The sequence below is a fragment of the Callithrix jacchus genome, chromosome 1 (assembly GCF_049354715.1).
Source record: "Callithrix jacchus isolate 240 chromosome 1, calJac240_pri, whole genome shotgun sequence".
Taxonomy (NCBI): domain Eukaryota; kingdom Metazoa; phylum Chordata; class Mammalia; order Primates; family Cebidae; genus Callithrix; species Callithrix jacchus.
This window is the reverse complement of record NC_133502.1, coordinates 83,746,909-84,033,819: the sequence shown is the minus strand read 5'-3', so window position 1 is coordinate 84,033,819 and position 286,911 is coordinate 83,746,909. Positions and strand designations below refer to the sequence as shown.

General features: G+C 46.7%; 2 protein-coding genes and 1 pseudogene across 40 annotated transcripts; 2 read left to right on the top strand and 1 right to left on the bottom strand.

The window, feature by feature from the left end:
* The first annotated feature begins 10,572 nt into the window (after positions 1 to 10,572).
* Positions 10,573 to 12,695, top strand: LOC128928393 (caprin-1 pseudogene; annotated as a pseudogene).
* Positions 12,696 to 51,158: 38,463 nt separating this feature from the next.
* On the bottom strand, positions 51,159 to 231,807 carry LOC144579193 (serine/threonine-protein kinase PAK 4-like). 31 transcript variants are annotated; one of them, XM_078348541.1, is made up of 17 exons: positions 192,952 to 202,135; positions 192,356 to 192,428; positions 190,870 to 190,987; positions 189,508 to 189,601; positions 186,530 to 186,601; positions 182,389 to 182,584; positions 176,946 to 177,289; positions 170,217 to 170,336; positions 154,815 to 154,889; positions 144,170 to 153,818; positions 142,969 to 143,099; positions 142,596 to 142,722; positions 140,470 to 140,502; positions 140,255 to 140,383; positions 138,171 to 138,325; positions 136,114 to 136,257; positions 51,159 to 130,588 (listed from the first exon to the last, which is right to left on the bottom strand). In XM_078348541.1, the coding sequence occupies exons 11-14, from the start codon at positions 143,058 to 143,060 to the stop codon at positions 140,330 to 140,332; spliced, it is 306 nt and encodes a 101-aa protein (XP_078204667.1). In that variant the 5' UTR covers positions 143,061 to 143,099; positions 144,170 to 153,818; positions 154,815 to 154,889; positions 170,217 to 170,336; positions 176,946 to 177,289; positions 182,389 to 182,584; positions 186,530 to 186,601; positions 189,508 to 189,601; positions 190,870 to 190,987; positions 192,356 to 192,428; positions 192,952 to 202,135; the 3' UTR covers positions 51,159 to 130,588; positions 136,114 to 136,257; positions 138,171 to 138,325; positions 140,255 to 140,329. The 31 variants fall into 31 exon arrangements, 10 of the variants coding, with proteins under 10 accessions (XP_078204667.1, XP_078204648.1, XP_078204661.1 ...); XM_078348522.1 differs by having other exon boundaries at positions 138,171 to 140,502; positions 149,315 to 150,468; positions 153,594 to 153,818; XM_078348535.1 differs by lacking the exons at positions 170,217 to 170,336; positions 176,946 to 177,289 and having other exon boundaries at positions 143,550 to 150,756; positions 153,594 to 153,818; positions 182,389 to 182,493; positions 186,533 to 186,601.
* LOC108587756 (CAP-Gly domain-containing linker protein 2) lies at positions 197,275 to 278,797 on the top strand. 9 transcript variants are annotated; one of them, XR_013526299.1, is made up of 6 exons: positions 197,275 to 197,772; positions 205,193 to 205,344; positions 234,050 to 234,192; positions 255,755 to 256,302; positions 263,807 to 263,935; positions 274,546 to 278,797. XR_013526299.1 is itself a non-coding variant. In XM_078348603.1 (4 exons), the coding sequence occupies exons 3-4, from the start codon at positions 234,129 to 234,131 to the stop codon at positions 256,243 to 256,245; spliced, it is 555 nt and encodes a 184-aa protein (XP_078204729.1). In that variant the 5' UTR covers positions 197,275 to 197,772; positions 205,193 to 205,344; positions 234,050 to 234,128; the 3' UTR covers positions 256,246 to 264,448. The 9 variants fall into 9 exon arrangements, 1 of the variants encoding a protein (XP_078204729.1); XR_013526291.1 differs by having other exon boundaries at positions 272,460 to 278,797; XR_013526302.1 differs by lacking the exons at positions 197,275 to 197,772; positions 205,193 to 205,344 and adding exons at positions 232,127 to 232,171; positions 238,222 to 238,452.
* The last annotated feature ends 8,114 nt before the right edge of the window (positions 278,798 to 286,911 follow it).

Here is a 286,911-nt window from a genome sequence, read left to right as displayed (position 1 = left end):
AAGACAGTATGGTGCCAGCCAGGAAAATACCCCATTTGCATAAGATTAGGATGGGGTGAAAAGACTCCCCCATGCACTATGTAAATGTCAAACCTGGTGGAACAAATCTGTGCGTCTTATGAAAATCAGACACTGTCTTTTCTTTTTTTTTCTTTTCCCTGTTTTATTTTATTTTATTTTTTTATTTCATTTTAGGTTTAGGGGTACATGTGCAGAACATGCAAGATAGCTACATAGGTACACACATGGCAGTGTGTTTGGCTACCTTCCTCTCCTTCACCCACATTTGGCATTTCTCCCCAGGCTATCCCTCCCAAGCTCCCCCCCACCATCCCTCCCCTATTCCCCCCAATAGACCCCAGTGTGTAGTACTCCCTTCCCTGTGTCCATGTGTTCTCATTTTTCATCACCCACCTATGAGTGAGAATATGCGATATTTCATTTTCTGTTCTTGTGTCAGTTTGCTGAGAATGATGTTTTCCAGATTCATCCATGTTCCTACAAAAGGACACGAACTCATCATGTTTTATTTCTGCATAATATTCCATGGTGTATGTGCCACATTTTCCCAATCCAGTCTATCATTGATGGGCATTTAGGGTGGATCCAGGTTTTTGCTATTGTAAAAAGTGCTGCAATGACCATTCGTGTGCATGTGTCCTTAGAGTAGAATGATTTATAGTCCTTTGGATATATACCCAGTAATGGGATTGCTGGATCAAATGGAATTTCTATTTCTAAGGCCTTGAGGAATCGCCACACTGTCTTCCACAATGGTTGAACTAATTTACACTCCCACCAACAGTGTAAAAGTGTTTCTATTTCTCCACATCTGCTCCAGCATCTGTTGTCTCCAGAGTTTTTAATGATCACCATTCTAACTGGCATGAGATAGTATCTCAATGTGGTTTTGATTTGCATCTCTCTAATGACCAGTGATGATGAGCATTTTTTCATATGTTTCTTGGCCTCGTGTGTCTTCTTTTGTAAAGTGTCTGTTCATATTCTTTGCCCAATTTTGAATGGGCTTGTTTGTTTTTTTCCTGTAAATCTGTTTGAGTTCTTTGTAAATTCTGGATATCAGCCCTTTGTCAGATGGATAAACTGCAAAAATTTTTTCCCATTCTGTTGGTTGCCAATTCACTCTAGTGACTGTTTCTTTTGCCGTGCAGAAGCTGTGGAGTTTGATTAGGTCCAATTTGTCTATTTTGGCTTTTGTTGCTAATGCTTTTTGTGTTTTGGTCATGAAGTCCTTGCCTACTCCTAAATGGTTTTGCCTAGATTTTCTTCTAGGGTTTTTTTGGTGCCAGGTCTCATCCTGATACCAAAACCCGGTAGAGACTCAACAAGAAAAGAAAACTTCAGGCCAATATCCATGATGAACATAGATGCAAAAATCTTCAATAAAATTCTGGCAAGCCGATTGCAACAGCACATCAAAAAACTTATCCATCATGATCAAGTAGGATTCATCCCAGGGATGCAAGGCTGGTTCAACATACGCAAGTCTATAAACGTAATTCACCACATAAACAGAACCAAAAACAAAGACCACATGATTATCTCAATTGACACAGAGAAGGCATTTGACAAAATTCAGCAGCTCTTTATGCTAAAAATCCTCAATAAACTCTGTATTGATGGAACGTACCTCAAAGTAATAAAAGTTATTTACGACAAACCAACAGCCAATATCATACTGAATGGGCAAACCTGGAAGAAATCTGGCACTAGACAAGGATGCCCTCTTTCACCACTCCTATTCAATATAGTACTGGAAGTTCTAGCCAGAGCAATTAGGCAAGAAAAAGAAATAAAGGGTATTCAAAGAGGAAAGGTGGAAGCCAAATTGTCTCTATTTGCAGACGACATGATAGTATACCTAGAAGACCCCGTCACCTCAGCCCAAAATCTCCTGAAACTGATAAGCAACTCCAGCAAAGTCTCAGGATATAAAATCAATGTGCAAAAATCACAAGCATTCCTATACACCAACAACAGACTTAAAGAGAGCCAAATCAAGAACGAACCGCCATTCGCAATTGCTACAAAAAGAATAAAATACCTAGGAATACAACTTACAAGGAATGTAAGGGACCTCTTCAAGGAAAACTACAAACCACTGCTCAACGAAATAAGAGAGGACACAAACAGACGGAGAAACAGTCTATGCTCATGGTTAGAAAGAATCAATATCGTGAAAATGGCTCTACTGCCCAAAGTAATTTACAGAATCAATGCTATCCCCATCAAGGTACCATTGACTTTCTTCACAGAACTGGAAAAATAACACCATGAACTTCATATGGAACCAAAAGAGAGCTCACATAGCCAAGTCAATTCTAAGCAAAAAGAACACAGCGGGAGGCATCACACTACCAGACTTCAAACTATACTACAAGGCTACAGTAATCAAAACAGCATAGTACTGGTACCAAAACAGAGATATAGACCAATGGAACAGAATAGAAGCATTGGAGGCAACACAACATATCTACAACCATACAATCTTTGATAAACCTGACAAAAACAAGCCATGGGGAAAGGATTCCCTGTTTAATAAATGGTGTTGGGAAAACTGGCTAGCCATGTGCAGAAAGCAGAAACTGGACCCCTTCCTGATACTTTACACTAAAATTAACTCCAGTTGGATTAAAGACTTAAAGATATTGTCTTTTCAAGTCTACCTTTAAAATCTGATAGAGTCTCAGGGCTGTATTTTCTTTTTCAGATACCCCTCTCTCTCACAATGGAGAAAGACCTGTTTGCCTTTCTCTTTCCTTTTTTTGAGGCAAAGCCTTTTCTGTCACCCAGGCTGGAGTGCAGTGGAGCGGTCTCTGCTCACTACATCCTCTACCTCTCAGGTTCAAGCAGTTCTCCTATCTCAGCCTCCTTAGTAGCTAGGATTATAGGCGCCCACCACCACACCTGGCTAATTTTTTTGCATTTTTAGTAGAGACGAGGTTTCACCATGTTGATCAGCCTGGTCTCAAACTCCTGACCTCGTGATCCACCCACCTTGGTCTTTCAAAGTGCTGGTATTACAGGTGTGAGCCACCACACCCAATCTCCTTTCTCTTTTTTTCTGCTTATTAACCCTCCACTCCTAAACTCAATCCTCATGTGTATCAGCATCCTTAATCTTCTTGGTGTGAGACAATGAACCCTGGGTATTTACCCCAGACAATGACCCCACTGCAGTACCACTATGCCCAGCTAATTTTTTTTTCCTTTGTAGAGATGAGATCTTACTATATCACCCAGGCTGGTAGTATTTCTTAAGTAGAGTAATAGGTGGCATCCTTCTAAAGGAAAAAAAATAAAAAGTCTCACGGACCCTCAGGGCTGACCTAATTTATTTTTTGCTATCATGTTTCTCAAATACATGTCCACATAAAATGACTTCTACTCTATTGCTACTATAAAATAAGAATAAATTGATTGGTCGATATGAACAAATCTACATAGCAGATAAAATTTCATTCAACAGCATTCATTTAACCTGGTGGCACTGTTGCTCACTGAAATGGAATCCTTGCTACTTCAGATGTGAACGTGACACCAATTGAGCCAGCAGAGGTTCTTCTGTGCTTCATGATCACCTGATTCTCCCTCTAGTTTCCTGTACTTCTATGAAGTATTTCTGAATCATTTACTCACCATTCATCCATTCACCCCATATTTATTCAGCATTTACTTTCTCTCAAGGGAGTGACTAAGGGTAAATTGGTAAGCAGAGAGGATAAAAATCCTGCTCTCTGGGAATTCATATTCTAGTAGCTTTCCTGCGTGAAAAATACATTTATATTAAAATCTCCACCCTTGGCTGGATGCAGTGGCTCATGCCTCTAATCCCAGCATTTTCAGAGGTCATGGCAAGTGGATCACCTGAGGTCAAGAGTTCAAGACCAGCCTGTCCAACACGGTGAAATCCTGTTTCTCCTAAAAATACAAAAGTTAGCTGGGTGTGGGGGCATGTCCCTATAATCCCACCTACTCAGGAGGCTGAGGCAGAGGTTACAGTGAGCTGAGATTGCCCCACCACTGCACTCCAATCTGGGCGACAAGAGTGAAACTCTGCTTCAAAAAAAAAAAAAGTCACTACTCTCTTCTTCTCTTTACTATAGTTCCCATAGAACAACTTAGCCCCAGGGATGTTGGCACCCAAATGTCCTAAAGCCATGTTCAGTACCCACCTGGGCCATCCAGGCAATGTAGATGTTTATATTAACTTCTTTTTTTGATACGGGGTCTTACTCTGTCACCCAGGCAGAGTACAATGGCATGTTCTTGGCTCACTGCAACCTCTGCCTCCTGGAGTCAAGCAATTCTCCTGCCTCAGCCTCCTGAGTAGCTGGGGCTACAGGCGTGCACCACCATGCCAGGCTAATTTTTATATTTTTAGTAGAGATGGGGTTTCACCACCATGTTGGCCAGGCTGGTCTTGAAATCCCGACCTAAAGTGAACAGCCTGCCTCGATCTCCCAATGTGCTGGGATTACAGGGGTGAGTCACTGTACCTGACCTAATTTCTGATAGTCACCCAAATAAAGACAAAAACACTTTGAAAATCTTACAGACATCATGTACATGCAGAAGTCAGAGCCTTCACCATGCACACTGGCTCACGCCTGTAATTCCAGCACTTTGGGAGGATGAGGTGTGTGGATCATGAGGTCAAGAGATCAAGACCATCCTGGTCAACATGGTGAAACCACATCTCTACTAAAAATACAAAAAATTAGCTGGGCATGGTGGTGCATGCCTGTAATCCCAGCTACTCATGAGGCTGAGGCAGAAGAATTGCCTGAACCCAGGAGGCGGAGGTTTTGGTGAGCCAAGATCATTCCATTGCACTCCAGCCTGGGTAACAAAAGCGAAACTCCGTCTCAAAAAAAAAAACCATAACCACAAGTTAATCACAAGAGAAACATCAGACAAATTCCAGTACAGGGGCATCCTGCAAAATATCAGTACTCCTCAGAACATCAGATCATTAAAAACAAGAAAAGCTTGAGAAAATGTTACCTCTTAACCAAGAGGCACCTACAGAGACATGCCAGATAAATGTAGTACAGTATCCTGAATGGGATTTGGAAGAAAAAAAATATATTAGAATTAAAGTCAAGAAAATCTGAATAAATGACAGGCTTCAGTTAATAATGATGTATCATTCAGCCCAGTCAACATGGTGAAACCCCATCTCTACTGAAAATACAGAAATTAGCCAGGCATGTGGATTCACACTTGCAATCCCAGCTACTCAAGAGACTGAAGCAGGAAAATCACTTGAACCTGGGAGGTGGAAATTGCAGTGAGCCGAGATTGTGCCATTGCACTTGAGTCTGGGTGACACAGTGAGACTCTGTTAAAAAAAAGTATCAACATTGGTTTATTGATTCTAACAAATACATCTAACTCATGTAAGATTTTTATGACAGAGAAAGTTTGCATGTGTTGTGGTGGGGGTAAATTATGAGAACTCTTTGTACAGTCTCATTCAATTTTTCTGTAAATCTAAAACTGTTCTAAAACAAAGTCTAATACTAATTTTGAAAAGCTTTCCATAGGCATTGTGTCACGCAATCATCTCAGGCAGCCCCAACCAATTCTGGACACAAGGGTCTCAGAAGTGGTTATCCATTTGCCCAAGAGATATTACTGCCACTTCTAACACTCTGCCATTATTAGCTATCACAAAGGAACTGGTAGCCTTGGGGTGTTCTCAGCAGAGCCATAAAGGTGGAGAGATACAGACAGTTTAGCCAATACCATTAATAGCTATTGCAGAAAAGGCAGCTGGGACTTGGATTTGTGGGAATCCATCTTTCTGCTCCCTTAGAGAATAAGACGATGTGTAAGAGACTGCTGGCTGTCTACTCAAGTTCCCCTACTTCTTGGGTTAGACAACCCATATTGCTGAGTTCAGCAATGCATGCAGCTGGAAAACCACACTTGCTGGCCTCCCTTGCAGACAGAGGTGGCCAATGATGTCACTGGGCTGGTAAGTAGATGTCAATGGGTTTAATTATGAGAATGGTCTTTAAAGGAGATAATTCAGCTGGCTGATACACCCTTTGGCCCTTGCCCTTTTTTTTTACTGCTACCTGGAATACAGACGTAATGGCTGGAGCTACAGCAGCCAACTTTCAAACCATTTTGGAAAGAAAAATGTGACTTTGAAGTGGTGAAGCAGAAATTGCAAGGATCCTGATGAAGCTACCATACTAACTCAGTCTTGCTTACTCAAGAATTTCTTTACATGAGAGAAAACTAAAGTGAAAAAATAAACCTTTGGTTTATGCCACAGTCATTTGGGTTTCTTCATATATACCATTGAATGTCACCTTTACTGAACCAGGAGCAAGATTTCTGCTGATTCAGAAATAGTGTGATCTAAAATTTGAGTGCAATGGTTTGACTTGAAGATGAAGATGTAGTGTTGTGTGAGAACATTGTGGAGCTCATAATTTTGTAGGCAAGTTAGGAATAAATCAGCCACTGCAATGCACAAAAGCCACTTACTGAAGCAGAACAAACACTCTGTTGAATCCACAGCCTGAGTAGAGGCAGGCCAGAGGAGAGAAGATTCTTCCATGCTGTAGTTAGGCAGCATGAGGACACATGGACCAGACCAGGTACAAGACGAAACAAGAAAAGAACTTCTCAGTAGACAAGTTCCCAACAATTTCAGTGTCAGGAGAGTTAACATGGAGGAGAGCCCAGGCGGGGCCAGACTCCCTTGGGCCAATGTACATTGAATAGTTTGAGGCTAGGTCTATGCTATGCATTCTAAGACTGGAGCCACCATGAATAGACATGGCTCAATTTACTTTCAAAGTAAGTGGAAACATGTGATATCATTTTCCCCAACAGAGGCCAGGCACAGTGGCTCACACCTGTAATCCCATCACATTGGGAGGCCTAGGTGGATGGACCACTTGCGGTCGGATGTTTGAGTCCAGCCTGGTCAACATAGTGAAACCAAAAATACAAATATTAGCCAGGCGTGGTGGTGCATGTCTGTAGTTTCAGCTACTCTAGAGGCTGAGGCAGAAGAATTGCTTGAACCCAGAAGGTAGAGGTTGCAGTGAGTAGAGCTCACGCCACTGCACTCCAGCCAGAGCAATACACTCTCTCTCTCTCTCTCTCTCTCTCTCTCTCTCTCTATATATATATATATATATATATATATATATATATATATATACATATAATTTTCCCCAAGAGAATATGAGTATATATCATAGGCAGCTCTTTGGGGCTGTGCTTTTGTGGGAGTGAGTTTGCCTAGACCACACTCCCTTTCTCCTTCTGGGCTGGATGCAGACAACAGACAACAACAGGGCCTTAGGGGATAGTAGAGCCATAAGGGGGAAGGAATCTAAGTCCCTAAATATCCACATGAAAGATACCCTCCTCATTGACCTGAATATCACACCAGGATTGTTTTGTTGAGCCATTTCATCATTAAGGTTATTTGTCACTGCACTTCAGCCTGCTCTAGCTAACACATCTTTTACATATTATCAGTTATCTATATCTGCATAATAAATTCTCCCACAATCCAATGACTTAAAGCCACAATGTTGATCATCTCACAGTCTCAGGGGGTTACTTCCTGAAGGCAGCTTTGGGGAGTCCTTTCCTTCAGGGCTCTCCCCAGGTGCTATTGATATGTTGGCTATAGCTGGAGACATTTCAAAGCTTAAATGAGGGAAGATTCCTTTCCAAGACCCACATTGTTGGGATAATTCCATTGGCCTGAGAGTCTCTGTTCTTTGCTGGCCATTGGTCAGAAGCCAAAGGCCTGAGTTCTTCACCATGTGGGCCTATTTGTAAGGCAGCTCATGACGTGATGGTTCATCAAAGCAAGTGAACAAGAAGCACCCATGAGAACAGTTGGCCCGATGGAAATCAGTCTTGTGTAGCCAAATCTCAGAAGTGAAATCCCATACTTTTGCCATGATCTTTTTGCTAGAAGCAAGTCTCCTGCTTTGGCCCATCTCAGAGGGAGGTGTTAGAGAGGGGTGTGAATAACCAGAGGCAGCAATCACTGGGAGCCATTTCAAAAGCTGTGTCTACCACAGGGCAGGGTGGCTCATGCCTGTAACCCCAGCACTTTGGGAGGTCAAGATGGATAGACTCAGAAGTTCAAGACCAACCTGGGCAACATAGTAAGACCTTGTCTCCACAACAAATACAAAAATGAGCCAAGTGTGGTGGCGTATGCCTGTGGTCCCAGCTACTCCGGAGGCTGAGTTGAGAGGATCTCTGGAGCTTAGGAAGTCCAAGCTGCAGTGAGCTGTGATAGCACTACTGCAGTGCAGCCTGGGTGACGGAGCAGAGCCATCTCAAAAAACAAATGAAAGCAAACAAACAAAACCCCACCCTGTCTTCCACACATCATAGTATCACAAGAAACCTGTTTACATACAAGATTTAATCTAATGTGTAGAGGCCCATTTAAACAAGAAAACAGATTCGGAGAGCTTCCGTGCCTTACCCCAGGTGGCTCGAGTCACCAGTGATAGAGGGAGAATGTTGTGTAAGATGCTGGCACCTGTAATTTCTACACCACCACCCATGGTGCAAGCTGCATTGTGCCCTGTGGGGAGGCTGCCTGGAGGAGGAGTCACAAAAGGGCCTTCAGTATTTGAGTATGGAAGCTATGAAGAAAGAGGCTGCCACTCTCTGCAATCCCTGTGGGTTCCTGGGTTTCATGAGCTGCAGAGAAGACCTCAGCCTCAAAGAGCTGCAGGCTTAGGAGGAAGTCGTGTGTGTGTGTGTGTGTGTGTGTGTGTGTGTGTGTGTAAAACAGATTGGGGAGAGGAAAAAGAAGTGAGAGAGGCAAATAAGGGAAGGAGGAGAAAAGAGATAAAGAGATACAGATAAAAAGTAAAGAGTGACAGGGAGAGACAAATGAAATTACACATAAAAATAGAGACAAGAGAGAAATATTTAGAGAGAAAGCCAAAAAGAGAGAAGGAAGGCAGGAAGGGAGGAAGGAAGGAAGGAAAGAAAGAGAGAAGGAAGGGAGGAAGGAAGGAAAGATGAAAAATGAGAGGAAAAGGATATAAAGGAAAGGAAGAAGGAAGGAAGTAAAAAGAAGGGAGGTAGGTAAGCAAAAAGCGAGGCAGGAAGAAAGTAAAGGAGAAGAAAATTGAAGAAAGGAAGGAGGGAGGAAAGGAAGCAATAAAGGAATAAAAGAAGGAAGGAAAAAAGTGAAGCAGGGAAGGAAGAAAGGAAGGTGGGAAGAAAAGGAGGAATAAGAGAGAAGAAAGGAAGGAAGAAGGAGCAGGAGGTAAGGAAGGAAGGAAGAATGGAGGCAGAATAAGGAGGAGGAGGGAAGGAAGGAAGGAAAGGGGAGGAAGGGAGAAGGAGGAGGAGGTAGGGAGAAGGAGGAGGAGGGAAGGAAGGAAGAAAGGAAAGAAGGAAGGAAGGAGGGAGGGAGGAGAAGGAGGAGGAGGAGGGAAGGAAGGAAGGAAGGGGGAGGGAGGGAGAAGGAGGAGGAGGGAGAAGAAGGAGGAGGGAGGGAGAAGAAGGAGGAAGAGGGAGGGAGAAGGAGGAGGAGGGAGGGAGAAGAAGGAGGAGGAGGGAGGGAGAAGAAGGAGGAGGAGGGAGGGAGAAGAAGGAGGAGGAGGGAGGGAAGGAGGGAGAAGGAGGAGGAGGAGGGAGGGAGAAGAAGGAGGAGGGAAGGAAGGAAAGGGAGAAGGGAGCAAGGGAGGAATTCTGGGAGTGCCAGGGCTACACAGACAGCAGGCTGTGGGTCTGTCCGGGTGGGCCACGCGTTGGCAGTACCCAGACCCAGGTGGAGGCACTACATCTTCCATGGGCAGGAACGGCCAGGGACTCCCATGAGGTCCAGCACGCATGCTAAGCGAGCGACAGGCGCCTCTGAAGCATGATGCTCTGAAGCCCCCTGCTGGCACCCGGCCCTGAGGCCGCCCTCCAACCCCTGAAAGGAGGGCCTGCAAGAGGGTATGGAGGCTGCAGGGGTGTCTCCCGTGGCCCAGTGGCCATGAGGGTGTGGATGAGGGGTCAGAGGAGACCAGAGCTGGCCACACACTCCCTTCTGTGCCCTGGTCTGTGCTGCGACGAGTGGCACGAGCCCTGGGTTGGTCTTGTATCTCCAGGCATTTGGGGGCCTTCCAGAGTCAGGAGGAGGGCTTCAAACTAGAATTATCTGGGTGCGTTGGCCCACCTGTAGTCCTAGCTACCTAGGAGGCTAAAGTGAAAAATGCATCATTATAAAAAAAATCTGTGATTTCACACTGTGAAATTGTATTAGTCCATTCTCACACTACTATAAAGATATCACCCAAGAGACTGGAGGATCGTTTGAGCCCAGGAGTTCGAGGCTGCTGTGGGCTATGATGGCACCGCTGCACTCCAGCCTGTGAGACAACATGCGGGCTTGTATTAAAAAAAAAAAAAAAAAAAAAGGCCAGACTTGGAGTGGCTCTCCATGCAGCAGGGACTGGGCAAAGTGGCCTGCGCCCACGAAGGCACCGCCACACTTGCCCCTACAGCTGCCCACTCGGGATCGCCGACGGCTTCCGCCGGCGCACAATGCCCTCAGCCACCAGCCACAGCGGGAGCGGCAGCAAGTCGTCGGGACTACCACCGGGTTGGGTTTCTCTGGGAGAGGGGTGGCTGCGGGAGCCGGGGCCTCCGGGCCAGCTTCTCAGCACCCTGCAACCGGTACTGGCACTGTGCAGACAGAGGCCATGAAGCAGATCCTAGGGGTGATTGACAAGAAACTTTGGAACCTGGAGAAGAAAAGAGGTAAGCTTGATGATTGCCAGGAACAAATGAACAAAGGGGAAAGCCTTAATCAAGATCAGCTGGATGCTGTTTCTAATTACCAGGAAGTCACCAATAATTTGGAGTTTTCTAAAGAATTACAAAGGAGTTTCATGAGACTAAGTCAAGATATTCAGAAAACAATAAAGAAGACAGCACGTTGGGAGCAGCTTATGAGAGAAGCTGAACAGAAACGTTTAAAAAGTGTACATGAGCTACAGTATGTTTTGGACAAACTGGGAGATGATGAAGTTAGAACTGACCTGAAACAAGGTTTGAATGGAGTGCCTATATTGTGAGAAGAGGAATTGTCATTGTTGGATGAATTCTATAAGTTAGTAGACCTTGAACGGGACATGAGCTTAAGGCTGAATGAACAGTATGAACATGCCTCCATTAACCTGTGGGACCTGCTGGAAGGCAAGGAAAAATCTGTATGTGGAACCACATAAAGTTCTAAAGGAAATTGTCAAATGTGTTTTTCAGTCAAACTACTTTGACAGCACCCACAACCACCAGAATGGGTTGTGTGAGGAAGAAGAGGCAACTTCAGCACCTACAGTTGAAGACCAGGTAGCTGAAGCTGAACCTGAGCCAGCAGAAGAGTACACTGAGCAAAATGAAGTTGAATCAACAGAGTATGTAAATAAACAGTTCATGGCAGAAACACAGTTCACCAGTGGTGAAAAGGAGCAGGTAGATGACTGGACAGTTGAAACAGTTGAGGTGGTAAATTCACTCCAGCAGCAACCTCAGGCTGCATCCCCTTCAGTACCACAGCCCAACTCTTTGACTAGAGTGGCTCAAGCAGATCCTCTTGTGAGAAGACAGTGAGTGCAAGACCTTATTGCACAGATGCAGGGACCCTATAATTTCATACAGGATTCAATGCTGGATTTTGAAAACAAGACACTTGATCCTGCCATTATATCTGCATAGCCTATGAATCCAGCACAAAACATAGGCATGCCCCAGCTGGTTTGCCCTCCAGATCATTCTGAATCTAGACTTGCTCAGCCTAATCAAGTTCCTGTACAACCAGAAGCTACACAGTTTCCTTTGGTTTCATCCACAAGTGAGGGGTATACAGCATCTCAACCCTTGTACCAGCCTTCTCATGCTACAGAGCAATGACCACAGAAGGAACAAATTGATCAGGTTTAGGCAACAATCTCTTTAAATACAGACCAGACTACAGCATCATCATCTCTTTCTGCTGCTTCTCAGCCTCAAGTATTTTTAGCTGGGACAAGCAAACCTTTACATAGTGGTGGAATCAATGCAAATGCAGCTCCATTCCAATCCATGCAAATGGTGTTCAATAGGAATACCCGAGTTCCCCCTGTTAATGAACCAGCAACTTTAAAACAGCAAAATTAGTACCAGGTGAGTTATAACCAGAGCTTTTCTAGTCAGCCTCACCAAGTAGAACAAACAGAGCTTCAGCAAGAACAGCTTCAAACAGTGGTGGGCACTTACCATTCTTGAACTGGTGGTTCACCGGACCAGTTCCATCAAGTGACTGGTAACCACCAGCAGCCTCCTCAGCAGAACACTGAATTTCCACGTAGCAGTCAGCCCTATTACAATAGCCGTGGTGTTTCTCATGGAGGTTCCTGTGGTGCTAGAGGCTTGATGAATGGATACCGGGGCCTTGCCAAAGGATTCAGAGGAAGATATGATGGTTGCCACCCTTCATTTTCTAACACTCCAAACAGTGGTTATACACAGTCTCAGTTCAATGGTCCCCAGGATTACTCTGGCTATCAACGGGTTGGATATCAGCAGGATTTAAAGCAAGGCTCTGGGCAGAGTGGACAACGGGGAGCCCCACAAGGTCAAGAGGGCCCCCAAGACTCAACAAAGAAATGCTGCAAATGAACACTTAGCAAGCAAATTAATCTGATTCACAGGATTATGTTTAATAGCCAAAAACACACTGGCCAGTGTACCATAATATGTTACCAGAAGAGTTATTATCTATTTGTTCTCCCTTTCAAGAAACCTATTGTAAAGGGACTGTTTTCATCCCATAAAGACAGGACTACAAGTGTTAACTTTATATTACCTGGATATGGAAGGAAATTATTTTTACTCTGCATGTCCTAAGTGTCATCTTGAGCCTTGTACATAATACTCAGATTCCTCACCCTTGCTAGGAGTAAAACAATATACTTTACATGGTGATAATTATCTCTACAGTTATTTGAAGTGGCTTGAAAAAGTCAAGATTGACTCTTTTGACATTGGATAAAACCTACATATCAGCCCTCGAGTTATTCAGTGGTAACTAACAAACTAAAATATTTCCCTAGAAAGGAAGATGAAAGGAGTGGAGTGTGGTTTGGCAGAACAACTGCATTTTACAGCTTTTCCAGTAAAATTGGAGCACTGAATGTTTAGATGCACATCAGATTATGCATGGGTCCTAATCACACATATAAGGGTGGCTATCAGCTTTGACACAGTACTGTTCATCTGGCCAAGCAACTGTGGTTTAAAAACACATGTAATGCACCCGAATGTTCATTGTAGCACAGTTTACAATAGCAAAGACCTGGAACCAACCCAAATGCCCATCAATGATAGACTGGACACGGAAAATATGTCACATATACACCATGGAATACTATGCAGCCATCAAAAACGATGAGTTCGTGTCCTTTGTAGGGTCATGAATGAACCTGGAAACCATCATTCTCAGAAAACTGACACAAGAACACAAAATCAAACACCGCATGTTCTCACTCATAGGTGGGTGTTGAACAATGAGAACACATTGACACAGGGAGGGGAGCATCACACACTGGGGTCTGCAGGGGGGAAATAGGGGAGGAACAGTGGGGGGTGGGGAGTTGGGGAGAGATAGCATGGGGAGAAATCTCAGATATAGGTGATGGGGAGAAATCTCAGATATAGGTGATGGGGAGGAAGGCAGCAAATCACACTGCCATGTGTATACCTATTGCATGTTCTTCACATGTACCCCAAAGCCTAAAATGCAATAAATAAATAAATACACATGTAAAATACTTTTTAACAGCTGATATTGTATAAGACAAAGCCAAGATGCAAAATTAGGCTTTGATTGTCACTTTTTGAAAAATATTCAGCAAATATGCGATGTAATCTGGATGACTGTTTCTGCACTTAATGTAAAATATTTAGATACACTTTTGAATACTTAACAGTTTATTTCAGACAATGAATTTTGTAAGGATTGGTACTATCTAGCACTCCTTATGACATGTACATTGTCTGTCACTAATTCTTGGATTTTGTTGTATTGTCATCTAAATTAGTACAGCTACTGACAAAAATCCCCAGTGAATAATCATAACACTCTTGGACACATGTTTTTCCTTCAGCTTGAAAGCTTTTTTTTTTAAAAAGAAAAGATATCAAATACCTGCTGCTACCACCCTTTTAAATGGCTATCTTTTGAAAGTCACCAGTGTGTGTTTAAGATTGATTTCCCTGTTTCAGGGAAATGACAGACAGTAGATTCAGTTCTGATGGTATAAGCAAAAGAAATAAAACATGTTTATAAAAGTTGTATCTTAAAACACTGGTGTTCAACAGCTAGCAGCTTATGTGAGTCACCCCATGCCATGTTAGTGTTACAAATTTTATGGGTACCTTCAGCAACATTTCTCTAGTACTTGCACTTAACCTTTTGTCTAATTTAATCTTAACTGAATTTTCCTTGTCTCCTGGAGGCATTTATATTCAAAGTGATGATTCCTTCCTTTAGATGCCTAGAGAGAGTCTCTAAATTTGATAAAAATGGATGCTTGAGTAGTAACTTAGCTTTATGTACTCTGTTGGAATTTGTGCTAGCAGTTTGAGTACTAGTTCTGCATGCCTATGAACTTAATGCTGCTTACTGTCTCATTCTGACTTCATGAAGAATTAATCCAACCTTTAAGCAAAGACTACGAAGTTAATATTTTTTGTGCAAAAATTAAATTTATTTTCAGCTGTTAGCAAAGGAATTTTTCCAGTACATGTGTGGGGGTCCGGTACATCTGCCAGGGGGCTTCCGACCAGCGGAGAGCCTCAGCCCCACTCAAGTGTTCTTAACCTGGAAGAGGGAGTGCACGGAAGAAAAGATAGATAGAGAGCGGGGTCTGGAGGACTGCCAGGCAATGCCGGAGCAAGAAGTGCCAAGACAGCAAGTTTATTTGTGCAAACTACAGGTTATATACCTTTCAGTGTTTGAGGAGTGACGTACATTCCATTGTATCTTGAAATAAAGTCAAGAATATAAATCACAAGAAAAGGGGTACAGAAAGTATGACTCTTAATCAAAGGGTGTACAGCAAAGGGACAATAAAGTTTACAAAAAGCGGGTCATAAATATAAACATGTGTTTTTCTAAAATCAGTTAAGCAAGCAAGTAAGATTGTTAACAAGGTACAGCTGGACCTTTCCAAATGTCATTCTAACCTTGCCTATTCATATAGGATCATATGCAAACAATATGATTGAGTTAGCAGAGGTAAATGAAGTCATACAGTTATTGTGCAGAGAAGGAACTAGGAGGCACACAATGTCTAACCACACAATGTCTCATTAGACCACAAGGCCTGAGCTCAGCCATTCTGTTGCTAATGTCAGAGGCAAAGATTGATGTTTATAAAATCAGTGCAACTAGACTTCCTCCTTTCCCTTAGCTCAACAGCCTCCAGGAGAGGAGAAATGTGTATGGGCTCAAGCTCAAGATGGCGAGGGTCCTGTCAAGGGCCCTTCGCAGGAGCGATCCCCACATACATGCTCAGCTATTTAAAAACAAAATTATTCTCAAATATTCATCATTGAATAGCTGGAGTTTTTGCTGGTTTTGTAAACTACCAAAATGGATAGGCGTTGAACATTCCATATTCAAAAGTTTTGTAGGGTGGTGGGAAATGGGGTATCTTCAATATTTATTTTTAAATAAAATAAAATAAGTTCTTGACTTTTCTAAAAAAAAAATGCCTAGGCAGGCAGATCACGACGTCAAGAGATCAAGACCAGCCTGGCTAACATGGCAAAATCCCATCTTTACTCAAATTATAATAATTAGTTGGGTGTGGTGGTTGACACCTGTAGTCCCAGCTACCCGGGAGGCTGAGGCAAAAGAACTGCTTGAACCTGGGAGGCGGAGGTTGCAGTGAGGAGGTCTTCAGCACCTATAATTTGACAGAAAATCTGTGACTTTTGTTGGTGACAAAAGTGTGGGCTCTTTTTATCTACCGTGGTTTGTTGTCCACATTCATCATTAAAGGAAGTGTTATCTTTCATTTAGAAATAAAGAAAACAAAGGGAATAATTTTCCCATCCAAGTTCAAAGATCCCCTGAATCTTACCCATGGAGCTCTGAGGAATTCCTGCACTTGTTTAGAAGCTGCAGAAGGCTGGGCACCATGGCTCACACCTATAATCCCAGAGCTTTGGGAGACCAAGGTGAGAGGATCATATGAGGCCAGGAGTTCAACACCAGCCTGGGCAACATAGTGAGAGCTTAACTCTATTTTTATTTTTATTTTCTTGGGATGGAGTCTTGCTCTGCTGCCCAGGTCAGAGTGCAGTAGTGCAATCTTTGCTCATTGCAGCCTCTGCCTCCCAGTTCAAGTGATTCTCCTGCCTCAGCCTCCTGAGTAGCTGGGATTACAGATGCCCACCACCTCTCCCAACCAGTCATGAGTTCGAGACCCAGCTGGGCATGGTGGTGGCCACCTGTAATTCCAGCTACTCTGGAGGCTGGCAGGATTTCACCATGTTTGTCAGGCTGGTCTCAAACTCCGCACCTTGTGATCCACCCACCTCGGCCTCCCAAAGTGCTGGGATTACAGATGTGAACCACCGTGCCCAGTCTTTACTTTTAAAAAATAAATAAAATTTTAAAAATAGAAAAAGAACCTGCCAAGAGCACAATGTCATGTCAGACACCATCCTTTGAGGTGAAAACCCCAAAAGTATTAAAGGCAGGCAGCAATTCAAGATATGGATCCCCCAGTCACTGTGAATAGTAACAGTAATGGATTTTCAAAGAATAGCAACCAAATTGTCTTATGTGCTGGATACCATGCAAAAGACTCTATCTCATTCCATCTGTCCACCTCATGCCTCTTAACCAGCCCAGATAACCTGACAATATTTCAGGTGAATTTTCTGGGTCATCACAGCCAGCTTTCATACCTGGGTCCCTGGAGGGGCTCAGGTCAAAAGAGGGTATGGGGGGCTGCTTGTCATCTCAGATGTGCCCCAGAATGGCTCATCCAGGCCCTGGGGTACCTCTGCAGGGCACTTCCTAGAATCTAACCTGACAACAGAACCCTCCCGTTTTGTCTTTGCATTCAGCTTTCATAATTCTAAGCTTCAAATTTTGCCATATGCTGGGTCAAATATACCTGCCTGGGCCAGGCACAGGGCCTCATGCCTGTAATCCCAACACATTGGGAGGCTGAGGTGGGAGGATCTCTTGAGGCCAGGAGTTCAAGACCAGCTTGGGCAACATAGCAAGATTTCATCTCAGCTGGACATGATGGCTCACACCTGTAATCCCAGGATTTTGGGAGGCCAAGGCAGGCGGATCGCCTGAGGTCAGGAGTTTGAGACCAGCCTGACCAACATGGTGAAACCTCATCTCTACTAAAAATATGAACAGTTAGCTGGGCATCGTGGCACATGCCTGTAATCCAAACTACTCAGGAGGCTGAGGCAGAGAATCACTTGTACCTGGGAGGCAGAATTTGTGGTGAGCCGAGATAGGGCCACTGCACTCCAGCCTAGGCAACAAGAATGAAAATCTGTCTCAACAAAAAAGAAAAAGATTCCATCTCTGCAAAAATCAAAAAATTAGCTGGGTATAATGGCATACACCTGTTGTCCCAGGTACTCGGGAGGCTGGGGCAGGAGGATCGCTGGAGTCCAGAAGTTTGAGGCTGCAGTGAGCTAGGGTTGCACCACCGCACTGTAGCCTGGGCAACAGAGTGAGACTCTGTCTCAAAAAATAAATGAATGAGATAAAATAAATGCCCACTTCTGTGGTCATATCCTTCAGATACAACAGATCAAGTCTTCGGGCTGCAGAGTAAGGATCAACTCTTGCTGCTATAACAAGAGTTTCAGGTCATGAGGCATCCAGGAACTGTTTAACTCTGCCCATCAGAACACCCTGGCAAAGGCCAATCCAGGTGCTCCATCTCCTAAAGACAGGCATGAGCAGGGACACCCAGACCTGCACACAGTGGATTCTACAACAGGGCTATGTGCTTCAACAAAGCTCTAAGTTTAAATATGGCCTTCAAGACCCCATGGACACCATGGAGAGAACCCCAGAGACAAGCCACTGAGTAGAGATTTGTGCATTAAAATCTTCTTGCCTCAGTTTGCTGCGAATGATGGTTTCCAGCAACGTAAAACCAAACACCACATGTTCTCACTCATAAGTGGGTGTTGAACAATGAGAACACATGGACACAGGGAAGGGAACATCACGCATCGGGCCTGTTGGGAGGTGGCTAGGGGAGGGATAGCAGGAGGTGTGGGAATTGAGGAGGGATAGCATTAAGAGAAATACCTAATGTAGATGATGGGTTGATGGGCACAGCGAACCACCATGGCATGTGTATACCTATGTAACAAACCTGCATGTTCTGCACATGTACCCCAGAACTTAAAGTATAATAATAAAAAAGAAAAAGAAAAAAATCTCTTCACCAAAGTGCCGCCTGGGTCTGTGACAGTTTTCCGGCTCATAGGTGTCCCGAGCAAACACTGCAGCAATGCCATCTAGTGGGCAAAAGGCCAAGTGTCACAACGCAGAGGATCCTCCAAGAGGAAAGCAAAGTCGTGGAATTCAGGGGCCAGAAAATTGTTGACCCAGACTCAGCTGGATTGGAATTTAGACTCTCACCCCAACCTCCCTTCTCTTCTACCACTAACTGTAAAAAATACTGCCAGGCATGGTGGTGCGTGCCTGTAATCCCAGCTATGCAGGAGGCTGAGGCGGGAGGATGGCTTGAACCCAGGAGTTCGAGGCTGCAGTTAGCTATGACCTCAACACTGCACTCCAGCCTGTGTGACAGAGCGAGACCCTGTTTCTGGAAAAATTTAAAAAGCAAAACGAAACAAACAACAACAAAAACTTAACACTGCAAATTCTTTCTGCCTTTTTTGGAATGTATATAAACCTTCCTCCAGCCTCTTTACCAGTTTTACAGAACAAAGATGCTTTTCCCAAGGACCTGGGAGCCATCTCTTTGAAATGTAATCATCAAGAAAGGTAGTACCCATATCTCCTAGTTTCAGTGGAAATGTGGCAGCCTAGCTTAGATGGATAGCAACCAGCAACCACAGATGACCCAATTACAGAGAAAACATTGGCAAACTCAGGAAAAATTCAATGTACTGGACACATCCCACCCCACACCCTTCCCCCCAACATTCTCTGGGACTCTCACACTACCGCACCCCAATGCTGATGCTTACAAACCCTCCAGGCCCGGCGGGGCAGCTGACACCTGTAATCCCAGAACTTTGAGAGGCCGAGGCAGGTGGATCATGAGGTCAGGTGTTCGAGGTCAGCCTGGCCAATAAGGTGAAACCCCGTCTCAACTAAAAATACACACACACAAAAATTAGACGGGCATGGTTGCGCATGCCTTAATCACAGCTACTTAGGAGGTTGAGGCAGAAGAATTGCTTGAATCTGGGAGGGACAGGAGGGAGTGAACCAAGATCACGCCATTACATGCCAGTAGAAAAGAAACTCTCCAGCTCATGGTGTCAGCAAAGTCAAAGTTAACCTTTTCTATCATCTTGAATAACGTCTTCCTTACCTGCTTAACTCTATCTGATGCAAATTTTCTTTGACATAGCTTTTCTGAGGATCCACCCTAGAGCTTGAAGTCCACTCCCACACCCCTAGTTTTTTTCCTGGTCTCTTTCAAACTTCCATTTTTCCTTCATTACTTCTTCAACATTCTCTCTTGTTACAACTGGCAATCCCTCTGCCTTCTCTTCACTCAATGCCTTTAGTAGATGCCGTATGTGCCAAATCTGTTCCTCTTTTAAGTGATTATTTCTTTCATGATATTTTTAATTGTTTTCCATAAGCATCTCTATTTGAGACATGAATCGCTCTACTGCACTTTCCTTTATTTGACATTGATAGTCTAGAAGTGCTTCACTGGTGAGCAATGTAACTTCTTTTGGTGGCCCATTATATGTATCCTATTTATTTGCTTTCCCTGAGTTTTCCATTGTGCTGGTTAGCTATTAAGAAATATACCTGAATTAAATTTAGAGCCTGCCTTCTGAGAGGAAAAGTAATGTATCCAGGGCTTCTATCCATGGTGGTGAGCGATGAGTTAACACTCTAATCAGATTAAGAAGGCCTGCCCTCTGTCTCATCTCCTGTAATTCTAGCACTTTAGGAGACCAAGGTAGGTGGATCACCTGAGGTCAGGAGTTTGAGACAAGCCAGACCAACATAGTGAAATCCCATCTTTACTAAAAATACAAAAATTAGCCAGGTATAATGGTGGGTGCCTGTAATCCCAGCTACTCAGGAGGCTGAAGCAGCAGAATCACTTGAACCCAGGAGGCAGAATTTCCAGTGAACCTAGGTCACGCCATTGCACTCCAGCCTGGATGATAAGAGCGAAACTCCATCTAAAAAACAAAACAAAACAAAACAAACAGAAAAAAAACTATCTTCTATGTTCTCCATGGGATTCCCAGTAGAAGAAGAGTAGTCAAGTGTTCAGGCCACCTGCCTTGATGGCATTCTGCATCAGTGACTGTAAGTGTTTCTCAATACATACACACACACACAGGTTGCTATTCAGAAATGCAGGCAGTAGGGCTAAAGACGTTCTCTTCCCTGGGACATCACCCACCAGCTAACTTAAAAAACATCTAAGCAACATCATGTTTTATGGTCTCTAGTCTCACGTTGTCAATACTAAAATTTCCAAACTTTAGGTAGTTGGAAATTGTATTAAGAATGATCTTTAGAGGCCAATTGTAAGGGCAGCTGAGAGAAAGGAGACTATACCCAAAGTCAGGCAAGAACTTTTTATTAACCTGCCAGGCTGCTCCCTAACAGTCCGAGGAAGCAGCCCTGAGCTTAAAATATGAGGGGTTTATGTGGGGTGGGGGGGACGCAAAAAAGGGTTTTAGGACTGAAGTAATCTGTCTGCTGGTAACAGTCACAGAGATAGTTTGTTAATTTGTAACAGACCTACAATGCATCATCCTGTGAGTTTTGTGGTGGCAGTTTTTTTTTTAAACACAGAAACCAGGATTTTTTTTACAGATATGTGTCAAACAGAAATTCACAATTATGGATAACCAACATGTTTTCTCTGTCCTTCCTCCAGCTGCCTGGATAGTTATAATCAGTCTTTGCTTAATTGTCACATGTCTGGCAGCCTTGGTGTGGCTCCTAGGTAGGGGGTTCAGGAATGCACCTGCAGAGCAATTGGAGGGGGGGAAGGTGTCAGCCTACACGGCTTGTCCCTAACACCAAGTACAGTGGCTCATGCCTGTAATCCCAATGCTTTGGGAGGCCAAGGCAGGAGGATTGCTTGAATCCAGGAGTTTGAGGCTGCAGTGAGCTATGATTGCACCACTTCCCTCCAGTCTTGTCAACATAGGGCACCCTGTCTGTAAAAGAAAAAAGAATTTAAATTATTAAACATAAAACAAATTTTCTAAAAAGCAAATTTTGTCAGTTAATTCAAAGTTCAAACTTCTCTCTCAACTTTACAAACATAACCATATATAGCCTCCTGAAAGCAGGAGGCAGTGTCTCTGGCATGCATGCTGTCCTGGGGGTCGCAACTGGCCTCTATTAAGATGTCCATTATCCTGTGCCCAGTGGATGGTCTCAGAGCAATGTAAGCCTGCTGGCATCAAACTCTCTTAACCAGGAGCATCCATAGAGAATGGCCACTTGTTCTGTCCCCAAGCCTTTCCAGGTCCTTTCAGTGGTAGCTTTAGAAATTTTCAGGCTTCTATAGACCCTGCACAGGATGCAAAACTAAAAACCTCACTCAAGCCTATAATCCCAGCAGTTTGGGAGGCAGAGATGGGTGGATCACAAGGTCAGGAGTTCAAGACCAGCCTGGCCAACATGGTGAAACACTGCCTCTACTAAAAACACACAAAAAAAATCAAGGCATGGTGGTGCTTGCCTGTAATCCCAGCTACTTGGGAGGTTGAGGTAAAATAATCACTTGAACCAGGGAGACGGAGGTTGCAGTGAGCCAAGATCATGCCATTGCACCCCAGCCTGAGCAACAAGAGTAAGACTCTGTCTCAAAGAAAGAAAAAGAAATAAAGAAAACTTCACCTGACTCCAAGGGCTGAGCACCTGTTTCCACATTCCTCTGGCCACCACATATTGGCACAGGACACTCTGCAAGAAACCTATTTTCCCATGAAATGCCAAAGCACTCTCTGTTTCAGCTTCTATGTCTATCTTTCCTCCTTTCTTCTTTCCTGTCTTCTCCAAATCTCTCCTGCACAATTCTCTAGTTGAAAGGTGAAAGGGAGTGGTCCTCCCTCTGGAGGGAATGGGATGCCCCTGATATCGAAGCCCCACACAGCAGCAGCCACAGTGAAAGTCTATATGCAGACCACCCAGCATTGCTCTCACTGCTGTGAAGAGAGGCAACTGGAATAGAGAAACACTTTGCTTTGCCAACAAAAGCCTACAGCAGTGAGTTCCCTATTGGCTCAGAAGAATATTGTTTGAAACACAGATCTAAATGAGAACACTTTGTCCTGGGCTACATCCACTCACTCTTGGAAGCTTGGAAGCCATGAGTCCTTCTTGTTAAATAGGTGAGAGAGAGAGAGAGACCTGGCCAACCTGAGAATTAGGGATAACTGATGGTAAAGTGAATTAAATATTGCCTGAGGAGAACTCTGTGCTTCTATATTTGTGTCCCTGTGAATGAACCATAACCTAACATAATAGGTAGACAAGACTGAAAACAGAAATATGCATCTGTAACAATAGCTGAGTCTTGGTCAACTCCAGTGGCCATACTTCAACCAGTCACACACTGCTGAGTGTCCAAATAAGGCAAATGCTGGGCTGTATAAAACCAGTGCAGCTGTTTCTGAACCTCACTTCTGATTTCTATAAGTCACTTTTCTTTTTCAGTCTGTAAATTTATTCTGACAATGAGGCACTCTTGAAGCCTCTCTGACTCTGCTGTGATGCTGGGGCCTGCCTGATTCACAAATCATTTTTTTTTCTTTCTTTGTTCCTTGCTCAATTAAACTTTGTTAAATTTAATTTGTCTGGAGTTTTCTTTAAAACTGAGAATGAAAACATATTGGTTTACTATCTAAGAACATGTGATCCTTTGTTAAAATTTTGCATGTATGTCCATTTTGGGGAAAGAGAAAGTTCATAGCTTTCATCAAACTGGTAGAATGTCATGTTATCGAAATGTTGAGACCTGCTCTTTTAAGGACTCTATCTGTCTAGTTTTGGATGGTATAATTTGCCTATGCTTTTGGGAATCACATTATTGCTTCAATACATAAAAATTAATTGTGATTACTTTGTTGTATATTGGAGTCTCCCAGCATCTTTCTGTGGTAGACAGGACTGTGTTTGTGCCTGGCTCTTACAGACAAGAAAGCCAAAACATGAGTTTTCTCATTTGGATCAGCAGCTACTGCTGTTGGCCAACTTTAAAAAAGCCTTCACCATCTAGACTGTCAGACAGCAAAGGGCCTGGGGGAATATCTTGGCCAAGCCTGTTGGTTTTCAGGGGAGGAAACTTGAGCTAAAAGTCTACACACACACACACACACACACACACAGACACACACACACACACACAACCTGAGAAGGGTCTTGTCTCCTCCATACCCCCTCAGTATTGGCAGAGAAACAAAACCAAATGGGTGGGTAGTCTAGGAAATGGAACAGCATCAATTCTGAAGGTGGGGACAGAGAAATAGAAGATATCCCATCTTAGAAACGGAAAAGCCTTGGCCAGGTGCAGTGGCTCATGCCTGCAATCCTGCCATTTTGAAAGGCTGAGGCAAGCGGTTCATGAGGACAAGAGATAGAGACCATCCTGGCCAACATGGTGAAACCCTGTCTCTGTGAAAAATGAAAAAAGAAAAATTAGCTGGGTGTGGTGGTGTGCACCTGTAGTCCCAGCTATTCGGGAGGCTGAGGCAGGAGAATCACTTGAACCCAGGACACTGAGGTTGTGGTGAGCTCAGATCGCCCACTGCACTCCAGCCTGGAGACAGGGAGAGACAGCAAAACCATAGCTGTCAACATTGGGGCTTGATGGGAACAATCAGATTCGGGGGTAGAGGTGATGAAAAGTAACATTAAATGTATTTTTTAAACACAGCTAATAAAAATTGTATAAGGCAAGTCTTCTCAAAACAAATCAAATTTCTTGGCATTAAAAACTTCCCCTTGTAGATAATGCTTTTCCTGAATCACCATCTTAAGTTGTTCAGAAAATGCCAGCATGATTCTCCATGTTTGGGTAAGGCAGAGTAAAACATGATGTTTTCTTGTTATTTCTTTGTCTTTAAATATTTGTAGCAGCCCCTGACAGCTTGAAAGTTAATATCTTTTCGGTTACATTCTCCTTTTACTCACTCTCTTCTTCCCCCTCCTGTCCCCTCCCATCCCCTCCCTTGCCTTCCCCTCCCTTTCCTTCCCATCCGCTTCCCTTCCCTCCCCTCCCCTCTCTTCTTTCCCCTTCCATCTCTTTTCCTCCTCTTCCCACCCTTTTCCTTCCCTTTCCCTCCCCTCCCTTCTCCTTCCTTCCCTTCCTTTCCCTTCCCTTTTCTCAACTCCCCTCCCTCCCCTCTGATCCCCTCCCTTTTCCTCCTCTTCCCTCTCTTTCCTTCCCCTTCCCCTCCCCTCCTTCCTCTTTCCTTCCCTTCCCTTCCCTCCCCTCCTCTCCCTTTCCCTTCTCCTCCCTTCCCCTTCCCTTCCATTGCCTTCTCCTCCCTTCCCTTTCCTTCCTTTCCCTCCCCTCCCCTCCTCTCCCCTCCACTCCCCTCTCCTACCTTTCCTTCCCTTTTGATTTTCTTCCCCCTTGCCTGCCTGTCTTCCTTCTCATTTTTCCCATGAATCTCTGCTAAGAGCTGTGAATGAAAATATGGCACCAGGTGCAGTGGCTCACGCCTGAAATACCAGCACTTAGGGAGGTGGAGGTGGTAAGATAATGAAGTCAGGAGTTTGAGACTAGCCTGACCAACATGATGAAACCCCATCTCTACTAAAAATACAAAAATTAGCTGGGCGTGGTGGCGTGCACCTGAAATCCCAGCTACTCAGGAGGCTGAGGTAGGAGAATTGCTTGAATCCGGGAGGCAGAGGTTACAGTGAGCCAAGATTGCCCACTGCATTCCAGCCCGGGTAACAGAGTGAGACTCTGTCTCAAAAAGAAAATATGGCCTATTTATCATTCCCTGCAGTACATAAATTGATATCACTGGGTTTGGTCTTGTAACCACAGATTCAAAGATTGTCCTAGAGTAAAGCTCTCTTGGTGCCAATTTCTAGTCTTTCCAAAAAGCTCTTTTCTTGAATGTTTTTATTTATGGGCACTTGACTGAACTGTAGACAGGTTTTTTTTTTAATCAAAATTAAAAAATTAATTTCCAGCTTTTATTTTAGATTTGGGGGTACATGTGGAAGTTTGTTACTAAGGGATATTACAAGATGCTGAGGTTTGGGATATGAATGATCCCATCACCTAGATACTGAGCATAGTACCCAATAGTTGGTTTTTCAACTTTTGTTTCCTCCCACCCTCCCCTCTAGTAACCACCAGTGTCTATTGTGACCATTGCTATGTTCATGAGTACCAAATGTTTAACTCCCACTTAGAAGAGAACATAAAGTTTAGCTCCCACTTATAAGAGAACTTATAAGAGTAGCTCCCAATTCTAAGGGAAGAGGCAGTATTTGTTTCCTGTTCCTGTATTATTAATTCACTTAGGATAATGGCCTCTACCTGCTTCCATGGGACTGCAAAGGCATTAATTTATTCTTTTTTATGGCTGTGCAGCATTCCATTATGGCGAATATGTACCACATTTTCTTTATCCAGTCAATCACTAATGAGCACCTAGGTAGATTCTGTGTCTTAGATATTGTGAATGGTGCTGTGATAAACATACTGGTGCAGATGTATTTTTGGTAGAATGATTTATTTTCTTTCAACTATATACATGGTAATGGGATTGCTGAGGCAAATGGTAGTTCTGTTTTAAGGTCTTTAAGAAATGCCCAAACTGCTTTCCACAGTGGCTGAACTAATTTACATTCCCACCAGCAGTGTAGAAGCATGTGTTCTTCTTTGAAGCCTCGCCAGCATCTGTGATTTGTTGACTTTTTGATAATGGCCGTTTTGACTGGTGTGAGGTGGCATTTCATGGTAGTTTTGATTTGCATTTCTCTGATGATTCCTGATGTTGAGCATCTTTTCATGTGTCTTTTGGCCACTTGTGTGTCTTCTTTTGGAAATTATCTGTTCACATATTTTGTCAGTTTTTAATGGGCTATTTGTTTTTTGCTTCTTCAATCTTTTAAGTTCTTTATACATTCAGAATATTAGACCTTGGTTGGATGCATAGTTGTGAATATTTTCTCCCATTCTGTAGGTTCTGTGTTTATGCTGTTGGTAGTTTCTTTTGCTGTACAGGGAACATGCTGTACAGATGCTCTTCAATTAGGTCACACCTGTCAACTTTTTTGTTTCTGTTGCCATTGCTTGTGAGGACTTAGTCATAAATTCTTTACCAAGGTTGATGTGAAATGGCGCATTCTAGGTTTTCTTCTAGGATTCTTATAGTTTTAGGTCTTACATTTACACCTTTGATCCATCTTGAGTTAATTTTTGTATATGGTAAAAGATAGGGGTCCAATTTTATTCTTCTGTATATGGCTAGCCAGCTAGCCACCACAATTTATTGAATAGAGAGTCCTTTTCTTATTGCTTATTTCTGTTGACTTTGTGGAAAATCAGATGGCTGTAGGTATGTGGATTTATTTCTGAGTTCTCTATTCTGTTCCATTGATTTATGTGTGTGTTTCTGTATTAGTATCATACTGTTTGGGTTACTGTAATCTCATGGTAAAGTTTGAAATCAGGTAATGTGATACCTCTGGCTTTTTTCTCTTTGCTTAGGATTCCTTTGGCTATTAGGGGTCTTTTTTGTTCCGTGTTATTATTTGAGAATTGTCTTTTGTAGTTATGTAAGAAATGCTATTGATACTTTGATAGTAATAGTGTTGAACCAATAACTTGCTTCGAACAGTATGACTATTATAATAATTTTGATTCTTCCAATCCATGAGTATGAAATGTTTTTCTTTGTCTGTGTCATCTATGATTTATTTCAGCAGTGTTTGTAGTTCTCCTTGTAGATACCTTTCAACTCCTTCGTTAGATGTACTCCTAGGTATTTGTGTGAGTGCACATGGCTGTTGTAAATGAGATTCTGTTTTTCATTTGGCTCTCAGCCAGAATGCTATTGGTATGTAAGAATACTACTGATTTTTATACATTGATTTTATATCCTGAAATTTTACTGAAGTCATTTATTAGTTATAAGAGCCTTTGGGCTTTCAAAGAGTGTTTAGAGTTTTCTAGGCATTGAATTATAATATTATCAAAGAGAGATAACTTGACTTCTTCTTTGCCTATGTGAATGACTTTTATTTTTTTCTCTTGCCTGATCACTCTGGCTAGGATTTGCAATTTTTTTAATTAATAAAATTAATATAAGCATAAAACCATAAAAACAAGTTTTTTCAAACTCCAGGTGGGAGTTTATACACATACTATGTACCCACAAAAATTAAGAATTAAAAACAGAAGAAAAAGAAGAAAATTTAATAATGGTGTGGTGTGAGGGCTTGTGGGAAGTCCAGGTGGGGAAGGCTTGCCAGTGCCTTTTACTTGGCTTGTAACCCAGGCAGTTACTCTCGTGTTAGAAGTAAGTACTCATTCTTTTGTTTATAATGTAATATGGTTTGGCTGTGTCCCCACCAAAATCTCATCTTGAATTGTAGCTCCCGTAATTCCCACTTGTCATGGGAGGCAGCTGGTGGGAGATAATTGAATCACAGGGGCAGTTTCACCCATACTATTCTCCTGGTAGTGAATAAGTCTTGTGAGATATGATGGTTTTATAAAGGGTTTCCCCTTTTTCTTGGCTCTTATTCTCTCTCTTGCCTGCTGCCATGAAAGACACACTTTTTGCCTTCTGCCACAATTGTGAGTTCTCCCCAGCCACATGGAACTGTGAGTCCATTCGATCTCTTTCTCTTTATAAATTACCCAGTCTCGGATGTGTCTTTATCAGCCTCGTGAAAACAGACTAATACATAACACCTAACTGTGTGCTTGCTTAGGATTTTAAAAACTCCAAGAACTAGCCTTGAAATAAAACCATGGCTGTGAAAGGTCCATCCCTGGAAAAACGCAGAGCAGTTAATCTTCAGTCTTGCTGCAGTATAGCTGATACCACCTGGGCCGCCAGATGGCTCATTACTCAAGATAACCACTGGAACAAGACATGCTGACTCACATGCAGGCAACTTCTATACAAAGTTTGCTTGGATCCTCCTTTTAATACCTCTTCAGTCAGCCTGAGAAGGGGAGACAGCCTTTACAATGCAAGTCTCCCATATCCTCAGGTTATCAGCTCCTGAATAAACCTGCTTTTCCTCCCACCAACCTTTGCCTCTCAAGTTTTGGTTTTGAAGCAGTTAGCAGCTGAATCTGAGTTCAGTTACAGGCTCAGGGACTCACCAGCAGATTTTCTTGTTGAACCTGGGGAGCTCCTAAAAATTTAGATTCCTGGAGTCTCATTCCAGCCCTATTATTAAACCAGAACCTTCCAAGTCTAAGCACCTTTGCCTTCTTTGAGTTCTGCAGGTAACTCCTATGCAACTAACCTAGCATAAGCTAGTAAGAACCAGGCATGATATGGTGGCTCATGAATTTAATCCCAGCACTTTGGGAGGCTAAGGCAGGTGTACCTGAGATCAGGAGCTTGGGATTAGCCTGATCAACATAAAGAAACCCTGTTCCTACTAAAAATACAAAAATTAGCAAGGCATGGTGACATACATGTGTTATTCCAGTTACTCAGGAGGCTGAGGTGGAAGAATAGCTGGAACCCTGGAGGCAGAGGTTGCAGTAAGCCGAGATGGTGCCACTGCACTCCAGCATAAATGGCAGGAAAATAAAGAGTGAGAGACAGTCCCATTTTTGGGTGGAGGTGGTTCTAGTAGTGTGTGAATTGTGTGATTGCTGTGCAAGGTAGAGGTGGGTCAAGAGGAAGTGCATTTTCCTTTGTCCTCCAACTTTATTACTGATGAAATCTGCCTCCTTACAAGGATTTTGGTGTGGTTTTGTTGGCTTACATAACATGGCATGTCCTTGACTCTACAAGTCTTAATCTCCAGTCATTGTGAAACACAGCATCCTGACAGCAGATGTATTAGTCTAGCTTTTCCAGTGAAACAGAACAAATGAAATGGATGGATGACTGGATGGATGTGTCTGTGAAAAATGAGGCAAAGAGATTCAGTTTGTGGGTATGTGGTGATTTATTAAGTGAGCTTACAAACAGAAGCACGGCTTTGGGTGGCTGAAAGACAGGTAGGAAAAGTGCTTGAGGGAGATTCACCCTCTCAAGGGTCTTCAGAATCCAGCTTTGAGTGGTTTACATAGTTCTCATTTGATTCCCTGTGATACAAGACAATGAAATGTGGCTGGTGCAAGGCTGTTTAGAAGATTCAGGAAAATTGTTTTAATTTTTCTCATCATATAGGTACTGCCGGCACTCAAAGTCCCACAGATAACTTGGAGGTTTTCCAAGTGTGGTCACAGGAGCTGCAACATTAGAACCGCTACAGGACTACAAGGGTGGCAGGCCCACTGTACAGTAACAGACCAGTTACACTGAGACAATAGAGTATGAAGCAGAGAAAGAGTTTAATTTATAGTTCAGGGCAACTGAGTGAAGAGACAGAGAGAACCCTCTAATCCATCTCCCCGAGGAGTTCTGGGTTTAAGATTTTAAGGGAGTCATGGAAGGCAAGGGGTTGTAGAATTGGGGTTGTTGACTGGTTAAGGAAATGGAGAATAACATTATTAGGATGCGGGAAATTCATTCTTTGGTGAGTCAGCTCCTTGTGGAATCCTTCAAACCAACTGATGTCAGTTGTTTCACTGGTATGCAGGACCTGAAAGAGAATCTCAAAGAGAAAACTTAACATTTCACAAAGTTAGGCTGTTATCTATTGAACAGTTAAGGGGAACTATAATCTTATGATAGGAAACAACTATGAAGAAGCAGGTCAGAGAGCAAGCTGCTCTAATGATGCATGCTGAATATGCTGCAAACTTGGTTTATCTTCATTTCTTCTCTGACTATTTTTATAAAGTTTACAGGGAGGGTTTCAGAGTATCCTGGAAACTTGTTAGAAATGCAAGTTCTCAGGCTCCACCTCAGACCCACTGAATCTGAGACTCTGGAGTGGGTTGAGCAATCTGTGTTTTTGCTTGTTTTTGTTTGTTTTTTTAGAGACAGGGTCTCACTCTGTCATCCAGGCTAAAGTGCAATGGTAAAATCACAGTTCACTGCAGCCTCCAAATCCTGGGCTCAAGTGATTCTCCTGCCTCAGCCTCGTGAGTAGCTGGGACTACAGGTACAAGTCACCACACCTGGCTAATTTTTTTATTTTTTTAGAGGTGAGCTCTCAATATGTTGCTAGGCTTGTCTCAAACTCCTGGCCTCGGGCAGTCTTTCTGCCTCAGCCTCCCAAAATGCTGGGATTACAGGTGTTAGCCACCACACTCAGTCTCAACCTGTTTTAACAAGCCCTGCAGGTGATTAGGATGCACACTCAAGGTTGAGAACCACTGAGGTTGCAATTTAGCTTTCTCAAGGAAGCATCATCCTAGGGCTTCCTCTGAGTATCCAAATCCTTAGATAAAGGCAGAGATCAAATCAGTGGGGGAGTGAGGGTTCATTAAGAGAAAGAGTGATACAGGGAGCCCAGAAGCAGGCAACAACCACAGTCCCTTACATACCCTAATATGTAACAAAACAGCAAGCTCACTCACATGCTTTCACTGAGTCTTCATAATGCAGCACTCTAATGATGTCAGCAAGCCAGGAGTTCTGAGCTTCCTGTGCCAGGTAAGGGCACTAATAACAGAGAGAAAGAAGCCAAGGCTGGGGTCTGAGACAGGTGGAACCTGGGTTCACGAAGGTCATGAAGGTTTGCTTGGAGCAGAAATAAGCAGGATTCAGTCAGAATGGTGATTATTAAAAAGTCAAGAAACAATGGATGCTGGCGAGTCTGTGGAGAAATAGAACACTTTTACACTGTTGGTGGGAGTGTAAATTAGTTCTACCATTGTGGAACACAGTGTGGTGATTCTTCAAGGATCTAGAGCCAGAAATACCATTTGACCCAGCAATCCCATTACTGGCTATACACCCAAAGGAATAAAAATAAATCATTCTATTATAAAGATAAATGCACATGTATGTTCATTGGAGCAATATTCACAATAGCAAAGACATGGAACCAACCCAAATACATATCAATGATAGACTAGATAAAGAAACTGTGGTACATATGCACCATGGAATACTATGCAGTCATATAAAAAGGAAAAAGATCATGTCATTTGCAGGGACATGGATGGAGCTGGAAGCCATCATCCTCAGCAAATTAATGCAGAAAACCAAACATCACAGGTTCTTACTCATAAGTGGGAGCTGAACAATATGAACACATGGACACAGAGAGGGGAACAATACACACCAGGGCTTGTTGGTGAGGGAAAGGAGAGCATCAGAAAAAATAGCTAATGTATGTGGGGCTTAATACCCAGATGAGGGGTTGATAGGTGCAGCAAACCACCGTGGCGCACATTTACCTAGGTAACAAACCAGCACATTCTGCACGTGTGTCCTGGAATTTAAAGTAAAAAGAAAACAAATAGGTAGAATGATATTTCTAGGGCAGTTACAGTGGGTAGTGTGAGATGCTGGAGGGCATGGCCCTGTCCTTGATTCCTTGGTACACACAGGTGTGAGGGCACAAAGGCACATTCTGTGATTCTGGCTATGGCAGAGGCTAGCTAAGGTCACCTTTCTCTTTATAAATTTCATTTTATTTTATATTAGTCTCAGAGGCTATATTGCAGGTTCGTTGCGTGGATGTATTGTATTGTGGTGAGGTGCAAAGGTCAGCTTTTTTTGCTTTTGGCTGCAAAGTTATTAAAGCAGTTCCCTGTAGCCATACCTCCTGCCTCAGCTGACCTCGCTCTACCTGAAATTCTGATTTTTTTTTCTAAAATGAAGTGTTAGATATGATTTTATTAAATACAGAAGATAAGGCTTTTCACAGCACAGGGCCCAAGGAACTGCAAGACAACAGCAAAATACAATGACCGCAGCAGCAGAGTGTTGGGCTGAGACTCGTCCCGGGTGGTGAAGAAGCTGCCATCCCCCCGGTGGCTCTAAGCGCTGAGCTTGGCGTCAGGGAACTGTCGGCCCTAGCTCCAAACAGGCAGGTGCGGTAAGCCGGCGAGTCAGAGAGCGTTTTGCCGCTAGAGGGCGCTCGGTGCCCGGCGGGAGAGTGCGCGCCCCTGCACCTGCTCCCAGTTCTGCACCTGCTCCCGGCCTCTGCCTGCTCTCAGCCCTCCGTGGCCTCCTGCCATGCCTGCTCCCCAGCTCTGGCCACTGTGGTCACAGAAATAGGAGCAGCAGTGCCCAGGTCACTCTGAACCTAGGTCACCTGCTGGAGGAGGGAGAGATCGCCTGCTGCTCTGCAGGAGGGCTTCTGTCCGCAGGGTGAGCTGGGCTGGCCCAGTGCCTCCTCTTCCTGGCAGACCTCCCTGCTACATCCTGGACATTTCTTAAAGGCTCTCTGCCAATGCATAAGACAGCTGGGAGGACGGGGAGTTCACCGCCCCCCACCCCGGGGCCTGATATGTCCAGGCTGTTCGTGTGGACAGTAGTCTGTGTCGACAGACACCCATGGTCACTACCAGCCCTGAAGCTGCCCTCACCCTTCCGAGGGCTGGGAAAGCAAGTGTCCAGCGATGGAGAGCCTCTCATTAGCCTGGAGGCCTCCTTAACTGCCAGTCAGGAAGCCCGAGAGCTAGTGCCAGCATAGGAAGCATTCACGGGGTGGGGTGCGTCTCCAGCTGGGCCAGTCCTGAGAAGGGGCAGCTGTGTTAGCCAGGGCAAGTCAGCATTTTCTGCACTTCAGACCTCACCTGTAACGTCTTAATTTTAGGATAGGATTTTCTAGATTGCTAGGGGAAAATATCTGTGAAAACAAACTCGATCTAAGGAGAAAAGAAAAGGAAGAAATGAAAATAAAAGCAAGAGAGGAGTGGGAAGGCAGCAGGAGGAAAAAAATGGAGGACGCCTCTGTCAAAAATCCAGGCTTTATTGATATAATCATCCCGGACCCTTGCACACAATAGTGAATCTGGCGGCTTCTCCTTAGTGCCAACCTCTGGCATTTTAAATGCTATTTATTTGTTTGTTTATGTTAGAAATGGGGTGTTGCAATGTTACCCAGGCTGGACTTGAATTTTTGGACTCAAGCAATCCCTGTGCCTCAGCCTCCCGAGTATCTGGGACCGCAGGCGCACACCACCATGCCCAACTTCTTCTTTTCTCTTTTTTTTATTCTTTCTTCCTTCGTTCGTTCTTTCCTTCCTTCCTGCTTTTCTTTTTTTCTCTTTTCTTTCCTTCTGTTTTTCTTTTCTCTTCTTTTTCTTCTTTTATTTCTCTTTCTTTCCTTTTGCTTTTCTTTCTCTCCCTTTTGCATTCTTCTTCCTTCCTTTCTTTTTATTTTCTTTTATTTTTTTCTCTTTCTTGATGGGGTCTTGCCATGTTGCCCATTGCCCAGACAGAATTCGAACTCCTGGACTCAAGAAATCATCCTTCCTTAACCAGCAGAGTAACCAACATTGAGATGCACATCACTACACCAGGCAACCACTGGCCTTTGAATGCCCGGTATCACCCCCACATGCCTCATGTCTGTCCCCTCCTCCACCTAATTCCTCTCTGCTTCCTTTTCTCCACACTGTTCTTAGAGCTTCCAGAGGCAGCCTTGATGGAAGAAATAGCAGCCTTCCAGCTTGGCCTGGGCCACAGATTTCCCGAGGTGCATCTCCCTCTGGGCCTAAGTTTCTTCATCTGCCAAAAAGCCTTCAGTGACTTCTGAAGTCCTTTTCTGCTCTGATATTTCAAATAGTCAAACCGTCCAGGCTCTCACATTTCCCTGGCTCAAACATTAAAACTGTCTGGGGAGCCTTAAAGTATTATGTCCTGGGCACTTCCCTTACCCTCCTCATTGAGAAGTAATCGCTCTGTGGTGGAGTATTGCAGCAGTATTTTTTTAAAGTTCCCAAGATGGTTCAAATGTGCAGCCAGGGTTAGAAACCTCTGGCATCAAATTCCTGCTCTGAACCATTTGCATGTTCCTAGGAGAGCAGTAGAAACCATGAATTTCCCCACTCAGCTTATCTCTGATGATGGAATAACAGGCAGGGACAAAGGTTTGGGGTGGTATTTGGGGACAGCCACGTCAAAGTCTTATGGGTCCCTTGAAACCCTCTGCAGCCCAAGGTAGAAAATGGGCATTAGAAGGAGAGGAGAGGGGCTTGACTCTCTCTCTCTCCCCCACCCCACCTCTATGCCCCTTACTTTGACCACTTCCTGCCTGCTTCTCACCTACTCTTCTCCCTTTCCTCCCAGTCCAGCAGCTTCTAGCATCTGGAATGGCTTTCCTGCCTAAGCCTTTCTCCCTAGCTTCTGTGTTCTCTTTCATTCTCTTTCTTTGAGACAGGATCTCACTGTCACCCAGGCTGAAGTGCAGTGGTGCAATCTCAGCTCACTGCAATCTCTGCCTCCTGGGCTCAAACAATCTTCCCACCTCAGCCTCCCATGTAGCTGGGACTGCAAACATGCACCACCATGCCCAAATAATTTTTTGTATTTTTAGTAGAAACCGGGTTTCACCATGTTGCCCAGGCTGGTGTTGAACTCCTGAGCTCAAGTGATCTGCCTGCCTCAACCTCCCAAAGTGCTGGGATTACAGGCATGAGCTACCATGCCCCACAACTTCTGTGTTCTCCCGAGACACTTCCTTCTCCAGGATAAGTTTGTTCTTCACTCTCTCTCAGTCAACAGCCTGAAGTGGCAACCAGAACCCCGCAGCTAAGCCCTGTGGGATGATGAGTCCCAGAGAGGGGAGAATACCTCTTGAGGACATTTCAGGGCCCATGCATGGAGCAAACACATCAGTATCTTCATCACCTGGGTTGAAGCTGGACTCAGACTCATTCTGGGAATTGTGAGATGCTGTGACCATCTGGAGGCCAAGAGGGGAAGTTGTATGCCATGGGGGAGAGGCAGGTGCTAAGCCAGGACTTGGAGACCCGGTTCCTGACCCAGTTCTGCCATGAAGTACTTGGTGCATAACCTTGAGCTCAGTACTTCTCCCTGGGTGATATGATTTGGCTGTGTCCCTGCCCAAATCTCATCTTGAACTGTAGCTCCCATAATCCCCACGTAATGTGAGAGAGACCCAGTGGGAGGTAATTACATCGTGCTGTTCTTGGGATAGTCAATAAGTCTCAGGAGCTGATGGCTTTTCCTAAAGGGGACTTCTGCACGTGCTCTTTTTACCTGCCACCATGTAAGATGTGCCTTTGCTCTTCATCTTCCACCATGATTGTGAGGCCTTCCTGGGCACGTGGAACTGTGAGTTCTTTAAGCCCCTTTCCTTTGTAAATTACCCCATCCCAGGTGTTTATTTATTAGCAGCATGAAAACAGACTAATACACTGCACCTTGGTTTTTTTTTTAACCCTGCAAAATGAGGGGCTATCAACTATTCCTTTTAACGCAGACATGGTATGACCTTCTGCCACTTTCTGTGGCTCATCTTGAGGCCAGAAGGGGCAAGATGGCCTTCGGACTCAAAAGACAGGTGCTAAAATGATTAGATTTATTTCATGAATTTTTAGCACCTCCTACATTCAAGGCATGGTTGTGGATGATGGGATTATGGGAGTACACTCAATCAAGTCCTTTGCCTCATGAGTGGACAGTGTGGAGGATGCTCAGGCATTGGGTTTGAGGATCTCCAGTGGCATCCTCTGAGTCTTTGCAGGAGATGTGCCCCAGCAATAGGGCTCTGAGTACCTCACAGAATAGGCACAAGAGGTGCCCAGTCATGAGCTGAAGTCAAGGGAGGCTGAGATGCTGGTGGGTGCTCTGAGCTGCAGAGACAGAATCTGAAAAAGTCACACTGAACCAAAAGTGTGAGAGGGAGCATGGAGTCTGCAGGAGGCATATCTATAGGTCTACATTGGATGCACTGGAGTTGCATCAGGGAAAGGGCAGGAGAGGAGAGGAGAAATCAAATGAGATAAGATGAGGGAAGCAGAGCACAGACATGTGTCATTCAGCCAGCAGAGCTGATGCACAAACTTATTTTTGTTTGTTTCATTAAGAACATGTTTATTTACAAGTAATAAGCTTTTGCTTACTTTTGAGACAAAAGTACTTTTATTTTGAGACAGGGTCTTGTTCTGTTGCCCAGGCTGGTCTTGAGCTCCTGGGCTCCAGTGAGCCTCCTGCCTCAGCCTCCCAAGTAGCTAGGATTAAGTGTTTTTCTAAAAACAGCTCTTTAAATAAGCTGTACATAATTCAAGTGTACAGTTTGAAAAATTTTGATATCCATATGAACCTGTGGAACGATCATCTATCCAAGTCAGTGTACACATCCATTACACTGAAACCTTTCCTCGTGTCCCTTTTTGTCCTTCCTTCCTGCCCATCTCTCACCCATTCCTTCTCCATCTCCAGGCAATCACTGATACACATTCTTTCATGATAGTTTGCATTTCCTAAAAATCTTTACAAATGGAATCATTTTATGTACTCTTATTTGTATTGTTTTATTCTTCATTGTAATTAATATGAGATTTATACAAGTTGCTGCCTGTACCAATACCTCATTCCCTTTTCATTTCTGAGTAGTATTCCCTTCTAGGAAAACACCATAGTTCATGTATCCATTTATCTGTTGATAGACATTTGAGTAGTTCACAGTTTTTGGCTATTACAAATAAAGCTGCTATGAACATTTGTGTACAACTCTTTCTGTGGACATATTCTTTCATTGCTCTTGGAGTGAGATGGCTGGATTATCAGTTGAGTGTATGTTTACTTTTTTATGAAACTGCTAAACTGCTTTCCAAAGTGGTTGTATCATTTTATATTTCCACCCGCTGTATGACAGATCCAATTCTTCTACATCCTCACCTATATATGGGATGATATAACTAATCATTTTATTGTGGTTATTCTGATAGGTAGGTAGAAATATTAACTTAAGGACTAATTTGACATTCAATGTAGTTCAGGTCTCCTGGTGATAAATTCTTTCTGCATTTGCTTGTATGAAAATATTTTTTTTGTACTCTTTTAAAAAAAGAGATTTTTTAACTGGGCAAAAGTCTACTTGATACTTTTTTGTCAGTCTTTTAAGGAAATAGCTCCACTATTTTCTAGATGGTTTCCTGATGTCTTTAGTCATTCTTTTCTTTGTATTGTTGGTTCTTTGTATATATGTCTTTTTTTTTTTGAGACAGAGTCTTGCTCTGTCACCCAGGCAGGAGTGCAGTGGTGTGATCTCAGCGCACTGCAACCTTTGCCCCTAGGTTCAAGCAATTCTCCTGTCTCATCCTCCAGTGTAGCTGGGACTACAGGTGTGCACCAGCACATTTGGCTAATTTTTATATTTTTAGTAAAGATGAAAGTTTGCCACATTGGCTACAGGTGCGCACCAGCACATGTGGCTGATTTTTATATTTTTAGTAAAGATGGGGTTTGCCACATTGGCCAGGCTGGTCTTGAACACTGGACCTCAGGTGATCTGCCCACCTCAGCCTCCCAAAGTACTGGGATTACAGGCGTGAGCCACCATGCCCAGTCTACTGGCCTACCCCTGGATGTTGAAATTTTTTTCTTTTTATTGCTTGATTTAAGCAACTTTTCATGTTCTTGTGCTTGGGATTCACTGAGCTTCTTAGATCTATAGTTTATAGTTTTCATCAAATTTGAAAATATTTTGGCAATAGTTTTTCCCCAAATTTCTTTAGGTATAATTGATGAATACAGATTGTATACATTGAGGTACATATTGTGATGTTTTGATATATGTATATATTGTAAAGTGATCACCACAATCAAGCTAATACACATATTCATCACCTCATATAGGTTTTTTGTGTATGTGAGAACACTTAAGATCTACTCACCCTCTTAGCAAACTTCCAGTGTACAATCCATTATTACTAACTAGGGTCAACATGCTAAACACTAGGTGTCCAGAGCTTGTTCATCCTGCATAGTTGAGGCCGTGTACCCTTTGACCTGTATCTCCCTCTGTCCTCTGGCACCCAGCCCTTGGCAACCACCATTCTACTCTCTGCTTTTATCAGTCTGACTATTTTAGATTCTTCATATAAGTGAAATCATACAATATTTGTCTTTCTGTGTCTGGCTTATTTCACTTAATATAATGTCTTCTGTGTTCATCCATGTTATCACTTATGACAGGTTTTTGTTCTTTTGTAAGGCTGAACAATATTTCATCATGTATGTACACCACATTTTATCTATTCATCCATCAATGGACACTGATGTTGTTTCCATATTTTGAATATCATGAATAAAGCTGCAGCTAGCATAGGAGTGAAGATATCTCTGCAAGACAGATTTCATTTCCTCTGGATATATACCCAGAGTGCTGGATCATATGGTCATTGTATATTTAGTTTTTGAGGAGTCTAGATGCTGTTTTCCATAATGGCTGTACTAATTTACATTCTCACCAACATTGTACAAGGATTCCTTTTTCCTCACATTTTTGCCAACACTTATTTTTTATGCTTTTGAAAATAACCAATCTAAGTATGAGGTCATATCCTGATATGGTTTTGCCATGTCCCAACCCAAATCTCATCTTGAATTGTACCTCCCATAATTCCCACATGTGTGGGAGGGACCCAGTGGGAGGTAATTGAATCATGGTGGTGGCTTTCCCCATACTATTCTTGAGGCAGTGAATAAGTCTCATGAGAGCTGAGACTTTTTATTAATTTCTTTATTTTATTTGTTTTTCCCCAGCACTTTGGGAGAATGGTGCTGGCAGATCACCCGAAGTTGGGAGATTTATTTTTAAAATTTTTTATTGCATTTTAGGTTTTGGGGTACATGAGCAGAGCATGCAAGAGGGTTGCATAGGTACACAAGTGGCAGTGTGTTTTGCTTTCTTTCTCCCCTTCACCCACATTTGGCATTTCTCCCCAGGTTATCCCTCCCCACTTCCCCCTCCCACTGGCCCTCCCCTTTTCCCCCCAATAGACCCCAGTGTTTAGTACTCCCCTCCCTGTGTCCATGTGTTCTCATTTTTCATCACCCGCCTATGAGTGAGAATATGCGGTGTTTCATTTTCTGTTCTTGTGTCAGTTTGCTGAGGATGATGTTCTCCAGATTCATCCATGCCCTTACAACACGAACTCATCATTTCTGATTGCTGCATAATATTCCATGGTGTATCTGTGCCACATTTTTCCAATCCAGTCTATTATCATTGGGCATTTGGGTTGGTTCCAGGTCTTTGCTATTGTAAACACTGCTGCAATGAACGTTCGTGTACATGTGTCCTTATAGTAGAACGATTTATAGTCTTTTGTATATATACCCAGTAATGGGATTGCTGGGTCAAATGGAATTTCTACTTCTAAGGCCTTGAGGAATCGCCACACTGTCTTCCACAATGGTTGAACTAATTTACACTCCCACCAACAGTGTAAAAGTGTTCCTTTTTCTCCACATCCTCTCCAGCATCTGTTGTCTCCAGATTTTTTAATGATCGCCATTCTAACTGGCGTGAGATGGTATCTCAATGTGGTTTTGATTTGCATCTCTCTGATGACCAGTGATGATGAGCATTTTTTCATATGATTGTTGGCTTCATATATGTCTTCTTTCGTAAAGTGTCAGTTCATATCCTTTGCCCACTTCTGAATGGGCTTGTTTGTTTTGTTCCTGTAAAACTGTTTGAGTTCTTTGTAAATTCTGGATATCAGCCCTTTGCCAGATGGGTAAACTGCAAAAATTTTTTCCCATTCTGTTGGTTGCCTATTCACTCTAGTGACTATTTCTTTTGCGGTGCAGAAGCTGTGAATTTGATTAGGTCCCATTTGTCTATTTTGGCTTTTGTTGCCAATGCTTTTGGTGTTTTGTTCATGAAGTCCTTGCCTACTCCTATGTCCCGGATAGTTTTGCCTAGATTTCCTTCTAGGGTTTTTATGGTGCCAGGTCTTATGTTTAAGTCTTTAATCCATCTGGAGTTAATTTTAGTGTAATGTGTCAGGAAGGGGTCCAGTTTCTGCTTTCTGCACATGGCTAGCCAGTTTTACCAACACCATTTGTTAAACAGGGAATCCTTTCCCCATTGCTTGTTTTTGTCAGGTTTATCAAAGATTGTATAGTTGTAGATATGTTGTGTTGCCTCCGGTGCCTCTGTTTTGTTCCATTGGTCTATATCTCTGTTTTGGTACCAGTACCATGCTGTTTTGACTACTGTAGCCTTTTAGTATAGTTTGAAATCCGGTAGTGTGATGCCCCCCGCTGTGTTCTTTTTGCTTAGAATTGACTTGGCTATGCGGGCTCACTTTTGGTTCCATATGAAGTTCATGGTGGTTTTTTCCAGTTCTGTGAAGAAAGTCAATGGTAGCTTGATGGGGATAGCGTTGATTCTGTAAATTACTTTGGGCAGTATAGCCATTTTCACGATATTAATTCTTCCTAACCATGAACGTGGAATGTTTCTCCATCTGTTTGTGTCCTCTCTGATTTCATTGAGCAGTGGTTTGTAGTTCTCCTTGAAGAGGTCCCTTACGTTCCTTGTGAGTTGTATTCCTAGGTATTTTATTCTTTTTGTAGCAATTGCGAATGGCAGTTCGTTCTTGATTTGGCTTTCTTTAAGTCTGTTATTGGTGTAGACGAATGCTGGTGATTCTTGCACATTGATTTTATATCCTGAGACTTTGCTGAAGTTGCTTATCAGTTTCAGGAGTTTTTGGGCTGAGGCAATGGGGTCTTCTAGGTATACTATCATGTCGTCTGCAAATAGAGACAATTTGGCTTCCACCTTTCCTATTTGAATACCCTTTAGTTCTTTTTCTTGCCTGATTGCTCTGGCTAGAACTTCCAGTACTATATTGAATAGGAGTGGTGAAAGAAGGCATCCTTGTCTAGTGCCGGATTTCAAGGGGAATGCTTCCAGTTTTTGCCCATTAAGTATGATATTGGCTGTTGGTTTATCATAAATAGCTTTTATTACTTTGAGATACGTTCCATCGATACCGAGTTTATTGAGGGTTTTTAGCATAAAGGGCTGTTGAATTTTGTCAAATGCCTTCTCAGCATCAATTGAGATAATTATGTGGTTTTTGTTTTTGGCTCTGTTTATGTGGTGAATTACATTGATAGACTTGCATAAGCTGAACCAGCCTTGCATCCCTGGGATGAATCCTACTTGATCATGATGAATAAGTTTTTCGATTTGCTGTTGCAATAGGCTTGCCAATATTTTGTTGAAGATTTTTGCATCTATGTTCATCATGGATATAGGCCTGAAGTTTTCTTTTCTTGTTGGGTCTCTGCCGGGTTTTGGTATCAGGATGATGTTGGTCTCATAAAATGATTTGGGAAGGATTCCCTCTTTTTGGATTACTTGGAATAGTTTTAGAAGGAATGGTACCAGCTCCTCCTTGTGTGTCTGGTAGAATTCGGCTCTGAACCCGTCTGGACCTGGGCTTTTTTGTGTGTGGTAGGCGCTTAATTGCTGCTTCGACTTCTGACCTTGTTATTAGTCTATTCATAGTTTCAGCTTCCTCCTGGTTTAGGCTTGGGAGGACACAGGAGTCCAGGAATTTATCCATTTCTTCCAGGTTTACTAGTTTATGTGCGTAGAGTTGTTTGTAATATTCTCTGATGATGGTTTGAATTTCTGTGGAATCTGTGGTGATTTTCCCTTTATCATTTTTTCTTGCATCTATTTGGTTGTTCTCTCTTTTCTTTTTAATTAATCTGGCTAGTGGTAAGTCTATTTTGTTGATCTTTTCAGAAAACCAGCTCTTGGATTTATTGATTTTTTGAAGGGTTTTTCGTGTCTCAATCTCCTTCAGTTCGGCTCTGATCTTAGTTATTTCTTGTCTTTTGCTGGGTTTTGAGATTTTTGATTTTGCTCCTCTAGCTGTTTCAATTTTGACGATAGGGTGTCAATTTTGGATCTCCCCATTCTCCTCATATGGGCACTTATTGCTATATACTTTCCTCTAGAGACTGCTTTAAATGTGTCCCAGAGATTCTGGCATGTTGTGTCTTTGTTCTCATTGGTTTCAAAGAACTTCTTTATTTCTGTCTTCATTTCATTGTTTACCCAGTCAACATTCAAGAGCCAGTTGTTCAGTTTCCATGAAGCTGTGCGGTTCTGGGTTGGTTTCTGAATTCTGAGTTCTAACTTGATTGCACTACGGTCTGAGAGGCTGTTTGTTATAATTTCAGTTGTTTTGCATTTGCTGAGCAGTGCTTTACTTCCAATTATGTGGTCAATTTTAGAGTAGGTGTGATGTGGTGCTGAGAAGAATGTATATTCTGTGGATTTGGGGTGTAGAGTTCTGTAAATGTTTATCAGGTTTGCTTGTTCCAGGTCTGAGTTCAAGCCCTGGATATCCTTGTTGATTTTCTGTCTGGTTGATCTATCTAGTATTGACAGTGGAGTGTTAAAATCTCCCAATATTATTGTGTGGGAGTCTAAGCCTCTTTGTAAGTCATTAAGAACTTGCCTTATGTATCTGGGTGCTCCTGCATTGGGTCCATATATGTTTAGGATCATTAGCTCTTCTTGTTGTATCGATCCTTTTACCATTAGGTAATGTTCTTTTTTGTCTCTTTTGATCTTTGTTGCTTTAAAATCTATTTTTTCAGAGATGAGAATTGCAACTTCTGCTTTTTTTTTTTGCTCTCCATTTGCTTGGTAAATCTTCCTCCATCCCTGGGTTTCCTGGATACAGCACACTGATGGGTTTTGGATTTTTATCCAATTTGCCAGTCTGTGTCTTTTGATTGGTGCATTTAGTCCATTTACATTTAGGGTTAATATTGTTATGTGTGAATTTGATACTGCCATTTTGATGCTAAGTGGCTGTTTTGCCTGTTAGTTGTTGTAGATTCTTCATTATGTTGATGCTCTTTAGCATTTAGTATGATTTTGGAATGGCTGGTACTGGTTGTTCCTTCCTATGTGTATTGCCTCTTTTAGGAGCTCTTGTAAATCAGGCCTGGTGGTGACAAAATCTCTGAGTACTTGCTTGTTCACAAAGGATTTTATTTTTCCTTCACTTCTGAAGCTCAGTTTGGCTGGATATGAAATTCTGGGTTGAAAGTTCATTTCTTTTAGAATGGTGAATATTGGCCCCCACTCTCTTCTGGCTTGTAGTGTTTCTGCCAAGAGATCTGCTGTGAGTCTGATGGGCTTCCCTTTGTGGGTGACCCGACCTTTCTCTCTGGCTGCCCTTAGTATTTTCTCCTTTATTTCAACCTTGTTGAATCTGACGATTATGTGCCTTGGGGTTGCTCTTCTTGCGGAATATCTTTGTGGTGTTCTCTGTATTTCCTTCAATTGAGTGTTGGCCTGTCTTGCTAGGTGCGGGAAATTTTCCTGGATGATGTCCTGAAGAGTATTTTCCAGCTTGGATTCATTCTCTTCGTCCCCTTCTGGTACACCTATCAAACATAGGTTAGGTCTTTTCACATAGTCCCACATTTCTTGGAGACTTTGTTCATTCCTTTTTGCGCTTTTTTCTCTAGTCTTGGTTTCTCGTTTTATTTCATTGCGTTGATCTTCGACTTCAGATATTCTTTCTTCTGTTTGGTCAATTCAGCTATTGAAACTTGTGCAGGCTTCGCGAAGTTCTCGTATTGTGTTTTTCAGCTCCTTTAATTCATTCATATTCCTCTCTAAGTTATCCATTCTTGTTATCATTTCCTCAAATCTTTTATCATATCTTTTTTCAATTTCCTTAGTTTATTTGCATTGATTTAATACATGTTCTTTTAGCTCACAAAGTTTCTCATTATCCTCCTTCTGAAGTCTAATTTCGTCATTTCATCACAGGCATTCTCCGTCCAGCTTTGTTCCCTTGATGGTGAGGAGTTTTGGACCTTTCTAGGAGGCGAGGTGTTCTGGTTTCGGGTGTTTTCCTCCTTTTTGCGCTGGTTTCTTCCCATCTTTGTGGATTTATCCACTTGTCGTCTGCCTAGTTGCTGACTTTTTGATTGGGTCTCTGAGTGGACACCCAGATTGTTGGTGATGAAGTATTTCTGTTACTTGGTTTTTCTTCTACCAGTCTATCCCCTTTGCTGTATGACTGCTGAGGTCCACTCCAGGCCCTGCTTGTTTGGGGTGCACCTATAGCAGCTGCGGAACAGTGAGGGATGCTACCAGTTTCTTTTTCTGCTATCTTTGTCCCAGGATGATGCTTGCCAAACGTCAGTCTTTTGGATATAGAGGGGTCAGGGAGCTGCTTGAGGAGAGAGTCTGTACTTTATAGGAGCTCAATTGCTGAGCTGTGAGCTCTGTTGTTCTTTCAGGGCTGTTAGGTTGCTATGTTTGGTTCTGCTGCAACAGAGCTCGTTAAAAAAACCCTTTTTTTCTCAAATGCTCTGTCTTGGGTCATTCGAGCTTTAATTTTGGATATCCGTTGAGGTGTCCTGCCCAGCTAGGAGGCAGTCTAGTCAGTATTTTCCTGCCTAGGCCCCACCCTGCTGTTGTGTGGTTCGCCCTGTTGCTGCAGACTCTGCTCTTCTGCTGCGGTGTCCACCACCAGCTACGCCCTACGGTGGAGTCTCTCTGTTGTAGCGGGTTGCCTCGGCATTTGCAGGCTGTGTCAGCAGTGGGCGTGTATCTCAGTAGGGGCGGGTTGCCTCGGTAATGGTGGACGCCCCTCCCCCACAGAGCATCTCAGGGACAGTCTGCACGGGGAGCGTTTGGAATCACGGTTTTGTCTGTCCCACTGGGCTACCCCAAACGCTGTGTTCCTGCAATCCCCTGGGCTGGCCCACTGTCCAAGTCTTGTTCAGTCTCAAGTCCAGCCCTCTGAAGTCTCAGGTTGCCCATTCAACAGTGCACCTGGACAAGCACGCCCTGTGGGGAGCGCTGGGTAGGGCCGGCTGCCACCACCCTGGCTGCTGGCTTCGCTGGGCAGTACCTCTGCCTGGCGTCCCACGTCTCCTTAATACTTGGGAATCTCCCTGTTCTGTGGGCAACAAAGATCAGTCTGGAAATGCAGCTGTGACTCACCTCTCCGTGGATTCACCAAGAGCTTCAATCCTGGGTTGTTCTCACAGTGCCATCTTGAGTCCTCCCCCGAGACTTTTTAAAGAGTTTCCCCTTTCACTTGTCTCATTCTCTCCTGCCTGCTATCATGCAAGACATGGCTTTGACCTTCTGCCATGATTTTGAGGTCTCCCCAAGCCATGTAGAATTGTAAGTCCATTAAACCTCTTCTTCTTTATAAATCACCCAGTCTTGGGTATGTCTTTATCATCAGCTGAAAGTAGAATAATAACCCTCATTTGTATTAGCATATATCTAATGATTAGTGATCTTGAGCACATTTTTATATACGTGTTGGCCATTTGTATGTCTTCTCTGGAGAACTGTTTATTTATGTATTTGCCCACTTAAAAACCAAAGTTATTTTGGATTTTTCTTTTGTTTTGGGAGTTTTTCTTTCTTTAGCTATTAAATTGTTTGAGTTTCTTATATATTTCGGATATGAGCCCGTAATCAGAAGCATGCTTTGCAAACATTTTCTCCCAATTCATAGGTTATCTCTTATCTCTGTTGATTGTTTCCTTTGCTGTGCAGAAGATTTTTAGTTTGATGCAGCCCCATTTGTCTATTTTTGCTTTTGTTGCCTGTGCTTTGAGGGTCACATCCAAAAAAATTATTGCCCAGACCAATGTCATGGAGTTTTTTGTTTATGTTTTTCTTCAAGTAGTTTTAAAGGTTTAGGTCTTATTTTCAAGTCTTTAATTGATTTTGAGTTGATTTTCATATGTATTGTGATATGAGGGTCCATTTTTATCCTGCACGTGGAAATTCCATTTTCTCAACATCAGGTATTGAAAGCTGTCCTTACTCACTGTATGTTTTGGACACTTTTGTTGAAAATTAATTGATTATAAACATGTAGGTCTATTTCTGGGTTATTTGTTTTATTTCATTGGTTATCACATCTATTTTTATGTCAGGGCCATGCTGTCTTGATTACTAAAGGTTTGTCATATATTGTGAAATCAGGTAGTACAATGCCTTCAGCTATCTTTTTTTCTCTCAAGATTGGTTTAGTCTATTTGGGTTTTTGTGGTTCTATACAAATTTTATAATTCATTTTTTATTTCTGAAAAATACGTTATTGGAATTTTGATGGGGATTATGTGGAATACCCATGGGGATCACTTTGGGTAGTATGGACATTTTCACAATATTAATTATCCCACAGTGCATGTACAAGGGAAGGGTTTCCATTTCATACCTCCTATGAGTAAAGTGAAATTGTTCTTACCCTTTTCAGTGCATCTATTTTCAGATTTTTTGCTCTTTGCTGGGCTCCCAGGCTCTCACAAATGTACTCTCATCTGTGGGTGGTTTTGAAAATCAGTGTTTCTGTCGTGGAATGAGCGCTGAATACTCCTAGTCTGCCATCATGCTGGCGTCACTCCCCCTCACCTTTTTAAAAAAGATTTATTACCTTAGAGCAGTTTTAAGTTCACAGAAATATTGAATGAAAGGTACAAAGATTTTCTATTTATCCCCGGCCCTCACACATGCACAGACTTTCCCATTATCAACATCCCCACCAGAGTGACATATTTCTTACACTTACATTGACACATAAGTCCATATATGAGGCTTCATTCTTTGTGTTGTATAATCTATGGTTTTGGAGGTTTTCCCTAAAAATTCTCTAACCCTGGCCTATTTATTTTTATCTTCCCTTTAACTCCTGGCAACTACTGATCTTTTTATTGTTTCCATAGTTTTGCCCCTTTTAAAATGTGATATAATTGAAAAAATACAGTATATAGTCTTTTTAGTTATGCTTCTTCCATTTACTATAGTAATATGCACTTGAGGTTTCTTCATATCTTTTCATGGCTTGCTAACTCATTCTTTTTAATATGGAATAATATTCTATTGCCTGGATATCCCACAGTTTATTTATTCACTCACCTATTGAAAAAGATCTTGGCTGTGTCCATGTCTTTCCAACTATGAAAGAAGCTGCTATAAACCACCATGAGCTGGTTTTTGAGTAGACATAAATTTACACCTCCTTTAGTCAAATTCCAAGGAACAAGATTCCTTAATCATATGACAAGAGTATGTTTGGTTTTCTTAGAAACTCCCTGGCTTCCAAAGTGGTTGTACCATTTTGCATTTCTAGCAGCAATGAATGAGAAGTCCTTTGCTTCACATTCTTGATGTTGTCAATATTCTGGATTTGAGCTATTCTTACAAGTTAGTGGTATGTGATTATTTTAATTTGCATTTCTTTGATAATATATGATGTGAACATCTTTTCATATGCTTATATTCCATCTGTATATTTGATTTTGGGAGGTATCTTTTAAGGTATTTGTCTCTTTTTCAATTGGGTTGTTTGTTTTCTCATTGTTGCATTTAAGAATTCTTTGTACCCTTTGGATAATAACCCTTTATTAAATATGTCTTTTGCAAATATTTTCTTCTAGTCTGTGACTTCTTTCATTCTTTTGACAGTGCCTTTCATAGAGTATAAAATTTTAATTTTAATGAAGTTTAGCTTATCTTTTCTTTCTTTTATGGATTGTGCCTTTGATATTGTATGTAAAAAGTCACTGCAAATCCCAAGGTCATCTAGACTTTCTCATATGTTATCTCCTATAAAGTTTCTAGTTTTGTCTTTTACATTTAGGGTCATGATCCATTTGGAGTTAGTTTTTGTAAATGGTGAAAAGTCTGTGGCTAGACTCTTTTTCATTGTTGTTTTTGCATATAGGTGTCCTATTGCTCATATGCCACTTGCTGAAAAACCATTTTTTCTTCCATGTTATTGTTTTTGCTCCTTTTTTTTAAACACTTGACTATATTTAAGTGGGTTTATTTCTGAGCTCTCTATTCTGTTCCAGTAATCTATTTGTCTATTTTTTATTGATACAATATAATCTTGATTACTGTAGTCAGGTATGGCCAGTTCTCCAGCTTTGTTCTTGTCCCACAACGTGGTGGCCATTCTGAGTCTTTCTTATTCATAATAAAATGTATAACCAGTCTGTCAACATGACAACATAATTTTCTGTAATTTTGATTGGAATTGCATTGATGCTATAGATCGAGTTGGTAAGAACTAATATCTTGACAGTATTTAATTTTTCTATTTATGAACATGAAATGTCTTTCCATTTATGTAGCCATTATTTGATTTCTTTCGTTAGAGTTTTGTAGTTTTTCTTACGTTGATCCTGTACATATTTTGCTCTATGTATTCCTAAATATATTATTTTGGGGGGTAATAACGAAAGTGGCATTGTGCTTTTAACTCCAGTTTCCACTTGTTCATTGTTGGAATATAGGTAACTGATTGATTTTTATGTATTAATTTTGTATTATGATATGTATGTATGATATAATTTTGTATCTTATAACCTTGCTATAATCATTTATTAGTTTCAAGAGTAGTTTTTGTCAGTTATATCAGATTTTCCTCTTAGACAATCATGTCATTTGTGAATAAAGACAGTTTTATTTATTCCTTACCATCCAGTATACCTTTTTATTTCCTTTTTATACTTTATTAAATTAGGTAGAACTTGTAGTGTGATGTTGAAAAGCAGTGATGGGAAGTGATATTCTTGCATTGTTCCTGATCTTAGTGGGAAAGCCTCGTGTGTCTAAACAGTAAGTATGATGTTAGTTGTAGGCGTTTTGTAGGTAGTATTTATCACACTGAGAAAATTTATTTTTATTTCTAGTTTACTGAGAGTTTTTATCATGAATAAGTGTTGGATTTTTGTCAAATGCTTTCTCTACATTTACTGACATAAACTTGTAATTTTTTTTAACATTTAGAAGGTAGTTTATTTAAGCACTATAAATAGTCTATAGAAAATACATTTTATTTAGTAATAATAAACTAATTGTTACCAAATGGATTTTATTGCTAGCTATGAAACTAGAACTAATAGTTATTATGATCCTCCCTCCTCCATCCCAATATCCCACATACTTTTCTTTCAAAAATAAGTGATGTTGTGATGCTGAGGATCTGGTGGATGATGAGAAATTAGAAATTCTTTGACAACACTAGGTATCCTAACAGCTGGCCATGTACAGGAGTACATTTTCATCCATAGGTAAAAATAATTCAGTCTGTTGGTTTGATTTATTTTGGTTTATGTTTATTGTTTTATAATTTAAATTTTATTTTAGGTTCAGGGTGTACATGTGCAGGTTTATTACATGGGTATATTTCATAAAGTTGATGTTTGGGGTATCAACAATTTCATCCCCCAAGTAGTGAGCATAGTACCTGATAGGTAGATTTTCAGTCCTCATCCCCCTCTAGTAGTTCCCAGTACCTATCGTTCCCATATTTATGTCCATGTGTACCCAATGGTTAGTTTCTATTAATAAGTGAGAACATGTGGTATTTGGTTTTCTGATCCTGCATTAATTCATTCAGGATAATGGCCTCCAGCTGCATCCTTGTGGCTACAAAGAATATTACTTCATTCTTTTATGGCAGAATAGTATTCCATGGTTTATGTATACCACATTTTCTTTATCCAATCCACCACTAATGGGCACCGAGGTTGATTCCATGTCTTTGCTATTGTGAATAGTGCTGTGATGAAAATATATGTGCAGATGTCTTTTTCATAGAATGATTTATTTTCCTTTAGGTATACACCCAGTAATGGGACTGCTGGGTTGAATGGTACTTCATTTTAAATTATTTGAGTAATCTCCAAAGTGCTTTTCATACTGGCTCAACTAATTTACATCTCCACCAATAGTGTGTAAGAATTAGCTTTTCTTTGCAACCTTGCCGACATCTGTTATAGTTTAATTTTTTCTTCTTTAGAAAATGATGTGATGGTTACATTAATTGATTTTTCAAGTACTGAGCAAGTGTTGCATAACTTGGATAAATTCCACTTGATTGTATTATATAATTCTTTAGACATGTTGATGGATTACACTCGCTAATTCTTTTGAGAATTTCTGCAACTATCTTCATGAAAGTTATGAGTTGGTCATTTTCTTTTCTTGTAATATCCTTGCTTCGTTTTGATATTAGGGTGATGCTGGCCTCATAGAATGAGTTAAGAACTGTTACCTCTGCTTTTGCCTTCTGAAAGAGATTGCAGTGAATTGTCATAATTTTTGCCTGAAATACTGGTAGAACTAACTAGTAAATGAACCCGTCTCAGCCTTGTCCATTTCCTCTATGCTGTTATTTTCAGAAATTACACCTTTATATTTTATGTGCCCATTTAACATAGATTTATAATTCATGCTTTATGAGTTGTCTTTTTGATCAGGAAAATAAAACCTTAAAAACAAAACATCCATTTATAGTGACTTTAGTTTTGCTAGATATAAAATTATTGGTGGACAGTTTTTCTTTCCTTTCAGCATGTTGGATATGTCATCCTGACAGCTTTTGACCTTCATGGTTCCTGATGAGAAATTAGCTATTAGGCCCCAACATGTGCTCCTCAGATGAGACCAAGGCAAGAGTAGTGGGTATATCTAGGATGGAGGGCTTCTGATTTACCCAAAACCACAGATATGGGGAGTCAATGACAGAAAAGGACACTTATTATGTCAGAAAGGAAAGGTGTAGGCTGCTCTATTTTAAGCTTCCTGTAGACTCCCCATTGCTTGTAGCATGACAGAATTAGTATGGCTCAGAAGGTAGCATGTAAGTTAATTATCCATTGCATTCAGTTTTTCTGGTTCCGTAGTTTTCAGAAATTTTCTTGTAAAGTTTTATCTTTGGTTTCTACTGTTAAATTTTGTCCGTCTATTTGTACCTCTTTATTGTTATTTTAATGGAAACATAGGACAAAAATGTATATAATAATATAATAAAACATTATATTTTAACTTCATTTATTTATTTATAGACAGGGTTTTGTTCTGCACTCAGGCTGGAATGCAGTGGTACAATCACAGCTCATTGCAGCCCCTAACACCTGGGCTCAAGCAGTCCTCCTACCCAGCTTCTCAAATGACTAGAATCATAGACACACCACCACACCCAGCTAATTATAAATAATATTTTTTTTTGCAGAGATGGAGCCTTGCTATGTTGCGCAGGCTGGTCTTGAATCCCTAGCCTCAAACAATTCTCCCATCTTGGCTTTCCATAGCACTGGCATTACAGGCATGAGCCACAATGCTCAACCTGTTTATAGCTTCTTGAATGGCTTCTACATTACAAATAAATGACAAAGTATAAAAAAACCTGAAGAAAATTACGACTGATGGGAAAATAGAAGATAGTTCCTGAGAATAGTTGTCCCTCTCTGCCTTGTGGAGGGGCAGGTAAGAGCAGGCTTGTCAGGAAGAACTGGGTTCTAATCCCTTTGGATATATAAATCTCTGTGGTTCAGCTAAAATATATTTGGAAACTAATCAAGAAGTGTTGTGAGGGTCTCTCCTATTTCACATCAGTTTTTATATTAAAGGTTTCTGTCCTGACAAGTGAGTATAAACTGATTCTCAAATCTTTTAGTATGGTGACAGGTGTTAATATGTAGTTACACTTGGAAAATGGCTCAATGCTAAAACTATTGCATAAAAATTTTGAAGCTTCCAAGCTTGCGGAGAGAAGGCAGGGGAATTGGTTTTGCCAAAGTGATTCAACTGAAAACATTTCCAATATTTTTTAACCCTCCAGTAAAGGAGTTCAAAGCATATTTTATTCTAAAAGCAAAGCAAAAAAAATTCCCTCCAATAACAGGGATATTTGATTTTATACTTCTCAGCCGAGATGAACTGTTGTATTATGGGGACCGATGCTAAAATTCTTGCCAACATTCTATTTAGGTTTAATAGGATAGATTAACTTAAAGATTCCTAGAGTAAAAATAAGCAACCAGCAGAGATTGCTGAAGACAAAGATTATAAGGTCTTCCAGAAATCACAGAAAAAACTCAAGTTAAGGAGCAAAACCACAAGAGTTCAATTCAATTTCAACCCTCACATTTTCTGGAAATTATGCATGAAAACACAGGTTTGGCAATAAATCCATTAAATAATTGAGCTGAGGTCAAGATGAGAAATGTGTGTGGTAGAGCAGAGGGGGTTGTGGCTGTGAGGGCAAGTGACCCGATTGCTTATGTGTGCACATAGTTAAAGGGCCTTACAGGAGTTCAATGCCAGCCTGGAAAACATAGCAAAAACCTATTTCTAAAAAAAAAGTGTTTTTTTTTAATTAGTCAGCATTGATGGCATTTGTCTGTACTCCCAGCACTTTGGGAGGATGAGGCAGAAGGATTTCTTGATGCCAAGGGTTGAAGGTCAGCCTGAGCAACACAGTGATACCTCATCTGTAGAAAAATAAAATAAACACAAATTAGCCAGGCATGCCAGCAGATCTTAAAGTCTCCAGTTTTAGCTACTTGGGAGGCTGATGCAGGAATATCACTTGAGCACAAGTGTTCCAGGCTGCAGTGAGCTATGATTATGCCACTGCACTCCAGCCTGGAGGACCAAGTGAGACCCCAACTCTAAAAATCAAATAAATGCATAGAAAGAAAAACTGACCTTGAAAGAAATCACACTTAACGAGTGGAACAGGGTTCTTGGAATAAAATTTAGATCCAACGCCACTACCACTGTTTATTTGAACCTTGGAAACCACTAGAGAGTTTCTCCTTAAATTATTTGAGAAGTCAGTGAATACAAAGAAAACAGGCAAAATTGGCAGCTGCGTTTCTTTTAATTCAGGCAACTGAGGTGCTTTGCTCTTTCTCTCTTCTCGTCTTTACTTTTCTTTTTTTTTTTGAGATGGAGTCTCGCTCTGTCACCAAAGTGCAGTGACATGATCTCTACTCACTGCAACCTCCACCTCCCAGGCTCAAGCCAGCCTCCCACCTCAGCCTCCCAAGTAGCTCGGATTTCAAGTGTTCACTACCACACGCAGCCATTTTTTGTATTTTTAGTAGAGATGGAATTTCACTGTGTTGCAAAAGCTGGTCTTGAACTCCTGACCTTAACTGATCTGTCCACCTTAGTCTCCGAAAATGCTTGGGATTACAGGCCTAAGCCACTGCATCCAGTCGGCTGTGCTTTTTCTCCATGACATCAGCCGGTTTACCTTCTCAGGGATAGCTTTGATTTTTATTCCAACCTTCCAGCCTGCTATTGGCATGAAACTCGCTCACATGCCCAGTTTCTGTAGAGCCTCCTTGAACACTGGATGAGTCTAAGTTGGGAGAGTGGCAAATACCCAAGACAGGCTACAGTTTCCTCTTTGGTCAGGAGGTAGGAAGGGAAGGAAGATGTGGATAAGAGAGGTTCGAACACAGACTTCTCTGTGTGGGTGCCTTATTCTCTAGTTTGTAGAAGGACAGACAAACTGACTTGGGGCTTGCTTTTCTGCAGAAAATGCCAAGCAGTCCAAATATCTCCAGTTGCCTATCTGATATTACCTGGGTGCCCTAAAGGCATGACTGAAATAAAACTCAGTATCCCCCACCTCTTCTGAAACCAGAAGCCTGGAAGCCTGCCAATACCACCAAGTAACCTGGATGTTACACCTGAATCACTGTCTCCTTCAAGCCAGGAGAGTGACGAGGGCCTACGGAATCTCCTTCCTCAATTTCTCTCGGGTTCACCCTGTTCTCTATAACTCACTCTCACTTTCTGAGTTTAGGCCACCCACATTATTCCCCTGGATCAATGCAAAGTCCTCATATCTCGTCCCAGGCAAGTGTGCCAATACTTTGGGCCTTTGCACATGCTGATCCCTCTGTATGGAACACACTGTCCCCACACTTCCTGGTTAACTTTTGGTGGAGTTTTGCTCTTGTCACCAAGACTGGAGTGCAGTGGTGAAGTCTCGACTCACTGCAACATCTGCCTCCCAGGTTTGAGCAATTCTCCTGCCTCAGCCTTCCCAGTAGCTGGGATTACAGGTACCCACCACAATGCCTGGCTAATTTTTGTATTTTGAGTAGAGGCATGGTTTTAGTAGAGACAGCCATATTGCCCAGGCTGGTTGCAAACTTCTGACCTCAAGTGATCCACCAGCCTCAGCCTCCCTAAGTGCTAAGATTACAGGTGTGAGTCACCGCATCTGGCTCCTGATTAACGTGTTTTCATGGAAGCTTTCCTGCCCCTCCAACAATCCTCATACAAAAAGTATAGATGGGATCCATCAGTGAAGGCGAATTTTATGCATTAACTTGAGCACACCACAGGATGCCCAGATTAAACATGTTTTCTGGATGTAAGAGTACTTCCAGATGGCACCAATATTTCAATTGGTGGACTGAGTAAGGCAGATTACCCTTCCCAGTGTAAGTGGGCATCATCCAATTCATTGAGAGTATGACAGAACCTAAAGGCAGAAGAGGAGGAATTTGCCCTTTTTCTTCCTGCCTGCCTGCTGAGCTGGAATGTCCCATCTCATCTTCCCCTGTCCGTGGACTGAGACTTATACCATCAACTATTGTGGTTCTCAGGCCTTCAGACTCAGAGTAGAATTGATACCATGGGCTTTCCTGGGTCTCTAGATTGCAGGCAGCCGATCATGAAACCTCTCAGCTTCCCAAATTGCATGAGCCAATTTCTCATGATTACTCTCCTTTCTCTGGAGAACCCTGACTACTACAGCATCAATTTGAGGAATGGAGTTACTTTCAGAGAGGGAGGGGAAGTAAGAAAGCTAGAGTAAGCTGGGGCAAGAGCAGCTTTTCTAAAGTTATATTTATTTTTATTTTTAGATGGAGTCTCACTCTGTCACCCAGGCTGGAGTCCAATGGTGTGATCTCAGCTCACTGCAACCTCCACCTCCCAGGTTCAAGCAATTCTCATGCCTCAATCTCTGGAATAGCTGGGATTGTAGGTGTGTGCCACCACTCCTGGATAATTTTTTTGTATTTTTGGTAGACACAGGGTTTCACTATGTTGCCCAAACTAGTCTTGCACTCCTGGCCTCAAGTGATTCACCCACCTCAGCATCCCAAAATGCTGGAATTGCAGATATAGCCACCGTGCCCAGCCTCTAAACTTTAATTTCTTGAAAAGGAAATAGAGCCAGGTGTGGTGGCTCATGCTGGTAATTTGGGAGGCTGAGGCAAGAAGACTGCCCAAGGCCAGGAGTTGAGGACATGCCTGGGCAATATAGCAAGACCCTGTTCCTACAAAAAATAATAAAATAAAATATTACCTGAGTATGGTTAATTAGTCCATTTTCACATGGGATTACTCTATTTTTACACTGCCAATAAAGACATACCTAAGACTGGGTAATTTATGAGGAAAAAGAGATTTAATAGACTCAGTTCCACATGGCTGGGGAGGCCTCACAATCACTGCTGAAGGTGAAAGACACGTCTCATATAGTGGCAGACAAGAGAGAATTAAAATCAAGCAAAAAGGAAAACCCTTTATAAAACCATCAGATTTTCTGAGACTTATTCACTACCAGGAGAACAGTATGGGGGTAACTGCCCCCATGATTCAGTTATCTCCCACCAGGTTCCTTCCACAACCCTTCAGAATTGTGGGAGCTGCAATTCAAGATGAGATTTCAGTGGGGACACAGCCAAACTGTATCACCATCTATCCCAGTCCAGGAGGGTGATGTGTTGAGGCTGTGAAGAGCCTTGACCCAGCCAGTGAGACCAATGCTGTAGTGTGGTTCTCAGGGAAGTTGACTGCCTTGTCTTGGTCAGAGGATAGCCCAGCTCCATGGCACCAGATGCTGGCTGACTAGATGAAGAGGCTGAATATCATCTTCCAACCTGGCTTATCAGAGAGGATAAAAAAATTGCTGGACAGGCCAGAGAAACTAAAGCAAAAACAAACATATAAACACAGAGCATCCCTGATTTTGACAAAGGCATGAGAACCAGTGGAAGAAGGATGGGAGGTAGAGAAAATTTATATTTTAAAAATAAAATATAATTTTATATTTATAAAGCACCTTTCCCAGAGAGAAGAGATGGGAGAGCATGAGAATTCTGTGCCCCCAGAATATTTGTATATCTGTCATGGGAGGTCATTTGGTTTGTTCAGTTATTTCTTTAGCAAATATTTTCTGATCACCTATTATGTGCAGGGCACAGTGTTAGATACTGGGAATGCAGTGATGTGCAAAATAAGCTGTGGTGTAGCTGGGGAAGATTATTTCAATTCTTTAAGCCACACTGCTGAGGCCATTTGTCCATCCAAGGTCACTGATAAGATGGAGTCTGTGCACAGCCCCTCTACACCTCACACAGCGCCACCCCTGTCCTTCCTTATGGGACAGCACTGTAGACACCTCCTGTGCCCCTACTCCCTGTGATCTGTTTGTTTTCTGATGGAGTCTCGCCCTGTCACTTAGGCTGGAGTGCAATAGCTCGATCTCAGCTCACTGTATCCCCTGCCTTCTAGGTTCAAGCAATTCTCCTGCCTCAGCCTCCTGAGTAGCTGGGATTACAGGAACCCACCACACCACCAGCTAATTTTCATTTTTATTTTTTGTATTTTTAGTAGAGATAGATTTCATCATGTTGTTTAAGCTGGTCTGGAGTTCCTTGAGTTCGATCCACCCGCCTCAGCCTCCCAAAGTGCTGCAATTACAAGTTTGAGTCAACACGCCCAGCCCCACGTTCTGCTTGAAATACCCTAGCTTGGCTATAATGAATAAATTTTAAACAATCCTGCTAACTCTATTTTGCTCACCCTGAGCTATGTTGCCCACCCTGAGCAATGCAGGGCATTTTGTTCTGAGAGGTGTGGTCTGAGACACCTGGCATCTTTGCAACCAATTTTCTAAGAAACAGGGCCCACTGGCCCTTTACATCCTGTACATTCTGTTTTGCAACTGCTTACCCCACATCCTGAGTAAAAAAAAACAACATTAGGCCAGGTGTGGTTCCTCACGCCTTTAATCCCAGCACTTTGGGAGGCTGGCATGGGTGGATCACAAGGTCAGAAAATTGAGAACATCCTCGCCAACACAATAAAACCTGTCTCTACTAAAAATACAAAATTTAGCGGGGCATGGTGGTGCATGCCCGTAATCCCAGCTACTCAAGAGGCTGAGGCAGGAGAATTACTTGAACCAGTGAGTCAGAAGTTGTAGTGAGCTGAGAATGTGCCACAGCCCTCAAGCCTGGATGACAGAGCAAGACTCTGTCTCAAAAAAAACCTTTAAGTAGAATTTTTTTGTTAGGTACCCCCCTTCCCCTAACCTACTCCTTCTGCTTCTGTAATAATCTGCTTACCGCCCCCTGATGCTAAACTGGTATAAAAATGTTGACTGCCCTTTGTTCTTAGCTGAGAAGTTTGAGCTCTAGGTAACTCTCAGATGCCAGCCATTAAAGGTGGACTCTCAACAAACTCAGAGCATGGTGCTTCTGTTTTAAACTCACTTGTGTATAATGTATTTTTTAGACTGGACACTTCATCCTTAGAGGAGAAGGCTAGTGGAGAAACCAGAAGCTGGCACTGGAAATTCAGTGTTCTGAGTTTCTGAGTTCTAACTTGATTGCACTGCTCCACTGAGCTCTGATCTCCATCTTACACAGAGGAACAGCAGCTCCAAGCTGCGTCTTGCTTGCAGCTCCTTCTTCTGTGAGCTTAATAGGTTCAGAGCTTAACCTGTTCAGAGCTCCATCTGCTTTGAGCTCTGTCGTGCTCAGAACTCCATCTGATGCATTCTATCTTGCTCAGAGCTCCACCTGCTCTGAGCTCCACATTGCTAAGAGCTCCATCTACTCTGAGCTTCACCTTCCTGAGAGCTCCATCTGCTCTGATCTCCATCATGCTGAAAGCTCAATCTGCTCTGAGCTCCATCTTGCTGAGAGCTCTATCTACTCTGAGCTCCATCTTGCTGAAAGCTTTATCTGCGATGAGCTGCAACTTTCTCAGAGCTCCATCTGCTCCGAGCTCCATCTTGCTCAGTTTTCCAATCACTCAGAGCTCCACCTTGCTCTGAGCACCATCTGCTCTGAGCTCCTTTCATTCCAAGCTCCATCTAGCTCATAGCTTCATCTTACACAGAGAAACATTAGCTCCGAGCTCCATTTTGCTTGGAGCTCCTTGTCTGAACTTAATCTTCTCAGAGCTTAACTTACTCAGAGCTCCATGTGCTCTGAGCTTTATCTTTCTCAAAGCTCCATTTGCTCTGAGTTCAATCTTGCTCAGAGCTCCATCTGCTCAGAGTTCCATCTGCTCTGAGCTCCATCTTGCTCAGAGTTCCTTCTTCTCTGAGCTTAATCTGCTAAAAGATTAAAGTGCTAATAGCTTCATCTGCTCTGAGATTCTTCTTGCTCACAGCTCCATTAGATGGAGTTCAGAGCTTCATCTGCTCAGAGGCGATTGAGTTAAGAGCTCCATCTGCTCGGAAATTTCTCTTGCTCAGAGTTCCATCTGCTCTAAGCTCCATCTGCTCTAAGCTATACCTTAATCAGATCTCAATCTGCTAAGAGGTCCATCTGCTCTGAGCCTTACCTCACTCAGAGCTCCATCTGCTCTGAGATTTATCTTCCTCAGAGCTTAATCTGCTAAGAGTGCAATGTGCTCTAAGCACCATCTGCTCTGAGCTCCTTTCACTTCAGGCTTCATCTAGCTCTTAGCTCCATCTTAACAGAGGCTCAATCTTGCTTTAAGCTTCTTCTTGTATAAGTTTAATCTACACAGAGCTCCATCTGCTCAGAACTCCATCTTTCCTGAGCCCTATCTTGCTCAGAGCTCCATCTGCTCCAAGCTCCATCTTGCTCAGTGCTCCAATCACATTGGTTTCCATCTTGCTCTGAGCACTATCTGCTCTGAGCTCCGTTCACTCCAAACTCAATCTAGCTCGTAGCTCAATGTCACACAGAGGAACATCAGCTCCAAGCTCCATCTTGCTTGGAGTGCCTTCTTGTCTGAGCTTAATCTTCTCAGAGCTTAACGTGATCAGATCTCCATCTGCTCTGAGCTTTACCTTGCTCAGAGCTCCGTCTGCTCAGATCTGCATTGGTTCCGAGCTTTATCTTGCTCATATCTCCATATGCTCTGAGCTCCTTCTTGCTCAGACCTCCTTCTGTCTGAGCTTAATCTGCTCGGAGCTTAACCTGCTCAGAGCTCTATCTGTTCGGAGCTCTATCTTGCTCAGAACTCCATCTGCTCTTATCTCCATCTTGCTCAGAGCTCCATCTCCTCTGAACTTTATCTTCCTCAGAGCTCCATCTACTCTGAGCTCCAATTTGCTCAGAACTCCATCTGCTCTGAGGTTTATCCAACTCAGAGCTTGATCTGCTCTGATCTCCATCATACTCAGAGCTCCATCTGCACTGATCTCCTTCTTGCTCAGACAAGAAACAGCTCCAAGCAAGTTGAAGCCTGGAGCTGATGTTCCTCTGTTAAGATGGAGCTAAGGGTTAGATGGAGCTTGGAGTGAAAGAACCTCAGAGCAGATGGTGCTCAGAGCAAGATGGAGCTCAGAGTGTTTGAGTGTTTACGCCAAGTTTGATCTTGCTCTCAGCACCATCTGCTCTGAGCTCTTTTCACTCCAAGCTCCATCTGCCCTCAGCTCCACTTTGCTCGGAGCTCCATCTGCTCTGAGCTTCATCTCGCTCAGAAGTCCATCTGCTCTAAACTTTTTCTTGCTTGGAGCTCCATCTTGCCAAGAGCTCCATCTGCTGTGAGCTTCACCTTGCTGAGAGCTTCATCTGCTCTGAGCTCCATCTTGCAAAGAGTTCCATCTGCTCTGAGTTCCATCTTGCTGCGAGCTCCCTCTGCTCTGAGCTCCAACTTGCTCAGAGCTCCATCTGCTACGAGTTCCATTTTGCTCAGTGCTACAAACACTCTGAGCTCCATCTTGCTCTGAGCACCCTCTTCTCTGAGGTCCTTTCACTCCAAGCTCCATCTAACCCTTAGCTCCAACTTAACAGAGAAACATCAGCTCCAGGCTCCAACTTGCTTGGAGCTGTTTCTTGTCTGAGCTTTATTTGCTCAGAGATCCATCTGCTGAGAACTCCATCTGCCCTAAGCCCTAGTTGCTCAGAGCGTCATCTGCTCTGAGCTCCAACTTGCTATGTTGTCCAATCATTCCGAGCCCATCTTGCTCTGAACACTACCTGCTCAGAGCTCCTTACACTACAAGCTCCATCTAGCTCATAGCTCCATCTTACACAGCTTCAAGCTCCATCTTGCTTGAAGCTCCCTCTGGTCTGAGCTTAATCTTCTCAGAATTTAACCAGCTCAGAGCTCCATTTTCTCTGAGTTCTACCTTGCTCAGAGCTCCATCTGCTCAGAGCTCTATGCGCTCTGAGCTCCATCTGCTCTAAGCTCCATCTTCCACAGTGCTCCAATCACTCCGAGTTTCATGTTGCACTGAGCACCATCTGCTTTGAGCTCCTTTCACCCCAAGATCCATCTTTTCTGAGCTCTATCTTGCTCAGAACTCCATCCGCTCTCAGCTCCATCTTGCTCAGAGCTCTATCTGCTCTCAGCTTTACCTTGCTCAGAGCTTCATCTGCTCTCACCTTTACCTTGCTCAGAGCTCCATCTGCTCTGTGCTTTACCTTGCTGAGAGCTCGATATGCTAAGAGTTCCATTTGCTCTGAGCTTCACCTTGCTCAGAGTTCCAACTGTTCAGAGCTCCATATGCTCTGAGCTTTATCTTTTGCAGAGCTCAATCTGCTAAGGGTTTCATCTGCTCTGAGCTTTATTTTGTTCAGAGCTCCTTCTCCTCTGAGCTCCATTTGCTCTGAGCTCCATCTCGCTCAGAGCACCATCCTACTCAGAGCTTTATCTGCTCTTAGCTCCATATTCCTGAGAGCTCCAATTTCTCTGAGCTCCATCTTGCTCAGATATCCATCTGCTCTGAACTTTTCTTGCTCACAGCTCCGTCTGCTCTGAGCTCCATCTTGCTCAGAGCTCTACATTCTCTGAGCTGCAACTTGCTCAGACCTCCATCTCCTCTGAGCTCCAACTTGCTCAGTGCTCAAATCACTCCGAGCTCCATCTTGCTGTAAACACTATCTGCACTGAGCTTCTTTCCCTCCAAGTTCCCTCTAGCTCATAGCTCAATGTTACACACAGGAAAATCAGCTCCAAGCAAGATTCCTTCTTGTCTGAGCTTGATCTTTTCAGAGCTCAACCTGCTTAGAACTCCATCTGTTCTGAGCTTCCATTTTTTCAGAGCTCCACCTGCTCAGATCTCCATTGGCTCTGAGCTTTATCTTGCTCAGATCTCCATCTGCTCTTAGCTCTGTCTTGCTCAGAGCTCCTTCTTGTCTGATCTTAATCTGCTCAAAGCTTAACCTGCTCAGAGCTCCATCTGCTCTGAGCTCTATCTACTCAAGACTCCATCTGATCTTACCTCCATCTTGCTCAGAGCTTCAATTTTTCTGAACTTTATCTTGCTCAAAGCTCCACCTTGCTCAGAGTTCCATCTGTTCTGAGCTTAGTCTTGCTCAGATCACCATCTGCTGTGATCTCCATCTTCCTCAGTGCTCCGTTCACTCTGAGTTCCACCTGGCTCTCAGGACAATCTGCTCTGAGCTCCTCTCACTCCAAGTTACAACTGTTTTGAGCTTCCTCTTGCTCATAGCTCCATCTGCTCTGAGCTTTGTCTTGCTCAGAGCTCCAGCTGCTCCGAGCTCCAACATGCTCAGTCTTCCATCTTGCCCTGAGCACTGTCTGCTCTGAGCTCCGTTCACTCCTGGCTCCATCTAGCTCTTTGCTCCATCTTAACAAAGGAACATCTGATCCAGGCTTCATCTTCTTTGGAGCTCCTTCTTGTCTGAGCTTAACCTGCTCAGACCTACATCTTCTCTGAGCTCTATCATGCTCAGAGCTCCACCTGCTCATATCGCCATCGGCTCTGAGCTTTATTTTGCTCAGATTTCCATCTGCTCTTAGCTTTGTCTTGCTCAGAGCTCCTTCTTGTCTGAGCTTAATCTGTTCAGAGCTCAATCTTCTCTGAGCTCTATCTTGCTCAGAACTCCATCTACTCTTACCTTCATCTTGCTCAGAGCTCCATCTGTTCTGAACTTTATCTTGCTCAGCGCTCCACATTGCTAGAGCTCCATCTGCTCTGAGCTTTGTCTTGCTCAGAGCTCCATCTGCACCGATCTTCATCATGCTCAGTGCTCCATTCACTCCAAGTTGTACCTTGCTCTCAGCACCATCTGCTCTCAGCTCTCCTCACTCCAATTTACAACTGTTCTGAGCTTCCTCTTGCTTAGTGCTCCATCTCGCCCTCAGCACCATCTTCTTTGAGCTCCGTTCACTCCAGGCTTTATCTAGCTCTTTGCTCCATCTTAACAAAGAAACATCAGATCCAGGCTCCATCTTCTTTGGAGCTCCTTCTTGTCTGAGCTTAACCTGCTCAGAGCTACATATGCTCTGAGCTCTATCTTGCTCAGAGCTCCATCTGCTCAGATCTGCATCGGCTCTGAGCTTTATTTTGCTCAGATCTCTATCTCCTCTGAGCTCTGTCTTGCTCAGAGCTCTTTCTTGTCTGAGCTTAATCTGCTCAGAGCTAAACCTGCTCAGAGCTCCATCTGTTCTGAGCTCTATCTTTTCCAGAACTCCATCTGCTCTTACCTCCATCTTGCTCAGAGCTCCATCTGCTTCGAACTTTATCTTGCTCAGAACTCCATCTTCTCTGAGCTCCATCTTGCTCAGTGCTTGATCTGCTCTGATCTCCATCTTGCTCAGTGAACCATTCATTCCGAGTTCCATGCTGCTCTCAGCACCATCTGCTCTGAGTTATTTTCACTTCAATCTCCATCGGCCCTGAGCTGCATCTTGCTCAGAGCTCCATCTGCTCTGAGCTTTATTTACTTTGAGCTCTATCATTCTCAAAGCTCCATCCTGCTCAGAGGACCGTCTGCTCTTAGCTTCATCTTGCTTAGAGCTCCATCTCCTCTGAGCTCCAAATTGCTCAGAGCTCCATTTGCTCCCAGCTCCATCTTGCTCAGTGCTCCAATCGCTCTGAGCTCCATCTTGCTCTGAGCACCGTCTGCTCTGAGCTTTTTTCACTCCACCTCCATCTGGCTCTTAGCTCCATCTTAGCAGAGGAATATCAGCTCCAGGCTCCATCTTGCTTGGAGCTCCTTCTTGTCTGAGATTAATTTGCTCAGGGATCCATCTGCTGAGAACCCCATCTGCCCTAAACCCTATTTGCTCAGAGTTTCTTCTTCTCTGAGCTCCATCTTGCTCAGTGATCCAATCACTCTGAGCTCCATCTTGCTCTGAGCACCACCTGCACTGAGCTCCTATCACTCCAACTCCATTTAGCTCTGAGCTTCATTTTACACAGAGGAACATAAGCTCCAAGCTCCGTCTTGCTTGAAGCTCCTTCTTTTCTGAGCTTAATGTGCTCAGAGCTTAACCTGCTCAGAGCTCCACCTGCTCTGAGCTCTATCTTGCTAAGAGCTCCATCTGCTGAGTTCTATCTCACTCCGAGCTTTATCTGCCCTGAGCTCTGTCTTGCTGAGAGCTCCATCTGCTCTGAGCTCCACCTTGCTGAGAGCTCCATGTGCTCTGAGATCCATCTTGTTCAGTTCTCCAATCACTCTGAGCTGTATCTTCCTTTAAGCATCAACTGCACAGAGCTTAATTTTTCTTGGAGTTCTGATCATTCTGAGGTTCATGTTGCTCTGAGCACCATCTACTTGGAGCTTCAGATTGCTTTGGTTACCATCTTCTTGGAAGCAATTTTTGTGAACTCCATCTTTTCTGAGCTCTAATCACTCTAAGCTCCATCTTGCTATGAGTACTATATGCCCAAAACTTTGTTTGGCTCTGAGCACCATCTACTCTGAGCTACATCTTACTTAGAGCTCCAACTATTCTGAATTCTGTCTTGTTCTAAGCACAATTTGCTCAGAGCTCCATCTTGCTCTGAGCAACATCTGCTCTAAACCCCATCTGCTCAGAGTTCCATTTCCTCCACGCTCCATCTTCTTCTGGGCACAATTTGCTCGGAGCTCCATCGTGCACTGGGCACCATCTGCTTGGAGCTCCATCTGACTGTGACCATCTTCTCTGGGCTCAATCTTGCTCTAAGCACCATCTGCTTGGGGCTCCATCCTGCTAAGAACTCCAATCACTTCGGGCTCCATTTTGCTCTGAGCACCATTTACTCAAGAGTTTCATCTAGATAGAAGCACCATCTACTCAGAGCTTCATCTCACTGTGAATATCTTATCCGAGATCCATCTTGCTCTGAGTGCCATTTGCTTGGAACACCTTGTTACACTGAAAAACATCTGCTCCGAGTTCCATGTTGCTGAAATCTCCCTCAGCTCCATGGTCCATCTTGCTTGGAGTTCTAATCACTCTGAGTTCCATCATGCTGTAAGGACCAACTGCTCTGAGCTCCACCAAAAGCAAGCAACACGTGCACCAAGCTTCATCTTGCTTACAGATCCTTATGGCTTAGAGCTCCATCTGCTCTGAGCACCATCTTGTTGAGAACTCGATCTTGCTCTGCACTCAATCTTACACAGAGGAACATCAGTTCCAAGTTCAATCTTGCATGGAGCTGCTCCTTTTCTGAGCTTAATTGGCTCAAAGTTTCATCTGCTGTGAGCTCTATCTTGATAAAAACTCCATCTGCTCCAAGCTTCACCTTGCTCAGTGCAACAATCACTCTGAGCTCCATCTTCCTCTGAGCACCACCTGCTCTGAGCTCCTATCACTAGAAGCTCCATTGAGCTCTCATCTCCATCTTGCACAGAGGAACAGCAGCTCCAAGCTGCGTCTTGCTTGCAGCTCCTTCTTTTCTGAGCTTAATAGGTTCAGAGCTTAACCTGCTCAGAGCTCCATTTGCTTTGAGCTCTGTCGTGCTCAGAACTCCATCTGCTGCGTTCTATCTTGCTCAGAGCTCCAACTGCTCTGAGCTCCACCTTGCTAAGAGCTCCATCTACTCTGAGCTTCACCTTCCTGAGAGCTTCATCTGCTCTGAGCTTTATCATGCTGAAAGCTCCATCTGCTTGAGGTCTATTTTCCTGAGACTTTCATCGGCTCTGAGCTCCATCTTGCTGATAGCTCCATCTGCTATGAGCTGCAACTTTCTCAGAGCTCCATCTACTCCGAGCTCCATCTTTCTCAGTGCTCCAATCACGTTGGTTTCCATCTTGCTCTGAGCATTATCTGCTCTAAGCTCCGTTCACTCCAAGCTCAATCTAGCTCGTAGCTCAATGTCACACAGAGGAACATCAGCTCCAAGCTCCATCTTGCTTGGAGCTCCTTCTTGTCTGAGCTTAATCTTCTCAGAGCTTAACGTGATCAGAGCTCCATCTGCTCTGAACTTTACCTTGATCAGGACTCCATCCACACTGAGCTCCATCTTGCTCAGAGCTCTATCTGCTCTCAGCTTTACCTTGCTCAGAGAATCATCGGCCCTGACCTTTACCTTGCTCAGAGCTCCATCTGCTCTGAACTTTCCCTTGCTGAGAGCTCGATCTGCTAAGAGTTCCATTTGCTCTGAGTTTCACCTTGCTCAGAGCTCCATCTGTTCAGAGCTCCATAAGCTCTGAGCTTTATCTTTCGCAGAGCTCAATCTGTTAAGGGTTCCATCTGCTCTGAGCTTTATTTGGTTCAGAGCTCTTACTCCTCTGAGCTCTATTTGCTCTGAGCTCCAACTTGCTCAGACCTCCATCTTCTCTGAGCTTCAGCTTGCTCAGCGCTCAAATCACTCTGAGCTCCATCTTCCTGTAAACACTATCTGCACTGAGCTTCTTTAACTCCAAGCTCCCTCTAGTGCATAGCTCAATATTACACACAGGAAAATAAGCTCCAAGCAAGATTTCTTCTTGTCTGAGCTTAATCTTTTCAGAGCTTAGCCTGCTCAGAGCTCCATCAGCTCTGAGCTTTATCTTGCTCAGATCTCTATCTGATCTTAGCTCTGTCTTGATCAGAGCTCATTCTTGTCTGAGCTTAATCTGCTGGGAGCTTAACCTGCTCAGGGCTCCATCTGCTCTGAGCTCTATCTTGCTCAGAGCTCTTACCTCCATCTTTCTCAGAGCTCCATCTGTTCTGATGTTTATCTTGCTCAGAGCTCCACCTTTATCAGAGCTCCATCTGCACTTAGCTTTGGATTGCTCAGAGCTCCATCTGCTTTGATCTCCATCTTACTCACTGCTCCACTCACTCCGCAGACCAACTGGCTCTCAGCACTATCTTCTCTGAGATCTTTTTACTCCAATTTCCAACTGTTCTGAGCTTCCTCTTGCTCAGAGCTCCAGCTGTTCCGAGCTCCAACTTGCTCAGTTCTCCATCTCGCCCTGAGCACCGTCTTCTCTGAGCTCCGTTCACTCCAGGCTTCATCTAGCTCTTTGCTCCATCTTAACAAAGGAACATCAGATCCAGGCTCCATCTTCTTTTGAGCTCCTTCTTGTCTGAGCTCAACCTGCTCAGAGCTACATCTGCTCTGAGCTCTTTCTTGCTCAGAACTCCATCTTCTCAGATCTCCATCAGCTCTGAGCTTTATTTTGCTAAGATCTCCATCTGCTCTGAGCTCTGTCTTGCTCAGAACTCCATCTGCTCTTACCTCCATCTTGTTCAGAGCTTCATCTGCTCTGAACTTTATCTTGCTCAGAACTCCATCTTCTCTGAGCTCCATCATTCTCAGTGCTCCAATCATTCTGAGCTCCATCTTGCTCTGAGCACCACCTGCTCTGATCTCTTATCACTACAAGCTCCATCGAGCTCTGATCTCCATCTTACACAGAGAAACAGGAGCTCCAAGCACGTCTTGCTTGCAGCTCCTTCTTCTCTGAGCTTTATAGGTTCAGAGCTTAACCTGCTCAGAGCTCCATCTGCTTTGAGCTCTATCGTGCTCAGAACTCCATCTCCTGCGTTCTATCTTGCTCAGAGCTCCCGCTGCTCTGAGCTCCACAATGCTGAAAGCTCCATCTACTCTCAGCTTTACCTTCCTGAGAGCTCCATCTGCTCTCATCTCCATCATGCTGAAAGCTCCATCTGCTCTGAGCTCTATCTTGCTGAGACCTCCACCTACTCTGAGCTCCATCTTGCTGAGAGTTCCACATGCTATGAGCTCCACATTGCTCAGAGCTCCATCTGCTCGGAGCTCCATTTTGCTCAGTGTTCCAATCACTCAGAGCTTCATCTTTCTCTGAGCACCATCTGCTCTGAGCTTTTGCACTCCAAGCTCCGTCTAGCTCATAGCTCCATTTTACACAAAGGAACATCAGCTCCAAGCTACATTTTGCTTGCAGCTCCTTGTCTGAGCTTAATCTTCTCCAAGCTTAACCTACTCAGAGCTCCATCTGCCATGAGCTTTATCTTGCTCAGAGCTCCATCTGCTCAGATTTTCATCTTACTGTGAGCTCCATCTTACTCAGAGCTCCTTCTTCTCTGAGCTTAATCTGCTAAGAGCTTAACGTGCAAAGAGCTTCATCTGCTTTGAGCACTTTCTTGCTCAGAGCTCCATCAAATGGAGTTCAGAGCTTTATCTGCTCAGAGCTGATAAAGTTCAGAGCTCCATCTGCTCTGAACTTTCTCTTGCTCAGAGCTCTATCTGCTCTGAGCGATACCTTGATCAGAGTTCAATCTGCTAAGAGCGCCATGTGCTCAGATCTCCATCTGCTCTGAGCTCTATCTTGCCCGGAGCTCCATCTTGCTCAGAGCTCCATTTCCTCTGAGCTCCATATTGCTCTGAGCACCGTCTGCTCTGAGCTCCTTTCACTTCAGGCCTCATCTAGCACTTAGCTCCATCTTAACAGAGGAACATCAGCTTCAGGCTCCATCTTGCTTGAAGCTTCTATTTGTTTAAGATTAATCTGCTTAGAGTTCAGTCTGCTCAGAACTCCATCTGCCCTGAGCCCTATCTTGCTCAGAGCTTCATATGCTACGAGCTTCATCTTTCTAAGTGCTCCAATCAAGTTGGTTTTCATCTTGCTCTGAGCACTATCTGCTCTGAGCTCCGTTCACTCCATGCTCAAACTAGCTCGTAGCTCAATGTCAAACCTAAAAACATCAGCTCCAAACTCCACCTTGCTTGGAGCTCCTTCTTGTCAGAGCTTAATCTTCTCAGAGCTTAATGTGATCAAAGTTCCATCTGCTCTGAGCTTTACCTTTCTCAGGACTCCGTCTGCTCAGATCTCCATTGGCTCTGAGTTTCATCTTGCTCATATCTCCATCTGCTCTGAGATCCATCTTGCTCAGAGCTCCATCTGCTCTGATCTCCTTCTTGATCAGTGCTCCATGCACTCTAAGTTCAATCTTGCTCTCAGGACCATCTGCTCTGAGCTCTTTTCACTCCAAGCTTTATCTGCCCTGAGCTCCATTTTGCTTGGAGCTCCATCTGCTCTGAGCTTCATCTCGCTCAGAAGTCCACCTGCTCTGAACTTTATCTTGCTCGGAGCTCCATTTGCTCTGAGCCCCATCTTGCCCAGAGCTCCATCTGCTGTGAGCTTCACCTTACTGAGAGCTCTATCTGCTCTGAGCTACATCTTACTGTAAGCTTTATCTGCTCTGAACTCCATCTTGCTAAGAGAACCCTCTGATCTGAGGTCCAACTTGCTCAGAGCTCCATCTGCTCCGAGTTTCATCTTGCTCAGTGCTCCAAACACTCTGAGCTCCATTTTTCTCTGAACACCATCTGCTCTGAGCTTCTTTCACTCCAAGCTCCATCTAGCTCTTAGCTTCACCTAAACAGAGGAACATCAGCTCCAGCCTGAAACTTCTTTGGAGGTGTTTCTTGTCAGACCTTTATCTGCTCAGAGTTCCATTTGCTGAAAACTCCATCTATGCTAAGCCCTATTTGGTCAGCGGTCCATCTGCTCTAAGCTCCACCTTGCTCAGCGCTCCATCTGTATTTAGCTCCACCTTGCTCAGTGCTCCAATCACTCCGAGCTCCATCTTGCTCTGAGCACTACCTGCTCTGTACCCCTTTCAGTCAAAGCTTCATCTACATCTTGGCTCCATCTTACAAAACTCCAAGCTCCATATTGCTTGGAGCTCCCTCTTGTCTGAGCTTAATATTCTCAAAATATAACGTGCTCAGAGCTCCATTTTCTCTGAGTTCTACCTTGCTCAGAGCTCCAACTGCTCAAAGCTCTCTCTGCTCTGAGCTCCATCTTGCTCAGAACTCCATTGCTCTGAGCTCAAACTTGCTCAGAGCTCCATCTGCTTTGAATTTTATCTGGCTCAAAGCTCCATCTGTTCTGAGCTCCATATAATTCAGAGATCCATCTACTCTGAGCTCCATCTTCCACAGTGCTCCAATCACTTCGAGATTCATCTTGCTCTGAGCACCATCTGCTTTGAGCTTGTTTCAACTCAAGCTCTATCTGCTCTGAGCTCTATCTTCCTCAGAACTCCATCCTCTCTGAGCTCCATCTTGCTCAGAGCTCCAACTGCTGTGAACTTTACCCTGCTGAGAGCTCGATCGGCAAAGAGTTCCATTTGCTCTGACCTTCCCCTTGCTAAGAGCTCCAACTGTTAAGAGTTTCATATGTTCTGAGCTTTATCTTTCGCAGAGCTCAATCTGCTAAGAGTTCCATCTGCTCTGAGCTTTATTTTGTTCAGAGCTCCTTCTCCTCTGAGCTCCATTTCCTCTGAGCTCCATCTTGCTAAGAGCACCATCCTATTCAGAGCTCCACCTGCACTTAGCTGCATCTTCCTGAGCGCTCCAACTGCTCTGAGATTCATCTTGCTCAGAGATCCATCTTCTCTGAGCTTTTCTTGCTCACAGCTCCGTCTGCTCTGAGCTCCATCTTGCTCAGAGCTCTACATTCTCTGAGCTCCCACTTGCTCAGACCTCCATCTCCTCTGAGCTCCAACTTGCTCAGTGCTCAAATCACTCTGAGCTTCATCTTGCTGTAAAAACTATCTGCACTGAACTCCTTTCACTCCAATTTTCCTGTAACTCATAGCTCAATGTGACACATAGAAAAGTAAGCTGCAAGCAAGATTTCTTCTTGTCCGAGCTTAATCTTTTCAGAGCTTCACCTGCTCAGAGCTCCATCTGCTCTGAGCTTCCATTTGCTTAGAGCTCCAACAGCCCAGATCCCCATCGACTCTGAGCTTTATCTTGCTCAGATCTCCATCTGCTCTTAGCTCTGTCTTGCTCAGAGCTCACTCTTGTCTGAGCTTAATCTTCTCGAAGCTTAACCTGCTCAGAGCTCCATCTGCCCTGAGCTCTAGTTTGCTCAGAACTGCATTTGCTCTTACCTCCATCTTGCTCAGAGCTCCATCTGTTCTGAGGTTTATCTTGCTTTGAGCTCCACCTTGCTCAGATCTCCATCTGCTCTGAGCTTTGTCTTGCTCAGAGCTCCATCTGCTTTGACCTCCACCTTTCTCAGTGCTCCACTCACTTCGAGTACAACCTTGCTCTCAGCACCATCTTCTCTGAGCTCTTTTCACTCCAGGTTCCAACTGTTCTGAGCTTCCTCTTGCTCAGAGCTCCATCTGCTCCGAGCTCCAACTTGCTCAGTGCTCCATCTCGCTGTCAGCACCGTCTGCTCTGAGGTCCGTTCACTCCAGGCTCCATCTCGCTCTTTGGCCCATCTTAACAAAGAAACATCAGATCCAGGCTCCGTCTTCTTTGGAGCTTTTCTTGTCTGAGCTTAACCTGCTCAGAGCTTCGTCTGCTCTGAGCTCTATTTTTCTCTGAGCTCCATTTGTTCAGATCTCCATTGGCTCATAGCTTTATTTAGCTCAGATCTTCATCTGCTCTGAGCTCTGTCTTGCTCAGAGCTCCTTCTTGTCTGAGCTTAATCTGCTCGGAGCTAAACCTGCTCAGAGCTCCATCTGCTCTGAGCTCTATCTTGCTCAAAACTCCTTCTGCTCTTACCTTCATCTTGTTCAGAGGTCCATCTGCTCTGAACTCTATCTTGCTCAGAACTCCATCTTCTGTGAGCTCCATCTTGTTCAGTGCTCAACCTGCTCTGATCTCCATCTTGCTCAGTGATCCATTCACTTCGAGTTCCATTCTGCACTTAGTACCATCCGAACTCTTTTCACTCCAAGCTTTATCGTCCCTGAGCTGCATCATGCTCGGTGCTCCATCTGCTCTGAGTTCTATTAACTTTGAACTCTATCATTCTCAAAGCTCCATCCTGCCCAGAGGACCATCTGTTCTTAGCTTCACCTTGCTGAGAACTCCATCTCCTCTGAGCTCCAAATTGCTGAGAGCTCTTTTTGCTCCCATCTCCATCTTGGTCAGTGCTCCAATAACTCTGAGCTCCATCTTGCTGTGAGCACCGTCTCCTCTGAGCTCCTTTCAATCCCCTTTCATCTAGCTCTTAGCTCCATCTTAACAGAGAAACATCAGCTTCAGGCTCCATATTGCTTGAAGCTTCTTCTTGTCGAAGGTTAATCTGTTCAGAGCTCCATCTGCTAAGAACTCCATCTGCCCTGAGCTCAATCATGCTCAGAGCTTCATCTGCTGTGAGCTCCAACTTGCTCAGTTCTCCAATCACGTTGGTTTTCATCTTGCTCTGAGCACTATCTGCTCTGAGCTCCGTTCACTCCAGGCTCAATTTAGCTCGTAACACAATGTCACAGAGAGGAACATCAGCTCTAACTCCATCTTGCTTGGAGCTCCTTCTTGTCGGAGCTTAATCTTCTCAGAGCTTAATGTAATGAGATCTCCATCTGCTGTGAGCTTTACCTTCCTCAGAGCTCCGTCTGCTGAGATCTTCATTGGCTCTTAGCTCTATCTTGCTCATATCTCCATGTGCTCTGAGCTCCAACGTGTTCAGACCTCCATCTGTCTGAGCTTAATCTGCTCAAAGCTTAACCTGCTCAGAGCTCTATCTGCTCTGAACTCTATCTTGCTCAGAACTCCATCTGCTGTTACCTCCATCTTGCTCAGAGCTCCATCTCCTCTGAAATTTATCTTCTGCGGAGCTCCATATACTGTGAGCTTTAATTTGCTCAGAACTCCATCTGCTCTGAGGTTTATCTAGCTCAGAGCTTGATTTGCTCTGATCTCCATCTTACTCAGAGCTCCATCTGCTCTGATCTCCATCTTGCTCGGTGCTCCATTCACTCGAAGTTCCATCTTGCTCTCAGCAACATCTGTTCTGAGCTCTTTTCACTCCAAGCTCCATCTGCCCTCAGCCCCATTTTGCTCGGAGATCCATCTGCTCTGAGCTTCAACTCGCTCAAAAGTCCGTCTGCTCTGAACTTTTTCTTGCTCGGAGCTCCATTTGCTCTGAGCTCCATCTGCTCTGAGCTCCACCTTGCTGAGAGCTTCATCTGCTCTGAGCTCCGTCTTGCTAAGGGCTCCCTCTGCTCTAAGCTCCAACTTGCTCAGACCTCCATCTGCTCCAAGTTCCATCTTGCTCAGTGCTCTTTTTACTCCAAGTCGAATCTAGATTTCAGCTCCATCTTAAGAGAGTAACATCAGCTCCAGGCTCCAAAATGCTTGGAGCTGTTTCTTGTCTGAGATTTAACTGCTCAGAGCTCCATCTGCTGAGAACTCCATCTGCTTTAAGCCCTGTTCTCTCAGAGCTCCATCTGCTCTGAGCTCCATCTTGCTCAGTGCTTCAATCACTCCGAGCTCCATCTTGCTCTGAGTACTACCTGCTCTGAGCTCCTTTCACTCCAAGCTCCATCTAGCTCATGGATCCATCTTACACAGCTCCAAGCTCCATCTTGCTTTGAGCACCCTCTGGTCTGAGCTCAAGCTTCTCAGAATTTAACCTCTTCAGAGCTTTATTTTCTTTGACTTCTACCTCGATCAGAGCTCCATCTGCTCAAAGCTCCCTCCTCTCTGAGCTCCATCTTGCTCAGACCTCCATTAACTCTTAGCTTGATCTTGCTCAGAGCGCCATCTGCTTTGAATTTTATCTGACTCAGAGCTCCATCTGCTCTGAGCTCCATATTGTTTAGAGCTCAATCTTCCACAGTACTCCAATCATTTCGAGTATCATCTTGCTATGAGCACCATATGCTTTGACCTCGTTTCAACTAAAGCTCGATCTGCTCTGAGCTCTATCTTGCTCAGAACTCCATCCTCTCTCAACTCCATCTTGCTCAGAGCTCTATCTGCTCTCGGGTTTACCTTGCTCAGAGCTTCATCTGCTCTGACCTTTACCTTGCTCAGAGCTCCGTCTGCTCTGAACTGTACCATGCTGACAGCTCTATCTCCTAAGAGTTCCATTTGCTCTGAGCTTCCCCTTGCTCAGAGCTCCATCTGTTGAGAGCTTTATATGCTCTGGGCTTTATCGTTCACAGAACTCAATCTGCTAAGAGTTCTATCTGCTCTGAACTTTATTTTGTTCAGAGCTCCTTCTCCTCTGAGCTCCATTTGCTCTGAGCTCTATGTTGCTCAGAGCACCATCCTATTCAGAGCTCCATCTTGCTCAGAGATCCATCTGCTCTGAGCTTTTCTTGCTCACAGCTCCGTATGCTCTGAGCTCCATCTTGCTCAGAGCTCTACATTCTCTGAGCTCCCACTTGCTCAGACCTCCATCTCCTCTGAGCTCCAACTTGCTCAGTGCTAAAATCACTCTGAGCTTCCTCTTGTGGTAAAAACTATCTGCACTGAGCTCATTTCACTCCAAGATCCCTGTAGCTCATAGCTCAATGTGACACACTGGAAAGTCAGCTGCAACAAGATTTCTTCTCATCCGAGCTTAATCTTTTCAGAGCTTCACGAGCTCAGAGCCCCATCTGCTCAGATCCCCATCGACTCTGAGATTTATCTTGCTCAGATCTCCATCTGCTTGTAGCTCTGTCTTGTTCAGAGCTCGTTCTTGTTTGAGCTTAATCTTCTCGAAGCTTAACCTGCTCAGAGCTCCATCTGCTCTGAGCTCTAGTTTGCTCAGAACTGCATTTCCTCTTGCCTCCATCTTGCTCAGAGCTCCATCTGTTCTGAAGTTTATCTTGCTTTGAGCTCCACCTTGCTCAGATCTCCATCTGCTCTGAGCTTTGTCTTGCTCAGAGCTCCATCTGCTTTGACCTCCACCTTTCTCAGTGCTCCACTCACTTCGAGTACAAACTTGCTCTCAGCACCATCTTCTCTGAGCTCTTTTCACTCCAGGTTCCAACTGTTCTGAGCTTCCTCTTGCTCAGAGCTCTATCTGCTCCGAGCTCCAACTTGCTCAGTGCTCCATCTCGCCCTCAGCACCGTCTGCTCTGAGCTCCGTTCACTCCAGGCTTCATCTAGCTCTTTGACCTATCTTAACAAAGGAACATCAGATCCGGGCTCCGTCTTCTTTGGAGCTCCTTCTTGTCTGAGCTTAACCTGCTCAGAGCTTCGTCTGCTCAAAGCTCTATCTTTCTCTGAGCTCCATCTGTTCAGATCTCCATCGGCTCTGAGCTTTATTTAGCTTAGATCTCCATCAGCTCTGAGCTGCATCTTGCTCAGTTCTCCAATCATGTTGGTTTCCATGTTGCTCTGAGCACTACCTGCTCTGAGCTCCGTTCACTCCAAGCTCAATCTAGCTCGTAGCTCCATGTCACACAGAGGAACATCAGCTTCAACTCCTTCTTGCTTGTAGCTCCGTCTTGTCTGAGCTTAATCTGCTCGGAGTTAACCTGCTCAGATCTCCATCTGCTCTGAGCTCTATCTTGCTCAGAACTCCATCTGCTGGGACCTCCATCATGGTCAGAGCTCCATCTCCTCTGAACTTTATCTTCTGCAGAGCTCCATCTACTCTGAGCTCCAATTTGCTCAGAACTCCATCTGCTCTGAATTTATCTAGCTCAGACCATGATCTGCTCTGATCTCAATCTTACTCAGAGCTCCATCTGCTCTGATCTCCATCTTGCTCGGTGCTCCATTCATTCCAAGTTCCATCTTGCTCTCAGCAACATCTGCTCTGAGCTCTTTTCACTCCAAGCTCCATCTGCCCTCAGCTCCATTTTGCTCGGAGCTCCATCTGCTCTGAGCTTCACCTCGCTCAGAAGTCCATCTGCTCTGAACTTTTTCTTGCCCAGAGCTCCATCTTCTGTGAGCTTCACCGTGCTGAGAGAGTTATCTTCTCTGAGCTCCACCTTGCTGAGAGCTTCATCTGCTCTTAGCTCCGTTTTGCTAAGAGCTCCCTTTGCTCTAAGCTCCGACTTGCTCAGACCTCCATCATCTCCGAGTTTCATCTTGCTCAGTGCTCTCTTTACTCCAAGTCCAGTCTTGCTTTTAGCTCCATCTTAAAAGAGTAACATCAGCTCCAGGCTCCACAATGCTTGGAGCTGTTTCTTGTCTGAGCTTTATCTGCCCAGAGCTCCATCTGCTGAGAACTCCATCTTGCTCAGTGCTTCAATCACTCCGAGCTCCATCTTGCTCTGAGCACTACCTGCTCTAAGCTTATTTCACTCCAAGCTCCATCTAGCTCATGGCTCCATCTTACAGAGCTTCAAGCTTCATCTTGCTTGGAGCTCCCTCTTTTCTGAGCTTAAGCTTCTCAGAAGTTAACCTCTTCAGAGCTTTATTTTCTTTGACTTCTACCTTAGGCAGAGTTACATCTGCTCAGAGCTCTCTCCACTCTGAGCTGCATCTTGCGCAGAATTCCATTGGCCCCAAGCTCTGTCTTGCTCAGAGCTCCATCTGCTTTGAATTTTATCTGGCTCAGAGCTCCATCTGCTCTGAGCTCCATATTGTTCAGAGCTCCATCTTCCACAGTGCTCGAATCACTTCGAGTTTCATCTTGCTCTGAGCACCATCTGCTTTGAGCTCGTTTCAACTCAAGCTCCATCTGCTCTGAGCTCTTTCTTGCTCAGAACTCCATCCTCTCTCAGCAACATCGAGCTCAGAGCTCTATCTGCTCTCGGCTTTACCTTGCTCAGAGCTTCATCTGCTCTGACCTTTACCTTGCTTAGAACTCCATCTGCTCTTAACTGTACCATGCTGAGAGCTTGATCTGCTAAGACTTCCATTTGCTCTGAGCTTCCCCTTGCTCAGAGATCCATCTGTTGAGAGCTTTATACGCTCTGAGCTATATCTTTTGCAGAACTCAATCTGCTAAGAGTTCCATCTTCTCTGAGCTTTATTTTGTTCAGAGCTCCTTCTGCTCTGAGCTCCATTTGCTCTGAGCTTCCACTTGCTGAGAGCTCCATCTGTTCAGAGCTTCATATGCTCTGAGCTTTATCTTTCACAGAGCTCAATCTGCTAAGAGTTCCATCTGCTCTGAGCTTTATTTTGTTCAGAGATCCTTCTCCTCTGAGCTCCATTTCCTCTGAGCTCCATCGTGCTCATAGCATCATCCTATTCAGAGCTCTATCTTGCTCAGAGATCCATCTGCTCTGAGCTCTTCTTGCTCACAGCTCCGTCTGCTCTGAGCTTCATCTTGCTCAGAGCTCTACATTCTCTGAGCTCCCACTTGCTCAGACCTCCATCTCCTCTGAGCTCCAACTTGCTCAGTGCTCAAATCACTCTGAGCTTCCTCTTGCGGTAAACACTATCTGCACTGAGCTCCTTTCACTCCAGGCTCCCTGTAGATCATAGCTCAATGTGACACACAGGAAAGTCAGCTGCAAGCAAGATTTCTTCTCGTCCGACCTTAATCTTTTCAGAGCTTCACCTGCTCAGAGCTCCATCTGCTCTGAGCTTCCATTTGCTCAGAGCTCCATCTGCTCAGATCCCCATCGACTCTGAGCTTTATCTTGCTCAGATCTCCATCTGCTCATAGCTCTGTCTTGCCCAGAGCTCGTTCTTGTCTGAGCTTAATCTTCTCGAAGCTTAACCTGCTCAGAGCTCCATCTGCTCTGAGCTCTAGTTTGCTCAGAACTGCATTTTCTCTTACCTCCATCTTGCTCAGAGCTCCATCTGTTCTGAAGTTTATCTTGCATTTAGCTCCAACTTGCTCAGATCATCATCTGCTCTGAGCTTTGTCTTGCTCAGAGCTCCATCTGCTTTGACCTCCACCTTTCTCAGTGCTCCACTCACTTCGAGTACAAACTTGCTCTCAACACCATCTTCTCTGAGCTTTTTCACTCCAGGTTCCAACTGTTCTGAGCTTCGTCTTGCTCAGAGCTTAATCTGCTCCGAGCTCCAACTTGCTCAGTGTTCCATCTCGCCCACAGCACCGTCTGCTCTGAGCTCCGTTCACTCCAGGCTTCATCTAGCTTTTTGCCCCATCTTAACAAAGGAAATTCAGATCCGGGCTCTGTCTTCTTTGCAGCTCCTTCTTGTCTGAGCTTAACCTGCTCAGAGCTTCTTCTGCTCTGAGCTCTATCTTTCTCTGAGCTCCATCTGTTCAGATATCCATCGGCTCTGAGCTTTATTTAGCTCAGATCTCCATCTGCTCTGAGCTCTGTCTTGCTCAGAGCTCCTTCTTGTTTGAGCTTAATCTGCTCGGAGCTTACCCTGCTCAGAGCTGCATCTGCTCTGAGCTCCATCTTGCTCTGTTCTCCAATCACGTTGGTTTCCATGTTGCTCTGAGCACTACCTGCTCTGAGCTTTGTTCACTCCAAGCTCAATCTAGCTCGTAGCTCCATGTCACACAGAGGAACATCAGCTCCAACTCCTTCTTGCTTGGAGCTCCTTCTTGTCTGAGCATAATCTGCTTGGAGCTTAACCTGCTAAGATCTCTATCTGCTCTGAGCTCTATCTAGCTCAGAACTCCATCTGCTGTGACCTCAATCTTGCTCAGAGCTCCATCTCCTCTGAACTTTATCTTTCGAAGATCTCCATCTACTCTGAGCTCCAATTTGCTCAGAACTCCATCTGCACTGAGGTTTATCTAGCTCAGACAGTGATCTGCTCTGATCTCAGCCTTACTCAGAGCTCCGTCTGCTCTGATCTCCATCTTGCTCGGTGCTGCATTCATTCCAAGTTCCATCTTGCTCTCAGAAACATCTGCTCTGAGCTCTTTTCACTCCAAGATCCATCTGCCCTCAGTTCCATTTTGCTCGGAGCTCCATCTGCTCTGAGCTTCACCTCACTCAGAAGTCCATCTGCTCTGAACTTTTTCTTGCCCAGAGCTCCACCTGCTGTGAGCTTCACCGTACTGAGAGAGCTATCTCCTCTGAGCTCCACCTTGCAGAGAGCTTCATCTGCTCTGAGCTCCGTTTTGCTAAGAGCTCCCTTTGCTCTAAGCTCCGACTTGCTCAGACCTCCATCATCTCCGAGTTTCATCTTGCTCAGTGCTCTCTTTACTCCAAGTCCAGTCTTGCTTTTAGCTCCATCTTAAAAGAGTAACATCAGCTCCAGGTTCCAAAATGCTTGGAGCTGTTCCTTGTCTGAGCTTTATCTGCTCAGAGCTCCATCTGCTGAGAACTCCATCCACATTAAGCCCTATTCTCTCAGAGCTCCATCTGCTCTGAGCTCCTTCTTTCTCAGTGCTTCAATCACTCCGAGCTCCATCTTGCTCTGAGAACTACCTGCTCTGAGCTCATTTCACTCCAAGCTTTATCTATCTCATGGCTCCATCTTACAGAGCTTCAAGCTTCATCTTGCTTGGAGCTCCCTCTGGTCTGAGCTTAAGCTTCCCAGAAGTTAACCTCTTCAGAGCTTTATTTTCTTTGACTTCTATCTTGATCAGAGTTCCATCTGTTCAGAGCTCTCTCTGCTCTAAGCTGCATCTTGTGCAGAACTCCATTGTCCCCTAGCTCTGTCTTGCTCAGACCTCCATCTGCTTTGAATTTTATCTGGCTCAGAGCTCCATCTACTCTGAGATCCATATTGTTCAGAACTCCATATTCCACAGTGCTCGAATCACTTTGAGTTTCATCTTGCTCTGAGGAACATCTGCTTTGAGCTCGTTTCAATTCAAGCTCCATCTGCTCTGAGCTCTATCTTGCTCAGAACTCCATCCTCTCTCAGGACCATCTTGCTCAGAGCTCTATCTGCTCTCGGCTTTACCTTGCTCAGAGCTTCGTCTGCTCTGACCTTTACCTTGCTTAGAGCTCCGACTGCTCTGAACTGTACCATGTTGAGAGCTCGATCTACTAAGACTTTCATTTGCTCTGAGCTTCCCCTTGCTCAGAGATCCATCTGTTGAGAACTTTATATGCTCTGAGCTATATCTATTTCAGAGCTCAATCTGCTAAGAGTTCCATCTGCTCTGAGCTTTATTTTGTTCAGAGCTCCTTCTGCTCTGAGCTCCATTTGCTCTGAGCTTCCACTTGCTCAGAGCTCCATCTGTTCAGAGCTTCATATGCTCTGAGCTTTATCTTTCGCAGAGCTAGATCTTCTAAGAGTTCCATCTGCTCTGAGCTTTATTTTGTTCAGAGCTCCTCCTCCTCTGAGCTCCATTTGCTCTGAGCTCCATCTTGCTCAGAGCATCATACTATTCAGAGCTCCATCTTGCTCAGAGATCCACCTGCTCTGAGCTCTTCTTGCTCACAGCTCCGTCTGCTCTGAGCTCCATCTTGCTCAGAGCTCTACATTCTCTGAGCTCCCACTTGCTCAGACCTCCATCTCCTCTGAGCTCCAACTTGCTCAGTGCTCAAATCACTCTGAGCTTCCTCTTTCGGTAAACACTATCTGCACTGAGCTCCTTTCACTCCAAGCTCGCTGTAGCTCATAGCTCAATGTGACACACAGGAAAGTCAGCTGCAAGCAAGATTTCTTCTCGTCCAAGCTTAAACTTTTCAGAGCTTCACCTGCTCAGAGCTCCATCTGCTCTGAGCTTCCATTTGCTCAGAGCTCCATCTGCTCAGATCCCCATCGACTCTGAGCTTTATCTTGCTCAGATCTCCATCTGCTCTTAGCTCTGTCTTGCTCAGAGCTCCATCTTGTCTGAGCTGAATCTTCTCGAAGCTTAACCTGCTCAGAGCTCCATCTGCTCTGTCTTTTATTTCACTCAGAACTGCATTTGCTCTTACCTCCATCTTGCAAAGAGCTCCATCTGTTCTGAAGTTTATCTTTTTTTGAGCCCCATCTTGCTCACGTCTCCACCGCCTCTCAGCTTTGTCTTGCTCAGAGCTCCATCTTCTTTGTCCTCCACCTTTCTCAATGCTCCACTCACGTCGAGTACAAACTTGCTCTCAGCACCATTTTCTCTGACCTCTTTTCACTCCAGATTCCAACTCTTCTGAGTTTCATCTTGCTAGAGCTCCATCTGTTCTGAGCTCGAACTTGCTCAGTGTTCCATTTCGTCCTCAGCACCGTCTGCTCAGAGATCCATTCACTGCAGGCTCCATCTAGCTCTTTGCCGCATCTTAACAAAGGAACATCAGATCCGGGCTCCATCTTTATTGGAGCTCCTACTTGTCTGAGCTTAACCTGCTCAGAGCTTCGTCCGGTCTGAGGTCTTTCTCTGAGCTCCATCTGTTCAGATCTCCATCGGCTCTGAGCTTTATTTAGCTCAGAGCTCCATCTGCTCTGAGCTCTGTCTTGCTCAGACCTCCTTCTTGTCTGAGCTTAATCTGCTCGGAGCTTAACGTGCTCAGAGCTCTATCTGCTCTGAGCTCTATCTTGCTCAGAACTCCATCTGCTTTGACCTCCATATTGCTCAGAGATCCGTCTACTCTGAACTTTATCTTCCACAGAGCTCCATCTACTCTGGGCTCCAATTTGCTCAGAACTCCATCTTCTCTGACTATTATCTACCTCAGAGCTTGATCTGCTCTGATCTCCATCTTGCTCGGTGCTGCAATTATTCCAAGTTCCATCTTGCTCTCAGCAACATCTGCTCTGAGCTCTTTTCACTCCAAGCTCCATCTGCCCTCAGCTCCATTTTGCTCAGAGCTCGATCTGCTCTGATATTCATCTCGGTCAGACGTCCATCTGCTCTGAACTTTTTCTTGCTCGGAGCTCCATTTGCTCTGATATCCATCTTGCCCAGAGATCCAGCTGCTGTGACCTTCACCTTGCTGAGAGCGCTATCTGCTCTGAGCTGCACCTTGCTGACAGCTTCATCTGCTTTCAGCTCCGTCTTGCTAAGGGCTCCCTCTGCTCTAAGCTCCAACTTGCTCAGACCTCCATCTGCTCCGAGTTCCATCTTGCTCAGTGCTCTTTTTACTCCAAGTCGAATGTAGCTTTTAGCTTTATCTTAAGAGAGTAACATCAGCTCCAGGCTCCAAAATGCTTGGAGCTCTTTCTTGTCTGAGATTTATCTGCTCAGAGCTCCATCTGCTGAGAACTCCATCTGCTTTAAGCCCTGTTCTCTCAGAGCTCTATATGCCCTGAGCTCCATTTGCTCTTTGGTTCAATCACTCCGAGCTCCATCTAGCTCATGGCTCCATCTTACACAGCTCAAAGCTCCATATTACTTGGAACTTCCTCTGGTCTGAGCTTAAGCTTCTCAGAATTTAACCTGTTCAGAGCTCCATTTGCTCTGACTTCTACCTTGCTCAGAGCTTCATCTGCTCAGAGCTCTCTCCGCTCTGAGCTGCATCTTGCTCAGAACTCCATTGGCTCTTAGCTTGATCTTGCTCAGAGCTTTATCTGCTTTGAATTTATTTTTTTTAATTGTTTATTGGATTTTAGGTTTTGGGGTACATGAGCAGAGCATGCAAGACAGTTGCGTAGGTACACACATGGCAGTGTGCTTTGCTTTTCTTCTCCCCTTCACCCACCTTTGGCATTTCTCCCCAGGCTATCCCTCCCCACCTCCCCCTCCCACTGGCCCTCCCCTTTTCCCCCCAATAGACCCCAGTGTTTAGTACTCCCCTTTCTGTGTCCATGTGTTCTTATTTTTCATCACCCACCTATGAGTGAGGATATGCGGTGTTTCATTTTCTGTTCTTGTGTCAGTTTGCTGAGGATGATGTTCTCCAGATTCATCCATGTCCCTACAAACGACACAAACTCATCATTTCTGATTGCTGCATAATATTCCATGGTGTATATGTGCCAAATTTTTCCAATCCAGTCTATTATCAATGGGCATTTTGGTTGATTCCAGGTCTTTGCTATTGTAAACAGTGCTGCAATGAACATTCGTGTACATGTGTCCTTATAGTAAAAGGATTTATAGTCTTTTGGATATATACCCAGTAATGGGATTGCTGGGTCAAATGGAATTTCTATTTCTAAGGCCTTGAGGAATCGCCACACTGTCTTCCACAATGGTTGAACTAATTTACACTCCCACCAACAGTGTAAAAGTGTTCCTTTTCCTCCACATCCTCTCCAGCATCTGTTGTCTCCAGATTTTTTAATGATCGCCATTCTAACTGGCGTGAGATGGTATCTCAATGTAATTTTGATTTGCATCTCTCTGATGACCAGTGACGATGAGCATTTTTTCATATGATTGTTGGCCTCATATATGTCTTCTTTCGTAAAGTATCTGTTCATATCCTTTGCCCACTTTTGAATGGGCTTGTTTGTTTTTTTCCTATAAATCTGTTTGAGTTCTTTGTAAATTCTGGATATCAGCCCTTTGTCAGATGGGTAGACTGCGAAAATATTTTCCCATTCTGTTGGTTGCCGCTCCACTCTAGTTATTGTTTGTTTTGCTGTGCAGAAGCTGTGGAGTTTCATTAGGTCCCATTTGTCTATTTTGGCTTTTGTTGCCAATGCTTTTGGTGTTTTGTTCATGAAGTCCTTGCCTACTCCTATGTCCTGGATGGTTTTGCCTAGATTTCCTTCTAGGGTTTCTATGGTGCCAGGTCTTATGTTTAAGTCTTTAATCCATCTGGAGTTAATTTTGGTGTAAGATGTCAGGAAGGGGTCCAGTTTCTGCTTTCTGCACATGGCTAGCCAGTTTTCCCAACACCATTTGTTAAACAGGGAATCCTTTCCCCATTGCTTGTTTTTGTCAGGTTTATCAAAGATTGTATAGTTGTATGTATGTTGTGTTGCCTCCGGTGCCTCTGTTTTGTTCCATTTGTCTATATCTCTGTTTTGGTACCAGTACCATGCTGTTTTGATTACTGTAGCCTTGTAGTATAGTTTGAAATCCGGTAGTGTGATGCCCCCCGCTGTGTTCTTTTTGCTTAGAATTGACTTGGCTATGCGGGCTCTCTTTTGGTTCCATATGAAGTTCATGGTGGTTTTTTCCAGTTCTGTGAAGAAAGTCAGTGGTAGCTTGATGGGGATACCGTTGATTCTGTAAATTACTTTGGCAGTATAGCCATTTTCACGATATTAATTCTTTCTAACCATGAACATGGAATGTTTCTCCATCTGTTTGTGTCCTCTCTGATTTCGTTGAGCAGTGGTTTGTAGTTCTCCTTGAAGAGGTCTCTTACGTTTCTTGTGAGTTGTATTCCTAGGTATTTTATTCTTTTTGTAGCAATTGCGAATAACAGTCCACTCTTGATTTGGCTTTCTTTAAGTCTGTTATTGGTGTAGACGAATGCTTGTGATTTTTGTGCATTGATTTTATATCCTGAGACTTTGCTGAAGTTGCTTATCAGTTTCAGGAGTTTTTGGGCTGAGGCGATGAGGTCTTCTAGGTATACTATCATGTCGTCTGCAAATAGAGACAATTTGGCTTCCACCTTTCCTATTTGAGTACATTTTATTTCTTTTTCTTGCCTGATTGCTCTGGCTAGATCTTCCAGTACTAGATTGAATAGGAGTGGTGAGAGAGGGCATCCTTGTCTAGTGCCGGATTTTAAAGGGAATGCTTCCAGTTTTAGCCCATTCAGTATGATGTTGGCTGTTGGTTTGTAATAAATAGCTTTTATTACTTTGAGATACGTTCCATCGATACCGAGTTTATTGAGGGTTTTTAGCATAAAGGGCTGTTGAATTTTGTCAAATGCCTTCTCTGCGTCAATTGAGATAATCATGTGGTTTTTGTTTTTGGTTCTGTTTATGTGGTGAATTACGTTGATAGACTTGCGTATGTTGAACCAGCCTTGCATCCCTGGGATGAATCCTACTTGATCATGATGAATAAGTTTTTTGATTTGCTGTTGCAATAGGCTTGCCAATATTTTATTGAAGATTTTTGCATCTATGTTCATCATGGATATTGGCCTGAAGTTTTCTTTTCTCGTTGGGTCTCTGCCGGGTTTTGGTATCAGGATGATGTTGGTCTCATAAAATGATTTGGGAAGGATTCCCTCTTTTTGGATTGTTTGAAATAGTTTTAGAAGGAATGGTACCGGCTCCTCCTTGTGTGTCTGGTAGAATTCGGCTGTGAACCCGTCTGGAACTGGGCTTTTTTTGTGTTAGGCTCTTAATTGCTGCCTCAACTTCAGACCTTGTTATTGGTCTATTCATAGTTTCAGCTTCCTCCTGGTTTAGGCTTGGGAGGACACAGGAGTCCAGGAATTAATCCATTTCTTCCAGGTTTACTAGTTTATGCGCATAGAGTTGTTTGTAATATTCTCTGATGATGGTTTGAATTTCTGTGGAATCTGTGGTGATTTCCCCTTTATCATTTTTTATTGCATCTATTTGGTTGTTCTCTCTTTTATTTTTAATCAATCAGGCTAGTGGTCTGTCTATTTTGTTGATCTTTTCAAAAAACCAGCTCTTGTATTTATTGATTTTTTGAAGGGTTTTTTGTGTCTCAATCTCCTTCAGCTCAGCTCTGATCTTAGTTATTTCTTGTCTTCTGCTGGGTTTTGAGTTTTGTTGATCTTGCTCCTCTAGCTCTTTCAATTTTGACGATAGGGTGTCAATTTTGGATCTCTCCATTCTCCTCATATGGGCACTTATTACTATATACTTTCCTCTAGAGACTGCTTTAAATGTGTCCCAGAGGTTCTGGCACGTTGTGTCTTCGTTCTCATTGGTTTCGAAGAACTTCTTTATTTCTGCCTTCATTTCGTTTTTTACCCAGTCAACATTAAAGATCCAGTTGTTCAGTTTCCATGAAGCTCTGTGGTTCTGGGTCGGTTTCTGAATTCTGAGTTCTAACTTGATTGCACTATGGTCTGAGAGGTTGTTTGTTATGATTTCAGTTGTTTTGCATTTGTTGAGCAGTGCTTTACTTCCAATTATGTGGTCAATTTTAGAGTAGGTGTGATGTGGTGCTGAGAAGAATGTGTATTCTGTGGATTTGGGGTGGAGAGTTTTGTAAATGTCTATCAGGTTTGCTTGCTCCAGGTCTGATTTCAAGCCCTGGATATCCTTGTTGATTTTCTGTCTGGTTGATCTGTCTAATATTGACAGTGGAGTGTTAAAGTCTCCACTATTATTGTGTGGGAGTCTAAGTCCTTTTGTAAGTCATTAAGAACTTGCCTTATGTATCTGGGTGCTCCTGCATTGGGTCCATATATGTTTAGGATCGTTAGCTCTTCTTGTTTTATTGATCCTTTTACCATTATGTAATGGCCTTCTTTGTCTCTTTTGATCTTTGTTGCTTTAAAGTCTATTTTATCAGAGATGAGAATTGCAACTCCTGCTTTTTTTTGTTTTCCATTAGCTTCGTAAATCTTTCTCCATCCCTTTACTTTGAGCCTTTGTGTATCCTTGCATGTGAGATGGGTTTCCTAGATACAGCACACTGATGGGTTTTGAATTTTTATTTAATTTGCTAGTCTGTGTCTTTTGATTGGTGCATTCAGTCCATTCACATTTAGGGTTAATATTGTTATGTGTGAATTTGATACTGCCATTTTGATGCTAAGTGGCTGTTTTGCCTGTTAGTTGTTGTAGATTCTTCATTATGTTGAAGCTCTTTAGCATTCAGTGTGATTTTGGAATGGCTGGTACTGGTTGATCCTTTCTATGTGTAGTGCCTCTTTTAGGAGCTCTTGTAAAGCAGGTCTCTTCGTGACAAAATCTCTGATTACTTGCTTGTTCGCAAAGGATTTTATTTTTCCTTCACTTCTGAAGCTCAGTTTGGCTGGATATGAAATTCCTGGTTGAAAGTTCTTTTCTTTAAGAATGTTGAATATTGGCCCCCACTCTCTTCTGGCTTGTAGTGTTTCTGCCGAGGGATCTGCTGTGAGTCTGATGGGCTTCCCTTTGTGGGTGACCCGACCTTTCTCTCTGGCTGCCTTTAGTATTCTCTCCTTTGTTTCAACCCTGTTGAATCTGACGATTATGTGCCTTGGGGTTGCTCTTCTTGCGGAATATCTTTGTGGTGTTCTCTGTATTTCCTTCAATTGAGTGTTGGCCTGTCTTGCTAGGTGGGGGAAATTTTCCTGGATGATGTCCTGAAGAGTATTTTCCAGCTTGGATTCATTCTCTTCATCCCCTTCTGGTACACCTATCAAACGTAGGTTAGGTCTTTTCACATAGTCCCATATTTCTTGGAGACGTTGTTCATTCTTTTTTGCGCTTTTTTCTCTGATCTTGGTTTCTCGTTTTATTTCATTGAGTTGGTCTTCGACTTCAGACATTTTTTCCTCTGCTTGGTCAATTCGGCTATTGAAACTTGTGTTTGCTTCGCGAAGTTCTCGTATTGTGTTTTTCAGCTCCTTTAATTCATTCATATTCCTCTCTAAGTTATCCATTCTTGTTATCATTTCCTCAAATCTTTTTTCAAATCTTTTTTCAAGGTTCTTAGTTTCTTTGCATTGATTTAATACATGATCTTTTAGCTCACAAAAGTTTCTCATTATCCATCTTCTGAAGTCTAATTCCGTCATTTCATCACAGTCATTCTCCGTCCAGCTTTGTTTTCTTGCTGGTGAGGAGTTTTGGTCCTTTCTAGGAGGCGAGGTGTTCTGGTTTCGGGTGTTTTCCTCCTTTTTGCGCTGGTTTATTCCCATCTTTGTGGATTTGTCCGCTGGTCGTCTGCGTAGTTGCTGACTTTTCGATTGGGTCTCTGAGTGGACACCCAGAATGTTGATGATGAAGTATTTCTGTTGCTTGGTTTTCCTTCTACCAGTCTAGCCCCTTCGCTGTATGACTGCTGAGGTCCGCTCCAGACCCTGCTTGTCTGGGGTGCACCTCTGGCAGCTGTGGCTCAGCGAGGGATGCTACCAGTTACTTTTTCTGCTATCTTTGTCCCAGGATGATGCCTGCCTAATGTCAGTCTTTTGGATATAGAGGGGTCAGGGAGCTGCTTGAGGAGACAGTTTGTACTTTATAGGGGTTTAATTGCTGAGCTGTGCGCTCTGTTGTTCCTTCAGGGCTCTTAGGCTGCTATGTTTGATTCTGCTGCAACAGAGCTCATTAAAAAACCCTTTTTTTTCCTCAAATGCTCTGTGTTGAGGGGTTTGGGCTTTATTTTTGGATGTTCGATGAGGTGTCCTGCCCAGCTAGAAGGCAGACTAGCCACTGTTTGGCTGCCGAGGCTCCGCCCTTCTGTTGTGTGATTCGCCCTGTTCCTGCAGGCTCTGCTGTGGTCTCCACCATGCCCTGCGGTGGAGTCTCTTTGTTGTAGCGTGTTGCCTCAGCAACGGCAGGCTGCGTCAGCAGTGGGCGTGTATCTCAGTTGGGGCGGGTTGCCTTGGCAACAGCTGGCTGCGTCAGCAGTGGGCGTGTATCTCAGTCGGGGCGGGTTGCCTCGGTAGTGGTGGATGCCCCTCCCCCACAGAGCGTCTCGGGCCATCTGCTCGGGATAGTTTGAAGTCGCGGTTTTGTTCGTCCCACTGGGTATCCCAAACGATCTGTCCCTACAATTCCCTGGGCTGGGCTTCTGTCCAAGTCTCGTTCAGTCTCAAGTCCAGCCCTCTCAAGTCTCAGGTTGCCGGTTCAACAAGGCACCCGGACAAGCGCGCCCTATGGGGATTGCTGGGTAGGGCCGGCCGCCGCCGTCCCGGCTGCCGGCTTCGCCAGGCAGACCTACTGCCTGGCGTCCCGTGTCTTTTTTATACTTGGGAGTTTCCCCGTTCTGTGGGCAACAAAGATCAGTCTGGTAATGCAGCTCAGACTCACCATTTGCGGATTCAACGTGAGCTCCAATCCTGGGTTTTTCTCACAACGCCATCTTGAGTCCTCCTCCTATCTGCTTTGAATTTTATCTGGCTCAGAGCTCCATCTACTCTGAGATCCATATTGTTCAGAGCTCCATTTTCCACAGTGTTCCAATCACGTCGAGTTTCATCTTGCTCTGAGCACCATCTGCTTTGAACTCGATTCAACTCAAGCTCCATCTGCTCTGAGCTCTATCATGCTCAGAACTGCATCATCTCTGAGCTCCATCTTGCCCAGAGCTCCATCTGCTCTGAATTTTACCTTGCTCAGAGCTCCGTCTGCTCTGAACTGTACCTTGCTGAGAGCTCGGTCTGCTAATATTTCCATTTTCTCTGAGCTTCCACTTGCTCAGAGCTCCATCTGTTCAGAGCTTCATATGCTCTGAGCTTTATCTTTCGCAGAGCTTACTCTGCTAAGAGTTCCATCTGCTCTGAGCTTTATTTAGTTCAGAGCTCTTCCTCCTCTGAGCTCCATTTGCTCTGAGGTCCATTTGCTCAGTGCACCATCCTATTCAGAGATCCATCTTGCTCAGAGATCCATCTGCTCCGAGCTTTTCTTGCTCACAGCTCCGTCTGCTCTGAGCTTCATCTTGCTCAGAGCTCTACATTCTCTGAGCTCCCACTTGCTCAGACCTCCATCTCCTCTGAGCTCCAACTTGCTCAGTGCTCAAATCACTCTGCGCTTCCTCTTGCGGTAAACACTATCTGCACTGAGCTCCTTTCACTCCAAGCATCCTGTAGCTCATAGCTCAATGTGACACACAGGAAAGTCAGCTGCAAGCAAGATTTCTTCTCGTCCGAGCTTAATCTTTTCAGAGCTTCACGTGCTCAGATCTCCATCTGCTCTGAGCTTCCATTTGCTCAGAGCTCCATCTGTTCAGATCCCCATCGACTCTGAGCTTTATCTTGCTCAGATCTTTATCTGCTCTTAGCTCTGCCTTGCTCAGAGCTCGTTCTTGTCTGAGCTTAATCTTCTCGAAGCTTAACCTGCTCAGAGCTTTATCTGCTCTGAGCTCTAGTTTGCTCAGAACTGCATTTGCTCTTACCTCCATCTTGCTCAGAGCTCCATCTGTTCTGAGGTTTATCTTGCTTTGAGCTCCACCTTGCTCAGTTCTCCGTCTGCTCTGAGCTTTGTCTTGCTCAGAGCTTTATCTGCTTTGACCTCCACCTTTCTCAGTTCTCCACTCACTTCGAGTACAAACTTGCTCTCAGCACCATCTTCTCTGAGCTTTTTCACTCCAGATTCCCACTGTTCTGAGCTTCCTCTTGCTCAGAGCTCCATCTGCTCCGAGCTTCAACTTGCTCAGTGTTCCATCTCTCCCTCTGCACCATCTGCTTTGAGCTCCGATTACTCCAGGCTCCATCTAGTTCTTTGCCCCATCTTAACAGAGGAACATCAGATCCAGGCTCCATCTTCTTTGGAGCTCCTTCTTGTCTGAGCTTTACCTGCTCAGAGCTTCGTCTGCTCTGAGCTCTATCTTTCTCTGAGCTCCATCTGTTCAGACCTCCATCAGCTTTGAGCATTATTTAGCTCAGATCTCCATCTGCTCTGAGTCCTGTCTTGCTCAGTGCTCCCTCTTGTCTGAGCTTAATCTGCTCAAAGATTAACCGGCTCAGAGCTGCATCTGCTCTGAGCTCCATCTTGCTCAGTTTTCCAATCACGTTGGTTTCCATCTTGCTCTGAGCACTATCTGCTCTAAGCTCCATTCACTCCAAACTCAATCTAGCTCGTAGCTCAATGTCACACAGAGGAACATCAGCTCCAAGCTCCATCTTGCTTGGAGCTCCTTCTTTTCGGAGCTTAATCTTCTCAGAGCTTAACGTGATCAGATCTCCGTCTGCTGTTAGCTTTACCTTGCTCAGAGCTCCGTCTTCTCAGATCTGCATTGGCTCTGAGCTCCATCTTGCTCATAAATTCATCTGCTTTTAGCTCCATCTTGCTCAGACCTCCTTCTGTCTGCGCTTAATCTGCTCGGATCTTAATCTGCTCAGAGCTCTATCTGCTCTGAGCTCTATCTTGCTCAGAACTCCATCTGCTGTGACCTCCATCTTGCTCAGAACTCCATCTCCTCTGAACTTTATCTTCCGAAGAGCTCCATCTACTCTGGGCTCCAATTTGCTCAGAACTCCATATGCTCTGAAGTTTATCTAGCTCAGAGCTTGATCTGCTCCGATCTCCATCTTACTCAGAGCTCCATCTGCTCTGATCTCCATCTTGCTCGGTGCTGCATTCATTCCAAGTTCCATCTTGCTCTCAGCAACATCTGCTCTGAGCTCTTTTCACTCCAAGCTCCATCTGCCCTCAGCTTCATTTTGCTCGGAGCTCCATCTGCTCTGAGATTCATCTCGCTCAGAAGTCCATCTGCTCTGAACTTTTTCTTGCTCAGAGCTCCATTTGCTCTGAGCTCCATCTTGCCCAGAGCTCCATCTGCTGTGAGTTTCACCTTGCTGAGAGCGCTATCTGCTCTGAGCTCCACCTTGCTGAGAGCTTCATCTGCTCTGCACTCCGTCTTGCTAAGGGCTCCCTCTGCTCTAAGCTCCAACTTGCCCAGACCTCCATCTGCTCCGAGTTCCATCTTGATCTGTGCTATTTTTACTCCAAGTCCAATCTAGCTTTTAGCTCCATCTTAAGAGAGTAACATCAGCTCCAGGCTACAAAATACATGGAGCTCGTTCTTGTCTGAGATTTATCTGCTCAGAGCTCCATCTGCTGAGAACTCCATCTGCTTTAAGCCCTGTTCTCTCAGAGCTCCATATGCCCTGAGCTCCATTTGCTCTTTGGTTCAATCACTCCGAGCCCCATCTTTCTCTGAGCACTATCTGCTCTGAGCTCCACCTGCTCTGAGCTCCTTTCACTCCAAGCTCCATCTAACTCATGGCTCCATCTTACACAGCCCCAAGCTCCATGTTACTTGGAACTTCCTCTGGTCTGAGCTTAAGCTTCTCAGAATTTAACCTGCTCAGAGCTCCATTTGCTCTGACTTCTACCTTGCTCAGAGCTCCATCTGCTCAGAGCTCGCTCCGCTCTTAGCTGTATCTTGCTCAGAACTCCATTGGCTCTTAGCTCGATCTTGCTCAGAGCTTTATCTGCTTTGAATTTTATCTGGCTCAGAGCTCCATCTACTCTGAGATCCATATTGTTCAGAGCTCCATTTTCCTCAGTGTTCCAATCACTTCGAGTTTCATGTTGCTCTGAGCACCATCTGCTTTGAGCTTGATTCATCTCAAGCTCCATCTGCTCTGAGCTCTATGATGCTCAGAACTCCATCATCTCTGAGCTCCATCTGGCTCAGAGCTCCATCTGCTCTGACGTTTACCTTGCTATGAGCTCCGTCTGCTCTGAACTGTACCTTGCTGAGTGCTCGATCTGCTAATATTTCCATTTGCTCTGAGCTTCCACTTGCTCAGAGCTCCATCTGTTCAGAGCTTCATATGCTCTGAGCTTTATCTTTTGCAGAGCTCAATCTGCCAAGAGTTCCATCTGCTCTGAGCTTTACTTAGTTCAGAGCTCCTTCTTCTCTGAGCTCCATTTGCTCTGAGCTCCATGTTGCGCAGTGCTTCAATCACTCCGAGCTCCATCTTGCTCTGAGCACTACCTGCTCGGAGCTCCTTTCACTCCAAGCTCCATCTAGCTCATGGCTTCATCTTACACAGCTCCAAGCTCCATCTGGCTTGGAGCTCCCTATGCTCTGAGCTTAAGCTTCTCAGAATTTAACCTGTTCAGAGCTCCATTTGCTCTGACTTCTACCTTTCTCGGAGATCCATCTGCTCAGAGCTCTCTCCACTCTGAGCTGCATCTTGCTCAGAACTCCATTTGCTCTTAGCTCGATCTTGCTCAGAGCTCCATATGCTTTGAATTTTATCTGGCTCAGAGCTCCAGCTGCTCTGAGTTCCATGTTTTTCAGACCTCCATCTTCCACAGTGCTCCAATCACTTCGAGTTTCTTCTTCCTCTGAGCACCATCTGCTTTGAGCTCGTTTCAACTCAAGCTCCATCTGCTCTGAGCTCTGTCATGCTCAGAACTCCATCCTCTCTGAGCACCATCTTGCTCAGAGCTCCGTCTGCTCTGAACTGTACCTTGCTAAGAGCTCGATCTGCTAAGATTTCCATTTGCTCTGAGCTTCCACTTGCTCAGAGCACCATCTGTTCAGAGCTTCACATGCTCTGAGCTTTATCTTTCACAGAGCTAGATCTGCTAAGAGTTCCATCTGCTCTCAGCTTTATTTAGTTCAGAGCTCTTTCTCCTCTGAGCTCCATTTGCTCTGAGATCCATGTTGCTCAGAGCACCATCCTATTCAGAGCTCCATCTTGCTCAGAGATCCAACTGCTCTGAGCTTTTCTTGCTCACAGCTCCGTCTGCTCTGAGCTCCATCTTGCTCAGAGCTCTACATTCTCTGAGCTCCCACTTGCTCAGACCTCCATCTCCTCTGAGCTCCAACTTGCTCAGTGCTCAAATCACTCTGAGCTTCCTCTTTCAGTGAAAACTATCTGCACTGAGCTCCTTTCACTCCAAGCTCCCCGTAGCTCATAGCTCAATGTGACACACAGGAAAGTCAGCTGCAAGCAAGATTTCTTTTCTCCCGAGCTTAATCTTTTTAGAGCGTCACCTGCTCAGAGCTCCATCTGCTCTGAGCTTCCATTTGCTCAGAGCTCCATCTGCTCAGATCCCCATCGACTCTGAGCTTTATCTTGCTCAGTTCTCCATCTGCTCTTAGCTCTGTCTTGCTCAGAGCTCCTTCTTGTCTGAGCTTAATCTTCTCGAAGCTTAACCTGCTCAGAGCTCCATCTGCTCTGAGCTTTATTTTGCTCAGAACTGCATTTGCTCATACTTCCATCTTGCTCATAGCTCCATCTGTTCTGAAGTTTATCTTGCTTTGATCCCCACCTTTCTCAGATCTCCATCTTCTCTGAGCTTTGTCTTGCTCAGAGTTCCAGCTGCTGAGAACTTCATCTGCTTTAAGCCCTGTTCTCTCAGAGCTCCATCTCCTCTGAGCTCCATCTTGCTCAGTGCTTCAATCACTCCGAGCTGCATCTTGCACTGAGCACTACCTTCTTGGAGTTCCTTTCACTCCAAGCTCCATCTAGCTCATGGCTCCATCTTACACAGCGCCAAGCTCCATCTTGCTTGGAGCTCCCTCTGCTCTGAGCTTAAGCATCACAGAATTTAACCTGTTCAGAGCTCCATTTGCTCTGACTTCTATCTTACTTAAAGCTCCATCTGCTCAGAGCTCTCTCCGCTCTGAGCTGCATCTTGCTCAGAACTCCATTGGATCTTAGCTCGATCATGCTCAGAGCTCCATATGCTTTGAATTTTATCTGGCTCAGAGCTCCACCTGCTCTGAGCTCCATATTGTTCAGATCTCCATCTTCCACAGTGCTCCCAGGACGTCGAGTTTCTCTTGCTCTGACCACCATCTGCTTTTAGCTCGATTCAACTCAAGCTCCATCTGCTCTGAGCTCTGTCATGCTCAGAACTCCATCCTCTCTGAGTTCCATCTTGCTCAGAGCTCCATCTGCTCTGATGTTTACCTTGCTCAGAGCTCCGTCTGCTCTGAACTGTACCTTGCAGAGAGCTCGATCTGCTAAGATTTCCATTTGCTCTGAGCTTCCACTTGCTCAGAGCTCCATCTGTTCAGAGCTTCATATGCCCTGAGCTTTATCTTTCGCAGAGCTCCATCTGCTAAGAGTTCCATCTGCTCTGAGCTTTATTTAGTTCAGAGCTCTGTCTCCTGTGAGCCCATTTGCTCTGAGCTCAATGTTGCTCAGAGCACCATTCTATTCAGAGCTCCATCTTGCTCAGAGATCCATCTGCTCTGAGCTTCACTTGCTCACAGCTCCGTCTGCTCTGAGCTTTACTTGCTCACAGCTCCGTCTGCTCTGAGCTCCATCTTGCTCAGAGCTATACATTCTCTGAGCTCCCACTTGTTCAGACCTCCATCTCCTCTGAGCTCCAACTTGCTCAGCGCTCAAATCACTCTGAGCTTCCTCTTGCGGTAAACACTATCTGCACTGAGCTCCTTTCAATCCAAGCTCCCTGTAGCTCATAGCTCAATGTGACACACAGGAAAGTCAGCTGCAAGCAAGATTTCTTCTTGTCGGAGCTTAATCTTTTCAGAGCTTCACCTGCTCAGAGCTCCATCTGCTCTGAGCTTCCATTTGCTCAGAGCTCCATCTGCTCAGATCCCCATCGACTCTGAGCTTTATCTTGCTCAGATCTCCATCTGCTCTTAGCTCTGTCTTGCTCAGAGCTCCATCTTGTCTGAGCTTAATCTTCTCGAAGCTTAACCTGCTTAGAGCTCCATGTGCTCTGAGCTCTAGTTTGCTCAGAACTGCATTTTCTCTTACCTCCATCTTGCTCAGAGCTCCATCTGTTCTGAGGTTTATCTTGCTTTGAGCTCCACCTTGCTCAGATTTCCATCTGCTCTGAGATTTATCTTGCTCAGAGCTCCATCTGCATTGACCTCCACCTTTCTCAGTGCTCCACTCACTTCAAGTACAAACTTGCTCTCAGCACCATCTTCTCTGAGCTTTTTCACTCCAGGTTTCCACTGTTCTGAGCTTCCTCTGGCTCAGAGCTCCATCTGCTCCGAGCTCCAACTTGCTCTGTGCTCCATCTCACCCTCTGCACCGTCTGCTTTGAGCTCAGATTACTCCAGGCTCCATCTAGCTCTTTGCCCCATCTTAACAAAGGAACATCAGATCAGGGCTTTGTCTTCTTTGGAGCTCCTACTTGTCTGCGCTTTACCTGCTCAGAGCTTCGTCTGCTCTGAGCTCTATCTTTCTCTGAGCTCCATCTGTTCAGACCTCCATCAGCTTTGAGCATTATTTAGCTCAGATCTCCATCTGCTCTGATCCCTGTCTTGCTCAGTGCTCCTTCTTGTCTGAGCTAAATCTGCTCAAACTTAACCAGCTCAGAGCTGCATCTGCTCTGAACTCCATCTTGCTCAGTCTTCCAATCACGTTGGTTTCCATCTTGCTCTGAGAACTATCTGCTCTGAGCTCCATTCACTCCAAACTCAATCTAGCTCATAGCTCAGTGTCACACAGAGGAACATCAGCTCCAAGCTCCATCTTGTTTGGAGCTCCTTCTCCTCGGAGCTTAATCTTCTCAGAGCTTAACGTGATCCGATCTCCATCTGCTCTGAGATTTACCTTGCTCAGAGCTCCGTCTGCTCAGATCTGCATTGTCTCTGAGCTCTATCTTGCTCATATCTCCATCTGCTCTTAGCTCCATCTTGCGCAGACCTCCTTCTGTCTGACTTTAATCTGCTTGGATCTGAACCTGCTCAGAGTTCTATCTGCTCTGAGCTCTATCTTGCTCAGAACTCCATCTGCTGTGACCTCCATCTTGCTCAGAGCTCCATCTCCTCTGAACTTTATCTTCTGCAGAGCTCCATCTACTCTGGGCTCCAATTTGCTCAGAAATCCATCTGCTCTGAAGTTTATCTAGCTCAGAGCTTGATCTGCTCTGATCTCCATCTTACTCAGAGCTCCATCTGCTCTGATCTCCATCTTGCTCGGTGCTCAATTCACTCCAAGTTTCATCTTGCTCTCAGCAACATCTGCTCTGAGCTCTTTTCACTCCAAGCTCCATCTGCCCTCAGCTTCATTTTGCTCGGGGCTCCATCTGCTCTGAGCTTCATCTCGCTCAGTAGTCCATTTGCTCTGAACTTTTTCTTGCTCAGAAGTCCATTTTCTCTGAGCTCCATATTGCCCAGAGCTCCATCTGCTGTGAGCTTCACATTGCTGAGAGTGCTATCTGCTCTGAGCTCCACCTTGCTGAGAGCTTCATCTGCTCTGAGCTCCGTCTTGCTAATGGCTCCCTCTGCTCTAAGCTCCAACTTGCTCAGACCTCCATCTGCTCCGAGTCCCATCTTGATCTGTGCTCTTTTTACTCCAAGTCCAATCTAGCTTTTAGTTCCATCTTAAGAGAGTAACATCAGCTCCAGGCTCCAAATTACTTGGAGCTGTTTCTTGTCTGAGATTTATCTGCACAGAGCTCCATCTGCTGAGAACTCCATCTGCTTTAAGCCCTGTTCTCTCAGAGCTGCATATGCTCGCAGCTCCATTTGCTCTTTGGTTCAATCTCTCCGAGCTCCATCTTGCTCTGAGCAGTATCTGCACTGAGCTCCACCTGCTCTGAGCTCCTCTCACTCCAAGCTCCGTCTAGCTAATGGCTCGATCTTACACAGCTCCAAGCTCCATCTTACTTGGAGCTTCCTCTGGTCTGAGCTTAAGCTTCTCAGAATTTAACCTGTTCAGAGCCCCATTTGTTCTGACTTCTACCTTGCTCAGAGCTCCATATGCTCAGAGCTCCATCTTCTCTGACGTTTACCTTGCTCACAGCTCCATCTGCTCTGAACTGTACCTTGCTAAGAGCTCGATCTGCTAAGATTTCCATTTGCTCTGAGCTTCCACTTGCTCAGAGCTCCATCTGTTCAGAGCTTCATATGCTCTGAGCTTCATCTTTCGCAGATCTCAATCTGCTAAGAGTTCCATCTGCTCTGAGCTTTATTTTGCTCAAAGCTTCTTCTCCTCTGATCTCCATTTGCTCTGAGCTCCATGTTGCTCAGAGCACCGTCCTATCCAGAGCTCCATCTTGCTCAGAGATCCATCTGTTCTGAGCTTTTCTTGCTCACAGCTGCATCTTCTCTGAGCTCCATCTTGCTCAGAGCTTTACATTCTCTGAGCTCCCACTTGCTCAGTGCTCAAATCACTCTGAGCTTCCTCTTGCGGTAAACACTATCTGCACTGAGCTCCTTTCACTCCAAGCTCCCTGTAGCTCATAGCTCAATCTGACACACAGGAAAGTCAGCTGCAAGCAAGATTTCTTCTCGTCCGAGCTCAATCTTTTCAGAGCTTCACCTGTTCAGAGCTCCATCTGCTCTGAGCTTCCATTTGCTCAGAGCTCCATCTGCTCAGATCCCCATCGACCCTGAGCTTTATCTTGCTCAGTTCTCCATCTGCTCTTAGCTCTGTCTTGCTCAGAGCTCCTTCTTGTCTGAGCTTAATCTTCTCAAAGCTTAACCTGCTCAGAGCTCCATCTCCTCTGAGCTCTAGTTTGCTCAGAACTGCATTTGCTCTTACCTCCTTCTTGCTCAGAGCTCCATCTGTTCTGAAGTTTATCTTGCTTTGAGCTCCACCTTGCTCAGATCTCTATCTGCTCTGAGATTTGTCTTGCTGATAGCTCCATCTGCTTTGACATCCACCTTTCTCAGTGCTCCACTCACTTCGAGTACAAACTTGCTCTCAGCATCATCTTCTTTGAGCTTTTTCACTCAAGGTTCCAACAGTTCTCAGCTTCCTCTTGCTCAGAGTTCCATCTGCTCCGAGCTCCAATTGGCTCAGTGCTCCATCTCGCCCTCAGCACCGTCTGCTCTGAACTCCGTTCACTCCAGGCTCCGTCTAGCTCTTTGCCCCTTCTTAACAAAGGAACATCAGGTCCGGTCTCCGTCTTCTGTGCAGCTCCTTCTTGTCTGAGCTTAACCTGCTCAGAGCTTCATCTGGTCTGAGGTCTATCTTTCTCTGAGCTCCATCTGTTCAGATCTCCATCGGCTCTGAGCTTTATTTAGCTCAGATCTCCATCTGCTCTGAGCTCTCTGTTGCCCAGAGCTCCTTCTTGCCTGAGCTTAATTTGCTCGGAGCTTCGGCTGCTCAGAGCTCTATCTTCTCTGAGCTCTATCTTGCTCAGAACTCCATGTGCTGTGACCTCCATCTTGCTCAGGGCTCCATCTCCTCTGAACCTTATCTTCCGCAGACCTCCATCTACTCTGGGCTCCAATTTGCTCAGAACTCTATCTGCTCTGACTTTTATCTAGCTCATAGCTTGATCTGCTCTGATCTCCATCTTATTCAGAGCTCCTTCTGTTCTGATGTCCATGTTGCTCAATGCTCCATTCACTCCAAGTTCCGTCTTGCTCTCAGCAACATCTGCTCTGAGCTCTTTTCACTCCAATCTCCCTCTGCCCTCAGCTTCATTTTGCTCGGAGCTCCATCTGCTGTGAGCTTCATCTCGCTCAGAAATCCATTTTCTCTGGAGTTCTTTTGCTCGGCGCTCCATTTGCACTGAGCTCCATTTGCCCAGAGCTCCATCTGTTGTGAGCTTCACCTTGCTGAGAGTGCTATCTGCTCTGAGCTCCACCTTGCTGAGAGCTTCATCTGCTCTGAGCTCCGTCTTGCTAAGTGCTCCCTCTGCTCTAAGTTCCAACTTGCTCAAACCTCCATCTGCTCCGAGTTCCATCGTGCTCATTGCTCTTTTTACTCCAAGTCCAATCTAGCTTTTAGCTCCATCTTAAGAGAGTAACATCAGCTCCAGGCTCCAAAATACTTGGAGCTCTTTCTTGTCTGAGATTTATCTGCTCAGAGCTCCATCTGCTGAGAACTCCATCTGCTTTAAGCCCTGTTCTCTAAGAGCTCCATATGCTCTCAGCTCCATTTGCTCTTTGGTTCAATCACTCCGAGCTCCATCTTGCTCTGAGCACTATCTGCTCTGAGCTCCACCTGCTCTGAGCTCCTTTCACTCCAAGCTCCATCTAGCTCATGGCTCCATCTTACACAGCGGTAAGCTCCATCTTACTTGGAACTTCCTCTGGTCTGAGCTAAAGCTTCTCAGAATTTAACCTGTTCAGAGCTCCATTTGCTCTGACTTCTACCTTACTCAGAGCTCCATCTGCTCAGAGCTCTCTCCGCTCTTAGCTGCATCTTGCTCAGAACTCCATTGGCTCTTAGCTCGATCTTGCTCAGAGCTCCATATGCTTTGAATTTTATCTGGCTCAGAGCTCCACCTGCTCTGAGCTTCATATTGTTCAGAGCTCTGTCTTCCACAGGGCTCCAGTCACTTCAAGTTTCATCTTGCTCTGAGCACCATCTGCTTTGAGCTCTTTTCAACTCAAGCTCCAACTGCTCTGAGCTCTGTCATGCTCAGAACTCCATCCTCTCTGAGCTCCATCTTGCTCAGAGCTCCATCTGCTATGAATTTTACCTTGCTCAGAGCTCCGTCTGCTCTGAACTGTCCCTTGCTGAGAGCTCGATCTGCTAAGATTTCCATTTGCTCTGAGCTTCCACTTGCTCAAAGCTCCATCCGTTCAGAGCTTCATATGCTCTGAGCTTTATCTTTCGCCGAGATCAATCTGGTAAGAGTTCCATCTGCTCTGAGCTTTATTCAGTTCAGAGCTCTTTCTCCTCTGAGCTCCATTTGCTCTGAGATCCATTTTTCTCAGAGCACCATCCTATTTAGAGCTCCATCTTGCTCAGAGATCCATCTGCTCTGAGCTTTCCTTGCTCACAGCTCCGTCCACTCTGAGCTCCATCTTGCTCAGACCTCTACATTCTCTGAGCTCCCTCTTGCTCAGCCCTCCATCTCCTCTGATCTCCAACTTGCTCAGTGCTCAAATCACTCTGAGCTTCCTCTTGCGGTAAACACTATCTGCACTGAGCTCCTTTCACTCCAAGATCCCTGTAGCTCATAGCTCAATGTGACACACAGGAAAGTCAGCTGCAAGCAAGATTTCTTCTCGTCTGAGCTCAATCTTTTCAGAGCTTCACCTGCTCAGATCTCCATCTGCTCTGAGCTTCCATTTGCTCAGAGCTCCATCTGCTCAGATCCCCATCGACTCTGAGCTTTATCTTGCTCAGATCTCCATTTGCTCTTAGCTGTCTTGCTCAGAGCTCCTTCTTGTCTGAGCTTAATCTTCTTGAAGCTTAACCTGCTTAGAACCCGATCTGGTCTGAGCTCTATTTTGCTCAGAACTGCATTTGCTCTTACCTCCATCTTGCACAGAGCTCCATCTGTTCTGAAGTTTATCTTGCTTTGAGCTCCACCTTGCTCAGATCTCCATCTGCTCTGAGATTTGTCTTGCTCAGAGCTCCATCTGCTTTGACCTCCACATTTCTCAGTGCTCCACTCACTTCGAGTACAAACTTGCTCTCAGCACCATCTTCTCTGAACTTTTTCATTCAAGGTTCCAACAGTTCTCAGCTTTCTCTTTCTCAGAGCTCCATCTGCTCCAAGCTCCAACTTGCTCAGTTCTCCATCTCGCCCTCAGCACCGTCTGCTCTGAGCTCCGTTCACTCCAGGCTCCATCTAGCTCTTTGCCCCATCTTAACAAAGGAACATCAGTTCCGGTCTCCGTCTTCTTTGCAGCTCCTTCTTGTCTGAGCTTTACCTGCTCAGAGCTTCGTCTGCTCTGAGCTCTATCTTTCTCTGAGCTCCATCTGTTCAGATCTCCATCGGCTCTGAGCTTTATTTTGCTCAGATCCCTATCTGCTCTATGCTCTCTGTTGCTCAGAGCTCATTCTTGCCTGAGCTTAATCTGCTTGGAGCTTAGCCTGCTCGGAGCTTAGCCTTCTCAGAGCTCTATCTGCTCTGAGCTCTATCTTGGTCAGAACTCCATGTGCTGTGACCTCAATCTTCCTCAGAGCTCCATCTCCTCTGAACCTTATCTTCCGCAGAGCTCCATCTACTCTGGGCTCCAATTTGCTCAGAGCTCCATCTGCTCTGACTTTTGTCTAGCTCAGAGCTTGACTTGCTCTAATCTGCATCTTAGTCAGAGCTCCATCTGTTCTGATGTCCAGTTTGCTTAATGCTCCATTTATTCCAAGTTCTATCTTGCTCTCGCAACATATGTTCTGAGCTCTTTTCACTCTAAGCTCCATCTGGCCTCAGCTTCAGTTTGCTCAGGGCTCCATCTGCTCTGAGCTTCATCTCGCTCAGAAATCCATCTTCTCTGGAGTTTTTTTTGCTCGGAGCTCCATTTGCTCTGAGCTCCATTTGCCCAGAGCTCCATCTGTTGTGAGCTTCACCTTGCTGAGAGTGCTATCTGCTCTCAGCTCCACCTTGCTGAGATCTTCATCTGCTCTGAGCTTTGTCTTGCTAAGGGCTCCCTCTGCTCTAAGCTCCAACTTGCTCAGACCTCCATCTGCACCGAGTTCCATCTTGCTCATTGCTCTTTTTACTCCAAGTCCAATCTAGCTTTTAGCTCCATCTTAAGAGAGTAACATCAGTTCCAGGTTCCAAAATGCTTGGAGCTGTTTCTTGTCTGAGCTTTATCTACTCAGAGATCCAGCTGCTGAGAACTGCAACTGCTTTAAGCTCTGTTCTCTCAGAGCTTTATCTGCCCTGAGCTTTATCTTGCTCAGTGCTTTAATCACTCCGAGCTCCATCTTTCTCTTAGCACTACCTGCTTGGAGCACCTTTCACTCCAAGCTCCATCTAGCTCATGGCTCCATCTTACACAGCTCCAACCTCCATCTTGCTTGAAGCTCCCTCTGGTCTGAGCTTAAGCTTCTCAGCATTTAACCTGTTCAGAGCTCCATTTGCTCTGACTTCTACCTTACTCAGAGCTCCATCTGCTCAGAGCTCTCTCCGCTCTGAGCTGCATCTTGCTCAGAACTCCATTGGGTCTTAGCTCGATCTTGCTCAGAGCTCAATATGCTTTGAATTTTATCTGGCTCAGAGCTCCACCTGCTCTGAGCTCCATATTATTCAGAGCTCCATCTTCCACAGTGCTTCAATCACTTCGAGTTTCATCTTGCTCTGAGCACCATCTGCTTTAAGCTCTATTCAACTCAAGCTCCATCTGCTCTGAGCTCTGTTTTGCTCAGAACTCCATTCTGTCTGAGCTCCGTCTTGGTCAGAGCTCCATCTGCTCTGACATTTTCCTTGCTCAGAGCTCCGTCTTCTCTGAACTGTACCTTGCTGAGAGCTCGATCTGCTAAGATTTTCATTTGCTCTGAGCTTCCACTTGTTCAGAGCTCCATCTGTTCAGAGCTTCATATGCTCTGAGCTTTATCTTTCGCAGAGCTCAATCTCCTAAGAGTTCCATCTGCTCTGAGCTTTATTTAGTTCAGAGCTCTTTCTCCTCTGAGCTCCATTTGCTCTGAGATCCATGTTGCTCAGAGCACCATCCTATTCAGAGCTCCATCTTGCTCAGAGATCCATCTGCTCTGAGCTTTACTTGCTCACAGCTCCGTCTGCTCTAAGCTCCATCTTGCTCAGACCTCTATATTTTCTGAGATCCCACTAGCTCAGATCTCCATCTCCTCTGAGCTCCAACTTGCTCAGTGCTCAAATCACTCTGAGCTTCCTCTTGCGGTAAACACTATCTGCACTGAGCTCCTTTCACTCCAAGCTCCCTGTAGCTCATAGTTCAATGTGACACACAGGAAAGTCAGCTGCAAGCAAGATTTCTTCTCGTCCGAGCTTAATCTTTTCAGAGCTTCACCTGCTCAGAGCTCCATCTGCTCTGAGCTTCCATTTGCTCAGAGCTCCATCTGCTCAGATCCCCATCGACTCTGAGCTTTATCTTGCTCAGATCTCCATTTGCTCTTAACTGTCTTGCTCAGAGCTGCTTCTTGTCTGAGCTTAATCTTCTCGAAGCTTCACCTGCTCAGAGCTCCATCTGCTCTGTCTTTTATTTCGCTCAGAACTGCATTTTCTCTTACCTCCATCTTGCTCAGAGCTCCATTTGTTCTGAAGTTTATCTTGCTTTGAGCCCCACCTTGCTCAGATCTCCATCTGCTCTGAGCTTTATCTTGCTCAGAGCTCCATCTTCTTTGACCTCCACCTTTCTCAGTGCTCCACTCACTTCGAGTACAAACTTGGTCTCAGCACCATCTTCTCTGAGCTCTTTTCACTCCAGGTTCCAACTGTTCTGAGCTTCCTCTTGCTCAGAGCTCCGTCTGCTCCGAGCTCCAACTTGCTCATTGCTCCATCTCGCCCGGTACCGTCTGCTTTGAGCTCAGATTACTCCAGGCTCCATCTAGCTCTTTGCCCCATCTTAACAAAGGAACATCAGATCAGGGCTCCGTCTTCCTTGGAGCTCCTTCTTTTCTGAGCTTTACCTGCTCAGAGCTTCGTCTGCTCTGAGCTCTATCATTGTCTGAGCTCCATCTGTTCAGACCTCCATCGGTTTTGAGCTTTATTTAACTCAGATCTCCATCTGCTCTGAGCTCTCTCTTGCTCAGTGCTCCTTCTTGTTTGAGCTTAATCTGTTCAAAGCTTAACCTGCTCAGAGCTGCATCTGCTCTGAGCCCCATCTTGCTCAGTTTTCCAATTACGTTGGTTTCCATCTTGCTCTGAGCACTATCTGCTCTTAGCTCCATTCACTCCAAACTCACTCTAGCTCATAGCTCAATGTCACACAGAGGAACATCAGCTCCAAGCCCCATCTTGCTTGGTGCTCTTTCTTGTCGGAGCTTAATCTTCTCAGAGCTTAACATGATCAGATCTCCATCTGCTGTGAGCTTTCCCTTGCTCAGAGCTCCGTCTGCTCAGATCTGCATTGGCTCTGAGCTCTATCTTGCTCATATCTTCATCTGACTGAGCTGCATCTTGCTCAGACGTTTTTCTGTCTAAGCTTACTCTGCTCGGATCTTAACCTGCTCAGAGCTCTATCTGCTCTGAGCTCTATCTTGCTCAGAACTCCATCTGCTGTGACCTCATCTTGCTCAGCGCTCCATCTCCTCTGAACTTTATCTTCTGCAGAGCTCCATCTATCTGGGCTCCAATTTGCTCAGAAATCCATCTGCTCTGAAGTTTATCTAGCTCAGAGCTTGATCTGCTCTGATCTCCATCTTACTCAGAGCTCCATCTGCTCTGATCTCCATCTTGCTCGGTGCTCCATTCATTCCAAGTTCCATCTTGCTCTCAGCAACATCTGCTCTGAGCTCTTTTCACTCCAAGCTCCATCTGCCCTCAGCTTCATTTTGCTCGGAGCTCCATCTGCTCTGAGCTTCATCTCGCTCAGAAGTCCATCTGCTCTGAACTTTTTCTTGCTCAGAACTCCATTTTCTCCGAGCTCCATCTTGCCCAGAGCTCCATATGCTGTGAGCTTCACCTTGCTGAGAGCGCTATCTGCTCTGAGCTCCACCTTGCTGAGAGCTTCATCTGCTCTGAGCTCCGTCTTTCTAAGGGCTCCCTCTGCTCTAAGCTCCAACTTGCTCAGACCTCCATCTGCTCCGAGTTCCATCTTGATCTGTGCTCTTTTTACTCCAAGTCCAATCTAGCTTTTAGCCCCATCTTAAGAGAGTAACATCAGATATAGGCTCCAAAATACTTGGAGCTGTTTCTTGTCTGAGATTCATCTTCTCAGAGCTCCATCTGCTGAGAACTCCATCTGCTTTAAGCCCTGTTCTCTCAGAGCTCCATATGCTCTGAGCTCCATTTGCTCTTTGGTTCAATCACTCCGAGCCCCATCTTGCTCTGAGCACTATCTGCTCTGAGCTCCACCTGCTCTGAGCTCCTTTCACTCCAAGCTCCATCTAGCTCATGGCTCCATCTTACACAGCTCCAAGCTCCATCTTACTTGGAGCTTCCTCTGGTCTGAACTTAAACTTCTCAGAATTTGACCTGTTCAGAGCTCCATTTGCTCTGACTTCTACCTTGCTCAGAGCTCGATCTTCTCAGAGCTCTCTCCGCTCTGAGCTGCATCTTGCTCAGAACTCCATTAACTCTTAGCTCCTTCTTGCTCAGAGCTTTATCTGCTTTGGATTTTATCTGGCTCAGAGCTCCATCTACTCTGAGATTCATATTGTTCAGAGCTTTTTTTTCACAGTGTTCCAATCACTTCTAGTTTCATCTTGCTCTGAGCAACATCTGCTTTGAGCTCGATTCAACTGAAGCTCCATCTGCTCTGAGCTCTATCATGCTCAGAACTCCATCATCTCTGAGCTCCATCTGCCTCCGAGCTCCATATGCTCTGCCATTTACTTTGCTTAGAGCTTCGTTTGCTCTGAACTGTACCTTGCTGAGAGCTTGTTCTGCTAAGATTTCCATTTGCTCTGTGCTTCCACTTGCTCAGAGCTCCATCTGTTCAGAGCTTCATATGCTCTGAGCTTTATCTTTTGCAGAGCTCAATATGCTAAGAATTCCATATGCTCTGAGCTTTATTTAGTTCAGAGCTCCTTCTCCTCTGAGCTCCATTTGCTCTGAGCTCCATGTTGCTCAGAGCACCATCCTATTCAGAGCTCCATCTTGCTCAGAGATCCATCTGCTCTGACCTTCATCTTGCTCAGAGCTCCATCTCCTCTGAACCTTTTCTTCTGCAGAGCTCCATCTACTCTGAGCTCCAATTTGCTCAGAACTCCATCTGCTCTGAAGTTTATCTAGCTCAGAGCTTGATCTGCTCTAATATTTATCTTACTCAGAGCTCCATCTTCTCTGATCTCCATCTTACTCGGTGCTCCATTCACTCCAAGTTCCATCTTGCTCTCAGCCACATCTGCTCTGAGCTCTTTTCACTCCAAGCTCCATCTGCCCTCAGCTTCATTTTGCTCGTTGCTCCACCTGCTCTGAGCTTCATCTCGCTCAGAAGTCCATCTGCTCTGAACTTTTACTTGCTCAGAGCTCCATTTGCTCTGAGCTACATCTTGCCCAGAGCTCCATCAGTTGTGAGCTTCACCCTGATGAGAGTGCTATCTGCTCTGAGCTCCACGTTGCTGAGAGCTTCATCTGCTCTGAGCTCTGTCTTGCTAAGGGCTCTCTCTGTTCTAAGCTCCAACTTGCTCAGACCTCCATCTGCTCCGAGTTCCATCTTGATCTGAGCTCTTATTACTCCAAGTCCAATCTAGCTTTTAGCTCCATCTTAAGAGAGTAACATCAGCTCCAGGCTCCAAAATACTTGGAGCTGTTTCTTGTCTGAGACTTATCTGCTCAGAGCTCCATCTGCTGAGAATTCCATCTGCTTTAAGCCCTCTTCTCTCAGAGCTCCATATGCTCTGAGCTTCATTTGCTCTTTGTTTCAATCACTCTGATCTCCATTTTTTTCTGAGCACTATCAGCTATGAGCTCCACCTGCTCTGAGCTCCTTTTACTCCAAGCTTAATGTAGCTCATGGCTCCATCTTACACAGCTCTAAGCTCCATCTTACTTGGAGCATCCTCTGGTCTGAGCTTAAGCTTCTCAGAATTTAAACTGTTCAGAGCTCCATTTGCTCTGACTTCTACCTTGCTCAGAGCTCTACCCGTTCTGAGCTGCATCTTGCTCAGAACTCCATTGGCTCTTATCTCGATCTTGCTTAGAGCTTTATCTGGTTTGAATTTTATCTGGCTCAGAGCTCCATCTACTCTGAGATCCATGTTGTTCAGAGCTCCATTTTCCACAGTGTTCCAATCACTTCGAGTTTCCTCTTGCTCTGAGCAACATCTGCTTTGAGATCGATTCAACTGAAGCTCCATCTGCTCTGAGCTCTATCATACTCAGAACTCCATCATCTCTGAGCTCCATCTGGCTCAGAGCTCCATCTTCTCTGAACTTTACCTTGCTCAGAGCTCCGTCTGCTCTGAACTGTACCTTGCTGAGAGCTCGATCTGCTAAGATTTCCATTTGCTCTGAGCTTCCACTTGCTTAGAGCTCCATCTGTTAAAAGCTTCATATGCTCTGAGCTTTATCTTTCACAGAGCTTAATCTGCTAAGAGTTCCATCTGCTCTGAGCTTTATTTTGTTCAGAACTTCTCCTGTGAGCTCCATTTTCTCTCAGCTCCATGTTGCTCAGTGCTTCAATCACTCCGAGCTCCATCTTGCTCTGAGCACTACCTGCTCGGAGCTCCTTTCACTCCAAGCTCCATCTAGCTCATGGCTCCATCTTACACAGATCCAAGCTCCATCTTGCTTGGAGCTCCCTCTGGTCTGCGTTAAAGCTTCTCAAAATTTAACCTGTTCAGAGCTCCATTTGCTCTGGCTTCTACCATGCTCAGAGCTCCATCTGCTCAGAGCTCTCAACGCTCTGAGCTGCATCTTACTCAGAACTCCATTGGCTCTTAGCTCGATCTTGCTCAGAGCTTCATATGCTTTGAATTTTATCTGGCTTAGAGGTCCACCTGCTCTGAGCTTCATATTGTTCAGAGCTCCGTCATCCACAGTGCTCCAATCACTTCGAGTTTCGTCTTGCTCTGAGCACCATCTGCTTTGAGCTCGTTTCAACTCAAGCTCCATCTTCTCTGAGCTCTGTCATGCTCAGAACTCCATCCTCTCTGAGCTCCATCTTTCTCAGAGCTCCATCTGCTCTGAGGCTTTCCTTGCTCAGAGCTCCGTCTGCTCTGAAATGTACCTTGCTGAGAGCTCGATCTCCTAAGAGTTCCATTTGCTCTGAGCTTCCACTTGCTCAGAGCTCCATCTGTTCAGAGCTTCATATGCTCTGAGCTTTATTTTTCGCAGAGCTCCATCTGCTAAGAGTTCCATCTGCTCTGTGCTTTATTCAGTTCAGAGCTCCTTCTCTGAGCTCCATTTGCTCTGAGATCCATGTTGCTCAGAGCACCATCCTATTCAGAGCTCCATCTTGCTCAGAGATCCATCTGCTCTGAGCTTTACTTGCTCACAGCTTCGTCTGCTCTAAGCTCCATCTTGCTCAGACCTCTATATTTTCTGAGATCCCACTTGCTCAGATCTCCATCTCCTCTGAGCTCCAACTTGCTCAGTGCTCAAATCACTCTGAGCTTCCTCTTGCGGTAAACACTGTCTGCACTGAGCTCCTTTCATTCCACGCTCCCTGTAGCTCATAGTTCAATGTGACACACAGGAAAGTCAGCTGCAAGCAAGATTTCTTCTCGTCCGAGCTTAATCTTTTCAGAGCTTCACCTGCTCAGAGCTCCATCTGCTCTGAGCTTCCATTTGCTCAGAGCTCCATCTGCTCAGATCCCCATCGACTCTGAGCTTTATCTTCCTCAGATCTCCATCTGCTCTGAGCTTCCATTTGCTCAGAGCTCCATCTGCTCAGATCCCCATCGACTCTGAGCTTTATCTTGCTCAGATCTCCATTTGCTCTTAACTGTCTTGCTCAGAGCTGCTTCTTGTCTGAGCTTAATCTTCTCGAAGCTTCACCTGCTCAGAGCTCCATCTGCTCTGTCTTTTATTTCGCTCAGAACTGCATTTCCTCTTACCTCCATCTTGCTCAGAGCTCCATCTGTTCTGAATTTTATCTTGCCTTGAGCTCCACCTTGCTCAGATCTCCATCTGCTCTGAGCTTTATCTTGCTCAGAGCTCCATCTGCTTTGACCTCCACCTTTCTCAGTGCTCCACTCTCTTCGCGTACAAACTTGCTCTCAGCATCATCTTCTCTGAGCTCTTTTCACTCCAGGTTCCAACTGTTCTCAGCTTCCTCCTGCTCAGAGCTCCATCTGCTCCGAGCTCTAACTTGCTCAGTGCTTCATCTCGCCCTCTGCACCGTCTGCTTTGAGCTCAGATTACTCCAGGCTCCATCTAGCTCTTTGCCCCATCTTAAAGGAACATCAGATCAGGGCTCCGTCTTCTTTGGAGCTCCTTCTTTTCTGAGCTTTACCTGCTCAGAGCTTCGTCTGCTCTGAGCTCTATCTTTCTCTGAGCTCCATCTGTTCAGACCTCCCTCGGCTTTGAGCTATATTTAGCTCAGATGTCCATCTGCTCTGAGCTGTCTTGCTCAGTGCTCCTTCTTCTCTGAGCTTAATCTGCTCAAAGCTTAACCTGCTCAGGGCTGCATCTACTCTGAGCTCCATCTTGCTCAGTTTTCCTCTTTGTTTTCCATCTTTCTCTGAGGACTATCTGCTCGGAGCTCCTTTCAATCAAAAAACAATCTAGCTCGTAGCTCCATGTCTCACAGAGGAACATCAGCTCCAAGCCCCATCTTGCTTGGAGCTCCTTCTTGTCAGAGCTTAATCTTCTCAGAGCTTAATGTGATCAGATCTCCATCTGCTCTGAGCTTTACCTTGCTCAGAGCTCCGTCTGCTCAGATCTGCATTGTCTCTGAGCTCTATCTTGCTCATATCTCCATCTGCTCTTAGCTCCATCTTGCTCAGACCTCCTTCTGTCTGAGCTTAATCTGCTCAGATCTTAAGCAGCTCAGAGTTCTATCTGCTCTGAGCTCTATCTTGCTCAGAACTCCATCTGCTCCGAGTTCCATCTTGATCTGTGCTCTTACTCCACGTCCAATCTAGCTTTTAGTTCCATCTTAAGAGAGTAACATCAGCTCCAGGCTCCAAAATACTTGGAGCTGTTTCTTGTCTGAGATTTATCTGCTCAGAGCTCCATCTGCTGAGAACTCCATCTGCTTTAAGCCCTGTTCTCTCAGAGCTCCATATGCTCTCAGCTCCATTTGCTCTTTGGTTCAATCACTCTGAGCTCCATCTTGCTCTGAGCACTATCTGCTCTGAGCTCCACCTGCTCTGAGCTTTTTTCACTCCAAGCTCCATCTAGCTCATGGCTCCATCTTACACAGCTCCAAGCTCCATCTTACTTGGAGCTTCCTGTGGTCTGGGCTTAATCTTCTCAGAATTTGACCTGTTCAGAGCTCCATTTGCTCTGACTTCTACCTTGCTCAGAGCTCTATCTGTTCAGAGCTCTCTCCGCTCTGAGCTGCATCTTGCTCAGAACTCCATTGGCTCTTAGCTCGATCTTGCTCAGAGCTTTATCTGCTTTGAATTTTATCTGGCTCAGAGCTCCATCTACTCTGAGATCCATATTGTACAGAGCTCCATTTTCCACAGTGTTCCAATCACTTCGAGATTCGTCTTGCTTTGAGCACCATCTGCTTTGAGCTCGATTCAACTGAAGCTCCATCTGCTCTGAGCTCTATCATACTCAGAACTCCATCATCTCTGAGCTCCATCTGGCTCAGAGCTCCATCTGCTCTGAACTTCACCTTGCTCACAGCTCCGTCTGCTCTGAACTGTACCTTGCTAAGAGCTCGATCTGCTAAGATTTCCATTTGCTCTGAGCTTCCACTTACTCAGAGCTCCATCTGTTCAGAGCTTCATATGCTCTGAAGTTTATCTTTCGCAGAGCTCAATCTGCTAAAAGTTTCATCTGCTCTGCGCTTTATTTTGCTCAGAGCTCCTTCTCTGAGCTCCATTTGCTCTGAGCTCCATCTTGCTCAGAGCACCATTCCATTCAGAGCTCCATCTTGCTCAGAGATCCATCTGCTCTGAGCTTTTCTTGCTCACAGCTCCGTCTGCTCTGAGCTCCATCTTGCTCAGAGCTCTACATTCTCTGAGCTCCCACTTGCTCAGACCTTCATCTCCTCAGAGCTCCATCTTTCTCAGTGCTCAAATCACTCTGAGCTTCCTATTGCGGTAAACACTATCTGCATTGACCTCTTCTCACTCCAAGCTTTCTGTAGCTCATAGCTCAATGTGACACACAGGAAAGCCAGCTGCAAGCAAGATTTCTTCTCAACCGAGCTTAATCTTTTCAGAGCTTCACCTGCTCAGAGCTCCATCTGCTCTGAGCTTCCATTTGCTCAGAGCTCCATCTGCTCAGATCCCCATCGACTCTGAGCTTTATCTTGCTCAGATCTCCATCAGCTCTTAGCTGTCTTGCTCAGAGCTCCTTCTTGTCTGAACTTAATCTTCTCGAAGCTTAACCTGCTCAGAGCTCCATCTTCTTTGAGCTCTATTTTGCTCAGAACTGCATTTCCTCTTACCTCCATCTTGCTTAGCCCTCCATCTGTTCTGAAGTTTATCTTGCTTTGAACTGCACCTTGCTCAGATCTCCATCTGCTCTGAGCTTTTTCTTGCTCAGAGGTCCATCTGCTTTGACCTCCACCTTTCTCAGTACTCCTCGCTTCGAGTACAAACAGCTCAAAACACCGTATTCTCTCAGCTTTTTCACTCCAGATTCGAAATGTTCTGAACTTCCTTTTGCTCAGAGCTTCTTCTACTCCGAGCTCCAACTTGCTCATTGCTCCATCTCGCCCTCAGCACCATCTGCTCTGAGCTCCGGTAACTCCAGGCTCGATCTCGCTTTTTGCCCCATCTTACCAAAGGAACATCAGATCCGGGCTCCCTCTCCTTTGAAGATCCTTCTTCTCTGAGCTTAACCTGCTCAGAGCTTCGTCTGCTCTGAGCTCTATCTTTCTCTGAGTTTCATCTGTTCAGGTCTCCTTCGGCTCTGAGCTTTATTAAGCTCAGATTTCAATATGCTCTGAGCTCTGTCTTGCTCAGAGCTTCTTCTTGTCTGAGCTTAATCTGCTTGGAGCTTAGCCTGCTCAAAGCTCTATGTGCTCTGAGCTCTATCTTGCTCAGAACTCCATTTGCTGTGACCTCCATCTTGCTCAGAGCTCCATCTCCTCTGAACTTTATCTTCCTCAGAGCTCCGTTTACTCTGGGCTCCAATTTATTCAGAACTCCCTCTGCTCTGTAGTTTATCTAGCTCAGAGCTTGATTTGCTCTAATATCCATGTTATTCAGAGCTCCATCTGCTCTGATCTCCATCTTGCTCGGTGCTCCATTCACTCCAAGTTCCATCTTGCTCTCAGCAACATCTGCTCTGAGCTTTTTTTCACTCCAAGCTCCATCTGCCCTCAGCTCCATTTTGCTCGGAGCTCCATCTACTCTGAGCTTCATCTCGCTCAGAAGTCCATCTGCTCTGAACTTTTTTTGCTCGGAGCTCCATTTGTTCTGAGCTCCATCTAGCCCAGAGCTCCATCTGCTGTGAGCTTCACCTTGCTGAGAGCGCTATCTGCTCTGAGCTGAACCTTGCTGAGTGCTTCATCTGCTCTGAGCTCCGTCCTGCTAAGGGCTCCATCTGCTCTAAGCTCCAACTTGCTCAGACCACCATCTGCTCTGAGTTCCATCTTGCTCAGTGCTCTTTTTACTCCAAGTCCATTCTAACATTCAGCTCCATCTTAAGAGAGTAACATCAGCGCCAGGCTCCAAACTGCTTGGAGCTGTTTCTTGACTGAGCTTTATCTGCTCAGAGCTCCATCTTCTTAGAACTCCTTCTGCTTTAATCCCTGTTTTCTCAGAGCTCCATATTCTCTGAGCTCCATCTTGCTCAGTGCTTCAATCACTCCGAGCTCCATCTTGCTCTGAGCACTACCTGCTCTGAGCTCCTTTTACTCCAAGCTCCATCATAGCTCATGGCTCCATCTTACAAAGCTCCAAGCTCCATTTTCTTGGAGCTCCCCTTGGTCTGAGCTTAAGCTTCTCAGAATTTAACCTGTTCAGAGCTCCATTTGCTCTGACTTCTACCTTGCTCAGAGCTCCATCTGCTAAGAGCTCTCTCCACTTTGAGCTGCATCTTGCTCAGAATTCCATTGGCTCTTAGCTCGATCTTGCTCAGAGCTCTATCTGTTTTCAATTTTATCTGGCTCAGAGCTCCATCTGCTCTAAGATCCATGTTGTTCAGAGCTCCATCTTCCACAGTGCTCCAATCCCTTCGTATTTCATGTTGCTCTGAGCACCATCCGCTTTGAGCTCGTTACAACTCCAGCTCCAACTGCTCTGAGCTCTATCATGCTCAGAACTCCATCCTCTCTGAGCTCCATGTTACTCAGAGCTCCATCTGCTCTCGGGTTTACCTTGCTCAGAGCTTCATCTGCTCTGACCGTTACCTTGCTCAGAGCTCTGTCTGCTCTGAACTGCACCTTGCTGAGAGCTCGATCTGCTAAGATTTCCATTTGCTCTGAGCTTCCACTTGCTCAGAGCTCCATCTGTTCAGAGCTTCATATGCTCTGAGCTTTATCTTTCGCAGAGCTCAATCTGCTAAGAGTTCCATCTGCTCTGAGCTTTATTTTGTTCAGAGCTCCTTCTCCTCTGAGCTCCATTTGCTCTGAGCTCCATGTTGCTCAGAGCACCATCCTATTCAGAGCTCCATCTTGCTCATAGATCCATCTGCTCTGAGCTATTCTTGCTCACAGCTCCGTCTGCTCTGAGCTCCATCTTGCTCAGAGCTCTACCTTCTCTGAGCTCCCACTTGCTCAGACCTCCATCTCCTCTGAGCTCCAACTTGCTCAGTGCTCAAATCACTCTGAGCTTCCTCTTGCAGTAAACACTATCTGCATTGAGATTTTTTCACTCCAAGCTCCCTGTAGCTCATAGCTCAATGTGACACACAGGAAAGTCAGCTGCAAGATTTCTTCTTGTCCGAGCTTAATCTTTTCAGAGCTTCACCTACTCAGAGCTCCATCTGCTCTGAGTTTCCATTTGCTCAGAGCTCCATCTGCTCAGATCCCCATTGACTCTGAGCTTTATCTTGCTCAGATCTCCATCTGCTCTTAGCTCTGTCTTGCTCAGAGCTCGTTCTTGTCTGAGCTTAATCTTCTCGAAGCTTAACCTGCTCAGATCTCCATCTGCTCTGAGCTCTAGTTTGCTCAGAACTGCATTTGCTTTTACCTCCACCTTGCTCAGATCTCTATCTGCTCTGAGCTTTATCTTGCTCAGAGCTCCATCTGTTTTGACCTCCACCTTTCTCAGTGCTCCACTCACTTCGAGTACAAACTTGTTCTCAGCACCATCCTCTCTGAGCTCTTTTCACGCCAGATTCCAACTGTTCTGAGCTTCCTTTTGCTGAGAGCTCCATCTGCTCCGAGCTCCAACTTGCTCCGTGCTCCATCTCGCCCTCAGCACCGTCTGCCCTGAGCTCCGTTAACTCCAGGCTCCATCTAGCTCTTTGCCCCATCTTAACTAAAGAACATCAAATCCGGGCTCCGTCTTCTTTAGAGCTCCTTCTTGTCTGAGCATAACCTGCTCAGAGCTTCTTCTGCTCTGAGCTCTATCTTTCTCTGAGCTCCATCTTTTCAGACCTCTATCGGCTTTGAGCTTTATTTAGCTCAAACCTCCATCTGCTCTGAGCTCAGTCTTGCTCAGAGGTCCTTCTTTTCTGAGCTTAATCTGCTTGGAGCTTAGCCTCCTCAGATCTCTATCAGCTCTGAACTCTATCTTGCTCAGAACTCCATCTGCTGTGACCTCCATCTTGCTCAGAGCTCCATCTCCTCTGAACTCTATCTTCCGCAGAGCTCCATCTATTCTGGGCTCCAATTTGCTCAGAACTGCATCTGCTCTGAGGTTTATCTGACTCAGAGCTTCATCATCTCTGATCTCCATCTTACTCAGAGCTCCATCTGTTCTGATCTCCATCTTACTTGGTGCTCCCTTCACTCCAAGTTCCATCTTGCTCTCAGCAAAATCTGCACTGAGCTCTTTTCACTCCAATCTCCATCTGCCCTCAGCTCCATTTTGCTCAGAGCTCCATCTGCACTGAGCTTCATCTTGCTCAGAAGTCCATCTGCTTTGAACTTTTTCTTGCTCAGAGCTCCATTTGCTCTGAGCTCCATCTTGCCCAGAGCGCCATATGCTGTGAGCTTCACTTTGCTGAGAACGCTCTCTGCTCTGAGCTCCACCTTGCTGAGAGTTCATCTGCTCTGAGCTCCGTCTTGCTCAAAGCTCCCTCTGCTCTAAGCTCCAACTTTCTCAGACCTCCATCTGCTCCGAGTTACATCTTGTTCAGTGCTCTTTTTACTCAAAGTCCAATCCAACTTTTATCTCCATCTTAAGATAGTAACATCAGCTCCAGGCTCCAAAATGCTTGGAGCTGTTTCCTGTCTGAGCTTGACCTGCTCAGAGCTCCATCTGATGAGAACTCCATCTGCTTTAAGCCCTGTTCTCTCAGAGCTCCATCTGCTCTGAGCTCCATGTTTCTCAGTTCTTCAATCACTCCAAGCTCCATCTTGCTCTGAGCACTACCTGCTCGGAGCTTCTTTCACTCCAAGCTCCATCTAGCTCATGGCTCCATCTTACGCAGCTCCAAGCTCCATCTTGCTTGGAGCTCTTTCTGGTCTGAGCTTAAGCTTCTCAGAATTTAACCTGTTCAGAGCTCCATTTGCTCTAACTTCTACCTTACTCAGAGCTCCATCTGCTCAGAGCTCTCTCCTCTTTGAGCAGCATCTTGCTCAGAACTCCATTGGCTCTTAGCTCGATCTTGCTCAGATCTCAATCTGCTTTGAATTTTATCTGGCTCAGAGCTCCATCTGCTCTGAGATCCATATTGGTCAGTGCTCCGTCTTCCAAAGTGCCTTAATCACTTCGAGTTTCGTCTTGCTCTGAGCCCCATCTGCTTTTAGCTAGTTTCAACTTAAGCTCCAACATCTCTGAGCTCTATTATGCTCAGAACTCCATCCCCTCTGAGCTCCATCTTGCTCAGAGCTGCACTCGTTCTCGGCTTTACCTTGCTCAGAGCTTCATCTGCTCTGTCCTTTAACTTGCTAAGAGCTCCGTCTGATCTGAACTGTACCTTGCTGAGAGCTCGATCTGCTAAGAGTTCCGTTAGCTCTGAGTGTCCACTTGCTCAGAGCTCCATCTGTTCAGAGCTTGATATACTCTGAGCTTTATCTTTTGCAGAGCTCAATCTGCTAAGAATTCCATCTTCTGAGCTTTATTTTGTTCAGAGCTCCTTCTCTGAGCTCCATGTGCTCTGAGCTCTATCTTCCTCAGAGCACCATCCTATTCAGAGCTCCATCTTGCTCAGAGATCCATCTGCTCTGAGCTCTTCTTGCTCACAGCTCCGTCTGCTCTGAGCTTCATCTTGCTCAGAGCTCTACATTCTCTGAGCTCCCACTTGCTCAGACCTCCATCTCCTCTGAGCTCCAACTTGCTCAGTGCTCAAATCACTCTGAGCTTCCTCTTGCGGTAAACACTATCTGCACTGAGCTCCTTTCACTCCAGGCTCCCTGTAGATCATAGCTCAATGTGACACACAGGAAAGTCAGCTGCAAGCAAGATTTCTTCTCATCCGACCTTAATCTTTTCAGAGCTTCACCTGCTCAGAGCTCCATCTGCTCTGAGCTTCCATTTGCTCAGAGCTCCATCTGCTCAGATCCCCATCGACTCTGAGCTTTATCTTGTTCAGATCTCCATCTGCTCTTAGCTCTGTCTTGCTCAGCGCTCCTTCTTGTCTGAGCTTAATCTTCTCGAAGCTTAACCTGCTCAGAGCTCCATCTGCTCTGAGCTCTAGTTTGCTCAGAACTGCATTTTCTCTTACCTCCATCTTGCTCAGCGCTCCATCTGTTCTGCAGTTTATCTTGCTTTGAACTGCACCTTGCTCAGATCTCCATTTGCTCTGCGCTTTTTCTTGCTCAGAGCTCCATCTGCTTTGACCTCCACCTTTCTCAGTACTCCTCTCACTTCGAGTACAAACAGCTCTAAGCACCATATTCTCTGAGCTTTTTCACTCCAGGTTCCAACAGTTCTGAAATTCCTCTTGCTCAGAGTTTCATCTACTCCGAGCTCCAACTTGCTCATTGCTCCATCTCGCCCTCAGCACCGTCTGTTCTGAGCTCCGTTCACTCCAGTCTCAATCTCGCTCTATGTCCCATCTTAACAAACGAACCTCAGATCCGGGCTCTCTCTCCTTTGAAGCTCCTTCTTGTCTGAGCTTAACCTGCTCAGAGCTTCGTCTGCTCTGAGCTCTATCTTTCTCTGAGCTCCATCTGTTCAGATCTCCATCGGCTCTGAGCTTTATTAAGCTCAGATTTCAATCTGCTCTGAGCTCTGTCTTGCTCAGAACTTCTTCTTGTCTGAGCTTAATCTGCTCGGAGCTTAGCCTGCTCAAAGCTCTATGTGCTCTGAGCTCTATCTTGCTCAGAACTCCATCTGCTGTGACCTCCATCTTCCTCAGAGCTCCATCTACTCTGGGCTCCACTTTACTCAGAACTCCATCTGCTCTGTGGTTTATGTAGCTCAGAGCTTGATCTGCTCTGATCTCCATCTTAATCAGAGCTCCATCTGCTCTGATCTCCATATTGCTCGGTGCTCCATTCACTCCAAGTTCCATCTTGCTCTCAGCAACATCTGCTCTGAGCTCTTTTCACTTCAAGTTCCATCTGCCCTCAGCTCCATTTGTCGCGGAGCTCCATCTGCTCTGACCTTCATCTCGCTCAGAAGTCCATCTGCTCTGAACTTTTTTTGCTCGGAGCTCCATTTGCTCTGAGTTCCATCTTGCCCAGAGCTCCGTCTGCTGTGATCTTCACCTTGCTGAGAGCACTATCTGCTCTGAGCTCAACCTTGCTGAGTGCTTCATCTGTTCTGAGCTCCGTCCTGCTAAGAGCTCCATCTGCTCTAAGCTCCAACTTGCTCAGACCTCCATCTTCTCCGAGTTACATCTTGCTCAGTGCTCTTTTTACTCAAAGTCCAATCCAGCTTTTAGCTCCATGTTAAGATAGTAACATCAGCTCCAGGCTCCAAAATGCTTGGAGCTGTTTCCTGTCTGAGCTTGATCTGCTCAGAGCTCCATCTGCTGAGAACGCCATCTGCTTTAAGCCCTGTTCTCTCAGAGCTTCATCTGCTCTCAGCTCCATTTTTCTCAGTTCTTCAATCAGTCGGAGCTCCATCTTGCTCTGAGCACTACCTGCTCTGAGCTCCTTTCACTCCAAGCTTTATCTAGCTCATGGCTCCATCTTACAAAGCTCCAAGCTCCATCTTGCTTGGAGCTCCCTCTGCTCTGAGCTTAAGCTTCTCAGAATTTAACCTGTTCAGAGCTCCATTTGCTCTGACTTCTACCTTGCTCAGAGCTCCATCTGCTCAGAGCTCTCTCCGCTCTGAGCTGCATCTTGCTCACAAGTCCATTGGCTCATAGCTCGATCTTGCTCAGAGCTCCATCTGCTTTGAATTTTATCTGGCTCAAAGCTCCATCTGCTCTGAGCTCCATATTGTTCAGAGCTCCATCTTCCACAGTGCTCCAATCACTTCGAGTTTCGTCTTGCCCTGAGTACCATCTGCTTTGAGATCATTTCAACTCAATCTCCATCTGCTATGAGCTCTATCATGCTCAGAACTCCATCCTCTCTGAGCTCCATCTTGCTCAGAGCTCCATATGTTCTGAAGTTTATCTTGCTTTGAGCTCCACCTTGCTCAGATCTCCATCTGCTCTAAGTTTGTCTTGCCCAGAGCTTCATCTGCTTTGACCTCCACCTTTCTCAGTGCTCCACGCACTTTGAGTACAAACTTGCTCTCAGCACCATCTTGTTTGAGCTCTTTTCACTCCAGGTTCCAACTGTTCTGAGCTTCCTCTTGCTCAGAGCTCCATCTGCTTCCAGCTCCAACTTGCTCAGTGCTCCATCTCGCGCTCAGAACCGTCTGCTCTGAGCTCCGTTCACTCCAGGCTCCATCTAGCTCTTTTCCCCATCTTAACAAAAAAACATCAGATCCGGGCTCCGTCTTTGGAGCTCCTTCTTGTCTTAGCTTAACCTACTCAAAGCATCGTCTGCTCTGAGCTCTATCATCCTCTGAGCTCCATCTGTTCAGATCTCCATCGGCTCTGAGCTTTATTTAACTCAGATCTCCATCTGTTCTGAGCTGTCTTGCTCAGAGCTCCTTCTTGTCTGAGCTTAATATGCTCGGAGCTTAACCTGCTCAGAGCTGCATCTGCTCTGATCTCCACCTTGCTCAGTTCTCCAATCACGTTGGTTTCCATCTTGCTCGGAGCACTATCTGGTCTGAGCTCCGTTCACTCCAAGCTCAATCTAGCTCGTAGCTCCATGTCACACAGAGGAACATCAGCTCCAACTCCGTCTTGCTTGGAGCTCCGTCTTGTCAGAGCTTTATCTTCTCAGAGCTTTATGTGATCAGATCTCCATCTGCTCTGAGCTTTACCTTGCTAAGAGCTCCGTCTGCTCAGATCTGCATTGGCTCTGAACTCTATCTTGCTCATATCTCCATCTGCTCTGAGCTTCATCTTGCTAAGACCTTTTTCTGTCTGAGCTTAATCTGCTCGGAGCTTAACCTGCTCAGAGCTCTATCTTGTTCAGAACTCCATCTGCTCTGAGCTCCATATTGTTCAGAGCTCCATCTTCTACAGTGCTCCAATCACTTCGAGTTTCATCTTGCTCTGGGCACTATCTGCTTTGAGCTCGTTTCAACTCAAGCTCCAACTGCTCTGAGCTCTACCATGCTCAGAACTCCATCCTCTCTGAGCTCCATGTTGCTCAGAGCTCCATCTGCTCGCGGCTTTACCTTGCTCAGAGCTTCGTCTGCTCTGACCTTTACCTTGTTCAATGCTCCGTCTACTCTGAACTGTACCTTGCTGAGAGCTCAATGTGCTAAGTGTTCCATTTGCTCTGAGCTTCCACTTGCTCAGAGCTCCATCTGTTCAGAGCTCCATATGATCTGAGCTTTATCTTTCGCAGAGCTCAATCTGCTAAGAGTTCCATCTGCTCTGAGCTTTTAGTTCAGAGCTCCTTCTCCTCTGAGATCCATTTGCTCTGAGCTCCATGTTGCTCAGAGCACCATCCTATTCAGAGCTCCATCTTGCTCAGAGATCCATCTGCTCTGAGCTCTTCTTGCTCACAGCTCCGTCTGCTCTGAGCTCCATCTTGCTCAGAGCTCTACATTCTCTGAGCTCCCACTTGCTCAGACCTCCATCTCCTCTGAGCTCCAACTTGCTCAGTGCTCAAATCACTCTGAGCTTCCTCTTTCGGTAAACACTATCTGCACTGAGCTCATTTCAATCCAAGATCCCTGTAGCTCATAGCTCAATGTGACACACAGGAATGTCAGCTGCAAGCAAAATTTCTTCTCGTCCGAGCTTAATCTTTTCAGAGCTTCACCTGCTCAGAGCTCCATCTGCTCTGAGCTTCCATGTGCTCAGAGCTCCATCTGCTCAGATCCCCATCGACTCTGAGCTTTATCTTCCTCAGATCTCCATCTGCTCTTAGCTCCGTCTTGCTCAGAGCTCGTTCCAGTCTGAGCTTAATCTTCTCGAAGCGTAACCTGCTCAGAGCTCCATCTGCTCTGAGCTCTAGTTTGCTCAGAACTGCATTTGCTCTTACCTCCATCTTGCTCAGAGCTCCATCTGTTCTGGTTTATCTTGCTTTGAGCTCCACCTTGCTCAGATCTCCATCTGCTCTGAGCTTTGTCTTGCTCAGAGCTCCATCTTCTTTGACCTCCACCTTTCTCAGTGCTCCACTCACTTCGAGTACAACCTTGCTCTCAGCACCATCTTCTCTGAGCTCTTTTCACTCCAGGTTCCAACTGTTCTGAGCTTCCTCTTGCTCAGAGCTCCATCTGCTCCGAGCTCCAACTTGCTCAGTGCTCCATCTCGCCCTCAGCACCGTCTGCTCTGAGCTCCGTTCACTCCAGGCTCCATCTAGCTCTTTGCCCCATTTTACCAAAGGAACATTAGATCCGGGCTCCGTCTTCTTTAGAGCTCCTTCTTGTGTGTGCTTAACCTGCTCAGAGCTTCGTCTGCTCTGAGCTCTATCTTTCTCTGAGTTCCATCTGTTCAGATCTCCATCGGCTCTGAGCTTTATTTAGCTCAGATCTCCACCTGCTCTGAGCTCTGTCTTGGTCAGAGCTCCTTCTTGTCTGAGCTTAATCTGCTCAGAGCTTAACCTGCTCAGAGCTGCATCTGCTCTGAGCTCCATCTTGCTCAGTTCTCCATTCACGTTGGTTTCCATCTTGCTCTGAGCACTACCTGCTCTGAGCTCCGTTCACTCCAAGCTCAATCTAGCTCATAGCTCCATGGCACACAGAGGAACATCAGCTTTAACTCCTTTTTGCTTGGATCTCCGTCTTGTCGGAGCTTTATCTTCTCAGATCTTTACATGATCAGATCTCCATCTGCTCTGAGCTTTATCTTGCTCAGAGCTCCGTTGGCTCAGATCTGCATTGGCTCTGAGCTCTATCTTGCTCATATCTCCATCTGCTCTGCGCTCCAACTTGCTCAGACCTCCTACTGTCTGAGCTTAATCTGCTCGGGGCTTAACTTGCTCAGAACTCTATCTGCTCTGAGCTCTATCTTGCTCAGAACTCCATCTTCTGTGACCTCCATCTTGCTCAGAGCTCTATCTCCTCTGAATTTTATCTTCCGCAGAGCTTCATCTACTCTTGGCTCCAATTTGCTCAGAACTGCATCTGCTCTGAGGTTTATCTGGCTCAGATCTTGACCTGCTCTGATCTCCATCTTACTCAGCGCTCCATCTGCTCTGATCTCCATCTTGCTCGGTGCTCCAATCACTCCAAGTTCCATCTTGCTCTCAGCCACATCTGCTCTGAGCTCTTTTCACTCCATGCTCCATCTGCCCTCAGCTTCATTTTGCTCGGAGCTCCATCTGCTCTGAGCTTCATCTCGCTCAGAAGTCCATCTGCTCTGAACTTTTTCTTGCTCGGAGCTTCCTTTGCTCTGAACTCCATCTTGCCCAGAGCTCCATCTGCTGTGAGCTTCACATTGCTGAGAGCACTATCTGCTCTGAGCTCCACCTTGCTGAGAGCTTCATCTGCTCTGAGCTCCGTCTTGCTAAGAGCTCCCTCTGCTCGAAGTTCCAACTTGCTCAGACCTCCATCTGCTCCGAGTTCCATCTTGATCTGTGCTCTTTTTACTCCAAGTCCAATCTAGCTTTTAGCTCCATCTTAGGATAATAACATCAGCTCCAGGCTCCAAAATGCTTGGAGCTGTTTCTTGTCTGAACTTTATCTGCTCAGAGCTCCATCTGATGAGAACTCCATCTGCTTTAAGCTCTGTTCTCTCAGAGCTCCATCTGCTCTGAGCTCCATGTTGCTCAGTGCTTCAATCACTCTGAGCTCCATCTTGCTCTGAGCACTACCTGCTCGGAGCTCCTTTCACTCCAAGCTCCATCTAGCTCATGGCTCCATCTTACACAGCTCCAAGCTCCAACTTGCTTGGAGCTCCGTCTTGTCTGAGCTTAAGCTTCTCAGAATTTAACCTGTTCAGAGCTCCATTTGCTCTGACTTCTACCTTGCTCAGAGCTCCATCTGCTCAGAGCTCTCTCCGCTCAGAGCTGCATCTTGCTCAGAACTCCGTTGGCTCTTAGCTCGATCTTGCTCAGACCTCCATCTGCTTTGAAATTTATCTGGCTCAGAGCTCCATCTGCTCTGAGCTCCATATTATTCAGAGCTCCATCTTTCACAGTGCTCCAATTCCTTCGAGTTTCATCTTGCTCTGAGCACCATCTGCTTTGAGCTCGATTCAACTCAAGCTCCATCTGCTCTGAGCCCTATCATACTCAGAATTCCATCATCTATGAGCTCCATCTGGCTCAGAGCTCCATCTGCTCTGAACTTTACCTTGCTCAGAGCTCCTTCTCTGAACTGTACCTTGCTGAGAGCTCGATCTGCTAAGATTTCTATTTGCTCTGAGCTTCCACTTGCTCAGAGCTCCATCTGTTCAGAGCTCCATATGCTCTGAGCTTTACCTTGCTCAGAGCTTCATCCGCTCTGACCTTTACCTTGCTCAGAGCTCCGTCTGCTCTGAACTGTACCTTGCTGAGAGCTCGATCTGCTAAGCATTCCATTTGCTCTGAGCTTCCACTTGCTCAGAGCTCCATCTGTTCAGAGCTCCATATGATCTGAGCTTTATCTTTCACAGAGCTCAATCTGCTAAGAGTTCCATCTGCTCTGAGCTTTATTCAGTTCAGAGCTCCTTCTCCTCTGAGCTCCATTTGCTCTGAGCTCCATGTTGCTCAGAGCACCATCCTATTCAGAGCTCCATCTTGCTCAGAGATCCATCTGCTCTGAGCTCTTCTTGCTCACAGCTCCGTCTGCTCTGAGCTCCATCTTGCTCAGAGCTCTACCTTCTCTGAGCTCCCACTTGCTCCGACCTCCATCTCCTCTGAGCTCCAACTTGCTCAGTGCTCAAATCACTCTGAGCTTCCTCTTACGGTAAAGACTATCTGCCCTGAGCTCCGTTCACTCCATTCTCCCTGTAGCTCATAGCTCAATGTGACACACAGGAAATTCAGCTGGAAGCAAGATTTCTTCTCGTCCGAGCTTAATCTTTTCAGAGCTTCACCTGCTCAGAGCTCCATCTGCTCTGAGCTTCCATTTGCTCAGAGCTCCATCTGCTCAGATCCCCATCGACTCTGAGCTTTATCTTGCTCTGATCTCCATCTGCTCTTAACTTGCTCAGAGCTCCTTCTTTTCTGAGCTTAATCTTCTCGAAGCTTAACCTGCTCAGATCTCCATCTGCTCTGAGCTCTATTTTGCTCAGAACTGCATTTGCTCTTACCTCCATCTTGCTCAGAGCTCCATCTGTTCTGGTTTATCTTGCTTTGAGCTCCACCTTGCTCAGATCTCCATCTGCTCTGAGCTTTGTCTTGCTCTGAGCTCCATCTGCTTTGACCTCCACCTTTCTCAGTGCTGCACTCACTTCGAGTACAAACTTGCTCTCAGCACCATCTTCTCTGAGCTCTTTTCACTCCAGGGTCCAACTGTTCTGAGCTTCGTCTTGCCCAGAGCTCCATCTGCTCCGAGCTCCAACTTGCTCAGTGCTCCATCTCGCCCTCAGCACCGTCTGCTCTGAGCTCCGTTCACTCCAGGCTCCATCTAGCTCTTTGCCTCACCTTAACCATGGAACATCAGATCCAGGCTCCGTCTTCTTTGGAGGTCCTTCTTGTGTGTGCTTAACCTGCTCAGAGCTTCGTCTGCTCTGAGCTCTATCTTTCTCCGAGCTCCAACTGTTCAGATCTCCATCAGCTCTGAGCTTTATTTAGCTCAGAACTCCATCTGCTCTGAACTCCGTCTTGCTCAGAGCTCCTTCTTGTCTGAGCTTAATCTGCTCGGAGCTTACCCTGCTCAGATCTGCATCTGCTCTGACCTCCATCTTGCTCAGTTCTCCAATCACGTTGGTTTCCGTCTTGCTCTGAGCACTATCTGGTCTGAGCTCCATTCACTCCAAGGTCAATGTAGCTTCGTAGCTCCATGTCACACAGAGGAACATCAGCTCCAACTCCGTGTTGCTTGGAGCTCCGTCTTGTCGGAGCTTTATCTTCTCAGAGCTTAACGTGATCAGATCTCCATCTGCTCTGAGCTTTAGCTTGCTCAGAGCTCCGTCTGCTCAGATCTGCATTGGCTCTGAGCTTTATCTTGCTCATATCTCCATCTGCTCTGAGATCCATGTTCCTCAGAACTCCATCCTACCTTAGCTCCGTCTTGCTCAGAGCTGTATCTGCTCTTGGCTTTACCTTGTTCAGAGCTTCATCTGCTGTGACCTTTACCTTGCTCAGAGCTCCATCTTGCTGAGAGCTTGATCTGCTAAGAATTCTATTTGCTCTGAACTTCCCCTTGCTCAGAGCTCCTTCTGTTTAGGGCTTCATATGCTCTGAGCTTTAGCTCAGATCTCCATCTGCTCTGAGCTCTGTCTTGCTCATAGCTCCTTGTCTGAGCTTAATCTGCTCGGACCTAAACCTGCTCATGGCTCCATCTGCTCTGAGCTTTTTCTGGCTCAGAACTCCTTCTGCTGTTACCTCCACCTTGTTCAGAGCTCCATCTACTCTGAACTCTATCTTGCTCAGAACTCCATCTTCTGTGAGCTCCATCTTGCTCAGTGGCGGATCTGCTCTGATCTCCATCTTGCTCAGTGATCCACTCACTTCTAGTTCCATCCTGCACTTAGCACCATTCGAGCTCTTTTCACTCCAAGCTCCATCGGCCCTGAGCTGCATCTTACTCGGTGCTCCATCTGCTCTGAGCTCCATTTACTTTGAGCTCTATCATTCTCAAAGCTCCATCCTGCTCAGAGGACCTTCTACCCTAAGCTTCATCTTGCTGAGAGCTCCATCTCCTCTGAGCTCCAAATTGCTCAGAGCTCCATTTTCTCCCACCTTCATCTTGCTCAGTGCTCCAACCACTCTGAGCTCCATCTTGCTCTTAGCACCCTCTGCTGAGTTTTTTTCCTCCTAGCTCCATCTCGCTCTTATCTCCATCTTAAAAGAAAAACATCAGCTAAAGGCTCCATCTTGCTTGGAGCTTCTTCTTGTCTGAGGTTAATCTGCTCAGAGCTCCATCTGCTGAGAACTCCATTTGCCCTAAGCCCTTTTTTGCTTAGTTTCTTCTGCTCTGAGCTCCATCTTGCTCAGTGCTCCGATCACTCTGTGCTCGATCTTGCTCTGAGAAGCACCTGCTCTGAGCTCCTATCACTCCCACTCCATTTAACTCTGAGCTCCATGTTACAGAGGAACATACGCTCCAAGCTCCATCTTGCTTGAAGCTCCTTTTCTGAGCTTAATTTGTTCAGAGCTTAACCTGTTCAGAGCTTCACCTGCTCTGAGCTCTACCTTGTTAAGAGCTTTATCTGCTGAGTTATATTTCGCTCACAGCTCCATCTGCTCTAAACTCTGTCTTGAAGAAGGCTCCATCTGCTCTGAACTCCATGTTGCTGAGAGTTGCATATTCTCCAAGATCCATCTTGCTCAGTGCTCCAGTCACTCTGAGCTGTATCTTCCTTTAATCACCAACTTCACAGAGCTTAATTTTTCTTGGAGTTCTGGTCATTCTGAGGTTCATGTTGCTCTGAGCACCATCTACTTGGAGCTCCAGATTGCTTTGGTTACCATCTGCTTGGAAGCAATTTCTGTGAGTGCCATCTGTTCCAAGCTCTAATCACTCTTAGCTCCATCTTGCTACGAGTACTATATGCTCAAAACTCCATTTTGCTCTGAGCACCATCTACTCTGAACTACATCTTGCTCAGAGCTCCAACTATTCTGAATTCTATCTTGTTCTAAGCACAATTTGCTCAGAGCTCCATCTTGCTTTGAGCAACATCTGATCTAAACCCCATCTGCTCAGAGTTCCATTTCCTCCACGCTCCATCTTGTTCTGGGCAGTTTTTTCGGAGCTCCATTGTACACTGGGCACCATCCGCTTGGAGCTCCATCTCACTGTGCCCATCTTCTTCTCTGAGCTCCATCTTGCTCTGACCACCATCTGCTTGGAGCTCCATCTTGCTAAGAACTCCAATCACTTCGAGCTCCATTTTGCTCTGAGTACCATCTACTCAAGAGTTCCATCTGGATCGAAGCACCATCTACTCAGAGCTCCATCTCATTGTGAACATCTTATCCGAGATCCATCTTGCTCTGTGTGCCATTTGCTTGGAACTCCTTCTTACACTGAACAACATCTGCTCTGAGTTCCACGTTGCTCAAAGCTCCCTCAGCTCCACGGTGCATATTGCTTGGAGTTCTAATCACTCTGAGCTTTATCCTGCTGTAAGGACCAACTGCTCTGAGCTCCACCAAAAACCAAGCAACACCTGCACCAAGCTCCAGCTTGCTTACAGCTCCTTATGGCTCAAAGCTCCATCTGCTCTGAGCACCATCTTGTTGAGAACTCCATCTTCCTCTGCACTCCGTCTTACACAGAGGAACATCAGCTCCAAGTTCAATCTTCCATGGAGCTGCTTCTTTTCTGAGCTTAATTGGCTCAGAGCTTCATCTGCTCTTAGCTCTGTCTTGCTCAAAACTTAATCTGCTTGGAGCTTAACCTCCTCAGAGATCCATTTGCTCTGAGCTCTATCTTGTTCAGAACTCCATCTGCTCTTACCTCCATCTGTTCTGAACTTTATCTTGCTCAGAGCTCCATCTTGCTCATAGCTCCATCTGCTCTGAGCTTTGTCTTGCTCAGAGCTCCAGCTGCTCCGAGCTCCAACATGCTCAGTCTTCCATCTTGCCCTGAGCATCGTCTGCTCTGAGCTCCGTTCACTCCTGGCTCCATCTAGCTCTTTGCTCCATCTTAACAAAGGAACATCTGATCCGGGCTCCATCTTCTTTGGAGCTACTTCTTGTCTAGAGCTTAACCTGCTCAGAGCTACATCTGTTCATATCTCCATTGGCTTTGAGCTTTATTTTTCTCACATCTTCATCTGCTCTGAGCTCTGTCTTGCTCAGAGCTCCTTCTTCTCTGAGCTTAATCTGCTCGGAGCTAAACCTGCTCAGAGCTCCATCTGCTCTGAGCTCTATCTCGCTCAGAACTCTATCTGCTCTTACCTCCATTTTGCTCAGAGCTCCATCTGCTCTGAACTTTATCTTGCTCAGAACTCCATCTTCTCTGAGCTCCATCTTGCTTAGTACTCGATCTGCTCAGATCTCCATCTTGCTCAGTGATCCATTCACTCCGAGTTCCATCCTGTTCCCCGCACCATGTGCTCTGAGCTCTTTTCACTCCGAGTTCCATTGGCCCTGAGCTGCATGTTGCTTGGAGCTCCATCTGCTTTGAGCTCCATTTACTTAAGCTCTATCATTCTCAAAACTCCATCCTGCTCAGAAGACCGTCTGCTCTTAGCTTCATCTTGCTGAGATCTCCATCTCCTCTGAGCTCCAAATTGCTCAGAGCTCCATTTGCTCCCAGCTCCATCTTGCTCAGTGCTCCAATCTCTCTGAGCTCCATTTTGCTCTGAGCACCATGTTCTCTGAGCTCCTTTCAGTCCACCTCCATCTAGCCCTTAGCTCCATCTTAACAGAGAAACATGAGCTGCAGGCTCCATCTTTCTTGGACCTTTTTCTTGTCTGAGCTTAATCTACTCAGAGCTCTATCTGCTGAGAACCCCATCTGCCCTAACCCTTATTGCTCAGCGCTTCGTCTGCTCTGAGCTCCATCTTGCACAGTGCTCCAATCACTTTGAGCTCCATGTTGCTCTGAGCAGTATCTACTATGAGCTTTTTCACTCCAAGCTCCATCTAGCTCATAGCTCCATCTTACACAGAGGAACATCAGCTCTGAGCTCCATTTTGCTTGGAGCTCCTTCTTTTCTGAGCTTAATCTTCTCAGAGCTTATCCTAATCAGAGTTCCATCTTCTTTGAGCTTTATCTTGATCAGAGCTCCATTTGCTCTGAGTTCTATCTTGCTCAGAGCTCCATCTGCTCAGAGTTCCATCTGCTCTGAGCTCCATCTTGCTCAGAGCTCCTTCTTCTCTGAGCTTAATCTAAGAGCTTAACGTGCTCAGAGATTCATCTGCTCTGAGCTCTTTCTTGCTCAGAGCTCCATCAGATGAAGTTCAGAGCTCTATCTGCTCAGAGCCGACGGAGTTCAGAGCTCATTCTGCTCTGAACTTTTTTGCTCAGAGCTCCAGCCTCTCTGAGCTCCATCTCCTCTGAGCTTTACCTTGATCAGAGCTCAATCTGCTAAGAGCACCATTCGCTCTTAGCTTTGCCTTGCTCAGAGCTCCATTGGCTCAGTGTTCCATCTGCTCTGAGCTTTATCTTTCTCTTAGCTCCATCTGCTCAAAGCTCCATCTTGCTCAGAGCTCCATCCTCTGAGTTTTATATTGCTCAGAGCTCCATCTTGCTCAGATCTCCATCTGCTCTGTGCTTTATCTTGTGCAGATGATCACCTGCCCTGATCTGTACCTTACTTAGAGCTCCATCTGCTAAGAGCTCTATCTGCTTTAAGCTTTATCTTGCTGAGAGCCCGATCTGCAAAGTGCTTCATCTGCTCTGAGCTTTAACTTCCTCTGAGCATAATATGCTCAGAGCTTCATGTGCTCAGAACTCCACCCCTGCTCAAAACTCCATCTTCCCTGAGCCCTATCTTGCTTAAAGCTCTATCTGCTTCGAGCTCCATCTTGCTTTGACCACTATTTGATCTGGGTTCCTTTCACTCCAAGCTCCATCTTGCTCGTAGCTCAATGTTACACAGAGAAACATCAGCTCTGAGCTCCTTCTTGCTTGGAGCTCCTTCTTGTCTGAGCTTATCTCAGAGGTTAACCTGCCCAGAGCTCCATCTGCTCTGAGCTCTATCTTTCTCAGAGCTCCTTTTCTGACCCTACTCTGCTCAGAGCCAAACCTGCTCAGAGCTCCGTCTGCTCTGAGCTGTCTTGATCAGAACTCCGTCTGCTCTCAGCTCCATCTTTTCAGCGTTCCATCTGCTCTGAACTTTATCTTGCTCAGAGCTCAATCTGCTTTGAGCTCCATCTGCTCTCATCTCCATCCTGCTTGGAGCTGCATCTGCTCTGAGCTATATCTTGTGCAGAGCTGCATTTGCTCTGAGCTCTGTCATGCTCAGTTCTCCAATAACTCTGAGCTCCGTCTTGCTCTGAGCACCATCTGCTCTGGAATCCTTTCACTCCAAGCTCCATCTAGCTCTTAGCTCCATCATCCACAGATGAACCTCAGTTCCAAGCTGCATCTTGCTTGGAGCTCCTTCGTGTCTGAGCTTAATCTGCTCAGAGCTTAACCTGCTAAGAGCTCCATCTTCTCTGCACTCTACCTTGCTCAGAACTTCATCTGCTCTGAGCTCCATCTTGCTCAGATGTCCACCTGCTCTGATCTTTATTTTGCTCAGATCTCCATCGGCTCTGAGCTCCATCTTGCTCAGAGTTCCATCCGCTCTGATCTCCATCTTTCTCAGTGCTCCAATCACTCCACTTCCTCTGAACACCATTTGCTCTGAGCTCCTTTCACTCCAAGCTCCATATGCTCTGAGCTCCATCTTGTTCAGAGCCCATCTGCTCCGAGCTCCATCTTGCTCAGTGCGCCAATAACTCTGAGCTTCATCTTGCCATGAGCACCATCTGCTCTGAGCTTCTTTCTCTCCAAGCTCCATCTGCTCTGATCTCCATCTTGCTCAGAACTCCAATCACTCCAAGTTCCATCATGCTCTGAGCACCATCTGCTCTGAGCTCCTTTCACTTCCAGCTTCATCTAGCTCTTATCTTCATTTTACACAGAGGAACATCAGCTCCAAGCTTCATTTTGCTTGGAACTCCTTCTCTTAGCTTAAACTGCTCAGAGCTTAACATGCTCTGAGCTTTATCTTGCTCAGAGCTCCATCTGCTCTGAGCTCCATCTACTCAGAGCTATATCTTGCTCATAAGTATCTTCTCTGAGCTCCATGTTACTTAGAGCTCCATCTGCTCTGAGCTCTCTCTTGCTCAAAGATTTATCTGCTCTGAGCTCTAACTTGCTCATAGCTCCATCTTGCTCAGAGCTCCATGTGCTCAGAGCTCCGTCTTCTCCAAGCTTCATCTTGTTCAGAGTTCCATCTGCTCTGAGCTCTATCTCGCTCAGAGTTCCATCTGCTCTGAGCTCTATTTTGCTCTGAGCTCCCCTAACTCCCCAGGCTCCATCTTGCTTGGAACTCCTTCTTGTTTGAGCTTAATCTGCTCAGAGCTCCATCTGCCCTGAGCCCTATCTTGCTCAGATCTCTATGTGCTCTGAGCTGCATCTTGCTCAGTGCATCAATCACTCTGAGCTCCATCTTGCTCTGAGCACTATCTGCTCTGAGCTCCTTTCCCTCCAAGCTCCATCTAGCTCGAAGCTCAGTGTTACACAGAGAAACATCAGCTCCAAGTTCCATCTTGCTTGGAGCTCTTTCTTGTCTTAATCTTCTCAGAGCTTGACCTGCTCAGAGCTCCATCTGCTCTGAGCTCCATCTTGCTCAGAGCTCCATCTGCTCTGAGCTCTATCTTGTTCAGAGCTCCATGTGCTCTGAACTTTATCTTGCTCTGAGCTCCATCTGCTTAGAGCTCCATCTGCTCAGAGTTCCATGTGCTCAGAGCTCCATATGCTCAGAGTTCCATCTCCTCTGAGCTTTATCTTGCTCAGAGCTCTATCTGTTCTAAGCTCCATCTTGTTCATAGGTCCATCTGTTCTGATCTCCATCTTGCTCAGTACTCCAATCACCCCAAGCTTTATCTTGTCTGAACTTAATCTGCTCAGAGCTTAACCTGCTCAGAGCTCCATCTGCTCTGAGTTTTATCTTGCTCAAAGCTCCCTTTGCTCTGAGCTCTGTCTTGCTCAGAGCTCCATCTGCTATGAGCTTCACCTTGCTAAGAGCTCCATTTGCTCTGAGCTCCATCTGCTCAGAGCTCCATCTGCTCAGAGCTCCATCTGCTCTGAACTCTATCTTGCTCAGAGCTCCATCTTGCTCAGTTCTCCATCTGCTCTGAACTTCATGTTGCTCAGAGCTCCATCTGCTCTGACCTCCATCTTGTTCAGAGTTCCATCTGCTCTGAGCTTTATCTTACTCAGTGCTCCAATCAGTCTGAGCTGCATCCTGCTCTGAGCATCATCTGCTCAGAATGAACCTATATGGATGCATTAGAATTTGGTTCAGCTGCATAAGTAAATCAAATTTAATAGTGGCTTTTTTTCTCACATAAAGGATGTCTGAAGGGAGACAGGCCTGGGGTGGGATGGCAGCACCATGGTCATCTTGTCTCAGGCTTTCAGCTTTTTGCTTTGCCATCCTCAATGCTTGATTTCCATGTTATGTTCTAAAGTGGCTTCTGGAACTCCGGCCATTACAACTGCATTCTGGGAAGAAGGGAGGGAGATAGAAGGGAAGGAAAGAGAAATGAAGAGAGGAAGGAAGAAAGGAAAAGAGACTTTCTTAAATGATAGCTTATAGTGATTTATTTCTATCATTGTCCACAGCTTACCTGGCCATACAGGAGACTGAAAAATCTACTATCATTCTGTAGGTAGCAATGTGCCTCAAATTAGGTTTAGTTACTAAGACAGAGGGTTGGGATAGGCAGCTAGCAATTTTTCTTATACTAACATTTCATTATTATTTTTTAAGTGCCAGAGTGTGGCTGGTCCCAAAAGCTTACAAGCAAAATTAATAATTGACATTGGAGCTTTTTTTTCTGAAGCATCACTGCAATCTTGAATTCAGCAGAAAACAAGCAAGTAAATGTGTGAAATAATGAGTCCAGCCCCACAATCTTCCTAGTGTTCCCATGAACACTATTCATTGATTCCAAGCTACACATTTAAAACATACAAAAAACTGTCCTGAGGCCAAAGAATAGCATGTGTAGTTTGGTTTGCTGCCACCAAGTGATGAGAGAGCTTTTGCATGGTCGTGCATGGTGAACGGCAGGCGAACACTCAAGCTGAGCTCCCTGGAGTTGGGTGTATTCGTGTATTTTCCCTTATCCTTCCCAACATCCCCAAAATAAGTTATATAAAGAAAAAAACACTGATTTAAAAATATTTCAATATAAAATATTACAGTGAATCTATGACTTTATACTTTTCAAGCATTGCAATTCTTCAAACAGCCAGTAGAGACAGAAAGGTAAAGCTGGAACAACTTAGAGATTGTCCATGCTAGGTGCCTCCTTTACCAGAGAAAGAAACTGTGATGGGGAGAGGTAAAATAGCCTACTCAAGCTCAAGAGAGATACCATCTCTCGACTCCCAGGCTCACTCCATTTAGCCCCTTTGGGGCAGTGTCTGAGAGACCCTTTGACATTGGAAAACTCCACAGAACAGCCACCTAAGACTTCAGCGATGGCCAGTGAAGTTTAGAACAAAAATGTGGAATAAGCATTTTCCCCATCACCCTTGTGATTAAGGAGAGACAGAGAGGTTCTTCAGAGCTGTAGGGCAGCTTTGATGCCCCAGGGTTCATTCCAAGTGGCCCAGCAAGGATGCTGAACAGAGTCACCAGGGCAGGTGTGGCCTGGGCTCTGGAGCAGCTCATGGGCAGTGGAAGCACTAGCAAGATACTACAGGGAACATCAGAGGGATGTGGGGGAGGTGTTTCCTCTTTCTCCACATCACCAGCCTCTTGGTTCTCCATTAGTTAGTTCTACATTTCTCCAGGGGTGGGGATGTATAAGAATACACCTAGACTTTCCTCCCAGAAATTCTAAACTATACTAAGACCAGGGTGGGGCCCAGAAAATTTTATTTTTATCACGTGTCCCTGGAGATGCTGAGGCAGCCATCTTGCTACTATCTGAGGACAAGTGATCAGGAAGCTCTGCACTGGATGACTCACAGAAAGCCCTACCTCCATCCCAGTGCTGCTCTTGTCTGGGAAGACTACTCCATGAAGTTTGTGATCCACCTTTCCTTGCTATAATTAACAGACAATGTGATTAGAAGTTCTTCCTCAGCCTCAGGCTCCATTACCTCCCACTGTCAGTGTCTTTTCTTCCCTGGTAATGGGAAGCCAGTCTCCCTGTGCTAACTCTCCACAAACTAGAAGACAGGTGACTAGGTCACCTGTCAGCCTCTCTGTCTCAATTAAACGATCCCCATTCCTCTCACCACTTATCTGTGCTATTTTCCAACCCAAGAATCATTTCTGTGCTTTTCTCTAAATGCGCTCCAAGTTCTCTCTAGTTCCCCTGCTTTGTCTTTGTTCCTAATTCTTCCCTTCAACAGTTTGTGTCTTGTAAGATTAAAAAGAAATTCCTGCTCCAAAAGTTTGAAGGCTATTTTGACAAGATTAATTTAAGAAACCTCCCTGCAGCATCACAGCAATCCAGGAAAGAAGGCAGGTTGCATAAGAAAGTCTAAGGAAGGTAGTACAATAAATAACTCCATTGTCTCCATGGCAACACACCCCAAAAGTTTTCTGGATGCCCACAGTGGCAGGAAGGTCTGAAGGTCCACCTGCTGGCTCACTGGAAAGCAAGGAAGAATGGCTTAACTTTCCCTCCATTCATGTGGTAGAGATCAGGGCAGGCCAGGACTACCCGACAGACTGAGGAAGTGGGAGAAAACAGAATCAAATGTGGGATCCAGAGAGCAAAGAGAAGGAGTGTAGGAAAAGTGTGGGTCATCACTGACCCCTGCTGACAATGGCATCCATTTAAACCGTAAGCAGAAATTCATTTTTGAGAACATTTTTAAGGATGTCAAAAAGCCTTCTCAAGGGGATGAGATGAAAAATCAGCCAGGCAAGGTGGAAGGAGAAAGAAAGGAAGTGAGACCAAGAGTAGAACACAAAGTAAGACAAAGTTCAGTGGCTGCTGCAGACCTATTTTCTCCAGAGAATAGAAGGAAAGGAAAAAGATGGCAGAGGGAAGAGAAGTCAGTGGAAAAGGTGGAAATTGAGTGAGAATCTGCCTTCCCAGCCTTTGGGTTCCAGAAAATACAGCACATATACACCATGAAATACTATGTAGCCATAAAAAAGAATGAGTTCATGTCTTTTACCAGGACATGGATGAAGCTGGAAACCATTATTCTCAGCAAACTAACACAGGAACAGAAAACCAAATACTGCATGTTCTCATTTGTAACTGGGAGTTGCACAATGAGAACACATGGCCACAGGGAGTGGAACATCTCACACTGAGGCCTGTCGGGTAGGGGGAAAGGGGAGGGAGAGCATTAGGATAAATACCTAAAGCATGTAGGGCTTAAAACCTAGATGACAGGTTGACACCTGCAGCAAACCACCATGGCACATGTATACCTGTGTAAAAACCTGCATGTTCTGCACATCCATGTACCCCAAAACTTAATGTAAAATTTAAAAAATATTTTTTAAAAAAGAGCCTGGGCAACATGGCAAAACCCTGTCTCTACAATATATACAATATAGTAATAATAATTAACTGGGAGTGGGAGCACACACCTGTACTTCTTCCTACGTGGGAGGCTAAAGTGGGAGGATCACATGAGCCCAGGTTGGTCAAGGCTGCAGTGAGCCATAATCATGCCACTGCACCCCAACCTGGAGAAAAGAGTAAGACCCTGTCTTGAGGAAAAACAAAAGATGGAAGAGGAAGGTAGGAGAGTCAGGAGAGAGATATGAAGATGCTACACTGTTGCCTTTGAAGATGGAAGAGGGACTATGAGCTAAGGAACGCAGGCAGCCTCTACAGAAGTTGGACAAAGCAAGGAACTAGATTCTACCCCAGAATCTCCAAAGAAATGTAGCCCTGATAATATCCTGATTTTATCCCAGTAAGATGTATTTCAAACTCAGACCTCCAGAACTTAAAGATAAACCATATTATATCAAGTGACTAAGTGAGTGATAATCAACTACAGCAACCATAGAAAACTAATATAAAAACTAAGAGGCACAGTCGTTCCCATTACCCACAGTGTAGCTTTCCACAGTTTCAGTTCCCTGTGTACATCCCAAAAATATCAGATGGAAAATTCCAGAAACAAAACATTCAGTTTTCATTTGCATGCCATTCCAAGGAGAGTGATAAAAAACTTACACGATCCAAAGTGCCCCACCTGGGGCCGTGAATCTCCCTTTGTGTAGCCTATCCACACTGGCTACACTACCAATTCTGTCATGCACTCAGTAGCTGGCTCAGCTATTAGACTATTGCTGTACATGCATGGGGCAGCAGCAGTGGCAATCCTGGACACTGGCACCAGTACCATAGAACCTAGGACCAGATACTGCCACAGTCAGCCTGCAGGTACGGGAGGGCAGGAGGTGCTCAGTCACAACTCTGGCTGCACAGTGCCCAGCACCTGCAGACCTGTGCTCTAAGCCAGAGCTAAGGAAAAGTGGACCCTAGGGTGGGATGGTGGTATACTCCATGATCCTCATGCTCTCAGGGAGCAGCCCCACCAGAATCTGCCATGGTCTCAGCGACAGCTGCTACCTGGAAATGGTGCAAGTCAGTATTGGTGGCAACCCCTGCCCCTGTCCTCCCCTACCAGCAGGAGTGAACCCAGGGCCAGATGTCATCATGGCGCCTAATTTATGTGGTCGATGGCACAGCTGCAAGGGGGCGGAAAGTGGTGCTCAGCCTCATCCTGGGGGCTGCAGTGGGCCCAGAGCCTGCAATCCTACACTCTGGGCTTGAACAAAGGAAGCATGGATCTTAGGGTGGGGGGAGGTGCCTTGGGCGACCCCCAGGCTGTCTGAAACCAGCCCTGCAGCCTCCCATGCATTCTGCTGCACCTGCCACTTACAGATGGCATGTGGCAGCAGTAGTGGCAATCCCTGATCCTGCCCACTTCCACTGGCAATGCGGACCCAAGGGCCAGACCCTGCTGTGGTGCCTAAATTGGGCTTCACAGCAGGAGGAGGACTAGAACTGGGCACCCAGACCCATCCCATTGGCTGCAGGGTACCCAGCGCCCACAACTAGCTCCCTGGACCAGGGTCAAAAAGGAACAGAAAGAGGGTGGGAACCAGCACTCAGCCCCACCCTCGAGGCTGCACAGCATCCAGCACCCAGATCCCACACTCTGGGCAGGGGCAAGGAAGATGGACTCTAGGCGGTACACTGGGCAATTCTTGGGCCATCTAGAGCCAGCCTCTGCCTTGGGCTTAGCTGCAGCTGCCACCTGCAAATGGCTATGCAGCAGCCACAGTGATAAACCCCGACACTGCCTGCCGGCTCAACCGCAGTGAGGATCCCAGTGCCAGAAGCCTCTGTGGCTCCTCACATAGTCAGTGAGCCCTGCTGCTGCAGTAAAGCAGAAACCAGCCAGTTGGCCTCAAGGATCCAGCGGCTGCAGAGCACCCAGTGACCCAGTGACCCATCAATCTGTGCATCAGCCAAGAAAGAGGTGCCCTAGGCTGGGAGGGCAGTCTGCTGGACAGCCCTCGGGTGTTCTGGGACTAGCCCTGCCAGCCAACTGCAGCCACCCCTTGCAGATGCACATCAGCAGCAGTGGCAACCCTGGACATGCACATGGCAGCCAGCAGCACAAAACCAGGGACCAGACGCCACTGTGGCCCTAACAGAGGCAGTGAAGCTCCAGCTGCTGGAGTGCGGGAAGTGGCACTCAGCCCCATTTTAGTGCTGGCACAGTGTTGAGACCCGTGGCCCAGCACTCAGGGAGCCACCAAGGAGGAGCAGATCCTAGGGTGGGAGGGGGGTATTCCACAACCCTCAGGCCTCACTCAGGTCTGGGACATGCACTGCCACCCTCTGCTGCAGGCTCAACTGCAGCTGCCACCTGCACATGGCACGGCAGAAGCAGTGGCAACCTCAGCTCTGCCTGCCATAACCAGCAGTGGGGGACCCAGGGCCCAAGGCCACCTCAGAGGCTGCCACCTGGTCACCTCCGCACTCTGTCCCTGCCCTGGTGGCAGCCAGCCATGCTCCTACCTCTCCTGCACTCTGTGGTCTCCATCGCTGCCACCCACTGCAGCGAGGCGAGCTGTGGTGCCATGGGCTTCAGCCTCCAGCATGAAGCAGATGGCTCTTCCTTCTCCTGGCATAGAGCAGCTAGATGGGCAAAGCCAGAAAAGCCTAGAAGAGGACACAGAGAGTGGTAGCTTTAGACCCCCACCTTGCCCTGCTGGCCACTGAGTGGCACAGGCCAATTTCAGTGAAGGCACTCACACCCACCCTCCAAAGTCCACAGCATCTATTTTTGGTTCAAACTGGCTAGGGAGTGGAGACTGGAAACACCATGGTGCCTGGGCTTCCCACTCCACAGGAACCACTGGGACCACCCAGGCTGTGCTCGGGAAGCAGTAGCAGCAGAAACTCAGTCACAGCCAGCCCTCCCCACCAAAGTGCTGGATGCCATTCCTGAGACCTCAACCCACAGGGCCCTGTCACCCCATGGTGTCTGCCACTGCTTCTCTGGGCATTCTTGGCAGTCTCTGCAACACAGAATGTGTGGGCTCAGGTCTAGGAATCATGATGGGTCTGGGTGCCCTGCTGTGATCAGGATTTTCACATAAACGTGTGCCCACCATGCAGGAGGAGATGGTCCTTTAGAATTTAGAGTCTGAGGAGAAGAGGACCACTCCTCGCTGAGAGACCACTGCTGTCACTAAAACCTCCATCACCTAACACCAGCAGTGCAGCTTCCGACAGAGCCCCTAACCTGCTTTCACCGGCAGTGTAGCCCCAGGATAGTGCCAACAACCCATACCCCACCACCAGCAGCATAGCATGTGATGGCAGCCCCTAACCTGCCCCTGCCTTAGATACTGCAGCACTCGATGGCACCTGCAAACCAACCCCCTGCATGGGCAGCACAGCCCAGGATAGCACCCAAACTGACTCCCTGCAGTGGGCAGTGTAGCCACAGTTAGCATCCCCAACCAGACCCCCACTGCAGGCAGTGATGCACCTATATGGCCCCCAAACCACCCCCCACTGCTGGCACTGCAACACTGAACAGTGAGTGCCCTAACCCACTCTCTGTTGGGAACAGTGCAGCACTGGATACTTCCCCCAACCAACTCCCTGCCTTGGGCAGTGCCTCCATGGATAGCACTCCAAACTCCCTCTCCACCTTGTGAAGTACCACCATGGATAGCTTGGGTAGCCTGATAGTGCACCCAACCTGCCCCTGTCATAATCAATGCAGCCCGGAATAGCACACTCACCCACTCTTTGCCAGGCAGCACAGATCCCTGAGAGCACCCAACCCACTCGCCACCTCTCCCCAACTCAGGCTGAGTATCTGGCCCCAAGAGTTCCCCCACCAACCCTCTACCCCGCTCCATGGGCAGTCCAACCCTGTGCAGCTCTCCCAACAAGCTCCCCCACCTCTGTCTCAGTGTAGTCTCCATGGCACCTTTAAACACCCCCACTCCCTGCCACCAGCAGTGTAGCACCCTATAGTAACCCTAACCCATACTCTATCACCAGCACTGCAGTATCAGATAGTGCCCCCAACCCACTCTTCATGTGGGCAATGCAGCCTTGGATAGTGCCCCCAACCCACTCCCAGGCACAGGCAATGATGTCCTGGATATCACACCCCCAAACCACTGGGGGCAATGTAACACCTGATAGAACCCCCAACCCACCCCTCACTGCTGGCAGTGTTGCACCCCATAGTGCCACAAACCCATCCCTGACAAGGGCATTGCAGCACCTGATAGCTCTTCCAACTCACCCCCCACCTAGGACAGTACATCCCCAGATAGTGCCCAGAAAATGCCCCCACTGCTGCTGGCAGTACTGCTTAGGACAGAACCCATCCCAGCCCCAAGCAATGGGCAGCACACCCCAAGAAAGGGCCCCCAACCCTCTCCCATCCATGGGCAGTGGCACCTCAAATAACCCCCCACCAGCCCCTACAACACCCACAGTGACACCCTGGATAGTGCCCACTGCCCATGGCAGGGCACCCCAAAACTGTCCCCTATGCCTCAGGCTGTGCAGGCCAAGATGGAGAACCTATCCCACCATCATTTTACCTTTCCAGTTGTGCTGTAGTCTCAGTCACTGCCACCAACCAAAACAGCGAGGCAAGGCGATACTGCAGGCTCCAACCTCCAGAATGGGTGGTGGGCGACTACTCCTCCTTCTCTAAGCCAGCTCAGAGCATGTGGGCCCACGTACTCAGAAGAATCTGAAATGGCAAGACCAATGGGTACACAAAAAACACTACAAAGTAGCAGAAGAATCCAATCTAGAACCTGACCAGACAATTCTGCAGACATAAAGTCAAACAACAGATAAGAGATTAGGTTCTCAAAATTAACGATTCATTAGGAAACTAACTTGCCAGGCAAGGTGACTCACACCTGTAATCCCAGCACTTTGGGAGGCCTACTTGGGTGGATTACCTGAGGTCAGGAGTTTGAAACCAGCCTGACCAATATGGTGAAACCCTATCTCTACTAAAAATACAAATATTAGCCTGGCATCATTGTGGTGGGTATCTGTAGTCCCAGGTACTCAGGAGGCTGAGACAGAATTGCCTCAAGCCAGGAGGTGAAGGTTGCAGTGAACTGAGACTGGCACTGCACTCCAGCCTGGGTGACACAGCCGGAATCAGTCTGTTAAAAAAAAAGTAGAAATGTACCTGTGGTTTTCGAAAAGGGGGAAACTCAAACACTGTAGGTGGAAATGAAAATTAGGATACCCCAGCTCGGAGGGCTGTGGGGCTTGGAGAGACCCAGGTCCTGGGCTTCACCATGGCTCAGGGTCTGTGCACTCCTAGATGCTGGATGTGGGTCAGACAAGGGCATAGCCTTCCAGGCAAAACGGGTTGTGGATGCTGCCATGGCAAGCACCCCACAACCACCCCCATGCATATGACTGGGGCCCAAATGCCCACAAAGAAGTCAGGGCTGGAAAGCAGGGAGCCATGGAGAAGGAGCAGGGAGGTCTGGAGGGTTCCCAGTGGGGTACAAGTTTTCACCACTTACTGCAAAGACCTGCCTCCTCCTCCTCTTCCATCATCACATGGAAGCCATGGTGGCTTCTCTGAAAAAACTCCCTCTGACTGTGCCACTGCTTCTGCTGACTTCCTCCAGCCATGCTGTGGCCTCTGAGGACTCCTTCCCACCATGGTGCCATGGCCTCTGTGGACTCCCTCCAGCCGAGGCTCGGTTCCTGCAGAATCCTTGCAGGAAGCACGCAGTCTCTGCTTCCATAGGGCATGCACGCTGGCAGCATCCCTTGCCTCAAGCTGAAGCACTACCGCCTCTTAAAGGGGCCATGGCTCAGACTGGCCAGAACAGCTTCAGGATGCAGCACAGGCTGAGCCTCTCGTCCAGCCCCAGGGTTGAACTAAAGGCCTCCGGTCTCTCATCCTCCCTGGCTCTAGGGCCCTAGAGGTTGCAGGAGAGGAGCCTTGTAACCCCAGCCCCAAGATCAGCCCTCTTTACCTGGAGCACACCCATGATCTGCCCCCGCTTCCTCTGGACCTCAGCTTCAAAGATCTGTGAAGGAAGCGGCCTGGAGGGAACTCTGGGCTCCATCAAGCTCAGTGCCTTAGGATCTAGGGTGGGCTCAGTTCTTGCTTTATCCTATCTAAGGCAAGGCAGTGTGCACCTGCTCAGGCTTTATAAGCCAAGCTGAGGACTTTACCCAAAACAGCCAGGGAAAGAGGCGAGTCCATAGGCAGGTGACATTTCCCATAACTGCTGGGGTGGGCTCTGCTCCCACAAAGAGAAAGCGGCCTGCCTGAAGACATCACTCAGAAATCAGAGCCAAGGTTGGAAGCAGTGGCTCATGGTTGTAATCCCAGCACTTTGGGAGGCCAAGGCAGGAAGATCACCTGAGGTCAGGAGCTGGAGATCAGCCTGGCCAACAGAATGAAACCCCATCTCTACTAAAAATACAAAAATTAGCTTGGCATGGTTGCGGGCACCTGTAATCCCAGCTACTTAGGAGGCTGAGGCAGGAGAATCACTTGAACCCAGGGAGGCAGAGCTTGCAGTGAGCCAAGATTACACCACTGCACTCCAGCCTGGGCAACAGAGTGAGACTCCATTTCAAAATGAAAGGAAAAAAAAGAATGAATGAATGAACATACACATGTCTGCAGTACCTCCTCATCCAGAGCACCATTCCCAGCAATGACTCCACAGGCTGAGCCCCACCTCCCGCTGGCACTGCAGGTGGACTAGAGCTGATGACAGCAGGACAACTCCAAGCCACCCCAGGGCTCACTTCTGGCCTGTAGGGAAGGTGGGAGATGAGCTCTGGGGCCGTCCAGTAAGGTTTGTCGACCAGCGACTTCCTCCGGGGCACTTCTTTGCTCACCTGGGCACAGAACCCGAAGTCTGACAGCTTCACCTGGAGCAGGACAGAGGCAGTGGGTTCAGCAGAGCTGGCACAGTGGAAGGGTGAGCAGGGGCATCTGTCTGTGCAATTCCTCAGCTTCACACACAACGTGTGGCCCAGAGGTCAGAGCTGGGCTTCAGAGCCAGACCCCTGGGGAGCTCTACCACCTCCTGGTGGGGGCTCTTGGGTGAGTCACCTCCCACAGGATCCCCCCATCTCCCTCCCTGACAGCCTGTAGGACTCTTGGGGGCAGTGGCCTGGGTACTGCAGACAGCAAAGGCCAGGTGGGGCTGGGAATGGGTGGCCCTGAAAGCCTGTGCCCTGCTGCCCTGGAGCATCTTGGGTTGGGTTGGAGAGGAAGGTAGCCCTGCTCTGGAGCTGTGAGGGGCCACAGCCTATCTTTACAACAACCAGGACCCCCACATCTTCTTAGGAACTGTGGGCCTCTTTATGTTTTTTTTTTGAGATAGAGTCTTGATCTGTTGCCCAAGTTGGAGTGCAATAGCACAATTTTGGCTCACTGTAGTCTCCACCTTCCAGGTTCAAGCAATTCTGCCTCAGCCTCCCAAGTAGCTGGGATTACAGGTGACTGCCACCATGCCCAGCTAATTTTCTGTATTTTTACTAGAGACAGGGTTTCACTATGTTGGTCAGGGTGGTCTCGAACTCCTGACCTCGTGATTCACCTCAGCCTCCCAAATTGCTGGGATTACAGGTGTGAGCCACTGCACCTGGCCCACTTTCCAAATTTTGAGGATCTTTATGGGTCTTGCCTCCAGAGAATATCCCCAAAACCATGGGAGGACAACCTCAGAATACCTACAAATGTCACCCCCAAAACATATCTGCAGACATCCTGAGATTTGCACAGACTGTCAGTAAAAGAGCTACTCTGCCTCTGCCTAGACTGACTGGTGCAGTTTTATTTTTCTTGGGGAAAGGGATGGAGTCATCCACTTCTGCAAGAATTTCATTGGAGTCAAGGGTCCTTTTCTACAGAAAGTCACGTCCACCCTGCATTATAAGTGCCACGGCCTGGGTTCAGAACCTCAGTTCAAAGTATGAGTGATAAGGCTGGGATCATGGCCCGACCTGGGTGCTGGGCAGGCAGTGACTTTTCAGTGCGGGGAGAAGGCTCTGGTGGGGGCTGCACTGTCTGCCCAGAACCCTGCTCCTAGGCCCAGCATCCAGTGCTGATGGAAGAGCTCCCACCATCCTGTGTCCTCCCACTGCAGAGCCCCGACCAGCCTGTGCCCTCCCACTACACAGAGCACCCACCAACCTGTGTCCTTCCACTGCAGAACCCCCAGCAGCCTGTGCCCTCCTACTGCACAGAGCCCCTACCAGCCTGTGCCCTCTCACCAGCCCATGTCCTCCCACTACATAGCCCCCACCACCCTGTGCCCTCACTGCACAGAGCCCCCACCAGCCTGTGCCCTCCCATTGCACAGAGCCCCCAATAACCTGTGGCCTCCCAATGCAGAGCCTCCACCAGCCTGTGCCTTCCCACTGCAGAGCCCCCAGCAGCCTGTGTCCTCCCACTGCAGAGCCCCCACCAGCCTGTGTCCTCCCACTGCAGAGTCCCCACCAGCCTGTGTCCTCCCACTGCAGAGCCCCCACCAGCCAGTGTCTTCCTACTGCAGAGCCCCCACCAGCCTGTGCCTTCCCACTGCAGAACCCCCAGCAGCCTGTGTCCTCCCACTGCAGAGCCCCCAGCAGCCTGTGTCCTCCCACTGCAGAGCCCACACCAGCCTGTGTCCTCCCATTGCAGAGCCCCCACCAGCCTGTGTCCTCCCACTGCAGAGCCCCTACCAGCCTGTGCCTTCCCACTGCAGAGCCCCCAGCAGCCTGTGTCCTCCCACTGCAGAGCCCCCACCAGCCTGTGTCCTCCCACTGCAGAGCCCCCACCAGCCTGTGTCCTCCCACTGCACTGAGCCCCCAAAGAGCTGGAGCCCAACTCTGGGCTGCATCAGGGAAAGATGAGGTCCTGGATCCTTGACAGAGGCCTAGGGTGTTGAGCCCACTTACCCTCAAAGAAGATGGGGATACAGAGAAGCCCCACCATGGGAACCCCAAGCCCTGCAGCCCACCACCTGTCTCCTCACCCTGTCATCATGGGTCAGCAAGATAGACTCATTTTTGATGTCCTGGTGGATGATGCCCTGGTTGTGGAGCACCAACAGGGCCTGCAGCACTGCCAGGCACACAGCCAAGATCTGCTCCTCATTCATCCTGCAGATGGGGTGAGCAGGCAGGTGGACAGCCCCCCAGGGGATGAGGGGAATGAAGCCCTGCCTTAGGCTGGGAGTAACATGAGGCAACTTCACCCAACTCTGGAGCTGGAGGAATGGAAGACAACCCCATGCCCATGGGTTCGAGGGGGATGCAGCACAGCTGGTTTGGAGATGTGGCCCCACCCCAAGTGGTCTGGAAGGAACCTGTTCATGTCACAGGAGGAGTCTGAGACCCTGGCAGTACCTGGTGTCGGTGACAATGTCGGTGATGGCACCTCCTTCCAGGAACTCCATGACCACCCAGAGCTTGTCCCCTACCAGGCGGCTGCTGTCCATCACCACATTCTCATGCTGATAGTCCCACAAAATCACCACCTGTGCAGGGACCAGGTCAGTGATAAAGGGGGCAGGAGGGGGGGCAGAGAGGGGCAGGAGAGCTGCCCAGGCCTGGCTCAGACCCAGCCACTGCCACCCCCTGAGTCCCCTTGCAGTAGTTATACATTGAACTTGTGCTCATGGGGCCACCAGGACTGCCCTCCCCTACTACTGCCACAGCCACATGTGCCTCAGAGGCAGCCTAAAGCCCACACCTCCCTTCTGGGTGCACTCCCCTGGAACAACACGTATCTCAGGTTAGACCAGGGCTGGTGCTGGGGGGAGGTGGGAAGAGCATTTGAGCTCAGGGCTGAGACCCTGGACAAGCAGGTATTGGGCAAAGATGAGAGAAGAGGTATACACGTGGGGGTGTATGAGGAACCCAGGTGGGGTGCTTCTGGTGCAGCCAGGTGCTGTGATACATGGCAGGTCGAGAGGGGCCCCATATACCTGGCAAAGGGGTGCAGGCTTCCTCTTGTCAGGGTGCTGTGGGACATTTCCAGGGTCTCTAAGGTGGAATGGGGATGGGGTGGGCCTGAATGCAAGAAACTTCCCCTTGGTAGTTGTGTGGGCTGTGCTGAGGGCACCCAATTGGAGGCTGGGGTGGGGCCTGGAGTGGGTGACAATGGGCTGTGCAAACATGGGGAGAAGCTGCCGGCACAGGCCAGTGGGTCATGGGGAACCCAGGAGGGGAAGATCTGAAGGACACTTTACCCTGGAGCCCAGTGGGCCTCAGTGGGTGTGAGGGACCTAGAAGACACTGGGTGGGGAATCAGTGGGCTGAGGAACCCTGGGTCAGGGACTCAGGGACAGAGACGTGGGTGAGGACGCTCTGAGGACAGAGGCAGGGACCTATCTGGGGTGGAGGAGATGGCCTGGAGGTGGGGAGCAGTCAGAGAAGGAGGGGGGCCTGGCCCAGCACAGAGGAGTGCAGGGAGAGGAGGGAGGGCACAGTGGGAGGATGGCAGGGAGAGGAGGGAGGGCAGGGAGGGAGGATGGCAGGGAGACGAGGGAGGGCATGGAGGAAGGACTGCAGGGAGAGGAGTACAGCAGGGCAACACCTTCCGCACCTTTTTGAAGAGCAGCTCACACCTCTGCTGCTTGCCAAAAGGCAAGGACAGACCAAAAGGAAAGGCCAAAAGACAAGACCAGGCCAAAAGGCCAGGCCAAGTCAAAAGGTCAAGGCAAAAGGGCACATGAGGCCAAAAGGTGAGGCCAGGCCAAAAGGCCAGGCAAAAAGACCAGGTCAGATCAAAAGGGAAGGCCAGACCAAAAGGAAAGGCCAGGACAAAAGGTAAGACCAATCCAGGCAAGGGCAAAAGGCCAGGCCAGGAGAAAAGACCATCCCTAGCCAAAAGGCCAGGACAAAAGGTGAGGCCAGGCCAAAACTTAAGGCCAGGCCAAAAGGCCAAGCCAAAACAAAAGGCCAGGCCTAAAGACCAGGACAGACCAGAAGGCCAGACCAAAAGTCCAGGTCAGGCCAAAAGCCAAGGCCAAAAGGCCAGGTCAAAAGGCCAGACCAGGTTAAAAGGCCAGGCACAAGACCAGACGAGGCCAAAAGGCCAGGCGAACCCAAAAGGCCATGCCAAAAAAACAGACAAGGCCAAGAGGCCAGGCCAGACCCAAAGGAAAGGGGAGACCAGGCTAGGCCCAAAGGAAGGCGAGACCAGACCAGGCCAAAATGCAAGGTGAGGCCAGACCAGACCCAAAGGAATGGTGAGACCAGGCCAGACCCAAAGGTAAGGTTAGGCCAGACCAGGCAAAAAGGTAAGGCCAGGCCAAAAGTAAAGGCCAAAAGCAAGGCCAGATCAACCAGCCAGGCCAAAAGATCATACTGGGCCAAAAGATGAGGCCAAAAGGCCTGGGCAAAAGGCCACGCCAGGCCAAAAGACCTGGACTGACCAAAAGGCCATGCTTAAAGTCCAGGCCAGCCCAAAAGACCAGGCCAGACCAAACAGCAAGGCCAGGACAAAAGACCATGCCAGGACAAAAGACCATGCCAGACCAAAATGTCAGGCCAAAAGATAAGGCCAGGCCAAAAGGCCAGGCCAGCATGAAAGGCCAGGCCTGGCCAAAAGAGCAGGCCAGACCAATCGGCCAGGCCAGGTCAAAAAGCCAGGCAACAGGCCAGACATGGCCAAAAGGCCAGACGAGGTAAAAGGCCAAGACAGCCCAAACGACCAGGCCAAAAGACCAGGCCATGTCAAAAGACCAGGCCAAAAGGCAAAGCTAGGCCAAACAGCAAGACCAGGCCAGGCTGGACAAAAAGGCAAGGCTAGGTCAAAAGACCAGGTCAGGTCAAAAGGCCAGGCAAAAGGCCAGACCAGGACAAAATGCCAGGCAAGGCTAGGCTAGACCAAAAGGTAAGGTGAGGCCAGACCAGACAAAAAGGAGAGTCCAGGCCAAAATGACAGGACAAAAGACAAGGCCAGGCCAAAAGGTGAGGCCAGGCTAAAAGAAGAGGCCAAAAGTCCAGGCCACCCAAAACACAAGGTTAGGCCACATCAGGCCAAAAGACCAGGGTAGGCCAAAAAGAAAGGAAAGGCCAAAAGGCCAGCCCAGACCAAAAGATAAAGCCAGGCCAAAAGAAAAGGTCAGGCAAAAAAGCAAGGCAAGGCCACACCAGATCAAAAGGCAAGACCAGGCTAAATAGCCAGACCAGACCAAAAGACCATGCCAAAATCCAGGCCAGGTCAAAAGCCTAAGCCAAAAGGCCATGCCAGGCCAAAATCCAAGCCAAAATCCACGCCAGGACAAAAGACCAGGACAAAAGGCCACGCCAGGCCAAAAGATGAGGAAAAAAGGCCAGGTGAGGCCAAAAGGCCAGGTGATCCCAAGAGGCCAGGCCAAAATGCCAGGCGAAGTCAGGTCAGGCCAAAAGGTAAGGGAAGACCAACCTAGACCCAAAGGAAACGGGAGGCCAGGCCAGACCCAAAGGAAAGGCCAGACCAGCTCAGGCCCAGAGGTAAGGTGAGGCCAGGCTAGACCCAAAGGAAAGACCAGGCCAAAAGTACAGACCAAAATGTAAGGCCAGACCAGCTCAGGCCCAGAGGTAAGGTGAGGCCAGGCTAGACCCAAAGGAAAGACCAGGCCAAAAGTACAGACCAAAATGTAAGGCAAGGCCAAAAGGCCAGGCCAGACCAAAAGGTCAGGCCAGGACAAAAGATGAGGCCCAATGTCCAGACCAGGCCAGGCCAAAAGGACAGGCCAAAAAGCCAGGCCAAAAGGCAAGATCAGGCCAAAAGGCCATGCCCAAAGTCCAGGCCAAAGTTCAGGTCAGGCCAGACCAAAAGACCACGACAGACCAAAAGGCCATGCCCAAAGTCCAAGCCAAAAGTTCAGGCCAGGCCAAAAGTCAGGTCAGGCCAAAAGGCCAGGCTATGGTAAAGGCCAGGCCAAGGCAAAAGGTCAGGCCAGGACCAAAGGCCAAGCCTGGCCAAAAGGCCAGGACAAAAGGCAAGGTCAGACGAAAATGCTAGGCCAAAAGGCAAGGTCAGACCAGGCCAGGGAAAAAGGCCAGGCCAGACTAAAAGGCCAAGTCAAAAGGCCAGACCAGGTCAAAAAGCCAGGCAAAAGGCCAGACTAGGCCAAAAGGCCAGGAGAGGGAGAAGGCCAGGCCAAAAGGCCATGACAGACCAAAAGGCCACAACAGACCAAAGTCCAGTCCAAAAGTCCAGGTCAGGCCAAAAGGCCACGACAGACCAAAAGTCCAGGCCAAAAGTCCAGGTCAGACCAAAAGGCCACAACAGACCAAAGTCCAGGCCAAAAGTCCAGGTCAGGCCAAAAGGCCACAACAGACCAAAAGTCCACTCCAAAAGTCCAGTTCAGACCAAAACTCCAGGCCAGACCAAAAGACCAGGCCAAAAGGCAAGGCTATGCCAATAGGTAAGGCCAGACCAGGCCAGACCAAAAGGTAAGGCCAGATCAGACAACCAGGCCAGATCAAAGGGCCAGGCAAAAGACCAGACCAGGACAAAAGGCCAGGTAAGGCCAGACTAGACCAAAAGGCAAGGTGAGGCCAGGCCAAACCAGAAGGAAAGACCAGGCAAAAAGGACAGGCCAAAAGACAAGGCTACGTCAAAAGGTCAGGCCAAAAGACTAGGCCAAACCAAAAGACCACAGTAGGCCAAAAAGACATGGCCAAAAGACCAGGCCAGACCAAAAGGTAAGGCCAGGCCAAAAGGTAAGACCAGACCAGGCCAGACCAAAAGATAATGCCAGGCCAAAAGGCAAGACCAGACCAGGCCAGATCAAAAGGTAATGCCAGGCAAAAAGGCAACACCAGGCTAGGCCAGACCAAAAGGCAAGGCCAGGCCAAACACACAGGCCAGACCAAAAGACCAGGCCAAAAGACCAGGCCAGGTCGAAATCCTAAGCCAAAATGCCAGGGTAGGCCTACAGTCCAGGCCAAAAGACCACGTCAGGCCAGAAGACCAGGACAAAATGCCACACCAGGCCAAAAGATGAGGAAAAAAAGCCAGGCAAGGCCAAAATGCCAGGCAAAAGACCAGAGCAGACCAAAAGACCAGGCACAGTCAGGCCAAACCAAAAGGTAAGGTGAGGCCAGACCAGACCAAAAGGGAAAGCCATGCCAAAAGGACAGGCCAAAAGACAAGGCCAGGCCAAAAGACAAGGCCAAAAGGTCACGCCAGGCCAAAAGATGAGGCCAAAAGGCCAGGTAAGGCCAAAAGACCAGGCCAGGCCAAAAAACAAGGCCAGGCCACATCAGGCCAAAAGGCCAAAGTATGCCAAAAAGCAAGGCAAGGCCAAAAGGACAGGCCAGACCAAAAGACCAGGCCATACCAAAAGATAAGGCCAGGCCAAAAGGAAAGGCCAAATGACCGGGCCAGGTCAAAAGCTCAGGCCACAAGACTGGGACAGACCAAAAGTTCAGGCCAAAAGGCCATGCCAGGCCAAAAGGCCAGGACAAAAGGCCATGCCAGGCCAAAGGTGAGGGAAACAGGCCAGGAAAGGCCAAAAGTTAAGTCCAGGCCAAAAGGCCAAGTGAGGCCAAAAGGCCAGGCAAGCCCAAGAGGCCAGGCCAAAAGGCCAGGCAAGGAAAAGAGGCCAGGCCAAAAAGACAGAAGAAACCAAGAGGCCAGGCCAAAAGGCCAGGCGAGGTCAGGTCAGACCAAAAGGCAAGTGAAGGCAAGACCAAACCCAAAGAAAAGGCGAGTCCAGTCCAGGCCCAAAGGTAAGGCGAGGTCAGGCCAGACCCAAAGGCAAAGCTGGGCCAAAAGTACAGGCCAAAAGGCAAGTCAAGGCCAAAAGTCCAGGCCAAAAGATGAGTGCAGGCCAAAAGATGAGGCCAAAAGGCCAGGCCAGACCAAAATTCCAGGACAAAAGGGCATGCCAGGCCAAAAGGCCTGGGCAAAAGGCCATGCCAGGACAAAAGGCCAGGACAAAAGGCAAGGTCAGACTAAAAGGCCAGGCCAAAAGGCTAGGCCAGGGCAGACCAGGGAAAAACACCAGGCCAGGACAAAAGGCCAGGCCAGAACAAAAGGCCAGGCCAGACCAGGTCAGACCAAAAGGTAAGAGCAGGCTAAAAGGCCAGGACAAAGGACAAGGCCAGGACAAAGTCGAGGCAAAATTCCAGGGTAGGCCAAAGGATCAGGCCAAAAGGTAAGGCCAGGCCGAAAGACCAGGCAAGGCCAAAAGGCTAGGTCAAAAGGCCAGGCCAGAACAGAAGGCCAGGCAAGCCAAAAAGGCCAGGCCAGACCAGACCAGGTCAGACCAAAAGAAAAGGGCAGGCGAATAGGCCAGGTCAAAAAACAAGACCAGGACAAAATTCCAGGATAGGCCAAAGTGACAGGCCAAAGGGTAAGGCCAGACCAAAGGACCAGGCAAGGCCAAAAGACTAGGTCAAAAGGCCAGGCCAGTTCAAAGGGCCACTCAAAAGGCCAGACCAGACCAAAAGGTCAGGCGAGGCCAAAAGGCCAAGTGAAACCCAGAGGCCAGGCCAAAAGGCCAGGTAAGGCCAGACCATACCAAAAGGCCAGGGGAGGCCAGACCCGACCCAAAGGAAAGGTAAGACCAGGGCAGACCAAAAGGAAAGGCCAGGCTGAAAGGATAGACCAGGCCGAAAGGCCACGCCAGGCCATAAGGCCAGGACAGCAGGGAGAGGAGGGAGGGCTGGGCGGGAGGATGGCAGGAAGAGGAGGGAGGGCAGAAAGGAAGGGCAGGAAGGGAGGACAGCAGGGCAGCAGCTCCCGCACCTTGCTGAAGAGCAGCTCATGCCTCTGCTGCTTGTGCAGGTCCACCTTCTTGACAGCCACCAGCTTGCCTGAGCTGCACACAGTGGCGATGCACACAATGCCCATGGAGCCCTTGTCAATCATGATGACGTTTTCCAGGTAGGATTCAGACAGGACAGCCTTTGCCAATCTTGATGAAGTTGTCCAGGTAGAATCTGGATCAGGACCCAGCCTGGGTCCACAACCAGCAGGGCAGCCTGAAACTGCTCATGAAATATGTGCTATGACTCCCACTGTGGTGAGTGGGGGCCAGGGCCCCAGGAACAGCAGGGGTGGTTGAGGCAGCAGGGGCTCAGGCTGGAGAGGCCAGCTGTGGCTCTGAGGTGTGGAGGCCCTGTACTCCAGGGCAGGGGGCCTCAAACTCAGGTGGGAGGCTGGGAGGAGGAGGAGGACTGGGGGACGGCCAGGCAACCCACTGATGGCCCATTAGGGGCCACATCATGAGGCTCATTTTGAAACAGAAGAGAGAGATAACTATCAGTGAAGGGTGCCTGGGGCCAGCTCTGCTCCCTAAGCAGGGGAGAGGCCCAGCAATGGAACAGGATGGTCAGGATGAGATGGTGGTGGGTCAGGCAGGCCTGGAAGGTTGGGACAGGAGAGCAACAGGGAGGAGACCTTGGGGGCCCTGGGGTGGGAGATGGGTTACCTGGGCACACCCAGGATGGGTGGTCAGTGTCAGCCCTCAGGTAGATGTTAAAGGGCCAGCCAGCTGCCAGTTTTGCCCCACTGGTCAGACCAGCAGGCTGAGGGGTGCCAACATCAGGCCCAGAGAGGGGGCGTTTGTCCCTGGAGGACTCCTGGGGGCCCCCTGAGCCCTCCCTGCAAGACTTGGGCCTCTTCTCTGGCCTCGCCTGTTGCCTGTCACCACTGCTGCCACCCACCTCGCTGTGACTGGTGATCCAGCCTCGACTACCTGCCTTCCCCAGGACCACTCTGGCCATGGCAGCTGGCTCCTCCAGTATCCAATTTTCCTGACAGGCACTGGCAGGCAGCAGCAGGCTGGCTCTTTGAAGGGAGTTGGAGCATGTCACCAACATGTTCTCAAACTTGCCCAGCATCAGTGTGACGGCCCCATCCTTGGCACTTTTGCTGCCCCACAAGATGGTCTGGGGTCCCTGGAAATGGTGGGTGGGGGCCCAGCAAGCAGTGGGGCACACAAGATGGGCATCAAACATGCAGTGACAGGACAGCACGACACACACAGAGACAAGACAGAGACGCAATGAGGAGATACCCTGGAGTAAGGATGGCATGGGTGGTGGCACCTCCCCTGCCGGGACACAGCTGCAGGGTCAGAGAAGTGATGGTCACGGCCCGGCTGCTGCCTCCCTAGGCTGGGTGGGACCCCAGAGAGGCACCCCTTGTTTTTCTCCTGTTCCCCAGATGGGTGGCACAGTCCTGTCCTGTGGGGTAGAGGGGAGGGAGGGCAGAAGACAACCCACCCCATAATCAGGCCAATGGCCACAAATCACAGGACGCTGGGGCCAGGCCAGGGCTGGCACTTCCTTTCCTGTGGGCACTAGTGTTCCTGAGCCCAAAAACCACACTCTCTGCTCCCATGAAGAACAAGGGTGGGTGACATCAAGAGTCACAAATGCCTGGCCCCAAAGTAGAGGGCAAGGAGGTTCTAGGAGCTGGGTTTCAAATATAAACCCATGTGGGAACCAGGCAGGGTGTCCAGGGCATCCTGAGTCCCCCCATCCCCACCCTCCATGGTCTGAGTTGTGTCATACATAGCTGCTCTGCCCCCTGCTCCATTTCCAGGCACATGGGTGTCCTCACTGCTCTGCCCCCTCCTGCTCTGCTCCAGGGCCTCTGTGCTGGCCATTCTCTCTACCTGGAACATCAGCTCCTAGCGTCCCTGTGGCTCTCTCCCTCCACTCTTTCAGGTCTTTGCTCAAGCTTCCACTGGCCGCCCGTCAACTAAAATGCCAGCCCCTGCCCTGCCTGTGTTCCACCTAGATCACCTGACAGTGGCCGACATGGAGCACACAGGCATCTGTCTCCTCCTGGCTCTGCTCGGTGTGTGCTCCTGGGGGCAGGGATTGTTTTTTCCTGTCTGCTTTGGGTCCCACTATATCTCAGCACCTAGATCAGAATCTGGTGCACAGCAGATTCTGCCACCCACCTCGGCTCAGTGAACTTCTGCTAAACCACAGATGGATGAGGTGGTTGTTCAGGGGCCACAGTGAGCTGAGTACATGGGCCCTGCTGACAGGGACCCTGCCCAGGGCTGCCAGGCATCTGCAGCTGGAGGCCTGCCTCTAATGTGCAGAAAACATTGATCCCACAAAGCCCGTGGCTTGCTGCTGCCCCATCTCTCCTGGCCATGGCTGTCTGCCTGAAGCCAGGCCTTGCCTATGGGCCCCAGGAAAGCAAAGTGGACACAAGGCCAGACTTTGCTGTTAGAACAGGGGGTTGAGGCCGGGTACAAAGGCTCACTTCTATCTATCATCCCAACACCTTGTGGGGGCTGAGGTGAGAGGATCACCTGAGGTCAGAGTTCAAGACCATCCTGGCCAACATGGCAAAACAGTCTGCACTGAAAATACAAAAATTAGCTGGGCATGGTGGTGGGCGCCTGTAATCCCAGCACTTTGGGAGGCTGAGGCAGGAGGATCACCTGAGGTCAGGAGTTTGAGACCAGCCTGGCCAACATGGTGAAACCCTGTCTGTACTAAAAATACAAAAATTAGCTGGTCATGGTGGTAGGTGCCTGTAATCCCTTGGGAGCTACTCCGGAGGCTGAGGCAGGAAGGAGGCTTAGGCAGGAGAATTGCTTGAACCCAATAGGCGAAGGTTGCAGTGAGCTGAGATTGTAGTGTCACTGCACTCCAGCCTGGGAGACAGAGCATAACTCTGTCTCAAAACAAAACCAGGGGGCAGAGAAACAAAAAAAATAAGGGCAGCAAACACAAGCGCCCATGGGGCCCCAGGTCAGTGCTGGCCACGTGGCACTGTGTGTAAATTCAGGTGCCCTATTTTCTGGTGAGACAGTCACAGCCAGGCCTCCCATCTGACGAGCCAGGCAGGGGCTGGCATTTTGGAGACACATGCCAGTAGCCATGGAGCCAGGCAGGGCATGGAGAAGAGGGGGTCGGGTGCAGCCTGTGGCCCACAAGAGCCAGGGCCACACCTGCAAAGGCAGCTGCCACTCAGCTCCAGCTGGTCTGTCACCAGAAGCCAAGAGCTTTGAAAATGAAGTCTGCCACTTTTAAAGTGATGGCAAAGAAGTCAAGGCATTCAAAAGTGCCCTCTGTGGGCCACATGAACCCTTCAATGGGCTGCCACATTAAGGCTGCACTTGTGTCTATGGCCAACTTGTGGGTCTTGGCACTCCTCCTTGCCAGGCTGGGCTGGGCACCAGGAGAGGTGAGTCCAGGCACACCCATCTCCACCCGCTGGAAACAAACCTGGCGAGCTCCCCCTGGCCTGTGACCCTTCCCAGTCCCCACTGACCATGGGAGAGATTCCAAGTTCTGAGGCTGGCTTCCTGAGGCCCAGCACAGGTTCCCGCCAGGCCAGCCTCATGCCAGGCCACACCTGGACACCAATTCTGCAACTCTTATAATTTCACATGGAGCCAGGATAAGGGTTAAGAGCATGGGGCTTGCAAAGAGACGTTGGTTCAAATCCCAACCTTGCCATTTTGCTCTAGATGGCAGAAAAAAAAAACCCAAACCAAAAAGCCCACAGTGTTCCACAGGGGTGATTTCCTCCACGAAAGCCCAGCTTCCCCCGAATCTGCTGCCATCTCTCCTCCTCCACTTAAGCCATGGTGTCCCCTCCTCCCAGAAGCTTGCCTGGACCCCTGGTTAGGGTCGGGTGCCTCCTGAAGGCTCCTCCATCCAAGCCCTGACCACTGGGGACTGTCACCCTCTGGGAATGGGTCTGTCCCCTACTGCCAGGAGCTCTGGAAAGGCTCAAGGGTGGGATGGGTGTGGTTCGGGGACAGGAGCAAAGTGCCTAGGGAATGAGGCTCAGGTTGGAGGCTGGTGGGGCTGTCAGATGGGTCATGGAAGCCTCAGGTTGGGGTGGCATGGGGTTCTCAGAACTTGGAGCCAGTGCATGGAGGGTGGGTAAAGGGCCAGCCTTGGACCCAGGATCAGGATGGAAGTCTGGGTTGTGTCTCTGTTTCCATGTAAGTGAGGTGTTGGTTACAGGGTCGAGTGTGGGGTGAGGGCCAGGCCACTCTGGGGATAGGGGTGGTCTGGGGGAGGTGGTGGTGGGTGCCACATACCTTGGGGGCCCTGGGCTGGATGGAAGTGATGCAGGCAGGCTCGATGAGGGGCTTGGGCCGGCGAGCGACTCCTCCATCAGGCTCTGCCACTTGTGGGCAGCCCGATGAGGTTTCTGCTCATGCTGGTTGAAGTCCATGTGCACGCAGTACTCAAAGTTGGATGGTGCAGAGATCTCCACCTGCTTCTTTCTCTTCCCAAACATGGTGCCGGGGTCTCAGTGTGGCCTGCATGAGGGAAACATGGTGGCTGAGTGGCAGCAGTGAGCCTGCCTGCATCTTCCTCCTCTGCCCGTAACCTGTCCCTTTCACCCTCATCTTTCACCAGGACCCACAGGAGGCAGCAGCCTCCTTCTGGTCTCCCTGCTTACCCTCTGCCCCATCTACACGGCACACACAGCCAGAGGGCACCTGTGAGCACCTGCGGGGCTATATCCCTCTGCTCAGAACCTTCCTGCCTGTCGCTTATGGGCCCACAAGGCCCTGCCGCCTCTCTGTCTTCATCCCCTGGAGACCTCAGGGCCTTTGTGGGGGCTGGTCCCTCTGCCTGGAGCTCACTTCCCAGTGTCCGCACAGGGCTGCCCCTCCCCTCCTTTAGTTATCAGAGCAGCAAGGACCCCTTTCCTGACCACCCCAAGTTCGAGACCAGCCTGGCCAGCATGGTGAAACCCCATCTCTACTAAAAATATAAAAATTATTGGGGCAGGATGGCATGCACTTGTACTCCCAGCTATTTGGAAGGTTGAGGCAGGGGAATTGCTTGAACCCAGGAGGCAGAAGTTGCAGTGAGCTGAGATCAAGCCACTGCACACTCCAGCCTGGGTGACAGACCGAGACTCCATCTCAAAACAAAACAAAACACCACAAAGGGGCTGAGGAGAGACATGCTGGTGGAGGCATCCCACAGAAAGCCAGGAGAAGGATGGGAAGGGGAGCCAGGCGGCCAGAGTTCCACTCTCCACCACATTCTGCCATGACCTTGGGCAAGTGATCACCTCTCTGTGCTGTGGATGAACACCCAAAGGGCTGCTGTGAGGTGTAGTGGGTGACTGGGAGCAAAGAGCTCGGGCAAGCCTGGGCCTATGTGGGGGGGCCTGTCTGTGGGGGCCACTGTGGTGGCTGGGGCAGTCCCCACAGTTCCTGTGGGAGGAGGGGCCCAGGTTCTTCTCTCCTGGAAGGCCCCATCCCAGCTGTTTCAGGCCTGGTCCCTGGAGTTGCACATACCTGGTCTGATGCTGGTGGGACAGAAGTACCCCTCAGGCAGGTGACCTCTCCTCTGGGGGGCATTGGGTTACTCATCTGTAAAATGAGAAGAATGCATCCATTTACTCATTCGTTCATTCATTCAGTAATCACTCAGCAATGGAACTCCTCTGTGGCCACTGTAGTGACCCAGACAGCCTTTGACCTGATGGGAAGTTCATGTGGGGCAGAGACCTGTCCCCATGCAGCAGCAGCAGCCCAGAGTGGTCAGGGCTGAGTAGTGGGAGCACCAGACCCTGGAGGGATGTCAGGTTGGGCAGCAGGGAAGCTTCCTGGATGAGGGGAAGCATGGAGAACAATGGATGAGGGGATACGCAGGTGGAGTTTCTGTCTTGTTCCCAGCTGGCTCCTCCACACCTGGCATGGTGCCTAGCCCAGAGAGTCCTATGGCCCTAGTGAAAGGATGGAAGATGTGCAGATCCACATGGCCCCTCCACACCTGCTCCTTCTTCTGGCTCAGGCTACTTTCCTGGAAGCAGCTGGGAAGGTGAGACCCTGAGGTAGGACCATCAATAAGAGCCAATCAGAGGAACTGGTTTGGCAGTGGGAGCCCCATGGGAGGTGGGTGGGGACCCGGCAGCCAACCTGTCTCAACTGGTCCCAAGGGGCCAGTGGGTGGTCAGATCCAGGCCTGGCCAGGGCCCCTGAGGTTGGCCCAGTTTCCCTGCTTGCCCTGGGGCCTGGGATGAAGGGAAGGCAGGGGGGAGGGGCTCCTTTGTCTCTGCCCAGCCCCTTCTCTGAGCCCAATGCCAGTGCCCTGAACAGTGCCCACCGCTCTCTTACGGTTTTCTAGCCCTGCCCACCCCCTGGTGGCCCTAACCTATTCTCTCACAGTTTTCCAGGCCCAGCTCCTAGGGTCATCCACAAACCCCAACCGTACCCATCTCCCCACTCTGCCTGCTGTCACTCCAGATCTGCTTCCTATGTCCTAAGTCCTCCAGCCTCTCTGTCCTTCCGGAGTTCCCTCCACCCTCTTTGCCCCCATGCCCTTCATTGTGAACCTGTGGCCCCACCAATCCTGCTCCCTCCCCACTTTGTGGCACTAGGCAGTTCCCACAGCCACAGGAACAGGATCAGCCATGTGACCTTTCGATAAGCTCAGAGGGCAGACAGTGGGGCAGATCCTGAGGTCCGGGATGCCTGGGACTGGCGGGAGCAGCCTGGAGGGTGGGCAGCCGACCCAGCTAGCAGCACAGGGGCTGGGGATGTCCTCCAAAGCCTGGGCTCCTGCTCTCCCACCCATAAACCCCCAAGGGAAGGGGGCAAGGGACACCCCTCTAGATGTTTGCCCAGGGCCACCCCTTCCCTCTGGGCACTGCATAGAGGGCAGGACAAACAGAGGAAATGACTGTATTTATAATGACCAGGCAGGGGCCCCATCCCAGCCCCTCCTGGGCAGCTTCAAGCACTGGTAGCTCCCCCAACAGGTGCTCCTTTCCCACCGTAAGCTCCTGACCTCATGGGGGCCCACAGAGGCAGTGCTGGGCCTGGGAGGAGGTAGAAGAGCTGAGCAGAAAGGCTGGGTCTGCCCAGGTGGCAGGGAGGGATGGGTAGGGGCTGGGCTTCCAGGCCAGATCCAAGCTTGGCAGTCAGTCTGCCCAGGGCTCCAAACCTCAGCAGGGCTCCTATGCCCTGCCCTGTGTGACCTCACTTTCTGTGTCTGTGAACTGGGGATCTAACCCAATCTGGGACCTCAATGTGTGTCCCTGCATGAGCAACTCAGCCACGCTGTGCCTCAGTTTCCTCCTCTGTTCAAAGATGGTGATGATAGTAGCTGCTTTCTGGCATTTTTAAGGAATTAGGGCATGGAAGGCCTGGACCAGAGACTGTGGCTCGGATCAGAGCCAAGGCAAAGCACACACAGCAAGTGCTTAGTAAGTGTGGTCACCATTACAATAGCAGTCAGCACTGACTGAGCACCTATTGTGTACCAGCCCTCTTCCAGGAGAGTCCCACATATGACCCTGGAGGGAGGGGCCATTAAGAGCCCAGCATTACAGACATAGAAAACAAGGCACAGAGAGGGGTCTCATTAACCAAGGTGACCCAGCTAGAGTGACAGGGTGGACACCATACTCCAGGCCTGTCTGCAGAGATGCATGGGTCCCTGCCCTGCTGTGCATCTCATCCTGTTCCATTCTCACAAGCATCCTTAACCCAATTCACAAGTGGGGAAACTGAGACCCAGAGAGGGGAAGGCCCTTGTCCAGGGCACCCAGACAGTGAAAAGCAGCGAGGATTTGAACCTGGATGGTTGTTTGTGGAAGGCACTGAAAGCTGAGCTCTTAACTGCCTGTCCTGCTGCCCCGGAGGGCTGGGATGACGCTGCTGTTTTTGCCTATTACTATTTATTATTATTATTACTATCCTCCCAAAGCTGGTCCTGGCTCCCCTCTGCCTCCATCCCTCCTCATTCTTTCTGTTCACCCCCAGACCTTGCCTTTCCTCTCCTGGCCTAGTCTCTGTGGAGTGAGGGTCCCTCCCTCCTGTCTGACCTGTCCTGGACCCCACAGGGAATGGGAAGGAGCACGAAGTGGGCTCCCAGGCTTCCACCTCCCCCATGGCTGTTCACCACACTTTCCCACAGGCTTCTGCAGCAGGAAAGATGCTTAAAACCAATCCCCACCACCAAATGTGGCCTGAGGCTCAGCTTGGTATCCCCACCACCATTGCTGCCACCACATGGCCCAGAGAAGATGCTGACACTGAGCTCACCAGTGCCCTCAACCTCAGTGGAGTGGCCATTCTGAGCCCCATTTTTCAGATGTGGAAATGCAGGCTCACAGAAGTAAAATCTCTCACTAAGTTCACCAAGCAGAGTTGGGCCCAGAAGCCAGTCCTGCAGGCTCTGGAGTCCACAGCCTGAATCCCTTTCCTGACCCCCACAATGCCTCCTCATGGCCTGAGAGTCCCCATAGGACACACCCATCACCAGGCTGCCCTCCTCTCCTCCCAGGCACCCCTGGGCTCTCTGTGCCCCAGCCACATGGGCCCCCCTGCCGATCCTCAAATCCAAGACGTGGTTCCACCTCAGGGCCTTTGCATGGGTGAGTACCCCACCTGATCTCTCCTCTCACTGGTCCCTAGGTGAATCTCTCCTCCCAACTTCCCAGGCTCGCCTGTGTGCACAGGCTCTGTCCCTGTCCTGTTGCCCTCTCGCCTGCCTCTGCCTTATCTTCCCTCAGGGCTCTCATAATGTATATGAAGCGTGTGTGTGTGTGTGTGTGTGTGTGTGTGTGTGTGTGTGTATAAAAATTTTTTTTGAAACAGTTTTGCTCCTATTGTTGAATGTAATGGTGTGATCTCAGCTCACTGCAACCTCCACCTCCCAGGTTCAAGCAATTCTCCTGCCTCGGCCTCCCAAGTAGCTGGGACTACAGGTGTCTGCCACCATGCCTGGCTAATTTGTATTTTTAGTAGAGATGGGGTTTCACCATTTTGGCCAGGATGGTCTCGATCTCCTGACCTCATGATCTACCCGCCTCAGTCCTGGGATTACAGGCATGAGCTACCATGTCCAGCTGTGTGTATAATTCTTTAGCATCTGCCTCTACCCCTAGAATGTGTCAGCTCCACAAGACAGAGACTGTCCTGTCTTGCCCCCTCATAGCCCAGGGCAGCCCACGGTAGGGACTCAGTGAGATGGTGGTCCCTGCCAACTGCACTACACCCCTGCTCTAAGGCACCTGGAAATCTTTCAGATAAGCAGCTTAGACCTGGGGACAGGAGCCCCAGAGCAGCAGGAAGATGCTGCATTCTGCCCCACCCAGGGCCCAGATGCCTGTGGAGTCCAGTATTTAATCCCCAAAATGCAGGCACATTTTGTATCCTACTCTAAAATGTTTATTTTATATTTTAAAATATCTTTTGAATTGTTTAACATGTGATACAGGCAGTGTTAACCTGACCTACCAGACACTTCAGATTTTCCAGTCAACTCTGCATCCTCTGACCTTTTATTGGAGTAAGAGGGTACTACCGCCCTCATTCTCCCCCACAAGATAATCAGCCCAAATGGAAAAGCAAGACCGACTGTGTGACAAAGCTGTCAGTGTGAGCAGACTCACCTGCAGAACCCCTCACCTCCTGTCCCGCCCCCTCCAGGCTCTGATCAAAGCTGCAGTCCCGGGAAGGGATGGGGCTTGCTTAGCTGGAATGCAGGGGCCCAGGGCAGAGTAGGGGAGATAGCCAGGCCTATAGGCATCTTTTCATCATCACCAAAATGAAACCTGATTTAGGAAGGGGACCCAGAACGCTCACTGTCTCCAGCCTGCACTCAGGCTTCCACCAGTGGTTCCCACTCACCACTCTGCCACAATCTTCACCTACCAGATTTGGGAGGGCCCCTCACTGCCTCAGTTTACCCTCTACCTTCTGCAGATGTGCTCTGATGGTGGAGGCTCTGGGAGTCTGGCCTCCCATCCAGCACAGCAGGCTCCTCAGTGTCCCGAGTCCCCCAAGCCAGTCCTGCCTCAAACCATGGCTCAGCTCTTACCCCCATCTTACACAACCCCTAACCCTACTCTACCCACATCTCTCTTCCAGCCTCCCACACTGAGCCTCGTTCCTCCAAGGAGTCCTCAGGCTTTGGGACTGACACAACCTCAGGGTCCTCCTTTGCAAACATCTACTTCACCCACAAGGGACCCCATCACACCCACCCACACATTGACCCATGCATGAGTCAATATCTACCAGGGACTGACTCTCTGCTGGGCCTGGGACCCTTGCCAATGCACCCAACATTCAGAAACATCCCTGTCCTTGCAGCACTCACATTCTAGAAGGAAGGAGGCACTCAATGTGTGAGATAAATCAAAAAACATCTACTAAGTTGGGTGAGAAATGCTGAGATGGAAAATAATGCAGTGATCAAAGGGGAGCTGAGGGGAGGGGAGGCTGGAATTTCCAATAAAGTGGTCAAGCCTGGGCACAGTGGCTCATGCCTGTAATTTCAGCCCTTTGGGAGGGAAAGAGGGATTATCACTTGAGCCCAGAAGTTCAAGACCAGCTTGGGCAACCTAGTGAGACCCTGTCTCTACCCCCCAAAATAGAAAATATCACCTGAGCCTGGGAGACTGAGGCTGCAGTGAGTGATCAAGCCACTGCACTCCAGCCTGGGTGACAGAGAGAGACCTTGTCTCAAACATAAGAATAATAGGCTGGGTGCACTGGCTTACACCTGTAATCCCAGCACTTTTGGAGGCCAAGGCAGGTGGATCACTTGAGGTCAGGAGTTCAAGACCAGCCTGGCCAACATAGTGAAACCCGGTCTCTAATAAAAATGCAAAAAAAATAAGCCTGGTGTGGTGGCACATGCCTATAATCCCAGCTATTAGGGAGGCTGAGGCAGGAGAATCACTTGGACCTGGGAAGTGGAGGTTGCAGTGAGCCAATATTTTGCCACTGCACTCCAGCATGGGCGATAGAATGAGACTCTGTCTCAAAATAATAATATTAATAATAATAAAATGATCAGGCAGGCCTTGCTGAGAAGGGGACACCTGAGCAGGGACTTGCATGAGGAGGGGTAAGGGAGCCATGTAGCACTCTGGAGGAAGGGCAACCCAGGAGGAAGGAACAGCCAGGGTGGATGCCCTGCAGTGCAAATGTGCTTGATGTGGTTAAAGGGCACCGAAGAGGCCATGGGGCTGGAGCAGGGTGGGCGAGGGGGTAAGTGGAAGGAAAGGCCAAGTAGGTCATGGGACAGGTCAAGCTTTGGGGGCCACAGGGAGGGACCTGGTCCTTTCCCGAATGAGATGGAGTTGTGGGAGGCCCTGAGCCCAGGAGCGCCACCGCCTGACTCTGGAGTTTACAGGCTTTCACTGGCTGGAAACAGTTTGTGGGGGCAGAAAAGAAAGGGGTCCAGGGAGGAGGTGGCTGTGATGATCCAGTGGAAATCAAAGGGACAGGACCACATGGGAGCTGCAGAGGGGGCAGCATCAGCAGGTTCCGGGCATGACGTAAAGGTGGAGGTGGCAGGACTGGCCGAGGGTTGCAGTGTGAGCTCACAGGCAGGAGCTTGGGCTGGTCTTTCTCCATGTGGCACCCCAGGGTCTGGCCCTGAGCTTGGCACATGCCAGCCTGGCTCCATTCCCTGCAGGCCCCTCAGCATCACCTCACATGGTACAGTTGTTTGTCTGTCTGTTGCTGTCTTCCTTGCTAAGTGAGGGGCTCTCACAGGCAGTGACCACATTTTCCTTTCCAACAGTTGGATCCCAGTGCCTAGAGCCAGGCATGGCCTCAGCGGGGCTGCGGACTTGCCAGGCCCATGCCAGGCATGCAGACCAGGCCACACAGAGCCCTTTAAACAGTTCTGGGTGGTGGGTGGGGAGTCCTCTTCCTTCCTGTTCCCCAAACCGGGAAACTGAGGCCTGAAGATGGGAAGTCACTGTCCAGGGCCACCCAGTGCTAGGTTACCTAAGTGGCCACTCTATACCACAAAAAAGGCAAATCAACATCCCCAGCCTCCTCTTCCCCAGTGGCTCTGGCTCCAGCCAAGGCCTCCACTCTAGAGAAAGGACCCTGGAGAATTACAGGACAAAACAGGGAGGGACAACGTCCCTGACAATGACCAGACCAAGGTCAGAAAAGCCACCTTGGTTAGAAGAAAATCTGAAGAAATGTCTTGTTTTTTCTTCTTTTTTATTTTGAGACAGAATCTCAATCTGTTTCCCAGGCTGGAGTGCAGTGGCATGATCTTGGCTCACTGCAACCTCTGCCTCCCTGGTTCAAGCCACTCTCCTGCCTCAGCCTCTCAAGTAGCTGAGATTACAGGCATGTACCAGTATGCCCAGCTAATTTTTGTATGTTTTGTAAAGATGAGATTTCACCATGTTGGTCAGGCTGGTCTTGAACTCCTGATCTTGTGATCTGCCTGCCTCAGCCTCCCAAAATGCTGGGATTACACGTGTGAGCCAACTTGCCTGGCCAAGAAACATTAAACAAATGCATTAAACAAATTCTACATGGCTTCCCACTTTGGCTCAAACACTATGATTCAACACGGCCCTGACTGGGAGGGCCCTGCCAACCTCAAAAACCTCATCTCCTCCCCTTGCTTTCTCCAGCTGAGCTAGCCTCTTCTGTGTATGTCTTGGACACATCACAGCTGTTCCAGCCTCTGGGCCTTTGCAGGTATTCTTCCCTCTGCCAGAACTCCACTGCTCAGCCAGGTCTTAGTGCAAAAAACCCTCCTCTGAGAGGCTGTCCTGATTCCTTAGCAAAATCTCTGCCCTGCTTTTTAAGTCTCGGTGGTACTTATCACCCCCTGGCATCATACACCTATTGACTGGCAGTCCCTGCCTCCACCTGCCCCCAGCAGATTGTCAGCACCTTGAGGGCAGGGACCTCTGTCTAGTTCTTGCTGGCATCTAGAGCAGTGGCTGGCACACAGTAGGTGCTCAGGACATATCTGTGAAATGAGTGATGCCATAACCAAAGTAATGAGTCTGGTCCCTGAAGAGATGCAGGGCAGGGGGATGGGGCCAAGGCAGACACAAGTCATTCACTTACCGCCTCACTTGACCCCTGGGGGGAAGTGGGTCTTCAGAGAATGAATCTGGCTGTTTCACAAGTAACCTTGTGTGTGTCCCAACACCGAAAAAGTCCCCATGCTGTGAGTGCCCAGGCCCTCCCCACTGCAGGGGCCCACCCAGCCACGTGGCCTAGGCTGGGAATCGAAAGAAGTGGCAGTGTATCTTGGCGAGAGTCAAATCACATAAAGGGTGCCTCTGGAAATGCATGAGTCCCCACAACAGATGAGCTCATAAAGAGACAGATCTGGGAAGCACCCTGGCCTTCTGAAGCAGAAGCAGAGCCTTGGTGGAGGGAGCAGCTCTGCCCTCCTTCATTCCACCAGGTAGAGTGCCATCCCTGCCACCAGGCTCTCAGGCTCTGCATGGACTGTGCCCTTGGCCTGGGTCCTGAACTGCTGCCACCCCCCCACCCAACCACAACCTCTGTCTTTTTTTCTTTGAGATGGAATCTCATTCTCACCCAGGCTGGAGTACACTGCTGTGATCTCCACTCACTGCAACCTCTGTCACCTGGGTTCAAGCAATTCTCCTGGCTCAGCCTCCTGAGTAGCTGAGTTTACAGGCACCTGTTACCATGCCCAGATAATTTTTGTAGCTTTAGTAGAGACAGGGTTTCACCATGTTGGCCAGGCTGGTCTTGAGCTCCTGATCTCAAGATCCACCTGCTTCTGACTCCCAAAGTGCTGCGATTACAGGAGTGAGCCAACATTCCCAGCCATCCTTCACTTTATTATCCCTTCCTCTTCCTTCAAACTGCATGTCCATGGCTGGGCACGGTGGCTCATGACTGTAATCCCAGCACTTTGGGAGGCCTAGGCAGGTGGGTCACTTGATGTCAGGAGTTCAAGACCAGTCTGGCCAACATGGCAAAACCCCATCTCTACTAAATGTACAAAAATGAGCTGGGTGTGGTGGACACACCAGTAGTCCCAGCTCCTTGGGAGGCTGAGGCATAAGAATTACTTGAACCCGGGAGGCAAAGGTTGCAGTGAGCCAAGGTCTCACCATTGCATTCCAGCCTGACTCCTGGCAACAGAGTGAGACTCTGTCTCGACAAAAAAAGATTGGGTTAAACTTCCCTGTGGCAGGGACCACTTCTGGCTCATCTGTACCTTGTGCTGGAGACACAGGACAGCAGCAAGACCACTACAAAATGTTACGTGCAGGCTCCATCCTGGTGCAAAACAAGGCAGTGAGGAGGTGCTGTCCACACCCTATTTTGCAGAGGAGGAGAGTGCAGTGCAGAGAGAAGACATGCCAGCCCTCAGTCACACAGTGAGTGTATCAGAACCAGGATGCCACAGCAGGTCTCACCTGGGCCAATGTCCACTCACTTAACCACGTCCATTTTCCTATTCTTACTATCTATCTGTCTGTCTGTCTATCTATCTGTTTATCTATCTTTACTTACCTACCTATCTCTCTATCTACTTACCTATCTATCTTGAGACAAAGTCTTGCTCTCTCTCTCTATCTTACCTATCTATCTATCTCTATCAATCCATCCATCCATCCATCCATCCATCCATCCATCCATCCATCCATCCATCTTGAGAAAGAGTCTTGCTCTGTCACCCAGGATGAAGAGTAGTGGTGCAATCATAGCTCACTACAGCCTCCAACACTGGGGCTCAAGCAATCCTCCTACCTCAGTCTCCTGAGTAGCTGGGACCACAGGAACATGCCACTATGCCCTTTTAAATTTTAAATAATTTTAAAATTATTTAGAAATAATCATTTTAAAATTGTTTTGTAGAGAGGTCTCACTACAGCCCAGGCTGGTCTCAGACTCCTGAGCTCACATGATCTGCCCACCTCAGCCTCTCAGAGTTCTGGGATGTGAGCCACTGTGCCCAGTCCCACTCCTTCTTTCATTCGCTCATGCACTCAACAAATTTTTTTAAGACAGAGTCTTGCTCTGTCACCCAGGATGGCATGCAGGGAGGCTATCTGTGCTCACTGCAACCTCCGCCTCCCAGGTTCCAGTGATTCTCCTGTCTCAGCCACCTGAGTAGCTGGGACTACAGGCGCATGCCACTGCACCCAGTTAATTTTTGTATTTTTAGTAGAGACAGGTTTTGCCATGTTGGCCAGGCTGGTCTCAAACTCCTAACCTCAGGTGATTCCCCAGCCTCAGCCTCCTGATGTGCTGGGATTACAGGCCTGAGCCACCGTGTCCAGCCATTTTTTTAAATGCTTCTACCCAATGAGCAACAACTCCTTAACTTGCACTTAGCAGGTGCCAGGCACTGTTCTAGGCACTGGAGACAGCAGTGAATAAGACAACAGTCCCTGCCCTCCTGGAGCTGACATTCTAGTGGGGACACTAGACAATATACAAGTAAACCAGTAGGAGAAGAGACAGAATGAAAAGGTGCTCTATCAGAGGGCACAGTTGGGATGGTCTCTAAGTGGGTGGCATCTGAACAAAGACAGGATTCAGGTGAGAAAGCCACACAGAGAATCTGGGAACAGCACAGAGGGTAGAGAGCATGGTCAATATGGAGGCCCTAGGACTGGAAGCTGAGTGGCTGGAAGGGAGTGGGGAATGGAGCAGCTGAGGTCAAGGAGATTTACATTAAAATGCAGAAGTGGAAGTGCAGCTCCCAGAGGACCAGTCATTGGAATGTACAGGCCCAACGGACTTATGGCCACTACCATGCTGTCAAGAAGGAAGCATGTAGAGAGGCTGAGAAAGCCACCCAGGGTGACACAGGTGGCCAAGAGCAGAGCTGGGGTGGGAGACCACTCTACCCTGAAGGTGTAACCAGCAGGTGATGCAGAAGGGGTTGCAGGGTGGGGGTGGGTAGGGTGGCAGCTCTCAGCTGGAAGCCGGTAGCCCTAGGAAAGCAGGAGCCTGAGGACCACATATTCACACCACTGGTTTACTTGAAGCCGGGCACCCAGCCCTTTGCTCCCAGGTCCTGGGTCAGAGAAGGGAGTCCTGAGCCTCGGTCCCTCAGTCCCTCCTGCTCTACTTCTGCTGTATCTAGGAGTGCCTTCAGAGTGTTTTTCTTCAATCCACTTGCTTTTTTAAAAAAGATTTAGCTTTTATTTTAAAAGTTAAGTTGAGCCAGGTGCAGTAGCTTATGCCTGTAATCCCAGCATTTTGGGCAGCCAAGGTCGGCAGATCACCTGAGGTTGGGAGTTCAAGACCAGCCTGAACAACATGGAGAAACCCTGTCTCTACTAAAAATACAAAATTAGCTGGGTGTGGTGGCAGGTACCTGTAATCCCAGCTACTTGGGAGGCTGAGGCAGGAGAATCACTTGAACCTGGGAGACAGAGGTTGCAGTGAGCCCAGATCGTGGCACTGCACTCCAGCCTGAGCAACAGAGTGAGCTGCTGTCTCAAAGAAAATAAATAAAAAAGAAAAAAAAGAGAAATCTGGGAAGTTTCTGCCAGGAGAGGGGGAAAGCTGAAAGGCAGGGGGTGGGATGGGGGAGGGAGATTAGAGGCAGAGAAGCAGGGAGGGAGACAGGAGTGAAATGGGAAGGCCCAGACAGACGTTTGATAGACCAGAAATGGGAAGATAAGACAGCGACAGAGGCTGCAATGTCCCATTCGGAGGCCTTTGCTGGGCCTCAGTTGCCTCATCTGGAATACGGGAATCACAGTCACACATCCCCGTGGCATGCCGTGACTTAACCCCTCCATGTCAGAAGCCTAGAAAAGCACCCAGAACACACCAAAAGCTAAAACACATTGTTGCCATTCCTGCAAGTCAGTAGCTCTCAACCCGGCTCAGAAGCATGTTAGAGTCACCATGGGAGCATTGAAAACCACAGGCCCAGACCCCATAGCTGGAGAGTCAGCATCAAATGGTCCAGCTTAGGCTCCTGCAGTGAACCCTCCCCACCCCAGGTGACCATAAGGTGCAGCCAAAGGGTGAGGAGGAGATTGGAAAGTGGGCAGGAGGGCAGATCCAGCCCCGAGGCCTGGGCAGGGGAGGGTGTAAAGTGAGACTGACACAAAATGATGGGGGGCTCAGTGCCCAGAAGGCCCTCTCTGGCTCACCCTCCCCCACTTAGGGCCATCAGGAGTCTGGGGCCTGCTGAGGAATGAAAGGAATGAAGCCAGGCCTGGCATGGACATCTATGGGGTCCCCTCCCCCTTCACAAACTCCCAGGAGCTATTGCTGGTCCAGCCACCTCCAAGCCATCACTCAGTCCTCCTGGCCTGAATGCCTCCTCCCAGCCCCCTCCTTGGAGCTCTGGTCTCAAACCCTTTGTCCCAGTGGGTACCCCAACACTGGCCCAACTCAGGCATCCCCCTCAGTGTACTTCTCATTGTTTGTAGAAGGAGCAGTAGATGAACAACCATGACCCCCAGAGCTGGCAAGGGGCCTTGAGGCTGATCTCCGGCTCTGGCAGGAGGGAGGCCTAAGGAGGCTTCCCAGAGGTGTTGACCTTTAAGACAAAAGCCACAGAATAAATGAAGTCAGAGCACTCCACAAAGGCCAGCGAGGCTGGGGTGCTGCAGGCAAGCAGGGAGGGGCAGGCCCTACCAGAGCTCCTGGAGGAATGGGGCCAGCCCCTCCCCAGCAGGGGGCTCTGGGAAATGATGAGAATAAGGGGAGGAATCAGCTGTCATCTCCATCACACCTGCTGTCATCCACCTGTCACAGCGCGAAGGGGGATGGAGAAACCCCCACTGACCCACTGGAGGGTGCTGGGGTATCCCTGTATCCTGCCACCCCCAGAGTGTAGGGAGGGGTCCTGGCTCCTTCCTGCCATGCTGTGGGGAGACCCCAGCTGAGCTGCTTCCCAAATCCTAGAGCCTGTTCCCTGATAATTAAACCATAAGCTGATTAGTCAAGGCAAACCTTTAATTAGCCCTTGAAATTGTTCAGGAAAATTACAGCCTCCTGTCTGGGCACTCTGCCCACCCTCTGTCAGGGTCCAGGGGTGGTGAAAGATGACTGAGTATAGGATGGGGAACTGCAGGGGCAAGGAACATTGCCAGGACTGCAGCTCTGCTGGAAACAGATGCTCAGTGCCACTAAGAAAGACTAGCGCTGAGACAAAGGATCTCTCAGCACAGCAGTTTTTACTTTCTTTACTTCCTGCACTGCAGGAAGGGTGCCCTCACTAGCCATCTTGCCACAAGAGAACAAAGAACAAAGGAAAAGCAGACATTTTTATCCCTTATGAATTTGAGGTTGTCCTTATTGCTCTGTCTCATCTCCATTGGTTGGAGCCAGACCTCTGTGTTCTAAGCAGAAATGACCAAAGACTATTCCACACAGCAGCAGTCCCTGCCAGCCTTTGTATTCTATCAAGATGCAGGGTAGCTGTTCAAAGACAGGTGGTATCTATGATGCAACTAAGCAGCACTCAGTAAGTTTGAGTCATTAGAGAGCAGTCAAGATTCCTGATAAGAGACAGGAATCATCGACATAAGGTACTGAGATAATGGGCAGGAATGCCCCAGGAATGCTGCGAATGCTCTGCACTCCTTATTTTTTCCCCATGACAGGTATACCCAATCAACTAAACACACTTTCTTGCTGAGCCTCCTCAGAATCATTCAAAACAGCATTCCAGAAAACTGCTGTCAATAAATCTAAGTATTTGATAGTCGTCTTAGCCAAATTAGAAGAATAGACAGTGGAATGACACTTATCCCAACATTTCCTTTCCTTTCCCATTCACATGAGAAAGCTGAATCCAATAGAAATGAAGTCACTAAACCAAACTCCAGTTTCTGGGACCTTCCTTTTTTAGGTCCTGAACTTCTATAATTCATTCAGACATGATCCTTCATTGATATGTCATTAAAGACATACTGTAGGGGAAGGGACTGTAAGTCCCTTCGTGTTCATTAAAAAGAGCTAGACTGTGTCTCCAAAAAATAAAAAATACACAAATATCACAATTTAAAAAATTTTTTGATGGTCTTTGGCAATGTTTGAATAGAAAATAAGAGTAGTGGCTGGGTGCAGTGGCTCACACTTGGAATCCCAGCATGTTGGGAGGCCTAGTCAGGCAGATCACCTGAAATCATCAGTTAGAGACCAGCCTGACCAACATGGAGAAAACCCATCTCTAGTAAAAATACAAAATTAGCCAGGCATTGTGGTGCATGCCTATAATCCCAGCTACTCAGGAGGCTGAGGCAGGATAATTGTTTGAACCAGGGAGGCGAAGGTTGCGGTGAACCAAGGTCATGTCATTGCACTCCAGCCTGGGTAACAAGAGTGAAACTCCATCTCAAAAAGAAAAGAAATGTATCACTTTCAAATAAGCTGACACTTTCTGAACATGTAATAACCAGGGTCATAGAACCACAGAGACCAGTGAGAAGATTAAAAACTACCCCTGTGAGCCTCAGTGACACATACACCACAAGGAAAACTTCCTGTTCCTGTCCCCCAACTAATCCACAGCAACATGTCAACAAATCACACAGTCTGCCTCCCCTACCTCCAGGCAGCCACAGGGAAAATGGAGAGCAAAGGGACCATTCCCTGTGTCACTGATAAGTGAGGTTCAACAGGAAACATGAGGCATGAGGGGCACCCAAAGGTAGGCAACAAGTTCAGTGTCACCCCTTTGTCTTCCTGCTTCAGGTATTATCTGCATCTTCTGCTCTTGTCATGAGAAAGAAGGAAGCAGCCATAGTGTGTCTACTGTGGAAATGTGGGACTACTCATCAGCCATCATGGAACTCAATTCAAGAGTTTATACAACCCTGGGAAGCTTCAGAACTTGGTCTCCTAACACACACATCTAAGATTTCTAAGGCTTTTAACCAAGAAGTAGGCTGTGAACCCTCAGGAGTTCACATAGGTTTCTAGGTCTTCACGCTACTAACCACAGTCATAGAAACTTCTGCATTTCCTTTTTAAACAATTGTTTTCTCAATTATCCCTCTAAAATTGGAAAGTTTAGACTGCGCACAGTGGCTTACATCTGTAATCCCAGCACTTTGGAAGGCCAACGCGGGCAGATCACTTGAGGTCAGAAATTTGAGATCAGCCTGGCCAACATGGTAAAACCATGAGTCTACTAAAACATACAAAAATTAGCTTGGTGTGGTGGTGAATACCTGTCATCCCAGCTGCTTGGGAGGCTGAGGCATGAGAATTCCTTGAACCCAGGAGGCAGAGGTTGCAGTGGGCCAAGACTGCACCACTGTACTGCATCCTGGGCGACAGAGCAAGATGGTCTCAAAAATATAAATAAAAATCAAAAAATTGGGCAGTTTAGAGCCTCTGGTACACCTGGTGAGTGTGCACAATGATTACTGGCAATGAGCTAAAAAACATCAATAAGTAGTCTATTGCAGTTTTTAAAAATTGTGATTATTAAAAATACATACAACAGGCCAGGAGCAGTGGCTCACACCTGTAATCCCAGCACTTTGGGAGGCTGAGGCAGGTGGATCATGAGGTCAAGAGATAGAGACCATACTAGCCAACATGCTGAAATCCCCTGTCTATTAAAAATACAAAAATCAGCTGGGCATGGTGGCACACATCTGTGGTCCCAGTTACTCTGGAGGCTGAGATCAAAGAACCACTTGAACCCAGGAGCCAGAGGTGGCAGTGAGCCAAGATTGTGCCACTGCACTCCAGCCTGCCAACAGAGCAAGACTCCATACCCCCACACACACACACACAAAATATATATATATAGATATGAGTGTGTGTGTATATATATATATATATATATCTTAAAATTTACCATTTTAGCCACGTTAAGTGTACAGTTCAATGGTATTACTTACATACACATTGTTGTGCAACCCTCACTAACATCCATCAACAGAACTTTTTTATCTTCTTCAAATAAACCTCCATACCCATTAAATAGTAACTTACTATTCTCCTCTCCTGCAGTCCCTGGCAACCACGACTTAGGCCAAGATGTCTTAAGCAATCTACAGTTTTTCACTGCTTTTATTCTTAGTCTTGTATCACACAATGTTCAATTGTAGCGGACTATGGATTAAAAACAAAAAGTCTAAGAACACTGATAAAGCCCAATTGTAAATTAGAAACATAAAAACAGTATCAAGTCATTCAGTGTGCATATAGCTAATTTTCACCACATCACTGTATAATGTTTATCTGATTAAATATTTAGTATTTCAAAATCCAATGTTAAAGACTTAAGATATAGGAATAACCATATCCAAATTGGCTTTGTAACTGTTAGAGGAAAAGCATTTCATACCTACAATGTGTTACTCCCTTGCAGATGTGCAGCTGAAACTGTCTGTGGTAACCCCCACCAAGTAGAAAAAAAACATAGAAATTACATGTAAGAAGAAAGCATTTTAGAGTGTTAAATGCAAAAATTCCAAACATTGGCTCAAGAAAGCATGTTCCTTTTATTTATTTATTTATTTTTAATTTTTTATTGGATTATAGGTTTTGGGGTACATGAGCAGAGCATGCAACACAGTTGCGTAGGTACACACATGGCAGTGTGCTTTGCTTTTCTTCTCCCCTTCACCCACATTTGGCATTCCTCCCGAGGCTATCCCTCCCCACCTCCCCCTCCCACTGGCCCTCCCCTTTTCCCCCCAATTAACCCCAGTGTTTAGTACTCCCCTTTCTATGTCCATGTGTCCTCATTTTTCATCACCCACCTATGAGTGAGAACATGTGGTGTTTCATTTTCTGTTCTTGTGTCAGTTTGCTGAGGATGATGTTCTCCAGATTCATCCATGTCCCTACAAACGACACAAACTCATCATTTCTGATTGCTGCATAATATTCCATGGTGTATATGTGCCACATTTATCCAATCCAGTCTATTATCAATGGGCATTTGGGTTGATTCCAGGTCTTTGCTATTGTAAACAGTGTTGCAATGAACATTCGTGTACATGTGTTCTTATAGTAGAACGATTTATAGTCTTTTGTATATATACCCAGTAATGGGATTGCTGGGTCAAATGGAATTTCTATTCCTAAGGCCTTGAGGAATCGCCACACTGTCTTCCACAATGGTTGAACTAATTTACACTCCCACCAACAGTGTAAAAGTGTTCCTTTTTCTCCACATCCTCTCCAGCATCTGTTGTCTCCAGATTTTTTAATGATTGCCATTCTAACTGGCGTGAGATGGTATCTCAATGTGGTTTTGATTTGCATCTCTCTGATGACCAGTGACGACGAGCATTTTTTCATGATTGTTGGCCTCATATATGTCTTCTTTCATAAAGTATCTGTTCATATCCTTTGCCCACTTTTGAATGGGCTTGTTTTTTTCCTGTAAATCTGTTTGAGTTCTTTGTAAATTCTGGATATCAGCCCTTTGTCAGATGGGTAGACTGCAAAAAAATTTTTCCCATTCTGTTGGTTGCCGATCCACTCTAGTGACTGTTTCTTTTGCCGTGCAGAAGCTGTGGAGTTTGATTAGGTCCCATTTGTCTATTTTGGCTTTTGTTGCCAATGCTTTTGGTGTTTTGTTCATGAAGTACTTGCCTACTCCTATGTCCTGGATACTTTTGCCTAGATTTCCCTCTAGGGTTTTTATGGTGCCAGGTCTTATGTTTAAGTCTTTAATCCATCTGGAGTTAATTTTAGTGTAAGGTGTCAGGAAGGGGTCCAGTTTCTGCTTTCGGCACATGGCTAGCCAGTTTTCCCAACACCATTTGTTAAACATGGAATCCTTGCCCCATTGCTTGTTTTTGTCAGGTTTCTCAAAGATTGTATAGTTGTATGTATGTTGTGTTGCCTCCGGTGCCTCTGTTTTGTTCCATTGGTCTATATCTCTGTTTTGGTACCAGTACCATGCTGTTTTGATTACTGTAGCCTTGTAGTATAGTTTGAAATCCGGTAGTGTGATGCCCCCCGCTGTGTTCTTTTTGCTTAGAATTGACTTGGCTGTGTGGGCTCTCTTTTGGTTCCATATGAAGTTCATGGTGGTTTTTTCCAGTTCTGTGAAGAAAGTCGATGGTAGCTTGATGGGGATAGCATTGATTCTGTAAATTACTTTGGGCAGTATAGCCATTTTCACGATATTAATTCTTCCTAACCATGAACATGGAATGTTTCTCCATGTTTGTGTCCTCTCTGATTTCGTTGAGCAGTGGTTTGTAGTTCTCCTTGAATAGGTCTCTTACGTTCCTTGTGAGTTGTATTCCAAGGTACTTTATTCTTTTTGTAGCAATTGTGAATGGCAGTTCGCTCTTGATTTGGCTTTCTTTAAGTCTGTTATTGGTGTAGACGAATGCTTGTGATTTTTGCACATTGATTTTATATCCTGAGACTTTGCTGAAGTTGCTTATCAGTTTCAGGAGTTTTTGGGCTGAGGCGATGGGGTCTTCTAAGTATACTATCATGTCGTCTGCAAATAGAGACAATTTGGCTTCCACCTTTCCTATTTGAATACCCTTTATTTCTTTTTCTCGCCTGATTTCTCTGGCTAGAACTTCCAGTACTAGATTGAATAGGAGTGGTGAGAGAGGGCATCCTTGTCTAGTGCCAGATTTTAAAGGGAATGCTTCCAGTTTTTGCCCATTCAGTATGATATTGGCTGTTGGTTTGTCATAAATAGCTTTTATTACTTTGAGATACGTTCCATCGATACCGAGTTTATTGAGGGTTTTTAGCATAAAGGGCTGTTGAATTTTGTCAAATGCCTTCTCTGCATCAATTGAGATAATCATGTGGTTTTTGTTGTTGGTTCTGTTTATGTGGTGAATTATGTTGATAGACTTGCGTATGTTGAACCAGCCTTGCATCCCTGGGATGAATCCTACTTGATTATATGAATAAGTTTTTTGATTTGCTGTTGCAATCGGCTTGCCAATATTTTATTGAAGATTTTTGCATCTATGTTCATCATGGATATTGGCCTGAAGTTTTCTTTTCTCGTTGGGTCTCTGCCGGGTTTTGGTATCAGGATGATGTTGGTCTCATAAAATGATTTGGGAAGGATTCCGTCTTTTTGGATTGTTTGAAATAGTTTTAGAAGGAATGGTACCAGCTCCTCCTTGTGTGTCTGGTAGAATGCGGCTGTGAACCCGTCTGGACCTGGGCTTTTTTGTGTGTGGTAGGCTGCCTCAACTTCAGACCTTGTTATTGGTCTATTCATAGTTTCAGCTTCCTCCTGGTTTAGGCTTGGGAGGACACAGGAGTCCAGGAATTTATCCATTTCTTCCAGGTTTACTAGTTTATGCGCATAGAGTTGTTTGTAATATTCTCTGATGATGGTTTGAATTTCTGTGGAATCTGTGGTGATTTCCCCTTTATCATTTTTTATTGCATCTATTTGGTTGTTCTCTCTTTTCTTTTTAATCAATCTGGCTAGTGGTCTGTCTATTTTGTTGATCTTTTCAAAAAACCAGCTCTTGGATTTATTGATTTTTTGAAGGGTTTTTCGTGTCTCCATCTCCTTCAGCTCAGCTCTGATCTTAGTTATTTCTTGTCTTCTGCTGGGTTTTGAGTTTTTTTGATCTTGCTCCTCTAGCTCTTTCAATTTTGACGATAGGGTGTCAATTTTGGATCTCTCCATTCTCCTCATATGGGCACTTATTGCTATATACTTTCCTCTAGAGACTGCTTTAAATGTGTCCCAGAGGTTCTGGCACGTTGTGTCTTCGTTCTCATTGGTTTCGAAGAACTTCTTTATTTCTGCCTTCATTTCGTTGTTTACCCAGTCAACATTCAAGAGCCAGTTGTTCAGTTTCCATGAAGCTGTGCGGTTCTGGGTTGGTTTCTGAAATCTGAGTTCTAACTTGATTGCACTATGGTCTGAGAGGCTGTTGTTATGTTTTCAGTTGTTTTGCATTTTTTGAGCAGTGCTTTACTTCCAATTATGTGGTCAATTTTAGAGTAGGTGTGATGTGGTGCTGAGAAGAATGTGTATTCTGTGGATTTGGGGTGGAGAGTTCTGTAAATGTCTATCAGGTTTGCTTGCTCCAGATCTGAGTTCAAGTCCTGGATATCCTTGTTGATTTTCTGTCTGGTTGATCTGTCTAGTATTGACAGTGGAGTGTTAAAGTCTCCCACTATTATTGTGTGGGAGTCTAAGTCCTTTTGTAAGTCATTAAGAACTTGCCTTATGTATCTGGGTGCTCCTGCATTGGGTCCATATATGTTTAGCATCGTTAGCTCTTCTTGTTGTATTGATCCTTTTACCATTATGTAACGGCCTTCTTTGTCTCTGTTGATCTTTGTTGCTTTAAAGTCTATTTTATCAGAGATGAGAATTGCAACTCCTGCTTTTTTTTGCATTCCATTAGCTTGGTAAATCTTCCTCCATCCCTTTATTTTGAGCCTTTGTGTATCCTTGCATGTGAGATGGGTTTCCTGGATACAGCACACTGATGGGTTTTGGATTTTTATCCAATTTGCCAGTCTGTGTCTTTTGATTGGTGCATTCAGTCCATTTACATTTAGGGTTAATATTGTTATGTGTGAATTTGATACTGCCATTTTGATGCTAAGTGGCTGTTTTGCCTGTTAGTTGTTGTAGATTCTTCATTATGTTGAAGCTCTTTAGCATTCAGTGTGATTTTGGAATGGCTGGTACTGGTTGATCCTTTCTATGTGTAGTGCCTCTTTTAGGAGCTCTTGTAAAGCAGGCCTGGTGGTGACAAAATCTCTGAGTATTTGCTTGTTCGCAAAGGATTTTATTTTTCCTTCACTTCTGAAGCTCAGTTTGGCTGGATATGAAATTCTGGGTTGAAAGTTCTTTTCTTTAAGAATGTTGAATATTGGCCCCCACTCTCTTCTGGCTTGTAGTGTTTCTGCCGAGAGATCTGCTGTGAGTCTGATGGGCTTCCCTTTGTGGGTGACCCGGCCTTTCTCTCTGGCTGCCCTTAGTATTCTCTCCTTTATTTCAACCCTGTTGAATCTGACGATTATGTGCCTTGGGGTTGCTCTTCTTGCAGAATATCTTTGTGGTGTTCTCTGTATTTCCTGCAATTGAGTGTTGGCCTGTCTTGCTAGGTGGGGGAAATTTTCCTGGATGATGTCCTGAAGAGTATTTTCCAGCTTGGATTCATTCTCTTCGTCCCCTTCTGGTACACCTATCAAACGTAGGTTAGGTCTTTTCACATAGTCCCACATTTCTTGGAGACTTTGTTCATTCCTTTTTGCGCTTTTTTCTCTGATCTTGGTTTCTCGTTTTATTTCATTGAGTTGGTCTTCGACTTCAGATATTCTTTCTTCTGCTTGGTCAATTCAGTTATTGAAACTTGTGTTCGCTTCACGAAGTTCTCGTATTGTGTTTTTCAGCTCCTTTAATTCATTCATATTCCTCTCTAAGTTATCCATTCTTGTTATCATTTCCTCAAATCTTTTTTCAAATCTTTTTTCAAGGTTCTTAGTTTCTTTGCATTGATTTAATACATGATCTTTTAGCTCACAAAAGTTTCTCATTATGCATCTTCTGAAGTCTGATTCCGTCATTTCGTCACAGTCATTCTCCATCCAGTTTTGTTCCCTTGCTGGTGAGGAGTTTTGGTCCTTTCTAGGAGGCGAGGTGTTCTGGTTTCGGGTGTTTTCCTCCTTTTTGTGCTGGTTTCTTCCCATCTTTGTGGATTTGTCCGCTGGTCGTCTGCGTAGTTGCTGACTTTTCAATTCAGTCTCTGAGTGGACACCCAGAATGTTGACGATGAAGTATTTCTGTTGCTTGGTTTTCCTTCTACCAGTCTAGCCCCTTCGCTGTACGACTGCTGAGGTCCGCTACAGACCCTGCTTGTCTGGGGTGCACCTCTAGCAGCTATGGCACAGCGAGGGATGCTACCAGTTTCTTTTTCTGCTATCTTTGTCGCAGGATGATGCCTGCCTAATGTCAGTCTTTTTGATATAGAGGGGTCAGGGAGCTGCTTGAGGAGACAGTTTGTACTTTATATGGGCTTAATTGCTGAGCTGTGTGCTCTGTTGTTCATTCAGGGCTGTTAGGCTGCTATGTTTGATTCTGCTGCAACAGAGCTCATTAAAAAACCCTTTTTTTTTTTCTCAAATGCTCTGTGTTGAGGGGTTTGGGCTTTATTTTTGGATGTTCGATGAGGTGTCCTGCCCAGCTAGAAGGCAGACTAGCCACTGTTTGGCTGCCGAGGTTCCGCCCTGCTGTTGTGTGATTCGCCCTGTTCCTGCAGGCTCTGCTGTGGTCTCCACCACACCCTGGGGCTTAGTCTCTTCGTTGTAGCGTGTTGCCTCAGCAACGGCAGGCTGCGTCAGCAGTGGGCGTGTATCTCAGTCGGGGCGGGTTGCCTCGGTAGTGGTGGACGCCCCTCCCCCACAGAGCGTCTCGGACCGTCTGCTCGGGATAGTTTGAAATCGCGGTTTTGTTCGTCCCACCGGGTATCCCAAACAATATGTTCCTGCAATCCCCTGGGCTGGCCTACTGTCCCAGTCTTGTTCGGTCTCAAGTCCAGCCCTCTCAAGTGTCAGGTTGCCGGTTCAACAGGGCACCCGGACAAGCGCGCCCTGTGGGGATTGCTGGGTAGGGCCGGCTGCCGCCGTCCCGGCTGCCGGCTTCGCCAGGCAGACCTACTGCCTGGCGTCCCATGTCTTTTTTATACTTGGGAGTTTCCCCGTTCTGTGGGCAACAACAATCAGTCTGGAAATGCAGCTCTGACTCACCGTTTGCGGATTCAACGTGAGCTCCAATCCTGGGTTGTTCTCACAGCGCCATCTTGAGTCCTCCCCTCTTCCTTTTATTTTTAAAAAATATGGCCAGGTGCAGTGGCTCACATCTGTAATCCCAGCACTTTGGGAGGCCAAAGCCACTGGATCACTTGAGGCCAGGATTTGAGACCAGCCTGGTCAACATGGTGATGAAACCTCATCTCTACTGAAAATTCAAGAATTACCCAGGCATAGTGGGTACACACCTGTAATCCCAAATCCTCTAGAGGTTGAGGCAGGAGAATCACTTGAACCCGGGAGGTGGAGGTTGCAGTGAGCTGAGACTGCACCACTCCAGACTGTGGGACAGAGCAAGACGCCATGTCAAAAAAAAGTTTCAGAAAATATTTAAATTTTCAACTATATTTTAATGTATATTTGATCTCAAACTAAGCATAATATTTTATTAAATTTTTTAAACAAATCATACTCTTTCTTATATAATCAATTTAAATTAAGTAGCGCATATCACCTGTTAAATGAGAAAACATCTATATAAAATGGAGGCCATTAAATGTTAAAGTTTATATTAGAGCAAGATGTATAACAGTTTAATAATCTTGATATAAAAATATTTTACATAACTTCATAATATTTTATAAAAGTAACATTATTTTTTAAATTCCTAAGGGGCTCACGAACTTGTATTACTCTCAAGTGAGTTCATAAATTATTATTATTATTGCGATAGAATCTCACTCTGTTGCCCAGGCTGGAGTACAATGGCACAATCTTGGCTCACTGTAGACTTTGCCTCCTCTGTTCAAATCATTCTGTTGCCTCAGCCTCCTGAGTAGCTGGGATTACAAGTGTGTACCACCATGCTCAGCTACCTTCTGTATTTTTAGTAAAGATGGGTTTTCACCATGTAGGCCAGGATAATCTCAAACTCCTGGCCTCAAGTGATCCACCCACTCAGCCCCCCAAGTTGCTGAAATTACAGGTGTGAGCCAACGTGCCCAGCCCAAGTTCACAAATTTTTAAATGTTGCAAAACAACAGTATAATATAGCAGTTTTTTAAATCAGACTTCAGTAATTTAAACCAGCTTCTTGTTCCTCCCTTCCAAAGAAATCCAGTCTGCCAGAGAAGATAGACTATGAAAAGTAATTGCACTGTAATAAGCCCATTATCAGGGAAAAAGTGGATTTTGCAGGAATATGCAGTAATTTTTCTAGGACTCGGCAAGGGGCTCCCAGAGGAGCTAGACTGAAAGGATTGAAATTAGCTATAAGAAGAGGACAGAAAAGTGCTCCAGCCCAGAGGGAATAGCATGTGCAAATGCTTAGGCAAGAGAAAAGAAGCCAAGTGCAAGGAACTGAAATAATCAAAGAAATCCAGGGTACCCAGAGCATAGAACTGAAATGAGATTAAAAGAAAGATGAGACTGTTGAAAGAGACAGGGGTCAAGCTCTGGTGAGTATTGCAAATAGTATGGAAAAATATGCAAACAGTATGGATGAGTAGTAAAGAAATACGGACTTGTTCCTAAGATCAATGGGAAGTCATTAGTGTGAACACAGATAATTAGATAAACAAACAACAATGTTTTTAACAGTATATTTCCCCACAAAAAGAGAGCCAAAGTAGAAGGAAAATGTGAGATTTCTCAGAGGGCTCAAGCACTCTAAGAATGTTCTAATAATGACTCCCTCAAGCTGAATCTTCCAAATACAGCAAAATGCAAATAATGCCTCTGGCAAAATGCTAATAGCCTAGTGATCCAAAGGTGAACAAGAAAATGACCACATGAACTGATCTTGCCAGTAAATGAGTCTCATCATTTAGATTTCAGGGGCCAGACCAGGATCACTGTGAGAGTCACAAAAATCTTCTGGGCCTCTGAGTTTCACTTTCTTGCTCAGAGAAACTATGGTAGGAATTTATCCCTTGCCTACCCACCTCACACCATTTCAATCACATGTCTCAATAATATAAGTGGAAAAGATCTTACCAGCTGCATTGACTCAGTCCACCAGAAAAAGACAACAAGCAGCAAGAAAATGCTTCATAATGTAAAGTATGTCTAAAGCGATATGGCTACCTGATTATTTCACACTTCTGAAATAAACATCCTACCATTAAAATCCATAGATGTGCATGTCCTGAATTTGCTGAGGCAGGAACAAAATCCAAAGCCAAGTCAACTACCAGTACAAAACACTGAATTAAATAAAATAAAAACCAAATAAAAGACAGTAAAAGTCAGCACTTGAGTCAATCTGGTTCCAGTCATGGGTGAGGCTTAGGCTGGATACAGCTGACAAAAGTGAATCAGCCTGGAGCTGGCAGACTTGGGTTCTGGACCTTGAGCACAATACATGACTTGCTTTGATAGTACTTTTGTAGAATTTGTCATGATTTTACATGTCCCAAAAAGTTATTAGTAATTTTAAAGATCAATGAGAAAGTAAAAGCAAAGTGTTACAAGTTCCATCACAGGAAATCTTTTAAGTTTTTGTTTTTGAGACAGCCCCACTCCATCGCCAAGCCTGGAGTGCTGAAAATTTTTGTCTTTAAACACAATAATCTAATCAATCACCATCAAAACAAAAGCCCCACAACATAATCTATTTCACTTATAAAAAGCATTGACATTTATAAAATTGTCATAGTCAATTTATAAAACTGTAATAGCAAATTATTTTTACTCAGAATAGTACTAAATTAACAATATAAAAAAATAGACTGGTATGGTGGCTCATGTCTGTAATTCCAGCACTTTGAAAGACCGAGGAGGGCAGATCACCTGAGGTCAGGAGTTCAAAATGAGCCTGTCTAACATGGTGAAACCTTGTCTCTACTAAAAATAAAAAAGTTAGTTGGGTGTGGTAGTACACACCTGTAATCCCAGCTACTCAGTAGGCTGAGGCAGAAGAATTGCTTGAACCTGGAAGTAAAGGTTGCAGTGAGCTGAGAACGTACCACTGCACTCCAGCCTGGGTAACAGAGCACGAGTCTGTCTCCAGGAGAAAAACTAAAAGCTTAAGTTATCTTTACACTGCACATGTGCATACTGATAAATCAAGGAGTGCCTGTATTGAGCTTCTACAAAAGGCTTTTTGGAGAAGTGAAGGAAGGAGCAGTACTATCATTTTAAAAGATTAATTTTTAAAAGCTTAAATACTATTCTGTGCTTTCAAAAAGGATTTCACAACTTTTTTACCTGTTGTATTCGTTCTTGACTGAGTAACTTCAGTTGTATTGTGAGTAAGAAGTGTGGATGTGTAAAAATATAGTTGATATTAGTACTATAATAGAGCATTTGGAAGAAATCTTCAGGCCTTACTTGCACAGCTGTATGCTAATTAGTATTATTATTTTATTATTAAGATAGAGCCTTATTCTCTCACCCAGGCTGGAGTGCAGTGGCACTACCTCAACTCACTGCAACCTCTGCCTACCAGGTTCAAACAATTCTCCTCAGTCTCCTGAGTAGCTGGGACTACAAGTGTGCACCACCATACCCAGCTAATTTTTGTATTTTTAGTAGACATGGGGTTTTGGCATGTTGCCCAGGCTGGTATCCAACTCCTGACTTCAGGTGATCCACTCACCTCAGCCTCCCAAATTGCTGGGATTATAAGCATGAGCCACTATGCCTTGCCAATTTTTAAACATGGTCAATCCTGCTTCATTTTATAGTTAAAAAAATCATTTTGGTGACTTGAATTTTGAAAATAGCAATTTTCAGACATTCCGGTGAGACTATCTGCATGACTCCAAAGCCATCCTTTTTATAAGATAAATATGCAAAAGTCACTTTTCCCCCAAACCAGCTCAATTCTGTTTCTGAATCTTAGATGAACTGTCCCACAGCACAGCAAGAAGCAGCTTGTTGTATCATCTTAACCTTTCATCTCCCTTTTAACTCAGTCTCAACGAATATACACAGATGCACAACCCCAATCAGTAAGCAAGACCCTACCCACTTCAACATTCCTTCCATGAGTAGAAAGAGGCCTTCTGTTCCTACCCCCCAGACCCAAACCACCCATCTGTTACCCTTCAAAATCAAGCAGAATAACCCTTATAAAGGGCAGATACAAATTATTTTAAGAGGGACATGCTATTGAAATACCCTTGAGCTTGGCTATAATGAATACATTTTAAACAATCCTGCCAACTCCATTCTGCCCATCCTGAGCTATGTTTGCCCACCCTGAGTTATGTAGGGCATTCTTGGCTGAAAGCTTGCTGTCTGAGGCACCTGGCATCTTTGTAACCAATTTTCTGAGAAAGAGGGCCCACCAGCCCTGTGCATCCTGCATCTGCAATTGTATTTTTTTTTTTTTTACTTTTTTATTGCAGTTTAGGTTTTGGGGTACATGTGAAGAACATGCAAGACTGTTGCATAGGTACATACATGACAGTGTGATTTGCTGCCTTCCTCCCCATCACCTGTATCTGGCATTTCTCCCCATTATATCTCTCACAACTGTTTTAACTGTTACCCCACGCTGCTACCCCACATCCTGAGTAAAAAAACAATTTTAAGTAGAACTTTCTGTTAGGCAACCCCCATCCTTCCCTTAACCTGCTCCTTCTGCTTCTGTAATAATCTGCTTACTGCCCCCTGACCCTAAACAGGTATAAAAATGTGGATTGCCCTTTGTTTTTGGTCGAGAGGTTTGAGCTAGCTGACTCTTGGACACCAGCATAAAGGTGGACTCTGAACAAACTCAGTGCATGGTGCTTCTGTTTAAACTGGCTTGGGTATAACACTATGAGACTGCTTAATGACTACCACTGCTTTTGTAGGCTCTAAGGCCTTCCTTCACTTGGCCATACAAGTCTATCTATGCAATCCCACCACACCCACATGGCTCTCCTCAATCCACACAGAACGGGTGAGGCATGTGAACATGTGAGAATATTTGACACCTCCCTGCCTTTACTCTGTATGTGAAACAGGTTCCCTCTCTCTTTTTGCTTTTTGCAAGTGAAGCAGATTATGTTGTGGGGCTTTTGTTGTGATGTTGATTGATTATTGTGTTTAAAGATGATAATGTTCAGCACTCCAGGCTGGGTGACAGAGTGAGACTGTCTCAAAAACAAAAACTTAAATGGTTCTCTTTGATGGAACTTGTAGTACTTTGCTTTTACTTTCTCACTGATCTTTAATGAGATAGTAACTGGATGTGCCATCCTTGCCTTCTTCCCCAAAAATGCTCAATAACTTTTCATTGCATTTTTCTTACTATTAAGCCTCCCAAAGACAGGGTTCTTGTCAGACCCAATTTTGCACATCTGATGCTTATACTAAATAAATGTTTGTTCAATAAGTGAATCTAAATATTAATTGTAAATATAAAGAACTCATGATGAGATGGGAACAAAAGGTCCATCTTCATCAAATTAATCTCTTCTTAATTTGTTTCTACAGATTATTATCTTACCTTTCCATAAAAATGTAATTCAGTTGCCCACTTGACTGATGTTTTCCAGCCTTGCAATTCCATATCATGAGGGACTTCTGAAAGGAATGTTTTCCGGAAGCCCTTCTACATACAAACATTTGCAAGTGCTTCAAATTTTTGGTCTTAAAAAAGATCTTCAAAGATCTTAAAAGATAATGCTCTGTTTTTCAATACCCTTAGGAGGAGAAGAAAGAAAATTATTATAGACAATAAAGAATACACCTAAATAGTATTTTTTTTGAGATGGATTCTTGCTCTGTCACCCAGGCTGGAGTGCAATGGCATGATCTCAGCTCTCTGCAACCTCCATCTCCCAAGTTCAAGTAATTCTTTTGCCTCAGCCTCCCAAGTAGCTAAGATTGTATGCACCTACCATCTTGCCTGGCTTATTTTTGTATTTTTAGTAGAGACTGGGTTTCACCACTTTGGGCAGGATGGTCCGAAATTCCTGATCTCAGGTGGTTCACCCATCTTGGCCTCCCAAAGTGCTGGGATTACAGGACAAGCCATTGCACCCAGCCTGTAAATACTATTTGGAAGCAGACTTTTGCTACTATCTCCTGGTGACCTTTAATATAACCCTCCTCCTTTGGCTACTGCACAATGGTGCATTTCAGACTACACATTCCTCTGCACTGAAAGGACGAGATCAATGTTCTTTACCCCTTCAACTTTGTGAGCATGCCATTTTAAAGGAAATAACTTTCCACAAAGAATTCATGGAATGTGAAATAACAATAGTAAGAAGAGGCTGGTTTAGATTGAAAGAGGCATAATAACCAAAGCTAACACAAGAAGATTGTTTGGATCCAGATATGAACCAAACAATGAGCCAACACCAAAAAAATCACTGTTAAATTTGACAGACGTGATGAGATATTGGCTGTTTGGGGATGCACACTGAACAGGTAAAATAATGTGAAGACTGATATTTGCTTTACAATATTCCTGCAAATGGAGGAAAAGAAATAGAACAAAATGTAAGACAATCTTAATGATCACAGAAATTGAGGAATGGGTATTTTAGTGTTCATCATACTATTTTCTCTACTTTTGAAAACTGCAATTTAAAAATGTAAAAAAAAAAAGCCAGGCACTGTGGCTCATGCCTGTAATCCTGACACTTTGAAAAGCCAAGGCAGGTGGATCACTTGGGTCAGGAGTTCGAGACCAGTCTGGCCAACATGGTGAAACCCTGTCTCTACCAAAAAAAAAAGCTGGGTGTGATGGTGGGCACTTGCAGTCCCAGCTACTCAGGAGGTGGAGGCAAGAGAATCAGTTGAACCCAGGAGGCAGAGCCTGCAGTGAGCTACTGTACTCCAGCCTGAATATACAGTGAGAATCTGCCTTAAGAAGAAAAAGTAAAAGTGAATTTACTAATCCCTGCTCTGAAGCCACATCCAAACAGAACTCTAAAGAGAAACATTCAAGCAATTTACATGGTGCTATTAATATACAGATCTCCCATGCACCTCTGAATGTAACATTTAAATATTTTACAACATGATAGTTGGGAGTGGCTCAAACCTGGGCATGGTGGCACATGGCTGTAGCCCTAGCTACTAAGGAGACTGAGACAGGAGGATAATTTGAGCCCAGGAGTTCTAGCTCAGCCCAGAAAACATAACATGACCCTGTTTTTTTTTAAAAAAATCAGGAAGCTATCAGGGAACTCACTGATAAATTATTTTGGTACTATCAACAACTGCTATCAAAACACTACTACAAAATCCAAAATTATCTATTGCCAGACCTTTCACCTTACTTCTGACCTCATTTACCAAACTGCCTCCTCTACCTCCACAACTCAATTTGAATGTCAACTTTGAATTAGTTAATTAATTTATTTGTTCTTAGATTGGCTTTCCTCTAAAATCTAAATATTTGTCTTAAATTCTTGCTCATGTTATTAGCATCAAATACGAAGGGCTCTAGTATAGGAGCTCTTTGACATAAGAAACCCATGAGTTTTTGAGAAACAACACAAAGTGAAATAATTATCATAGCTGTAAAAGGAAATATGCCCATAAATAAGTAACAGTAAAGATTAGAGGCTTTCATTCATACTAGGGAGTGATGTTATATAAAATTATTCTATTAATTCAGCAAGAAAATATATAAACCTAATTCTGACAAACTTTCTATAAAATAAAAAAAAACCATTTTTGGGGGTTGAGAGTGAAAACTGGAAGTTTTAGAAAGAGGTGAGGCCAATTGCAGAATGTGCTCATCAGGCATCATCAAGACTGTCCCAATCACACCCTCTGCCTCATTATCCCTCCCATTCCACTTAATTCTTTCCCAGACCATAACCCCTTCTTACATAGTAAATATCTCCTACTTAGTACATGTTTCCCCAACAGATTAAATGCTCCAGCATGCATGGGTCAGGACAATGTCTTCCACACAGCCCAGTTTCCAACATCTGACTCACAGGTACCAAATGACTTCAGGATTATGAGGCTGGAAGTAGTGAGTATTTCCTCAATACTTGCAGTGGTTCACAGCAATGAAAATCCTAAGATTTCCTCTCTCCCTTTCAGGGACCATCAAGAAAGCAGCAATACTGTTAGAGTGATTTGAACCAGAGCAACTCCATCTAAAATAGGAGCTGGGTAAAATGAGGCTGAGACCTACTGAGCTGTGTTCCCAGATAGTTAAGGCATTCTAAGTCACAGGGTGAGAAAGAAAGTCCACACAAGATACAGGTCATAATGAACTTGCTGATAAAATGGGTTGCAGTAAAGAAGCCAGCCCAAACTGACCAAAACCAAAATGGTGATGAGAGTGGCCACTGGTCTTCCTCACTGCTGCTACATTCCCACCAACCATGACAGTTTACAAATGCCAATGGCAACATCTCAAAAGGGAAAGCAGAAAAATAATCCATTCCTGGCTGGGCATGGTGGCTTATACCTGTAATCCCAGCACTCTAGGAGGCCAAGGCAGCTGGATCACGAGGTCAGGAGTTCGAAACCAGCCTAGCCAATATGGCGAAACCCATCTCTACTAAACAAAAATAGAAAAATTAGCCAGGCATAGTGGCGGACATCTACAATCCCAGCTACTCAGGAGGCTGAGGCAGGAGAATCACTTGAACCAGGGAGGAGGAGGTTGCAGTCAGCTGAGATTGTGCCACTGCACTCCAGCCTGGGTGACAAGAGGAAGATGCTATCTCAAAAAATAAAAATAAAAAAGGAAAAAGAAAGAGGGCTCAGGAAGAAGTTGCTGGCTGGCACTCTGCTGTGTGCAGAGAATGAGGGCAGGGTGCTCAAGAAACTGAAAATGAGACAGAGAGGAGCCAAGAAAGAGTCCACAAGATTTGAACATTTTTATAAGAATAGCTTTAAAAAGAGTACTGGGGGACAGAGGACAATAACTGAGAGTTCTGCTGAGAAGCAGAATAAAACTGGGGCAGGGAGCAACTTTGGGTGGCAAAAGATGTTGAATGAAAAATTAAAGCTAAGTATTTTAAAGTGTTGATGAAGTGTTTATGGAACAAGCTAGAAAAGACAGGTTGGCTGAGGTTGTACCTTCAAATGCCCAACAGTGGCTACTGCCAAAGCTCTCTCTCTGTTGCTATAGAGCAGCACTGAGGCACAGGTAAAGCCCAAAGAAAAGAGGCTTCCCAATGGTGTCAATCCTCCTGCAGAAAACCTTTGATGGTACAGAAAAATTTACTCAGTAAAAAGCATATGGGGTTCCATTACCTGACTTTCTTTTCTTATATGCAATTAAAATTTCCATAATCCATGCATATTAGAAACTGTAGGATGGCCAGGGATGGTGGCTCACATCTGTAATCCCAGCAATTTGGGAGGCTGAGGCAGCCAAAGCACCTGAGGTCAGGAGTTTGAGACCAGCCTGATCAACATGGCAAAGCCCTATCTCTACTGAAAATATAAAATTAGCCAAGTGTGGTGGACATGCCTGTAATCCCAGCTACTTGGGAGAGTGAAGCAAGAAAATTACTTGAACCCGGGAGGCAGAGGTTGCAGTGAGCCACTGCACTCCAGCCTGGGTGACAGAGCAAGACTCCATATCAAAAACAAAACAAAACAAAATAAAAAACATAATACTAAGTAATATACTTTAGTTAAAGGAGGAAAAAAAGACTTACCACATTTTTTTGCAGAAAAGCTGATCCACTGTCTTTCTTAATTTAGTGATTCTGGCACAACTTCTTCCTTTACTGTTGAAATCACAAAATTAAATGTTTTCTCAATGTAATGGGTTTAATAACTTGGGTTATTAAATATTATTATAAAACAGGCAGTATTATTTTTTCTTTCCTGTGACTAAAATTATTTCTAAGATTCCAGAATGTATTTATTACTGAAACAATGCTAACACTGCACAAAAAAAGGGAAAACCGGACATTCATTAAAGATGGAAAAAAGCAGAACTCATTGTGTTCAAGAACAGCTACCAGGCCAGGTACAGTGGCTCACACCTGTAATCCCAGCATTATAGAGGCTGAAGCAGGTGGATCACCTGAGGTTAGGAGTTCAAAACCAGCCTGGACAACATGGTGAAACCCCATCTCTACTACAAATACAAAAATTAGGTAAACCTGGTGGCATGTGCCTTTAATCCTAGCTACTTGAAAGGTGAAGTAGGAAGACTGCTCGAACCCAGAAGGTGGGAGGATGCAGTGAGCTGAGATCATACCACTGCACTCCAGCATGGGCAACTGGTGGAGCCAGCAAAACTCCATCTCAATAAATAAGTAAATAAACAGCTACCAGGTGACATTTGCTATGGGGGGACTAGGTACATGATCTTGCTGGCAATCCTCCCACTTTAGTAAATCTAAACAGTGTGATTCCATTCTCTTTTGTCCCCATTCCATGCCAGAACCAAAACTAGTGAGAAAATCAATTCTATTTCTTTGAAAATACATCTAATAATTAAGACATGATATGCATGGCTCCATACTCTAAAAGGAAACCTTCTTATGTCCTGGGTCACATGGGCATTTGATGAATGATTGTTCAGTCGACTGTCATAGACTTCAACAATAAACTGTTCAATGCACTATGCCAGATAAATCTTACATCTCAGAAGTAGGACAAAGATTATTTTACTTCTGTCTACCCATTAATCTAATATCTACATGTATATATAATGGGTTAATACAAAGAAAATGAGTTGACTGTTTTAGAGAGTATTAGAATTTTGACAACATGAATTCTCTTATCCTCACAAGTAATAGACATAGTATTTCATGTGGAAGTTACCATTAAAGAAATCAAAATGTTAATCATTAAATAATTATTGCACATAATCTTCTCATCTGTCCTAAGACTGAAGAACTACCTCCTGAAGCTGGTTTAGTAAGTTGTAAATCTTCAGGTATTAAATTCATAAGCTCATGTCTGAAAGGTGAGAATAAATATTTAATATTCACTAGGCAATATTTAGCAAGGTAATATCCATTAGTACATGTTTAGTATTTAATTACCAAGGGTGGTTTTGAAAAGAAAAGACAGGCTGGGCACAGTAACTCCTGCCTATTATCCCAACATTTTGGAAAGTTGAGGCAGACAGATCACAAGGTCAAGAGTTTGAGCTCAACCTGGCCAACATGGTAAAACCCAATCTCTACCAAAAATACAAAAATTAGCCAGGTGTGGTGGCAGGCACCTGGAATCGCAGCTACTCAGGAGGCTGAGCTGGAGAATTGCTTGTACCCAAGAGAGGGAGGTTGCAGTGAGCTGAGATCACACCACTGCACTACAGCCTCGGTGACAGAGCAACACTCCCTCTCAGAGAAAAATTAAGAAAAGGCAATCTGAATGCTTGAGCACAACTAAATCCTCAGTTGAGGTTTCTACAGAGTAACAAAAAAAATAATAAGTGCAAATTGTCTCATAAGTTGCTTCATGGAGCATGTGTCCTCACAAGTAAAGTGGTAACTTGGCAACACACAGCTCTTTGAAGCATATTACAAAAATCTTAAATGGGATCCTTTAATACTGCATTGAATTCAAAGCTATATTCCTCTACATATCTACAAAAACAATCATATATTCCCACATATGCTTTAAAAATCTCAGGCCTACAAGCAAGACATGGATATTATTTTCTTTAGCAAACATATCAGAAAATTGTAAAAGAAAACGTAAGTTGCATGCCAGTCAGGTGTGGGCAATGTCCATGTTTCAAAAGCTAACACTGGCAGGACTGACTCAAAGTTGGGACTCAGATAAATTAAAAAGGGGAGGATAAAAATACGTAAAATAGACTGGGCGCAGTTGCTCATGCCTGTAATCCCAGCACTTTGGAAGGCTGAGGAATGTGTATCACAAGGTCAGGATTTCGAGGCCAGCCTGGCCCATATGGAGACTGAGGCAGGAGAATTGCTTGAATCCAGGAGGCAGAGGTTGAAGTAAGCCAAGATCATGCTACTGCACTCCAGCCGAGGCGATAAAAGTGAAAACTCCATCTCACAAAGGAAAAAACATTCCTTTGGGAAGTCATTCTACATAAAGATCTTCAACATGAGACTGCAAAAAAGAGGTATAGGATCATCAACAGACCTTTGACTTTTATAGTTTGAGCTATAAGGACAAAAAGAAAAAGGGAAATCATTTAAACACAATTTATAGAAAAGAATAATTATTGAACCTGTATTGCTCTTTAACTTTTTATTTTTCAGATGGAGTCTTGCTCTGTTGCCAGGCTGGAGTGCAGCAGTGCAATCTCAGCTCACTGCAACCTCCACATCCCAGGTTCAAGTGATTTTCCTGTCTAAGCCTCCCAAGTAGCTGGGACTACATGCACCTGCCACCATGCCCAAATAATTTTTATACTTTTAGTAGAGACAGAATTTCACCGTGTTTACCAGGATGGTCTTGATCTCCTGACCTCGTGATCCACCTGCCTTGGCCTCCCAAAGTGCTGGGATTATAGGCATGAGCCACCAAGCCAGGCATTGCTCTTTAACTTTTATAATTTCATTTTGACTTCCGTTATTGTAATTCAGTCCAAAGAAAAATAGTGTGAGGAAAATAAAAAGAACAACCAAAATTCTAATATTCTGTTTATCAAAGTTTGCATTGAAATATCCCATTACAGCCAGGCAGGGTGACTTACCCCTGTAATCCTAACACTTGGGAGGCCAAGGCAGGTGAATCATCTGAGGTTAGGAATTGGAGACCAGGCTGGCCAACATGGCAAAACCACATCTCTACAAAAATTCCAAAAATTAGCCAGTTGTGGTGGTGGGTGCTTGTAATCTTAGCTACTTGGGAAGCTGAGGTAGGAGAATCACCTAAACCTGGAAGGCAGAGGGTGCAGTGAGCTGAGATCACTTCATTGCATTCTAGCATGGGTGACAAGAGCAAAACTCCAGCTCAGAAAAAAAGAAAAGAAAAGAGGGCCGGGTGCAGTGGCTCACACCTGTAACCCTAGCACTTTGAGAGGCCAAGACAGGCAGATCACCTGAGATCAGGAGTTCAAGACCAGCCTGACCAACTTGAAGAAACCCCGTCTCTACCAAAAATACAAAATTAGCTGGGCATGGTGGCAGGTGCCTGTAATTCCAGCTACTCAAGAGGGTGAGGCAGGACAATTGCTTGAACCTGGGAGGCAGAGGTTGTGGTGAACAGAGATAGCATCATTGTATTCCAGCCTGGGCAACAAGAGCAAAACTCTGCCTCAAAAGAAAGAAAGAAAGAAAAAAAAGTGGGGAGGGGAGTGGAGGGGAGGGGAGATATATCCCATTACTTTCAGGCAATGTAGATACAGTCAAACTTTCTACAGAAATCTGAACCACATTACAAAGCAAGAAAAACATACCAGCTAATATTATTTAATACATACAGTACTAAATGGAAGAGGTCATATTTTCAAAACAGAAACATTAGTGTACTAACCTTATTGGACTTACAAAAATAACTTTTTTAAATAAAAGAAACTGAAAATTCCCTGAACTGCAACCTTTAAGCTAGCATTTATTTACTTAAGATTAAAATAATACAACAGCTATAAAAAGTCAAGAGCTGGGCTGGGCATGGCGGCTCAAGCCTGTAATCCCAGCATTTTGGAAGGCTGAGGCAGGCAAATCACCTGAGGTAGACAGTTCCAGACTAGTCTGAGAAACATGAAAAAATCCCTGTCTCTAATAAAATATAAAATTAACTTTGGCACATGCCAATAATCCCAGGTACTCTGGAGGCTGAGGCAGAATAATAGCTTGAACCTGGGAGACAAAGGTTGCAGTGAGTCAAGATCGAGCCACTGCCCTATAGCCTGGGTGACAAGAGCAAAACTCCATCTCAAAAAAAAAGTCAAGAGCTAGCCAGGTGGAGATGGCTAACACCTGTAACCCCAGCACTGTGGGAGGCCAAGTGGGTGGATCACCTGAGGTCAGGAGTTCAAGACTAGCCTAGCCAACATGGTAAAACCCCAACTCTACTAAAAATACAAAAATTAGCTGGGCATGGTGGCACTCACCTGTAGTCCTAGCCACTAGGGAGGCTGAGGCGAGAGGATCAATTCAACCTGAGAAGTGGAGGTTTCAGTCAGCTGAGATCGCACCACTGCACTCCAGCCTGAGTAAAAGAGCAAGACTCTGTTTCAAAGAAAAAAAAAAGAAAGTCAAGAGAGCATGGGGAGTATTAAATTCAAATATAATCAACAGTCTCCCATCAAAACAGCTCCATTTTTTTGCTATTGTTATGTGTTAAGGTCTATTTGCTAAACATTGATATTTGTACTGTTTCAAGTGTACCACATGACCCATTAGTGCTTATATTTAATATCCCTTGCTGTGCACTAACCTTGAATATCATACTTTTATATTACAACAAAAGTATCTTTTCCTAAGGCAATTACCATTAATATTGCTTTAAATTTATAAAATGTGAAGATTGTTTTTAAAATTTCACTTTTTATAATTTCACAACAGCTGAACATTATTGTCTTTAAAAAAATAATCTAATAAACTACCATCACAACAAAAGCCCCACAACATAATCAGTTTCACCTTATAAAACTAATAACATATATAAAAATTGTCATAATTTATAAAATAGTCAATTCATTAAACTTTAATAGCAAATAATTTTTAACTCAGTACTAAATTAACAGTATCATAAAAACATAAGCCAGGTGTAGTGGCTCACACCTGAAATTCCAGCATTTTGGGAGGCAAAGCTGGGTGGATCACTTGAGGTCAGGAGTTCAAGACCAGCCTGGCCAACATGGTGAAATGCTGTCTTTACTAAAAATACACAAATTAGCTGAGCGTGGTGGTGCATGCCTATAATCCCCACTACTTGGGAGACTGAGGAAGAAGAATTGCTTGAAGCCATGAGGCAGAGGTTGCAGTGAGCCAAGATCTCATGCCACAGCATTCCAATCTGTGCAACAGAGCAAGACTCTGTCTCAAAAAATAAATAAATAAGTAAATAAAAAGATAAGGAGGAAGCATTTATTATGTATTTATATGCCTGGTATTATGTGAAGTACTATAGTATCTCATCAAATCTTCGAGATAGATCTTCAGTTCTCATAATCACAAGAGCATACTAAGGCTAAGACAGGATAAGAGACTTGGCCAAGCTGACCTCATGGTTTACGTAGATCTGCCTGCCTTGGCCTCCCAAAGTGCAGGGATTACAGGCATGAACCACCATGCCCGGCCAAATGCTGAATTTAACAAAGCAGATAAGGAGAAACAATTAGTTTTAAAAATATATTAATTAAATCCCTAAGATCCAGGACTCTGCAATAAATATGTAAATAAATCCCGAATATCCATGCTGAAAGTTTAAAAGAAATGCTGATAATTTAAGAGATACAACTTTTACTTAGCTTTGCAGTAATCTAGAAACAAAGAATATTTCTAATATTTAGACAGACCCTACAAGATAAACAGTGACTCCACTGTGTAAACACTCATGAACAAGGAATTACAGGACTTCCAGTTTAGACATACCATATTTTCTTTCAGATAATTCTTCTATGTGTTTACATAGATCAGCGATATGATCATTCCACTTCTCTGAAAACTGAGCAAAGGTTGATTCTCAGTAACACATCCCTATATCAGAGAAACACTAACGTATAATGACTTATTTCCTATATTTTGCATCTCAACAGTCCATATCATTTTACTGCTTTTGAAAAAATTTTTCCCTTTTTTGGTGTTTCTCATAATTAGTTTAATTGGAGACTGTAGGAGAAGTTTTAAAGTTTAGTACCTCTTTTTTCCTTTTAATTTCTGAAAAGGAGGAGGGCAGAAAAGATCAATCAAATTAAATAAGACAATAGGGAGGCCACAATGAGAAGGTCTCCAGGGGTCTTTTAGCAAACTCCTAAAACATGTCTCAGCTGTGTGGAAATAAGGCTTTAGAGCAGTCAGTGAGGTGATGCAGGCCTGTAATCCTAGCACTTTGGGAGCAGAGGTAGGTGACCTTGGAGCTCAGCGAAACATAGCAGAAACTTCCATCCCCTCCCGCACCTTCTGCTACCCCCTCCTTGCCTCCATTTCCTCCAAAAATACAAAACTTAGCCAGGCATAGTGGCAGGCACCTGTAGTCGCAGCTACTCAGGAGGTTGACGTAGAACTGCTTGAACCCAGGAGGCAGATGTTGCAGGGAACCAAGACCACAGCCAGCCTGTGTGAAAGAGCAAGACTCCATCTCAAAAAAGAAAAAAAAAAAAAAACAAGTTTAAGAGGGACCCCAGAGCAAGAAATCTCAACCCTTTTTCTCCCAATCACTGAAACACCAGGAAGGTGTAATCGTTTCGCAGCATACCTATAGTAGGCTGATAGTGACCTGCCCAAAATGCTCATAAACTAATCCCAGGAACCAGTGAACATGACCTCATATGGTAAAAGGGGCTTTGCAGATATAATGAACTTAAGGATCTCTGGCTGGGAAGATTATTCTGGCTTGTCACAGTGAGGTTGATGTACTCACCTGGATCCTTGTAAGAGCAGAGCAGGTGATGGAGAGTGGTGAGAAGTGTAGTGAGGAAGCAGGAACCTTGAGTCATTCAAGAAGGGCAGCACAAGCTGAGGAGTGCAGGCCACCTTCAGGGCCAGGAAATGAGTTTTCCTACAGAGCCTCAGAAGGTACCTGCCTTCAGTGGGACTGACTTTAGAATTCTGGCCTTCAGAAGTGTAAGGGAATACAGTTTGGATTTTTTTTTTTTGAGACAGAGTTTTGCTCTTTTTGCCCAGGCATGATCTCAGCTCACTGAACCTCCACCTTCCAGGTTCAAGCAATTCTCCTGCCTCAGCCTCCTGAGTAGCTGGGATTACAGGCATGCACTACCACGCCCAGCTATTTTTGTATTTTTAGTAGAGGTGAAGTTTCTCCATGTTGGTCAGGCTGGTTTTGAACTCCCAACCTCAGCTGATCTGCCCACCTCAGACTCCCAAAGTGCTGGGATTACGGGGGGAGGGGGACGGGGAACCACCATGCCTGGCTACATCTGTGTTGTTTTAAGCCACTAAGTTTGTACTAATTTGTCGCAGTAGCAACAGGAAACTAGTATTGTAGTGAAGCCTCAAAACCCACCTGAAGGGGCTGGATGCAGTGGTTCACGCCCATAATCCCAGCATTTTGGGACGTCAAAGTGGGCAGATGACTTGGTCAAGACCAGCCTGGTTAACATGGTGAAACCTTGTCTCTTCCAACAAAAATCAGCTGTGTGTGGTGACACATGCCTGTAATCTCAGCTACTTAGGAGGCTAAGACATGGGAAGTGTTTGAACCTGGAGAGGGGGAGGCGGAGGTTGCAGTGAGCCAAGATTGGGCCACTGCACTCCAGCCTGGGTGAGAGAACTAGACTCCATCTCAAAACAAGCAATGCCACCTCAAGAAAGTTTCCAGTTCTGTCAGCAATCCCCCACCCAACACCCAGAAGTAAACATTTCTTCTTCATGGTTTTTTTTTTCTTTGGAGATGGAGTTTCACTCTGTTGCCCAAGCTAGAGTGCACTGGCTTGATCTTGGCTCATTGCAACCTCTGCCTGCCTAGATCAAGCCATTCTTCTGTCTCAGCCTCCTGAGTAGCTTGGATTACAGGCACGTGCCACCACACCTGGCTAATTTTTGTGTTTTTAGTAGAGACGGGGTTTTGCCATGTTGCCCAGGCTTAACTTAAACTCCTGGCCTCAAGTGATCCACCTGTCTCAGCTTCCCAAAGTGATGGGATTAAAGGCATGAGCCACAGCACTCAGCACTCACCAAGGCCTTTGATAGCATGCTTTTCCAGGTGATCAGTCCTTGTCTGGTCTGGCTCTGCCACACTCTCCCCCTCACCAAGTTGGAATCCCTAGCTACTTTTCAGAACAGGAGAGTGTGCACTTTAAATCCCAGCTTGGCATGGTTCAGATCTGCATTTAACTCATGGAACCTGGCTGCTCCCCAGGCCCTGGAGAATAAAAGAGTCTCTCTGTGGGTATGAAATAGGATGAGCCAAAAGCATGCCACTGTACTCCAGCCTGGGCTACGACAGAGAGACTCCATCTCAAAAAAAAAAAAAAAGACTCCATCTAAAAGAAAAACAAAAACAAAACAAAAAACAAATGTGGCATGGCAAAGAAAATAATTACTGTGTTAAAAACAGTTTCATAGACAATAAAAGTACAATAAGCTGTCTTTTTAGATGAGTGTAATTGTTATTCTCATTTTACAGCTAAAGAAATGGGTTCAGGGCAAGCGTGGTGGCTCACACCTGTAATCACAGCACTTCAGGAGGCTAAGGCAGGTGGATCATGAGGTCAAGAGATCAAGACCATCCTGGCCAACATGGTGAAACCCCATCTGTATTAAAAATACAAAAATTAGCTGGGCATGGAGGTGCGAGCCTGTAGTCCAAGATACTAGGGAGGCTGAGGCTTGAACCCGAGATGTGGAGGTTGCAGTGAGCCAAGGTGGCACCACTGTACTCCAGCCTGTCAAAAGAGCAAGACCCCCATCTCTAAAAATTAAATAAAACAAATAACAGAGAAACAGGCTCAGAGAATGTTATTTGATTGGACCGTTTTGCATCTCTGGACAGTGAAGCTGAGATCAGACTTCATGTGTACCTCCCCTAGCCTACCAAGGCGCCTCTCATAAAGGTAAGATGTATAAATTTGGCCTAATATACAAAGATGCTGGAACAGTCAATCCTACACATAGTACTTCCATGTTCATCGAGGGAAACCTTAAGGGAAAGTGAAAATGCTTCTAACAGGGCCTGGGCACCAGTGCCCTTACTTGTTGCCTTTGGGCTCTTCCTCCAAGTCCAATAGTGACCTGAAATTACTGACTGTTCAAATCAACTGGAGAAAATGGTACCAAGGTCACCAACATCAGGCAAATTCACTTGAGGACCTATCTCTGTGGTCTGACAGACAAAACTGCTTTTGTAAAAAACACTGTATTTCAGAAAAACATAATCATATTAACAACTAATAACACTGTAAAATGCTGATGTGTTAAATGCTACTTTAGAAAAATATGCTCAAATGTAGGAAAACAAATTCTGATAGAAAACTATGTATCAATTATCTAGCTAGCTATCTAGAGACAAGGTCTCATTCTTTTGCTCAGGATGGAGAGCAGTGGGATAATCATAGCTCACTGAAGACCTGCCCCTGGCGTCAAGTGATCCTCCTGCCTCAGCACCCTAAGTGGCTGGGGCCATAGGTAGACACAGTTACACCTGCCATTTTTATTTGTTTTGTAGAGTCAGGGTTTCACTACATTGCCCAGGCTGGTCTCAAACTCTGGAGTCTCACTCTGTCACCCAGGCTAGGGTGCAGGGATGTGATCTTGACTAACTACAACCTCTGTCTCCTGGGTTCAAGCAATTCTTCTGTCTCAGCCTCCAGAGTAGCTGGGACTACAGGCATGTGCCACCACATGCAGCTAATTTTTGTAGAAACCGAGTTTCATCATGTTGGCTACACTGATCTCAAACACCTGACCCCAGGTGATCCACCTGTGTTGGCCTCCCAAAGTGCTGGAATTACAGGTATGAGCCACCAAGCCGGGCTAAGCACTTTGTTATTGAATAGCCTAACCCAAGCGGAGCGTGGTGGCTCACATCTGTAATCCCAATGACTCTGAAGGCCAAGGTGAGAAGATGGCTTGTACCCAGGAATTTGAGACCAGCCTAGGCAACATGGGGGCAAGGCCCCCATCTCTACAAAAAAATACAAACTATTAGGCCAGGAATGCACCATGCCTGGCTAATTTTTTTAGCTTTTTGTAGAGACAGGGTTTTGTCATGTTGCTTAGGCCTGTCTCAAACTCCTGAGTCCAAGCCATCCTCCCGCCTCGGCTTCCCAAAGTGCTGGGATTACAGGGCCCAGGAAGCCTCAATTTTGCTTTAAGCAGTCCCCCAATGTGGCACACTTGGATAGTTTTCTGATTTTTTTAGACAGGGTTTACCTCAGTCTCGCAGGCTGGAGTGCTGTGGTAGGATCATAGCTCATTGCAGCCTTGAACCTTGGGCTTCAAGTAGCTGAGAGGCTGAGGTGGGACTACAGAAATGGGGTCACACCACATTGCCAGGCTGCCCTTGAACTCCTGGCATGAAGAAAACTTCCTGCCTCTGCCACGCCCAGACACAGTTTTCCTATTTTTGACCCACAAAAACACTGTGCTGGGTCAGAATCTGTTAACTACCCTTCTCCATCCAGCAGCACATGAGACGCAGTGGGCTGAAGCTTACCAGGCTCTGCTCTGCGGAGAAGACAAGCCAGCTCCTAGGTAACATACTGTCATGTCAGGTCGTCGAAGGTCCAGCTCTGTGACGTTGCCGGAGGCACGCCCCTGTGACTTTCCGGAGGTGCACGACTGTGACGTCACAGAGGCACGCCCCTTATGTGGAGCCGAACGGAAGTCAAGGCGGGGCTGCTAGGTCTTCCAGGAGTGCGCATGTCCAGGCTGGTGATGGAAGCCGCTGCAGAGCCTGAGCTTCCTCGTTGACAGGCTCCGGCCCAGCTGCAGTCACCTATAAGCCCTGAAGACGACTTTTAAGATTTCCCAATCTGCAGGGCCGGGAGCAGCAGTGATCCGACGCAGCTAGCAGGCTGCACACCAGCCTCCCGGCGCTTGGTGGGCACGAGCACAAGGTCGCACAGAAGAAGCTCCTTAATGGCCAGTTCAAGGGCTACCAACCCCACTGCTACACTGGCAATGTTTTCGCCTTGCCTCAGCCTGGGTTCGTGCGACCCCCAACACCTTTCCCAGCCAGGGCCCCAGGGACCCCAGGAGTGTCCTTCACTGCTGCTCATCCTGGGCAGGATGTCAACCCTGAGGCTGCCTCCCATTAAGGAGCTGCACCCTTCCCCAGCTTGATCTTCGATGGCCGTTGCAATAGCCTTAAAGCCTTTGCAACTTTGTAGGTGAGTACTAGGGAACTAGGAAACAAAGAAAACATCTTTATAAAAATCTAAGGGATTGGCCAGGTACGGTTGCTCAGGCCTGCAATCCCAGCACTTTGGTAGGCTAAGGCAGGTGGATCACAAGGTCAGGAGTTCAAGACCAGCCTGGCCAGCATGTTGAAACCCCATCTCTACTAAAAATTAGCTGGGTGTAGTGGTAGGTGCCTGTAATCTGAGCTACTTGGGAGGCTGAGGTAGGAGAATAACTTGAACCCAGGAGGATGAGGTTGCAGTGAACAATAATAAGGAAATGTTGCTATTCTTTGTTTGTTTGTTTGCTTTTTGAGACAGGATATTGCTCTGTTGCCCAGGCTGGAGTGAGATGGTACAATCATTGCTCACTGCAGCCTCAACTTCCTGGGCAGGTGCAAGCAATCTTCACCTTAGTCCCCCCACCCAAGTAGCTGGGATTATAGGTTCATGGTAACAAGCTTGGCTAATTTTTGTATTTTGTATAGAAACAGGGTTTCACCATGTTGTCAGGCTGGTTTCAAACTTCCAGGTCGAGCTGTCATCCACCCTCAGCCTCCCAAAGTGCTGGGTTTATAGGCGTGAGCCATGGTCCCTGGCTATTGCTGTTCTTTTCAAATGCATTTTTACCTTTTTTTTTTTTAAGAGACGGAATCTCAGTGTTTCCTACGCTGAAGTGCAGTGGTGCAATCTTGGCTCACAACAGGCTGGTCTTGAACTCCTGACCTCAGATGATCCACCTGCCTCGGCATCCCAAAGTGCTGGGATTACAGGTGTGATCCACTGCACCTGGCAATTTTAGATATTAGAACTTTTTTTTTGAGGAGTCTTGCCCTGTCGCCTAGGCTGGAGTGCAGTGGCATGATCTCAGCTCACTGCATCCTCCACCCCCTGGATTCAAACAATTCTCCTGCCTCAGCCTCCCGAGTAGCTGGGATTACCAACACCTGCCACCACATCCAGCTCATTTTTGTATTTTTTTTTAGTACAGACAGGGTTTCACCATGTTGGCCAGGCTGGTTTTGAACTTCTGACCCCAAGCAATCTACCCACCTCAGCCTCCCGAAGTGTTTGAACTACAGGCATGAGCCACCATGCACATACAATACTAGAACTTTTTAATTAAAACAATTTTTTTTGAGCTGGAGTGCAGTGGCATGCTCTCAGCTTACTGCAACTTCTGACTCCCGGATTCAAGCCATTCTTCTGCCTCAGCCTCTCAAGTAGCTGGGACTACAGGCACATGCTACCAGGCCCAGCTAATTTTTGTATTTTTAGTAGAGATGGAGTTTCACTGTGTTTGCCAGGATGGTCTTGATTTCTTGACCACATGATCCACCAGCCTTGGCCTCCCAATGTGCTAGGATTACAGGTATGAGCCACCACCCCTTGCCAAAAAAAATTCTTCTTGAGACAGAGTCTCATTCTGACACACAGGCTGGAATACAGTCTGACAGCGTTTCTATAGGTACTCATGTAGGTGTGTAGAAGAGGCTAGGACCTCAACATGATGGGAGGTCAAATTTTTTTTGAGACAGGGTCTTACTTTCTCACCTAGGCTGGAGTGCAGTGGCAAGATCATAGCTCACTGCAGCCTCAAACTCCCAGGCTCAAGCAAACAAAGGAGGCTGAGGCAAAAGAATCGCTTGAATTTGGGAGGCGGAGTTTGTGATGAGCCAAGATCTCACCATTGCACTCCAGCCTAGGCAACAAGAGTGAAACTCCAACTCAAAAAAAGTGTCTTGTGGTGGAGCACAGTGGTTCATGCCTGTAATCCCAAGGCTTTGGGAGGCCAACATGGGAGGATCAGTTGAGGCCAGGAGTTATAAACCAGCATAGACAACATAGCAAGACCCCATCTCTACAAAAAATAAAAATACAAAATTAGCCAGTCACTGTGGCACACACTGTAGCCATAGCTATTCAGGAGGCCAAGGCAGAAGAATTGCCTGAGGCCAGGAGAATTTTGTGACACTGAGCACAGGAGCTGAGACATGCTAAGCAGGGCAGGGCTGTGGTCAAAGGCCCATCTCCTTCCCCAGTTCTTCCTCCTTCCATTGGTGCTCAGGACACCACATCACAATGCATTTTCATCAGGATTGCTCTGAAAAAATTTTTCACTGTAAACTGTCTTGGTTCCTAGGCTGTAAGCTCTTTGAGAGCAGCAAAATTCTGTTTGCTTTGCCGCACTCTCTCCTGTATGATTCTTCTCTACTCCTCTATGCCACCTCACACACACACACATGCACACACACTGTGAGCTTTGCATTGCCCATTGAATGGTGAGAAATTCAGAATGATTTTGCACTCTCTTGGTTTCCCCTTACCCCCAACTCCAGACCAGGCTTCTGTCCCTTAGAAGACATAATCCCACCTGGGCTGGAGCACCCTGGCCCCGGGCACTTTCCTTTATCAGTTTCTGCTACCTTTAGCCTCTGTTTTCCATACAGGCAGCCACCAAGTAATTACTACTGATCAGAGCAACATACAACCTTTATTGAGTGCTTTCTATTTCCTACAACCTATTCCCCCAGTGGAAAAAGCTATGAGCAGGGATTTTGTTCTCTGCTGTAATCCCAGCACGTATCACAGTGTCTCTAGCTCAGAGCATGCACTTAATAATCACATTAACACTTAGCATGTATCAGTCTATTCAACTTTTGAAACAGTATGAGGTCATGACTATGACACGCATTTTGGAGATAAAGAAACAAAAGCATGGAAGGTTAGGTTATGAAACCTGCTCTTGCTCATGCCACTGGTACATGAGAGAGCCAGGGCTACCCCAAACAGAAAACAGAAGCAGGATGTTAGGGCAGCTCTCTGGTGGGGAGACCCTGGGGGAAGGACTGTGGGGAGAAAGGAAGACGGGGTGAAACTAAGGAGGCAGGAGGAGGGAGAACAAGAGTCAGACCCTGATGGAGATGTTCTGCCTGGGGACTTGGAGCTGGAAATGTGGGACCAGAGCAGAGCAGAGAGGAGGTGCAAGGGGACTAGACAGAAAGGATTTCAAAAAAGAGGCTCTTGGAAGTCTGAGGAGACTATGGGGAGATTGTTGGAAAGAAAGGAATGGTGGGAGTGGAAGAGCATAAGAGAGAGGAGGTAGGCACAGCTTTCTCTGCCACAACAGGGCAGAGAAAATCTGCCTGATTTGGTTGGCCCACGGTGACTGAATGGGATGATTCCCTGACCAAGATATGGGGGATGATCAAGGATACCTTGAAACAAGGCCGAGGTAAGAGAAAGGGACATTTTCCAGTGATGAAAAACTTTCTATCAACTTCCCCAAACAACTGTAGAATCAGAAACCAAGGGATTGTTGTTTAGGTCTGTGGGAAGTGGGGATGGGGGAGGGGAGGCTGGAGGACAGGCCCAAGGACACTTTCCAGGTGGGGGTAGTGCTAGCTCCCTGGAAAGTCAGTCCCACAGAAGCCATCTGCCTACCAGCAGGCAGAAGGGTAAGGAATGTCCCCAGGTGAAAGACCGGGACACTGGGGTGCTGTCCACTGGGTTGCCCTGCCCCGTACAGTGTCCCAGCCCATTCTCCAATACCTCCCCCAACAAGCATCCCAAACCCACCACACCAACACATCATTCCTGGACTCACTCTCCCCACTTCCCTAGCTGCCTTACTCCTACCCTACAGGCGGTGCTGGGCCAGGCTCCACAGTCAACCTGGCCTCCCCACAGCCTGACACATTCCAGGCCAGCCAGCTGACCAGAGGGACAGAATTCAGAACTGTCTGGGCTCCTGGAGCACTAACCTTCCTACTCGCACTCCTTTCCTTTCCCTGCCAAATCTGCCCCACCTTGGACCTATCAGTTGTCCCCCATTCCCGTGGTTCTGGCAAACTCCAGCAAACTCCCACACTGTCAGAGGCCAGGGCTTCCTTTTACTCTCTCCCTGTCAAACTTCTCCAGTTCCCCTGCCTCAGCGCAGCACCTACTCCAAGAGGCGGATGAATGGGGAACCCCACATTGGCAGCAGCTGACGTTAGGACCTGCTGACCTGAGGCTGGCGCCAGAGCCAGGCCAGGGCAGGAGAGGCTCAGCCCCCTCCCGGATAGTGCCCATGCAGGCTGGGCAGGACCTTGCCCACCAGCCCACACTTCCCTTTCTCCCTGGTCTCACCAGTGGCAGCAGCAGTTCAGGCATGATGGGGAGGCCCATTCCAGACACCTATGGCCTCTCACTCCTCCATTTGAGCTCAGGGCAGTGTGGCAGTGGCAGTGCAGGAGGCTTCCCGAGTCTTGTCTCAGTCCGTCCAGGACGTCACAAGTATCTTGGGATGACAGTTGAGGGCATAGAGACCACGGCCCGGTCCCAGTGATCTTGAACCCCAAAGGCTAGAACTGGAGCCCGGGTGCAGAGAATTCTGAAAAAATTAGAGAGGAGAAGAAAGGAGGTGGGAGGGGAACAGTGAGGCAGAGTAAGGCAGTGTTGCAACAGTGCACCAGGAAGAGCTGGAGGAGGAGGCAGGAGGTGGGTTAACTCTTTGTAAGCCCCAGTCCCAAGCACGGGAGTCCCAGATCCGGCTGCCTTGCACCCTGAACCCACCAATCCGAACCCACCAATCTGACCACTCCCAACCAAACACCAGGGTGCAATAAGCCCCTCCCCGCCATCACCAGCCTTTCCCAAATGGAACACAGCAGTGAAGAGAGCTAGAACTTGGGAGTCAGAGTCACCGCATTCCAGTTCAGAATGCTTAGCATCTTAGCCGGGTGGTCTTGGTCACATAACTGAACCTCTCTGGGTATGATTTCCAATTTGCAGAGTGGAGATAACCTGTCTCCTGGGGTTCCTGTAAGGATTTGTTCAGACAGGAGAGATATAGAAGTATCTGACACATCATAAGTACTCCACGCCCCTTACTGGCACTCCCCTTTATTTACTCCAGAGTTCTTTGCTAGCCTCCATGCCTCCCTCTTTCTTGGGAATTTACTTGTCCAATACAAACCTCAAAGTAAGTCTTAATCTTAATTTTCTGTCATGACTGGGCCCCTGCCACTACTTACCCCAGGTCTCATCCAGTCTGCCTGGCCAGGTTCCCCCTGCCCCACTGCCCCACTGCTGATCCTGGCTCTGCCACCAATAATGGGGCATCAGGCAACTCCTCTCCTCAGCTTCTGTTGGTTCCTCATTTATTAAATAGTGGTAACAATGCCTGCCCACTACATGTGGAAAGTGATGCCATGGGGATCAATGAGACACATGAAGCTGCTGTGGAAATAAAGGTATTTCCATCAGGTGTTCCTCATATATTCCTAAGGCCCTTTTCCCAAATATTCTAATACATCAATTATAAGTGACCCTAGAGATCATCTACTCCAACCCCATAGTTTTTTTTTCATTTCTTCATTTGCTTGTTTTTAATTTTTGTTTTTGTTTTGAGGATCCACCCTATTTCCCAGGCTGGAGTGCAATGGTACCATCACAGCTCACTGCAGCCTCGACCTCTGGGGCTCAAGTAATCCTCCCACCTCAGCCTCCCAAGTAGCTGGTACTATAGGTGCCCACCATGAGGCCTGGCTAATTTTTGTATTTTTTGTAGAGACGGGGTTTCACCCTGTTTCACAGGCTGGTCTTGAACTCCTGGGCCCAAGAGATCTGCCCACCTCAGCCTCCCAAAGTGCTAGGATTACAGGTGTCAGCCATTGTGTCTGGCCAACCTCCTGGTATTATACAGAAGAAAATTGAGTTCCAGAGACCCGGTGTACCAGGAGGCAGAGCCAGTAGAAAACACCAGACTCCTGACTCCTGGTCCAAGGGCCTCTTTGGCTAATGAGAGACACACTGCCACTTTCTCTGTCACTTTGAGTCAGACCCTACATCCTGACTCTGGGTTCTTTATGCCATCCTCACTGATGCAGATATCTCCCAAAATAATCCTACAACAAAGATACATCATTTATGCAACTATCTTCTGAGTGGAGTGACCTTCCCCACACCCAGCCCCATCCAAGGGCCTGCAGCAGCTGAGGCTGTTAGAAATGAAGGGAGTCAGAGAAGAGGGAGGTCCTAGAGCTTTGGAACTTGAAATAAGAGCTCCTCACCCCTTCTCCCTCTGAGATGACCTCCCAGCCCACCACCCTCCCTGGCTCTTCCTGGCCTCCCCTCTGTGATCTGTAGATGAGAATGGCAATTTGGTGTCCCACACTGTGAGGGGAGCTGACTTCACCCCATCATCCAGCTTCTGGAGAATGGCAGGGTTGAAGCTAGACTCAGAAAGGAAGCAGCTTACCACCAACATGAAGGGAGGCCCCAGGAACAGTAGAAACAAACCCAAAGCAGAGTTCTTGAAGCAGGGGCCTTAGAATCAAGTGCAAGTTTCCAATATGAAGCAGCGGGAACTTCAGTCTGCTCATCTAAAAACTTGGGCTGGTACCCTTCAAAGAGCTGGTTTGATGCTTAAATCAAGCATGTGAAGTGTTTAGCAAGTGTTTGCCATATATTAAGCATTCAATGAGTGATGGCATGATGGCAATTTCTTTTTTTTTTTTTTTGAAACAGGGGCTTGCTCTGTCACCTAGGCTAAATTGCAGCATGCAATCATAGTTCACCTAACCTAGAACTCCTGGCCTTAAACTGGCCTCCCACCTCAGCCTTCTGAGAAGCTAAGACTACCATCACACACCACTGTGCCCAGCTAGTTGTGTTAATCATTAATAACAACTTCAGAAAGATAAGTGATACAGGGGAGTGTGGTGTGGGAGAAGGCTGCCAAAAAATTACTTCAATGTCCTATTTTTAATGCTACAAGGCATTTCTAATAGTCTAAAAGTACCAAAGCCATGACACATAGCCTGGCACAAATGCAGACTATTTCTCAATATTTAGAATAAATGCTTATTTACTCAATAACTTTACAATGTTGACACATGTAGTATTAAATTGTTCAATAAAATGTTGTCTAGAAAAAAAGAAAAGACAGAAGTGGGTGGATCTAGGAATACAGAAAACTGGCACGTTTCATGGAAGAGGTGAGAATGATACCATCATTTCTCCAGGGATAGAAAAAAATCATGATCAGAGGAGGTGCAGAAGCAGGAGAAGGGCAGATGTGGAAGGAGAGAATCGGCTGTTAGGGTTTGCAGAACAAAAGTTGAAGAAAACAGCTACTGATAGCAGTGACCTTCCTCCCCCATCACGAAACACACACACACACACAGAGGCACATGCTTAACCCAAAGGGTCACTGGACTCCAAGTGCAGGTGACATGGGTTCTTGCCCCGGCCCTGCTATTTAGACTGCATGTATCACATCGTGCAGGGTGAGTCAGAAAGGGACCCGGGTTCATGGCTGGTTCTGTAAGAATTATGAACATTAGCAAGTCACTTCACTTACTAAGCCTGATAAGGAAAATCAGTCAACCTTCTATTAGAAATGCCTTGTGTTGGTGGCTTGCAGGGACATACGTGATCCTGGATGTACAAGCCATCAACCTGATCCTGGAACTGCTATGCTATATCAGCCATAAACAGGGTGCACCTGAACACCACCAAGGCTCTCACCACACTGGCAGAGGCCCCCAAGGGCTGCAAGTTTCTGCTGGATCACAGGTAGACTTCCCCTGTACTGGAGGAGAACTCTTACAGCAAGGCTTATGGGATCAAGGCTTTATGGAGGGCAGCACAGATCACCATCTAAGTCATTGACCAAAAACCCTGAGCACCTCATTGGGTCTGACCCACCTCTGTACCTGAAATAATATGCTCATTCTTTTTACAGGAGGTCCAAATGGCACTTTATGTCCCTAAAGCACAGTGGCACCTCTCTTGCCAAAGGCAAAATGCCAAGTCCAGAGGGAATGGTTTTTGTTGACACAGGCTACCAGTGCTAGGGATGGGTGGGAGGTGGCCTTGGAGTTCTCTCTGCTGGGGCCAAGAGTCTCCCTCAGAAGGTAGAAAGTAGGGCTGAGCTCTCCAGGGACAAGGCTGAAGGTAAGAAGTTGGCCTGGGAAAAGGAAGGAATCCAGGTGCAGCGGGCACCAACCAGGATTTGGAAGCTGGAGTGACAAGCCCTCAATCAGGGGCTGAGTATGGCTTTGCTCAGTCAGTTCTGCCCCCTCTCCACACTGGGTGGGGTAAGAAGAAGGGTGAAAGGTGAAACCCAATGTGGGTTTTTCCCTGGGAGTCTGACTCAGTCATAAGAGGCTCCCCCATGGATGAGGGCTCAGGACAGGATAGGTTCTGGTTTCCTTCTTAAGATCTTCCCCACAAGCAGCTACATTCTTCTCCAAAGAAAGAAAGTAAACCAAACACCCTCAGGATGGCCTGAAGCCCATCACACCCCCCACACTTTCCCTCTTGGGTCTGCACAACCCCCAGGGCAGCCCTCTGGTGAGCCTTCTGCCTGTGCCTGCATCTGTGCTTCTTCCCTGCAGGTGACAACAAGGTTGAAAGCTTAGGCAAGGAGAGAAAAATGGGGTGGGAGAAGGAGAGGAGAATCCCAGCAGCAGGGGGCTCTGGGACATGGGGATGAGTTTGGGGGTAATCATCTTTTCTCCATGCCTGCTCTTTCTCCAGTGCAGCATGGGTCTCTGGAATTAGTGGCCCTCTCTTCACCTACTCCAGGCAGTCACCCCAGCTGGCCCCACCCTTCAAAGGTATCTTTGCCTCTCTCCCACTAACTTGATTGTCTTGATCCTGGGGGTGCTCACATCTTCCTTACATCTTCCCAGCAGCAGACAGCAAATCTTATCCTATCACATTCCTGCCTAAGTTCCCAAGGGTATAGACTCCGAAAGCATACAAAGCCTTCTGGGCAGGCCTGTGACTCTCCCTCTGACTGTTCTCCAGCACCTGCCACATCTCAGCATCCTCAAACGTGCCTCACACTTTTGCCTCATGTCCGCCACACGTGCCCCCTATTATCCAGACAACTGACCTCCTACTTTCCTGACTCTGATTAGTGTATTCATATTCATATGACGAAACTAACTGATGCCAAGAAAAAACTAAAATTACCCAAAAGCATTGAAGACAACAATCTTCACAGAAAATTCAAGGCTTAGAATAATGCCTAACCTCATGAGCATGTATGGAAAATCTCATAATTCAGATACTATCTGATTCCTGAAGAACAGTCATGATTAAAACCTCAATGTGTATACACTACTGGTGGGAATGTAAATTAGTACAGCCCCTATGGAAGCAATATGGCTATTCCTTAAAGGCATAAAGTAGATCTACTATTCCATGCAGCAATCCCACCATTGGGTATCTATGCAAAGGAAAAGAATTCGTTCTATGTAAAAGACACCTGCACATGTATGTTTATAGCAGCACAATTTGCAATTGAAAAGATGTGGAATCAACCTAAGTGCCCGCTGACTAATGAGTGGATAAAGAAAATGTGACACATACATATGAACACACTACTCAGTCATTAAGAGCCAAAATAATGATTTTTGTAGCAACTTGGATGGAGCTAAAGTCCATTAATTCAAAGTGAAATAACACAGGAGTGTATAGCCAAAATCCGTGTGTTTTGACTTGTAAGCACAAGCTAAGCCATGAGTACATAAATACATATGGAATGATATAATGAACTTTAAAGACTCAGAAGGGGGAGGACGTGAAAGTTTATAGGGATAAAAATCTACACATTAGGTATAATGTACACTATTTGCATGACAGGTACAGAAAAATCTCAGAATTCACCACAATGTAATTGATCCATGTAGCCAAAATCCACTTGTACCCCAAAAGCAATTAATAAAAAATTAAAAAAAGAAAATCTCATTATTCTTGGAGTGTCAGGTACAGTACTCAGAAGAGTTTGCCTAAGCAGTGGAGAAAATTACCCTACACTTAATGCTCCAGTGGTCTCTTGAAAAATTCTAAAAGTGAGCCTGGGATATTTCAAAGAAATTTATTCACTTACCAGAACAAAATTTAAGAATAGTTTTAAGAATACAAAAATATCTAGCACCCACCAAGATACAATTTACTATGTCTAGCATTGAACCACAAATTGCCAGGCAGGCAAAGAATTGGGAGAATATGATCCCTAATTAGGAAAATAACAACTGGTCAAAACAGATCCAAAATTAACATATATCATAAAATAATAGATAAGGACATTGAAGTAGTTATTATAATGCTCTTCTGTGTGTATAATGAACTAGAATAAGCCTGTTCAGTAAAAAGGTTTTTTTTTTTCCTAAAACCAAATTAAACTACAAAACAGTGTGCTGAAAATACAAATACAGTAGGATGGGATTAATGATAGATTAGAAATCGCAGAAGAAAAGATTAGTGAACATGAAGACAGAGCAGTAGAAACTATCCAAGATTAACAGAGGGCTAAAGAATTGGGGAATAATGAATGAAGAAAACATCAGGTGGTTGATTATACATGCAGCCAGAATTGCTAATAGAGAAGGGGAGATTTCAAAAAATAATGGCAGAAAATTTTCTTAATTTGATGAAAACTATATACCCACTACTCCAAAAAGTTTAACAAACCATAATCACAAAAATATTTTTAAAAAAACCATACCGAGGCACATCATAATAATCACATTTCTTTAACCAGTTCATCTAGGACAAAAATTTTAAGTGGCCAGAAGAAAAAAATTACAGAATATACAGAAAAACAAAGATAAAAACAACAGCAGATTTCTCACAGAAATAATGCAAGTGGCCAGGTTCCCTGGCTCATGCTTGTAATCCCAGCACTGCGGGAGGCCCAGGCAGAGGATCACATGAGGCCAGAAACTCAAGACTAGCCTGGACAACATAGAAATACCTCATTTCTACAAAAATTAAAAGATTAGCCAGGTGAAGGTGCATGCCTGCAGTCCTAGATACTTGGGGGATGGAGAAGGGGGACTGAGATGGAAGGACTGCTTGAGCTCCAGAGGTCAAGGTTGCAGTGAGTCATGATCACACCATTGCTCCCAGCCTGGGTGACAAAGTAAAAATATAATGCCCTTCTGATGAACAATTAAAGGATTCCAAATTTGAAAATTTTGAGTTACTGTTTAGCTTTACGTGGGTCATGCGACATGAGACACTGTTCAATAATAATTTTAAATACATTTTTTCTCAAAGGACATCCAAACGTATAAAGAAATGTTGCCTATTTATAACCAAGAATATCCAACCTGTGACATAGATATTTTTAATCTTTTACATTTATCAAACAATAATTTTAGTTAATTATGAAAAAAATTAGTTTTATCATGCTGGGCAATAATCCAGCTATGTTAGGTCAAAATTCTGAATTTAGTAGCAATGGACTGATGTTTCCCTTTATTGCTTTAGTCTACTCCATGATACGTGGTCTAAAAAATTGTGCTCAGTTTTGACAGCAGACTCTATGGAAAGTGTAACTGACAAATATAGTTGCTAAAATCATTCAGCATATGTCTGCAAGTTCTAAAAAGCAGCATTTGATGGAACTAAAAAAAGAGTTATATAAGCATTAGCTATGTCTTTTGAAAGAAATAGAAGGTAATACATTTTTTACATGGCAGTCTGTACTTACATGTTCTCACCAATATTTATTATCTCTGACTGAGCTAAATACAAACAAAAGAAAGAAATAAAAATCTTATTTGTGACCTAGCTAGACAGGTATAAGAATTTATATTGAAATTGAAACATTTCTTTTCTTTTATTTATTTATTTATTTTTTTAAAATTTATGGTCACTTTATTTTTTTTTTTTTTAGATTTTTAGGAAGGATTTCTTTTTTTTTTTAAATTTTTTATTGGATTATAGGTTTTGGGGTACATGAGCAGAGCATGCAAGACAGTTGCGTAGGTACACACATGGCAGTGTGCTTTGCTTTTCTTCTCCCCTTCACCCACATTTGGCATTTCTCCCCAGGCTATCCCTCCCCACCTCCCCCTCCCACTGGCCCTCCCCTTTTCCCCCCAATAGACCCCACTGTTTAGTACTCCACTTTATTTGTCCATGTGTTCTCATTTTTCATCACCCACCTATGAGTGAGAATATGCGGTGTTTCATTTTCTGTTCTTGTGTCAGTCTGCTGAGGATGATGTTTTCCAGATTCATCCATGTCCATAAAAACGACACAAACTCATCATTCCTGATTGCTGCATAATATTCCATGGTGTATATGTGCCACATTTTTCCAATCCAGTCTATTATCAATGGGCATTTGGGTTGATTCCAGGTCTTTGCTATTGTAAACAGTGCTGCAATGAACATTCGTGTACATGTGTCCTTATAGTAGAACGATTTATAGTCTTTTGGATATATACCCAGTAATGGGATTGCTGGGTCAAATGGAATTTCTATTTCTAAGGCCTTGAGGAATCGCCACACTGTCTTCCACAATGGTTGAACTAATTTACACTCCCACCAACAGTGTAAAAGTGTTCCTTTTTCTCCACATCCTCTCCAGCATCTGTTGTCTCCAGATTTTTTAATGATTGCCATTCTAACTGGCGTGAGATGGTATCTCAATGTGGTTTTGATTTGCATCTCTCTGATGACCAGTGACGATGAGCATTTTTTCATATGATTGTTGGCCTCATATATGTCTTCTTTCGTAAAGTATCTGTTCATATCCTTTGCCCACTTTTGAATGGGCTTGTTTGTTTTTTTCCTGTAAATCTGTTTGAGTTCTTTGTAAATTCTGGATATCAGCCCTTTGTCAGATGGGTAGACTGAAAAAATTTTTTCCCATTCTGTTGGTTGCCGATCCACTCTAGTGACTGTTTCTTTTGCCATGCAGAAGCTGTGGAGTTTGATTAGGTCCCATTTGTCTATTTTGGCTTTTGTTGCCAATGCTTTTGGTGTTTTGTTCATGAAGTCCTTGCCTACTCCTATGTCCTGGATGGTTTTGCCTAGATTTCCTTCTAAGGTTTCTATGGTACCAGGTCTTATGTTTAAGTCTTTAATCCATCTGGAGTTAATTTTAGTGTAAGGTGTCAGGAAGGGGTCCAGTTTCTGCTTTCGGCACATGGCTAGCCAGTTTTCCCAACACCATTTGTTAAACATGGAATCCTTTCCCCATTGCTTGTTTTTGTCAGGTTTCTCAAAGATTGTATAGTTGTATGTATGTTGTGTTGCCTCCGGTGCCTCTGTTTTGTTCCATTGGTCTATATCTCTGTTTTGGTACCAGTACCATGCTGTTTTGATTACTGTAGCCTTGTAGTATAGTTTGAAATCCGGTAGTGTGATGCCCCCCGCTGTGTTCTTTTTGCTTAGAATTGACTTGGCTATGTGGGCTCTCTTTTGGTTCCATATGAAGTTCATGGTGGTTTTTTCCAGTTCTGTGAAGAAAGTCAATGGTAGGTTGATGGGGATAGCATTGATTCTGTAAATTACTTTGGGCAGTATAGCATTTTCACGATGTTAATTCTTCCTAACCATGAACATGGAATGTTTCTCCATCTGTTTGTGTCCTCTCTGATTTCGTTGAGCAGTGGTTTGTAGTTCTCCTCGAAGAGGTCCCTTACGTTCCTTGTGAGTTGTATTCCAAGGTATTTTATTCTTTTTGTAGCAATTGTGAATGGCAGTTCACTCTTGATTTGGCTTTCTTTAAGTCTGTTATTGGTGTAGACGAATGCTTGTGATTTTTGCACATTGATTTTATATCCTGAGACTTTGCTGAAGTTGCTTATCAGTTTCAGGAGTTTTTGGGCTGAGGCGATGGCGTCTTCTAGGTATACTATGATGTCATCTGCAAATAGAGACAATTTGGCTTCCACCTTTCCTATTTGAATACCCTTTATTTCTTTTTCTTGCCTGATTGCTCTGGCTAGAAATTCCAGTACTAGATTGAATAGGAGTGGTGAGAGAGGGCATCCTTATCTAGTGCCAGATTTTAAAGGGAATGCTTCCAGTTTTTGCCCATTCAGTATGATATTGGCTGTTGGTTTGTCATAAATAGCTTTTACTACTTTGAGATACGTTCCATCGATACCGAGTTTATTGAGGGTTTTTAGCAAAAAGGGCTCTTGAATTTTGTCAAATGCCTTCTCTGCGTCAATTGAGATAATCATGTGGTTTTTGTTTTTGGTTCTGTTTATGTGGTGAATTACATTGATAGACTTGCGTATGTTGAACCAGCCTTGCATCCCTGGGATGAATCCTACTTGATTATGATGAATAAGTTTTTTGATTTGCTGTTGCAATCGGCTTGCCAATATTTTATTGAATATTTTTGCATCTATGTTCATCATGGATATAGGCCTGAAGTTTTCTTTTCTCGTTGGGTCTCTGCCGGGTTTTGGTATCAGGATGATGTTGGTCTCATAAAATGATTTGGGAAGGATTCCCTCTTTTTGGATTGTTTGAAATAGTTTTAGAAGGAATGGTACCAGCTCCTCCTTGTGTGTCTGGTAGAATTCGGCTGTGAACCCGTCTGGACCTGGGCTTTTTTTGTGTGGTTGGCTCTTAATTGCTGCCTTGACTTCGGCCCTTGTTCTTGGTCTATTCATAGTTGCAGCTTCCTCCTTGTTTAGGCTTGCGAGGACACAGGAGTCCAGGAATTTATCCATTTCTTCCAGGTTTACTAGTTTATGCGCATAGAGTTGTTTGTAATATTCTCTGATGATAGTTTGAATTTCTGTGGAATCTGTGGTGATTTCCCCTTTATCATTTTTTATTGCATCTATTTGGTTGTTCTCTCTTTTCTTTTTAATCAATCTGGCTAGTGGTCTGTCTATTTTGTTGATCTTTTCAAAAAACCAGCTCTTGGATTTATTGATTTTTTGAAGGGTTTTTCGTGTCTCAATCTCCTTCAGCTCAGCTCTGATCTTAGTTATTTCTTGTCTTCTGCTGGGTTTTGAGTTTTATTATCTTGCTCCTCTAGCTCTTTCAATTTGGATGATAGGGTGTCAATTTTGGATCTCCCCATTCTCCTCATATGGGCACTTATTGCTATATACTTTCCTCTAGAGACTGCTTTAAATGTGTCCCAGAGGTTCTGGCACGTTGTGTCTTCGTTATCATTGGTTTCGAAGAACTTCTTTATTTCTGCCTTCATTTCATTGTTTACCCAGTCAACATTCAAGAGCCAGTTGTTCAGTTTCCATGAAGCTGTGCGGTTCTGGGTCGGTTTCTGAATTCTGAGTTCTAACTTGATTGCACTATGGTCTGAGAGGCTGTTTGTTATGATTTCAGTTGTTTTGCATTTGCTGAGCAGTGCTTTACTTCCAATTATGTGGTCGATTTTAGAGTAGGTGTAATGTGGTGCTGAGAAGAATGTGTATTCTGTGGATTTGGGGTGGAGAGTTCTGTAAATGTCTATCAGGTTTGCTTGCTCCAGGTCTGAGTTCAAGCCCTGGATATCCTTGTTGATTTTCTGTCTGGTTGATCTGTCTAGTATTGACAGTGGAGTGTTAAAGTCTCCCACTATTATTGTGTGGGAGTCTAAGTCCTTTTGTAAGTCATTAAGCCTTATGTATCTGGGTGCTCCTGCATTGGGTCCATATATGTTTAGGATCGTTAGCTCTTCTTGTTGTATTGATCCTTTTACCATTATGTAATGGCCTTCTTTGTCTCTTTTGATCTTTGTTGCTTTAAAGTCTATTTTATCAGAGATGAGAATTGCAACTCCTGCTTTTTTTTGCATTCCATTAGCTTGGTAAATCTTCCTCCATCCATTTATTTTGAGCCTTTGTGTATCCTTGCATGTGAGATGGGTTTCCTGGATACAGCATACTGATGGGTTTTGGATTTTTATCCAATTTGCCAGTCTGTGTCTTTTGATTGGTGCATTTAGTCCATTTACATTTAGGGTTAATATTGTTATGTGTGAATTTGATACTGCCATTTTGATGCTAAGTGGCTGTTTTGCCTGTTAGTTGTTGTAGATTCTTCATTATGTTGAAGCTCTTTAGCATTCAGTGTGATTTTGGAATGGCTGGTACTGGTTGATCCTTTCTATGTGTAGTGCCTCTTTTAGGAGCTCTTGTAAAGCAGGCCTGGTGGTGACAAAATCTCTGAGTACTTGCTTGTTCGCAAAGGATTTTATTTTTCCTTCACTTCTGAAGCTCAGTTTGGCTGGATATGAAATTCTGGGATGAAAGTTCTTTTCTTTAAGAATGTTGAATATTGGCCCCCACTCTCTTCTGGCTTGTAGTGTTTCTGCCGAGAGATCTGCTGTGAGTCTGATGGGCTTCCCTTTGTGGGTGACCCGGCCTTTCTCTCTGGCTGCCCTTAGTATTCTCTCCTTTATTTCAACCCTGTTGAATCTGACGATTATGTGCCTTGGGGTTGCTCTTCTTGCAGAATATCTTTGTGGTGTTCTCTGTATTTCCTTCAATTGAGTGTTAGCCTGTCTTGCTAGGTGGGGGAAATTTTCCTGGATGATGTCCTGAAGAGTATTTTCCAGCTTGGATTCATTCTCTTCGTCCCCTTCTGGTACACCTATCAAACGTAGGTTAGGTCTTTTCACATAGTCCCACATTTCTTGGAGACTTTGTTCATTCCTTTTTGTGCTTTATTCTCTGATCTTGGTTTCTCATTTTATTTCATTGAGTTGGTCTTCGACTTCAGATATTCTTTCTTCTGCTTGGTCAATTCGCCTATTGAAACTTGTGTTTGCTTCGCAAAGTTCTCGTATTGTGTTTTTCAGCTCCTTTAATTCATTCATATTCCTCTCTAAGTTATCCATTCTTGTTATCATTTCGTCGAATCTTTTCAAATTTTTTTTCAAGGTTCTTATTTTCTTTGCATTGATTTAATACATGATCTTTTAGGTCACAAAAGTTTCTCATTATCCATCTTCTGAAGTCTCATTCCATCATTTCGTCACAGTCATTCTCCATCCAGCTTTGTTCCCTTGCTGGTGAGGAGTTTTGGTCCTTTCTAGGAGGCGAGGTGTTCTGGTTTCAGGTGTTTTCCTCCTTTTTGCGCTAGTTTATTCCCATCTTTGTGGATTTGTCCGCTGGTCGTCTGCGTAGTTGCTGACTTTTCGATTGGATCTCTGAGTGGACACCCGGAATGTTGATGATGAGGTATTTCTGTTGCTTGGTTTTCCTTCTACCAGTCTAACCCCTTTGCTGTATGACTGCTGAGGTCCGCTCCAGACCCTGCTTGTCTGGGGTGCACCTCTGGCAGCTGTGGCACAGCGAGGGATGCTACCAGTTTCTTTTTCTGCTATCTTTGTCCCAGGATGATGCCTGCCTAATGTCAGTCTTTTTGATATAGAGGGGTCAGGGAGCTGCTTGAGGAGACAGTTTGTACTTTATACGGGCTTAATTGCTGAGCTGTGCGGTCTGTTGTTCATTCAGGGCTGTTAGGCTGCAATGTTTGATTCTTCTGCAACAGAGCTGATTAAAAATCCTTTTTTTTTTCTCAAATGCTCTGTGTTGAGGGGTTTGGGCTTTATTTTTGGATGTTCGATGAGGTGTCCTGCCCAGCTAGAAGGCAGACTAGCCACTGTTTGGCTGCCAAGGCTCCGCCCTGCTCTTGTGTGATTCGCCCTGTTCCTGCAGGCCCTGCTGTGGTCTCCGCCATGCCCTGCGGCGGTGTCTCTTCATTGTAGCGTGTTGCCTCAGCAATGGCAGGCTGCGTCAGCAGTGGGCGTGTATCTCAGTAGGGACGGGTTGCCTCGGCAACGGCTGGCTGCGTCAGCAGTGGTCGTGTATCTCAGTTGGGGCGGGTTGCCTCCGTAGTGGTGGACGCCCCTCCCCCACAGAGTGTCTCGGACCGTCTGCTCGGGATAGTTTGAAATCGCGGTTTTTTTCGTCCCACTGTGTATCCCAAAAGATCTGTCCCTGCAATCCCCTGGGCTGGGCTACTGTCCGAGTCTCGTTCAGTCTAAAGTCCAGCCCTCTCAAGTCTCAGGTTGCCGGTTCAACAGGGCACCCGGACACGCGCGCCCTGTGGGGATTGCTGGGTAGGGCCGGGCGCCATTGCCCCGGCTGCCGGCTTCGCCAGGCAGACCTACTGCCTGGCGTCCCGTGTCTTTTTATACTTGGGAGTTTCCCTGTTCTGTGGGCAACAAAGATCAGTCTGTAAATGCAGCTCAGACTCACCATCTGCGGATTCAACGCGAGCTCCAATCCTGGGTTGTTCTCACAGCGCCATCTTGAGTCCTCCGAAACTTTTCTTAATACTAATTGGTAATGTTACCTTTATACATTCTCCTAAAATAACTCATAATGTCAAAGATTGTAACTGTAATTGTCTAAGTTATGTAAGTTACGTACAAAAGGTATTAAAAATTTTGAAGAATGCTTTCTATTATCTATCAATTTTAAAATGCCTTTCCACTTGTATTATGTCGCTTTGAATTCGATGCTAATAATATTGAGTTGACAAAAAGCATTAGTGTATTTACTTAACCTGGAAGGAAATAATTTTGAAACTGACAAGATTTTGCTTCAATATCAAATCAAGTATTCTAAAAAGATAAACCAGTTTTATCACTGACTTAAATAAAATGAAAATGTGGTGCACAATTTAGTTACTAGAGAACTTTGAGGTATGTTTAATATGTTTCTTTAGATGAGAGTTATTATTGTTGTTGTTGTTGTTGTTTGAAGCAAAGCCTGGAGTGCAGTGGTGCAGTCATCGCTGACTACAGCCTTGAGCTCCTGAACTTAAGTGATACTCTCACCTCAGCCTCTGAGTAACTGGCACTCCAGAAACATGCCACCACATCCATCTTTTTTTAATATATTTTTTGTAGATCCAGAGTCTCAATATGTTCCCCAGGCTGGTCTTGAACTCCAGGGCTCAAGCTCTACGACCATAAGAGCTAAACTATGAATCCCAGAAAAAAAGAGCATAAATCTTCATGAGCTTGGATTTGGCTATAAATTCTTAGATGTGAAACAAAAAGCATAAAGAACAAAAAATTAGGATTTAATCAAAATTTAAATATTTGTGCTTCAAAGAATACCATCAAGAAAGGTATAATGAAGGAGACTCAAGATGGCGCTGTGAGAACAACCCAGGATTGGAGCTCTTGTTGAATCCGCAAATGGTGATTCGGAGCTGCATTTCCAGAATGATCTTTGTTGCCCACAGAACGGGGAAACTCCCAAGTATAAAAAAGACATGGGACGCCAGGCAATAGGTCTGCCTGGCGAAGACGGCAGCCGGGGCGGCGGCGGCCGGCCCTACCCAGCAATCCCCACAGGGTGGGCTTGTCTGGGTGCCCTGTTGAAAGGGAAACCTGAGACTTGAGAGGGCAGGACTTGAAACTGAACGAGACTTGGACATTAGGCCAGCCCAGGGGATTGCAGGGACAGATCGTTTGGGACACCCAGTGGGACCGAGACACTCTGTGGGGGAGGGGCGTCCACCACTACCAAGGCAAGCCACCCCAACTGAGATACACGCCCACTGCTGAGGCAGCCAGCCGTTGCCGAGGCAACCCGTCCCTACTGAGATACACGCCCACTGCTGACGCAGCCTGCCATTGCCGAGGCAACCCGTCCCTACTGAGATACACGCCCACTGCTGACGCAGCCAGCCGTTGCCGAGGCAACCCGTCCCTACTGAGATACACGCCCACTGCTGACGCAGCCTGCCGTTGCTGAGGCAACACGCTACAATGAAGAGACTCCACCGCAGGGCATGGCAGAGACCACAGCAGAGCCTGCAGGAACAGGGCGAATCACACGAGCAGGGCGGAGCCTCGGCAGCCAAACAGTGGCTAGTCTGCCTTCTAGCTGGGCAGAAAACCTCATCGGACATCCAAAAATAAAGCCGAACCCCCCAACACAGAGCATTTGATAAAAAAAGGTTTTTTTTAATGAGCTCTTTTGCAGCAGAATCAAACATAGCAGCCTAACAGCCCTGAATGAACAACAGAGCTCACAGCTCAGCAACTGAGCTCCAAAAAAGTACAGACTGTCTCCTCAAGCAGCTCCCTGACCCCTCTATATCCAAAAGACTGACATTTGGCAGGCATCATCCTGGGACAAAGATAGCAGTAAAAGAAACGGGTAGCATCCCTCACTGTGCCACAGCTGCTAGAGGTGCACCCCAGACAAGCAGAGCCTGGAATGGACCTCAGAAGTCGTACAGCGAAGGGGCTGGGCAGGTAGAAGGAATACCAAGTAACAGAAATACTTCATCATCAACAATCTGGGTGTCGACTCAGAGACCCAATCAAAAAGTCAGCAACTACGCAGACGACAAGCAGATAAACCCACAAAGATGGGAAGAAACCAGCGAAAAAAGGAGGAAAACACCCGAAACCAGAACACCTCGCCTCCTAGAAAGGACCAAAACTCCTCACCAGCAAGGGAGCAAAGCTGGGTGGAGAATGACTGTGACGAAATGACGGAATTAGAGTTCAGAAGGTGGATAATGAGAAACTTTTGTGAGCTAAAAGAACATGTATTAAATGAATGCAAAGAAACTAAGGAACTTAAAAAAAATATGAGGAAATGATAACAAGAATGGATAACTTAGAGAGGAATATGAATGAATTAAAGGAGCTGAAAAACACAATACGAGATCTTCGCAAAGCATGCACAAGTTTCAATTGCCGAATTGACCAAGCAGAAGAAAGAATACCTGAAGTCGAAGACCAACTCAATGAAATAAAACGAGAAACCAAGAATAGAGAAAAAAGCGCAAAAAGGAATGAACAAAGTCTCCAAGAAATGTGGGACTATGTGAAAAGACCTAATCTACGTTTGATAGGTGTACCAGAAGGGGACAAAGAGAATGAATCCAAGCTGGAAAATACTCTTCAGGACATCATCCAGGAAAACTTCCCCCACCTAGCAAGACAGGCCAACACTCAAATGCAGAAAATACAGAGAACACCACAAAGATATTCTGCAAGAAGAGCAACCCCAAGGCACATAATTGTCAGATTCAACAAGGTTGAAATAAAGGAGAGAATACTAAGGGCAGCCAGAGAGAAAGGTCGAGTTACCCACAAAGGGAATCCCATCAGAATCACAGCAGATCTCTCGGCAGAAACACTACAAGCCAGAAGAGAGTGGGGGCCAATAGTCAACATTCTCAAAGAAAAGAAATTTCAACCCAGAATTTCATATCCAGCCAAACTGAGCTTCAAAAGTGAAGGAAAAATAAAATCCTTTGCGAACAAGCAAGTACTCAGAGATTTTGTCACCACCAGGCCAACTTTACAAGAGCTCCTAAAGAGGCACTACACATAGAAAGGAACAAACAGTACCAGCCATTCCAAAATCACACTAAAAGTTAAAGAGCATCAACATAATGAAGATTCTACAACAAGTAACAGGCAAAACAGCCACTTAGCATCAAAATAACAGTATCAAATTCACACATATTAACCCTAAATGTAAATGGACTAAATGCACCAATCAAAAGACACAGACTAGCAAATTGGATAAAAATCCAAAACCCATCAGTATGCTGTATCCAGGAAACCCATCTCACATTCAAGGATACACAAAGGCTCAAAATAAAGGGATGGAGGAAGATGTACCAAGCAAATGGAGAGCAAAAAAAAGCAGGAGTTGCAATTCTCATCTCTGATAAAATAGACTTTAAAGCAACAAAGATCAAAAGAGACAAAGAAGGCCATTACATACTGGTAAAAGTATCGATAAAACAAGAAGAGCTAACGATCCTAAACATATATGGACCCAATGCAGGAGCACCCAGATACATAAGGCAAGTTCTTAATGACTTACAAAGAGACTTAGACTCCCACACAATAATAGTGGGAGACTTTAACACTCCACTGTCAATACTAGACAGATCAACCAGACAGAAAATCAACAAGGATATCCAGGGCTTGAACTCAGACCTGGAGCAAGCAAACCTGATAGACATTTACAGAACTCTCCACCCCAAATCTACAGAATATACATTCTTCTCAGCACCACATCACACCTACTCTAAAATTGACCACATAATTGGAAGTAAAGCACTGCTCAACAAATGCAAAACAACTGAAATCATAACAAACAGCCTCTCAGACCATAGTGCAATCAAGTTAGAACTCAGAATACAGAAACCAACCCAAAACCGCACAGCTTCATGGAAACTGAACAACTGGCTCTTGAATGTTGACTGGGTAAACAATGAAATGAAGTCAGAAATGAAGAAGTTCTTCGAAACCAATGAGAACGAAGACAAAACATGCCAGAACCTCTGGGACACATTTAAAGCAGTCTCTAGAGGAAAGTATATAGCAGTAAGAGGAGAATGGGGAGATCCAAAATTGACACCCTATCATCAAAATTGAAAGAGCTGGAGGAGCAAGATCAAAAAAAAACTCAAAACCCAGCAGAAGACAAGAAATAACTAAGATCAGAGCTGAACTGAAGGAGATTGAGATATGAAAATCCCTTCAAAAAATCAGTAAATCCAAGAGCTGGTTTTTTGAAAAGATCAACAAAATAGAGAGACCACTAGCCAGATTGATTAAATATAAAAGAGAGAACAACCAAATAGATGCAATAAAAATGATAAAGGGGAAATCACCACAGATTCCACAGAAATTCAAACCATCATCAGAGAATATTACAAACAACTCTATGCACATTAACTAGTAAACCTGGAAGAAATGGATAAATTCCTGGACTCCTGTGTCCTCCCAAGCCTAAACCAGGAGGAAGCTGAAACTATGAATAGAACAATAACAAGGGCAGAAGTCGAGGCAGCAATTAAGAGCCTACCACACAAAAAAAGCCCAGGTCCAGACGGGTTCACAGCCGATTTCTACCAGACACACAAAGAGGAGCTGGTACCATTCCTTCTAAAACTATTTCAAAGAATCCAAAAAGAGGGAATTCTTCCCAAATCATTTTACGAGACCAACATCATCCTGATACCAAAACCCGGCAGAGACACATCAAGAAAAGAAAACTTCAGGCCAATATCCATGATGAACATCGATGCAAAAATCTTCAACAAAATATTGGCAAGCCGAATGCAACAGCAAATCAAAAAACTTATTCACGATGACCAAGTAGTATTCATCCCGGGGATGCAAGGCTGGTTCAACATACACAAGTTTATCAACATAATTCACCACATAAACAGAACCAAAAACAGAAACCACATGATTATCTGAATTGACGCAGAGAAGGCATTTGACAAAATTCAACAGCCCTTTATGCTAAAAACCCTCAATAAACTCGGTATCGATGGAACATATCTCAAAGTAATAAAAGCTATTTATGACAAACCAACAGCCAATATCATACTGAATGGGCAAAAACTGGAAGCATTCCCTTTAAAATCTGGCACTAGACAAGGATGCCCTCTTTCACCACTCCTATTCAATATAGTTCTGGAAGTTCTAGCCAGAGCAATCAGGCAAGAAAAAGAAATAAAGGGTATTCAAATAGGAAAGGTGGAAGCCAAATTGTCTCTATTTGCAGATGACATGATAGTATACCTAGAAGACCACATCACCTCAGCCCAGAAACTCCTGAAACTGATAAGCAACTTCAGCAAAGTCTCAGGATATAAAATCAATGTGCAAAAATCACAAGCATTCGTCTACACCAATAACAGACTTAAAGAAAGCCAAATTAAGAACGAACTGCCATTCACAATTGCTACAAAAAGAATAAAATACCTTGGAATACAACTCACAAGGAACGTAAGGGACCTCTTCAAGGAGAACTACAAACCACTGCTCAACGAAATCAGAGAGGACACAAACAGATGGAGAAACATTCCATGTTCATGGTTAGGAAGAATTAATATCGTGAAAATGGCTATACTGCCCAAAGTAATTTACAGAATCAACGCTATCCCCATCAACCTACCATTGACTTTCTTCACAGAACTGGAAAAAACGACCATGAACTTCATATGCAACCAAAAGTGAGCCCGCATAGCCAAGTCAATTCTAAGCAAAAAGAACACAGCAGGGGGCATCACACTACCGGATTTCAAACTATACTACAAGGCTACAGTAGTCAAAACAGCATGGTACTGTTACCAAAACAGAGATATAGACCAATGGAACAAAACAGAGGCACCGGAGGCAACACAACATATCTACAACTATACAATCTTTGAGAAACCTGACAAAAACAAGCAATGGGGAAAGATTCCCTGTTTAACAAATGGTGTTGGGAAAACTGGCTAGCCATGTGCAGAAAGCAGAAACTGGACCCCTTCCTGACACCTTACACTAAAATTAACTCCAGATGGATTAAAGACTTAAACATAAGACCTGGCACCATAAAAACCCTAGAAGGAAATCTAGGCAAAAGTATCCAGGACATAGGAGTAGGCAAGTACTTCATGAACAAAACACCAAAAGCATTGGCAACAAAAGTCAAAATAGACAAATGGGACCTAATCAAACTCCACAGCTTCTGCATGGCAAAAGAAACAGTCACTAGAGTGGATCGGCAACCAACAGAATGGGAAAAATTTTTTGCAGTTTACCCATCTGACAAAGGGCTGATATCCAGAATTTACAAAGAACTCAAACAGATTTACATGAAAAAAACAAACAAGCCCATTCAAAAGTGGGCAAAGGATATGAACAGATACTTTACGAAAGAAGACATATATGAGGCCAACAATCATATGAAAAAATGCTCATCGTCACTGGTCATCCAAGAGATGCAAATCAAAACCACATTTAGATACCATCTCATGCCCGTTTGAATGGCGATCATTAAAATATCTGGAGACAACAGATGCTGGAGAGGATGTGGAGAAATAGGAACACTTTTACACTGTTGGTGGGAGTGTAAATTAGTTCAACCATTGTGGAAGACAGTGTGGCGATTCCTCAAGGCCTTAGAAATAGAAATTCCATTTGACCCAGCAATCCCATTACTGGGTATATATCCAAAAGACTATAAATCGTTCTACTATAAGGACACATGCACACGAATGTTCATTGCAGCACTGTTTACAATAGCAAAGACCTGGAATCAACCAAAATGCCCATTGATAATAGACTGGATTGGAAAAATGTGGCACATATACACCATGGAATATTATGCAGCAATCAGAAATGATGAGTTTGTGTCGTTTGTAGGGACATGGATCAATCTGGAGAACGTCATCCTCAGCAAACTGACACAAGAACAGAAAATGAAACACCGTATATTCTCACTCATAGGCGGGTGATGAAAAATGAGAACACATGGACACAGAAAGGGGAGTACTAAACACTGGGGTCTATTGGGGGGAAAAGGGGAGGGCCAGTGGGAGGGGGAGGTGGGGAGGGATAGCCTGGGGAGAAATGCCAAATGTGGGTGAAGGGGAGAAGGAAATAAAAGCACACTGCCATGTGTGTTCCTACGCAACTGTCTTACATGCTCTGCTCATGTACCCCAAAACCTAAAATCCAATAAAAAATTTCAAAAAAAAGTGTGAAAGATAAGAATAGACTGGGAGAAGAGGTTTACAATATAGGACTTGTGATGATGGGGATGCACCATTCAGGTCTCCCTTTAATAAAGGACCTTCTGTGGAGCTGTGAGGAATGTGATGAACTCATAACCTTCTGCTGTTGGCACCTTCAGGTTCGCATCACCTTTTCAGCCAAGGTCATGCTCTTCTTGGAGGCCATTCTCAGCCAATAATTCAGAAAAGCAAAGATAACCAACCATGCTCTTTACAGAGACCAGATTTGTGAGCAAGAAGTCTCCACATGACTCCTGCCCTGGCATTTAAGTCACCCCCAGCCATCTGAGTTTCCTAACTGAGACCCCAGGCAAGGTGGAGCAGAGCAAACCATACCTTCCATGCCCCATTCAAGTTCCTCACCCACACAGCTCATGGATTTAATAAAATAAGTGTTGCTTGACACCATTACATTTTGGGACACTTTGTCACACAGTAATGGGTAGCTGGAACAATACCCAACAGAAGCATATGCAAATTCATCAAAAGACAAACCTGAAAATATTCATAGCAGCACTATTTGTACTAACCCCAAACTGGTAACTGCCCCAAAACACCCATCAAACAGTGGGATGGATAAATAATTTGTGTTAATATTAACACAATGGAATATTGGATCTGTGACAGTTAAACTCCCTAAGGTATACCCCAGGCCCTAAATCAGCATCAGCAGGAAACAGAGTGTCAATGCTATGCAGCTCCAAGAAGTATAATTATTATGCCCACTCAGATGTGACCATGGCAGGGTCAAGGGATAGGGAGGGGCCTCAAAAAGGCAAAGTGATAGTCACAAAGGACAATTGATTAGGATGTTCCTCCCAGATGAAAGAACCTGGGGCTGCCAAATGGACGAACCAGGCAGCTTACCCCACTGCTAGGGCTGGAAACCTCCACTCCTCCTCCCCAGCTGGACTTGGTGATCACTATGGACCAGTGGTGACTACATGCTTCTCATTTTCCCCTTTGCTGAACAAGAGGCACCTCTGAGATTTCCTGGCTGACACATCACGTCTCCTCCGGCCACAGTCAAGCAACTCCTGATGTCTACAGCAGCAGTAACACTTTGGATTCCTGAGGGAAAACCCCAAGATGAGCCTCTGTGAAATGCATGCTTCATTGTGGCTTCATTTTCATGCTTTGTTATCTGACCCACTGACTTCTTACCTTGTGATGCTCCATAAAACCCTGTGGGATGGGGAAGGATAAAAATGACATACACCAGCTGGGCACAGTGGCTCAAGCCTGTAATCCTGGCACTTTGGGAAGCTGAGTGGATGGATTGACTGAAGTCAGGAGTTTGAGACCAGCCTGACCAACATGGCAAAAACCCATCTCTACTAAAAATACAAAAATTAGCCTGGCGTGGTGATGGATGCCTGTGGTTCCAGCTGCTCGGGAGGCTGAGGCAGGAGAGTTGCTTGAACTCGGGGGGAAGATGTTGCAGGGAGCTGAGATCACACCACTGCACTCCAGCCTGGGCACAAGAGTGAAACTTGGGGAAAAAAGTGACACACACCTCTCAGGGCATGGCTGCTTAAGGGGCCACGAGGCTCTCACTGCAAGCTTTTCCCCATTTCTCATGGCTACCCTCAGAGGATAGAATTACCACAATTTTAAGGCTAAAGAAACAGGCTTGGAGAGGCCAGAGGCTTGCCCAGTACCACACAAACAGAGACAGAGCAATGCATGCTTACCACCTTGATGGTGCAAGTCTCACTAGATCTGAATTTGAGGTGGAATCTCACTCTGTCGCCCAAGCTGAAGTGCAGTGGCGTGATCTCGGTTCACTGCAACCTCCACCTCCCGGATTCGAGCAGGTCACCTGTCTCAGCCTCCCGAGTGGCTGAGACTGCAGGCATACATCACCACACTCAGGAATTGTCTTTCCTCTAATTCTAATCCATATGGCTCAACTGTCAATCACAGCTCTCCTCTATCCCCTCACAACAGAGGAGAGATGTGTAGCTGAGGCCTGGCCAGTCAGAAGACCCAATCCCTCTTGCCATTGCGATTGGTTCAGGAGCAAGTTCATGGCCCAGTGATTACAATTTCACCCTCTACAATCAGTGACACAATGAATAGGTTACAGTGGTAGCAATGTCTGTTTTAATTTGCCCAATTATTCCCACAAGATAAATGTCTGGTCTGTAAAAAAAAAAAAAAAAAAAAAAAAAAAAAAGAAAGGTATAATACAACCCACAAAATTGAAGAAAATATTTGTGACTCGTGTATACGGTAAGGTCTATTAACCAGAGCATGTAAAGAATACTGAAAAATTAATAGTAAAATATCAAATAGATTTAAGGAATGAAAGAAATATTTGCATATATATTACTCCAAGCCAGATGCACAAATTGGCAATGAACACATAGAAACATGTTTAAAATCATGACTTATTAGGGAAATTTTAGTCAAACTACCAAGCTATCACTTTACAACCACCAGTAGGGCTATAACGAAAAAAATAAAGACGTGTTAGCAATGATATGGGGAAAATTGAGACCTTCCCACGTTGTTTGTTCAAATATAAAAAAGAAAAAATATTTGGTAGTTCTTTAAACAGTTACAAAAAGTATAACTGTACAGCCTAGCATTTCCAATCTTAGGTATACACCCAGGAGTAAAAAAAAACTTGAATACGCTGTTCATAGCAACACGATTGACAGTAGTCAAAAGACTGAAAATAACTCATCTGTCCACCAACTGATAAATTAAAAACATAATGAATTATATGCAAACAATGAATATTATTCAGCAAAAAACAAGTGAAATATAAGCAACAGCCAATATCATACTGAGTGGGCAAAACCTGAAAGCAGTCCCTTTGAAATCTGGCACTAGACAAAGATGCCCTTTCTCACCATTCCTATTCAATATAGTATTGGAAGTTCTAGCCAGAGCAATCAGGCAAGAAAAAGAAATAAAGCATATTCAAATAGGAAAAGAGAAAGTCAAATAGTCTCTATTTGCAGATGACATGATTGTATATTAGAAGACCCCATCATCTCAGTCCCAAATCTCCTGAAACTGATAAGCAATTTCAGCAAAGTCTCAGGATACAAAATCAATGTGGAAAAATTACAAGCATTCCTATACACCAATAACAGACTTAAAGAGAGCCAAATCGAGAACGAACTGCCGTTCACAATTGCTACAAAAGGAATAAAATACCTAGGAATACAACTAACAAGGAACATAAAGGACCTCTTCAAGGAGAACTACAAACCACTGCTCAATGAAATAAGAGGACACAAATAGATGGAGAAACATTCCATGCTCATGGGTAGGAAGAATCAATATTGTATTGCCCAAAGTAATTTACAGATTCAATGCTATTCCCATCAAGCTACCAAAGATAGCTTGTTTTGTTTTGTTCTGTTTTGTTCACAGAAGTGAAAAAAACCACCTTAAACCTCATATGAAACCAAAAGAGAGCCCACATAGCCAAGTCAATTCTAAGCAAAAAGAACAAAGCTGTAGGCATCACGCTACCAGACTTCAAGCTATACTACAAGGTTCATTAATCAAAACAGCATAGTACTGGTACCAAAACAGAGATATAGACCAATGGAACAGAGCAGAGGCCTCAGGGGCAACACCGCACATCTACAACCATCTGATCTTTGACAAACCTGACAAAAACAAGCAATGGGGAAAGGATTCCCTGTTTAATAAATGGTGTTGGGAAAACCGGCTAGTCTTGTGCAGAAAACAGAAACTGGACCCCTTCCTGACAACTTACACTAAAATTAACTTCAGATGGATTAAAGACTTAAACATAAGACCTAACACCGTAAAAACCCTAGAAGAAAATCTAGGCAAAGCCATTCAGGACATAGGTGTAGACAAGGACTTCATGACCAAAACCCCAAAAGCATTGGTAACAAAAGCCAAAACAGACAAATGGACCTAATCAAACTCCACAGCTTCTGCACAGCAAAAGAAACAGTCATTACAGTGAATCAACAACAAACAGAATGGGAAAAAGTTTTTTGCAATCTACCCATCTGCCAAAGGGCTGATATCCAGAATCTACAAAGAACTAAAGCAGATTTACGAGAAAAAGCAAGCCCATTCAAAAGTGGATGAAGGATATGAACAGACAGGTTACAAAATAAGACATACATGAGGACAACAAACATGAAAAAATGCCCATCATCACTGGTCATTAGAGAAATGCCAATCAAAACTACATTGAGATACTATCTCATGCCAGTTAGAATGGCAATCATTCAAAAATCTGGAGACAACAGATGCTGGAGAGGATGTGGAGAAATAGGAACACTTTTACACTGTTGGTGGGAGTGTACATTAGTTCAACCATTGTGGAAGACAGTGTGGCAATTCCTCAAAGACCTAGAAATAGAAATTCCATTTAAACCAGTAATCTCATTACTGGGTATATATCCAAAGGATTATAAATCGTTCTACTATAAGGACACATACACATGAATGTTCATGGCAGCACTGTTTACAATAGCAAAGACCTGGAACCAACACAAATGCCCATCGATGATAGACTGGACAGGGAAAATGTGGCACATATACACCATGAAATACTATGCAGCCTTGAAAAACGATGAGTTTGTGTCCTTTGTAGGGACATGGGTGAACCTGGAAACCATCATTCTCAGCAATCTGACACAAGAACAGAAAATCAAACATCGCATGTTCTCACTCATAGGTGGGTGTTGAACAATGAGAACACATTGACACAGGGAGGGGAGCATCACACACTGGGGTCTGTGGGGAGGAAATAGGGGAGGGACAGTGGGGAGTGGGGCATTGGGGAGAGATAGCATGGGGAGAAATGCCAGATATAGGTGAAGGGGAGGAAGGCAGCAAATCACACTGCCATGTGTGTACCTATACAACAATCTTGCATGTTCTTCACATGTACCCTAAAACCTAAAATGCAATAAAAAGTAAATCTTAAAAAATGGGGGAAAAAACAAGTGAGTTATAGATACACACCACAACACGGATGCACCTGAATACCTTCTGCTTGCTGAAAGAAGTCAGACACAAAAGGCAGCTTATTTTATGAGTCTACGTGTATGAAATGTCCTGAATAGAGAAATTCACAATAAGAAAGCAGATTAGAAGTTGGCAGGGTGGGGTAGAGAGAATGGAGTTGGCTGAAATGGGTAAGGGGTTTCTTTTCAGGGTGATAAAAATGAACTGGAATTACGTAGTTGAGATCATGGCAAAACCAGAATATAATAAAACCCAGTAAATTCACTTCAAAAGTGAATGTATGGAATATGAATTATATGTGACAATACCTGAGAAGATGATTTAAAGTTATATATTTGGTCGGTTGTACCCAGTGGCTCACATCTGTCATCCCAGTGTTTGGGGGGCCGAGGCAGGGGGATCATGAGATCAGGAGTTTGAGACCAGCCTGGTCAACACAGTGAAATCCTGTCTCTACAAAAAAATACAAAAATTAGCCAGGTGTGGTGGTGGGAAACTTTAATCACAGAAACAAGGGAAGCTGAGAAAGAAGAACTGCTGGAACCTGGGAGGCAAAGCTTGAAGTGAGCCAAAATCACAACATTGCAGGACAGCCCAGGCAAGTCTCAAGAATAAAAAAATACAGCAACTGAAAAGTAGTCTATTTTTCACTCAGTTTTGGATTCTTTTTAAGGCTATTGCTTGGAATAAAGTAAACAAAGGGAGAAGAGGAGAAACAAGAACAGATACTAGGAATAGAAGCAGCAGTATAAGAAAATGAAGATCAACAAGAAAATGATAAGGAGAAGAAAAATCAGAGTGGAAGAAAGGAAAAAGGACAAGTAAGGGAATCAGGAGGCCTATTATACATTTTAACACCTCCCTGATTCATGAAAATTGAAAAAGTCCAAGACTATCCAAATTGAAAAAACGAGCAAAAAGATACACAAGTAGTCACCCCCCAAACTTTGTTAATGATGGCTCAGGTGACAGCAGGTGGAGGGCACCCTCCAGATTCTGCAGGAGAAACAGGGAAGACTCGTCCTTGCCCTGGCTGCAACTCCACCACTGCCACAGAGGCCCATGATACAGCACCTGCAGCTTCCTACCCATCCCAGGCCAGGCCAGGCCAGCCCACAGCACTTGTACCCACCTTCCCAGCTTCCTGACTTGCTGCTGCTGCCACCACTAATGTCAAAGCCAATACTGCTGCTGTTGCCATCAACACAGTGGCCCATCCTACAAGGCTCCTATCACCTGGCCACCACCAAACCCCTGTCCCTGCCCTGGTGGCAGTCAGCCACCCTCCTACCTCTCTGGCATTCTGCAGTCTCCATCTCTGCCATCAACTGCAGCAAGGTGAGCTGTTGTGCCACAGGCTCCAGCCTCCAGCATGCAGCAGGTGGCTCTTCTTTCTCTTGGCATGGAGCAGCTGGGTGGGCAAAGCCAGAAAATCCTAGAACAGGATGCAGAGTGTGGTAGCATTAGAATCCCCCTTTGTCATGCTGGCCACTGGGTAGCAGGGCCCAGTTACAATGAAGGCACTCATACCCACCCTCCAAAGTCCAGCTGCTCCTTTTGTCACAAACTGTCCAGGAACTGGTGCCTGGGATGGGGTAGTGGGGACATCATGGTTCCTGGACTTCCCACTCCACAGGAATTGCTGGGGCAACCTGGGCTGAGCTCAGGAAGCAGGAGCAGCAGAAACTCATTTCCAACCAGCTCTCTTCACCAAAGTGCTCATTCCCATTCCTGATGGCTACACTCACAAAGCCCTGTCACCTCATGGTATTTGCTACTGTGTCCTGGGGTCCCAGGTGGTCTCCACAACACAGAATGAGAGGGTATGGGCCTAGGAACCACCGGATCTGGGCACCCCACCATGCTCAGGACTCCCGAGGAAACTTTATGTGCCCACCTTGCTAGAGCAGGAAGAGATGGCCCTATAGAGTCTGGGGTCCATCCAGAGAGGGGAGAGCCGCTCCTCTCTCAAAGACCACTGCTGTCACTGACACCTCTGCTGCCAGCCAGCCACCAGCAGTGCAGCCCCCGATAGACCTGCCACTGGCAGTGTAGCTCTGGAATACAGCCAACACACTGCACTCTGCAGCCGGCAGTGTAATGCCTGATGGTGGCTCCACCTGCTCTTGCTTCAGACCCTGCAGCACTGGATGGTACCTGCAATCCACACCCCCTCGCCCCACTCTGTCCAACACACCCTAGGATATTGCCCCCAATTTACTCCCTTCCATGGGCAGTTCAGCATTCCCAACCAGAATCCTATTGCAGGCAGTGATATCCTGATATGGCACCCAAACTGAACCCCATCATGGGCAGTGCAACCCCAGATAGCACCCCAAGCCCCTCACTGTTGGGTGCAGTGCAGCCCCACATAGCTCCCCCAACCCATTCCCTGCCTTAGGAACTGCAGCCGGGGATAGCACTTCAAACTCCCTACCCACCTCTGGAAATGTAGCCACGGATAGCCCACCCAATCAACCCCCCGCCATGAGCAGGGTAGCCCCCAATAGCGGACCCATCCTGCCCCTGCCACAGCCAATATGCCCCAGATAGCACACCCACCTGCTCCCTGCCAGGCAACACAAACCCCTGATAGCACCCAACATGCTTCCCCACCATTAGCAGCCTTTCCTGTCCCGGACAGTGTCCCCAACCAACTCTCCTCATGCAGTCTGGCCTCCAGTAGTGCTCTCAAGAAACCCTCCCCACCTCTGCCTCAATGCAGCCCCTGATAGCGCCTTCAAAACCCCTCCCCACCACAAGCAGTGTAGCACCCTATAGTGACCCTAACCTGTCCCCCACCACTGGCATTCAAGCCTGACATTGTCCTTAACCCACTCCCTGCTGTAGGCAGCAGCCATGGATAGTGCCCCCAACCAGTTCCCAGACGTAGGCAGTGACGCCCTGGATATAACACTCCCCACCCACCATGGACAGTGTAACACCCCATAGCGCCCCCAACCTGTTCCTGACAAGGGAATTGCAGCATCCGATAGCTCCCCCAACTTGCCCACCAATGCAGCCAGTTCATCCCTGGGCAGTGCATCCCCAGACAGTGCTCCCAAAACGCCCCACTGCCGCTGGCTGTACAGCTTGGGATAGTGCCCCAACCCACACCCAGCCATGAGCAGTGCACCCCAGATAGCGGCCCCCACCCACTCCCCTCCATAGGCAGCGATGCTCTCAGATAGCACACTCAACCAGCCCCCAAACACAGGCCGTGAGGTCCCAGATAGTGTCCACTGCCCACAGCAGGGCACCACCAACCCACCCCCCATGCTGCAGGCACTGCACCAGTGATGGTGAACCTATCCCGCCACCTTTTCACCTTTCCTGCTGTGCTGTAGTCTCCCTTCTCACCACCAACCATACTGCTGCAACCCACCACCATCCAAGGGCATTGCACCCCCAAATAGGGCCCCCAATCCTGTCCCCTCCGTGGGCAGTGTCACCCCAGGTAACACACCCAACAAACCTCAAACACGGGCAGTGACAACCAGAATAGCACCTACTGCCCAAGGCATGGCGCCCCCAACCGTCCCCCATGCCACTGGCCATCTGGCCCAAAATGGCGAACCTAACCCCCAATGATTTTACCTTTCTGGTTGTGCTGTAGTCTCCCTCACCGCCACCAACTGCAAAAGCAAGGCGAGCCAAGATACTGCAGGCTCCAGCCTCCAGTATGGGCGGCAGGTGGCTAGTTCTCCTCCTTCTCTAAGCCGGACTCCCAGCAGGCAGGGCAGCCGAGCCTGAAAAGCCTGAAATGGCGAGACTTCACCTTGGCATACTTTATATAAGGCATTCCTGGACTACATGTTCTGATTGGATAAGAGCAAGTCTTAGGCTAACCAATCAGAGCATGAAAATAAAGTCCAATTAGAGTAGACCTTGCAGTTTTTACTCATCCAATCAGAACATAAAGGCCAGGAACGCCTTATATAAAGTATGCCTGGGGGAGTCTCGCTATTTTAGGCTCTTCTGAGATGGCTTGCCTTCCAGCTCTGGCCTGGTTTTGAGGCAAAGAAGGAGTCGCCACCTGCCACCCACTCTGGAGGCTGGAGCCTGCAGTATCTTGGCTCACCTCGCTGTTGCAGTTGGTGGCGGTGACGGAGACTACAGCGCAGCCTGAAAGGTAAAATGGTGGTGGAATAGGTTCCCCATCCCGGCCTGCACAGCCTGCGTCACAGAGGGCAGGTTGTAGGCACCCTGCCATGGGCAGTGGGCACTATCCAGGGTGTCACTGATAGTGTTGGTTGGGTGGGTTATCTGAGACACAATTGCTTATGGAGGGGAGAGGGTTGGGAGCCCTATTTGAGGGTGTGCTGCCCGTTGCTGGGGGTGGGTTGGGGCCTATCCCAAGCCATACTGCCAAAAGCAGTGGGGGATTTTGGGGGTACTATCTGGGAATGGATAGCCCACGGTGGGGAGTGAGTTGGGGAAGCTATCAGGTGCTGCAATGCCCTTATGGGAGACGGATTGGGGGCACCATTGGGTGCAACACTGCTGGCCATGAGGGGTGGGTTGTGGGTGCTATTGGGTGTTATACTGTCCATGGTGGGTGGGGGGTGTGATATACAGGACATCATTGCCTGTGTCTGGGAACTGGTTGGGGGCACTATCCATGGCTGCATTGCTCACATGGGGAGCAAGTTAGGGGCACTATCTGGGGCTGCAGTGCTGGTGGTGGGGTATGAGTTAGGGTGATTATAGGGTGCTACATTGCTGGCAGTTGGGGGGATGTTAAAGGCACTATAGGGGATATATTAAAACAAAGGTGGGGGTGTTTATTGGGAACACTACCTGGGGCTGGATCGCCTGTGGAGAGCGGGTAAAGGGTTGTGGGGCACCCTTGGGGCCTGAGTGGGAAGAAGGTGACAGGCAGGTTGGATGCTCTCAGGGGTCTGCACTGCTGGCAAAGTGCATGCTAGTGTGTTATTCAGGGCCACATTGTTTGTGGTAGGGGCAGGTTGGGTGCCCTATTGGGGCTATCTGAGCTGTCAATACCTGCAGTTCCCGAGGTGGGGAGAGAATTTGGAGTGCTATCCGTGGCTGCACTGCCTGAGGCAGGGAGTTGGTTGGGGGTGCTTTCCAGGACTGCACTGTTACGAATGGGGAGCGGGTTAGGGCACTATCTGGGGTTGCAGTGCTCACAGTGGGGCAGTTTTGGTGCCATATGGGGGCATCACTGCCTGTGGTTGGGGACACTATCTGTGGCTATGCTGCCCACTGCAGGAAGCGGGTTGGGGGCACTATCCTGGGCTGCACTGTCCACAGCAGGGGCGGATTGTGGGTGCCATTGGGTGCTGCAGTGTCTAAGGCAGGGGTGGATTGGGGGCTGCCAACAGGTGCTACACTGACAGTGGTGTGGGACAGGGTGTTGGCAATATCCTGGGCTACACTGCCAGTGGCAGTGGATTAGGGGCTCTATCAGAACTGCATTTCTGGTGGCAGGTGATGGAAGTTTCAGTGACAGCAGTATTCTCTGAGAGAGGAGTGGTCCTCCTTTCCCCAGACTCTGAAAGGCCATCTTCTGCTGCATGGTGGGCGCACAATGTTTCCATGAAAATCCTGCCCACAGCAGAGCACCCAGATTCTCTGTGACTCCCAGGCTGGAGCCCTCTCATTCTGTGTTGCAGAGACCACCAGGGATGCCCAGGCATATGATAGCAGACACCATAGAGTGACAGGGCCCTGTGGGTGGAGGCCTCAGAGTGGGAACCCGCACTTTGGTGGGGATGGCTGGCTGGGGGTGAGTTTCTGCTGCTCCTGCTTTCCAAGCACAGCCTGGGTGGGCCCAGTGGTTCCTATCAAGAGGGAAAAACAGGCACCATGGTGTTTCCAGAGCCCACTCCATGCACCAGTTCATAGCCAGCTGTGGCTACTACCAAAAAGAGATACTGGACTTTGGAGGGTGGATATGAGTGGTTTCAGTGAAACCGGCCTGTGCCACCCAGTGGCCAACATGACAAGGTGGGACTCTAATGGTACCACTCTCTACATCCTGTTCTAGGTTTTTTGGCTTTGCCAACCCAGCTGCTCCATGCTAGGAGAAGGAAGAGCCACCTGCCGCATGCTACAGGCTGGAGGCTATGGCAACACAGCTCGCCTGGCTGTGGCTGGGGGCAGTGATGGAGACTGCAGAGCACCAGAAAGGTAGGAGGACAGCTGCTTGCCACCAGGGCAGGGGCAGGGGTTTGGCGGTGGCCAGGTGGTAAGAGACTCATAGGATGGGTCTCTGCATTGAAGGCAACAGCAGTGGTATTGGCATCAGTGCTAGGGGTGGCAGCAGCAGCAAATCTGGGGACCAGGAAGATGGGTATGAGTGCTTCCACTGGCCTGGCCTGGCCTGGGGTGGGTAGGAAGCTGCAGGTGCTTATTGCAAGTGTGGCAGTGGTAGAGTCATAGCCAGGGAAAGAAGTAGTCTTCCCTACTTCTGCAGAATCTGGAGGGTACCCTCCACCTTTTGACACCTGAGCCGGGTGACAGTAGTAGCATTGTGTCATTATTAACAAAGTTTGGGGGGGGTGATTTTTTTGTGTATCTTGTTGTTTCTTTTAATTGGGATAGTCTTGGACTCTTTCAAATATCATGAATCAGGGAGGGAACAAAAGGCATAATAGCCCTCCTGATTCCCTTACCTGTTCTTTTTCCTTTCTTCCAGTCTGGTTTTTCTTCTCCTTAGTATTTTCTTTTTGGTCTTTATTTTCTTATACTGCTGTTTCTATTTTTTGTATCTGTTCTTGTTTCTTTTCTTCCTCCCTTTGTTTTTTTATCCCAAGCAATAGCCTTAAAAACAACAATCCAAAACTGACTTAAAAATAGACTACTTGTTAATGTGTGTTGTATCCCTGCCTTCCCCCTGCCCAACAGTCTTGTGCTATCACCCAGGCTGGAGTGCAGTGGCTTGATCTCAGGTCACTGCAACCTCCGCTGCCCAGGTTCATGTGATTCTCCTGCCTCAGCCTCCAGAATAGCTGGGATTACAAGCGTGAGCCACCATGCTCAGCTAAATTTTGTATTTTTAGTAGAGATGGGGTTTCACCATGTTGGCCAGGATGGTCTTCATCTCTTTACCTCATGATCAGTCTGCCTTGGCCTCCCAAAGTGCTGGAATTACAGGCATGAACCACAGTGTCCAACCAGTTGTATAATTATTTAGGTATTTGAGTAGCTGTGTTTATATGATACTGTTAATGTGTTTTCAGTAGTTATTCACTGAATCAAAAAAATGAATCATTGAATCAAATATTGGTAGCCACCAGCAATTTCATATCTGTTAGTCCATAGATACACAAGAGGCATGGGGCAATAAGTTCCAATTTATGAGATCATTAAGTAAACCATATTTCCTTCATTTTATTTCTCTGTTACCATTTCAAGAGTATTGTCATCTCCATAAACAAATCTGGTTTGTCACCGCATCTTTGCAACAGGAAAAGGAACCAGAAGATGATGTGTATAATATTTTTAGGCCAAGATTCACAACTGAAACAAGACTTTATTAGCTTTTGCATTTAAAAACCTGCAGTTCTAGCCCTCTTTGTTTCCTAGTATTACTCTTTTTCTTATGAACTCTTTCTTTTTACTGATTACTCTAGGAGTTTGTGCATTTTATTGACTATCTTGAACAATCTATATTCTATTTTTTTCAAGCCCACAGAAATGTGTATGACCTATAATTTTGACACTTTTTAGTTGTTTTTAAGATCAAGATCCAGTCTCATTAGTAGGTCTGTATTATAAAAAGAAAAAAGCACACAATTACTATTATCTTTTGAATTTTGCTTTGATGTTTGTTTGTTTTTTGGAGACAGAGTCTTGCTCTGTCACCCAGGTTTGAGTGCAGTGGTGTAATCTTGGCTCACTGCAACTTTCACCTCCCAGGTTCAAGCAATTCTTCTGCCTCAGCCTCCCAAATAGCTGGGACTGTAGGCACACGCCACTGCACCCAGCTGATTTTTGCAGTTTTAGTAGAGACAGGGTTTCACCATGATGGTCAGGCTAGTTTTGAACTACTGATCTTGAGTGATTCACCTGCCTTGGCCTTCCAAAGTGCTGGGATTACAGGCATGAACCACTACACCTGGCCATAAATTTTTTATTTTGAAGATGGTAAGGCTCAGTCATCTGGATTCTGCCTTCCCCCAGGCCAAGAGGAACTGAATCTGTCTTTCACCTTGTTCCTCCCTGGCCTCTGCCCTCACCCCTTTTCCAGCCTGGCTTGTAAAGCCCTCGGTGTGGATGGGAGAACACTACTTGGTTCTTTGGGAGCCCAGTTGTGTGAGCTCCAGGTGGAGTGTATAGGATCTATATTTTTTACCTCCTGTATTCTTGATGCTCTGCCATCTAGGGCCTCACTCACCAGGATGGACTGCCCCTCCAGGATTTGCTAATTCTAGAGAGCAAAGGATTCCACCCTAAAGTTTATGCTGCCCATCACTTCCTTCACTGAACTCATAGACCATGCCAATATTCCCCTGTCCTAAATAAACCTGGGCCAGGGACCTAATAGCTCAGGGCAGCCCTTACACCCAAGAGCCCACTGAAATTCTTCAAACTGGCCAATCATAAAGATGCTTGCCTTGCTTTGATAATTCCTTACTACAAAAGCCACAAAGAAGTCTCTGCTCATGGTCTTTCCTTGTTTTTTTTTTGCCACTTGCCTGACCCTTGGTGCTTCCTGGCATGGCTCTGCCTGGCACAGCAGGGTGTACCTTCTGTTGGGAACTGTGAGTAAAAAACTCTATTTTTTCTTTCTTTCTTTTTTTCTCTTTTCAGAGACAGGATCTGGCTCTGTCACCTAGGCTGGAGTTCAGTGGCTTGATTATGGCTCCCTACAGCCTTGATCTCCCAGCCTTAAGCGATCCTCCCATTTCAGCTCCCCAAGTAGCTAAAACTACAGCCACCATGTGTGGTTAATTTTGAAAACTTTTTTGTAGCAATTTTGTCTCCCTATGTTACACAGTCTGGTCTCAAACTCCTGGCTTCAAGCGATCTTCCTGCCTTGGCCTCCCAAAGTTCTGGAATTATAGGCATGCACCACTGCACCTGACCTACAGACTCTCTTTTTAATAGACGTCATCTCCTGATCTTTTGGACTCACCACATCTAAATAATAGTAAGACTTACATTTTTTTAAATAGGGAAAGAGGAGGGACACAGGTTGTGTAATGGGAGAGGAGAGGAGGAAATAGGCAGGAAGGACTGGAAATGAGAAGTGAGTAGACGACATATGTTTCACCCTCTGCATTGGTCATCTCCCCCCTCTTCCTCAATATCTCCCTTGAGTCCCCTCCTCTCCCTTTGCCCTGGGTTTTACTCATCATAGACAATGAACTTTGAAGGTGAAGAGTGAGGCCTCCCATGAGCATAAAATCTGAAAGAGAAAGTCTCCCTTTGAAGGCAGGAAGAGTTCTCAGTTAGCAGACTCCATAGAATGATGATGAACACGTTAGAGATATCTGGATCCTGTCTCCAGGCTCATCTGTCAAACCTTGGAGAAGAGGAAATAGGATTTGTCCTTGGGGGAGCTGAGCTCAGAGAGATGTGCTGGTGCCTCAACCAAGGCTGCCTTGCTTTATCCTTCCAGAAGAAATATTTAGGAGACAGTGGTGGGTGAGCTTTGAGGAGATGGCAAACACTTTCCCACGGGAAAGTGTAATGGCATTTGTCCTGGAATGGTACTGAGATGTGTGTGGGCTGGAATGTGGTGTTTGGCCACACGATCCCTAGACCTTCTCTCAGTGCTGGGATCACTGGCTTCCTGACTCTCAGGCCCAGGCACAGCCCAGTCACTCCCTTGATTTGCTGCACCTATAGGGCCCCCACAGTACAGGAGGGAGAGAGAACCAAACTTTCAATTAAGATTCAGTCAGGCACAGACCTGTGGAATGAACTGCCTGGAAACCCAAGGAGGGATGGACTAAAGGGAGAGATCATGGAGCTTTTCAGGAAATTCACCAGGGGATCTGTTGGGGGGACCAATGTGAGAGCAGAGCCCAGGGGGTGGGTGAGGCAAGTCCAGGGTTGGCTCTGGGTCTGGCATGACACTGCTCCTGATGCTCCTGTATTAACCCACTAATCCCTCCAGGGCCTGGGTGTTCTGGGACAGAGAGCACAGCAGAAAAACTCTGATAGGAAATCCCTTTTTAGAGAGGCTTATAAAAGTTATTTTTTCCACAGGCCAGAGAGGAAGATGAATGATTCAGAGGGGAGAGAAGTTGTGTGTTGGGGATGGTGTGGAGGTCACCAGCAAACTGACAGAATCCACCCGACACCAGAGCAGAGTAGCTGCACATGGAAGCTCTGGTTCTGTGTCCTGAACATTCTATCCTCGATGCTGCCCACCCCCACAACCCCAGTTCAAAGTAACTAATGGGAATAATCAGGGAGGAATCACAAGAAAATCCAAAGGTAGAGTATAAGGATGTTAGCTTCCTGTAATTATGACTTATCATCACTCTTGTTCTTTCTCTCCTCCGTCCTTCATCATTGCTTTCTTTCTTCCTCCTCTCTCATTCACTCCTTATTCTTCCACCTTATCTTTCTCTTTCCTCCCTTCCTTGTACCTATTTCCTCCATACTCTCTCCTTTCTCTGTTTTCTTTATCTCTCTTCCCTTTCTGTCACTAAACATCCACTGACCACTCAGGCTGTTCCTGACTGTGCGAGGCTTGGTAAAGCACAGAATTTGTGGCAAAATCCCGTGTCTCTATCTCTCCCAGCTATAAGCCCCTTCAGGACATGCTTGTAAATGGACACTTATAGCTGAACACAGTTAACACTGAAACAGGGATTTACAAGGCTCCAAGGAGCCCAGGAAGAGAAACACTTAAGATAGTGCTGCTTCAGGTGGGTCTTGAGGGATCAATAGGAAGTAGGCAGGTGGACGAGAGGGCAGGAATGTTGGTTGGAGGCATCCTTCAGAAAGGGCACAGCATTTAGTAGAGGCCTGCCAGAGTCCTGGGGGAGCCACAGGTGGAGTGAATGATGGAGATCCCCAATGTCCCTACAAGTGGCATCCAGGTTCAGTGGTCTTGGCAGCCAGTGAAAAATGAGATCACTGAAAAGTGGGAGAATCCCAGAGTAGTGGACTCATTGCTCTTATCTTATATTCCCAGTCACACTGCCTTAATCCATTTGTGTTGCCATAAAGGAATGCCTGGGCCTGGGTAATTTATAAGGAAAGAGGTCCATTTGGCTCATGGTTCTGCAGGCTGCACATGAAGCATGGCACCAGCAACTGCTTCTGGTGACAGCCTCAGGAAACTTTCACTCAGGGTGGAAGGGGAAGGAAAGCAGGCATCACATGGCAAGAGGAAGGAAGCAAGAGAAAGATGAGCTGTCAGTCTCGTTTTTAAAAAATTTTATTTGGGAGGCTGAGATGAGTAAATCACGAGGGCAGGAGTTTGAGACCAACCTGAGCAACGGGGTGAAACCCTATCTCTAAAAAATACAAAAAATTAGCCAGGCATGGCGGAAGACACCTATAATTCCAGCTACTCAGGAGGCTGAGGTGGGAGAACTGGTTGAACCCAGGAGGCAGAGTTGTAGTGAGATTGTGCCGCTGCATTCAGGCCTGGGCAATGGAGTAAGACTCTGTTTCGAAAAACTATTATTTATTTCTGAGGTGGAGTCTCACTCTGTTGCTCACACTAGAGTGCAGTGGAGAGATCTTGGCTCACTGCAACCTCCACTTGCCAGGTAAACCTGGCAAGTGATTCTCCTGCCTCAGCCTCCTGAGTAGTTGGGACTAGAGGCTCCTTACCATGTCCAGCTAATTTTTGTATTTTTTAGTAGACACACAGTGTCACCATGTTAGCCAGGCTGGTCTCCAACTCCTGACCTCAAGTGATCCACCTTCCTTGGCCTACCAAAGTGCTGGGACTACAGGTGTGAGCCACAGACCAGGCCTAGGCTCTTTCAATACGCAGTTCTCCTGGGAACTAAGAGTGAAAACTCACTCACTCTCTAGAATAGCACCACACTGTTCATTAGAGATCCACTCCCACAATACAAACACCTGCCACCAGGCCCCACCTACAACACTGGGGATCATCAAATTTGGAGATTTGGAGGGGACATATATCCAAACTATATAATGTGTCATCACTCAGAAACAGGTTGCTCTATCAGCACAATACATTTGCTACTTGGAAAACCACACCTCTCTTTCTAATGTCTGTGTTATGTGCTTTGCAGTATTGCTGGGAAGCCACTGGTGCACATCTCCCTACATGCAGGTCACTGCAAACTCTAAGAATTTTTCACTTTTATCAATTTAGGGTATTTCCATGGATGGTCTGACCACTGGACCAGTACTGTGTACTGCAATACTGTGTATTGCACAGTGCAATACAGTGTGATCTGGGAGCCAGTGCTGGTCTCTGAAGTTTGCTACAGGTCTGCAATGAGGGAAGTATAGATATTTGAGCCAGGTGCAGTGGCTAACACCTGCAGGTCCAGCACTTCAGAGGGTGAGGCAGATTGCTTGAGCACAGAATTTTGAGAGCAGCCTGGGAAATATAGAAAAATCTCATCTCTACAAAAACTACAAGAAAAAAAATTAGGCCAGGCATGGTGGCTCACGCCTGTAATCCCAGCACTCTGGGAGGCTGAGGCGGGTGAATCATGAGGTCAGGAGTTCAAGACTATCCTGGCCAAGATGGTGAAACCCCATCTCTACTATACAAAACTTAGCTGGATGTGGTGGCAGGTGTCTGTAGTCCTAGCTTCTCAGGAGGCTGAGGTGGTAGGATCTCCTGTGCATGGGAGATCGAAGCTGCAGTAAGCCATGATTGTACCACTGCACTCCAGCCTGGGCAATAGAGCTGGACCTTATCAAGAAAAAAAGAAAAGAAAGAAAATAAAAATAAATTGGGAGTAATTGTTCAGTAAATTTCTAGACATTTGACATTGATATGACATCCAGACACATGGTCCTCTTTTTGTTAACTTAATTTTTTTGAGACAGTATCTCACTCTGTCATCCAGACTGGAGTGCAGTGGAACAAACTCAGCTCACTGCATCCTCTGCCTCCTGGGTTCAAGTAATTTTCCTGTCTCAGCCTCCCAAGTAGCTGGGTATACAGGTTCATGAGACCACACCGGGTTAATGTTTCTATTTTTTGGTAAAGATGGAGTTTCACTATATTGGCCAGGCTGGTTTTGAACTCCTGACCTCAAATGATCTGCCCACTTAGGCCTCCCAAAGTGCTGGGATTTCAGGCAAGAGTCACCCCACTGGCCTTTTTTTTAAAAAAAATTTAAGTTCCAGGATACATATGCAGGATTATACAGGTTTCTTACGTGGTAAACATGTGCCATGGTGGTTTACAGCACCTGTCAACCCATCATCTAGGTATTAAGGCCTGCATGCATTGGCTATTTTTCCTGAAGCTCTCCCTCCCTGCCTCACTCCCCAGCAAGGATCAGATTTGTTTATTTATTTATTTGTTTGTTTGATGGAGTCTTGTTCTGTCATCCAAGCTGGAATGCAGTGGTTCAATCTCGGCTCACTGCAACCTCTGCTTCCCAAGTTCAAGTGATTCTCCTGCCTCGGCCTCCTGAGTAGCTGGGACTGCAGGTGTCTGTCACCATACCAAGCTAATTTTTGTATTTGTAGTAGAGATTGAATTTCACCATGTTGGCCAGCCTGGTCTTGAACTCCTGATCTCAAGAGATCTATCTGTCTCGGCCTCACAAAGTGCCAGTATTACAGGCATGAGCCACCATGCCCTGCATAGTACAATACATTTGCTACTTGGAAAATCACATCACTCTTCCTAATGTCTGGGTTATGGGCTTTGCAATACTGCTGGGAAGCCATGGTGCACTATCTTCCTACATGCAGGTCACTGCAAGCCCTAATAATTTTTCACTTTTATCACTTTAGGGTATTTCCATGGACAGTCTGACCATTGGACTATTGCTACGGCACAGTGCAATACACAGTGTGATCTGTGGGCCAGTGCTGGTCTCTGAAGTTCATTACAGGTCTTCAATGAGGTAACTATAGAAATTTGAGCCAGATGCAGTGGTTCACACCTGTAGTACAGCACTTCGAGAGGTTGAAGTAGAGTTCTTGAGCCCAGACACTTGAGAGCAGCCTGGGCAATATAGAAAACTCCCATCTCTTCAAAAAATACACACAAAAAAGCCGGGCATGGTGGTGCATGCCTGTAGTCCCAGCTATTCGGGAGGCTGAGGTGGGAGGATTGCTTGAGCCCAGGAGTTCTGGGCTATAGTGCTCTATGCCAATCTGGTGTCTGCACTAATTTCGGCATCAATACTGTGATGTCCCAGGAGTAGAGGACAACAAAGTTGCCTAAGGAGGGGTGAACTGGCCCAGGTCAGAAATGGAGCAGGTCAAAACTCCCATGCTGATCAGTAGTGGAATCGTGCCTGTGAATTGTCACTGCCCTCCAGCCTGAGCAACATAGCAATACCACATTCTAATAAATATAAGAATAAATAAAAATAAAATAAAATAAAAAGCCAGGCATGGTGTTATGTGCCTATTGTCCCAGCAGCATCAGGGAGGGGCCAAGGCAAGAGGAGGGCCAGGTCAGAACCAGAGCCAGCACAGGCCAAAGTCAGGACCAGAGCTGGGCAGGGACAGGGTAGGGAAGACCAGGGAAAGGTCAGGACAAAGACAGGACTAGGTTACATAAAGCCAAGGGAGAGCCAGGGAAGGGTAGGGCCATGGCGTTGCCAAGGCAGAACCAGGGCAGGGTAGGATCAAATCCATGGATTGGACAGGGTATGATCATCACCAGACCATAGTCAGGTCAGGTCCAGGGCCATGCTGGCCCAAGAGAGGTCAGTGCCAAGCAAGCACAGTGTGGGGGCCAGTGCCAAGGCACAGCTGGTGGGGGCCAGGGAGGGGCCAAGGCCACCATAGGGCCAGACCAAGGCTGGGACAGGGATAGAGCCAGACAAAGGGCAGGACCAGGGAGGTTCCAAGGTAAGGGTAGGGCCAAGACAGAACCAGGACAAGACAAAGGAAGGGTCAGGGCAGGATACGAACACAGGGTTCAGTGTCACTCAATGCTGGAACTACCTGACCCTGCCTTGGCACTTGCTCTACCCTCTCTATAACCTGGTTTTGGTCCTGCCCATCCCTTTCCCTGCCCTGTCCCTGGTTCTGCCGTATTCCTGGGCCTGGCCCTACCCTTGACCAAGCTGTGACCCGTCATGGTCCTGCCCTTCCATGATCTGGTCTTTCCCTCACGCTGCATTGGTCTTGCACTGGTACTGGCTTGCACTGGCTTGGCCTTGGCCCTGGCCCTGCTTTCTCCTCAAACTTGCCCTGGCCTTCCCTGAGCTGACCTCAGGACTACTCTGTCCATGACCTGATCCTGGTCATGCCTTCCTCTGCCCTGTCCCTGTCTTCCTGTGCCCAGTGCTTGCCCTAACCCTGTTCCTAGTCCTCCTGCTATGGCTCTCCCATGCTTTTGGCAATGCCCTGTGCAGGAGCTGTCCATGCAGGATGACATGCCAAGTGGTGAGCACTAAGGGCTGACAAGAGCCTCCAGGGTGGGCTGGGCACCTGTAATCTCAGCACTTTGGGAGGCCAAGCCAGGAGGATCACTAGAAGTCAGGAGTTCGAAACCAGCCTCACCAACATAGTGAAACTCCATCTCTACTAAAAATACAAAAATTAGCAGGGTATGGTGGTGGGCACCTGTAGTCCCAGCTACTTGAGAGGTTGAGACAGGAGAATTGCTTGAAGCAGTGAGGCAGAGGTTGCAGCGAGGTGATATTGTGCCACTGCACTCCAGTCTGGGGGACAGAGTGAGACTCTATCTCAAAGAATAAAAAGAACTTAGGGTACAGTGATGTGGTGGCTATCAGCAGGCCATGGGGATCCCAAAAACAGAGATCAGGAGGGTGAGGGGATTGGAGAGGGTTTTCTGGAAGGAAGGCCCTCTTTGGGTCTCAGGGTAAGATGGGACTTTGAGAGGCAGAGAGGAGGGTGGATTGTGTTTTGGGGGGTGAATGACAGGGGTTGGGGGTCCCTAGATGCCAGAGGTGTGTTTCCAGAGCTCTTAGAGGAACAGAATGGTCAGATAATTTTGGAAAGGGGAACGAGCAGAAGTTGCAGCAGGAAAGTGTGGTGAGTGTGACCCCGATGGACACCTTGCTGGGGGAGTTGGGTTTCTGGCCCTGCACTGGGTGCTTTTTGCAGGTGACTTTCACATGTATTTCAGGAGGTCCTGCTGAGGCCAGGTGGTGTTCTAGGAACTAGGGTTACAGCAGAGTGCAGACAGAGGAGGCATCTCATATAGTCTTTGTACCTGGTAGGTAGGTGCTAGAGGTCACCTTATAGAGTGGGAAACTGAGGCTCAGTGTGAGTATAATGTATTTAGAAACTGACACTCAGTGTGAGTGATGTATGAATACTCTGTATCCTGAGGATAGCAGGTGGCCCTGGCCCCAGCCCTCAGGGATGGACCTGCCAGCCCCTTTCCAGTCATTGGCACCCAACCAGGTATCCGCCTGGAGAACCAGCTTGACACTTACTCATGCCACTAGTCACATGGGGCTGGGAACCTGTCCAGGCTCCCAGGAGTCTCCAAGGGTTCACCAGAGCTCATTGAGTGCTCCTCCTTTGCTGCAGTTGGCTTTTCTCAAACACTCCCTCGCATAGTCCCTGAAGCCTGGCTTGGGTCAACACCAGCAGTTCCAAGGTGAATCAGAGCATTAGCTCAGGTCTGCTGGAGGAGGCAGAAATGTTAGCAGGCCCCTTCATCTGGAGGCAGATGTCCCAGGGCATGTGGAGGGGTGGCAGATAGTCTGCAGAGAGGCGGGTGACTGGGGACAGTGCCCAGGAGTCAGACTTCAGGGTCCCAAGCAGCATGTGGGCCGTGGGAAAGCACCATCTTTTCAAGTCCCTGTACCCCCCTGACTAGCCATGGGAATCTGAACCTTCACTTCCTTACTGCTAAGATGGACAAGCACACCTACCTCGCCAGGTGATCTGAATAAAGGAAAAGATGGGCAGCATTAGGTGAGCTGGGAGGACTGTTTTCCCCCAATTACCCCCTCCCCTTTTTTTGAGACAGTGTTTCACTCTTGTCACCCAGGCTGGAGTGCACTGGTGTGATCTCGGCTCACTGTAACCTCTGCCTCCCAGGTTCAAGCAATTCTCCTGCCTCAGCCTCCCTAGTAGCTGAGATTATAGGCATGTGTCACAGCATCTGACTAATTTTTGTATGTTAGTAGAGAGGGGTTTCACCTTGTTGGCGAGGCTGGTCTTCAATTTCTGACCTCAGGTGATCAGCCCTCCCCAGCCTCCCAAAGTGCTGGGATTACAGGCGTGAGCCACCACACCTAGTTGAGATTATGCTTTTTTGAAGATGGATCAGTCATTAAGTTGTAAGAGCCCTACTGCACCCTGGAACTGTAGCACTCCGCACAGCTGTGGGGTGAGAGGACAGCCACTCCTGAGCTGGTTTTGTTCTGGGTCAAAAGAGATGACATAGTGGTTCATATCTATAATGCCAGCATTTGGGGAGGCCAAGATGGGAGAATTACTTGAGCTGAGGAGTTTGAAACCATCCTGGGCAATACAGCAAGAGTCCATCCTGCAAAGACATTTTTAAAATTAGCCATACATGGTGGGCACAAATGCCTGTACTTCCAGCTACTCGGGAGGCTGAGACAGGAGGATCCCTTGAGATTAGGAGTTGGAGACTGCAGTAAGCCATGATTCCAGCTTGGGCAACAGAGTGAGATCTTGTCTCTAAAAAAGAAAAAGAAGCTAGGTGTGGTGGCTCACACCTGTAGTCCCAGCACTTTGAGAGGCCTAGGTAGGCACATCACCTGAAGTTGGGAGTTCAAGACCAACATGGAGAAACTCCGTCGTCTCTACTAAAAATACAAAATTAGCTGGGTGTGACGGTGCATGCCTGTAATCCCAGCTACTTGGGAGGCTGAGGCAGGAGAATCACTTGAACCTGGGAGATGGAGGTTGCAGTGAGCTGAGATCACGCCACTGCACTCCAGCCTGGGCAACAAGAGCAAAACTCCAACTCAAAAAAAAAAAAAGAGTGATAAGCCTAGAATGTCTTTAATGTTTTCCCAACTGGGGACATCACATCTGCCATCAGTGCTTCAGTTTCCCAACTAGTACCTAGATGCCTTGTCTGCTCTGACATTCTGAGTGGTGGGTAGGCATCTGTCCAGAGAGGAAGGCAGATTTGGACTTGGACCAAGCCACAGAGGGCAGTGGGTGAATTTCAGGCCTCAGGTCAAGGGAGCTGTGGACCAGGGATTTCTGAGGGCCAGGGTTGCTAGAAGGTACCAGACTTAACTGGAGGGGATCTGATGGGAGTCTGGGTCCCCTAACTTGCACCAGAAGGAACTCCAGCCCTGCCTGCAAGGGGCTGAGGCAGTCCATGCTCTGGAGGCTGACCACCATTGGTAGCTGTGCACTGCCCAGCCAGGCCACACCCCTGCCTGCAGCAACACTGAGTTAAATTAGGGAGACTCAGCCGGGCGCAGTGGCTCACACCTATAATCCTGACACTTTGGGAGGCCAACGTGGGTGGATCACTTGAGGTCAGGAGTTTGAGACTAGCCTGGGCAAACATGGTGAAAGCCTCTCCAGTAAAAATACAAAAATTAGGTGTGGTGGGGCAAGCCTGTAATCCCAGATACTCTGGAGGCTGAGGAAGAAGAATTGCTGGAACCTGGGAGGCAGATGTTGAAGTGAGCTGAAATAGCACCACTACACTCCAGCCTGGGCAACAGAGCACAACTCTGTCTCAAAAAAAAAAAAAAAAAAAAAAAAGGAAACCCAGGACAACAAAATGGGGCTGTTCAGGTTATGCTGGAAAAAAGTGGTGACTAAAGCAGAAGAGACCCTCTACCCAGGTGGCTGCTGTAATATTCCATCTGCAGAACATTCTAGTAGGTCATTAAAACCTAAAGGGGGCTGGGCATGGTGGCTCATGCCTGTAATCCCAGCACTTTGGGAGGCTGATAAAGGCAGATTCCTTGAAGACAGGAGTTGGAGATCAGCCTGGGCACTATAGTGAGACCCCATCTCTAAAAAATTTTTTTTAATTAGCTGGGCATGGTGGTTGGTAGTGGTACACGCCTGTAGTCCCAGCTACTCAGGAGGCTGAAGTGGGAGAGTCACCTGAGCCCAGGAGTTTGAGGCTGCAGTGAGCTATGATCACATCACCTCACTTCAGCCTGGGCAACAGAGTGAGATCCTGACTCTAAAACACACACACACACACACACACACACACACACACATCCCTAAAGAGAAATGCAAATATATGCCCTTGGTAGACATTTGGAAAATATGGAAATCTAACAACCCAGATGCCTATTCATTTTTATGATTATACATTTCTTCCAGATTTCCCCCCAAGCTTTTACATCTAATAGTCCTTTCTATAAATTTACACACTTAACCTTAAAATATAAACAGTGCCCATGTCTTTAAAAAACTCTGTTCCCTCATTAGTCTGTATCATGTTTATGTAACTCCCCTGTCCCCCAATGATGGACATTTGAGCAGCCCTTCACACTGTGGACACCTAACACTAGGGTCACTCTTTTATTTTGAGATGGAGTCTCGCTTTGTCTCCCAGGCTGGAGTGCAGTCATATGATCTCAGCTCACCACAACCTCTGCCTCCTGGGTTCAATCGACTCCTGCCTCAGCCTTTCAGGTGGCCAGAGTTACAGACACCTGCCACCATGCCAAGCTAATTTTTGTATTTTTATTAGCGATGGGGTTTCGCCATGTTGGCAAGGCTGGTCTTGAACTACAGACCTCAGGTGATCCACTCTTCTCGGCTTCCCAAAGTGCTGGGATTACAGGCATCAGCCACCACGCCTGACCATGTCACACTTATGATTTGTTGGGTGCAAAGCCCACTCATATTATCCATGTCATCTCCCCCAGTAGCAAGCCTTATTGGAGGGGACTGAGGCTCAAAGAGATTAAGCAGTTTTCTCAAGGTCACACAGCATAGTGTGGCAGAGATTTGAACCTAAGTCTTTACCATTTTATTATACTTCAGAACCCAGGGCAGACTCTACCACTAGCCTAGGGCTTGGTGTAAATCTCTGAAGCAGGTTGTGGCCATGTCTTCTTTCCCCACCATCCCTCTTGTCTGGTCCACCCTGGGTGGCTCTGTGCTGTCCCCTCCTGGATACCAGCAGCTATTACACTGGTCCTGTCTGTGTAAACCTTCAGGCTTATAGTTAATCCTTTGGGTTCATTTATTTATACAACAAAAAATGGAGGTCCAGGTGCAGTGGCTCACACCTGTAATCCCAGTACTTTTGGAGGCCAAGGTGGGTGGATCACCTGAGGTCAGGAGATCGAGACCATCCTGGCCAACATGATGAAACCCTGTCTCTACTAAAAATACAAAAAGTAGCTGGGCATGGTGTAGTGAGCCTGTAATGCCAGCTACTAGGGAGGTTGAGACAGGAGAATTGCTTGAACCCAGAAGGTGGAGATGTCAGTGAACTGAGATCACACCACTGCACTCCAGCCTGGTGACAGAGGGAGAATCCATCTCAAAAAAAAAAGAAAATATTAGCTTGGCATGGTGGTGGATACTTGGAATCGCAGCTACTCGGGAGGCTGAGGCAGGAGAATCACTTGAACTCGGGAGGTGGAGGTTGCAGTGAGCCAAGATTGTGCCACTGCACCCCAACCTGGGTGACAGAGCAAGACTCTCTGTCTCAGAAAAAAGGTGGCTAGGCATGGTGGTTTACTCCTGTAATCCCAATATTTTGGGAGGCTGAGGTGAGTGGATCCCCTGAGGTCAGGAGTTCCAGACTAGCCTGACCAACATGGAGAAACCCCATGTCTTTTAAAAAATACAAAATTAGCCAGGCATGGAGGTGCATGCCTGTAACGCCAGCTACTCGGGAGACTGAGGCAGGAGATTCACTTGAACTCAGGAGTCTATGGTTGTGGTGAGTTGAGATCCTGCCATTGCACTCTACCCTGGACAACAAGTGGAAAACTCTCTCAAAAAAAGGAGAGGGGTGGAAAGCCGGCAGCTGAAGCCCAGGGAGAAACTTTTACTAAAGGAGGTGAAGGGTTGCACCAGCCTCTGTAGGAGGTCAGCCCTAAAGCCTGAGACCAGACAAAGGGGCTAAGCAGCAGGTTACAATGGGAGGGTCAAAGTTGTTTGGCGGGGAAGTGTTGGAGGCCAGAGTGGAATAGTGGGCTGAGAAGAGAATGAGAGAGCCAAGAATCTGCCAAGGACAGATCACCCTTTAGAGGTCAGGAGAGAATGAGCAAGTGTGGAGGATGAAATGGAAGCAGAGAGGACTTTATTTTTTGAGTGGGGGGTACAGTCTTGCTCTGTCACCCAGGCTGGAGTACACTGGCACAGTCTCAGTTCACTGCAATCTCCACCTCCCAGGTTCAAGTGATTCTCCTGCCTCAACCTCCCAAATAGCTGGGATTACAGGCACCTGCCACTACTCTCAGCTATTTTTTGTAGTTTTTAGTAAAGACAGGGTTTCACCATGTTGGCCCTCAGATGATCTGCCCACTTCTTCCTGTCTTAGACTCCCAAAGTGCTGGGATTACAGATGTGAACCACTATACCCAGCCAAGAGAGGGTTTTAGAGATAGGAGCAGCAACAACATGATCTTCAGCAGATTCAGTAGAGAGGGAGGTGAGTGATGGGAGAGGAAGGAGGGTAGGGGAATAATGAGAAAAGTGGCACTCTGCTTAGAAAGGGAATGGAGCCATGTGCAGTGGCTCATGCCTGTAATCTAGCATTTTGGGATGTCAAGGCAGGAAGGTCACTTGAGCTCAGGAGTTTGAGATCAGCCTGGGCCACATGGTGAGACCCCATCTCTATTTTTTAAAAAAAGAAGAAACAGTATGGGCCAGGTGCAGTGGCTCATGCCTGTAATCCCAGCACATTTGGAGGGCAAGGTGGGCAAATCATTAGGCCAGTCCCTGCAGAGATGAGGAGCTGGAATGTCCCCTTCTCCCATGCTGCATGTCCACGTGTGCCTGATCCTGTGGTGCAGACTTTTCCTCCTTCCTTCCTTCCTTCCTTCCTTCCTTCCTTCCTTCCTTCCTTCCTTCCTTCCTTCCTTCCTTCCTTCCTTCCTCTTCTTCTTCTTCTTCTTCTTCTTCTTCTTCTTCTTCTTCTTCTTCTTCTTCTTCTTCTTCTTCCTCTCTCTCTCTCTCTCTCTCTCTCTCTCTCTCTCTCTCTCTCTCTCTTTCTTTCTTTCTTTCTTTCTTTCTTTCTTTCTTTCTGATGGAATCTCACTCTTTTGCCAGGCTAGAGTGCAGTGGGTGGCAGGATCTTGGCTCACTGCAACCTCCGCCTCCTGAGTTCAAGTGATTCTCCTGCCTAAGCCTCCCGAATAGCTGGGACTACAGTCACATGCTACCATGTCCAGCTAATTTTTGTATTTTTAGTAGAGATGGGGTTTCACCATGTTCGCCAGGCTGGTCTCAATCTCTTGATCTCGTGCTCTGCCTACCTTGGCCTCCCAAAGTGCTAGGATTACAGATAGGAACCACTGCACTCAGTAGGTCTGATCTTTTTAATTATTCTCTGACCCTGTGGTATAGCTATCCTTGCCAGCTTGAGGGGATTCTGGGAAGGCAGCGGCCCACCTCTCCTTCCCCAGGTCAGCGGCTTCAGACCCCAGGTACGGAGCAGAGCTGCTAACTTCCTGTGTGACTCCAACAAGTCAGGCTTGCTTACCTTGGCTTCAGTTTCCCTATTTGTAAAATTGGGTGTATGACCAGGTGAGAAAGAAGAATGGGCTGTCATGGGTGGGAGGTGGTGGGGCAGAGATGCCTGCCAGCCTGGAGTGTGGAGGGCCTGCAAGGCCTGGCTTTGCAGCATGGACTGGACCCTTCAGGCCTGGCCCTGGCAAGCTCTTCTGCTGATGTCCCTATGGCTGAGGAGCCTGTACAGTCCCACTGGCCAGGGCCAAGCTCTTGGCGGGCTCCAGCTTTATCTAGGACATTCCCACATCATCTTCTCTCTAAGCTTTCAATTTTTGTCTCAATTTAAGGAAATACATCAAATTACATGCTGCTAGCTGGGTGCAGTGGCTCACACCTATAATCCTAGCACTTTGGAAGGCCAAGGCAGGAGGGTCGCTTGCATCCAGGAGTTTGAAACCATCCTGAGGAACATAATGCGATCTCGTCTCTACAAAAAATAAAAAAAATTGCTGGACATGGTAGCGTGTGCCGGTAGTCCCAGCTACTTGGGAGGCTGAGGTGGGAAGATCACTTGAGCCTGGTAGTTGGAGGCTACAGTAGGCTACGATTTTGCAACTGTACTCCATCCTGGGCAATGGAGTGAGACTCTGTCTCAAAAGAAAAAAAATGTGTTGCTGAAGAAGATCATTCCACTTAACACTCATCTCTCACCCCCCATAATTGTTTGAGGCCCATTTTGAGAAGCTCAGCTGTGGGTGAAAGGTCTGCTAGGCAGAGGGCTGTGATCCCATTTTCAGGGGGTACAAGTGGAGAAAGGCCAGAATCATCAAATGCAGTGACACCACTTGTCATTGTTCTCTTTGATCTCCTGCTAAGCCTGTCTTTTCTATGGGGCGTCCTATCACGCAGTGGGTGCTGTGGTGAGATGGGCTTCCTGGAGAAGATGACCTGAGCCAGGCCTGGATGGTAGTTTAGGGTTGACCTCTGCAGAGTGCACTGGGGGGACATGGGGAGGGACTGAACAGTGGCAGGCACAGGAATAGGTCTCTTTTAGCCTTCTCAAGAACCAGTACCATCACTTTTGAGCTGTGTGATCTTAGAAAAGTTAACCCACAATCTCTGATCGTGGATAAGTTAACTTGCTGTCTCTGATCTTGGATGAGTTAACTTGCTACCTGTGATACTGGATAAGTTAACTTACTATCTCTGATCTAGATAAGTCAACTTACTGTCTCTGATCTTGGATAAGTTAATGGTGTCTTTGGGCCTCCATTTTTTTTTTCCTTTCTTTCACTCAGGCTGGAGTGCAGTGGTGAAATCTCAGCTCACTAAACCTTCTGCCTCCCAGGTTCAAGTGATTCTTCTGTCTCAGCCTCCCAAGTAGCTGGGATTACAGGCACCTGCCGCCACACCCAGCTAATTTTTTGTATTTTTAGTAGAGACGTGGTTTCATAGTATTGGCCAGGCTGGTCTTGAACTCCTGGCCTCAAGTGATCCACCTACCTCGGCCTCCCAAAGTGCTGAGATTACAGGCATGAGCCACCTCGCCTGGCTAGGTTTAGTAATTCTCAGCATGCCATTTTCCCTGCCTCCTTTCTCTCTCCTGCCCTCTCTCTCTCTCTGTCTCTCTCTCCCCCCTCCCCACTATCTCTCTCTCTCCCCCCATCTCTCTCTCTCCCCCCGTCCCATCTCTCTCTCTCTCCCCACCATCTCTCTCTCTTTCATTCTCTGTCTCTCTCTCTGTCTCTGTCTCTTTGTCTCTCTCTCTCACACACACACATGCACACATAATTTCTTTTTCTCCATTTGAAGTAAGTTGCAAACACCTTGACTATTTATTCATGCCTAAATATTTCAATGCACCTCTCCTAAGAAAAACATTATATATATTACATATTCACAATAGTATATTCATACTTATAAAACTTAATTCCCTCTTATCTAATGTATGGTCTTTATTCAAATTCCTAAAAATGTCTTCTATGCCTGTTCTCCTCTATGATAGTATCATTTTTCACTGGTTGATGCCTTTCAAAAAAATTTTTTAAGACAGAGTCTCGCTTTTGCCCAGGCTGGAGTGCAGTGGCAAGTCATAGCTTACTGCAGCCTGGACCTTCTAGCCTCAAGCCGTCCTACCACCTCAGCCTCCTGAGTGGCTGGGACTACAAGCACATGTGCTACCATGCCCAGCTAATTTTTTATTTTTGTTGAGTTAGAATCTGAATCTGTTGCTAAGGTTGAAGTACAGTGGCATGATCAAAGCTCACTGCAGCCTCCAATTCCTGGGCTCAAGCAATCCTCTTGCGTCAGCCTCCAAAGTAGCTGGGATGACAGCTGGATGCCACTGCACCAGTTATTCTTCAGTTTTTCTGTAGACAGTCTCTCTGTTTTGCCCAAGGCTATTTTCCAACTCCCACCCTCAAGTGATCCTTCTCCCTTGACCTCCCAAAGTGCTAAGATTACAGGCGTGAGACACCATGCTAGGCTCACGACTTAATTTTTTTTTTTGAGGCACAGTGACATAATCTTAGCTCACTGCAACCTCCACCTCCCGGTTCAAGCGATTCTCCCGCCTCAGCCTCCTGAGTAGCTGAGACAACAGGCATGTGCCATCATGCCTGGTTGATTTTTGTATTTTTAGTAGAGATGGGGTTTCACCATGTTGGACAGGATAGTCTTGATCTCCTGATATCATGATCTGCCGGCCTCTGCCTCCCAAAGTTCTGGGATTACAGGCATGAGCCACCATGCCTGAGGAGGTGGGAAAGTCAGATCTGTGACTTTCTGAGGCAAGAGGTCATGGGAAATACCCACACCTCCATTTAAGGTGAAGTCCCTCTCCCCATCCCCTGGGTCCTACACTTTGGGTCCCTTCCTCAATTACAGAGGTGGCATGGCAAGCTGATTTGTAGCTGCTGGCATGTGCACTCTATCACCTTTCCAGGCCCCGTTTGGCCATGCCTCTTGTCCACAGGGTCTGACCTAGTAGGTACTCAGGAAATGGAATCCATCCTGGTGAGACTGGGTAAGTATGGAAAAGGCCAGTCCCCACTTCCTCAGGCAGGGCAGGACCCGCATCCTTGCAGACAGAGAGGACAATGGGTCATCTGGGCACCCTCATTATCTCCACCAGCTACAGGACTATGCTGTCAGCTTTAGCCACCCTCCCCTGGTGTTCCTAGGCCCTTGCCATGCTTTCAACTTGAATTTTGGAGTCAATTCCTTTGTATCTCTTGTCTGAGCAGGAATCACTGTCCAGGGAGTGGATCAACTACATGTAGGAGGTTTATTTTAATTTTTTGGTTTGTTTGTTTTTTTTTTTTGTTTTGTGTGTATTTTTTTTTCCTGAGATGGAGTTTCACTCTTGTCACCCAGGCAGGAATGCAATGGCCCATCTCAGCTAACTGCAACATCCACCTCCTGGATTCAGCTGATTCTCTTGCCTCAGCTTCCAGGCCTCCAGAGTAGTTGGGATTACAGGCACTGCCCACCATACCCAGCTAAATTTTTTTTTGTAAAGACACAGTTTCAACATGTTAGTCAGGCTGGTTTTGAACCCCTGACCTCAAGTGATCTGCCTGCTTTGGCCTCCCAAAGTGCTAGAATTACAGGCATAAGCCACAGTATCTGGCTGTTTTTTGTTTTTTGAGACAGAGTCTTGCTCTTTCACCCAGGCTGGAGTGAAGTGGCATGATCTCAACTTACTGAAACTTCTTCCTCCTGAGTTTAAGTGATTCTCCTGCCTCATCCTCCTGAGTAACTTGGATTACAGACACCTGCCACCATGCCTGGCTAATTATGATATTTTTAGTAGAGACAGGTTTTTGCTATGTTGGCCAGGCTGCTCTTGAACTCTTGACCTCAAGTGATCTGCCTACCTCAGCCTCCCAAAGTGCTGAGATTACGGGCATGAGTCACCATGCCCAGCCTATTTTAATGATTTTTTTAGAGATGGGGTCTCACTCTGTTGCTCAGGCTGGAGTGCAGCAATGCAATCATGGGGCTCTCACCACTTGCACAACACCTGGGTCCCACATGGGGAATATGGGGTGGGGTTTCTCTGGTCAACAGATGAGGGCCAGAGCCCACCCAGTGGAAAGGTGGCTCTTAACCCTTGAGAACCACTTCAGCCCTGGCCTGGGACTTAAAGTTTCCTTGAACAGTGGGAAGCCATTGCTTCTTCTTCTTCTTCTTCTTCTTCTTCTTTTTTTTGAGATGAAATCTTTCTCTTTCCTTCAGGCTAGAGTGCAGTGGTATGATTTCTACTCACTGCAGCCTCTACCTCCTGGATTCAAGTGATTCTCCCACCTCAGCTTCCTGAGTAGCTGGAATTATAGGCACATGCCAACACACTCAGCTAATTATTTTATTTTTACTAGAGACATGGTTTCACCATGTTGGTCTGGCTGGTCTTGAACTCCCAACTTCAGGTGATCCAGCGGCCTCAACCTCCTGAAGTGCTGGGATGACAGGCATAACCCATTACACCCAGCCTGGAAACATTGCTTCAGAGGGCATAATTTCCTGGGGACTGTCTGGAGGGCTGGAGTAGTAGGGGGAGACAGCCCACCATGCCTGCCTCAGTTTCCATGGTGAGAACTCATTTCTACAAAAAATGCAGAAATTGCCCAGTGGAATGGCAGGTGTCTGTGGTTTCAGCTACTCAGGAGGCTGAGGTAGGAGGATTGCTGGAGCCCCAGAAGTCAAGGCTGCAGTGAGCCATGATCTGGCCAATGCACTCTAGCCTGGGTGACAGACCAAGACCCTGTCTCAAAAAGTAAATAAATATGGGTTGAATGTGGTCACTCACACCTATAATCCTAGCATGTTGGGAAGCCGAGGTGGGCAGATCACTTGAAGTCAGAAGTTCAAGACTAGCCTGGCCCACATGGTGAATTCCCATCTCTACCAAAAAATACAAATCAGCCACTTCCAAACCCTAGACTCTGTGCTCCTGTGGCCACCCAGGCGCCAGTCTGAGGCCAACCCTAACAGCCACCTCCTTCCCTCTTCTTCTTCTCTGCAGGCTCCACCCTGTACAAGCAGTCATCAGGACCCTCCTTCTCCCTGGCCACAGCTGCTGCCCCTGAGAAGCCAGGCCCCAAGTCAGCAGAATTGGGCGATGACTTCCTGGGGGACTTTATGGTGGGCAACCAGTCTGGTGTGAAGCCAGATATGGTGCAGTACCTGGGTGAGATGCAGTTGGCACCAGGCCAGTGGGCCTGTGTTGTGCTGGATGACCCAGTGGGCAAGAATGATGGTGTGGTGAGCAGTGTGCACTACTTCAAGTGCCCAGCCCTCCAGAGCATCTTCATGTGGCCCTTCCAGCTGCCCTGGCAGCCCATGGCTGAGGACTTGGGTAGTGATGCCCACTCTGTGGAGTTGCTGACTACCCAGAACCTGTCACTGCATTTGGGCATGGCCATGCCCCTGCTAAGCAGCCACATCATCCTGCTGTGGGAGAGCATCCTCAACAACTCCATGAAGGTGGTCAATGAGTGGGGCTCCCACCTCTAGGACAGTGGCTCTGTGAAGCTGGGCAATAAGGACCTGTGCCTGGGGGACTTCGTGCTGGTGAGTGTGGGCAGTACTGGGCTCTGGACCCAGACTCCCTTCCTTCCCCTGCTCCATCCCACATGTCCAAGCTGGACCCCTGGGGCTGGCAGAAATGGGACTCGAAGGGGGCTTGGACAGTGTCCAGCCTGGGACACCTGTTCCTTATCAGGACCATACAGAGTGACAAAACAGACAGGTAATGTGGGCTCTGGAGACTGTTGTTGTGTGACCCTGGGCAAGTGTCTTAAACCTTCTGGGCCTCACTCTTTGTATTGGTAAAATAGAATTTTCTTTTTTGGAGATGGAGTTTTGCTTTTGTCACCCAGGCTGGAGTGCAGTGGCATGATTTCAGCTCATTGCAACCTTCACCTCCCGGGTTCAAGTGATTCTCATGCCTCAGCCTCCCAAGTAGCTGGGATTACAGGCTCCCAACATCATGCCTGGCTAATTTTTGTATTTTTAGTAGAGACAGGGTTTCACCGTGTTGACCAACTCCTGACCTCAGGTGATCTACCTGCCTCAGCCTCCCAAAGTGCTGGGATTACAGGTGTGAGTCACTGTGCCAGACCAAAATGGGAATTTTAATCATACCTTACTCATAGTTAGAAATGTGTTAAAATATATCAGTTGTCTAGACAGTGCCTAATACTAAATACCCCATACATTTTGGCTATTACTGATATTATTTATTGATACATCCCATCCACATGCATGTGCCAGGCATGTACTGGAAAAGTCTGGGAACTGGGGTTCTCAGGGCCCTTGGTCCTGGCTGGGCACAGTGCTTCATGCTTACAATCCCAGCACTTTGGAAGGCTGAGATAGAAGGATCCCTTGAGCCCAGGAGTTCAGGATCAGCCTGGACAACATTGTGAGACCCCATCACTACAAAAAATACAAAAAAATGTAATAACTGGGCATGGTGGCACACACTTGTAATCCCAGCTACTCAGGAGGCTGAGGTGGGAGGATGGCTTGAGCCTGGGAGGCAGAGATTGAAGTGAGCCAAGATTGTGCCACTGCACTCCATCCTGGGTGTCAAAGCCAGACCCTGTTTCAATAATAATAAGGCTGGGTGAGGTGGCTCACATCTGTAATACCAGCCCTTTGGGTGTCAAAGCCAGACCCTGTTTCAATAATAATAAGGCTGGGTGAGGTGGCTCACATCTGTAATACCAGCACTTTGGGAGGCCAGGGTGGGCAGATCACCTGATGTCAAGAGTTTGAGACCAGCTTGACCAACATGGTGAAACCATGTCTTTACTAAAAATACAAAAATTAGCCAGGTGTGGTGATGCATGCCTGTAATCGCATCTACTCTGGAGGCTGAGGCAGGAGAATAACTTGAACCCGGGATGTGGAGGTTGCAGTGATCTCAGATTATGTCACTGCACTCCAGCCTGGGTAACAGAGACTCCATCTCAAAAATAATAGGCCGGGCGTCATGGCTCACGCCTGTAATCCCAGCACTTTGGGAGGCTGAGGTGGGCGGATCATGAGGTCAAGAGATCAAGACCATCCTGGCCAACATGGTGAAACTCGATCTCTACTAAAAATACAAAAAAAATTATCTGGGCATGGTGGTGTGAGCCTGTGGTCCCAACTACTCAGGAGGCTGAGGCAGGAGAATTGCTTGAAGCTGGGAGGAGGAGGTTGCAGTGAGCTGTGATTGTGCCACTGCACAGCCCAGCACCTGGTGACAGAGCAAGACTCTGTCTAAAAAAAAAAATACAGTGTCTCAGGTCCTGCTGCCCAGGGAGAATTCACTTGTCATGGGGTGGGGCCCAGGAGCCTGGGAGTTGAATAGCAGGTGTTGGCAGCAGCTGTGCTACCTGCTGTCCTTGCTTCACAGGTGGGTGGAGTAAAATCAGGAGCTGGATGGTACAGGTGTGACACCAACTCTTTGGCAGCTCATGGACTGGAACCTGGGATCTTTCCAGTGAATTTCCCTCCACCCATCCCAGCTCTGCCTTTTGAGGGCTTCAAGTCTCTTGCATTATTATTATTATTTTAATAATTTCAACTTGTAGGCCAGGCATGGGGGCTCACGGCTGTAATCCCAGCACTTTTGGAGGTGGAGGCAGGGGGATCATTTGAGGTTGGGAGCTCAAGACCAGCCTGGTCAACATGGGGAAACCCTTTCTCTACTAAAAATATAAACATTAGCCAGGCATGGTGGTGGACACCTGTAGTTACAGCTACTCAGGAGGCTGAGGCAGGAGCCTCACTTGAACTCCAGAGGCAGAAGCTGCAGTGAGCTGTGATTGCACCACTGCACTCCCATCTGGGTGACAGTGAGACTGTCTCAAAAAACAATAATAATAATTTTAACTTGTATTTTAAATTCTGGAGGCACAGGGTTGTTACAAAGGTATATTGCATGATGCTGAGGTTTGGGGTACAATTGATCTTGTCATCCAGGTAGTGAGCATAGCACTCAATAAGTAGTTTTTGAGTCCCTCCTTTTCCCCTCTCTCCCTGCTTTTGGAGGCCTCAGTGTCAGTCATTCCTGTCTTTATGTCCATGAGTACCCAACATTTAGCTCCCTCTTACAAGCAAGAACATTCAGTATTTGTTTTTCTGTTTTTGTGTTAATTTGCTTAGGATAATGAGTTCCAGCTCTAACTAAGTTGCTACAAAGGACATGCTCTTGTTCTTTTTTTATGACTGCATAGTATTCCACGGTGTACATGCACCACATTTCCTTCATCCATTCTACCGCTGATGGACATGTTGATTGATTCCATGTTTTTACTCTTGTGAATCCTGCTACAGTGACCTCATACGTTTCTCACCTTATGAAGGGAAGTTGACTTTTTCAACCCAAAGGATGTATATTTGGGACATTTCTCTTCCTTGTGAGTGTCTGTGTTTTTGGCTGCTGAGAGAAGCATCTGGGCTCCTGTTCCCGTTGCTCCCTGTATTTCAAAATTACCAACCATCCTAGGTGGCCTGGGACTGAGGGGTTTCCCAGGAGATGAAACTTTCTGTGCTAAGCCTAGGAAGGTCCAGTTTGGCCTTCCAAACTGGTCCAGTGTATCAGCAATACATATGAGCAGCTGGTCTGTCCCCTGCATTGCTGTGCATGTGGGAAGTTCAGTCCTCCTGCCACGTGGTGACAGCAAGGATGTGTCTGGAGACAGACAGCCTTCTTCCCCACTGCACACTGGCTGGGCCTGGGACAAGTGCATTTCTTGTTTCTAAAATCGATGATGCTGGAGGAAGGACTGTAGCTCATGCTGGCCAGTGCCACCATCAGAAGGTTTACTTTTTTTTATTGGGATGGAGTCTCACTCGTTGCCCAGGCTGGAGTCCAATGGCACAATCTCAGCTCACTGCAATCCTGCCTGCCAGGTTCAAGCAGTTCTCCTGCCTTGGCCTCCTAAGTAGTTGGGACTACAGGTACATGCCACCATGTCTGGCTAATTTTTTGTATTTTCAGTAGAGACCTGGTTTCTCATAGCGGCCAGGCTGGTCTCGAACTCCTGACCTCGTGATCCCCCAGTGTTGGCCTCCCAAAGTGCTAGGACTACAGATGTGAGCCACTGCACCCCACTTACTTTTAAAAAATTTTTAATGGTATGTCACTCTGTTGCCCAGATGGGAAAACTCTGCCTCCTGGGTTCCAGGGATTCCTCTGCCTCAGCCTCCCAAGTAACTGGAACTACAGGTGTGTACCACCATATCTGGCTAAATTTTTTATTTTTAGTAGTGTCTGGGTTTCACCATGTTGTCCAGGCCAGTCTCGAACTCCTGAGCTCAAGTGATCTGCCTGCTTCACCCTCTGAAAGTGCTGGGATTACAGACGTGAGCCACTGCACCCAGCCCTGGTATTAGAATTTTATTTTTTATTTAAGAGAAAGTGTCTTGCTCTGTTGCCCAGGCTGGAGTACAATGGTGCCATCATAGCTCACTACAGCCTCAAGCTCCTTGGCTCAAGCAATCCTCCTACCTTGGCCTCCCAAAGTACCAGGACTGTAAGCACAAGCCACCGCATCCAGCCACTGCCTTCATTTTCTGCTTAGAACCATTCTCACTTTACAAATTGAAAATCTAAGGGTTTCATGACTCAACCAATGTGGTCCTAGCACACCTGTGCCTGGGTCTTATCTTCCCCCTCTCCTTGCTGCATCCTTGCTGCCTCTCCCTCCATATGAGGCTCTGGACATTTGCAATGAGCAGCCATCTCTCTCTATACTCCCCAAGTGTGTCCACCTGGGCTGTGGCTTGGTACAGAGGGTCCTACAAGCCCAGATGACCAGAACAAGAAGCTGGGGATGCCCTGCAGCCCAGCCCAGCCCCCGCTTCTCTCTCTCTCTCTGTCCCTCTTTGCTGGAGTCCCTGGTTCCTTCCTAAATGGATTAGAGCCCTTGCTGGAAAGAGCAGACCGCTTTCTGGGGCGGCAAGAAGGCCAGGACTGGATTGCAGTCTGGTGCGTCCTGCTTTGCCCTGATTGAATTTGGGGCTCAGTAGCTGAGAGACTGGCAGCCCTAAGACCTTTCTGGGAAGGGCTCTAGGGACTGGCTTGCAGGGGGTGGCAGGGGAGGGCGATGCCCTCCAGCCCCCAGGCCAGCAGACCTCTCAGCTGGATCTTCTATGAAGTCTGGTCGCATGCAGGACCCTCCGATGGGCTTCATGCCATGAAATGTCCCCAGCCGTGGCCACTGGCCACCTCTTAATTCATCTGTGGGTCCCATCCATGGTCTCTGCATCCCTTAATACAGCAGATTTCAAGCTTCTATAAAATTGCAACCTGAGAGAGGAAATGTCTTTCTATAAACATTTAGCAGCAAACTCAATATACATTTTGTCCAAACATCCACCAGCCAGTTTGTTTGAATCAATATTTATCCATAGCCAAAAAGCAGAGGAGACCCAGAACTGAGGTCAGAGCCAAATTCTGATGTGTCTCTAATTTCTCAGGATGTTTCTGTCCCTGGGATTGGTCACCTTTGGCCTTGTGAATGTGGTGCACTCTGACACCTGTTCGATGTCATTAGCCAATGATCAAAAGATCATGACCTACTGAAAGGCCTGTCTATGGCTGGGACCATACACCTTGGGCCTCATGCACATCGGGCACTGATCCAGGCCCTGGGGTGCAAACAGTAGCAGGCGGACCTTGTTTCTGCCCTCAAAGAGCTTACAGTTGGCAGGGGCAGCCATGGTGGCAGAAGACATCCCAGGCCTGGTGCCATTTGTGGCACCAGCACCACGGTCCTCCTGCTTGGGCCTGCCCCACCCTGTTGGTGCAGAAACTCCTTGTGTGCAGGTGGAAGACAGTAACCAGGTTTACAGGCTCTTTTGGGTCCTCAGCTCTGCTCTCTGTTGGGTGCAGAAACTCTTTGTGTGAAGGTGGGAATCAGAGACCAGGTTTACAGGCTCTTTTGGGTCCTCAGCTCTGCTCTCTGTTGGGTGCAGAAACTCCTTGTGTGCAGGTGGGAGACAGTAACCAGGTTTACAGGCTCTTTTGGGTCCTCAGCTCTGCTCTCTGTTGGGTGCAGAAACTCCTTGTGTGCAGGTGGGAGACAGTAACCAGGTTTACAGGCTCTTTTGGGTCCTCAGCTCTGCTCTTTGTTGGGTGCAGAAACTCTTTGTGTGAAGGTTGGAATCAGCACCAGGTTTACAGGCTCTTTTGGGTCCTCAGCTCTGCTCTGTGTTATTAGCACCCAGCAGAGGCCACACAGAGCATATTGGGACTGAGTCCAGAGAGGGAAAGTGAGCCATCCAGCCTCTGGTCTCTGCCTTCTTTGCTTGGATTGATGTAGGGATAGCGGCCAGGAGGGCAGGTGCTGACACAGAGGCAGCCTGTGGGTGGTCCCAAGGTCGAGAAGCAGAGGGGCAGTGTAGTACCAGAGGCTGAGGGAGGCTGATCTTTGAATCTTATGGGTCCTCAGCTAAGCACTGTCATACCCAGCAAGCCTGTGCCATGCCATGGGGAGCCACAATTGGGGACTTAGACTTGAGTAGGATGATGCAGCTCTGTTCTCCAGCAACTCCATTGCAATGGGACAGAGCCATGCCCTGGAGAGCCCCCAACCTGAGACAAAGCAGCCTCTGCCCTGCTGTATCTTTCTATATCCCTGAGGCCAAGTCTCATGGCAAGGAGGAAAACTGAGGCTGGGAGGCCTTGGAGCCGATGGCATTGGCTTCAGGAGCATGTGATTTGATGCAAAAATGTGATGGCCAAGCTCAGAGGCATGTGAAAAGAAGGGGAAGACATCCCAATCTCCTGACCCAGCTGGGCCTCAGGTTGGGGGCACAGGAGGTGGACCAGCAGGTTGGACAATTAAAAACTTTTATGGGGCAGGGCGCAGTAGTTCATGCCTGTAATTTCAACACTTTGGGAGGCCAAGGCAGGTGGATCATATGAAATCAGGAGTTCAAGACCAGCTTGGTCAACATGGTGAAACCCTGTCTTTACTAAAAATACAAAAATTAGCTGGACAAGTGGTGGCAGCCGCCACGTGAGCCCCACCCCCAGTTACCAGGAAGGCTGAGGCAGGAGAATTGCTTGAACCCAGGCAGGGGAGTTTGCAGTGAGCCAATATTATGCCACTGCACTCCAGCCTGGGCAACAGAGTAAGACTCTGTCTCAAAATAAAATTAAATTAAAAATTAAGAAAATAGACTGGGTGTGGTGGCTGACACCTGTAATCCCAGCACTTTGGGAGGCTAAAGTTGGCAGATCGCCTGAGGTCAGGAGTTCAAGACCAGCCTGGCCAACATGGCAAAATCTTATCTGTATTATAAATACGAAAATTAGCTGGGTGTGGTGGCATGCACCTGTAATCTCAGCTACTTCGGTTGCTGAGGCAGGAGAATAGCTTGAACCTGGGAGGCAGAGGTTGCGGTGAGCCAAGATTGCACCATGGCATTTCAGCCTAGGTGACTGAGGATCACACCACAGCATTTCAGCCTAGTTGACAGAGAAAAACTCCATCTCCAAAGAAAAAAGCTTCATGGAAAACCAGATGACACCAGGGCCAGGAAGAGTGCCTGAGGCAGGAAGAATGGAACCAACACAGATTAGGGAACTGTGAACACTGGGGCATCTGAGAGTGGCACAGCTTAGAGGACCTGGAACATGGAGTGTGAGGGGGAATTGGAGTGAGGGACAAAAGACCAGAAAACTAGAATACCAGGCTGAGGAGTTAAGAACTAATTTGGGCAGTAGAGAGCCATGGAGGGTATATGAAGAGGAAGGGCTGTGGCCAGACCTGCATACATGGGGAGAGATGGTGGTTGGGCCCTGCCCAACAGACTGGTCCTGGTACTGGGCTTGGCTTGGAGGTGCAGACTTGGGAGGTGGCACAGGGTGTGAATTATTCTGCCACCTGTTCCCAGGCCTTTGCAGGCTCTAATCCTATCACACATAAAGCCCTTGTGCCCAGGGAAGTTTGGCCTTGGATACAGAGGCAGGTCTGTGAGTGTGGGGCCAGGTGGGTTGGGGTGGGTGGCCAACACATGAGCCATGCCCCCTGCCTCATACCCACTACCACTGCCTCCTCCCTCCCCACAGGTGACTATGGTCTTGCTGGGCAAGTGCTGTGACATCCCCGCCAGCAGCTGTGGACTTAACCGCTGGAACTCTGCTTTCTCCCTCAAAGACGAGATCATCACCAGTCTCATGTCTGCCTTAGACTCCATGGTGAGTGTCCCTGCCCTCCCAGGAGGATGGGACATGGTTAGCACCCCCACCCTGCCTTGTAGCTCAGTCCTACCTCAGCCACTTGGAGCTTTCACTGACCTGAGCCTCAGTTTCCCTGACTGCAGCTAGGGCCACAATGCCTGGGTCAAGGGTGGGAGACTTAAATGAGATTCAGTACATAAAAATCTAGCCCTGGCAGACTGAGTCCGGTGATTCATGCCTGTAATCCCAGCACTTTGGGAGGCTGAGATGGGCAGATCACGAGGTCGGGACTTGGAGACGAACCAGCCTGACCAACATGGACAAACCCTGTCTCTACTGAAAATACAAAATTAGCCAGGTGTGTTGGCACATGCCTGTAATCCCAGCTACTTGGGAGGCTGAGACAGGAGAATCACTTGAACCTGAAGGGCAGAGGTTGCAGTGAGCCAAGACTGCATCATTGCACTCCATCCTGGGCAACAGATTGAGACTGTCTCAATTTAAAAAATTTTTAATAAAAATGAAATAAAATACCTGTCTAACATTCGTTAGCTGCGCCCCTGCATTTTAGGATTATGAAGCACAGAGAGGGTAGTACCTTGCCTGAAGCATGACCAGTTTTTAAAGTTAATTCCTGGGTAAAAAGTCTCCCTGAAAAACAAAGGGTCTTCTTCAAGCTCTTCCTGGTGTAGGTGGCTCAAGGGCTGCTTAGCTGGTGTTTGGGGCAGAGATGGGAGACACCCCTGGGAAAGTGGCTGGGTGCCACACTCTCTCCATGACCCCTACCCTATGCAGAACTACCTTCATGAGGAGGGGCCCTAGGAGCTCAGCTGTGTCTGGAAGCACTGATAGCTTGGCAGTGGTGGAGGTGTGGATTACATGGGCAGTGTTAGCCAATGCCGTAGCTACTAGTAACATGTGGCTATTTGCATTTCCTTTTTCATACAGAGATTTTTGCTCTGTTGCCAGGCTAGAGTGCAGCGGCAGGATCTTGGCTCACTGCAACTCCACCTCCCAGGTTCAGTGATTCTCCTGCCTCAGCCTCCAGAGTAGCTGGGACTACAGGCATGTGCCACCACAACTGGCTAATTTTTTTCTATTTTTAGTAGAGACGATGTTCCACCATGTTGGAGAGGCAGGTTTCAAACTCCCTACCTCAGGAGATGAACCTGCCTTGGCCTCCCAAAGTGTTGTTGGGATTACAGGCTTTAGCCACTGTGCCAAGCCAATGCATTTAAATTCTGATTAGTTAAAACAAAGTAAGCAATTTAGGTGTTCAGTTGTATCAGTCTCATTTTATGTGCTCAGTAGTCAGAAGTGGCTGGTTCCTATGGATTGGACAGTGCAGAAGTAGAATATGTTCAGGGTCATAGAAAGTTACACTGGGTTGGCCAGGCACAGTGGTTCATGCCTATAATCACAGCACTCTGGGAGGCTGAGTGGGGAGGTTCACTTGAGGCCAGGAGTTTAAGACCAGCCTTGCCAACATGGTAAAACCCTATCTCTACTGAAAATACAAAAATTAGCCAGGTATGGTGGTGCATGCCTGTGGTCACAGCTATTTGAGAGGCTGAGGCAGGAGAGAATCACCTGAGCTGAGATCACACTACTGCACTCTAGCCTGGGTGAGAGAGGAAAACTTTGTCTCAAAATAAAGTTCTCCTAGGTAACAGTGGTATAGCAGGTGTTTCAGAGCCTGCTTGGAGGAGCAGATGACCCTGTAGTTATCCTGGCAGTGTGAACAAAACAGGCTCCCTCTGTCCCTGGGCCTTTTAAGTATTTCCTGAGGGACTTCTCATGGGTGACAGTGACATTTGTTCAGCAGTGACTTATGTCCAGCCTCCTCCAAATTCCAGAGTTCCTTTGGTGGCCTGTAGGGAGGGTGGGCTGAAGGAATGTGCATTCATCACCCGCCCCCAATCTCAGGCCCCCTTCCCTACAGGCCTGGGTGCATTAGGTAGATGAGTTTTCTGCCGTGGTCTTGGTGTCCTCAGTTGAGCAGTGACTGTGGGATGAAGTAGCTCTTTCAGTTATGATGGATGAGAAACAGCTGAATTCTTTTTCTGAGACAGAGTTTCACTCTCGTTGTCTAGGCTGGAGTGCAATAGTGGGATCCTGGCTCACCACAACCTCCGCCTCACGGGTTCAAGCAGTTCTTCTGCCTCAGCCTCCTGAGTAGCTGGGATTACAGGCATGCACTACCGTGCCTGGCTAATTTTGTATTTTTAGTAGAGATGGGGTTTCTCCATGTTGGCCAGGCTAGTCTGGAACTCCTGACCTCAGGTGATCCATTCACTTCCCAAAGTGCTGGGATTATAGGCATGAGCCACCACACATGGCCACTATTTTCATTTTTTTATTTTTTAGACATGCGGTCTTGCTATCTTGCCCAGGCTGGTCTCAAACTCCTTGGCTCACACAATCTTCCCGCCTCAGCCTCCCAAAGTGTTGGGATTCAGTTTTGCAAGATGCTGATAGCTTTCAGACAAGGTTTGAACCAAATTGGCCCTGGAGTCCCAGGTGGCCTCTGGGATATGTTTCTCTAAGGCCAGGTTTGTTTTCAGTCAGCCTGAGTGTGCAGACACTTGTCTCCTGGGCACTAAACTTGACACTCTGGGTTCCAGTCAGGCAGTGGGATGCAGGGGGAGGAACCCAGTTCATGTGTCAGGCTTGGGGGAAGTGTTCTAAACATTCACAGAAATGACCAAGCCCAGCACTCACCTGGGTGGCTTCCATTTCCCAATCTGCTTTCTGAGAAGTGGGCACTTCCCACATGCCCCCAGGTGTGGCTCCCAGAGTTCCATGCCACCCAGACCCTTATTAAGCCGCTCAGCCCAGGCATCCAGGGCACTGGCGAGACAGCCTGGGAGACACAGAGTGGGAACTGATGACTGGGAGCAGGTATCGTGGATGTCTACAAGCAGACTGACTTCAGGGTTGAGGAATTCTCCCTAGCAAGCATCTGGACTGCGGTGTTTCTGGGAGCTGGGAGCTGGAGCCAATACAGGTTACCCAGGAGCTGGGCTGTGCTGCCACCTGCTGGTCATGGCCAGACAGGAGGCCTTGCCATCTCCATGGAGGGGGACTGGAGATGCTCCTTCCCAGGACCATGGCAAGAGGGGATCCCACCCTGAGTGGGGCTTGCTGGCAGGAGGGCAATATGGTGCACAACGTGCATTTATTTAATTATTTATTTAAAAATACAATTTAAAGACTGGACATGGTGGCTTATGCCCATAATCCCAGCACTCTGGGAGGCCGAGGTGGATGGATCACCTAAGGTCAGGAGTTTGAGACCAGCCTGGCCAACATGGTGCAACCCTGTCTCTACTAAAAATATAAAAATTAGCTAGGTGTGGTGGCACGCACCTGAAATCCCAGCTACTTGGGAGACTGAGGCAGGAGAATCCCTTGAACCAGGGTGGTGGAAGTCACAGTGAGCTGCGATCATGCCACTGCACTCCAGCCTGTGTGATATGTGACAGACCAAGACTCTGTCTCAAAACAAAAAATAAAGTAAAAAATACAGACCAGATGTGGTGGCTCATGCCTGTAATCCCAGCACTTTGGGAGGTGGAGGCAGGTGGATCACAAGATCAGGAGTTCAAGACTAGCCTGGCCAAGATGGTGAAACCTCGTTTTTACTAAAAATGCAAAAATTAGCCGGTCATGGTGGTGGGTGCCTGTAATCCCAGCTACTCGGGAGGCTGAGGCAGAGAACTGCTTGAACCGGGAAGGCAGAGGTTTCAGTGAGCCGAGATCGCATCACTGCACTCCTTCCTTGGCAACAGAGCAGGACTGTGTAAAAAAAAAAGCACTTAAAAATCTCTCTTAGGCCAGGTGCAATGGCTCATGCCTGTAATCCCAGCACCTGGAGAGGCTGAGGCGGGAGGATCACTTGGGCTCAGAAGGTCAAGACCAGCCTGGCCAATAGAATAATGCCAGGTGTATACAAAAAATCAAAAACTAGCTGGGTGTGGTGGCAGGTACCTGTAATATCAGCTACAAACAATTAAAAATTAGTTGGGTGTGGCGGTGGGCACCTGCAATCTCAACTACAACAAGTTAAAAATTGGCTGGGCCTGGTGGCCAGTGCCTGTAATCCCAGTTACAAAAAATTAAAAATTAGCTGAGTGTGGTAGCAGGAACTGGTAATCCCAGCTACTCAGGAGGCTGAGGCAGGAGAATCATTTGAACCTGGGAGACAGAAGTTGTAATGAGCCAGGATGCACCACTACCCTCCAGCCTGGGTAACTCTAAGAAAATAAAAAGTGCAATTTTAAATAAATAAAGTACAATTTTAAATAAATAAAAATAAAACCATTTTTTCTGAGACAAAGTCTTGCTCTATCACCCAGGCTGGAGTGCAGCCATGAGATCATGGCTCACTGCACCCTCCACCTCTCAGGTTCAAGGGATTCTTCTGCCTCAGCCTCCCAAGTAGCTGGGATTACAACCACCCACCACCATGCCCAGCTAATTTTTGTATTTTTAGTAGAGATGGGTTTCACCAGCTTAGGCTGATCTGGAATTCCTGACCTTATGATCCACCCACCTTGGCCTCCCAAAATGCTGGAATTACAGGGGTGAGTCATTGCACCCAGCCTCTTTCTTCTTAATAATTGGATTGACTTCGGTCTATAATCTACCCTGGGTCCCAATTCTTCTCTGAGTGGGGCCATCCTGGGCACTGCATGGTGCTGAGTAGTGTCATTGGCCTCCACCACTCCATGCCAGGAGCACCACAGTTCCAGGGTAGTGGCCCAGGCTGCAAAGGAGGTGCGTCTGGGAGCTGGACATTCCACATTGGGGTGACCCAGCCTGAGTGAGGGGAGGAGGCCTCCATGAGAAGACTCAAGCTGGGAACTGACTCCAGGAAGGACCAGCCTCCCTTGGCACAAAAGCCCCAGGTCCAGGGCCCTTAGTGATGTTTTAAAATCCAGTTGACAAAAGATGAATAAAATACTTGTGATTGTATAATCATGAATCCAGCCTGGACTCTGTTAGTCTTTATGCCAAGACAATTGTAAAATAGAGCTTTGGATTTCTTTTTATTGAGACAGAATCTTTCTGCATTGCCCAGTCTGGAGTGCAGGGATGTGTACTCGGCTCACTGCAACCTCCACCTCCCAGTCCAAGTGATTCTCCTGACTTAGCCTACCGAGTAGCTGGGACTACAGGCACCCACCACCACACCTGAGATGGTGTGTCCCCATGTTGGCCAAGCTGGTCTCCAACTCCTGACCTCAGGTGATCCGCCCACCTTGGCCTCCCAAAGTGCTGGGATTATAGGTGTGAACCACCACGCCTGGCCAACTTTGGACTTTTTTGAGTGAAGGATGTGGCCCAGGAGGGCAAATGGGCCCCAGGCCCTGAACATCTTAGCATGGTCCTGTAGTCATGCAGAACCAGCCAGGGTGGTCTAAAGGCCGGGAAAAAGAAATTCAGAAAAAGAATTTCTGATGAGAGGTGAACCCTGCTGCTGGCTGTGGCCTCCTTCCTGGCCCAGGCTGTCTCCTGTTGAATCAGCGCCTGAGTTGAATTAGTTGAATTTGCTTGAATTATATTGAATTAGGTGTTGAATTAACATGTAAGGTGGCCTTGGGCTCTCAGGCCCTCACCCAAAGCCCATTGTCTCAAGCCACTGCCTCATGGACCAGCAGGTGTCTACACTGCCTGGAGTGGGGGAGAACCTGCATTAATTATTTGGAAAAAATGCAGTCTGTTCCCTGCTCATAGTAGGCACCAGAATAAACTTCTAATGGGGCACATGGCAAAAACCAGGGGCACCCCCCACAGCTCTTGGAATTCACCTCCTTCTCCCTCCCCATTCATGGTGTGAATTTTAAAGTGTGCAGCCTCCTGGGACCTCAGTAGGAATGATGATCATGGGACAAAGAATCTCTTAAGGGTCTGTAGATTCCCCTAACCTGGGGGAATTCTCAATCAGGGGCAATTCTGCCCCCAGGGGACACTGGGAAATGTCTGCAAACATCTGTGGTTGTGAGACTGCTCCCTGCATGGAGTGGATAGAGGCCAGGGATGCCACTCAGCACCCTGCAGTGCCCAAGACAGCCCCAGCCCAGAGAACAATCTAGCCCCAAATGTCCACCGAGTTGAGCAGAAGAGACCCTGATTTAATTATGTGGGGGAAAAAAAAAAGATCAAGGGACCCTGGCTATGCCAATAAACTCAGACTGTGGTGGCAGGTGAATATTGAATGAAAAAGGTGCAAATCAGAAACTCTTAACAGCTTTGAGTCTCATTTCATTGTGTGGAGGGACACCCTGTCTTTATCTATTCACGGACTGATGGGAACTTGGGTCATTTCCACTTTTCACCACTGTGAGTCATATGAACTGTATGAACATTTGTGGCAAGGTTCTACTTGAACACATGCTTCAAATTCCTCTGGGCACATAACCAGGAGCGGAATTGCTGGGTCATGTGGAGACTCTATGTTCAGCCTTTTTAGGAACTGCTAGACTGGCTTCCACAGCAGCGGCCCCATCTCACAATGCACATTGGTTCTCAATGCCATGAGTTCCTCCACTTTTAAACAAGGCACTGAGGCAGGAGGCAGGCAGCTGCTGGTTCAAGTCCACCCTGGAGCCTTTGGCAGATCCAGAACTTGCAGGTATGATTTGCACCTTGGCTCCAGCCCAAGGTCTCCTTTCCTGGCTTCAGTGTCTGTCTGGGCAAAGCGTGTGGAACAGCCCAGCTTTCCGGGACACTTTCAGTACTTGGGAGCCACTGACTGCTCTCAGTGTTCCATCTATGAGATTCAAAAGAGCCACCACTGAGCTATTGGGTTGCCCTGCAGTGGGAAATTCTCATTGCAAGAAAGCAACGAGGTGGAGGAAGCAGGAGGAGTCCCCAAGATCATGCACCCAGCTCAGCCACCAATGTGCCCAGCACAGTGAAGGCTGTCAGCAAATGGGCACCTCCCATCCCTTCCAAATCTGGATGGGCCACCCCAGGACCTGGTGACCTGGGACAGATTTCTGCCTGGATCTTCCCCTGGTTCTGGCAAGGAATGGGGCAGGATGGAAAAAAACACCCAGTAGCCAACGGCCTGCTGATGTCACCAAGCTGCAGGACTACCTTGCTTTGATTAAACACATCTGGTGTGGGCCAGGCATGGTGGCTCATGCCTGTGATCCCAGTGCTTTAGAAGGCTGGGGTGGGAGAATCCCTTGAGCTCAGGAGTTCAAAATTAGTCTGGGCAACACAGTGAGACCCCATTTCTAGTTTATTATTATTATTATTGTTACTATTTTGACCCAGAGTCTTGCTCTGTTGTCCAGGCTGGAGCACAGTCTTAGCTCACTGCTACTTTCACCTCCCTGGTTCCAGCAATTCTCCTGCCTCAGCCTCCCAAGTAGCTGGGATTATAGGCATGCATCACCACACTCAGATAATTCTCATATTTTTAGTAGAGATGAGGTTTCATCATGTTGGCCAGGCTGGTCTCAAACTCCTGACCTCAAGTGATCCTCCTGACTCAGCCCCCAAAAAGTTCTGGGATTACTGGGGTGAGTCACTGCACCCAGCTGACCCCATCTCTATTAAAAATGAAACAGACAAAACATAGCTGGTGAGCTCTTGGGCAAGGCTGGTGACCAGAGGCCCTGGGGAAGATGGTTCCAGGAGCTGCCAAGAGCAGTGGACTTGGGCTCTGCCAGCCTCTTCCTGTGATTGTTTCCTCATCTGGGGACATGGGAAAAGTGCAGCCCTGCCTCCCTGACCTCCCTGGTCATGCAGGTAACTGTGAATGAAAGTCTTGGAACCAGACGGTTCTGGCATGAAAGCTTTGTACCAATCTTCTGCAAGTATGCTGCCCAGCACATGACTCTCAGAAAAATTTTAGCTTATTTCAGCCTAGTTGCATTCCATTGACCCAAGGCCACTGATGTCCAGGGCTGGATTGCTCTCTGGGATGGCGCCGTCCTGGGCACTACAGGGTGCTGAACAGCATCCCTGACCCCCATCCAAGCCAGGAGCATCTCCAGTCATGACAACCACAGATGTCCCAGACATGACCCAGAGTCTCCTGGAGGGAGACCTGTGCCGGTTGAGAACTGCTGAACTGGATTAGAACCTGGGCCTTTCAGGGAGACAGAGCTCACCAGCTGTCCAGGCATGGAGCCTGGCCCAGCCCTGCAGCTCTGACCCTGCCTTGGGCTGTAAGCCCTGAGGACCCCATCAATCTCACCAAGAAGCCACACTAGGTCACCTGAGACCAAGGACATTCTATAGGACACCGGGTCATGATGCTTCATGACTGTCCTCTTCCTCCTCTCCACCTCCAGCCCTGAAAGTCCTGGCCTGGGCCCCCTCCTGTGGCTCCCAGACCTCTTCCTCCAGGGAGCCCTCAGGAATGCCTTTCCTTCTGCCTTCAATGCTCCTCCCCATCCAGCAGTGGACAGCAAGGATGTCCCCTCTTTAGAGACCTTCCCAGACACCATGTGGCAGTCTCTCCTCTTGGTGCCACCTCATTCTATTTTGGCTTCTTTTTCTTTTCCTTTTTTTTTTGAGACAGGTCTCGCTCTGTTGCCCAGGCTCGAGTGCAGTTGTGTAATCACAGCTCCCTGCAGCCTCAGCCTTCTGGTCTCAAAGGATCCTCCCACCTCGGCCTCCTGAGTAACTGGAACTACAGGTGTGCACCACCATGCCCGGCTAATTTTTAAATTTTTTGTAGAGATGGGGTCTTGCTGTGTTGCTCAGGCTAGTCTCCTACTCCTGGCCTCAAGCGATCCTCCTGCCTTGGCCTCTCAAAGTGCTGGGATGACATGCATGACTATTTTGTTATCTTCTAAGACCCTCTGTTTGGTTTGTCTCTGTGCCTGGGCATGTGCTCTCTCTGTGTGACAGATGCTACTTGAGGACAGGACCTGATTCCACCTGCCTCATCCTGTCCCTGGTGCACAGTGAGTGTTGGGTCAATATTTGCTAACCAGCTGAAGGGCTGGCCTCCCATCCACTCTTTCACTCACAGGCTTCTACATCTTACACAAATCCCTGCCAATCCCAGTGCACTGAGGACACAGGTCACTCCTCACTTATCCCCACTTGCAAAGCACTGAGCCACTTTTTTTCTGTTGTATCTGTTGTGTGTGTTGGGGTGGGGGCATGGCAGGATCTCCCTCTGTGCCCAGGCTAGAGTGCAGTGGTGCGATCTCAGCTCACTGCAACCTCTGCCTCCTGGATTCAAGCTATTCTCCTGCCTCAGCCTCTGGAGTAGCTGGAATTACAGGTGTGCACCATCACGCCCACCTACTTTTTTGAATTTTTGGTAGAGACAGGGCTCCACAATGTTGGCCAGGCAGGTCTTGAACTCCAGACCTCAAATGATCTGCCTGCTTCAGCCTCCCAAAGTGCTAGAATGACAGGCATGAAACACCGTCCCTGGCCTGTTCTATCTTTTTTTTAATAAACAATTTTATTTGGAGTAATTTCAGATTTACAGGAAAGGTGCAAAGAGGGAGTCCCCGCCCACACCTCACCAGCTCCCTCAAGGGGCCGTCCTCTGTAACTACAAGGCATTACTCACAGCAGGGTAATGCTGGGACCTTCCTATTCATCAAATGCTGCCACGCTCAATCCAGGTTCCTCCAGTTTTCTCCTCATGTCCTTTCCCACACCATCCTGACCCCATCCAGGAACCCACATGGCATTTAACCAACACATCTGCCCAGGTTCCTCCAGGCTCTGACAGTTTCTTGGTCTCTCTTTGGCATTTCCATGAACATTTTTTTTGTCTGTTTAGGAAACGGTTACTATCCATGAAAAACAAAAACAAAAATGTCATTCTGGCTACCCTGAGAGGTTATTATTGCTATTTTATTTTATTTTCTTATTTTTGAGATGAAGTTTTGCTCTTGTTGCCAAGATTGGAGTTTAATGGCATCTCCACTCACCAAAACCTCTGCCTCACAGATTTCAAGTGACTCTCCTGCCTTAGCCTCCCAAGTGGCTGGAATTACAGGCATGCACTACCATGCCTGGCTAATTTGGTAATTTTAGCAGAGATGGGGTTTCTCCATGTTGGTCAGACTGGTCTTGAACTCCTAACCTCATGTGATCCACCTGTCTCTGCCTCCCAAAGTGCTGGGATTACAGGCATGAGCCACTGTGCCTGGCCTTATTATTGCTATTTTAAGATGAAATAATACCTACTTGACATTTTCTCAGTTTTGATTTCAAATTCAACAATATTTATTGACAAATATAAGGCATATAAACCAAAGCTCTTTGGAATAATCATCAGGAACAGAGAGTTTGCAAACTTTTATCCTAAGCAAGGGGTTAGCAAACTATGGCCCCTGGGCCACATCTAGCTGGCTGTGTGTTTTTGTAAATAAAGTTTTATTGGCACACAGCCACACCCACTTGTTTATATATTGTCTGTGGTGGCTTTCCCACTACAGTGTTAGACTGTCTGGCCTGCAAAGGCTAAAACATTCACCTTCTGGATCTCTGCAGAGAGGTTTGCTACCCCAGGCCTCGCACACAGCAAGTCCACAGCAAGCATTTGTCAACAATTAGGATGAGCCCTAATCAGGGTGAAGAGCATTGTCAGACATCAGAGGACCATTGAAATGTCCATCCTGTCCCACCTTTTACAGCAAATACCACCATGGAGCATTACTCAGTGGTGAAAAGGAATGAGGCTCTGCCACAGGACACAGTGTGGATGCACCTTGAGGACATCATGCTCGGCGAAAGGACCCATACACAGAAGACCCCACAGTGTGTGATCCCATCTCTATGAAATGTCTGGGACAGGCCCATACACAGAAGGGGATGTGAGGGTGGCGGGGCTGCAGGAGGGAGATGGGCAGTGACTGTTTAGGGTGACACAGGGCTTCTATTAGAGGTGATAGGATGTTCTAGAATTAGATAAAGGTGATGGTTGCTCAATTCTGTGGATGTGCTAAAAACCATTGACTTGCACTTTTGTTTCTTGAGATCGAGTCTCACTGTGTTGCCCAGGTTGGAGTGCAGTGGTGCAATCTCAGCTCACTGCAACTCTGTCTCCTGGGTTCAAGCAATTCTCCTACCTCAGCCTCCGGAGTAGCTAAGATTGCAGGCACTTGCCACTATGCCTGGCTAATTTTTCCATTTTTAGTAGAGATGAGCTTTCACCACATTGGCCAGGCTGGTCTGAAACTCCTGATCTCAGGCGATCTCCCCAACTCAGCCTCCCAAAGTGCTAGGATTATAGGTGTGAGCCATTGCACCCAGCCACATTGCACATTTTTAAAGGGTGAATTTTATGGTGTGTAAATTATGTCTCAATAAAGCTATTAAAGAAAAAACTTTGGAATGAAAGAAAGGTGGACTCCCCTGTACTCTGGCTACAGGGCACCATTCCACCTCCTCTCTCTGCAGGCACTGCCCCCTCACAAACCTCTGCCCTGATCCCCCATCCCACACCCCAGAGCTGTGCCCATGTGCTAGGAAACCTGCCACCCCAGGGGCCAATCCAGCCTCAGACTAACAGGATCTGAAAAAAGGCAAAGCCCACTGGGGGTAGTGGCTCACGCCAGTAATCCCAGCACTTTGGGAGGCCAAGGCAGGCAGATCACAAGGTATGAGATGGAGACCATCCTGGCCAACAAGGTGAAACCCTGTCTCTAAACAAACAAGCAAACAAGCAACAACAAAAAAAGGCAAAGCTGCAGAACCATTTTCAATCAAAGCAAGTTAGAAAGCACTAGGGGGCCAGGTGCCGTGGCTCATGCCTGTAATTTCAGCACTTTGGGAGGCCAAGAAGGCAGATTACCTGAGGTCGGGAGTTTGAGACCAGCCCTACCAACATGGAGGAACCCTGTCTCTACTAAAAATACAAAATTACCCAGGTGTAGTGGCACTCACCTGTACACTCAGCTACTCAGGAGGCTACAGCAAGAGAATCATTTGAACCTGGGGGACAGAAGTTGCAGTGAGCTGAGATCCCACCATTGCACTCCAGCCTTGGCAATAAGAGCTAGACTCCATCTCAAAAAAAAAAAAAGAAATTGCTTTCTTGCCCTTTGCTGAGTTTGAGTGTCAAGTGTTGAGCCAGACATAGCTGGGTCAGTGCCAGAGTCAGGGTTGTCTCCAGGGGTCCTGGCAATTTCCTGCCAAACCTTCATGTCAGACCTCATGCCCCCCTGGGGCCCCTTGGGTTTGGAGCTGCCTTGCCATTGAGGATTCAAGGTGTGTGGTAGGAACAGGGACCCAGGCCACCCTCTGGTGGCCTCAGCCTGCCCAGCTTTGTCACTTGAACCTGTCAAGATACAAGCAATGTGCACATTTCACCAAAAAGCTTGCTCCTGGCCAGAACATCCCTTAGACCAGGGTCTCTCAGTCTCAGCACCACTGACATCAGGGTCAGACTGTTGTCAAAAAGAGGTCGTCTATAATTTTTTTCGAAATGGAGTCTCCTTCTGTTACCCAGGCTAGAGTGCAGTTGTCCCCCTCTGCTCACTGCAATCTCTGCCTCCTGAGTTCAAGTGATTCTCCTGCCTCAGCCTCCTGAGTAGCTGGAATTAAAGCCACATACCACCAAGCCTGGTTTATTTTTGGTATTTTTGGTGGAGACAGGGCTTCACTATGGGAGCTCTCTGCAGCCTCAAACTCCTGAGCTCAAGCAATTCTCTTGCTTCAGCCTCCTGAGTGGCTGAGACTACAGGTGCCCACCACTGGCCCCATGCAAGTGACACTGCCATCAGATTGTTGGTTCTGGAATCTAGAGTAAAGTCCCCACCCCAAACCAGCCCTGCCTCCACCTCATCATCAAGCTCCAAGGGACATGCAGCCTCCTAAAGGCTCCCAAGATCAGGGGCCAGAAGCCCATTCCCAACCAAAATTGCTTTCTTTCTTTTTTTTTTTTGTGAGATGAAATTTCACTCTTGTTACCCAGGCTGGAGTGCAATGGCATAATGTCAGCTCACTGCAACCTCTGCCTCCCAGGTTCAAGTGATTCTCCTGCCTCAGCCTCCCAAGAAGCTGGGATGACAGGCACACCACCATATCTGGCTTATTTTGTATTTTTAGTAGAGATGGGTTTCACTGTGTTGGCCAGGCTGGTCTCCAACTCCTGACCTCAGGTGATTCACCAGCCTTGGATTCCCATAGTGCTGGGATTACAGGTGTGAGCCACCGTGCCTGGTGAGAATTGCTTTACGATTCTGCTTTCCTTCCTGAGAAAGATCATGGAATATGTGGAAATTAAACAAGATGCTCTTCAACTGCCAATGGGCCCAAGACAGAACCACAAGGGAAATTAGAAATTACCCCAACGTGAAGGAAGGAAGACAGAAATGCAACCTAACCACAATGTATGGGATATGGCACAGGCAGTGCTGAGAGCAGCTGCTGCCTGTGATCCCCTGCAAAAGGAAGAGATAAAGATCTCAACTCCACAACTTTATCTTACACCTTAAGGCAAGGATCCCCAACCCCTGGGTCACAGACCTGTACCACCATTCCGTGGCCTGTTAGGAGCCAGCCTGTACAGCAGCAGGTGAGAGGTGGTCGAGTGAGTGAAGGATCTTCTGTATTTATTTTTCTTTTTGAGATGGAGTTTCACTCTGCTACCCAGGCTGGAGTGCAGTGGTGCAATCTCTGTTCACTGCAACCTCCGCCTCCTGGGTTCAAGTGATTCTCCTGTCTCAGTCTCCCAAGTAGCTAGAAATACAGGCCCCCACCACCATGCCCAGCTAATTTTTGTGTTTTTAGTAGAGACAGTTTCATCATGTTGGCCAGGCTGGTCCCGAACTCCTGACCTCAAGTGATCTTCCTGCCTCAGCCTCCCAAAGTGTTGGGATGACAGGTGTGAGCCACAGTGCCTGGCCCAGGGACCATCTCATTGCAGAAAACAAGCTCCAGGCTCCCACTGATCTTACATTATGGTGAGTTGTGGAATTATTTTATTATGTATTACAATGTTAATAACAGAATTAAAGTGCACAATAAAAGTAATGCACTGGAATCATCCCCAAACCATCCTCCCTGCTCCCCAACACCTGCCTTCCCACTGTCCTAGGAAAAACTGTCTTCCAGGAAACCATTCTCTGCTGCCAAAAAGGTTGAGGAGTGCTTGCCTTAAGGAACCAGAAAAGGAAGAACAAAAGTAGCCCCAAGCCAGCAGAAGGAAGGAAATTATAAAGATCAGAGCAGTGATAATGAGACAGAAATAAGAAAAACTGTCCAATTGATGAAACCAAAAGTTGGTTCTTTGAAAAGTGCTATGAGATTGACAAACCTGTAGTGGGCTGACCAAAAGCAAAGCAAAACTAAACTAAACAACAACAAAAAGGAAATAAGACACAAATAATCCAAGCAGAAACAAAAGGGGGATGTTACTACCAACCTTATGGAAATAAAAAGCATGATCAGAGAGGACTGCAGTATTATGTACCAGTGTAGGACACCCAATGAGATCATCTACATTAAATAGGCAAATTTTTAGAAAAACAGAAATGAAAGAGTTCAGATGTGGTTTCAGGTTCCACTCATATCTCTTAGATACTGATTTAGATGCCAGCATGGTGCTCAGAATTTATATACATCTTCTTTCTTTATTTTACAGACCTGGTCTCACTCTTTGCTGAGCCTGGAGTGCAGAGGTGTGATCACAGCTCACTGCAGCCTCCACCACCTGGGCTGAAGCGATCCTTCCACCTCAGCCTCCAAAAATGCTAGGATTACAAGCATGTGCCACCACAACACTGGGTGTATATATATATATATATTTTAAGATAGCGGATTTTCTTGCTTTGTCACCTAGGCTGGAGTGCAATGGACTCATTGCAATGAGTCCATTATGGCTCATTGCAGCCTTGCACTCCCAGGCTCAAGCAAGCCTCCTGAGTAGCTGGGACTACAGGTGCACACCATTGTGTATACATCTATATATATGTGTGTGTGTATAAAAAAGTAAAATATATACATATATTTTACACACATAAATATATATAATACATATATTTAGTATATGTGTATATATATATATTTGAGACAGTCTCACTCTATACCCCAGGGTGGAGTGCAGTGGCATGATCTCAGCTCACTGCAACCTCCACCTCCTAGGTTCAAGTGATTCTCCTGCCTCAGACTCCTGAGTAGCTGGGATTACAGGCACCTGCCACCATGCCCTGCTAATTTTTGTATTTTTAATAGAGATGGGGTTTTGCCATGTTGGTCAGGCTGGTCTCAAAAGCCTGACCTCAGGTGACCCACCTCCCTGGGCTTACGGATGTGAGCCACTGCACCTGGCCACTTTTATATTCTGGTATCTACATCCTTGTTTAATCTTAGCAACCTTCCTGCAGAATGGAGAACTTCATCTCCACTGCAGACAGTTGACAGGAACCCACCCAAACAGGGCAGAGCTGATGGAATAGGATCTGGGATTTGAACTCAGGTTTCCTGGCTCTGAGTCAGAGCCCTTTTATGAGATGACTCAGCCTCCTGATGTGTCAGGCATGAATAAAAGACTGAGGGTTGTTTGTTCCTTTTCCTGAAAAACAAGAGAGTCCAACTCATGATGTAAGAGAAATGCTACATACCTTTTTTAGTTTCCCCAGGAATCACCGATTGCTGTACACACTGTTTGAAAAAGGAGAGAGAAAGAGAAAAGCATAGTGACATTTTTTACTTGCAAGGAACCCACAGAGCTTCCTCCAGCTGTTCATGGAGACCCATGTTGCTGACACCAAAAATGAGGCAAGGGAATTCCAAATGGTCGTGCCCTCTGCAGGAAATGGGGGCAGGTTCTGCTTTATTCTTTACCACTGATCCATTTGAAAAGGACATAGATATCTCTCTTCTAGGGAATCAGGGCAAATTATCTTCTAGAAACTTGTGTTATTCTATTTCTGAACAAGGAGGCCGCAACCCTACTATCAAAGTTCAGTCAATCAGACACACCAGTGCAAGAAAAACAAAATATCCAGAAATGGAGCCTTCCCTTGGAATACTTGGGTGTTTTTCCATCTCTTATTTAAGTTTTATGGAAGCCACATGCCTGGCAAAGAGAGGTGGAAAATGAAAACTGGGGGACAAACCAATTAACCCCGAATATTGGAAATGACAGGTATACAGGGGATAGGAGGGCCTGGGGTCTGATGTGAGCTGCTGGGGCCAGGAGGTCAATGGGAAGAAAAGGACAGCTCCATGGCCCCGTGATGGGACTCAGGGTTAGGGTGGGCTCCAGGGGTGGAGTAGGCTTGGGCCCTTTGGAGCTATTGTTTTCCATAGAATGGAATCCTCTCCTCCAAGTTGGACCCTGGATAGAGCTGGGCCCCTTATCCATCTCTGCTGCAGAGTTCACGGATCATGAGGGGGACACAAAGAGCACCTGGTGGTCTTTGCTGACTTCCACCAAGGCCTGGAGGGAAAGGCAGGCAGCCATTTGTCCCCTCCAGCTACAATGTAGCCTCCTATTTTGTGGACAAGGAGGCCCAAGACAGGCAGAGGTCCCTGCCTTGCTGAGCGTCCACACCAGCCAAGGTCATGGAGCCGAGACTTGCACACAGTGAGGCCAGATGCCTGGTTCTGTGCCTCTGTTTAGGCTACCACTGCTCTGCTGCTGAGCTGCCAGCCCCATTGTCAGAGCCAGGAGCTGGCCAGGCATGGTGGCTCACACCTGTAATCCCATCACTTTGGTGAGGCCAAGGCAGGGGGATCATGAGGTCAGGAGTTCAATACCGGTCTGGCCAAAATGGTGAAACCCCGTCTCTACTAAAAATACAAAAATTAGCTGGGCATGGTGGCATGCACCTGTAATTCCAGCTATCTGGGAGGCTGAGGCAGAAGAATCATTTCAACCCAGGAGGCAGAGGCTGCAGTGAGCGAAGATGGCACCACTGCACTCTGGCTGGATGACACACCAAGACTCTGTCTCAAAAAAAAAAGAGAGGAGCTGCATCACTCTCAGCTCTAGGGGAGGCCCTGTCCCAGGTAGGATGGCTCGCTCTGCAGTGATCTTGCCTGGCAAGATCAAGAGACACCACCACCCCAGGCCCAACTTCCTGAATTGCTCAAGGCTGGGCTGGGCTGGGCTCACGTGGCCGAGGCTGTTTTCCTCTTGCCCTGAAGGTCCCCTGTGGTCTCCAAAGCCAGCCTAGCTTCTCTTTCTTCAGAAACACTTGCCATTTCCACAAACCAATGGGATTTTTCCACCGAGACAAATAAGAGCCTCATGGGCACTGCTCCTGGGCTGAAGTCAGGGCCATGCACACACCATGCTTTCTCAGCAGCCCTGCACTCCAGGGGCTGTGTTGGAGGCCAAGGATGCTGAGGTCAGCAGGAAGCCTCCCACCCTGCAGCCCAGCTGGGGAGGTTGAGTCCAGCTCTCTCAGATGCTCCTGGGTCTTGGCTGCAGGGAGGAGGTGGCTGCACATGTGCATTCTCAAGCCAGGGTTTCTTCCTCAACCCAGCATTAAAGACACCAGCTCCAGATGGCTCTCTGAGGTGGGGCCATCCTGGGCTCTGCAAAATGCTGAGCAGAGTCCCTGGCCTCTAACTGCTCCATGCCAGGAACACCTCCAGATGTTATGGCCACAAATGTTCGAAGACATCCTCCAGGGTTCCCTGGGGGGGGTGCAGAATTACTCCATGTGAGATCACTGACCTCTTAGTTACCTATAGAGATCCAGGGCACTGCCTCCCCTCTCACCTCTATGCACAGACACACATGCACACACACACATAGACACACATGCACACGGACATGCACAGGCACACACACATGCAGACACACATAGACACACAGACATGCACATGCAGACACATGCATACACAGACACATTCACACACATTCACGTGCACACACTATGTGCACACATGCATGAATAGATGCACACACACATGCACACAGCCACATATGTGCACACAATGCACAGACGTGCACATGCACAGACACATGTGTACACAGGCACACACATCCACACATAGACACTTGCACACACACACAGATACACACACACATGAATGCCCATATAGAGACACAAGTGCATGCACACAAGCATGAAGGAGAGAGAGCCTCCACCCAGTCCCGCCTCTAAAGCAGGGCTCCACAAGTGAACATGCACAGACTCAAGACACTAGAGGCTTCAGGGATTTTTTTCCCTCCTGCCCAAAGGTGCGTGCACTACAGAAGACTCAGAGGCCCTCCCTAGCTGGGTCAGTGAATGGATCGTAGCAGTGTTCCAGGACTGCAGTAGGGAAAGAAGGGAAATTAGACTTCTGACCCATCACAAACTGAGTAAGTGTGACATCCCCAGGGCCAGCCTGGTGTGACCTCAGCTCCTGATCCATAAAATCAGGACAGTGACTGAGGCTGCTGCAGCCCTGGGTAGCCACAGAACCCACACGACTTTAAACCCACCCCAGGCCATGGCCCTTGACCAGGGAACCACAGCTCCTCATTCTGCCAGGGTGGATTGGTGCATTTCTCTCTCAGCCTTGCTTTTAGGTGGCTGGAAATATCACTTTCCATCAGCACACTATTATTTTTATCATCCTTGCCACCAATGGGCACCATTTTTATTTGTTTTTGTTTTGTTTTTTTATTAGACAGTGTCTGTCACCCAGGTTGGAGTGCAGCAGCATGATCACAGCTCACTGCAGCCTCAACCTCCTGAGCTCAAGTGATCCTCCCTCCTCAGCCTCTTGAGTAGCTGAGACTACAGGTGTATGCCACCACACCCAGCTAATTTTTATTCTGATAGAGAAGGTGTTTTGCCGTGTTGCCCAGGCTGGTCTCAAACTCCTGGGCTCAAGCGGTCCTCCCACCTTGGCCTCCCAAAGTGCTGGGATGGCAGGCATGGGCCACTGCACCTGACCAACAAAAAGGTTTTAAAGGCAGATGAACAAACCATGTGTAGAACCTCAATTTTTTTTTTGAGAGTCTCGCTTTGTCACCCAGTCTGGAGTGCAGTGGCATGATCTTGCCTTACTCCAACCTCCACCTTCTGTGTTCAAGTGAATCTCCTGTCTCAGCCTCCTGAGTAGCTGGGAGTACAGGTGCACACCACCACACCCAGCTAATGTTTGTATTTTTGGTAGAGATGAGGTTTCAGCACATTTGCCAGGATGGTTTCAATCTCTCGACCTCACGATCCACCTGCCTCAGCCTCCCAAAATGCTGGGATTACAGGTGTGAGCCATTGCGCATGGCCTAGAACCTCAATTTTTTAAAAATAAGAGGATCTGTGTAGATGTTTGGGAAAATGATAAAGTGCTGGGATTGTGGATGATTGTCCTTTCCTTATGTGATTTTCAGATTTTGTAAAACAAATTTGTAAGTTACATAGTTTTCTTTCTTCCTTTCTTTCTTTCTTTTCTTTCCTTCCTTTTTCTTCTCTTTCTTTCTTTCTTTCTTTCTTTCTTTCTTTCTTTCTTTCTTTCTTTCTTTCTTTCTTTCTTTTTTTTCCTAGTGTTGCTCTGTCATCCATGTGCAATGGCACAATCTCTGCTCACTGCAACCTCTGCCTCATGGACTTAAGCAATTCTCCTGCCTCGCTCTCCCACGTAGTTGGGATTACAGGTATCCAGCCACCATGATCCACTAATTCTTGTGTTTTCAATAGAGATGGGGTTTCACCATGCTGGCCAAGCTGATCTCAAACTTCATTACCTCAGGTAATCCAGCCACCTTAACCTCCCAAACTGCTGGGATTACAGGAGTGAACCACCACGCCCAGCCTGTTATATTCCTTTCATAGTCACGAAGAATACACACAAACACACACACACACACACACACACACACACACACACTTAGATATATACACAGTTGCTTTGATTCTCATTATGTGTGGTAGTTTTGCCTGTGAAGTCATCACAAAAGCCGAGTTTGTGAATATGGAATCCACACACCTAGAGACTATTCTTGCAGGGTTAGTTTCCTTTGAGTTTCAGGAAACTTTCCTTTGCTTTATCTGATCAATACATGACATTGTTCTGCGTGTGTTTCTTTTCTTTCTTTCTTTCTTTTTTAAAATTGAGGCAGGCTCTTGCTCTGTTGCCCAGGCTGGAGTGCAGTGGCACAAATCTCAGCTCACTGCAGCCTCAATCTCCTGAGCTCAAGTGATTCTCCTCTCTTGGCCTTCAGAGTAGCTGAGAATATAGGTGCCCACCACCACGCCCAGCTAATTTTTGTTTTTTGAAGTGAGTTTCACTCTTGTTGCCCAGGCTGGAGTACACTGGCATGATCTTGGCTCACTGCAACCTCCACCCCACAGGCTCAGGTAACTCTCCTGCCTTGGCTTCCCGAGTAGGTGGGATTACATGTGCCTTCCATGACACCTGGCTAATTTTGTGTTTTTAGACAGGGTTTCTCCATGTTGGTCAGGCTGGCCTTAAACTCCTGATCTCAGGTGATTCACGTACCTTGGACTCCCAAAGTACTGGGATGACATGTGTGAGCCACTGCACCCAGCCATGATTCTAATTTCTGTCCTTCTGCGGGTGTCCCAGGATGAAAGGGAAAGTGCCCCAGGGGTTGATTTGGGGTTCACAGACACTGTCAAGGAGTCAAATTAGCAAATACAGACTCCATGAATGATGAAGGGGACTAGAGGAAAGACCCAGCCTGTGCCTTGTGTCTCCTCAGTGTGCTCAGGGTCTGACTGCAGCAGGAAGGAAGGGACCACCTCAGACCCCACATCACCCCATCCTACTGGTCTGTCTGCCACCAGCTCCCAGGGCTGATCCTCAGGAGAGGAGGTCTGGCCCTCCTTAGGGGGCCCCAGCAGGACCCCTGTACCCCAACATCTTATTGCTGTGTCCTACCCAGAACTTCCCTGGGGCAGTGATTCTCATCTCGGAGTGACCCTGCCCCCAGGGGATCCTGAACAGTGGCTGTGGACATGGTGGTTGTCACAACTTGGAGTTCTCCTGGCATGGGGTGGGCCAAAGCCAGGGATGCTGCAGTGCCTGGGATGGCCCTACTGCAGAGAAGGACCCAGCCCTGATGTGCACAAGGCCCAGGGGGTCCCTGAGTTCATTATTTGGGACAAAGCCAGGTGTGGTGGTTCACACCTCTCATCTCAGCAATTTAGGAGATAGAGATGGGCAGATCACTTGAGGTCAGGAATTTAAGACCAGCTGGTCAACATGGCAAGACCCTCGCTCCACTGAAAACACAAAAATTAGCCAGGCATGGTAACAGGCACCTATAATCTCAGCTACTTGGGAGGCTGAAGCAGGAGAATCGCTTGAACCTGGGAAGGGAGGCAGAGGTTGCAGTGAGCCGAGATTGCACCACTGCACTCCAACCTGGCAACAGAGTGGAACTCCACCTCAAAAAAAATTATTTGGGAAAACAATTGAGTATAATTTCTGATCATTGTAGGCACCAGAATAAGGTGCCAATTCGGCAGATGCTGTAAACCAGGGTACCCCAGCTCTTGGGTTCACCTCTTTTCTCTCTCCCAACTCAGGTTATGAATTTCAATGTTTGCAGCCTCCCAAGACCTCAGCAGGGCAGAGGATCGTGGGACACAGAGTCTCTTGGGTGTCTGTGGAATCCCCTGACCCAGGGGGTCTCAACCAGGGTGATTCTGCTCCCAGGGAACACTAGTCGATGTCTTTGGACATCTGTGGTTGTCACTACTGGGGGTGCTCCTGGCCTGGAGTGGGTGGAGGCCAGGGTTGCTGCTCAGCACCCTGCAGTGCTCAGAGAGTGAGCCAGACCTCACTGTCCACAGTGCCCCAGGGTTAGGGCATGTCACAGTTGTGGTTCCAACAGCACCACTGCCCTTCTGTGCCCAGAAGGGGCCCTGCCCTCCCCTTGTCCCTTCCTCTCTTCACCCTGGCCTCCTGAGTCCTTGACCGTACAGGCTCTCAGTGCTCTTTTACTTTTTGAGATGGCGTTTCACTGTTGATGTCAAGGCTGGAGTGCAGTGGCATGTATATTGGCCTACTGCAACCTCTGCCTCCCGGGTTCCAGCAATTCTGCTGCCTCGGCCTCCTGAATAGCTAGGATTAGAGGCATGCTCCACCATGCCCAGCTAATTTTGTATTTTTAGTAGAGGCAGATTTCTCCATGTTGGTCAGGCTGGTCTTGAACTCCCAACCTCAGGTGATCTACCCACCTTGGCCTCCCTAAGTGCTGGGATTCCAGGTGTGAGCCACCATGCCCAGCCCTCCCAGCATTCTTGGACACATAATGCCCACAAGAGCCTCTCTCAGAAGGAGAGAAATTACATTGGCTTCTTTCTCTTCTTTGCACTCTGAAAAGCACCCAAGAGCTAAGTGCCCAGCAGAGGCAGCTTCCCAGGGGCAGCCAGAGAAACAGAAAGCCCTGCTTCTGAGCTTTGTGTGTTCTTCCTGGAGACACATGGGGAATCCCCTTCCTCCAACATTTTTCTCCAAGAAGTTTCTCTGCATTATGCTTCTCAGAAAGAAACCAGGGTCTGTGACAGGCAATCGTGCCCTCCACACACTCAGGGGTTGGCAGTGACACCCTAAGGATCTGCAGGTGCACAAAGAGGCTGGGCCATGAGTCACCACAGCCCCAGAGGTGCTGGAGTCCCCACCTGCTCAGCCCCAGGAACGCACATCTATAGTGAGTTCATTTTTCTTACCTTTTTCTTTCTTTTTATTTATTTTCCTTTTTTTTTGCAACAAGTTAATGTTAATATTTTTTAAATTATTTATTTATTTTCTTTCTTTTCTTTTTTTTTGAGACAGAGTCTTTCTCTGTGGCCTGGGTGGACTGCAGTGGAATCATCTCAGCTCATTACAACCTCCGCCTCTTAGGTTCCAGCAATTTTCCTGCCTCAGCCTCCCAAGTAGCTGGGATTACAGGTGCCCACCACCATCCTTGGCTGATTTTTGTATTTTTGGTAGAGACAGGGTTTCCCCATGTTGGCCAGGCTGGTCTCAAACCCCTGACCTCAGATGATCTGCCCGCCTCAACCTCCCAAAGTGCTGGGATTACAGGCGTGAGCCACTGTGCTCCTCCCCCTTTCCTTTTCTTTTAAATGATGAAT

Bases quoted from the DNA above. Each gene is read 5' to 3' on its own strand.
- LOC108587756 (XM_078348603.1), top strand. From the start codon at position 234,129: ATGGCAACACAGCTCGCCTGGCTGTGGCTGGGGGCAGTGATGGAGACT. The intron at 234,193-255,754 runs GTAGGAGGACAG...TCTTCTCTGCAG, and splicing joins GACTGCAGAGCACCAGAAAG to GCTCCACCCTGTACAAGCAG.
- LOC144579193 (XM_078348519.1), bottom strand. From the start codon at position 143,741: ATGTTTGCACAGCCCATTGTCACCCACTCCAGGCCCCACCCCAGCCTC. The intron at 143,100-143,549 runs GTATATGGGGCC...GTCCCTGCACAG, and splicing joins AGCCTGCACCCCTTTGCCAG to GTGGTGATTTTGTGGGACTA. The intron at 142,723-142,968 runs GTACTGCCAGGG...CCCCATCTGCAG, and splicing joins GACATTGTCACCGACACCAG to GATGAATGAGGAGCAGATCT.